The following is a 288,358-nucleotide window of genomic DNA, read 5'->3' on the forward strand; positions in this document are numbered from 1 at the left end:
TTATTTTCAACACAATAATATTGCTATTCTTAGGTCGTTATATTCCAGTTAAATGATAGAAACAGTTGCACGATTCTAAAAATACCTCATGGCGCTCACTCTGGGTATCCAATCCCCTCTCTTTAAATGTCAAAACTGGTCGAATATTGTCATGCGAAAGAAGCAAAAGTCCGAATACCTAAAAGCCGTATACATTATCAACAACGAAAGCCAGGGTTAGAGTCCCTTTATACCGAGAGTGAAGACAATGCGAGTCCATTTCTGATTGGTTCCGTATTTCAGGCCTTCACAGTGTCACAAACGGGACGGGAATAAAGATTACACTTTCACAAATTGCAAAGATTATAAACTGGAATGGACCGGGACATTGGGGGTACGGCAAGGAACAAATGGAATGAGAGAGGGAACGGAGATAGGAATTCGGGAATAGGTTGATCAAATATTACAAAAAACGTCCGATTTGTGTAATCTTTATTCCCGTTTGTGACATCCATGAGTCGCGTTGTCTCAACCCTCTCTATAAAGGGACTCTAAGCAGTGCCGGCTGAGGCGGATCCAGCAATTTAGCAACACCGGATTTTCTCCTTTAAACCAATGCTAAATAATAGCTTCCTATCGGAGCACCAGGTCCCTCCAAAAATCGATACATTTCGATAGGTTTAAATGGAGAAAAGACAATGATGCCATTTTGCTGAATTTTGTCACAAAAAACGTCCGATTTGTGTAATCTTTATTCCCGTTTGTGACATCCATGAGTCGCGTTGTCTCAACCCTCTCTATAAAGGGACTCTAAGCAGTGCCGGCTGAGGCGGATCCAGCAATTTAGCAACACCGGATTTTCTCCTTTAAACCAATGCTAAATAATAGCTTCCTATCGGAGCACCAGGTCCCTCCAAAAATCGATACATTTCGATAGGTTTAAATGGAGAAAAGACAATGATGCCATTTTGCTGAATTTTGTCACAAAAAACGTCCGATTTGTGTAATTTCTATTCCCGTTTGTGACATCCACATGAGCCGCATTGACTCAACTCTTTCTCTGTAAAGGGATTCTAGCCAGGGTTCATAACTGACGAGTTTTTTGACTTTTGCCCCTCTAAAAACAAAAAAAAACAACAAAAAATAACGAACGAAGTAAACCAACATAAAAATGTGCGAACGTTTAGGGCTCTCCCTGTGGAACTTGAGTCGGACGATTGCCCCCTGTCATCCCTATATCCCCCTCGACCCCTCTCTTCCCACCTGACGCAGCCACTAACTTTTGACTGAGCTATCGTCACTCTGTCTGGGGCGTGGGGCTTGCGCGTTGGGGCTTGCGTCACGTTGCGTGGTGCGTCCTTGCGTTCCCTCGCTCGAGATCATGGTCATTGGGTCACCCGTCTCCGCCCCCTCCCTCATCCCCCGCTGTCTCGTCTGGAGCTCCGTATCAGTCGATGAGAAGCGTTTTCGAAACCAGAGCAAGTGCTTTTAAAGCGAATAGTTCCGTAATGAGGTGCGCCAGACAATGAGCGAACTGAAAACTCTCCGGAGTATGGTTTCCTTTTCAACATTTCACGTGAAACACGATTGACAAGACGGAATGTTCGAAAATCCTCTTCCTGAGAGGATAAAACAAGTGAGCCACTTTTAGCTGAAAGGAACCAAGCCACATCACCTACTGCCAAATTTAACTGAGCGATTTGATTTTTTCCATGGAAACGGTTGTACGGATTTTTATAAAACTTTCAATGAATTTTCTACTTAGTACGAAGCAAATTCGACAGTATTTTCATAGAAGTGCGCACAAAGGTTCTCTTGTTAAAAATTAAGTAACCCAATTCAATTTGACAGTAGCTGATGTGGCTTGGTTTCTCTATGCTAAACGCAGATTAACATTCGTTAAATGTTGAAAGTACGAATGACGTCATTTGTATAATCTATAAAAGTTAATGCTACACGCTGTCGGCAATTACCGGTCTGCGATATGTGTAATATATCGTAAATATAGATTCTTACTCATTTTAGATACATTGTTTAAAATAATAACATTTCATTGTTGATAATAGTGTTACCAACTGATGAGAATCGCTACCTTCTTTGCGTTGCTCCTTCAAAGTGAGCGCTGGCAGGGAAACTCGTATGCCTCCAATTTTTTCGATATGCAACACGCACGTCCAACGTCCATCGAATGCGAATAGTTGCATGAAGGCATTCAGTGGTTAGTCACCAGTTATCGATATTTTCTCATATGAAATGAATCTATGGTAAAGGATCGATCATTAAGGTTGTCGTTGGGAGTAACCATGCTAATTGATCCCAACACGGAGAGGAGCGGCGTGCTGCCAGCGCAAAAAGCGCGCTGGCGCCTACAAACCTAAGGCGATACGTCACGCATTGCACAATGCTTGAAGTATCCCGCTAGGTTTGTAGGCGCTGGCCGGCCGCCCATCGAGCCGCGGCACGTCAAGCAACGTTTTCACCACAGAGGTGTTGCACAGTATCATACGAAATTCAAGGCGCTCCAACATATTAAGAATGACAGGCATCCTTTAAGAGTGCGGAGCTTTCCACACAAAATAAGTCAAGATACTCCGGCTTTAAAAGAGAGAAATACTCCAAAAACTCACTAATTTTTTTTATATACTCTTAAGTTATGATTTCATTGGCTCTTTGGAGGAATAATGCCAATTACTGCTTTACTTTTTTCCGCTGTCTTGCCTAAAACTAGCCTACCATGGAAATTAATAATAACCCTTTTATGTACTTGATTTAAAATCGGTCCATTTTTAATCCTCCAAACGATTTCTGAGAGTCTTTTGGATTATTAAGAGCAATTCGACAAAGAACGGAGGCTATTCTTTCAACATTTCCCGGTCAGAAGCCTCTGAGCCCGTTCTCTCAGATCTTCTCTTACTGCTGTCTTCACTATCATGGCAGAAATGGGCCCTTGGGCTCCTCTCACGAGATATTTCCATCTATGCACATGAATTACTGGTGACATCTAGTCAACGTCATACAAGCTCCTTGAATCCAGACGCGTGGGAAGCTCAAACAATTACTGCGCGGAGAGCGGGAGTGCGGACGGAAGAATCTTTGCGAATCGGACAACGGAAGTTGATCCGAGTTGAGCAAAGCGTTTTGCTCCCTCATAATCGAGACAGGCGGACTGTGACGGGCGGCTTGTGCCAAGGCATCATCCATCATCCAGTTGCTCGGGGAATCATTGCACGGGTCAAGTCACTCTCCAGATGAGTTTCGGGTTGCGGCTATCAACAAAGAAGGCGCGCCGTTGCCATCTCACTAAAAGCCGGATGATCTTACGGCAGGATGAGCCACTCCTTGCATGAAAGATACAAGAGCGAGTTAATTTTAAGTTCATGCTGCCTCAATTTTTCACACTGTTCACAATGTTCATTTGGACCGTGTTAAACAGAAAGGAACCAAACCACATCAGCTATTGCCAAATTTAACTGAGCAATTAAATTTTTTACGAGAGAACGTTTGTGCGGATTCTTTTGAAATTTTTAAGGAATTTGCTTCAAACTATGGAGATTTTTCACTGAAATTTGCACGAAAATCCCCGCAATCGTTTTCATGTTAGAAATTAAATTGCCCAAATAAATTGGGCAATAGCTGATGAGGCTTGGTTCCTCTCTGTTTAACGCGGTCCATTTGTGAGGAATCATCTTGAAATTTTTGGGACTTTGCTATGCACTAGGCAGAAAATTCACTGAAATTCGCACTAAAATACACACAACCATTTCCACATAAACAATCGAATTTCCAAATTAAATTTGGCAGTGGCTGTTGTAGCTTGGTTCCTTTCTGCTCAATGTGGTCCATTTATCTGTTCAACTCTAAAGCTTTGAGATAAACTCTGGCCATTCAAGGAACAGAGGAATGTTAGGGCATTCGAAAATGCAGTAATTCCCGATGATTCTTGTTACCTTTCGTATTCTTTGGAAACCATTTTCCTCTTCAAATGTATTAATTGGCCAGTTGTGTTGGTCATAGAATCGTGTTTTAAGGCTTGATTCCTGTAGATTAGCTAAAAATAACAAGATGTGTCTAAACAGCAACTTTGTACGTACAATATTAGCCGAGATACCGCCCTTTGCAGAGTCAGGTTTTCGACGTCATCCACCGCGGGAATGACACTTTTGGTCTCTTCCACCCTGCATTCAACCGAATTTCATTCTGAATAACCGGTGCAAATATGCGTAACACCAACTGATGAAAGCAAGGTACAAGAAACCAAGGGTGTCACTACTATGATGATTGACGTCAAAAACTCGACTTTTCAAGGAGCGATATCTCGGCTAATATTGAAAGTAGAAAAACACTGTTTAGACAGATCTTATTATTATTAGCTGATCCACATGAATCAAACATCAAAACAAAATTCTGTTACCAGCGCAACTGACCCATTTTATTCCTAGCTGGTGTTTTCATTTATCGTTGAATTTGAGACAATTTATTCAGCAAATAACTTGAATAAATTTGAAATGCTCTAAAGTAGATATAAAGCGTATTTTTATATAAAATCTTGCGGAGACAAATCCGAAACTCGTAACTCTATTTCAAGTAAATAGGCCGTAGTTTCAATGTATGTTTCCGCATTGAAAAAAAAGTCTGGTCGTGGAAGCCGTACTTACAAGCTATTGGGCGTACGTACCGTCCGCGGTCCGGGCTCAGAGGCCAAGTTCCGGGCGTAGCACCCGGAGCAATTGAAGTTACGGCTCCAACACCCGGAACTTTTGGCCTCTGAGCCCAGAAACAAAAAGTCTAGTCACGGTAACAAAATTGTCTAGTTCTGGGAACAAGACCTGTCTTGTCAAAGTATTCGGAAGAAATTAAAATTGCAAAAAAAAATGTCACAAATTGCACGATTTGTACGAAAATATATTTGTTCTCTACTTCCTTCACTCCACTTATGCCAGAATCGTCTCATCTGACTTTTCAAATTTTACCGACTTGAACGGGATTCGAACCGGGACCGCTTGATTACGGATCGAGTGTACTACTGACCGAGCTATCCGGAGTAGATATGAGGGGATCCGAATTTTAGGTATAAGTATAGCCCACAGAATTACTTTTTCATTTTGTTATTATCTCAAGTCTGTGGAATGCGTAGAGCATCAGGTTGTTTGGTTTTTTTTCTTTTTTACCATTTACTTACCGTTTACGAAAAGGAATTTACATTCTACATCAGATAAAAATGGACAATTTAGGCCGAAAAAATGTGTTTGTTCAAGCAACGATGTTTCCTTTGTTCCGTGTTTGAACACGGACGGTACGTCTACACGGCCTGTATTTTTTTTTCATTGCGCTATACTTAGTGCAGCTCAACCAATTCAATGTGTTTTTTGTCGAGGCAAATTCAGATTTGTTGACAATGCTGCATCTGCTTCCTTCATGCCACAAATAATTAGGGACAGGTGCTAAGAGGATCCTTCGCCGTCTCTTAATGCCGATGAAACCTACATCGAGCGGAAGTAACCTCCACTTTACTTAAAATTGGACGTATTTCCGTCAAACGGAACCATGTGCATTATAACGTGAGCCCTGTTATGCATGTATTCTTATGGGTCTCAGGGATCACGTCTCAATGCACATAGTTCCGTTTGGTAGAAATACGTCAAATTTCGAGAACACTCCAAGTCTTTCTAAGATGCTCCTCCCTTTGGGTTGAAGCGGCGAGCTTTGGAGTGACGGATCCGAGCGGAAAAAAGTGGCGTAAAATATTCAAATGAAACTGGAGACAAAAACGTTACGGTCGGGAAGAGCGTCCCCGGTCGGTTTTTGAGTAATTGGCTATTTCAATCTGCGCGGGACCAGCGCGCTAAGGCAGGGAGCGGTCGCTGTCAACATTTACATCGCAAGGTAAGCAGGTGTACTCCAAGCAGTCGAACCCATTCATCTCAACCGCAATCCCCGTTGCCGGTGTAGCCTCCCAGAGCGAAGTCGTAAAATACACCCAATGCATTCTTTTCACGCTTGAGTGGTTTCAGAAACAAATTTCTTAAAAATGAATAAAATGAAATAATAAAATAAAATGTAAAATAGACTTGAAATATATATAAAAAATACTGAAAACGTCAAGAACGCATAGAAAATAATTGTTTAAAAAAAAAATGCAAAACATACAAAAATATGCGACGAAAAATTCTTCAGTGTACGAAAAAATGAATTGCGAGAGATTTAGTTGATTTTTATTTTTTGTCAGTGAAATAGAACCGTAAATCTTCGAACCGCCACAGCTCTAGTTTGATTTGGACTTTGTGTATGTTTTACCACCGTATCACAGTTATTTGTAAATCACCCCTTCTTATTTTGACACCAATAACATAGTTGCGAGTTTTTGTGGACAAGGGTGTCTTTCCTCATGAATAATCATAATCACATATAATGAAATTACCGTACCGTTTTTCGAAGAGAATAGGTATTTTAATTCTTCCAGAGCATCTCGGAGGAAAATAATAGTGGCACTATGAATGCCTCTAAGAATGAGACTAAGAAAAAATTTCTGGTCGCAGTTTCGATGTTGTTTTTGGGCACTTTTAGTGTGATGAGGTCCAAATATTTTTCGAAATATGATCTGGTTTGAAAGGTTGATAGAAAATATGTTGAAGAGTACAGAAATGCAATGAATGGTGACAAGATCAATTGTGTAAAAATAATACACAATATCCAATTACACAATTGGAAATATATACTATAAGCAGTCTATGTACAAAGTATTAGGAGCCTTTTTCAACCGATGATTTTTTTTTTTGCCTAAAAACTTTGTGCATCAAATTTCGATCAGAACTGAATGTTATTTACTGATCACTTGAGATAAACAGAAAGAAAAACTGCGTGTAAATTAAATTACTTATACGGCGATATTCATAAACTCTATATTTCATGCTTGTAAATAATTTCTCAAAGATTGTACTTCGATGATTTCAATTTGATAAATTAAAATCCTATGAACACTGTGAAATGTTGAAGCTCATTATGAGAATATCTTCAATTCTGTTGAGCAGACAGAGCTGAATAAATGATCAGACGCCCCTTTTGTTTCTTATTTAACAGTCGGTCAAACTTCAACCTCAGATGAGGGTTGAATGACACTAGAGTAACGCTCTTTCAATGGAGCTGTCTCTAGTCCGCAAAAAAGGTCCTCCCAATATCGAGCACGAGGCTGAAATGTCTCTCAAGCTTTGACACCAGTGTGTTGTCCCGATCTCGCTCTTTTATATTCTTCGGTGGGGTGGGGGGGGGGGGGGTGCCTCAGCCGACAAGGCGACAATAAGACTCGAGGAGACAATCGCGCGATGCAGATCAATTTGCGTGAAAAATCGCTCTTCATTTAAACCACCCCTGAATGCCGCATCGAGTTCAGCTTCACACCCAAACTGCCATGCTAAGGAAAAACGACGTATGAACATTCGAATGTTGCCAAATTCCCTTTCCAAAATATTTATTTTTGAAAAAAGCTACAAATATTTTCTCATGAAATTTTCAGGTGTTCCAGATCGAAAAACGAAGAAAATTCTCTAAAAAAATCGGCAGAAAATTATGTATAGATTTTCCCGAGAATTTTCGTTTTGTCAAAGGGAATTTGGCAACGTCTGAAGGTGTATACGGCGTTCTTCCTTCGCACGGCGGCAAAATCGAAAAAAGACGGCATTTTAAGCGTACTCTCGGCAACGCCGTCCGCGATTGGTGTGAAAATTTGGCGTCCCGATCCGTCATTGGTGTAAAAATTGCGGGGGATTTCGGCGGAAGGAGCGATAAATCCAGGGGCCGCTGGGGGTGGCGCCGGGGGGCTTTCTTTTGTTCCCGACTTTCGGGTACAGAATGTTTATAAATGAGACGTATTTCTGCCGCGACTTTCCCGCCAGTACCCTCGGATTAGAGTGCGTCTTCGAGGTGATTAATTTAACCCTCCGACCACCCCCCCCCTCCCGTCGCGACACATTCCCCGTCAACCCCCCTCCCCCTCTCCTCCAACCATCGTCTTCGTTGCATCGATGCTTTCCCTGTGGAGTTCTGTGCACCTCCTGGTTTCTAATTAAGGTATAAATGTAACCGCTTCGATGCATTTGATTGGACCGGGTTTATCAGAAATGAACCAACCGACATTTTCGAAAAAATCGAGTTAGGAATGTCTTTGCGTTTCATTGGACGTATATTTTCTCCTGCCAAAAACTCAAAATCGCAAAAAGTGCCGTAGCGTGCTTTCCGACGGATCGATTATTCTGTCATTTGAGCCTGTGGGAAAGGATCGATTAACAGGGTGTTTGCAATTTTCGAGTCTGTATCATAGCATGAAATGAAGAAATCTCGAAAATCGACATTCATTCCTCGCCGAACTGGACGAAAAAAAATTAGTTTAAGATAAGAGGGTTTACAAAGTTTATTTTTTGTATTGAGGCTGATGGATGAATAAAACGTAAAACCTCTTCTTCTCAGGTTTAACTTTATGTTGGTTGGTTCCTATCTAATAACTAATACTCGGTCCAATCCTGCCCTGCTAAGGAAGAACGCCGTATGAACATTCGAGAGTTGCCAAATTTTCTCGGATAAAACATGCATTTTCGGAGAAGGTTATGCGTATTTTTCCTAAAAATCTCCCGATATTTTAGATTAAATTGGAAACAAAATTTGAAGGAAAATATTCAGAATTTCCCCAGTAAATTCGTTGGTTATTAAAGGAAATATGGCAACGCCTGAAGGCTCCTACGGCATTTTTCTTAACACGGCAGAATTGGATTTCTTCTCTATCTTCATCCGTAGCTGTTGTATAATAAGCTGTCATAGAACGCCAAACCTACGGTAAAATCGTCTGCAGATACTTGAAAATCGTGGCTTAAGAATTTAAATGTAACAGTCCACGGAAATAGAGGCCTTTGCCTTCGATAGCTACATTTTCAGCTATTTTTGTCGAAACATGTTGAAAAATCTAATGTTGAGTTGTGTGAGGAAAGCTCCGTACTCTTTACGGATGCCTGTCATTCTTAATATGTTGGAGCGCCTTCAATTTCGTACGATACTGTGCAACACCTCTGTGGTGAAAAAGTTGCTTGACGCGCCGCGGCTCAATGGACGGCCGGCCTGCGCCTACAAACCTAAAGGGATACATCAAGCATTGCGCAATGCGCGAAGTATCGACTTAGGTTTGTAGGCGCCAGTCGCGCTGGCAACACGCCGCGCCGCTCCCTTCTGTTAGGCTCTAGTATTTAAACTCGCGGAGTCAGTGTTTTTCAACTCATGATTTTGGAATGTTTCCACACTTTGCGTGTATTTTTCTCATTTAAATTCCTGATAAAGAAATTATGTATTAAAGGAAAATATTATGTGTGTTTTATATGAACTAAGGTGGTTCTGTCTCAAATTTAATGATTTCCTAGGCACTTCAATTTTTTCTTTTACATTTTGTGCTTTAATTGTGCTGCAGCGTGGTGTACACGCAACCGAGCGCTCAAAATTGGACGTATATGACTCTATATGAAAACTCTCTTGAAGGTCTCAAGAGATAGTTTTTCGAGCTGCCTCCTTCATTTTAGGGCCGATCAAGAGCGTACTTTGCAATATAACCTGAAAATTCTGTGCTCTAATCATGGTAGACTTGAGTTGTTTCATAGCTTATTTACGTAGTTCTTCCAATACGTCACGCTTTTTGAACCGCAAACTTCAAACCTCCGTATAACTTTATTTGGATTTCATATTTTTGAAAGTATCTTGCATCAAAAAGTTTGTAAACCAACCCTGAGCTCTGACATCGAGAACTTAAAATTAACTGTTCCTTAACCCTCTGAACCAAAGATGTAATGTAATATTGATTTTTTTTTTTTTTTTTTTTTTTTTTTTTTTTTTTTTTTTTTTTAGGATAGAAATGTTATACTATTGTTCCTTTAAATCCCAGCGCTTTGGTCCAAGCACCCATACCAAATTAGATACTATGATGCTCTCCGCCGATATGATCCTTGAATATTGAAACTAATGGTTAATTCATAAAAACTGAAACTACACATTTAAAAATTTCTGTAAATATAATAATTTCGTGTGTGGCCCTTTTGGCGTTCCAAAAGAATCAGACGTCGTTAAAAGATATGATTGATCATTAGTGACTCATTCGAAACGGCTGAACAAACTTAGTTTGTTTTCTGTGAGAGATTGAGCACGACCCAAACTGAGAATGAAGATTGATCACGTTTGTTTGTTGAAATACGGTAGGTTCTATTACATAAAGGGAATCTATTGACTTTGGAACTTCCAAGATATTTCTATACGTCGAAGGTTAAACAACTACTAAATATACCCAAGACAATTCCCTTAAGGATTGCAGCATTTCGTAACCTTCATTCATCTTTTGAAAATTTCATTCACTCAACTAAATACAGGTGTATATTTTGGAAAGAGACAAACTTTGAAATAATCTATGAGCAGTGAATGTGTTTAACCTAAGCACTTTAATCTCCTAAAGATCATTTTAAAAACAATTTACCAAAATATCGGAGGTGCACCTTTACTGGATGGATCCCATAAATACTTGTATATTTTGATTATTTTTTTTTATTATTTGGATGTTGTATAAAAGCTATTCGTGATGGTTTTGTTTCGTTCGAAATGTAGTTGTGCAATTTGACTCTACTCGCTCCATTTGCTTTGCCAAAGCCTTAAAACAAAAATGTATTTTTCTACGAGACGAGATCTGTGCTTTTCAAATAGTTGTGCCGTTTTGGGTCATAACAAAAATGTCCATGACACAATTTTGACTTTCCTGAATTGTATAAAGCTTTAAAGATTTAAAAGAAATCTATTACTTTGCTTTGACTTGAGTTGAAACCAGGGAGAAGCACATTTTAATCAGGTTTGTTCAACTCAGCACAGGCGAATCATTTTCCTTGTTCAGCTATTTAAAGTCAATTTTAAACTTACCGCGGGGTCCGCAGACTATAAACAAGTTTTTAGCCCGTCATATTGCCTATCCGAAGATTTTCAGGCGATTTTACCGTTGCTTGGTGTCGAAAGATTGTTGGCTGGTCAGTAATCAGCCAATATGTCACAAAAAGAACAGTTTTCACAAATATTGCTTTGCTTACTACCCGACGTGAAATAACACATGTATTACTCTGCACAAGCTGGTCATGATGCGAATTTAAACATTAGAATACACGTTTTCTCTTTGAAATTTTGCACAGAGAATAAGAGTGTCATGATTTTCTGAATAAATTCACAAGGAAGAAGTTGCCAATTTAAATTCTGATTAAAATCAGTGAATTTGTAGTTTTATATTGCAAATATAACCGAAATCGACGTTACTATAGAGGGAAATCGTTGAAAATAGCAGGTAATGATGTATTATTCCAGTACTGTTTTTGCGATCTATCGGCCAAGCTTTGAACTTACTGAACTTTGCGATCTTCAGGTCTCCGCCAAAAGAGCGCAGCATGAGTTCATCGAATCGTTTGCGGTTGCTTTTATATCCTCCCGTTTTACTTCTTACATTTTCTTCTGTATGTTACACTCTTTTTTATTTTGAGTGCCTAAAAATGAATTTATTTCACCACTGCATGAAAAGAAATTATAAATCACGGACAAAGATACCTACTTTAGAGGTGGCTGCCATGTCGATCCGCGCCGTGAGGCGCAACCTAGGATTTCGTAACAGCCCCCCTTTGTCCTCATCAATATTTGGACTCTAACATATTAAATCCATTTTTCGTTCGAAAAAAGCAGACAGATTTTTGTGTACTTCAGAGTGTGTCAAGAAATCCTCGATGTTTGGTGGTTTATTTCATGAGCGATTCTAAAAATGTTGCAGGGGAACAGCCAGCTACCTGTAATCAATTACCAACTTACACTGCTTATTGAGGTTAAATACTGCTGTCATACGGACAAAACTGAAATGACGTCTGAAATATGTGATGAAGTCTTATCAATTCTTTCCTTCTTCTCCAGTATTTGATAAACGCCATCATATCTACTCTACTCATTCTTAATGGTCTCAGAGCTCATGTCTTAATGCACATAGTTCTGCTTGGCAGAAATACGTCCTTTTGATGATCAACCGCGATGCAACAGCTTGGAAGGTGATTGCGGTCTTTCCAAATTTCCATTTTCAATTTATTCTTACGAGGGAATTTGGCCCGCTTGGATGCTCCCAAGATTCAGGAAGTGGTCCCAGAGCACCAAGAAGGTGACATTAATCACGGAAACGGGAAATAACGGTGCTTGCATTTTCCAATTAAATAAGACGGCGTTATTCTTCTTAATTGCCGAGTATCGGGCATTTTAAATTTTTCTCTCGAATCGGAGCGATACCTCCCTGGCAGCATAGAAAGGAGCATTGCGAGTTCACGCATTGCGCCAGCGCGCCTTCAATTTTACAGATGCAACACGGACATCCATCATGTACGATTAGTTGTATGCCGTCATCAATGCGCCTCCTTTTACTTTGCTCTATTTCCATACTGTGTTTGTTTTGGTTCGTCATATTTTTATTTTTAGCGGTGCTTTAAAGACTGTATGAGCAACACAGCCTTAAATAGGAGAGCCGTAATAATCGAGCCTCGTTTCTTAACTTCTCTCTCGACACCTCATTGGCAGCCTAAAGCGAAGCTGCGGATCATCGCGAATTCACAGCTCGCGCCATCGCGCCTTCAATTTTGAAGATGCAACATAGACATCCATCAAACACGAATAGTTGTATCTCTGCGCCGTTTTTCAATTAGCTCTATTTTCATATTGTGTTCTTTTCGTTTGTCACTTTTGTAGTGGTGCTTCAAGGGCTACGTGAGCAACACAGCCGAAAACAGGATGTACCCTAATCAATTATCGTTTTGAAAATAAACAAAATCTTTGAGGTCTCTCAAGCGATCAAAAGGGCGCACGTCTAAGAATTGACTGTACTGCCTACTCTGAGAACGTAACGCATGATGAAGGGAGAGGGGGCTGATAAAGCGTCTCTATGTTACCAAAATAGTGAAAATTTCGAAGGAAAGAATTTTTTACCAATCTTAAAAACTTTATGCGTAGGTATTTTGTAACTGGACAAACGTTCAAGACCTAGTTTGATTTTCTCACTTGATCACGCTCATTGTCTTCTTTTCGGAAATTATGATCGAGAAGAATTTTCGATGCCTCAAAGCTAATTTTACGACGGAGAGTGGCCAATTTTTCGCGTAATAGCGAAATCTAAAAGCGTAATGCGTAATAGCGGAAGTTTGCACACTTTATTTAATCGGATGTCTGCTAGTGAGTGAAATAATTGTCATTCATCGCAGCTTGATTGAACCAGGAAGACCCAATTTTTCACATTCTCCTCTTCAAGATATTGAGCTACCGATACAAAATCTGGATTCAACAAATGAAAAAAAAACCGAGACATCAATTTTCCAGCATTTTTTCAGCAATCGCAAATCTTTGCGTTGCTTGCAAGAGCTTCATTGCAGGTACTCCTTTTTTCCAAGGATGCTTTCACGATCCGTCGGTCGAACTTGAACTGAACTTCGCTATGGGGAGTTTTAGCTCTGTATCAAAAGATTGCAGCGTCACTTTATCCAAGCGACAAACATCTCTCTGAATTTTGCATTTTGGTTTGTTTGTAAAGAAAATGAATTATCAGCTGACGTATAAGCTTATTTTCTACATACCTTTTCTTTTAATTCAGCTTCAATGAAATACACAATTTCTCAATGTCAAAGTAGAAATATTCTCCAATGAAAAATAAGGGTATGTGAATTCAATCTCTGTGTGCTATAGTAATGATGACTCTACCCTTGATTCTATTCATCTCCTTCCCAATGAAGATTTAAGACTTTAAAATCAAAGACTTTAATAAGTAGCCTAGACAATATTTTCAAAATATTAATAATTGATTTTACACCCATCTCTGAAAAAAGGTTCAGTAAATCCGGTCCAGTCAGGAGTATATGGAATCAGATTTGTTCGGTAAACCACCGAATTATTCGGTCTGCTCAACCAAACTGTTCGGTCCGCTGAACCGAACTAAAACAAATTCTTAAAGTTCGGTTCAGCGGACCGAACAGTTTGGTTGAGCAGATCGAACAGTTTGGTTGAGCAGATCGAAGAATTCGGTTTTGTGTTCAGAACAAAACCTTCATTTGCTCCTAACTGGTTTCGATTCACCAAACTTTTTTTTTCAGTGCAGAACGAAAATTTAATAGTTAAGAGTGTGTGATTGCCTTCTTAATGCCAATAAAACTTCTTCATTTTGTAGATTTTTAACTGTACAATTTTAGGCATGAAAGTCAACAAAATACGCGAGACCAATAAAAAAGGTAAAGGTAAAAGAGAAAATACGTATATCTACGATCATATTTTCATTCTTTAATAAACGGAGATGCTTACAGAGGAAAAGGTTTTAAAAATATGACTGTATAGTGTGTACAGTTTGTAAAATCTGATGTGTCAGTTATGTACAGAATGGTTTTCTCCTCGATGAAAGAGAGGGAAAGGAGCCTATTTTTTGACGTATTGTCAAATAGAGGAAAAATACTGTAAGATATTAATGCCTTTATACTTCTTCATACGCCTGCTTACATAACACTGTAACCATTTTTTTGTGTGACAACGATAGAAAAACATCAAATAATGACTAGAATTAATGTATGGCAGTTCGGTTGAAGTTGATTTTCATTTTATATGAGTCATTCTTTTTCTCAAGTGCGCATTATTTCGAAATCTCCTCAAAATTAATCTGGTCATAAGACTGGAGCTCTTTAAGTATCGAATGAAGCTTTTGTGTAAATATGATTATATCTGATATCCGAGGCATACGTTAAAATGTGGCTGCGACATTTTAAGATGGTGTCAGACAAAGTATTTAGTCAACAGCTTTAGTCTAATAATTTTGGGACACACAAAGTATGGCTCCATTTGTCCTCTCTGCTCAAATGATTAAATAAAATATGGTTATTTACAGAACAAACTTAAGATCAAACATACAATTTGAGAGCAATTTAAATTTTATTAAAACTAAAACTAATTTTCAATTATGGCGTGAAAAAAAATTGGCTTGGGCCTCATAATGATACTAAGGTCTACCTTTCTCTCTGACCCTATCCTTTCGAAAGAATTTAAAAGTATTTGCAAGTGAATAACGGACATTTGCACATTCTCAAGCTCATTATTGTTCTTACTCAACGGTATACGATGCCGAATAATTTTCAATTTTGTTCCCCTTCAAATACTAAAACATATTTTTGGGGAAACTTATCCAGAACCTACCGAAGTTCCATTAAATTTTAGTTCAAAACTTGATGATAAATTGAAATTTTTCCTCTAAAATTTTCAGAAAAGTTATGCAAATTTAGAAGTTTCTAAAGAGATTTTATCAGCTATTTCAATAATCGTACTCTTGAAAGTAAAGGCTAATACGACTTACTTTGCGAATGATAATATTTTGAAAGACATTGGCACTTTCGCATATGTTCGCATGCACGGACTAATTTTTTTAGCTGATTTCGATCACATTTTGAGACAACATGGAACTAAAATGTCTCCAATACTGCCGTGCTAAGGAAAAACGCCGTCTGAACCTTCAGGCGTTGCCAAATTTTGACTGATAAAACACGAATTTCCCGGTAAACTTATTAATATTTTCCTCCTAATTTTTCGGCTAATATTGTTCGCAATTTCACCTACAGTTCCTGAAAATTTCAAGCAAAAATATCCAAACCTTTCTTCACAAAAAACATTTCATCGAAGGAAATTTGGCAACTTTTGAATGTTGATACGGCGTTCTTCCTCAGCATGACAGAATAGGATACCTAGGATACAAAAAAAAAAATGAATATCGACGAGGAGGTATTTGCCTTTAGTTGTGCTTATGATTCGTTGTACGTTTATACCAATAGGTTGTCATCTGAGCAAGCGGGTCCCTTTGAGGGCCAATTACAGGCGCCGAGCTGGGTGTCGTACGCGAGATGGATGGGACAGCTCATCACGTTGAGCGTAAACTTCTTCTTCCACTTGTCCCAATCACAAGAGTAGAACTTGTTACAATATTTGGGGTGCCTAAACAGACCGGCTCTCTTACACTCCACGCGGCCATTCATCAGATCCTCACTCTCCTTAGCGTTCGTCGGGTCATTGTTGTACTCCTGCTCCTCGCTCGGTGGTGCAGAATAAACCGGTTTGTTTCTCAAAACTACTCTTTGCTTGCTAGCTACGACTCTCCTGGTCGTTTCATCGTTCTCTACGTCGTTGGAGTAAGCTTCCGTCGTGGTGGTCGACCTATGGATCTTTCTGCGACGGATTATCGGCCTGATTTCAACCACTGGGGCTTCAGGAGCTTCGGACTCTGATTGAACGTAGCTGGGCGAGTAGCTCGGCTCGTAGGACACGGTTGTAGTTTGAACCGGTTCGAACAACGCCTGTGTCGAGGCTTTAGGTCGCGGGCGCCGTTTCCTTACAACGCGAGTGCAGTCGCACTGAGCACCGAGTTTGTTCACGAGGAGCGGGTTGAAGTCACTCAATCTCGATACGACAACGACCTTCTTCTTCTTCTGTCCTGTGAAGCGACTGCGGCCATCTTTCACAACACCAACGATAGTATCACCCTCTCGCAGATTAGCCGTTGAGCTGACGGCAGTCGTGTATTCTGTCGATTTGCTTCCGAATTGTGAATCGTATTGCGAGACTAAATGGTCGTCATTGTCCTCGTTGGAGATATCCAACTCGTCCTCTTTGTCATCGGATTCAGTGCTGTATTGAACTGGAACATATGCTTCAGTTGAAGTCGTTGTGACGACTGGTATTTTTACTTTAGGTGAATAGTAGACTTGCTTCACGGTCGGTCTCTCCGTAGTGGAAGTATAGCCGGATGGGTAGTTGTCGGCTTCGAAGTTTTCAAAAGCTTTTTCGTCAGAATAACCGGAACCGGATTTGTAATATATGTTGCTTCCGGTATGAACGGTAGCTTTGTATCCACGGTTAACGTCACCGACAGACTCAAATTGAGTTTCGGTCTGGGGTGTTACTTCTACCAAGTACTGTTCTGGTAGTTTTTCTTCCGTGTACTGCACCTTTGACGCTGTTTTCGTTCCGTAGTTAACCTTCTGATTATACGTGCCGTAATCAACGGACGCAGTCGACAGAGGTGCTGACGTAGTGGTCGGTGAGTAGTATGCAATCGGTGATGACGTCACATGAACAGCAGGAGACTCGCACTTGGGAGTTGTGACGCTCACAAATGTTGGTGCAGGTGTGTACGGTGCGACAACGATTGGTTTTAATTTTGGTACCTCTACTTTTTCGTAATTGTACGCGACAGGCGCATACGCTTGGGCAGCGATACCTTGTTGTACATAGTAACCACTCACCGGAGATGCTGGCTTACTGGGAGCTTTGTAAGTGTAACTGAAAACGGGTGGACTTTGATAGTATTGCTGCTTCACTTCAGGTTTCGATGTATAGGTTTCTTGGTGGCTGTAGTACAGATTGTCAGTTTGCTTACCGTATGCGTAGGCATTAACAGGTTGCTGTTTATAAATTGGCGCCAAGGTAGTAACCGGCTCTTGATAGAATACTTGTTTCACAGGAGTGACTGGAGCAACTGTGGTGTATGAGAAACTTGGTTTTCGCGGGACTGAGTACGTAACCAAAGGTGCGACTGGCTGCACAGGTTTCTGATAAGTGTATTGGGTAATTGGCACAGAAGTAGTGGTGTAGGTGACTGGTGTGGGTGTCGTTACCGTTACAACAGGCTTGTAATCTTGAGTCACTGGCACAGCGGGGACCACTGGTTGCTTGTAAGAGTATTGATACTGGATGGACGGCGGTGACGGAGATGGTGCTGGATGATAATGAACTGCAGGTATTTCAGTGACCTGTTTCACTGGCACAACTGGAGCTTGGTATGAATATGCAATTTTGGCAGGAGCAGGAGGTGCCGGTTGCTGGTAGTGAACAACCGGAGGAGAGTAAGGAACAACTGGGACCACGGGTTGTTTGTATTCAATCTTAACTGGGGCGGGCGCTGGGGTTACAGATTCATAATGAATGATCTCAGGGGCAGGTGTCACCGGGACGATGGGTGCAACTGGTTGCTTATATCCGTACCTCACGGGAGGTGGGGATGGGGTCACAGATTGGTAATGGACAACCTCTGGAGCGGGTGTGATGGCAACTGGTTGCTTGTACTCGAATCTTACTGGTGGTGGAGCTGGTCTCACGGGCTGGTAATGAACCACCTCCGGTGCGGGAGTGACGGGAATTACAGGAGCGACTGGTTGCTTGTACTGGAACCGAACAGGTGGAGGAGAGGGAGCCACTGACTGATAGTGAACGACTTCAGGTGCAGGAGTCACGGGAACCACGGGAACAACTGGTTGCTTGTACTCGTATCGGATGGGAGGAGGTGAAGGAGTCACTGATTGGTAATGGACTACTTCTGGGGCAGGGGTGACAGGGACTACAGGGGCAACTGGTTGCTTGTATTCATAACGAACAGGAGGAGGAGAGGGAGTAACTGATTGATAATGGACAACTTCAGGCGCGGGAGTGACAGGAACAACGGGAGCAATTGGCTGCTTGTACTGGAATCGGACTGGTGGAGGAGAGGGAGTGATGGACTGATAGTGAACTACCTCTGGCGCGGGAGTTACAGGTACTACAGGAGCTGGTTGTTTATATTGGTACAGAATCGGTTTAGCTGTCACTGGAACAGCTGGCTCATGAACAAATGGAATCGCTGGCTTTGGATATGAGTATCCATTATCATAGGATGGTCGATTATACTCTACGGATGGCGTGATAGAGACAATTGGTAGATGCACGTGCTCAGAATATTTTGCATGTTCCTTCAAACTGCAAGGCGTCACATTACTAACATACGGAACTGAGGTTACGGAAGTTACACCCACATGGTAAGGGTTATAATTCACAGGTGCAGGTGACTTAAATACTACTGGCTGTGGCGTCGGGGTAACGTAATTATATGCTGCTGCTGTGTTGGATATGTATGTGGGTGCTGGTGAGGGAACCACGGTGACCTTCTTATAAATTGGCGCTGGAGTGATAGCCGGGCTCTGATAGTACGTGACTGGCTTAGGAGTTGAAGCTACGTAAGTTGTCGTTACTGGCTGAACAGGCTTTTGATATACGACAGGAGGACTCGGTGTAGAGTAGTAAGCGACGCCAGATACAGGTGCTTTATTGTAGACATACGAATCTGCATCGTAACCAGGCGAGGAACTGTAGTGGACTACTGGAGGAGCTGGTGTGACGATCGGAGAGACAGGTAAGACTTTAGGTGTAGAAGAGATTGATCCACCATGGAAGAATATGTTTGCAGATGGCGCTGGTGTGGTCGGTGCTTTATAAACAACTGGAGGTGCTGGGGTGGTTACGTGAACACCACTATTGTACGCGATCGGAGGAGCAGGCGTTGAGAAGGAAGAAATCTCATGGTAAGCAGCTGGTGTGGCAGCTGTCGATACTGAGGGTAAGTGGTACTGAACAACAGGGGACACCGAGGGTGTGTGATATACAGTCGGAGGAGCTGGAGTAGAGACAGATACCACGGGGCTGTAGTGAGCAACTGGGGGCTGGAGTAGAGTAAGATACCACTGGGCTGTAGTGGGCAACTGGAGGAGCTGGGGTAGAGTAAGAGACCACTGGGCTATAGTGCGCAACTGGGGGAGCAGGAGTAGAGACAGATACCACTGGGCTATAGTGAGCAACTGGAGGAGCTGGCGTGGACACAGAACTATAATGCACAACTGGAGGTGCCGGAGTGGAGACAACAGGGCTGTAATGGGCTACAGGAGGTGCTGGAGTGGACACATACTCAGCTTTGTAGGGTGTTGGAGTGACATATGACACCGGTTGAGCGGAATGGTATGAACCGTAGTCAGACACTGTGGAAACAGCTGGGTGAATAGAGGAGATTGCAACTGGTGCTGCTGTTGTCACCGTGACAACAGGCAACTTGTAGTTGTATGCACTTTTAATGACACCCGCTGGTTGGGTCCCTTTGCGAAACCTGCATAGTACCCTTTCTGCGCATAGTTTTGGTAAGCTTCGCCACCCTGTACGTTTGCCGTATTCAACTGCCCTGAATAGCCGGTGCTGTAAAGATAATTTTCACCGTGCTCTGAATATTTCCCACCTGCATTGTGGTCATAGTCCCCACTATAGTCGTGTTTATATTCACCGCTATTATCATGCACGTATGCGCCGTTGTTTCCACTTGCATATTGAGCATTGCCACCTAGATAAGTCGCGTCTTTACTATAACCTGAACTGTATGCGGTGTAACCAACTTTTCCGGATGTATATTGACCTGGAGCCAACGGTGCATTAATGTACACGTTAGCTGCATTTCCTGTGTATTGACCTTTTGATCCGGATATTTTGACGTACTGCCCATCGGAACCATCGTCATAATAACTTGCACCACCAGAATATGCTCCACTAGTTTTCTCACCGACGTACTGGCCTCCACTTCCATAAGATTCTTTTTCATGAACATATCCCTTATCATCATGAACATATCCTTTATCATCATGAACGTAGGCTCCGCTATTATCGTGGACGTAAGCACCACTGCTAGAACTGACACCGCCAGAGTACACTCCAGCAGCGGAACCTCCAATTTGGCCACTACCAGCAGAATATTGATGAATGTATTGACCTCCGTCTCCGTATTTACCGTCCTGGTGCACGTATTGACCTCCGTTTCCGTATTTGCCCTCCTGATGAATGTACTGACCTCCATTTCCGTATTTGCCTTCCTGGTGAACGTAACGGTTCTCATCATGAACATAGCCCTTATCGTTGTGTACGTAATCTCCACTGTTATCATGAACATAATCACCACTATTATCATGAATGTAAGCGCCACTGTTATCATGAACGTAATCTGACGCATACAAACCCACGCTTCCTCCTACGTATTGAACTGTGTTTCCTGCATTGTACAAAGACTGCTTCGCGCCTACTCCATTAGCACCGTAGAGTTTCCCATACCCACCAACATACGGGGCGCTTCCAGGTGATGAATATAGTAAGCCACCTGATCCGTAACCTCCCACGTTGACACCGGCGTACTGAGAGCCTCCACCAGCTGAATACTGAGCACCACTTCCAGAATACAATTGCGCTCCGCTTCCGTACTGACCACTTTTTAAGGCTTCGGAATACTGATTGCTGCTTCCACCTTCATACTGAATACCGGAATTTCCACCTGCTGAGTAAGCTAATCCTGCAGCATCATATTGACCCACACCAGGAATTCCAACCAGATTGGACCCTAAAAAAGGAATAAAACAGAGACGTTTTAGATGTTTAAACCATGATAAACGGTATGAAAAAAACTTAACTACAAGGAACTTTTATTTCATACCTTCCCAAGTAGCATTTTTCAATGTAAAAGTTGCAACAAGTTGAAACAATGTTGGTATTAGTTGCAATAAAGTTTCAACTTTCGGTCAACTTTTGGTCGATAAGTGCCGATTTTCGGCGATCTGATCGGAAGACAAAGTTGCAACCTGCTGAGATTGCAAAATTGCTGAACCGAAGTTGTTTAAAATCTGAAGATAGGCAACCAGCAATACTTTGAAGTTGAAACATGTTTCAACTTAATTGGAACTAGTTCCAACAATGATAGCTCCTTCGGGGGAGAGAGTAGGCAATCTGCACATCAATCTATTAGTTGCAAGAATCAAACGATTTTGTTGCAAGTTGTTGCAACCTCTGCTACTTGGGTTCTTGTTGCCGGCCTGTTAGCCAGATGCAAGCATACATAAAGATTTGAAACAAAAAGTGTATCATTATTTTTCATTCTAAAGGATAGCAAAGAGCATGAAAGGAGGTCCATTAATGTTTTTCCTTCAACTAAATAGAGAGCTCTAAGCTTTTTTTCAAATCACTCTAGTGCTCAAATCATTGATTCTCAAAATGAAAATATTCAACGGCGAGACTTATTTTCATGCTTTCGTGAAAAAAAAATTAAAGAAATTTAAATAAGTTAATGAGAAATTTCTTCGTTTATTTGTATTTTTAAAATTATTAATCAGATTTCTTTCGATTGAATTTCCTCTCTTACCCAATACTACTCCGGCGTTTCCTCCTTGGATGCGACCACCAGAAACATAGTAATCTGGAACAGATGCATAGGATGGACGCAAGCGACCCTCGTACAAATCTCCTACCGTTAATCTTGCACCAGCATACCCAGATTGACCTATGAAAGGAAGACAATACATTAGAAAGTACTAAAATACTTCCTTATTTTAATGACAAGTATAAAAATTTCCATTTTATATTTTTGCGCTGCAGTGTTTTACTTCTATTAGAGGGAGGAAAACTATCAAAAACAATTCAAACGTGTATTGAATTAAGTAGGGGGAAAAATTGCTCTCTTAGAGTTATTTTACGAACCCGTTCTTCGGTTTTTCTCTTGAAGTCAAGAATGTATAATTCCGTGCCGATCCACTGACAATTTTGGAGTTACCCATATAAATGATATTTGCATGCCACTCTCAATCAGTGGAACGAGCTTTTAAAAGCGGTCGATCGTGAAATTTATGACAAAAAATGCAAATTTTTATGTTGATTTCGTCACACTATAAAGCTCAAATGAACGTATTTATGCTAACAGAAACTATGTGCATTGGATTTTCGTGCGACATAGTTCTTTTAGGCAAAAATACGTTCAAATGTTGTTCTTTGAGGGAAAATTTACAAGAAAAAAATGAAACCACTTATAAACTTCTATGTCTTGTATCATAACAATAAAGGTTTTTTAAGTTTTTAACACCACGCCTGATCACTCCCATGGACGCGCTGCACAGCATACCGTACAAAAAACGCATATTTCCTGAATACTTCCAAAGTAACCGGCAGCATGCCTATGTATAGGCTGTCCAAAAAGGAGTGAGAAATATGCTCTAATTTCAAAACTAGGCAATGTATTCATACAATCTTAGACAACTCTCAGCTTTGTCTTTCGAACAAGAACAGGAAAAAGCGTCTACTTCACTTAGTTTTGAAGTTTTAGTATGTGTCCCACTACATATGTTTGCCTATGAATCTGAGGAAAAATTGTGCTAGTAGGAGCTTTTAATCCCATCGTGAGAATTTCCAGTTTCATGTTGAAACACCCAAAAGATTTTTAATGCACCATCGCTGTTCCATTAATGGTGATATTTTCTAATGTTTTCAGCTTACCACATCCTTGTACATTCCAGGGCCAGTCGCAGACCAACTGAGCTTCGTTGAAAACAAGCCCGAATGGACATCTGAATTCATAGGCAGTCAAAGGAGTCACTCCATCCCGTGAGTGGTCCAAGCAAGCGAAGAACCAGCGACAGTTCTCTGGATCTGCATAATAGCCCTCGACCGCAGGGCATACGTATCTGCTCCTTGGGACTGGAGCAATTTCACTGGATCCTGCAAAAAACGTATGGTTCAGGGTTTGATTGCAAAACGATCGTTAGGAGAAAGGCACCGACTTTTTTTCTGTGTTATTTTATAGAATTATGAACAATTTTCATTGAAAAAATTGCACATTTCTTTGAGATTCTGAAAATTCTCAAAGATATTTACACTCTTTGTTATCTTCACAATGCAACTCGAATAGTACAAAAAGAATGGATTGTCAACGAATGAACACTCAATATTGACTATCCTCAATACTAAGCGTCGAAATTTTCACAAGGAGTAGGTATCACACGCAAACTCACAATTTCAAAAACGGCTATTCAGTTGCTTTTTGTATAACTTCGTGCGATTATTTTTGTAAAATAACGTCTCTTAATTTAGCCACGGTGCTTACCTTGACAAGCTCCTCCATCGGGTAAGGACCCAGGCCACACGCAAACTTCGTAGCGTTCATCAAATGCAAGTCCGGCCGGACAGTCGTACTCAAATACGGTGTAGTCCTCAACGTATTGGTTAAACTTTACACAGCGGTAAAATCTGAGGGAAAAATCCAATTGAAAGTAAACAAGTTATGATTGTTTAAAATTTATACAGATTAATGCAGATTCTGTGAGGTAACATACCCAGATAGCAACGATAGCTGTGCGTGACGATTGCATCGTCAGATTATTGCAATTTTTTAATACAGGTAAGTTACCCATAAGAGGTAATTTAATAGCAAGGAAGTTGTTGAGATCGTAGGTTGCCTATCCCTTTTATTCAAGGCGCTGAAATGATCAGAATATTTACGGTATTAGATGACAATTTTTGAAAGATTGAGTGTTGCCCATCCCTCTTTGGACGCAAAAAAAATCTGCGATGATCAAACCGTTGGACTCGATAAAATTGATCAACTTTTTCGATTTAACAGCAGCACCTTGACAATTTTGAATTTTATCTCGACTATTCCTCTACTTGTGGCTGTGGAATGACAACCTTCGGCGTCTTCCTTCTTTGATTATTATGATGAATTCTCGATACTACATTAGCAGTCGAGCTGAAACTGCCTCGTGCCTTGCGAGTTTTCCATCATATTAGTTTTTATTTTCGGTGAACACCTTTCACCGCTATTACACAAAATTGCGTGTGATTTTCACTACCATATCAATAATATTTTCCGAAAACTTCCAAAATAATATGAAAAAATACTGTCTTGAATAAATGAAATATCAATGGAAACATTGGAACTTAGTTATAGGAATGTAAAATATCGACGCGGAAGGTGCATAATCTTCAAATATCAAAAAGTTTTTGACGCCGTCATATTGAATCAAAAGAGGACGAACCAAAATTGGACCGCGTTTAGTAGAAAGGACCAAGACCACATCAGCCATTGCCATTTCATTGGGCAATTTAATTTTTTACATGAAAATGGTTGTGCGGATTTTTGTGCAAAGTTCAGTAAATTTTTTGCATAGAGCGAAGCAAATTCCTTAAAATTTTTAAAGGAACCCGCACAAACGTTCTCTTGTAAAAGAATTAAATGGTCAAGTAAATTTTGGCAATAGCAGATGTGGCTTGGTTCCTTTCTGCTAAACGTAGTCCAGTTATTGCTCGAATTTATAGTGGAATATTCTTCGCACTGCGAGGAAAAATCATGGAGGTGTTCTAGAACCGACGTTGAATATTTTAATCTTTTTAAAAAATAAATTACGACAGAAAATGTGTAGCACCACAAACGGAGCTTCGCGTTTGTTAAAGTCCATCGTCGATATCTTGTATTTCATTTTGTAAATTATTTGATGAGTAATTGAGCATTTGTACAGTTAGCTAACCTGTTGCAACCGCTTGGATGCGTAAAATATCCTTGTCGGGAACATTCGAATTCGGTTTTGATCTGCCGCCGCACAACATGGATGTCACCAGCGCGATCGACAACACGCACTACGCGGTATGGAGATACTTGAACATCCGCTGAAAGACAAAATTTGAAGTTTGAATCCACGCCATATGCGTAAAAAAAGTGTAATCTTACTTAATCGACCGTTCTGTAGAAAATGCGCAAACCAATCAATTGGACTGCATTTTGCAATTTGGAACTATAAATTCTGGCCCAGTTTAAAAACAACGTAGGTACCATTCGTTTCCCTATGCACATGAGTGTTTTTTCAGATGAGCCAGAATTTATAGTTCCAAATTGCAAAATGCAGTCCAATTCATTATCAAGATTTTTTTAAGTTTAGACTTTTTCAGTCTAGTCTTTTTTCTAGGAAATCATGAACGCGAAAACCGTGAGCGGACCGGAAGATTTTTTCCTTAAACTATGTTTTTGATAAACAGCTGAAAACCAATTATTTGCCTCATTATTAATTTTAAATTTAGACTGTATATAATTATTTGACCCAATTAGTTTTTATTTTTTTAAAATTAAATATTGAAAATAAGATTTCACGGTTTGCGGTCAGAAGATGCGGACCGCCGCCGGAAGATATGACGCGTCTAATACTTGGGTTAATCTTGTTTTTGACATCAAGCTCAAGTTTCTTTTTAAAAAGGATTAAGGAGATGACCTGTGATCGGCCATAGGCTAGACTTTGTTTACGTGCACTGAAAAAAAAAGTTACGGGCTATATAGACATACCGTCCGTTCCGGGCTCAGAGGCCGAAAGTTACGGGTGATGGAGCTGTAGTTTTGATTGCTCCGAGCGCTACGCCCGAAACTACCGGCTTTTGAGCTTGGAACGCGGACAGGATGTGTATATAGCCCGTAAGTACGGTTTCCAGGGCCGGTGCTTCTTTTGCGATGTGTTTCACTGGTAGAAGTCAACACAGTGGAAGCGATCATATTCGCTTTGATAGCACCCTGAGATAGCAACTTCTGCACGGAGAAAAAAACTTCGTGCGTGGGACCCGAAGTTGAGGTCATATGGATCTCTGAATCTGAAGTTTTCGGATCACGTATCTAAAAACTTGAGGTCCAGCTGCCGAAGTTCGGGTCAGACATCTGAAGTACTTCGATGTATATACCGAAGGGTTCGGGTCACACATCTGAAGTACTCCGGTACATACCGAAGTACCTCGATGTCTGGCCCGAGCTTCGGCAGCTGAACTAGGATACTACACAATATTCAAAATGGCCAACACCAATCCGCCAAAACACATGTGCCTGGACGATATTCTAACCATTTGTTGACATCCCAGTGTATTTACATTCACGATTTCTTCGCGTTGATAAAGATCCGCTTTGGTTGACCTTATGCTCCCGATTGCAATTTGCGCGTCAGCTATGTTGGGTATATTGCTATTGCCAAAAGGTTGAATGGAACGATTCCTCTACAGAAATGTTCACTTGTGACGTAGTATCGTTTTTGAAGCAGGAAGCTCAAAAAACGCAAATTTCTTACGCAGATTGTGAAATTAGGAGCGCTTTTGAATCTTTGCCAATGCGCTCATCATGATTATTGAGACATTTACTGATAGAGACAACTTTTATTTTTGCTCTAGCAAAAGTTTGCAAGAAGCCCATTCGTTTTTTAATAAGTAAATTTCCACCAATTGAGGGATTTTGAAATTATGAGCATTTTTTTCACGGTGATGCATGGGTCAAGAGGTCAGCGTCTTAAATTTTGAAGGTCCCGAGATAGCGTTTTTGGCAAATTCTGCCATTTTGGCTTTTTGAATTTTAAAAATCTGAGTTAAGATTCAAGTTACTCGTCAAAAATACCCCCTAACACCATGTTTCATAAAAATCGATCGAACAGGAGCCCAATGCTGTAGGATCAACGGGACTCTAAACAGTGGTGAACGGTAACAGTTGACTTTCATACGTTAGTGCGCCTTCAATTACATTTGATACTCTGCAATACTTTCGTGGTGGAATAGTTGCATTGGCGCCTACAAACCTAACAGGGATACTTCACGCATTGCGCAATGCGTGAAGTATCCCAGTTAGGTTTGTAGGCGCCAATGCAACTATTCTACCACGAAAGTATTGCACGGTATCAAATGTAATTGAAGGCGCACTAATGTATGAAACTTGACTGTTACCGTCATGGTGTCAGGGGGTATTTTTTAACGAGGAACTTGAATCTCAACTTAAATTTTTAAAATTCAAAAATTCAAAATGGCAGAATTTGCCGAAAATGTTATCTTAAGACTTTCGAAATTTAAGACGGTTGACCGCCTGACCCACGCATCACCATGAAAAAAAATGCTCATAATTTCAATTAATCGCTGAATTGATGGAAGTTTACTCACTAAAAAACGAATTGTAAAGTTCCAAAGGGAGTCACCGTCAGTTGAGTCATAACCATAGGTGTCAGGCGAGACCACTATCAACAAGCGAGAATTGCACAAAGTATTTACAATGATTATTAACAACTGATTACGTGCTTACTTCAAAAACACATCAGTCGCGGCTCGACCTCAAGTTTTCGGATGCGTGACCAGAAAACTTCAGAGATCCATATGACCTCAACTTCGGGTCCCACGCACGAAGTTTTTTTCTCCGTGTGCTCTTTGACTATTCCTTCCGTTGTTTCTAAAGAGCAAAGGAATTTTTCAAGTGACGTGGAGGTTTTTACTACAGACGTGACAGCTTTACCTGCAAAGGCAAATGGCGATGCTTGATGAAGCTGCTCTTGCAAGCTGTAGAGTTGCGCAGCCCTGGTTTTTCGGCCGATGTTGGTCAATGTGTCGTAGAGTGTGGATAAGACTGTCGGCCCAGGTTGCGTGCAATCATTGCTCCAGTCTTCAGCTTCAATGTTCATCACAGCTACTCCAGCCAATTCACGGAGCAGTACATATTTACCCTATAGACAAAAAAGATTCCATAAGGGTCGCGCTAATGGGGATGTAAAGTAGACATTGCGGTGGGACTATCACTGAAAAAAAGTTCGGTCGTGTACCAAAGTTCAGTGTTCCGTATCATCCCAACTAATGCGGTTCGTCAAACTGATTTTCCGGTTTATCAAACCGAACTTTCGATTCGTGTGACCGAACTTGTGCGCTGAATTGAACTGACGAACTAAGTTTTGTCATAAATGCCGAACGTTCGGTTACGCGCACCGAAAGTTTGACAAACCGAATATTTTGGTCTTTTACTTACTTTAAAAAAAGTTCGGTCTTATGTGCCAAAGTTCGGTGTTCCGTATCATCCCAACCTATGCGTTTCGTCAAACCGAATTTTCGGTTTATCAAACCGAACCTTCGGTTCGTGTGACCGAGCTTGTGCGGTAAAGTGAACTGACAAACTAAGTTTGGTCAGGTATACTGAAAGTTTGGTTACACGAACCGAAAGTTTGACAAACCTAATATTTTGGATGATGTGAAACACCGAACGTTCGGTTCAAATGATCAATTTTTTTTCATCGATACTTATCCAACCAGTGCAGTGTCATTCAACTTACAGTAATTTTAAACGTGATTAATTATTATTCAGTCAGTCTAGTAAATGAAAGGCGTAATCAACTGGTGATGAAACCAATGAGCTGTTTTTTTAATTATACCAACGGCAGGTAACGTAATGCAAACTTTAAAACGAGCAACGCCACCGGTAACCTAAGTCACAAAGTTTATTTGCCGATTAAACATACGGTCGAGTTTTAATAGTTACTGACAGGGTGGCATGGAACGTAAGAAGGAAATGAATGATCGGAAATTCCAGTGAAATATTTCATGAAGTTTCACGAGGCTGTGAAACATTTCATATCTTTCAGGGGCTGAAGTAAGTAATCCGCACTCGAACACAAAACAGAAGAAAGTCACAATATTTTCATTTTGCGAAACATGAAAAGGAACCCGTATTTTTCAATGTTTTTCATAAATTTCTGAAACTCATGAAATGTTTCACGTAAAATTTCAAGATTTTATTTTTCATGAAATTTGGTCACTATGATTACTGATTAAGTCATGAGTATCTGTAGGAACACTCGCCGTTGTTCAGTTCCATTGCATGCAGTCTCATTACAATAATTGAATCGGACGCCTAATCGCAGATGTCAGCATACACGGAAGATTGCTTACCATTCGTTGACAGGTGAAAATTCTAAATGATGCAAGAATGCATTTAGAAACCCATTCCTTTACAAACTAATATTGTCATCAACACGTCCTAACACGCATTGGACGCGTCGACAGTGAAAATGTGAATATTTCCTCAATGAACTCACATGCGCTAAGTTTTAAACTCAGCTGAGACGAACTCCATGCTGCTATTGAATGAAAATCCGTAAAATTTAAATCCGCACCTCATTTGCACTATCTCTTTTATTAATACTTTCTGATAATAATTAACAAGTCAGTCAAACTTCGAGACAAATAACTTTTGCAGGCGTGTGTTTGCTTTCCACAATCCTTCATCCTCGCTTTATTTACTTAGACAGTGTACTTAATAGAGCTAAGAATGTCCAGGCTCTTAATCTTACTTTGATAGAGGCACTTGTAGAGTCGTCGAAAGCAACCCAGGTTGCGTTATTGTAAGCGTAAGGAGCAGTGAGATCCTCATCTCGCTCTACGGTCCAAGTTCCATTTGACATGAGACGACATAGCTGAAACAGAAAAGAAATGATAATTCCGCTTCGTTCATTTGAATTTCAAAGACTCCCGAATCTCATTAATTTACAACTTTGCGGCATAATCGTAATAATTGAGAATTAAAAACAGCATAAAATGCAAAAATGGAACTTATATTCTGATCATGAAGATAAACAGTTTGAATTTTTTATTACTAAATAAAATACAAAGAATGACGGATGTATTAATCACTGAAACTATGCCTATGACATTCAAAACGGAAAAAAGTCTTTCTGTTTTAACAATTAAATTGTTTAAAAAAAAGGTTCCGAAATGTTTCAATGTAGATTTTACAATAAAAAATGCTAATTTAATCACCCCGTGGTTACATTAGCATTCTATTGTAGTAAAATCTACAGTGAAACATGACGGAACACTTTTATTTAAACAATTTAATTGTTCAATCAGCAAGACCATGTTTTTCCGTGAGAAAAAAAAAAATACTTGACGGAGCAAATGAGAGGATTATTTTGTTTTTCTGGCGACATTTTGACAACCATAGAAACTTATTTGCATCCGTAATAAGCTAATGAGATACAATCATTTTTACCATACCATAGCAGGCAAATAAGCCACATTCATTTACATCAGATTTAAAGAATACATTTGAATTTCAGCGGAAAAATGTTCTTGTTTCTTCCGAAATGTAAGAAACCCCGTGTAAAAATATTTTACGGAATTTATACTCAAACTTACTTGCTTCTGCGTGAGAATCTCAGGGGTCCCAACTGATGGTGATTGTGGCATGTTGCTTGTTGCATTTTTCAAGGTGAATTTTGTTGCGGTGCTAGGGACGGCAATAACGATCTTGTTTTGAGATGCTCCGAGACCAGTCACCAAGTCTATCAATGAATCCTGGATAAAAAAAGTCCATTCAAATGTGTTAAGAGCAGACATATGTCAAAATTACAGAGTATATGCATTACACTCTCATCTTGAAAGGAACTTGCAGACAAAAAAAAGTACATTTAAAGCAACAGTCAATATGATAAGAGCAGAAGATGAAATGGAGAATCTACGTCAGTAACTCGTGCGGTATCTCTCATATTTGAAGGCGCTTTTAATGCGGATGTGTTCGGATGCTAAATATCTCAGGCTCTGTCACAGAGCTCTTTTTGCCTCTGATTTTAATGATTTATTGATCATCAATTCCTCAACTTCTGAGAACCGTTCTTGGACTCAAAATACAAAGACTTAGAAAGTGTTGCTTCGCAATACTTTGAAATCGTATGCACCGTCAAAAAATGTCGTTTTAGGTGTGACATAATCGAAATATGTATTAAATACATTTTGGCATAAAAACGACTAAAACTGAATTTGCTTCCAATTCTAAGCAAAACATGGATCTCTTGTATTCACATGCCAAAATTTAGGATGTCCATCACACAAACCCTATCAAAATCCCTAATGTGGGACGAAAAAAAAAAAAAAAAAAAAAAAAAAAAAAAAAAATCATAATTAAAATTGGGCTAGCGATGTATGCGTATCCAAGTAGTACTGTACGCAAATAATGGTAAACTACATTCCTCAGCTACTGCGCCATAATGCTGTATATGTTGCCTAATGGCTAATTGAAGGGGCTCTTCCGGTTGAAATTCATTGCAGTACGCAAATACATTGCAATTTTCCTTTCTATTGAAAATCGCTCATCTTTCTAATACATAAAACTTATTTTATTAATCGTTTGAAGCTGGCATTTATTGACCAAATGATGTAAAAAAATCAAGTAAAAAATGCAATTTTATGCATTGATTCTCAACTTTATTTCAACATTTTTGTTACACTGAGCTAGCTGAGGATACGTCCATTGCCTCTAATTATACTTACAGCATTTTGTACATCATTGATACCCATAAGTCGACTTGGGTGGTGAGTAACATTGGCCTCTGCGGGGTCCGAAATGTTGTGTGTGTTGAGAACGAAGTAATCTACATACCTGCAAAGACAAAAAATGATATTTTTATCCTTCGGCTTAATGAGAAGGTCCTCATATTAATACTTAATCTCAGTTTTTCATTTGATAATAACGGCAAAGAACGGTCTGCCATGAGGCATCTTTCAAGGTGTACGATGACAGATTCTCATATTTCGGAATATCATGAGCGGCGAACTGTAAATTCATTGTATCTGAATTTGATACGAATACTAGAGGGGCAGATGAGGGTATTAAGGAATGTTTTCCAAAATTTCAGCTAGTCTTTTACTAAATAATTGTAGTTGACAGTCAATCGAGAGATAATGTTTTTCCTGCTGACCTGTTGTTCTAGCAAACTTTTTCCCGAATTCTCTGAATTAAAGTTTATTGAAGGAAGAATTCGCGTACTCCACATAAACGTTTCATTATGCAAAGCGCATGAAATGTGCTCATTCCTACTTTGAAAAAAATATTTTTACTAAGAAATCAGAGAGAAAAAACAGGCCCTACTTCATGAAGTTAACTTTGAGCCAAAAAAGTCTTCCCAGAAAAAAAAAAAGATTCACTTTCAATCAGGAATTTTTTCTTCCCTTAACCCTTTGGCCTCCTACGGACGAGAACATCTTGGAGCCTCAAAAATCTTCATTTTCGATGTTTCTCATTTAAAACAGAATTGGCCGCTAGTAATTCAATTTTGGTGACTAATCTTCATTCGTTCATACTTAAAGATGAGGCACACAAACTTCAAGCTGTTTGGTTGAAAAATAGGTGAATAAGGGTAAGAAAACTAAAAATAGTCATGTTTGCCATTTCTAACCTAGGGTTGTGGAGCACAGGGTAAAATCTAACTCAGTAGTCAAAGGGTTAATCAATAGGAATCAGTACACAACATTAAATCGTATAGTTAAGTAAAAATCATTAGATTAGAAGAGAGAAATTTGATCTCTAGCCGCAAGCTCATTTTGAATTACAACGCTCTCTAGTTGCTCTGAAAAATTCTCCGTAGAATTCAATTCATTCGCGCCGTAAGTTTACTTCCAAAGTAAGTTTACTCTCTGAAAATTTTCTTGAAGGACAATGGAAAGCCATAATCACTGTGAATCCCGGATGAATTTTTAGTTAATTTGACTTGATCGATTAAATCCAAACTTGATGATAACGTACTTGTTAAGTTGTTTGAGATCATAGCGTTTAGCCAGTGTTTGTGGCCTGCTTGGTAGTCGAACCAAAATTGTGAAGGAATCATCTAATCTTGTGTCCTCAGCAGATTTATTGTCATCTTTCTCTTCCTCTGAGGCGGCTGAATTTGTTTCATTGTCATCGTAATATTCATCCTCGTGGTCTGAGCTCTCTCGGGTAACTCTGGACTGGGAACTGGAATCAAACACACAATGTCAACATCATAAATTAATCTATCAAAATTGTTAGGAGTTCTGTTGCCACCTTACGGTACGCACTTTTTAGGCATTTAACCCCCCTTCTTGTAAGGTTGTGACCACCTTTTCTTGTAAGACATATAAACACGACGGCGCACATTGGAGCGAGGCAATAGAAGAAATTGGACATGCCTCTTTGGACTAAAACTGCAAACTTTGATGTTTATTTCGTCAAAATTTAAATTTTAAGGGGTGTTTCAAGTAAGAAATTTGACAAGAAAACCAGTGGAACCTTTTTTAAAACATCAACATTTCATATTGATAATAAGATTACGCATTTAAAGTTTTTAAATCATGTCCAACCTCTCCCATTGATTCTATCCACTGTGCAGCGTGATGCTCTACTCGACCCTCTATGCCCCCCAGAGCGTTCCGTAATGTATTAACGGCCCCTTTATACTTTAACGGAAAACACACATCATAAATTCCTAGAAATTGTGAAGAAGTAAGGAAATTATTCGCTTACTCTCACACAAAGAAAAGAACAAAACAATTAAAAAATAAATATTCCTAATACAAAAAGAAAAATCAGCGTAGCAGTGCAAAGTTTTCCTTACACCGTGAAATGTTTGAAAATCATAAGAGCGTTCCTTGCGGTTGGAATCATGAGAAATCTGAGACTCAATTGTATTGAATGCAAAGCTCCGCACTGATGCAGGGAGAGGACGTAATATTGTTCAGATTGTAATTTTATAGCGTTAAGCTTACTCGTCTTGCGTTCCTGTCAGTAGTCAGTAAAGGTTCGTGAGAGCTTCTTTCGTCCACTGTGTTTCATAGAGGTCTTGTCAAGGTCAGTAGTGTTAAGAGAGCATTGAGAGGGTATCAGTCAAAGTTCCTCAACGAATTCTATGCCTGCACGTGACACATTTATCGAAGTCTGCAGGAAAAAATAAAGATTTAGACTCTGCGAATTGCTTAAAACAAATGTTGTCCTCTCGAACCTAAAGGAAATACAGACCACTTAATATCAAACAGTATACTTTCTGAATCAAAAGCAGATACTCGACCATCTTCAACTGGTAAAAACTGCTCCTTCTAAAACTTCACCGCTCAACTCTTGAAATTACTTTCCTATTGACTGTTGAGTGACCTGCTGAAGCATTACCTAGTTTGACAAACGAGCTGCTTTTATGTTAACTGCGCTAGCAAACTTTTTAACATGTATCGCATCAGCTTACAAGATCAGAAAAATTTAGAGGCAAAATCAGTACCGATGCATTTCAGTAAGTGTTTAATCTCTAAAATCGTAAGTTACCTATACAGTCGGTATAATGGTGGAAAGTCTCCGCAGTCAAAAATCTCAACTGAGTATATCGATCAGGGGGCTGACATTTTTCATAACAATAAAAAACATACATTTTCACAGATTTATGTCTTGAAAACAAGTAATGAACTAGAGGCGTCAAAGAAGACTCTGGTAGATCAGTGTGAGTAATCAATTGAAATTAAACTTAGCATCTCAACCCAAGTATAATGTTCCAGCATTTGGACAGTTTGATTTCCTATTTCCATCTGGAAAATCATAAATAATAGACCACCATGATCATTCATCATAAACGATGAAATTGATGATTTGTTAAATATTTACCTATTTGAGTCCTTTGAATCTTTTTCCTTCATTAATTTAGTCCACGAGGCAGTTGTGACGTCATCAGTTTGGTGCTCGATGACATCATAGTTCCTTTTGACAGTCGTAGCGTCATCAGTTTGCTGCTTGGTGACATCAAAGTTTCTTTTGACTCGGTTCGATGTTTTCCCATCAAATTCGTCAATCAGTTTCTGTAAAAAAATTGCAATGAAACCATTATTACAACTCAGTCTTTTTGACTCAGTGAGTTTCATAATCATTCATGTATATAGCAGGGCCAGATTTACCTAGTTGCCGCCCATGGGCCGCCTGTATTTTGCCGCCTCCTTCTCATTCGTATTGAAAATTATGAAAGAACAAACATGAATGTGGTTTAATGATTTTAACTTCCGCCGCCGCGCCGCGCAGACCGCACCGTGTTTGGCGCAATGCGTGAAGTATTCACGCAGTCTCGTAGGCGCCATGCGTTTCACGCTGACTGCACTGTGTTTGGCGCAATGCGTGAAGTATTCATGCATTCTTGTAGGCGCTATCCGTTTCACGCTGTCCGCCTCCGCAATGACCGCACTGTGTTTGATGCAATGCGTGAAGTATTCGTGCAGTCTTGTAGGCGCTAATATGTGTTACACGCCGATCGCCGCGCCGAGGGCTTCTCCTTTTCATCTCAAGTCCTCGTCATCATTGCTCTCTGCGCCGCGCCGTTCCAGGCCAAATTGCGTGTTTGGTTTCTCTCTTAACTCGACTACTTAAAGGTGCTGTCTCTTGTATCACTGAAAGACGATTTAAATTAAAAATCACTATACTCTCAGGAAATGAGAGATTTTGTCGCCTTTTCTCGTGTGTAAATTTTTTTTTATAAATCCGATATTTTTTTATAAGAGTCCACCTCTACATCAAGACAAACTCTCTATGCAAAGATAGGGAGCAAATACATTGACAGGGCTGCCACTTTATTCGGGGACTCCAAAACTGGAAACGCGGCAACCCTGCTATTGTATTTGCTCTCTTTTTTTTTGCATGGAGAGTTTGTCTTGATGTAGACGTGGACTCTCAGGGTAGGGTGGGATATTCCCTCCATTTTGGCCTCAACTTGAGAGCTTTTTTTGAGCCTGGGAGTTGATTTCAGAGAAAACCAATGGCACCATCGTGTTTCTCGCGAACTTTTACATCAGAATCAACAGTCAAATTGCAAATTCCTCACACGTGCAACATCTCCATACCTCGAATAAAATATTTTATCAGAGGAAATTTGGCAACATCCGAATGTTCACACTGCGTTGTTCTTAGCACGACATTATTCAGAGCGGTTTGTTTTACAACCTGTCCCAATATATTCTGCAGGTTGGTTCAATGAATTCAGTTATCAGTGATTGTAATTTGTCGAGTGCTGGATCCCTTTGTTGCCAGCGCAGTGGATCACCTCTTCGTATTTCACCCCGCACAGAGAAATAAGGAAAAAGTGACCTACGCATGAACTCAAATTTTTTTCGCAATGAGCCATGCAATAGTTCTGATTTTCGCATTTTTTTTAGAATTCGAAAAAATACAGCCTTTAACCAAAACTTAGCAACCATGGGCAGCCCACGGTACAACGTGTGATATAACTCCCGCGGAGCTGAAATTTTCTCTATCTGATTTGACCGCGGTGCCCTCATGTGACCTGATCAAAAATTCAAACCCAGCTAGGACTAATTCACGTATCATCAGGTAGACAAGGAAATGTCATGCTGTGAGAGAGGCAAATTAAACAGCCTCGAATGATGGATACTAATTTTTAGGGTCTTCTTGAGGCGTCTCGTACAATATTTAACATTTTCGTCCTCTGTGAGGCATTCGTAGCTCCTTTTACCTACAATTGGGGGGGGGGGGGGGTTGAGAATACCCTGTCCTTATCTGATGATAAAGGCATGGTCCTGTACATTTTTGGTCCTATCATGTATCGTGTGGTTTTTTTTTTTCTTTTTTAATTTCATGCTCGATGTATTTGTCAAAAATGTTACCGAAAATGACAACCGTTTCGTACCATACCGGCAGGTTTTTATGTAGTCTCAGCGGGGTTTTCGGAGAAAATTGAATTTTTTTGGCAAGCTGTGACAAGAGACGGGAAAACCCGGGGTCATTGCTTTTGGAATTAAGTGGCAGAAAATACACAAAGAGGAACATCCACTCAAATATAAAAAAAATTAAAATTTGCCACCGTTCATACCACTCGTACATTCGTCCTCTTGTTCATAAGAAGGGTTGCCAGAAGATTGATGGGGCATAATACATATCATCGGTGAAACTCCAAACCACGCATCTTGGTTTTTGACGTTGCAGACCTCCTGGCATACTTCGTTTTTTAAATGGGAACTACTCAACGTCCATGCATTAAAACCTCCTTGATTTATCTTCTCTGTGCAAAGAAAATTCTGTGAAAACTTCAAGGAATAATGTTGATTTGTTCTCCTTTAATTAAATAAAAAGGGAACGGAGATTTTGAAACACGGGAAAGAAGATACCGACGGTGTAAGTCGACAATCACATAGCTCGGTTTGCGACGTCGCGTCGCAGTCCTCCTGTCATACTTTATTTTTCTAAACGGAAAACTACTCAACGACAATTATTTAAAACTGCCGTTATTTTTCTTCTCTGTGCGAAGATAATTCTGCAAAAACTTCAAGGAATGATGTCAATTTGTTCTCCTTTAAAAAAATAACAAAGAGACGGAGATTTTCAGACACCGCAAACGAGTTATGTGATTGCCGACTTACACCGTCGATACGTGGTTTGGTAATTTCACCGTTGATATATTTTTTGCACCTAAAACCAAAAATGGCCTTATTTGTGCCAGCTTTTCTTCATGAGTTATTTGCGTGAATTGAACCTGGCTCCAAGTTTACATTCAATGAGCATGAGCAATTGTAGACTAACGTTGATTTTATTTTTTTTAGCGAACAGAAAGTTTGCAATCACTAGTTGCTTATAAAAAACGATGTAAATATTTACTGGTTAATTTTCGACCAATTAAGACGTTTCAAAGTCTTCTGCATGAGTAATGAGTATTTAATAATGAAACCTATCTTCTGACGTTTTTATGGCACCCGAACGTTTTACTGCACGAAGTATTACGGACCTGCCCATTTTTCGGATTTGGCTTACATTATTTCAGGGGGCATCAGAAGAAATGAAGGAATGCCAACTCCCTGAAGGGCTTTGGGAGGATAGGAGACTTTGACGGCTGGGTGTCGCAGAGCGCCAAAGAGCGCTAGGAAAGCGGCGTTTATGCATATTTTACACTTGAAATTGTTTTTTCGGTTAGGATAACCCTGGAAAAAGCCTATGAGACGAGTTTGCCCGGAGAGGCCTTACGGACCCTCCTCTGGAACTGAGAGTCCTCTGAGCCCCTCTTTCTGGACCTGATGGAATCCTTTAGATCGCCTTCCATAGGTTGTCCTTCTATTTCCCTTCAGCGAGCTGATTTTTAAAGTTGATAGACAAAGCGATAGACAAAGAAGACAGGGAGAATGGAGCGATCTTATTGGTTAATTTGGGTGATCCTCATAGACCATGGGAGAAAATGATAGACTAACCATCGGTTCTCTCGTGGGTTGGCGTTAGTTAATCTAGTACCTACCTCTTTTGTCCATCGCAACCACCCGCTTCCACCAATAGCATCCTTCCATATCCTTCTTATCATCTTTGTCTATAGCTTCGTCTACCAATTTCAACAATCAGCCCGCAGACCCACTCTGATGATGATGTGTCCCTCCGCCCCCCCCCCCCCCCATGAAAAGTTCCTGGTTCCGCTCATGGACGAATATTCAATTACCCGAAAGAACAAAGACACTATATGCCCATGAGGGCACTCTAAGTACTTGAATGCAGGGTCTCGAGGATATTTGGACGTATTTCCGTCATACGGAACTATGTGCATTAAGACATGAACCCTGAGACCCATAAGAATATATGCATAATAGGGCTTACGTCATAATGCACTAAGTACCGTTACAATGTGTGTCCATTTAATGTGTGAATTTGAGCGGATCGTTAGAAGCGTTGGCCCGGAGTTCGGTGGCCGGCGAGGTCCAACGACCTTGCCCTCCAGCCGAGCCGACAGTAGGACGCGCGGACGCGCAGATCGCAGACGACTCGCATCTACGCAAACATTGCGCAATCGTCGCCCGCGAACATGTAACTCCGGCCCCGACCACTGGCTCGAGCAGTTCGCTTCATTCAAACTTGTATCGCGCCTTCCTCCGCGAGTCCCGACCCCGCCGACCAACTCCGCCGCCTCCTGTTCTCGGCCACCGGTGATCTAGTTCGCGTCGACTATTGTTGCCAATTCGGCCCGTGGGCCTCTCTTGAAAGCGACCGGGCTTTTGCACCCTAATTTCGTCGTTTCGGAAGAAAAGCCGCCTAAGAGAGAAACCATAGACCCTCCACTGGCTTCTCGGTGACAGGTGGAAACTTTTACGCTCGGGGATTCAAAAGTTCCTTACGGACAATTGGACGTATTTCTGTCAAACGGACCTAAGCGCCGTAGGGTGAGAAAGGTAGAGGGGGGCTTGGATTGGCGGCGGAATCAGGCGTCCGGCTTATTCCGTCCTATACTCGCAATGCTTTACCATGGCGCTTAGGTCCGTTTGACAGAACGCGCTATCCGGCATTCTAAATTCCTCAAAAGGAACTCAAATTGGCGCTTAGTTCCGTTTGATAAAAATACGTCCAATTATAAGGGAGCAACAGTCATCACCCTAATTTTGGCTGTTGAGCTACCTTCATAGTGGGTGATGAGCTTCGGGTGACGTCATGGGCCAAACAAGTTTCCCAAACTTCGGCCATTTTCGGCTTGTTTGCAGAACGAAACTGCCAACAAGTTCTTGAACATCAACCATGTAGGTAGGTGAATATAGAATACTGAAGTCCCGAAAGTAAAAGCTGCCACCATGGCCAAGATACTAGTGGAGGGTATCTTGTCTCTGGCCTAAGAAGTTGCTTCATTGAGTTCCTCCTGGGAGGAGACGAAGGGGACGCCCAGTGAAAGGGTGGTGACAGGGGGTTTAAGAGGAAATGAGGGAGTGCAACTCCCTGTAAGACTTCCATTCCCCGTAAAAACCATTCAGTTCCTGTTAATTTTCTTGGGAATTCCCGGCTAAATCCTACTATCTCGGGAAACTTCAAAAATAACCCTGGTAAAAATTGGCGATAAGAGCTGCGTTTCAAAATACCATAGAAATTCTTGTAGCCGGCTAAAGAAGGCTGCAGAAAATCATATAGCTGGCTGTAGAATGCGGAGAAATTCATACGGCCGGGCTACACGAGGCGATAAAAAATTATGCAGCCGGGCCATAGTTCCTATCGCCGGGCTTTACACATTGTCGCCTGGCTGTTGCTTTTTCGCCATCGATTATAAAAGGCTATAAGAAATTGTGTAGAAATTCGTGTGCTTTGGAAATCATTAAGTTTTATACGGAGCCACCTTAATATTTACAAAACACACATTATATTTTCCTTTAGTACATATTTTTTTCATCAATTAAAATGAGAATAATCCATACAGGATGTGCAAACATTTCAAAATTATGAGTTGAATAACGCTGACTCCGCCAGATTAAATACTAGAGCCTAACACAAAGCGGAGCGGCGACGCACTAGCGTCTACAAACCTAACAGGGATACTTCACGTATTGCGCAATGCGTGAAGTATCCCTGTTAGGTTTGTAGGCGCCAATGCGTGTTTCGCGCTGGCTGCCCGCCTGCCACGGCGCAAATCATCCAACACTTAGGACTTAACCCCTACCTCTTTTGTTTCCGGGTTTACAGCAGAAAAACTGTCCGTGTTAACCGCGAAACATACCAAATGTAGTAAACGCAAAACGCTGTATGATCTAAACGCAAATAAAATGACTTAAATGAGAAAGAATGCGGAAACGCGGACGACTGAATGATACCTGTATTTAAAGGCCTAGTCCATCTTGTCCTTCATACTCCCTATTATTGAAGAGCTATATAATCTCATATACATGATTAATAATCCCATCAGATTTTTCCGGGAAATGGGTCTAAATTGAGCCATTTGCGGCAAAGAATGAGTATTGGCGAGGGCTACGATCATGAGTCAATCCCTGAGAGGTCCAAGCTCCGGCGCCTTCGTGCCAGGTTCCCCCGGGTGTTTGACTTAGAAAAATGGAGAGCTTCGGGGAAGGTAGTCGTCTTGCTAGCTCGCGAGCTTCTCATTAATTTGTTTACACTTTCCTTGGCGCCCCCGGGTCGGTCGCTGCAAAGTCCGTCGCGACGCGCCGCTGGCCGCGGCATGCGACGAGGTGGTTTTGAAACATCACCTTAAACGATAGCAGCTGTTGCAAGTCCGACGAATGCTCGGCTTCTTGGCAATTGATTACTTGATTGGTTTCGCGTCAATCATTATTGCAGAAGATTCTTTGTGTAGCCCAGCCGCCTCTTTCCTCGATGTCTGATCTAATCTGACGCTAACTCGATCGTTAAGTTGTTTGATCGGGTCGCATACGGAGAAAAATTGATCAAAATGATAGGGTGAATGATAGGAGGTTTTGGTTGATTTTTTAAGGGGTTTATTCTTTGTTTGATTCGGTTTCGATTACCGAGTGGATTTACTTTTTTTCAAACGGATTGAAGTCGGGAGAAAGGAAAGCAAAACAAAGTTAAAGTTATTTGAAGAAAGATTCGACCGTAAAGTTTACATTGATTTATCTCAATACTAATCGCACTTAACTTTGCTATCGTAATCAGGTTTTGTCTTATCATAACATATTGAAATCCCACTTCCTTTTGAAAAACTAACGTGGATACATTACATAATACAGTGAAAGCTCACCAAGTCGAATTGTATAGGGGACCGACGAAAAATTCGACTTGATCGGCATTTCGTCTAAACCGTAGTTCGACTTAGCGAGCTTTTACTATATGATTTGGTGCCTTAGAAAGGCAAATTATAGGCGACACTTTTTAATTTTTCTCTAATCGTTGCAAATTCTGCTGCTTTGTGACCGAGTTCATCGCACACAATGAAACTGAACGAGCATTTCAAATTCATTATATTCATACTAACCTTGACAAAATCGATGAGATGCTGTTTTTGGACTTGAGAGTTATTCCAGTTGATGTTCAGTTCAACACCGTCCACTTGAGCATCGTCCAAAGCTGTGGCGAGCTTTCGGGCGGTGATGTTCCTGTCTTTCAGCAAGTCGTCAGCAAGCCCCGATATACTCGCGATCAGTTTCAAGTCAGGGTTCTTTTCTTTGTGTTTTTGTCCACTTTTTAAGAACCCTAAAAGTAAAGAGGATTGTTTAGAAGTATCATTTCAGAATTCAAAAGTCAACAACTGTTTTATTTTTTTTAAATATACTGTATATTTATATTTGCTTCTTAATAAAAATGTGAAAATGATTCACCTTCGTAGAATTGCAATCATCATTACTTGCAATATTATTCCCATGTAAAGAAATTTAAATATATCAAGGAAATTAATTATGAGAATCGCGATAAAAAAACTGCTGAAAATTACTTAAGAAACGTGCAATTTTTTTCTGCAAGATATTTTCTTTTGATTATGCACTATTGCATCTATTAGATATGACTTGACAAGATTAGCCTAGATGCATGAAATTACAAAATTGTTGGCAATTTAATCTGAACATACCCATGCATTTCGGCGAGCGCCATCATCCGGGCACAACTTACAAAAATGCAGAAAATGAACATTGATTGTAACATTAATTGTGTTTTTACTATGTTACTTCTTTTTGCTGTGTTTTGTAAATTTAATGTGTTTTTGTAAGTAGTAATCTGATGATGGCATCTATTTTTTGTGTGTATTCGTCTCCACTTTTCGTGCGCTCTCTTTCAGAAGGGATTACTGGTCATAGGATTGATATGATTAAAATGAAAATTGAAATAATACAAATTGAAATTAATTTCCAATCACGCCGTTGAATCATTGTTTCATCACATTGCGCATTTTCATACGGTGGAATGAGGGGTGCATCCTTACCAGATTGATGATCTATCCTCCTAATGTCAGTGAAGTGGTGGACAAGGTGGGTGCATGAGCAAGGGTTCAGTTCAGGGGTTGCAGTTTCTTGGTAACATAGTAAGAGCCTCGTTGGCCTCGGGTCTAGGCAAATGGCATCTGAAAACAGGAGAAACTCAGTTGTTAGAAACAACTTTCAAGCCACCGAATTTCGTTAAAACTGACAATGTTTTTAAAATAAATGGACTCAATTTAAATGTTTATAATCGATCGTTTTAGGAAATATTAATCTGAGTTTTGATGTGTTTCAATGAAATGCATTTTTCAACATTGGGTATAATGCTCTCTGATATTTCAAATGCACATGATCTTCATCTCACACTAATATGTAGGACCCCAGTGAAGTGAAAAGCTGTCTCGTGATTTTTTTTGAAAGCAACCATCGAAAAATTTATTTTTGTAATGCCGCACTTTCTCATGATTTAATAATTTTTAAAGAGGACACCACGCGGAGAAATCAAATCTGAACATAAGAGTGGAAAAATCCATACCACCGCATTTTGGAGAATAAATTAGAGAGTGGAATGAGAAAAGAAAAGCCAAAGCCAAATGGCAAAGTCAAAGTAAAATTCACCAGTTAGACGCGCCACCAGCCATTTGGACCGTGTTCAGCAGAAAAGAACCAAGCCACACCAGCTACTTTCAAATTAATTAGTAGGAAATTTAATTTTTTACATAAAAACGGTTGTGCGGATTTTGGTGCAAATTTTAGTGAATTTCTGCATAGTACGAAGCAAATTCCTTAAAATATTCAAAAGAGGCCCATTAAACGTTCTCTTGTAAAAAATTAAATTGCGCAGTTAAATTTGGCAGAGCTGACGTGGCTTGGTTCCTTTCTGCTGAACGCGGTCCACTTATTTCAATCTATACTTTCCATCCGATGCAACCAGACTTAATCTCATGACAAAAAACAATTTATAGGTATCTATATTTGTGGCACTGAAAGATGCATTGAAATTGGTAATGTCATCTCTTGAAATCTGACATGGCAGTCTCAAGATCATCTCCTTTCATAATTGAAACCGGTTCTTGGCGCATTGTTTGAATACAGACTCGCAATAACTTGGAATCTCCCTACGATTGAAGGTGAGGCGATTGTGACGATGGTCTTTAACATATTTTTGATCGATGATCGATCATAATCGGTTATTCCACCCGGTAATAGACAGCAATAGACAAGTTACGAATATGAGCGACATCGTTCTTACTCATCAAATATTACACCGAACACGTTGAAAAATGGACGAATACTAAAATCAGCTTGTAAGTTCGACATTAGTAGAAAAACATGGGGGAAATAAGGCTAAAATACACAATTAATAAAAACCGAGACGTTTCGACTCCAAAACTGAGTCATTTTCAGTCGGAAATACAATAAAAATTTTAAAAAAAAAGCTTTTAAAAAAAACTTTTTAAATTTCTATTGTTTTCCGACCGAAGATGACTCAGTTTTGAGTCGAAATGCCTCGGTTTTTTTTTAAATTGTATATTTTAGCCTTGTTCCCCGTTTTCTGTTACCCTGTTACCATTGTCTCGGGCTGCTCTTAAAATTCGACGGTGTAAGTCGGCATCACATAACTCGTTTGCGGTGTCTGAAAATCTCCGGCTCTGTGTTATTTTTTTGAAGGAGAACAAATTGACATCATTCCTTGAAGTTTATGCAGAATTTTCTTTGTACGCCGAAGAAAAATCACGGAAGTTTTAAAGAAATGCCTTTGAGTATTTTTCCGTTTAAAAAATAAAGTGTGACAGAAAGTTTGCAACGTCGCAAACCGAGTTATGTGATTGCTGACTTACACCGTCGAATTTTATCTATGTTTGACATTAGTATTTGTAACTCATATTGAAACTTCCCACATGTAAAAAACTGAAAATAACAGTGTTGAAAATATCGATGAAAATAATACAGCCCATTTGTAGATCAGAATTTTCTACCCTTCGATACATGTAGAAGTTGTAACTTTCTCGAGGAAAATTCAACTTGCAGAAAAAAAGTATTACGTGTTACACAGGGCCGGATTAAGGGGGTGGCCACATGGGCCGCGGCCCATGGCGGAAAATTTAGGGGGCGGCAAATTTTGCAATTTTTTTAAATGTAAGTATAAAAAAAATCGGATTTAGAAAAAAAAATTATCAATGAGAAAAGGGAACAAAATATCTCATTCCTGAGAGTATAGTAATTTCTAATTTTATCGTTGTTCGGTGATAAAGAGACAGCGTCTTTAATTAGTCGAGTTAAGACAGGAACTAAACGCGGAATTTGGCCTGGAGGTCAGCGCAGAGAGGAATGATGACGAGGATTTGAGATGAAAGGACGAGCCCTCAGCACGGCGCGGCGGTTGACATGTAACACATATTAGCGCCTACAAGACTGCATGAATACTTCACCCATTGCGTCAAACACAGTGCAGTCAGGAGCGGTTGGCGACTGGCGTGAAACGCGTAGCGCCTACAAGACTGCAGGAATACTTCACGCATTGCGCCACAGTGCGATCAGCCCGGCGCGGCACGCCGGCGGACATTAAAAGTATTAAACCACATATATGTTTGTTTTTTTCAATTTTTTGGTTCATTTCTTATAAATGGAGGACCTTGTCTACACAGAGTTTACGGAACTTAACTTTCGCGCAAAGCTCCGTGAACTTTTGCAAGTACATTTGCAAGGTAAAAAAAGTTGCACAATCTTCGCGACATTGGAATGCTCTTGGTTCCTTGTTGCAAAATGCAATCGATATAATATGCGGTTTTCGCTATGTCACCGTGTCTATGGGTCTATTAAAGCTTATATAAAAGCTCATGAGTATATGAGTATTGTCCGTTTCACGGGTTAGATTATTAAATTATACCTAACAAAATTGATTTTCTTACACAGTTCCTCCTCGATTGCATGCCAAATGATATCATCACTGTCTACACTATTCTATTTTCTGTCTCCTTTATCTCACTATAAAATTCCTAAAAAATTGGCACCAATGCAATGACAGAAAATACAATGATCAGCGCCGACGCTAAAACTGATTCTCATAGAATTAGAGCTGTAGGATTGTTAAATCTATCTATTTCAGCCGTCAAAATTTATTTTTCTCCCACTGATTGTGGTCGCAAATCCTCGTTTGCGGATAGACAACCTCCCACTTGAATTGAAAACTTGCAGAATAGACCGTTTTGCATAAATGTCACTCGTCCATTTTCCTTCCTATATTTTTCATCGTCACGCCACTAAAATTGTGAGTAGGTAGTAAACGCGCACGCTTACGATTTTTATTGCATATCAACAGGAAGTCTATCTATTCTCACTTTTCTTAGTGTGGTTGCTCTTCACAAAAGGTAATCCCCGTCCGTCGTCGCACAGTGGATCGAGTCAATAGGAAAGGTCGGACAAAGTTTGGAAACTTTAAAAGCTCATAACTCGGTTCAAAAAAAACTTTGAGGTTTTAAAAGTGGTCCTACTGGTTTTCTCGTGAAATTTTCTTCCAGAAGCATGCCTCAAAATTTGAAATTTGACATATTGAACATCAAAATTTGCAGCTTTAGTCAAAAATTTTATGTCCGACCTCTCTGATTGACTTGATCCACTGTGCGTCGTTTCAAGTAGGCTCGACAATCAATCAAAGGAATTGAAGATCCTTGTACAGAAATGAACGTAGGATTTGGACTTAGATTTTAGATTTGATTGATCTTGCGGTGAATAAAATGTGGGCAATTTTTATCAAGATAACACATCTTATTAAGTCCCTTGGTGCGTGCTCGATTCAGCTGCACTTAAAAGACAATACCATTTGACTCTAATTGATTTTCACCTTCACCGTGTTCAGAAAACAAGTCTAGAATGGTTAATTATTGCAACTCGGTTTAAAAATAGGTTTTATCAGTGTTATGATTGACGTAAATTACAATTTTTTTACTGTTACCAATCATTAGTATTGCTCCCATAACATCGAGAATTGTATAAAATATCAAGTATAAATCGTATCTTTATGAATTATAATTCTGCCGTGGTAAGGAAGAACGTCGTATGAACATTCGAGAGTTGCCAAATGTCTCTTTATAAAACATGCATTATCGACGACATTCACGCATATTTTTCCATGAAATTTTCGGACATTTTAGATGAAATTGCTTAAAAAATAGCCTGAAATTGTGGAGAAAAATATTCAACATTTTCCCAATAAATTTGGTTTTTTATCGAAGGAGACTTGACAACGTCCGAAGGCTCATACGACGCTTTTCTTTGGCACGGCAGAATTCCAATGCGAAGTACTTATCGGACATTTCTACTAATCAAAATGAAAAATTTTCTTCGTTTTGCTCTGAAGCTTGGAGTGCCGTGCTTCCTTCATGAACAGAGGAAGAGTATGGGTAAATTTACAAAAAATGTTCCATTGAATTTCAAAGTTCCAAAATAAATTTCCAGAAAAGTTCAAATCAATTACTTTTTTTGACATAATAGACATAATTAAAACTATAAAAAATGTTAAAATATTTGATTAAAGGAACTCACTTATTGATGAGATAGCGAGAGAAAGAAGAGGAAAAATCCATCTCACGTCCGGTGGAACCATCTGGAAGCAAAAACAAAAATCTTCGTGAATGAATATTAAACAAATGTACAAATGTTATTTTAAAATTTGAATGAGTTCAGAAATAACACACCAAAAATAATTATTTACTAATAACCTCAGTCATTGTATCGAACGCGATATATTTTATAATAAATGCGAGCTCTCGTATATGTTTGAAGATGTACCTGCGTAAGACTTTTTTTTTAAATGTAAGTGTGTGTAAAAGAAGATATCTTTCGCATGTTCTAAGATTGACACCCAACTAAGTCTCATCAAAGAGCCATTTTGAATCAACTCATGTTAATTGACCTTACATTTCACTCACTGCAAAGAAACACAACCTATCTACGATCGGAATTTTTGTGGGCCAAATAGAGCACGAATTGGCGTGACCTTTTAAGCTGAAGAAGAATGTACTTATTAAGATAAGCCTCTGCCAAAAGGAGATCAGTCATGTACCTGCGACCTCTTCAGATCAGTCTCCAGAACTTTGGTGCCGTATCGACGATTAATTATTTAATTTTTCAATTTTCATCAATTGCTCAGGAGTCATTGAATTCCCAAATACTAAGTCCGCTCTAAAGACCTGAGTTAAAGATAATATTGGTACCTTCTTACATTTGTAAATAGAACCTCGAGGCAAGTCTAGAGCGAAAGTGTCCAAAAAATGAGATTCCGAACAAATATTGCTAAAATACTGGTTTCCAAAAATATTTGGCAAAAATTGAATTTATTACGCCATTGCAGCTTTTGGTTTCCAGAAATGCTCCTTGTGTGCAACCTGAATTAAAGTTGTAGGTATCCGCAAGCGGAAATTAACCGCTCAATGTGACTCGAAGCAATGTTTTGTGTTCAAATATTGCAGTTTCATATTTTGGGGTTTCCAAGGGGAGTTTTGGGTTAGTAAAAAGCCAAGTTATTCTTCAAAGCGTAATGGTCGCGTTCTTTAAAACCAATTCTCTTAAAAGAAAGCTCACTATTTCAGCAAACTTTCTTCGATATATCGATATCTCTTTACTCCCAACATACATTCATTTTGATCGATTTTGTAAACAACAAAAACTACAAACAATGTAGTCACCCCCGCCCCTCTCTTCCTCTCTCCCTCTCTCCTTCTCACTTTCCCAATTTTTTATTCCTCCGTTTTCTTCCGTCTTCGTCTTTCCGAATAAAGTGCACCAGAAAAATTGAGAGCTTTGCATGAGTACACGTGCATGTGTTCAGTGGACCGGTTCAGGAGATAAGTTGAAACTTGAAAAATTCTCCAAAGATATATGTTCCTCCACCTTATCATTATGATATTTTGACATGTCGCCTAATTGAAACTTGACAACAACAACTTTACAAGTCAATAAATCACCGATTGACCTCCCATCTGGTTCAAAATTGTAGAGGCCGAAGACAATAGGGTGACAAATATTCGCGTTGCAAAATATCGACCTCACTTCTATTCAGATTTGATTTATGCGCGAAATTTGTTTGGGTCCACCTCGTCGAGATTTTTGCGATAGACTAAGAGACCGGCCACATTCGGCGAACCGCGCGAATCAGATAGCCGTAACACGTCAGTCTTGCGAAACGCGGCGCGCGTCCAGGAAGGAAACGTCGAATAGAAAACTTATACGTACAGAGGAGAAGAGATTATGGCACAGATCCTTGTGCGAGGACTCTTTTGGGCTGGGTTTGACCCTGAAAGTCATGATCGGTCGGGTCATGCATCAGGTGTTAGAGCCTTCGTTTAGCCTGGACGTAAGAGGATCATTTGTTTATAAATAATAACGCCCTGCGGCAAACATGGTGGATAGTCATTACGACTTTTTATACTTTTTAGTTTTTTCAGAGTAAAATCATTACTGAAGGCTCTCTGACTCCTCAATGAGGCGTTTGGAGGACAAGGCGCATAAGTGCAGTTTTCGAAAAAAAAATGGGATATTAGTGTTTTTACTGAATCTAGGTTGGAAATAAATTGTGCAAAAAATTTGCTTGTAAAATTCAACCTTTAAGCATCAACATGTGAGTTTGAACTTTTTCCCGTCGTCAAAATCAAAAATCAATTATAGAAAATCCATTTTACAGAAATACTATTAGCTTCAAATAATTTAGAAATTTTAAACACGTTTTTCTCGAAGTAGCAAAAACTGCACTTATACGCCTTGTCCAATCTGGATAACATGTTTTGCATTTACTTGTCAATTCATGAAAATTGTAAAATTTGCATTGTATGATATCAAATGATATCATTTGAACCAGGTGTATGTAAGCTTCTTTGGAATCTTGGAATGACAAAGAGCTGCTAAAAACGTGAGCCTGATATTTTTTTAAGCATCAATTACCAAACCCGCACTGAATTCGGGCTGCATTTTACATGCTGTTGAGAGAGAATCAATTTTCTGACGATAGAGATTCTATTCTCTGGTTGATTTATAGAATATTCGAATCGTCGTCTCAATTTGGATTTTACTCCTATCTAAGAATATTTTTTCTTCCTTTTTTTAACTGAGCATGTATAAATAAAAAGTATGCGGTTCATTAAAGCTAGACCTTCATGAACGAACATATTTTTATAGTAATCAATTCCAGAAGGTCTATCATCACTCGGAGCAGTCCAATTTTCTTTCATTACATTTCGGTTTCTTTTGTCAGATACTGCCTAATTGAGAGAATATTATTTTAGCACTAGCATTCATTGAGACGATTAAAAATACAAACTTAAGTATATCATGCGGCCCAAAATAAAACTGCAGGAATGCAAAGTTTTTTTTTTTTTTAAAAAAATACTTCATGACGTGCAAATGCCGGTATTTAATTTATGCGAGTTACTCTGGAAAATATGACAACGTTGAAGATCAATCAAAACTGGGTCATTTGTTTTGCTCCCCAGCCGCTATAAAAATATCAGTGGCCCTGGCGTCAGGTGAGAGAGGTGTGAGTATCGGGTCTGGAGACGGGCAGGGGGTCGCGAGGGCACCGCGACCCCCTGCCCCCCTCTCTTAGCATCGGTGTCTCACTCAAACGCACCCACACCTTATCGTCACCCAACAACTTGCCCCGCGATCCAACACAAATAATCTGTGCACTATTGGAATAAATAGTGCATTATAAGTATTACTCAGCTGATAATCCTGCACGAAAAAAGTATGGTTTGAGGTACAGTGATATGAATGTGATGGTAATCACCAACAAAGTGTATGGTAGAAAATACCGTAGCTCTAATCGCATTCACCAAAACTGTCCACCCACTACCAGATGTCTGGTGCTGGCTCCACACTCAATAATCAATTTTTGACTCTAATTATAATTTGTGGAACTTCTTGGCTTTGATTTCCCCACGAAATGGTGTGGACCCAGCACCATTTCTCCATCTTGATACATACAGTATTCGGGCCACTTCTTAGTGTTTTTTTCTCACTTATGATGGAACTTACATTACTTGGAATTAGGACTAGAAACTCTGGCTTGTGCAACTACTCTAATATCCGGCGCCAAAATCAGATTTTACAAACAAATCGGGCAACATACGCACAGCGGTTCGTGTCGGCACGCTCTGGATCTGGACATGTGTGCAAAAACTAACGCCGGCTCTCGTGGTTGAAGGTGAGTGCGCCTCGCTATGCTGGTGGGGGGGGGGGGGGGGCTCTTTGACAGAGCGACCGCTACTCGAGCGGATCTAGAAGCGTGGGCGGCGCCTGCGCACTGCGCGTGCGCTTCGCGGCGCGGATGGAAATATCAGCGCCATCAAAGCTAGCAATTAATCAAATTAATTAACCCTATCCTAATTGTATCCAGAGATCAAATTCGAAGTTTCCCGGGAAAATGAAGCACCGCGGGCGGGAGGCGATGAAGTCCCTGGAGGATCTTTAAAGTGTGGGACCTTACCTTATGGAAATAGATTTAGCTGGGAATTTCACGGAGAGTCCCCGGGAAGGGGAAAGTTCCTACTCAGATCCCTACAACGATAGTAAATATATTTGTCTTCTTGTGTAATGTTTCGTTAATACAGGAGGTGTAACACGAACCAACCCAAATATTCTTTTGACTTTGTTACAATTTGCGGTGACTTTAGCGCAGAAAACGATGGAGAAACCAGGACATCCCAGAGTCGAACGAAGGCTTGGGTTCTTCGGACTGCATCAAGCGGAAAGGAACCAAGCCACATCAGCTATCGCCAAATTTGATCGGGCAATTGAAATGCTTTACATGAAAACGGATTTGTGGATTTTGGTGCAAATTTTGGTGAATTTTCTGCATAGCACGAAGCAAAATCCTCAAAATTTTCAAGGAAATCAAACTATCTCTCGTAAAAAACTTAATCGCCCAGTTTTTGGCAATAGCTGATGTGACTTGGATGATTTCTGTTAAGCGCGGTCCATTTTGTGTTTCATTTCCCGTGTTGACCAAAAGTTTTTGCTGAGTTTTCCTATCTGTGTATGCGCAATCAGCTAATCAAGGAAGGAAAGAGGCCAAAAACAGGAAATCGTCATTTTTGATCATTTCTTGATGTTGAGTCAATACTAATAAAAAAATTTCAATTATTCGTTGAAAATTTTTGATGACTTATGAAACTTCAAAAACTTTGAATAATTCATTGAATGGCGTTAATTGATTTCTTTAGTGCCGAGAAAAATCACAAAAATCACATCATCACCAATTCATCATCATGCTCACGTTCAACCACCGCTGCAAAGGCCGCACTGATCTGTTTTTATTATTCCTCCTCTTTTTTCATTTTATTCCCCTATTTTTGTCTGAATAATGGAATTCCGAGTATCAAAAAATCAACTGAATGAATATTATAATCTCGCTGTTCATTTTTTCCTGAAAATTCGGAATTATTTAGCTCCACATTCGTTGCTCAAAAAAATGGTCCAATGACCCGTTCCTCAAACGTGAATTTCTGATAAGTTGACAAGATGTCTGAAGTTCGTTAAATTGTGACGTGAAAAGAGAGCCAGCATACCTTGATCATGACTAAGAATGAATAATAAAAAGAAAGCTTAGCACATTGGAATACTGTTCGTTCGACCGATTGAGATATTCAAGAGTCAAAAGCCTGAATTTGGATAATCCCCGAGATCGAGACGTCGCGCGTGATCTCAAATTATTCACGTAGAGACGCTTTGAAGCACAGTTTAATCTGGAGCCCTCCGGTAAAACTGCTGGTAGTGCCAAGTTATACCAATAAATAACCGATTTTGCAGGTTAAGGGAAGAGTTTTCATAAAATACTAAAGTATAGAGTTTTTATGCGAAAAATTGGAAATTCGACAGAGGCAGTGTGTGGAGCGAAGAGGGAGGACACCGCCTTCTCTTTAAAATTTTTGAAGATTTTTTTTTTTATCTATTACTACGACTCGAAAAATCATCGACGATGCACGGTGGATCGAGTCAATCAGAGAGGTCAAACATTAAATTGTTTACTAAAACTGCAAATTTTGAAGTTTATTCCGTCACATTTTAAATTTTAAGGTTTTTGCCTCTGGTCGAAAATTGTTTACGAGAAAACCAGTGGAACCACTTTTAGAACCTCAAAATTGTGTATAAATGGAGTTATAAGCTTTTAAATTTCCAAATGTTGTCCGCCTTCTCCTATTGACTAGGTTCAGTATACAATGTTGGTATTTGGTGTCGCCATTGATTTGCACTACAGCTCGTAATGATTTTTGAATGTTCGACGTAGAGACATTAGACATAAAACTCCTCTCTTTTATTAAGGACTAATTTGAGGATATTAACGAGACTTCTTCCCTCTGCATGGAAGCCCAAAAATGAAAGGAGAGAAAGTGTTAATGCACTTTGAATACGGCTTTAAAAATACATCTCATTAATGCATGCATTGCACATTCCCCATTCGAAATCGTCCGCAGGGGAGGCAGCTCCACTGTCAAAAGGTAAATCAAGCTCAGTCGCAAAACCGAAATTTGGGTTTTCGATGGTAAATGCTACTTTGTCTCTCGAAGTAAATGGTCACGAATCTAGTTTATTTTTGCGCTAATGCAATGCGCAGCGTATCCGTTTTATCATTTTCTGGGCAAAAGTGGTAATGCTCGCCCACCAATCTGAATTGGCAGACGGATCGAGGCCAGTCGACGAGACACAAGATGCAATAACTCATTAAATATTAGAACATTGAGAACTATCTGTCAAATAATTATCTTTCCGATTCCAGATATCAAACTTGGCGGCTGTAACCGGTGGGGACAGTTTTAATCCGTAAGAGACCTATTTATTTTATCTAGTACTTACTTGCCTTGCATTGTTGTCGGGAGCCTTTAATTGATCATACTGCCGTGCTAAGGAAAAACGTCGTATGGACATTCGAGAGTTGCCGAATTTCCTCCGATAAAACATTAATTTTTTAGGAAAGTTGCAAATATTCTTCCTTGGAATCTTTAGGAATTTTAGGTAAAATTGCCAACAATATTATCCGAAAAATTGGAAGAAAAATATTCATGAGAGTACCAAGAAATTGGTATTTTATCAAAGAAAATTAGCAAAGATTTCATACGGAGATTCTCCTGAGCACGGCAACAAGGTTCTCCCACATTCGAAGCTACTTGCTACATTTAAATGCTCCGAAAAAACTGGCAACACCGACGGGGAAAATGTAGTGTTCATGCGCGCAAGAATGGATTGATTACGATTATTGAATCAGCACAAGCGCTCTTCTCATTGATTTGTTACATAAGCGGTCGATAATCAATCGTTGCTTTGGTGACACATTTCCTCCGGACATCGTGCGCACGGTTTCGGACTGGTTTTTATTTTAACTTTTCGATCCACTGATTTTACTGTAGCATATGATTATTCGCATTTAGGTTCCACAACTTATCGGAATGTGGCTTCACAGTGTCTCTACTGATTTTTATTTTAAACTAGGATGGATCTCAAATATTTGCGCATACTCACCGCATATCTATGAAAAGCTTTTCATTCCTGAAATGACGAAGTGGTATATGATAATTTCTATGAGAAAATTATGTTGATCTCTAGGTACATGCAAAGCAGTGACAGCTTAGCCGATGAAGATTGAATTATTGTCATGTCAATAATATTGAAAAGGCGTGTTTTTTTTAACTTTCTCATCGGGCAGTTATTGCCGCAAAATTTAAACATCAATTAAACACTGCCAGAGTTTCTAAATCGTTGTAATTAAGATACGTATTTACCCTTTAATTGTGGTTTAAAACCGGGCAGAGCACGTTGAAAGGGATGACGCGTGATCCTAGTTTTGCGGCAACTTCAACGTCGAATTTAGGTTTAGTTTAGGCCTAGGTCAAGTTTGGTTTTTAGCATTGTAAAAACATAAAGAAAATTCATTAAAAGTTTCAAGGAATAGCATGTAGTTGCTTAAATTATAATGTATGAAACGTTAGCAAATATTTTAAGACACCGCAATAAGAAATGCCTTTTCTGCACACAGCACTTCAGTTACAATTAAAGCACCGCACCGTGCTGTGCATACAACGCGTGAAGATAACCTACAGTCTGGTAGGTGCTAATATGCGATTCATGCCAACTGAGTACTGACCGGCAGCACTGCGTTTGGCGCATTGCGAGAAGTATTCATGCAGTCTTGTAGGCGCTAATATGCGTGTGCCTCGAACGTGCTGTTTGGCGCAATGCGTGAAGTATTCCTTCAGTCTTGCAGGCGCTAATGTACGTTTAACGCTGCAATGTTTGGAAGAAAACCAACTAAAGTTTCCACCTTTTCCTCTTCTTTTTGAAAGAAGACTGATGAGCATTATGTTGCAGAAGAATCATTGAGATCTAATTCGAAAACTCTTATTACCATATGCTGCACTTGACATTAATCAGCCAGCAAGGCAGAGAAAAAGCTCAAAAAATTATTATTAAACATCATAGGACGGAAAAAAATCATAGATCCCCTATCTCCTACAAAAAAATGATTATAAGTGATCAGAGTCCCAATTGCTCAGACTTGAATGTATACATTTCCTGACATTCAATTTTGCATCGTCTGGTAAAATTGATGGATATCCACAGGAGTTTTGGATCTCTAAAATGTTGTCTTTTGTTTTAAATTCAACGCATTTCCGTCTTTTTGATTTGACAAAAAAAGGCATGACTTTTTAGTTTTGAACTCACCCTAACTTTCAAAATATGACGAAATTTTTAAAATCCAAACAAGTTCAGATACACAATGACCACTTTTACAGCGTTCCCTGGAATTCTGTGGCATTTAACCACAACAGTCCCCTGTCCTTCCACATCCCTCAAAGGAGTTGGATATTTCTTATTTCTTGTAAAGCCCCTTGCTGCCATCCTTTATCACCACCTTCGTCTCTTCTTACAGTGAACTTAAGCAAGTGTTTTTAGCCGCATTTTCTCCGTCATAAGGGTTGACATAAGGGGGCACTAGACTAGGTGTTTAGTCATAACACCGAAAACGATGTCATTTCCAACTTCCCTGATTTGACGAACTCCATCATAACGAACTCATTCCGATTCGCCTTATTACGTCCCATAACATTCAATATTCAACCTTACGCGGTCACCTAATGAATCCATTGTAGAACTTCGAGGGTAAGAGCTCTTTTACTTAAACCAATCAGAAATCGGAGCTTTCGATTCAGAACCGCGGAAGTAGGCTCGGCGCATGCGCAGACATCACCAGCGACTCGAGACATACGCGGACTTTCGGCGGAGCTGCCAACTTGTACCCATAATATATATGTCGCAGGCAAATAGTAAAATTAGGCATTTTGTCAAATGCCTAGGCAAATAGTCAAATATTCTAACTTATATTGAAATTCTGCTTCTTTTCCTAATTTTTGACAAAATAATTAATTTCTCCTGTAAGACAAAATTCTCAGTAAAAATTTGCATCGCACAATAGTATTTTAAACCGTTTTTAGCTCCTGCACAGACACTTATCTGGAAATTTTCAGTATGTCATAAAATACAGAATTTTTAGGATTTCATCATTTAAAAATATGAGAGGCAAATAAAGAGGAAGAGACAAGAAGAATTCGTAGGTGTGATGAGTTATTTTTCCAAAACATATTGAAAACTTGCGAGCTCCTCGCCATAAATTCAAAAAATTGTACAGACCGTCAAAATTTAACTATATGCCTAGGCATTTGACAAAATGCCTGATTTCACTATTTGCCTGCGACACATGTAAAGCCTGATTGATGATTGTAACTTTTTAGGGCGCTTCTGGGGAATGGACAACACTGCGTGACGTAACGCCTCAGCGCGTCAAGGCGTGACAATGACTTTGAATGGGCCGAGTTGAGATGTGAGGTGGACGTCGGACGTCGGACGTCGGATGCTTCGTAACGTGACGTGAGACTCGCACACACGAATCGGAGAGTATCGAAACCGAGTAAATCTATTTTTTTATGACCCCTAGAGTCCTTAAGAATGCTAACTTGCCATGGCTCATTTGAAGATGGACCTGTTCGGTTTAGATATTGAGAGATTCATTCGAGACTGCGTTGAATGGACCGCGTCAAGAGCGCGTGTGACGGGGTAGGGCCAAATTAATTCGCTCTTTATTCGGTCGCACTCTCCTCCGATCGTGCTTCAAGTTCTGGGAGCGTGTTCGGGATTATCGGTGACTCGGAAAATGGAGTGGAGGACAAGTGAGAGAAAAAGAAAGCAGCGGTGTGGTATCCTGCCGTGGTAAGGAAAAACGCCGCAAGAGCCTTCTGACGTTGCCAAATTTCCTTTGATAAAATAAGAATTTACGGAGAAATTTGTTGGTGTTTTTCCTCCGATTTTTAAGATAATTTCATTCGCAGCCAGATCTAAATCGTATGCAAAGAGCCTTGTTAAAAATGGGTCGAAATTCGCCCCTTTTTAGGCCCTCGATTTTGCAAACGGGAATTGCGCCAAATTGTTGCATATGATGCCCTAAGTCTCTGGTAAAAATTTCAGCTTGAGATGAAAAGTGGTTTCGGAGATACGGGGGGGTGAAGTGGGGGAGTTGAGCGGCTGCCGTGCGCTATTTCCGCGGCTGTTCCTCGCCAAATCTTCTTTTTGATGTCACCCGTTACATGTTTTTCTATGTAATTTTTCGCGTACTTTCCGTTTCTGACCTTAAAAATTACTTACAACCACTTTTCAAGGCGCTAGGGGGTGAAAGTTAGGTTTGAGCGGTTGGCGGCGCGCTCTTTCCGCGGTTGTTCCTCGCCAAATCTTCGTTTCGATGTCATCCATTACATGTTTTCCAATGTATTTTTTCGCGTACTTTCCATTTCTGGCCTTAAAAATTACTTAAAACCACTTTTCAAGGGGCCATGAATTTTTTCGCATTTATTTTATTTTTTTTATTTTTTTATTGTTCATTTTTTTTTTAAGTTGTTTTAATTGATTTCGTATTATTCCCTAAGATCTATTCGTGCCGTATATTTTCACGTTTTCTCAGTGTACCTCCCACGTCGCACGAGAAAATATATACGCATGATTTCATCCGAACATAAATGTTTACACGCCTAAATAATATGGAAAGACGAGCGTTCGTAGAAGGGAGATGGTAGAATAATGGCAGAATCATCGAGTAAAGCTTTAAAGCTTTCATGAGGGGGGGGGGAAGGCACATTTTTGAATCGATAACTTGCCATAGCTCTTAATTTTTCATACTTCCCTTGACTTAATTAGGGTGACGATTGATCTTTCAGCGTGAACGTGTAAATGTATCTGTGGTCATAATATCCTTAAATACGGCGTGTAGGCTGGTAATGGCTGCTTTTAAATAAATAAGTAACGAAGTAAAGGACAGATTTTTTATTAATCATATTAATGTACTGCCCGGGGCATATCTCAGATTTTTCCCCATATTTGCCATGTCATTTTGGCGTGTAAACATTTATGATCCGATGAAATCATGCGTATATATTTTCTCGTGCGACGTGTGAGGTACACTGAGAAAACGTGAAAATATACGGCACGAATAGATCTTAGGGAATAATACGAAATCAATTAAAACAACTTAAAAAAATGAAAATAAAAAAATAAAAAAAAAAATAATGCGAAAAAAATTCATGGCCCCTTGAAAAGTGGTTTTAAGTAATTTTTAAGGCCAGAAATGGAAAGTACGCGAAAAATTACATAGGAAAACATGTAATGGATGACATCGAAACGAAGATTTGGCGAGGAACAACCGCGGAAAGAGCGCGCCGCCAACCGCTCAACCTCACTTTCACCCCCTAGCGCCTTAAAAAGTGGTTGTAAGTAATTTTTAAGGTCAGAAACGGAAGGTACGCGAAAATTTACATAGGAATACATGTGATGGGTGACATCAAAACGAAGATTTGGCGAGGAACAGCCAAGGAAAGAGCGCGCCGCTGGCCGTTCAACCCCTATTTTCACCCCCTAGCGCCTTGAAAAGTGGTTGTAAGTAATTTTTAAGGCCAGAAATGGAAAGTACGCGAAAAATTACATAGAAAAACATGTAACGGGTGACATCAAAACGAAGATTTGGCGAGGAACAGCCGCGGAAATAGCGCACGCCAGCCGCTCAACTCCCCCACTTCACCCCCCCGTATCTCCGAAACCACTTTTCAACTCAAGCTGAAATTTTTACCAGAGACTTAGGGCATCATATGCAACAATTTGGCACAATTCCCGTTTGCAAAATCGAGGGCCTAAAAAGGGGCGAATTTCGACCCATTTTTAACAAGGCTTTCAAGAAAGAATATACGTAAATACCCTCAGAAATGAGCATTTTATCGGAGGAAAGTTGGCAACTCTCGAATGTTCATACGGCGTTTTTTCCTAGCACGGCGCAGTATTGCTCTTGAGCTTCTAGAGATGTATTCCAAGTTGCACATGTCAGAAAATTTCTAGGAAGCTGTTCATGGGAGCTTTATACAGAGTGTGCTAAAGTTCTGGTGCATGGCGTCATCGATATATTCGTCATAACTCATGGTGACATCGTCAGGATACTTCGGTGATAATGTAACAACTATTTCATGAACTTTTTTACTGATAGCTTGACCTTAACTTATTAATAGTAAGACCAGGGCTGAAGTTTTGAAAAATGCTATAAACATATTTTTGAGGCACTAACCACAATTGTTTTTCCCTTGAGTTGTTACCGAGAATGGCATCTGTAATAATTATTATTTCTTGTTAATCATTGAGTGCGCTGAAACCAAATTTTGATCTGATATATGAATCCCGTAATTTGTATCAGAAAGTAATTTATGAATATTCAAAATAGGGAGGTATCAGGGTGATTTAATCATTTTTGGGGCTAAAATGACCTTCATAAAAAGTATCTGCTGGACAGATATAATTGCAGAACAATTTCCTAGTTGACCATTTTTTGTAGGGACTATTATGGATTGGTGTTTTCCGTGGAAAATAATTGTGAGAGGTAATGTGTAAAAGTTGCATATTTAACATGTTACTTTTGTAAATGTGATCTCCGATCCAATGATCATGCGAATACGTCCTTATAGATCTGCTGGTTTTACGCCAAGACCAATCACATGAGCCTTCTCATCTGGAAGATTACAGGGAGGTCAACAACGGTATTAAGCTTAACGACCTGCTACATTTTACAAAGCTCGATATTTTTCCAGTTCACCTACTGAAATCCAACTTTTGTTCTTAATTGCTTGCTGTCAAATAGAATTTACCCTGAAGGAGCAACTTCTTGAGATATTGCATGTTAACTGATTTTAATACTGAAGCAAAACAGTACAATTTAAACCTGAATAAGCGATCAATTTATTATTCCTTGTCTAACTTTTTGATCTCGTAAACGTTCAAAATTGTGCAACTATAAGGACAACGCGTACAGGGTATGTTAGAGTGTTAGGAGCCTAGATGACAACTAAATTAAAGTTCCGAGTGCATCGTTAATTCAATTAGCTAGTTCTCATAAATTCAAAACAATACCATCGAATTCGTCAAAAATTGGACTGAATTTAGAATAAAAGAATCAAGTTCATCAGCGGAACATCATCTGAGAATAATCGTGAGCTTATAATGTAAAACTACCAAAGAAACTATTTTTATCATTTTTATTGATACAATTTTACTTATAGTTTTCTTGTTATTAGTGGTTTTAATGTTGCCCTCTGAAAAACTTGTTGGTGGTTGTGTTGCCTCATGTTGTCTCGTGGTCAACTGGAAAAAAAAAGAATCTTAAATTTGCCGCCAAGAAGTATTTTTTCTTAAATCAAGAATTTTACTGCTTAATGTAAACTAGTTTTTTGCTTAACCCAAGCCTTCATTTCTTTGTAGGAAGACAAATTCAGCTTAAACCAAGATGAATAACATTCTTGGCGGCAAATTCAAGAATCATCATACTTGAGCCAAGCACATTTTTTTTCAGTGATCGTGGAAAAACCTTAGGAATTTCCGACTTAGAAAGGCTCCTGAAATTCTTAAAGCTCGTGTTTCTAACAAAGCCAACGCAATAAAACAAAAAGCTCTTTAAAAGGGTAATTTCTTTCCATCAAGCCTTCTAATTTGTGCACCATCTAACTTATTGTCTTGCCGAACAGTTCCCGTCGATTAAAAACTCTAATTTCATTATAAACGGGGTTTGTGTTCACATGCCAATTGGATTCCTAAGAGTGTGTGCCGAGGTGTAATGAAAGTGAATCCGCGGTCAGTGACAATCGTAAGTCGTGGTGTCACACGGCCGGAATGTATGCACCGAGGGCCCCCCGTCCCCCGGGTGACCCCCCTCCGCGGGGCTAGCGCACATCGAGATCGGCTGGAATTCATTCATCAGCACAATCCACACTCCATCCTCAGTCTCATGGCTCGAGCCGCTCTTGTCTGCGAATGGTTCGTGCCAGACGTGTCTTCACCTTCCCTCCCGGAGAAAAATGGCCCAAAGTTCCTTGACTGCCGCGCTAAAGAAAAACACCTTATGATCATGTCAATGTTACCAAACTTTCACTGATGGTGAATTAATTTTTTAAGAAAGTTAAGTATATTTTTCCTTGAAATTTTCAGATCTCTTAGACGAGCATACAGCCCGTGCTCCGCACGCGCTTTAATCCGATTGTGGTAGACAAAACTGAATGATGCATTTGAGTTTATCAGTTTCACGTATTGGTTCTGGACGAATGATTTATGAGAGCGAGAAATACGCTTCGCCATAGAAGTAAAAGGCTACAAATTCCTAGCACTTTTCTGGAGACTTAAACGCAAGGCTAGAAAAATTAGACAAGTACTATTTGTTACAAAGGGGCCTATAAAGGCTAACTTTTGGATTTTTCGATCAAAAACACCCATGTTGTATGCAAACACATGCTATGCACATTATTAGCTCTTATCTGGAGACTTTAACGCAAAGCTAGGAAAGTTAGACGGGTAATTTTTGTTATAACCGTTATGAAAAAGTAATGCTATACTTCGGATTTTGCGACCAAAGGTATGGGCATGTTGTATGCGTGTTTATGTGATAAACATTGTTGGCACTTCTTTGGAGACTTAATCGCAAGGCCAGAAAAGTTAGATGGGTATTTTTTGAAATAAGGGCCGTTTATAAAATACATTACGCTAAATGTTGAATTTTCCCACCCCCTTCTCCTTTTGGGGGGACGAGATTTCGGCTGTCTCGAAAAGAAATGAAGAAAGGACGAAAGAAATTCATCAGGATATTTTAAGAACTCACGAGGCTCCTGCCCCGCACACTTCCGATGAAACTTTTATGAAGATCATCGGTTTTTTTTTTTTTTTTTTTTTTTTTTTTTTTTTTTTTTTTTTTTTTTTTTTTTTAGCGCAGTTTCTATTCTTAAACTCGAAGTCAAACCCATCACTCCACGAGAAAGTTAAGCATACCGCCGTGCTATGGATAAACGCCTATGAATGTATGTGGCAAAATTTCCCTGATAGAATAGTTAGTTAGTTATTATAATTTTAAGACATTCAGTGTCTCAGGCTATTAACGTCTTTACAGATAATTTTGAAAATGGGCGTGATCTTTTTTAGAGAAGTTATATATACACGAATATCTTGCCTTGAAATTTATTGATGTCTGAAATCCAGTAGGGTAAGAGATCATCTAAAAAATTAAAAGAAAAGTATTCATGGAACGCCAAAAACGATAATCATAGGCATTGATGATAGGAAATTTGACAACGTCTGAAAGCTCATATAGTGCTTCTCTCTAGTGCGGCAGCAAAAGGGCGTAGTTCGGTTTGAGAGGTCAAATAACCGCAAATTTAGCATCATGTAATCTAGACGTGACCCCAAAGCAAAGGATAATGAGATCTGCCAAATATCAGCGGAGAAAGATTTACTTCCTGTAAAGGACGTCATTTTTAAGGAATGATCAGCCAGATAACTCAATTGTGTATTCCTGTCGGTCTGAAATGCTCTCTTATCATAGAGAACTTTCATTTTCAAGGATACTGTATCAAATTCTTCACATACTAGCTACTTGTTTTATGATTTAAGTCACTTTTAACCTATGACACTTCAGTTAAACAAGACATTACACACAAAGATACATGTCTGCTTGGCGTGGTAACCCATGCTGGCGGTGTCTCGTAAATAAAGCATAGTTGCCAATTTTATGATTGATACTGTATTTTTTTGATACACTGTATGCGGTAAATAGGTCAGACGACAATTATCATCAGCCTATTAACACAGGTTGGGCTTTGTGTTGAATGAGGGAAATAATTCCGAAATGCGAATTCTGAAGGATGCTTATTTCTCACTTTAAACATTGGATTAAATATTTTCAATGCGTTCAACATTTTTACACAACGTTACAATTAGATAGCACGCACAGATGTGCTTGGCTTTAGTTCATTCTTTCAAAACAGCAGAGATCAAAAATGGTTCAAACGGAATTTCGGTTGCCTCAAAAAAAAAAAAAAAAAAAAAAAAAAAAAAAAAAAAAAAAAAAAAATGCTGTATGGAAAACATTTATTGAATTTTCTTAACGACTTGAAAACAAATTTTTCCCAACTTTCTTGAATTTTTGAATTTATGTTGAACTAATATGTAAGTGAGCATTAGCATCATTACAATCGGCCGGAAAAATTCCCTAAAAAACTCAAATAATTTATAATGAGGCGTCAAGGAGTATGCTTGTAATATTGGACAAATAATTTTATTAGACGTGATTGATGGTAGGTGCAAAAAAGTAAAGCCACGTTCAAAATTGAAGAAAGTCAAGAAATACAATCACAAATGCTCGATTAAAGTTCCCCGCTAATGTTAAGTTTTCAAAGCACGAAAGTGGATGAATTCGTTTTGATTCTATTCCAAATTTTCAACTCAACACAAGATGGATGGATTGGATTTTTTACAAATGTCTGACAGCAATGCATTTGAAATTGTGCCCTGCCACGAGTTAACACAAGCAATCGTGTAAACTGTCACACATCCATTACCTAGGACACGCAAATGCACTTGCATGCTATGTAAATGACTGAATCTTGGGTATGAATATGAATGATAGCCAGGGAAGGGCTATGGAGAGGAAAAGGGGAGGTTCCATATAAGTGATCAAATTGGAGTTTAATTATTCAAGCCCCGCAGACCTTTTAAAGAACTCTCGTCACATGCCAGACCGGCCGCCGATACATTTTTGCGTGAGTGATCTAGAACAGGAACCTTTGAACTCTTGAACCCTCGAAAGGAGACGGTAGAATTTTAAAAAAGTAATTAAAAATAGGATTCAGGGGTCTTTCAAATGTCTCAAACCCCCAGAACATCTGGAAATAGCTCCCTTAATTACTATTTTGAGCGATGGAATTAAACCTTTACGAAAGAAGTAACTCCAATCTTTATCATTAAAATCTGATCTAATATTCAACCTTTCTTGGAGACCCATTCTTCTTCTCGTTAAAAATTGAATGTACAACCCATTGGTACTGCTTGCATTGGTACTTATCGCTTTACTTTGAATGTAATAGAATAATTAAGACTTTAAGGTCGCTAAAAAGAAAATAATGATGATCGTTTGTGTGAAATGTAAATTACAACATTGTGTGTATAAAAGTTTTTTTGATACTTGAGAATTACACGATTTCTCAATGAGACCTCAACGAGGGGCAGGAAAGTAGAGATGATCCAGAAAGTCAAGGATTATCATAAGACAAGATGACCTTCTGACAGAACTGGGTACCGACTTGGTTGCTTATACACGAGAAACCAATTGACACAGCAAAATAATAAACTACAGCATTTTGTAGCGTACCTGTGCGTAAAAATGCTCTGGGACACTTTCTCGGAGCTAACTCGTCCTGTGGCGAGGCGTGAACGATTGATTATCGATATTTCCCCAGTTGAAGCTGTGGTAAAGAATCGTTTATTAAGGCACAAACGTCATGCGACGTTTCAAAATTTCCGCAGCCATTTTATTTTTTTACAGAGAAATTGTTTGTTGAATCTGTTTGTAAATTTCACTGAATTTTAACGGCAGCGCGAGGAAAATTCAGTGAAATTTTCGGGCAGCTTCTTTGAACAATTTTCCTGTAAAAAAATAATAAGGCGACGGACATTTTGAAATGGCGCATGGCGCTTGTGGTACTTTGGCCGGGAGGTGACATAGTATATTTACTCAAATTTCTCCGTGATGATGGACAGAATACTTTCCTACGCTATACTCCTCAGTGACAAAATTTCCGTTTCGAAAACCAGAAAATTGCAAAACTTAGTGGCGCCCTTTGCCCGATGGCGTTACATAATAACTACCTGGAATCTGACTAATTAGCAGTCATCTCACCCTCAACCGTCTACTCTCATCCGAGACCGGCGGAGCGATGCTGGCAGGTTAACGAACCGAAAGGAGCTAAAGCTGCTGACACAGTTATTGTAAACTATTTCAAGTATAGTCATTCTGCTTATGAAGTAAGACTCCCGGACTGCCCGATGCCTTGCACCTTCGCACAACATGCGTCTTTCGCGTGCCAACGTCTCGCAAACGAGTGACTTAAGTGCTATCTGGCGGCGCCTCTGGAACTTGAACGACCCACCACGGGCGAGAAGTGATCATGACAAAGATCCACGTGGGATCAATTGGACTGCATTTTGCAATTTGGAACTATAAATTCTAGCCCGGTTTAAAAACAACATATATGCCATTAGTTTCCCCATGCACATAAGTGTTTTTTCAGATGAGCCAGAATTTATAGTTCCAAATTGCAAAATGCAGCCCAATTATGATGTGTTATGGAATCGGAGGAATTTTGTCGTAATGTTGTATGGGTACTTCAATGTGCAAGGTCCCACTGAGGATGGTCAGGACAGGACACGCTGACGACTATTTTATTTTATTTTTTTCAACATTTGTTTTTTCGACCTTCACACAAGCTCGAAACAGCTTGGACAACAAGCCGAACGAAGATGGATCGTATTCATAGTCGCTCTTTAAACAGCTCCTTTCCTTGGAAGGTCCAATATAGTGTGCATTGTGATTAAGGGAAGTTTAAGGAGGTCGGCGGCGAGGCGTGAATGATCGATTATCGATAATTCCCTATTTGAAGCTATTGTAAAGAATCGATTATTAGGGTGTTCGTTGCAAACACCGTCTTTATCGATCCTTTTCCGTAGGTTTAAATGGCAGATCAATCAATGTATCGAAAAACATGCCGCGCCACTGAAGAAGATCTTTAACATAGCACCGTAAGAAAAACAATTTTAACGAATCTCCAGTGAAATTTAACTGCATAACGATGGAAGAAGGTCATTACAAGGGATTAACATGATTTGGTTTCAAAAAAAATTCGAAATATTAAGAAGAATTGTTGCACGGTTTATAAATTTTAAGGTAGATTCATACCTCCGCAGGTACTCATCAACATTTTTGTGTTTTTAATAATTATTGAGAGCTTGTGTAGCCTCCTAACGGTGTTTCTTAGAGATTCGTACCCACGGACCACTTTGACTTAGCCTAAGGCATACGAACTCCTTAGTGCATTAAAGAGAAGTTTGTGATGAATTTTGGAAGTTGGAGCAAATTTTTATATGAAAGTACTTATTGGCAGTCCAAACCACATGATCATGCGATCCAATTTCCAATGCGTACACCTGAGCTATACCAACGGCGCAAAATCTCTCGAGCTCTCTTCACACTATTAAATCGGATCCGTAATTAGCCGTTATTATACTCGTTCGCGGCGATCCAACTTCCTCGTCTATACAGGGTGATCCAACAGTTCCGCACCACTAGCCCAAGGCATCCGCATCACATCCGTTATATGTGAACGAATTGAGATGAAGACTTTAACTTTTTTGAGTGCTCCTACGTCAAAGGGAACAACTTTCGGGACTCACAAAATCTTAAAGGGACCACTCTGAAAAAGGATACGAACCCCGGGGTTACGAGTGCGGTGCAATACTTTTGAATCACTCTGTACATCCTATTCTCACCCGGCCAATCACCCGCACTCTTTCGGTCGCTCCGTTTTTCGAATCGTCGCGCGCGCAGCTGATTGATGACCGCAACATTTCGCCCGACCCGACCAGTGTTGCCATTCCATGTGCAATTACGCACATTTTCCAAAATAAGCAATGGGAATTGGACGAATTCAACGCAAAAATCGACAGCACTGAGTGCGACGCACCCGCGACTATTATATAAGCCTCTCTGTGCTTTGAATCCGAGCAAAGGGGTCAAATGGACGTATTTTTGTCAAAAAGAACTATGTGCAGTGAGACGTGAGCCCTGTTATGCATGGATTCTTATGGGTCTGAAGGCTCATGGCTTAATGCACATAGTTCCGTTTGGCAGAATTACGTCCAAATGGTGTTCATGTTGGGTGGCCCGATCAATGGTGCAATTCAGGCGAAATTATTAAAATTTGACTGATGTTTATGGGCCTGGACAATTTTTAAGGATAATCGAATGATGTATCCCCATCTCAGTTGCAAAATATACTTGCGAAGATACGAAATTACCCGTAATACATTTCAAAATACAGTATTTTTTACGAACTTACTTCTCGCCAATGAGAATATTCAAGAACGGGCGGATTTTACCCGAACTATCAGATTAATCTTTTAATGTCTTACACGGTTTGAATCAGCATCACTAAAATTCTTCAAGCACTTAAATCCGTACATTTTCCTTCACTGAAAAAAGTTTCGGGATATGTAGACATACCGTCCGTCCGGGCTCAGAGACCGAAAGTTCCGGATGCTGGAGCCGTAGCTTCGACTGCTCCGGGTGCTGCACCCGGAACTTTCGGCATCTGAGCCCGGAACGCGGACGATGTGTTTATATAGCCCGTAAGTACGGCTTGCATGGTCGGAGTTTTTTTTTTTTTTTTTTTTTTTTTTTTTTTTTTAGTGTTCTTAAACATACATCAGATATTTCATTTGGGTAGTACGTCAAATTTCGTAACATATATTCCAAATAGAGTAACCAAGCCAATGAAATTAAATAACTTATTCACTAGCTCGAAGAATCCCGTGTTTGCTCGAATAATTTTAGAGTTATTATCATGAAAAAGAACTCACGGTCAAGGTTGATCTTCGAATCTACCCTGAAGTCATGAGATTTTATACACTGAGGTAAAATAAGTCGTTCAGTACCAAAATTGGTGGAGATGCTGATAGCCAAGTTAGATCAGCAGTCAGATAAGTGTAGAGCTTAAAAGGAACTGACCTCATCAAGCTGGCAAAAAAAAAACGAATTTCGATTTAGTTGTCACATCGGTCTGACCCGACATGGAATTATGACAGTTCATGATTCTATGAAACTTAATGGTGGTAGTTCAGTGGAATGTCTGTCAGAATTATTTCTAAGCCATCTCACTCCTTCAACAGACACTCCTCTTTCAGAGCAGTAAAAAGTACGAATACATTGCAATACCATTTCCATGCTGGCTTCAAATAATTTCATCAATTTGTAACCACTCATGCAAAATGGAACCCTTACGAGCATGAGAACATTTTTCAGAACAGTTAGGATTTTTGTCAAGTTGAGTAAAAAAATAAACTTCATCATCGGTTACACTCTTCATATAAATTCACATAAGTTACGTCTCGCTGTTTCCTATGATGTATAAAAAAAGTTACGAAGGTCGTTTTTAAAAATCCCCAGAGTAGAAAACCGTTTGTTGCTCGCCGCTGTGTCTACTTGTCCACATAATAATTTTTCTTCAGAAAAAATTATGATAGCCTCCACATCAAAATGTTCATACCGTCACGTGTTGTTATCAGACGACCCCATGCTGATAAATCTGCTAAAAATAGCATCAAACCAGCTCGGGGCCAATCTCCTCTGGATTCCGAGTTCAAAGACATAAGCCACGGTTGAAACTCGATGCTATCAGTAATTTTCCTACAGGAGTAGGTATACCGGGACGCTACAATGTCTCTCATTTTCTCACACGGCTGCCAGACATATTTTATGCGCATAACTGGAGGTCTCGTATCCTAACGTTCTCCCCCATGTAGGAACATTACTTATTCTTCCCTACTTTATTAGCTTTTTCGTCCATTTTCGCCTAGTTTTCTTTCTTCCCGCCAGGACCACGAGCAGCATGCGCTATTTATCGAGTTTTCCAACCATACTGTGCATATTCCGATCCGCTATTCCACAGGAAAGTGTGAGTTACGGGGTGTAAAGTTTCCGTCGCACAAAGGTTTGGTCTCTCACGTTATTGAAAAAAATAGCATTGATTTGATCCGTTTGAGATACTTGGTTAGGGGATTTCATCCTGCGCAATTTAATGCTGGATCTTAGAAATGAAGAAAATTTCCATATTGTTATATTTACCTCAAAATCAGTGAGAAATAGCATTGCTTTGAACCGTTAGAAAAGTATAATTAAGGGATTTCATCCTGCGCAATTCATTATTAAATCCTAGAAATGAAGGAAATTTTTAAACTTTTGTATTTATCTTAAAATTAGCCCAAAATTTAATGAGGGTTCAATAACTATTAATGATTATTTTTTCCCTATCGTTCTTCATTCGTAAACCATTTCATGACGTAACAACTCCTCATTCGTCCAGTCTAGTTAGTGATGTAGTTCCAGTAAAAACCTTTTCTCGTCCAACATCTCTAATGATTGGGGAACACACAGAAAGGCTTGGAGACTTAAACGCAGCGTTAGGAAAGTAAACTATTTCGTGACACACTAAAAACTCCGTATTCGTCTGGTCCGATTAGTCATAATTATATTGATTTTCTTTCTGATAATACACAAATTAATTTATTGAGTCTGTCTTTTTTAAAAGAGAATTTTCCGATCTTCTTATCGGGTTTATGAATAATATGTTTAAATACCAACGTTAATTTTTTATTACATGAGAAATTATCTCTAGTAACAGATTCAATTCTTGAGGGGCATATGACGAATGAAGATGTTGAATAAATGTAATTTTTGGAGACACAAGCTATCAGGTACCTCCAGTGAAATCAGCCTCAGAACATAATTTAAAGAAAAAAAATAAAAATAAAGAAAATAAAATAATAAAAAAATAAAATAAAAAAATTAAAAAATATAAAAAATAAAATTAAAAAAATGAAAAAAGTAGCCCACGGACTTATTTCCCTCCTCACTTCCTTACAAACTTCGGATTTAGGGCTCATTCCTTTCTCAAGTTTTTGAATGATTTTTCGACTGTTAATGAATTTCTCTCAAAATCACCATATTTCCATGAAATTCCCTCATCTGTGACACCTCTATTTAATCATTCATTTCTCTATTGACGGTGCACCTTTTGTCATTTTCTTTTCCTTTATTTAAGATGGATGGAAGCAGGTCAAAAGTCAGAATATTTTTTATTTAAAAATCTTAATCCATTCTGGGTCTCAGGAGCCCATTGTGCGCGCTAACATTGCATCAGTCGTAAAAACTACAACTTTTGCCTCGCTCTTAATTATTCACAGGTTTGTAATCGCGAAGAGCTACGCTAAGAGAGATGAGTCAAATTCCCGAGTTGAATCCCCGGTTTATTCTTGGTTTTTCATTGTTTTTCCCGTAAGTTGTCACAGTTACTTATCACTGAAAAGCTCCGACTATTTTCTCGAACTGGGTGAGTAAAGGCGACTCATCTTATCTAGTGCAGTGCGGAATGAAAAAGCGAAAGTCAACTCTGCAAGTAATTCGTGCGAGTCACGTATTCAAGCGTGTGATGGTTTTTAGTCATAAGTTTTCTGGCAAAACTCGTGGATGTAAACGATGCAAGGTGTCAGATTAGACGATTTGTCTAGATTGTGCCGTAGAGGGACTGATACTCGAAAACCTCGGAGGAAGATTGCGAGGTCGTTGTGCTGAGGCTACAGATCAATCACCAAGCAGATATTTGCATCTCAAATTTCATCGATTCTTTTGTTATTCTTACATTATGGATTGAACTTGAGACGTTTCTTGAGCTTCATGGAGGATAAGTGAAGTTTTTTTCGGAGTCACCACCTCTTTTACTCATAACGTTTACTAATAAGCGGCCGTGTTCAAGTAGCAGTGGCTTCTGTTTCAAAGGCATAATTTTTTCAAACTTACCGAGTTTCCATCAATCAGAAGTAACCTTGAATGAATGAAAACTAAATGAGTCATTTTTTTCGAAACGACGTGAGAAATTAGCACTTCTGCTCAGAATGTGTACCTTTTTACATACATCGTTTTTACGAAGCCAAAAAAACAAGAACCTTAATTGCTCTTGTAGAAAAATGGGTAAAAGTACGGAAGTCTTAAGGGTGATTCAAATCATTCTATTGAGAACAATGTTTTACGTTGGACGGTTTAAAAAGCACTGCAAAGCTTATACGTACGTTGTTTCTACAAATAATGGCTCAAATCTATAAAGAAAATCTGAAACTTCGAAAGTTTTCAATACCGATCCCATTACTTGAATAGTCAAAAGGACATACACTCGAATAAATTTTCTGCAATTATGTATTCTCCCTCGATGGAAAGAGACTCAAAGTAAATTTTTGCCTCTGTAATTTTTTTTTTTTTTTTTTTTTTTTTTTTTTGCTTTGGGTAAGGAACATTCAATAAAAATTTGAAGCAATGTACACGGAAAAGAAGAGAGAGGAGTTGTTTGATGATATTGATATTTTCAATTAATCGTGGGAATACCTCAATAAATTAGATTACCGGCTCAAATGTTGCTATACTACCACAATTAACTGCAGATGTCCATTATCTTCCAACAAAAAATTTGGGCACCTGGGTATAGCACCACAATTTTAGGGGGTAGCTCTTAACGCTTCTCTTCCGAGGAAATCTGTTCATCGCCCGAAAAATTTAAAATAAGGGGGAAAGTTTTGATACACAAAATTAAGCTACAATTTCTTTATTTTCAGCATCTATGTCTATAATTACAATCAAGCATAAGATCTATAATATAATTGCGGATAAGATCAAGTGACAATAATAGGGACAACGCTGGTCGACTATAGACTCTATCCGACTCCAAGCTTGGAGGACAACTCCTCTCTCTTTTGACAAATTAATTCAACAATTCATTACGCCGCTGCTCTGATCTCTGCACTCTTCAACTCGACCCCCCCCCTCCCTCCCCCCTCGGGGAGCCCCACCACCCGTTGGTTATTATTTATATTTACGAGGAGCGGCGATTCTTAACTGGATCAGTTATCACTAATCGATCGACAAGCAAATTGCTCGGCGTGACTGAGCCTCGTTAGCGCCAGAGATTATCCCTATTGTATTCGGCACATAATCGGCGCTTATTTCCTCCGAAAGTTCATACTGCCGTGCTAAGGAAGAACGCCGTATGAACCGTAAAGCACTGCCAAACTTCCCCCGATAAAATACGAGTTTTCAGATAAATTTGTTAATATTATTCATCCAATTTTTTTAAGAGATTTTAGTCAGAATTTAATCTAATGCATCTGAGAATTTCAAGGGAAGATGCATTCGTAAATTTCCTCAAAAGTAAATATTTTATCCCGAGTAAACTGGCAATCTACGAATGTTCATACGGCGTTCTTCCTTAGATTGGCAGCATAGTTATTGTGAGTTGAAATTCGAACAATCATTATTGGACTTAGTTTCAATCGGAAAACAAAGGAAGGAGGTGCCAAGGATACTTTTCATGACAGAAAATTTGAGAGTGATCAGGTGTGAACAACTTTCAAAAGCAACAATAGATCGAACCTACAATTTGTTTCATGGCCCGTATCGTTTATCGATGGCGTTGAAACGTAGAATTCACTATGAAAGACGCTGTTGTGTAATGCAGGGACTTGAATAATTGCTGAATTTGATTCTGAAGACCTTGAAACGGTTTATTTCTCCGTTCTATACTTGAGTGCTCCTTTATCACTCGTATTTATGATAAACAATTTGAAAATACAAATCGGCTGCAATAAAATTGAGCCATAAATAAGATTTGGTCTTAAAAATGGTAAATAAAACACTAAAAGCAATCAAGTTCCCTAGATTTCGATATTCTCGCAGAGTAATCATTGACACATCGTTGATTATTGAACCATTAATACTCTCTTTTTAATCAATCGATTTGGTGACGTCTTCCGTGCATCAATGGATACGTCAATTTTCAATAACTCCAACGTAATCAAGAACGCGCCTCGCTAACGCGCTGGTGAATGGAAGTTGTTGTTCAGCAGTCCTAATTACACAAAATTGAATTTCTCTAATCTAAATAAGTACACCTAATTTATTCAAGTCGCTCAAGTCATTTTCCCCTTATGAATTTGGCAATAACTCTATCTCCAAAGTTCATGATGTGTCTTAATGGTATTGATTAATTATGAATTTGCCATTAATACTTAAATCAATCATTATCTCATAAGTCATCAAAGACGCGGAATTTTGTCTATGAGATCGCTTCTATACAACGCAAGGTAATATCTTTGTTTACATTGGAGCCATCGAACAGTAATATTATATTGAAAATCGTGGCCGCTAAATCAGTTTCTGACCTTGATTCTTAAATCTTATCTTACAAATTTAAACATTGATCAAAGTCATTTGACAAGTTTTCGATCGAATTTCGATAGAAGGACCGCAGATATGCCTTCTACCGGCTAAAATATTCTCATCCAACCATCAATAAAACCTTGGGCATAGGCGAAACAGAAATCATAATACCATTACGTTCCTATTTTTATATAGATTTGCGAATACTCACGTTTTCTCCGTTTACTACGTAAAGATAGTGAACCTTAACCTATGAAAATGTTTATCTCAGTCCGCAGCGTTGCAAAATAATCTGCCATATTTTGTTTCACAGCAAAAAAAAACCACTTGCTTGTGATCCGTGAGATTACGCTAAAAAATATAAAAATATATGTTCCAGCGTCAGAAACTCTCCTACTATCAATTGCAATGAAGAAAAATCGACCGGTTTTACTGAACACTGAACTTTCACATGAGATTTTGCTATAAAAACATGTTGGGATGTTATGCAGCATTTTATTTTTCTTCAAATAAGAACGAACAATGCAAAACTCTACACTGAATAAAACCTATTTTTCTAGCTTCATTATCTTTGTATCAAACCATCGGGAAAGTAATTGAACCGGCCTCATATGTAACGGTATGTGAGGTTTAACACAAATATTTCGTGGTTCAACCATGGTATACAGATAATATTTGATATATCAAGAAGGTGAGATTGCATCGATATCGATTGGCTCAACATGAAAACATAGCGTCAGAAGTCGATGAAGTAATCTGAGGGAACGGGTTTTTTGTGATGGATTTTTTTTATTTTTTTGAATAAAAAATGGCGATGAAAAGTTAAATTGTTTGGAAGTTTCCCATTTTCAGCTTTTGCGACTGAAATTCTAAAATTATTGTTTGAGGCTATGTTCCATTGATTTGAACCAAACTATACATCGAACTCTATCGAAGACGATCTATAGAATCCGATTCCAATTTTTCCTACAATATGGCTACGACGCTACTCACTGAAGTGTGTAAAAAATCGCGCCCGCTACTGCAGCGCACTCACACGCTCTCGAAACAAACGAAGAGCATGTCCGGTCGGCGTGGTGTATATGTGTGTGTATGTCAAGGTCAGGAGATGCATGCTCCTTCTCTTTCATCTGCGAATTAATTAAGCCGGCCCACGGTCCACTTCATTCACAACTTTTTATGATTTATTTGTACGCCGTCCGAGTAAAGAAGTGACTAGACTCGTACTTTATTGCCATTTATTTTAAGTATAATTATTGCCGTTGTCTAATCAGTTACACTGAAAACCCTTCCTTTTCATTTCAACTTAGTGTAAATGCCAGACTATTTATGAGTGATCTGTCGGTTTCCAATAAACAAAGCACTTTGAACAATTTTTAACCTCCTCATATTCTCGATTACAAATATGTCTAATTCAAACCTAATTGTTGCAATTTTTTTTTCTTTTTTTTTTCGTTGAATGCGCTGAATTTTGAAGGAAGAAACAATTTATACTTTAGGAGAAATAAAAATAAATGAATTTGGCTTACCTTGCAGACTAAATGTAGGTATTGAAAAAAGTTAATGAAAAAGTTCATATATTTCGTATGTAAGTTAAGGCTTACCTATTTTCATAATTTACACCTTGCTATTTGCAACAACGTTCATTTGGGAAAAATGATTTTGTGGTGACTTTTAGTATTATTCAGTCGTTTCACTCCTTACAAGTAAAAATATAGGGGACGATACGTATAGAAATCGAATTCCCATTTTTCAAGCCAGCTCGTCTTGAAGAATTGCTGATTGCTCTCCTTAAAGATAGGCTGTAATTCTTTAAGGAGGTGAGGTTGAGGTCCCTTATTCCACGGAAAACATAATTATTTTCTGACTTATGTCAATATGTACAGTTTAAATCTTACTTTTATTACAATTGGTAAAATATACATTTCGGATCATCTTTAAAATATTCTAGCCAAAGGCGGAACGACTCGAAAAAGTTATTCCGTCCTTCAACTGACCAGACACGTGTGGGCTGGTTATTTTTGTTTGCTACGTATCAAGATGCGGGTAAAATTTTCATACCCGGATTTGATCCCTCACCAGTCTAAAGAGTTCCAAAGACATGCCTCACTGGATACAAAATGATCATTTCTCATAATTTAGAATTTCCTTGGGGCAAGTAGTATAAGACTACAATAATTCAGAATAAGTGGATATGATACAGCATTTACTGAGGGCCAAAGACGTATTTAATCATATTTCACAGAGTTCACATGCCCGGCTTTTTCAATCATGTATAAATGAAAAATTGCAGGCTGAGACGCTCAATAATGAATTTGTATGAATTTGTCGGAGATTCATGTATCAGAAATTGTATTCAGATTTAGAATGATTTTTAAAGTCGTTCAATTTTTTTAACCCCTTATGACGTTAATTAATTTTGTATCTTGGATTTTGAAGGGACAAAAACCTATGTTGTAGCTTTCATGAAAACTTTGATTCCCCAGTTTTGTACTGAAAGTTTCAAAAGTTTAGTGATCTTTTTTGGGCAAAAACACTAATACAACTTTAGAAAATCATACTACTAGAAGTAATTCAATTTTCAAAAAACCAAAAATTACGTTTACGAGTAAGTGACATCATGTCATTGAGGGTAAAAAAATATCTAATCCTTCGTCTACTTGAAGCAGTAACAGATACAAGAAGTATATCTTTGGTGTCTGAGGAAAGAATTTAAGAATGCCCACCTTTAATTACTGGAAATTTTCTCCGTTGGACCGCGTTAAACAGAAAGGGACCAAACTACATCAGCTATTGCCAGATTTTACTTGGCAATTTAATTTTTTGCATGGAAACGGTTGTGCGAATTTTTGTGCTAATTTCTGTGAATTTCTTGCATAGTTCGAAGCAAATTCCTTACCATTTTCAAAGGGATCCGCACAAACGTTCTCTTGTAAAAAAATTGAATTGACCAGTTAAATGTGGCAATAGCTGATGTGGCTTGGTTCCTTTCTGCTAAACGCATTCCAATGATAAGGGCGTTCTCCGCGTGTGGATGCCCTGGTAAAAATTGGCAGTAGAATCCGTGTTCCAAAATACCATAGACCTACAGCCGGCTGTAAGATTTCCAATAGCTTCTATAGCTGACAACACAATTTCTTATGGGCTTTTATAACCGATGGCAACTAAGCAACAGCCTGGCGATAAAATGTATGCTAAACGTTACTAATTACGGATGCTAGGACTTGGTGAGTTTTTGGACTACCGCTCTCTTTTTGGGCCGTAGTATCTTGATTTATTTTGCGAGGAAAGCTCCGTACTTTTGAAGGATGCCTGCCATTCCTAACATGTTGGAGCGCCTGCAATTTCGTATGATACTGTGCAATCCCTCTGGTGTGAAATAGTTGCTTCAAGCGCCGTGGTACGCTGCGGCGGAAAACGCGCATTGGCGCCTTCAAACCTAACAAGGATACTTCACGCATTGCGCAATGCGTGAAGTATCCCTGTTAGGTTTGTAGGCACCAGAGCGCCGCCGCTTTGCTTTGTGTTAGGCTCTAATATTTAATCTCGTGGAGTCAGCGTTTTTCAACTCATGACTTTGAGATGTTTGCACACTCTGTATGGATTATTCTCATTTTAATTGATGAAAAAAAATATGTAGTAAAGGAAAATATGATGTGCGTTTTGTAGATATTAAGGTGATTCCGTACAAACTTAAGGATTTACAGGGCACACAAATTTCTATACAATTTCTTATAGCCTTTTATAGCGGATGGCGAAAAAGCAACAGCCAGGCGATAAAGCGTAAAGCCCGGCGATAGGAACCATAGCTCGGCTGTATAATTTTTTATCGCTTCTTGTAGCCCGGCCGTATGATTATTTCCACTTTCTACAGCCTTACATATGTTTTTCTATCGCCTTCTTCAGTCGGCTATAAGAACTCCTATGGTATTTTGAATCGCAGCTCCTATTGCCAATTTTTACCAGGGTGAAATAAAAATCCCTGCTAGATGAGATACTGGTGAAATGACGTAGTCGAATTGTTGAACAGATGAAAATTGAATAGCTTAAATTGAATTAACAGTTGATTTGGAAAATTGAGGATCAGTGCATCGATAAAAAATCAATTATGAGTGCAACACAATGTAAGGACCATCTGGGGTGGATAATAGGTGGAAAATTGAGTCATGCTCGTTCACTTGCTGAGCATCCTTATCGTTCGCGCGTGGCGGCACGTGGGCAGTCCGCGAAGCGCCACGGTATACCGCCGGCGTCTCTTCAATGTTGCCAATTTACCCTGAAAAATATGGAATTATATCATCTCTTACGACCTCAGGGTTAACGGTTCAAAGAGTTCTTGAAATGCAAGTTCACTGGACTGACGTAGAGGCTCGGGAAAAGCTGTTTTCATTGTTAATCGAGCCCGTGAATCAGGGTGGCATAATTTCATGAAAAATAAAATCTTGAAGTTTTACGTGAAATTTTTCGTGAAATTTCAAAAATTTATGAAAGATATTGAGAAATATCGGTTCCTTTTCATGTTTCGCAAAATGTAAAAAGTAAGACTTTCTTTTATTTTCGTGTGTTTGAACACTGGTAAGAAAAACCTCTTGGTTCAAGAGTGCAGTTTCTTGGCGCCGGATTTAAAAGTCTAGACTCTTGTTTCAATGCAAAATCCGCTTGAATCAATGCAAAATCCGCTTGAAACAAGAGTTCAAGACTCTTAAATCCGGCGACAAGAAACTGCACTCTTAAGTCAATGCACCGCGACATTGGTCCAAGAGGTTTTTTTTTTACCAGTGAATGCTGGTTGCATACGCCAGCCCCTGAAAAATATGAAGTATTTCACAGCCTCGTGAAATTTCATGAAATTTTTTACAGCCTTGTGAGACATGAAATAATGCACTGAAATCTCTAATCTTTCATTCTGTTTTCTTTAGTGTCATGCCAAGCTGATTGCATGCGAAAGCTCACTTGCCTCGGCGATGAATTTCGCTCGGGTGGGATAAACGTGGCGTGGATGCGCGGATGTGTGGACTGCGGAGCTTGGAGAGGTCGGCTCCAATCATTTATCAGACGCCCATCACGATTTGATTTTCATTCTTTTCTTTGGCGAGTGGATGGCGGATGAGTGGAATCGCAGCAGGGTCCGCACCGGGGACCGGACGAAACTGACAGCTCAACTCTTGCACCGCGCCACGGCATCGACCCGCGCCGTCCCTAGTCCGTAGTAACATTGTAGCGGTCCTGGCATCGTCGGGTGCCATTGAAAACAACCGTATGTTGCCGTGCTTATGAAAAACGCCGTATGAGCCTTAATGCGTTGACATTTTTCCCTCAAGAAACATTGAATTCACTTAAAAAATCGTGAATATTTCTCCTCAAAATACTCAAATAATATTGTTTGCAATTTAGACTAAAATATCTGAAAATTTCAAGGAAAAATATGTATAATTTCCCTCTTAAATACTGGTTTTTTCCGGAGAAATTTGGCAACTCTCGAGGGTTCATACGGCGTCCTTCATTAGCACGGCAGTACAGGGCTTCGTCCGCTTAATCCTGCCAAGGTAAGGAAAAACGTCGTATGACCCTTCAGGCGTAGCCATATTTTCTTCGATAAAAAGCAAATCTACTGGTAATTTTGGGAATATTTTTATTTTAAATTTTCAGACAATTTTGTTCCCAATTCAATCTAAAATATCTGAAAATTTCAAGGTAAGATAAACACCATTTTCTTGAAAAACACGTATGTTACCCAGGGAAATTTTGCAACTCTTCAATGTTCATACGGCGTTGTTCCTCGGCACGGAAGAATCGCTGTCCCTCTGACGCAGCCTCTGGCGCCTACAAGACTGCACGAATACTTCACGCATTGCATCAAACACAGTGCGGTCATTGCGGACAGCGTGAAACGAATAGCGCCTACAAGAATGTATGAATACCTCACGCATTGCGGCAAATACAGTGCGATCAGCGCGAGACGCATGGCGCCTTCAAGACTGCGTGAATACTTCACGCATTGCGTCAAACACAGTTCGGTCTGCGAGGCGCGGCGGTGGAAGTTAAAATCATTAATCCACATTTATGTTTGTTCTTTCATAATTTTTTCGTTCATTTCTTATGAATGGAAGGCCTTGTCCACACAGAGATAGGTTTACGAAACTTAACTTTCGCGCAAAGTTCCGTGACTTTTTACTAGTAGTGTTGACAGGGCTTTCTCAAAAAATGTGTTCAACACGAGTAAACGCGTCTTAAGCACCCCTCCCCCGCTGGCACGTTCATTTGATGGTTTTCATTGATGTTACAAAACGAATGAGAAGGGGGTGGCAAAATACTTGCGGCCCATGGGCGGCAAGTATGTAAATCCGGCCCTGGAGATATCATAATCATGTCCAGTTCAAATTCTCAGCAAAGAAACCGGGCTCTACTTTAACAGTTTTGGAGTGAGCTTGAGTATGCTCCCAAAACTGAACAATAGATTTGATTCTGAAACTCCGTTCGAAGAGGAACTAATTTTATAAACGAAGAGTCTCTCTCTTGCCCATCGGTGCAGCGCCATAGAATCAACTCACGACGAGGTTCCACTAATCAAACACTCAAATGACTTCAATTATGCCCGAAGTTGTGCAAGGATCTCACCAAAGCTACTATATCGTCGTAAAAGTGGCCACGTTCATCAAAATCAAATAGATACGATTACTCTTCAAACACTGGCGTCTTGAGATAGACCAGCGGATGAAACTACGACCATCACCAAAGAATGCTAATACGGTGATTTAATCGGGTTGAATGGTTGAATAACTTTCTGTTATTTCATAATATTGCTGAAGTGATCTTTTCGTTTTCAGCCCTCCTTATCAGGAGTGGTCTCCGTCTTTTAAGTTAGTTCAGCATTAATAAACTTGAGTGCAGATTAGCTGCAAGGTGTCGCAATGGAGAGGTGGGTTAATGCTGCACATATGCATCTTGTCGCATTATAAAATTCAAGATGTGTGGATACATAGAATGCATGCGTGAAGGCAAATAGTCAAATCAGGCATTTTGTCAAATGCCTGGGCAAATAGTCAAATATTCTTACTTGGATTGAAAATTTGATTTTTTACCGTAATTTTAGACAAAATAATTCGTTCCTCCGGGAAGAAAGAATTCTCTGTAAAAATATGCAGCATACAAGAGTATTTTAAACAATTTTAAGACCCTGAATGCACGTTTATCATAAAATTCTCAGCACGTCATAAAACATAGAATTTTTAAAATTTTAACATTTAAATATTCTAAAGGCATGTAAAAAGGAAGGAACAAGGAGAGCTCGCGGAATTTGAAGAGTTATTTTCCCCAAAATATTGATGACCCGTGAACTCCTCGCCATAAATTTACAGAATTCCGTAAACAGTCAAAATTTGACTACCCGCCTAGGCATTTGATAAAATGCTGATTTTACTTATTACCTTCGACACATACAGTCAATAGGCCCCTCAGCATTTTGCTCATGATTCTCTTCGAAATCAATCGAATTTGTTTTTACTGTGTGAAGGTATAAATGATGGGTACGTCTTAAAATATTTTTCAAATACACGTTAATTTTGCATAAATTAATGGACAACGACGTTGATATCTTCAAGTAAAAGTGGAGAAATTTCCCTTTAGATCAATAATGCTCAATAAAATTCCCAAGAAGATTTGCAATTGAATGTTGACACATGCAAGAGCCCCATTACCACGGCCCACAGTGAATCGAGTCAATTAGAGAGGTTGGACATGAAATTTTTGACTAAACTGCAAATTTTAGTTTTCATTTCGTCACATTTTATATTCCAAGGGATGTTTCATATTGAAAATTTCATGAGAGAACCAATGAAGCCACTTTTAGAACCTCAACATTTGTACAGACGGAGTTATAACCGTTTAAAGTTTCCAAATTTTGTCCGGCCTCTCCCATCGACTCGATCCACTGCGCGACCCTTAAACGACAACACGGTGGATCCGTTTTACGTAAGAACGACCCAAGCTCGGAAGAGACGAATGAGTCAATCGCGTTGAAAGGTGCACGTATGTACAGCGGCACGTACTGCGCGTGGCGTTTCCAACGACTTCTTTTAATTAAACAAACGCCGGCTCCGTGCAACTGGTGCGGTGCCGTGGAAAGCACAAATTGAACCGGTTTAATCATGAAAGAAGAGGAATTAATTTCGGATCACGATCTGGCTTCCTTTCGCGTGACTGAGCGCATGTTCATCCAGGTTTTTTTTTCGGGTTGGATTTTTTTCATACTCACTGAGTGGTGTGAAAACGAAGCTGCACTTAAATATTCGTAATTTTTATTGCAGGCTCACTGAAAAATTAATTAAAAATGTTTACAAAAGTATTGTAAAGTCAGTCCGGAGTCTACTTGATTTTTGACAAAGTGGACCAATGGACAATTTGGACCTAAAAAGTCTGGCTCATCTGAAAAAACACATATGTGCATAGGGAAACTAATGGCACATGCGTTGTTTTTAAACCGGGCCAGAATTTATAGTTCCAAATTGCAAAACGCAGTCCAATTTTAAATCGGAACTTACAAAGGTGCTAAAATGCCGCTCTATAATGCTGGTAAACCAGAGCTGTGTCTTGGGGCGGCATGCTTCTGAATTCTGCTTTCTTTACAGTGAGATAAATTTATTGAGGAGTGGCGATCACTGTAATTATTTCGATGGAAGAATCGATGATTGATTTTGAAAAATCTACAGCTCATTTGTCAAAATAATGAATTATCTCGATCTGCCCTCAAACTTCAAACTATGACTAATATACGAGCAGACGCAACTTCTCATACCTAGGTCATCTCCTAGATGAAGCTAAAGCTCTAAAATCCACGGTCGCGTCAACGAAATAAGCATATAAATTTTAATACCGTCGCACAGTGGATCGAGTCAATGAGAGAGGTCGGACATGAAATTTTTGACTAAAACTGCGAATTTTAATGTTAATTTCGTCACATTTTAATTTTCAAGGGGTGCTAACTGAAGTAAATTTCAAGAAAAAACCAATGGAGCCACTTTTAGTACCTCAAAGTTTTGTATAAAAGGAGTTATAAGCGATTAAAGTTTCCGAATTTGGTCCGATATCTCCTATTGACTCGGTCCACCGTGCGTCGCGTCGGGGCAAGGCTGAAGTTGACCACTTCACAGGACACAGGTACCGTTGCGGTCATTCCTGTTTTTAAAGCGACGGTAAAAATAATGACAAAACGTCAAGAATATCGAAAAAAACCCTGAATTTTTGACATAAAAGCTCGTTTAAAGTAAAACGTTCGGAATTCCTCTGAGAGGCTATGAAGCGGCACACAGCGAAGATCAAGGGTATCTTGTGAACTGTCCAGTATTTCGTAAGGGTCCGGTTGTAATGTATTCATTCGGTGGACTGTGAGAATTTCGGAGGATTCATGGTCTATGATTCCTCTTGTATTGATGATTGGCCTTGCCTTCTGGATGATGCTCTTATCTTTTAATCCTACAAAATAATTGTCTGCATCTTGTTGCCTACTCCAAGCAGAATGAGATACTTAGTAACGATACGCAAAATGTTTTTGTGTTGTTCATTATTCAAAATACCTCTCGTCTGTTGAAAATGTAAAAGATGCTAACGTTTGGCTAAAAAGTACTTGAGTTGGTAGATTTAAACTGTTGTGCAATTGAAGAGCACCGTGAGAGCGTTCGAATTTTTTTCATTATTTTAAACTTTATGTATAAATTATACCACCACATTGAATCGACTTAAATACAATACTTAGATACATACTTATTATATGGACGTATTTCTATCAAACGGAACTATGTGCATTAAGACATGAGCCCTGAGACCCATAAGAATATGTGCATAACAGGGCTCAAGTCATAATGCACATAGTTCCGTTTGACAGAAATTCGTCAGTATTATTGAGATGAGCCATGCTGCCGTGCTAAGGAAGAACGCCGTATGAGCGTTTAAATGTTGCCAAGTCTCCTTCGATAAAAACCAAATTTACTGGGCAAATTGTGAATATTTTTTTCTAAAATTTTCAGACAATTTTGTACGCAGTTAAATCTAAAATATCTGACAATTTCAAAGAAAAATATGCATAAATGTCGTCAATAATGGATGTTTTACTGGGGGAAATTTGGCAACTCCTGAATGTTCATACGGCGTTCTTCCATAGCACGGCAGCATGCTCCTCCCACACTGAAAAAAAAAATCTTTGTGTATTCACTAGGAATTTGGTAAAATTACCAAGAATTCAGGGTTCTATTTGATCCCAATTTTTTCTTGGTAAAATTACCATTTATGGAATTGGTAATTTTACCGAGAAATCTCGGTAAAATTATTGAACTTTCTCGGTAATTTTACTGGATCTTGATAAAAACGCCAATATTTTTTATCGACTATGGTAGAATTACCGAGATAAATTGGCAAAGTTACCGGGAATTGATTACCAATAAAAGTGGTATTCCTACCTGAAAAAAACAGTAAAAATACCGGTTTTAAGGTAAGTTTCCCGGTCTGTCTTGGTAAAATTAACAAAAATTGGTAATAAAAAGTGAGATGGTAAAGGTACCAACGGACCTTGGTAAAAACGCCGAGAATTTTTTTTCAGTGCATCTGTTTTGGCTCATTCCTATCCAACTCAAAACTAATGCACTGCTTGTGAGTCGAACTCTCCTCCGGCAGTTGATCTCCAGATAAAAAAGGAGCGTAATTAGTCTTGCTGGAACAGAAAATACGGCAAGGTGCTTTTGGCCAACCCAAAACATTCTTACACCTCCAAGTTACCAAAACGGCCTTCAAAAGCTCACGTGTCCTTCTTCCTTTGCACGGCAGCCGAGTAATTAGACGATAACAAAACCCAATCGACAAAACAACTCGACAACCCGATTACAAATTACCCGTAGACAAGGATCGACGTGTCAATGCTTTCAACAGCTACCAAACAGAACCCGTATTTCATCGTGTATAAGTTTCAGTTTCTGTTGTTCCACGCGACGCGGCTAGGTTCGGTTTGCTGACGGTGACCTTTCCAGCATGACGCGGTGCACGAGCGCCATTTACGGTTTCGTCGAGACCTATGTGCCTACACCCCCCCCCCTTCCTCCGAGCCCGCTGATTGGTTTCAAAAATGCAAGATGACAATACAAATGGCCACCCACTCAGAGAGTCAGAGCAGTGACTGCCGTCTCGATGGATGCCGAATGTCACCACACATCGGCACGCGTGAGCCTCCGGCTGGTGTCCGTTGAAATTCGTCTCTTGCATCACGGTGATTGATGGCTCATCTGGGCCGGAGCGACGAAATGTCAACTCCGAGGCTTGGGTTCCGAATCTGGTCGAATCATTACCGCTGCAGTCAGTCTCTGCTGCACTGGTAGTCATTTTTTCATCGTTAGTTCTGTTTCATCTCTGGCTGTGCACGGGGAAAAAATGGATTGCTGATTTAATAATTAAACTTTCGCGTAAAAATCTGCTTGCACACGGAGAAAAAAACTTCGTGCAAGGGACCCGAAGTTGAGGTCAGATGGATATCTGAAGTTTTCTGATTACGCATCCGAAAACTTGAGGTCGAGCTGCCGAAGTTCGGGTCCGACATCGAGGCACTTCGGTATGTACTTCAGACGTACCGACCTCGTATACGAGTACTCAGATGTCTGACCCGAACTTCGGCAGCTGGACCTCAAGTTTTTAGATACGTGATCCGAAAACTTCAGATTCAGAGATCCATATGACCTCAACTTCGGGTCCCACGCACGAAGTTTTTTTCTCCGTGCAGCCCCACTTTCGATGTCATCTAGAGCCAGCGATGACTTAGCTTTTTGTCCAGCCGCTTTTCACGTCGCAAATGTCATCCGTTGAAAAGATCATTGACCAATCAGGACGCTGAAAAACGCCTGAATGTCTCAAATTTTAGCTCTACTTTGCATCGGACGTAAGGAGACACACTGAAAAAGAACTCGGTCGCAGAGGCCGTACTTACGGGCTATATAGACACATCGTCCGCATTCCGGGCTCAAGAGGCCGAAAGTTGAAGCTACGGCTTCAGCACCGGAAATTTCGACCTCTGAGCCCGGAACGGACGGTATGTCTAATTATTAACCCGTAACTCTTTTTTCAGTGCATTAGTTAATCTATTGCTTAGCTCCTGCAACGCTTCACGTCGCTTGATTTTGCTTTTAAAAAATGAAACATAACATACAAGGAAATTAGAGAATATGAATTCTAGATAGGCAATTCTGGTTAGATGCCGGACAGTTCATGTTATGAACGAGCCAAATACAATACGCGCTCAAACACTCCATTCCGTGGTAATCACTGATGTATGACCGACGACTCCACTATTAGTTTACATGAGAAACGTGACTCCTACATCCATCTAGTGAACTTTACGTAATTTTTACACAATTTTGCAGGGAAAATATTCGCGATTTGATTCACGTTCTTTTTCTCTTTGAGGCTGCGAAAATCAAAAACGGAAAAAAGCTAAATGAAGACCGAAATAAAGGTCACGGATTTTGGCCCCAGAAAGTCATAATTCCTCATCTAAAATTGTTTTCCCCCAGCTCAGAGAAGCTCGTAAAGTAGGGCATAGCTTACCGCACAATGCTATAAAAAGCTAGACGTTTTCGCGGTGCCACCGTCTCATTGAACGGAGAAAAATCCTTCATCCATTGACTTCTTACTCAGCGGAAAGACCCGAATGGACATATTTATGAATCAGATTTTGCGCAAACGTGAGGACCACCTTCGCAGTGGCGCATGCGCATTGTGCAGCCAAGGCCGGCCTCAAAATCGGCTCCGCGGCCACGTCCGATGTACCCGGGTGACGTCCCACGCGCCCTCTCCTTCGTGACGTCACCAGACCACCCGCTGGCCCTAACGTGCGTCACTCGCCACTCCGCGATTTCCTCTGATAGAGGGTGCAGAGCCTTCGTCACCCCCGGCCAAAGGATCACAAGCGTCATGCGACGTTTCAAAATTTCCGCCACCATTTTATTTTTTTACAGAGAAATCGTTGGTTGAATCTGTTTAAAAATTTCATTGAATTTTCTGTGTACTGCCAATAAAATTCAAGGAAATGTTCAAACAGTTTCAACAAACAATTTCTCTGCAAAAAATAAAATGGCGGCGGAACTTTCGAAATGTCGCATGGTACTTATGCTACTTTGGCCGGAAGGTGACGTCATGTTGATGATGCCTCGTTACTACACAGGAAGTTGGACGATTAAGCTCGAGGATTTCAGAAATTGATTTCTTGAAAATTGATTAATTGAAATTTTAGTGGGTGATTAATTTTTCCCCAAAAACTAGTTCCACTAAAAGCTGCTGTCTCCCGAAGTTTCAGGGATGGAATTATTTTTTTCGACGATAGTGAAGTCTGATTAGACCACCATCTGACCTTACCAATCGGATTAGATAAAAATATGGTGCACAGCATAGGGACAGTTTTAAGCGCTATACTTGCTCATTATTGACCTCCGAGAACAGGAAACTCAATTGGATTTGGGGTGCAAATATTACAGATTTAATGGGTTTGGCACCCGCCCCCTCACCAAATTAAGATTTTTCCACGTTTTATGAGCTGAATAATTAGCAACGCACTAAAATCACCCTCTTCCTCCCTCTACCTCCTTAAAATAGCAAATATTATCAATATGATCCATATGGATACATCAAAGGCAAAATAATATTTTATCTCTCACTAAGCTTAATTGGGGCAATAGTCCCGTCAAAAAGTAGTTTTTGAAAAAAAATGCGTCAGGCCTTTAAAGGGGATAGATGGTCTAAAGTGCGAAAAACTACATTAGAGATGTCTTTTGCGGAGGCGGGGGTTTAAAACTATTAAAAAAACGCCCATCGTCATTCATGAACGGCCCTTGATATAATATCTTCTTTACCCAAAATCATAATACTTAATCCTGAATCACCCCGGAGGAAAGATAATAATTGTCAGGGTCATTGACAAGGATGATGGCAAATGTCATGTAGATTCAGGGAAATCCTCAGGAAATGATGTCCCAGATATACATTGATCTCAATGCACGGTCAATGTCGTCTAAATTCAATTGAGGTCGTGCTGCAAGTATGGAAGAACGTGCGCTAGCACCGTCATCGTCTTGGTGGCGTCACGATTAAGAATCCGATGAACATCCGGTTCGAATTAGTCTTTGCACTGATCATCATTACGAAACTAAAATGTCTGAAACAGTTTCTCCCCCATTTTGAAAACTAATTCGTTATATACTGTGCTGATCTATCTTTGAAACTCAAATTTCTTTGAATACCTATGCACAATTTTTTCGTTTATTTTGAGACTGTCCTTAAGGAGGACATATCCTTTCCTAAATCAAAACAATGACTTTTTCACGTCTTCTTATCTACAAGGAATAAAAGAAATGATGAATTTTACCACATTTATGGCTCATTTCAGTGCCAACCGAGCATATTTTCTTTAAATCAACTATATTGCTGGTATGAGTCGGTCAATTTTTAAGTCATCTCTCTTCTAAAAAAAAGGGAATTCAACCGCATTTCTTAGTTAGCTCAAAAATCAGACGTACAAACGTACATATGGAAAGATCCATGAATCTTTCCTTTGATGTTTTACCTACTCACAGAGCGATGGCTATATCAAACAGAGGATGTATAACTGTGTAATTTGGGCAAACTTAATTCAAGTACGCAATTATAAACTGAATTGAATCGACTCCACCACAAAGCAACCTAACGTAATTTTACGTGGTCTAGATTCTTCTGTTATTTTATTTATTTGTTTTTTTTATAGAAATTCTACGCATACCACAACGGCATGAAATTGTTTGTGGATTTCTTTTCTTGATCAAAGTATAATCACAAAATTTCAAGGCAGAACGTTGCATAATTTTCTTGAAAAATAATAAAACATGAGAAGAAATTAAGCAACGTTTCACGTAACCGACTAATTTCGGTTTTCGTCCAATTCTAATGAGCCGTGCAGAATGGAAAGGGGAAGTATTTTCACGGATTTTGTTCTATATGCAGAGGTGAAATTTCCAGCATTTGTAGCCAAAAAAGGTGTCGATGTATTTTGATGAAGTTATTTACTTGCCAATGATATCACTTTCAAATATTTATACTCCTCTTCTTTTTCCTACATTCCGAAGCGCAGATCACGTCATCTCTTAGTAAACACTGGACTTCGCCAAAAGATCAACAATATTCAATTCACGGGACTTGAATCTTCGGACTTAATTCGGAGTAAAAATACGTAAATGATGACGACATTCTCACCTCGGCTCTTGTTTACAACCGTTTTTTCTACAGGGCATCGAGAGAAAGGTCCACTTCGTCAGAGCCTATACATTTGAAACGTGAATGAAATGTCTTTGATTTTATGCGGAATACCAAAAACGGGTCAGTTAGAACGAGTTGGATGATCCGGAAATGAATCATGTCTATTTTAATAATACTCTTGAGGACGGCATCTGGCCGTCGAATTTTTCGCGGCGAAGGTATATAAATTACACCAGTCGATCGTGTGCCAGTGACGTCCACTTTCGTCAATATTTTTGAGACTCGACAAGGAAATTAAGTCTGTTTGTGAATCAAACATCATGCATAAACAAATCCTAGCCCAAATGGTAAGTAGAACTTGCCTTTTGAATGCAAAACGTGAACTAAAATTAGACGACCAGACTGAAGGTATTCTATACTGCCGTGCTGAGAAAAAACGCCGTATGAGCCTTCAGACGTTGCCGAATTCCCTCTGTTAAAACACGAATTTTTAGGGAAATCTGTGAATATTTTTCCTCCAATTTTTCAGAGAATTTCAATCACAATCACATCTAAATTATATGAAAATTGCAAGAGAAAAAACTTATAACTCTCTTTGAAATTAAGCGTTTTATTGGAGAAAATTTGGCAACTCTCAAATGTTCATACGGCGTTTTTCCTTAGCACGGCAGGGCGGATCAACATAAAGCTATTTCCTTCTAAAGGTTTCGTCAGTTCCCTAAGTCAGAACTTCCGGCTCTTCAATTTTTTGAAATATCAATGTTTTTTTTTCTCTTCACTTTATCAACAATTATCGGATAAAACTCATGAAAAATGCCTATTCCTCCATTTCTTTGACGCTAAATTCATCCATATATGGCCTTTAAAATAGACGAATTCCAAGCTGAAGGGGGTTTTCAGGGGAACTTGATTCTTTCACGGTAAAATACTTATGGTTCTCCCTGGATCCTCCAAATCCCCCTTCATATAATTCAGATTTGATAGCTGAGGCCATGATAACTCAGCTTTTAAAATTATTGAAGGTAGTAATTTTTCATGATTTGGTCCATAACCGACTCCATGAGGTAGTAAAAACGATGATCCAAGTTATATTTGAGGATCAATGCTGCTTGTTGCTTCAAGACGGCATGTATTTACATTTCCTTCGCCTAATTGGACGTATTTCTATCAAACAGAACTATGTGCATTAAGACATGAGTTCTGAGACCCATAAGAATATGTGTATAACAGGGCTCACGTCATAATGCACATAGTTCCGTTTGACAGAAATACGTCCAATTATGACTGATGAACATTAAATTGAGCAATCTGTATAGCAAGTTTGTGCGACAAGATCTCATTTGTTAAACAAGTTTCTCGACTTGTCACTCATCTAGCAAAAAAAAAATCCAAAAATCTGTTTGGCTATAAACAAGAAAAAACTGCGAAGAGCTAAGAACAAGGAGTATTCAAACCATTTTGTTTCAAAGACAACAAAGCCTACACAAGGGCCCACGCAAAATTTAGATAGACTTCTTTTATTCATCGATATTTTATCTGTGGAACTAGTCACTAGTTTGCGAGCCGCTGTAGGTCACTGTCAATTGGTTGTCGCAAGATGCTTTTAAGAAGTTGCCCCGGGTAGAAAAAAAGCGAGGCAGATGATCGGGAAGGAGTGACATTGAGCGAAGAGACTACATTTGATGATTTTATCCTGTGGCGCGTGATAAATTTTAAACTTGTATTCATCGGTCTTTTATACTGCCACCTTTAAAGGTGACGTTCATTTTGTAATGAAGATTACGCTAGCCGAGCTAGTCTTCTCTTATATCAACAATTATTACATGCATTTTTAAACATGGTTATCTCGCTAATTAAGTCAATAGTGCCAATAGATGCCTCTCAAAATTTAGAGCCTCCTCTCTTTGGAGAAAACAGAAGAACATATTAACTAAATAAGGATGAGTTATCATACGTAAATATTGGAAATTCGTCAATCGCGTTTTGATGGTTAAATCTCATACGAGCACATACATGTGACTATCCACAGAAAAAGGAACCTCGACCCACAAAAACTGAAAATTGAGGAATGATACGAGAGCATAGATTGAAAATGATTCATAAAAATTTAAGGAAATAAAACCCCTCGAAAATGTTTAACTAGACCGGAGCTCCTGCGATTTAAAGTTTGCAGTTTTAATTACCAAGATTCGGAAAAAGTTCACTTAAAATCCTCACCTGATATAAACAAGTTACGAACTTACCGTATTATTACTTAATTTTCCGCCCTTTTAATCGCCTTTATAACCGACTGAGGGAATTACTGCACTGAAGAAATCTTCCCTCTTTCAACTGTGGTCTCTTTTCCCGTCGATGGTCACATGTGGAAAAGAAGTATAAGGCCCATACTTATGAAAAGACTCCACCAAATTTTGCATTGCATATGAATTTCCCATAAATTTTCCTATGAAAAAGAGGCTCCGTGTGGAACCACAATTATTGAAACATTCAACAGTCCAAGGTTCACCATTGTCTCAATATTGGAACACTTTATGATTTTATACGCTGGCGTGCAAACCACAGCAATCTGCAGCTCAAAAAGGCAGCATGATGGACCCACACCGCAAAAGAGTTTATTTTACCACAAACAATTTACCACGGACGCAAACGCCTTTTAAACGTTTAATGACAATCATGATCATCGTTTTGCTCGTCGTTGCTTTTGAACACCGGTTTTAAACGGTTGAACTAATAGAGCCATCAGACACTTTTACGCTTTACAAACTTGAAATCTCGTTATAGCAGTTTCCAACATTTTGCCGCAAATAACCTCGGCTTTTTAAACCCTCATCCATCACGTCACTTTCAGCTACATATCTCTTTAAACACGTAAAAAAATAGTTAGACAAATAGTTTCTTCATTAAGCGGCTGGAATTAGATGTGGTAACTATAACGCTGTTGCAATATTTCAGAAATCTACACGAGTGTTTTTGCAATAATTCATTTTATATTTATCAATTTGCTTTGGCAGTTGCTGCACAAGTCTTCATAACAATTAGTTATTTAGTCATTTGTGTATCTTATGCTTAGCTGCGTCATTTCCCGTATGATGATATTGAATTTTTCCTGGTTTGTATACGTTACATTGACTATTTAGTAGATGAATTTCACCAACTCTTCTCTGATAGAAAAGGTTGGTGAAATTATCCATAGGAATGTTCCGCGGTAGCAATAATTACTTTTTTAAAAAAATTAAATTTTCAAAAACTTAAAAATTTACAATATTTAAAAGCTGTGCTTCTCATATTTTAGAACCGTTCGAAATTTTAGAGCTGTTTAAATAGCTCTTAAAAGCTTCATGGTAAAACGCTTAAAATTTTAAAAATATGTTAAAAAACAAAAAAAATTGTAATTTCCTAAAAACTTTTTGACGTAAGTTTTTCTTTGTTAAGTAACCCAAAAGAAGCTTCCTAAAACAAAATGTTTTACAGTTTTTAAGAGTTTTCAAATAGAGCCTCTTTAACAATTGTAATTACTATCAGGAATTAACTTCTCCATAATCGATAACCGCACACGGAACAAATTGAATTGCTGAATTATCCATTAAATTGTTAAAAAATTTGTCCAACATGTTTCAGACGTGCATTTTACAATAGTGGAAGGCTAAAAAATTAGCATTTTTTTAGTGTGAAACATATCGGACACTTTTTTAACTACAAAATTGTTAAATCAGCAATATAATTTTTTCCGTGCATGGCAACCTAGCGATGAGTCTTATGAGTGGTTGCACAATTTCTCATCAGAGGGCGCCACGGGCCAAGATAGGAGCCGGGTAATTTATAATGTAGCCAGGATGCTAACAATCAAGCCGCGGTGCGGTGTGCGGTGGTTAACCGGCTCATCGGAAGCCGGTGGGAACTTTATGGCGTCTCCTCAAAACGAGGCCACTGATTGATACATAGCCAAGCGTGGCATGTTTATGGAGTCTCCGGCTTGTTTCTACAATGGTCCATGTTTAAAATGTGATTCTGTGAATAGGATAATGAAACTCGCTGTTCAGGAGTTTACAGTGACGTCGCTTCACTGAATATTTTGTGGAAACGAATCTGATAACGTCTTAAATGCTATGAATATGAAATACTACTGATATGTTACTATGAAACAATAATTTTATCTATTAGCCGATTGGTTTAACCGCCGAAATTAAGAAGCGTGCTATTTCAAGTATTAGACCGCAGAAAGGTGAGATGATGGTGGAGACTTTAACGAAAGGTTAAGAAAGTAAAGAATGTATGAACGACCGTGATACGATTTTATATACTCTCCTGTTGACCAAATAGCATATCCGACGAAATGAAGGGGCGCACTTTTTCGTACATTAGACCTCAGAAGAGATGGATGAGGTGGAGACTTTAACGAAAGGTTAAGAAAGTAAAGAATGTATGAACAACCGTGATACAATTTCACTGACACTCCTGTCGACCGATTGGTATAACCGACGAAATGACGGAGCATGAACCAGTGTCTTTAAAGAAAGGCTACAATAGCAAAGCCTTTATTGAACGGTGAGTGTCCAATGTGATCAATTCACTGATGAGAATATCCATCGAATCATACAGAATGGACGATTTTTTGTTCGTTTAATTGTAAGTGTTCCTCTACATTAGATTTTGAAAATATGTATAGCCAGGAAAGTAGGGCGGCTATTGAAAGGTAATGCAAGGATAAAAGCAAAGTAGATATTGGAACGCTTCTTCTTAAAGGAGCGCGAGAAACCAATGCCAAGTGTTCACGGATAGTTCGTCTATGTACGTGCCTTGGTGCACAACACCAATTCGGCTCAGCCGTGTCAAAATCATCTATGATCCAACTCTTATTTATTCAGTGCTAATGTTGCACAAGTGCGGTTTTAAAAACTTCCAACGACAGCCGTAATAAACTCAGAACCTTCACCCTTGTGAAATAAGCAGCCCTGAGACTTGTATCGAACCTTGATTAAACCCTGATCTGTCTCCAAAAAGAGGGTCAATCAAAAACTAACCTCGAATCAATTTACCTTGGAGTGTATCGTGGTGATTTAGAGGTAGAAAACGATATTAAAATATGAGAAGATAAGTTTCAATTTTTACCTTTTCTAGATGTGACTTAAGCAGCTGATAAAGAAGCCGTAAGTCCTAAGAATTGCTCATATTATCCGATACGTCATCCGTAATTTTGATTATCTGTGAACAGAAATTGAAATTGAAATTACAAGTCACTACATAAAAACAGAGAGCCTCCTATTATTCATTTTACGGGTGGTTCTAAAATAGTTTGCACATTGCGAACCTTGAAATATTACCATGACAATCAGAAAATTATCATTACGTCCAAGACCTAAGACCAGAAGGAAATTTGCATGTCGACGGTGAAACTACCAAACCACGTATCTCGTCTGCGGTGTTTAAAAATCTACGCTCACATTTTATTTTTTTGAAGGAGACCAAATCAATATCATTCCTTGAAATTTTCACGGAATTTTCTCCGCACAAAGAGGAAAATTCACAGAAATTTTCAAGACTGGATGTTAAGTAGTTTTTCATTTAAAAAATAAAGTATGACAGGAAGTCTGCGACGTCGCAAACCGAGATTCGTGGTTTGGTAGTTTCACCGTCGATGTTTGCCTATGCCCACAAAAACAGCGTTTATCAAGAAATCCGGAAACATTGCATGGAAATGAGTCTCATTATTCAATGGCGGGAAGTTCAGAGCAGCATGAAATACTGATAAGAATAAGGTCTTTTCTTCATTAATTTGACGTTTTGATCGAGTTAGATCGAATCTCACTCGAATCCGATCTCATAAATCATGAGCTGTCGCGCGGCAACTGGCGGTCACCGGGAGTGCAATTAGTGACTCAGGTTGACGGTGACTGTCACCGTGACTTTTAGGATGAAATTAAAAGTACGGGCGGAATGTTGAAGGTGCATGCAATATCGCTGACTTTAATGCAGCGCCCCCAGTTTTTACGCCCATTTCTCGTATGAGTTGACTACACAGTTAAAAATTTCCGTGGTTTTTATTACATTAGGTTATTTCTTTCGGCTAGGTCAACCGAGACGATTTGGTTGATCAACCAAATTTTTGGTGAAATCTAACTGAAAGGTTGGTTATATCAACCGAGCCCTCAAGTTACTTTCGTCGGGACCTTTCAGGATCAAAGATGTGTCTTGCTTATGTTGTGTTGCTTGTTGTGTGTTGTTTATGTTGTGTGTGTTGTTATATTGTGTTGGTTTTATGTTTTCCTTTTTTTCCTGCAACGGTTACGAGCGCATGGCTATCGCATTTTGATGGTCCGCTACAACATCAGAGTCGCGATCCTAGTCGATCGTGAACAGTTTTTTTTTACACAAATGGAGGATTTTCACCTAGAAATTTGGACACTCTAACCGAGAAAACATCCAACTGAAAGAAACCAGCCGTTAATTTATTTCACATAATGTTCTACTTCCTGTGTAAACTTAAAATTTTAGTTCCGGTTTTATTGTGTAGCTGCGATTCCACTTGCCTATTGCTCAAATTTGTGATCGTCATTAATCTACCGTTCGGCGTATATGACCAAACTTAGTTCCTCAGTTCATTTTACCAGAGACAAAGACCCTCCACTAGTATCTTGGCCATTGTGGAAGCTTTACTTTCGGACTAAAGCACTCACTGTTGACTTACCTACAGGGTGATGTTCAACACGTGTTGGCAGTTTCGTTTTGCAAACAGCCGAAAATGGCCGACGTTCGAAACTTGTTTGGCTCATAACGTCATCCAAAGCTCATCATCGACCATGTGGTAAGTCAACAGCCGAAACTAGGGTGATGACTGTTGCTCCCTAGTATTGTCATAAGGAATTGTTGAAACCCGAAAGTAGAAGCTCCACCTGTCGCATATGAGGCCAGTGGAGGGTCCTCTTGTCTCTGATTTTACCGCACAAGTTTGGTTACAAAAACCTAAAGTTTGGTTTGACAAAGCAAAAATTCAGTTTGACGAACCGAATTTGTTGGGATGATATGGAACACCAAACGTTGGTCATACGACCGAACTTTTCTTGTCGGTGCACATCAAAACAAAAACAACCTATATAAACCTCTCTCGACTTGAGACATGTTTAAGGTGAGACTTTAGATACAGCCTTCTGATTTTTCAACGACTCACTTTTCAGTGTCGATAAATCACGCGTTGCGTTGCCTTTTAAGGGCTCCATCCAGAGCGAGCCTGTCGGGTGTCGGGTCGGGCAACAGTGGGAACACCTACCGGAGCTGACATTGAACTATTTGTTTTGTGAGATGATTATTGCACTTCAAACTTGTTGAGCCGCTCGAGTTGCCACCCGTTACGAAGCGTTTTCTTGCACGCTCACCCGAGAGGGGGCGTCAGAGACAATCGCGACTTGCAATCTCACCATCCCAGTGTAACTGCTATAGCCAGGCGGCTACTGTCTCAATTCCCTAGACATCCAAGAAATTGGGTTAGGTTGAATTAGAGTCCCTTCACAGGGAGAGTTGAGAAAACACGGCTCATGGATGTCACAAACGGGAATAAAAGTTACACAAATCGGACGTTTTTTGTAATCTTTGATCAACCTTTTCCCGAATTCCTATATCCGTTCCCTCTCTCATTCCATTTGTTCCTTGTTGTATCCCGAATGCCCCAGTCTACTGCTTAAAATTCAATCCATATATGAGGGACTATTTGTTTAACATTTTCCGGAGAAGGCCCTTTGTATCCCCTTTCTCGGGGGGAAGGGGGCACTTTCCAGCCCCCCTCCCCACCCCTCAGAATCATTCTGAATCCGCCACTGTCGTAAGTAGGTAAAATGATGAACTATGGGAAATAATTGAACAATTTACTTTCAAAATGTCCAAGTGACAATTACTTCTGAGCTTCGATATTCCTCACCTATCAAAACTTTCAGAGATAATGATATTTCAGCATTTCATTCCCTTCAGAAATGAACGATCTAATTATTCTCGGCCTTCTAGATCACTGCTGCCAGTTCAATTTCTTTTCCTAATGCAGCATGTAAAACGTGTAATATTAAGACAGATTTGACAACTTGTCATCAGCACTGTCTTAAACAATCGTCCTAGCACCTGAACAATCTCCCAATTCGGGCGATCGGTAAGCCTTTGGGCCTTGAGTCGAAGAAATGCCGCGATGTCTGAAATACCATTATTCATCTGGCACTTAATACCCTAGCGAATGTTACTAGCTCGCCACTGTCCATATTGCCCCGGACAACAAGTTCCTTGGACAGCGTAAGAGGTTAAGTCAGTCACTCGTTCCATTGTTTTACTGGCATTGTTGCAAATTTTAAAGGTATTATTATACCGTCTAGCCATAGCAGAACTTTCATGCCACCAGAATTAAATGTCACCCATGATTGTTCAAAACAGGCCATGAGTTACGGCAATAAACTTGAGAGTTGGGAACTCTATTGTTTCAACTGTTATATTAAAGCCACGCAGGTGTGAATATGAGACCTTTCACCGGAAAATGGGCCTTCCTTAACGAAAGGCAAAATTTTCAGTGAAATGATTTTGGCCAAACTTGCTCCAAAAATGTTTAATATTGAGATATTTCCAAAAACTTACTCTAATGTCCTAAGGAACAAGTTGCGAGCGGGTTAGTTCATTCTTCTGCCAATTGATTGCGTATAATTGTATTGAGATCTGGCAAATCTTGAAACTTCAAAAAATTTTTGTGGAAAATACGTTGCCATATACGCCAGATATGCCTTGCAAATACCTTGGAATGAAATAACACCCTCTTTATTACATGAAGATTCTAGATATAGAAAAGTACTGGATAAGAACCCAAAATGAGTCAGTCGCGCTGGTCAAAGAATAGTTATTTGATGCTGGATTCTTGCAGATTAGTTAAACATAATAGAATTAGTCCAAACAGAAACTTTCTACTTCCAATATTAACCGAGGTATCGCACTTTAAAAATTCGGTTTGTGACATCATCCACCTCGGCTATGCATACCGTGATCTCTTCCACAGCTAGGATTCATTAACCGGTGATACACACATTTGCACTTGAAACTCAAATGAAAGCAAGGTGGAAGAAACCAAGGGTGTCACTGCCGCGATGGATGACTTCATAAACCGAATATTTCTAAGCGCGATATCTCGGTTGATATTAAACGCAGAGAGTTGCTGTTTGGACGAATCTTATTATATTTAGCTTATTTGCAAGAGTCAAGCATCACAATTTTGTGACCAGTACAACTGACCCACTGTAATGAACATTCTTTTCTACCTAATAACGGCTATTTTTTTTCCTTTAGCGTGAAAAAAAACTCCGGCCGTGGAAGCCGTGCTTACGGGCTCTATAGATATACAGTCCGCTCTCTGGGCATAGAGGCTAAAATTTCCGATCGTAGCAACCGGAACAATCGAAGCAACGGCTCCACGACCCGGAACTTTCCGCCCCTGATCCCGGAACGGACGGTATGTCTATGTAGCCCGTAACTTTTTTTCCGTGTTTTTTTTCGGTGACTGCGGCAACAATCGAATTTTAAGCACGGCAAAGCACAGGTGTCAGTTAGTGGAGTACAACGCTGACGTGCTAAGGAAAAATGCAGTACGAACATTCGAGAGTTGCCAAATTTCCTTAGATAAAACGTGTATTTTTGGCAAAATTTAAGCATATTTTTCCTTGAAATTTTCAGATATTTTAGATCTAGTTGCGCACAAAATGGTCTGAAAATTTTGGGGGAAAATATTTACAATTTTCTCAGTAAAGTCGGGTTTAACCGAAGGAAATTCGGCAACGCCTGAAGGTTCATACGGCGTTTTTCCTGAGCACGGCAGAACGCGACCTCGGCTCACCAACATCAACACTCTTTGATTTAGCGGCCCGCTCTTCGTACCGCCGCGCCGCGAGCCGTCTCATTGTCAGTAAACGCCTACAACTCAGGACCAATAAAATGGGATTAGTGACTCGCAAATCCCCCAGGGGGCACGCCAGACGGTCACTTTTGTCCAGCTGAATGTCATTGGCTAGGCCCGTTACTGCGGCTTAATGGCACTTAAAGTCGCGGTAAGCCTGACCATTAGGCACATTTTGACTTTGTTTTGGAGGTAACGTCAATTCATCATTCCAGAGGATGAAAAAACAGGGTAGTGCAAAGTTTACACTGCCGCACAGTAGATCAAGTCTTTAGAAGGGGCCGGACATGATAATTTTCACAAAAATCGTAAAATTTGACATTTACCTCTTCACAATTTCAATTTTTAGGAGTTTTTTTATAGAAAATTTTAAGAGAAAACGAACGAAACTATTTTTAAAATTTCAACATTTCATATTAATGAAGATACACGCTTTTAAAGTTGTTAAATCATGCCCGACCTCTCCCATTGACTCGATCTACTGTGTGACGTGTTAGGGAAAAACGCCGTGTGAACTTTCAAAAGTTGCCAAATTTCCCTCCATGAAATTTCCATTTTTGCGGAAAGTTAAGCATATTTTTTCATAAAAGTCTCCGATGTTTTTGATAAAACTGTGGAAAAAATTATTTGTAAAATCGGAGGAAAATTATTTAGACTTCGTTCAGTATTTTCTGTTTCAATTGAAGGCATAATAGCAAAGGCTGAAGGCTCTCACGGCTTTCTTCTCAGCACGGCTGTTAGCTCTCTTTACTTTCGGACGTGAAATCGGCGTTTTCCCAACGAAAGAATTAACCAAGTTTCAACGCTGTAAAATTTCATTTCGCAATTTGTTATCTTCATGGGAAACCGTTGAGCGTTTCCAGCTGAAAATTTCAGTATATTTTTCTGATTACGGAGAAATATCAGCAAAACTTTGGACAAATTCTGCACCGTCATATTCTTTTAAAAATTGAACTGTTTGAGTCAATTTTGCAATTCAGGAATGGAGTTACGCTACTTCGTCTGGAAAAGACAAATCTGGTCATTCGCTGCAGAAACGACGTGTACGAGCAATGCAGTGCTGTCCAGATCCTGAAATTTTGTACTTGGTTTATAGCATAAACGATATGGAAAGATCTACCAGAATTTTTACCCATGGATCCATCATATTATTACCATATATTATTCGCAATTTTTCTCAAATTTAATTTTTTATCAGGCAACTAGGCAACATCCTAACATTCATGCCGCGTTTTTCCGCAGCACGGCAGCACATTTGATAATTGAGTGACCATTAAATTTCCTGATACCTATCCCACGGATATCTGGGTCATCTCGGTCATTCAGAAGTGACACTTGACGTATCGTTTCGCCTCTAAAAGTCAGGATTCAAGATTTTGGACTCGGGTCATCCGTGGTATTCCCACTTGCCCCAGAAATTGGGGGAATTATCTCAATGGGAGTTATGACACTGTTCGTATCATTATATGCTCTCAGGAGAAGTGTTAGCTCCGCGTTCACCGCACTTGGTGCAATTGGTTATATAACCCAGAGTTTGCCATTTTTTTGTCAAAGTTGGCGCGAAACACAATCACCTATCATAATGTCTGCTCGTTAGTAACCTGAAAATGCGCGGATAATGCCATTGCGCGATTTCATGATTGATACGTGTAAGGTAAACGTCTGAACTTTAAGATGTTAAATTTCGCAGAGAAAAGAAGAAAAAATTGGATTTTTGCGCGGCAACTGTTGTCAGTCTTATATCTTTTTGTGCATACAATTTTTGGGGGGAAAAATGTAAAATTCAAAAGGAATTCACCAATCCGAAAGTAAATATTTGAACTCTTTTTCGACAGTGAAACTACCAGACCATGTGTCTCTTTTGCAGAGTTTAAAAGTCTCCGCTTTTATTTTTATTTTTTTGAAAAGGCAATATCAGTCCTTAAAGTTTTCACCGATTAACTTTGCAGAGAGAAGAGCAATCTCGTATGTTTTCAAGAATTGACGTTGATTAGTTTTCTATTTTAAAGAAATAAAGTGTGATAGGAATTTTGCAACGTTGCAAGTCGAGATACGCGGTCTGGTAGTTACACCGTCGTTATGGGGTCTCCAGTCTCCATATATGCGTCTCCAACCGAACTTCGAATTAGTAGACCATATATTTGGTTTGCACCGAACTAAACCTTCCATGTAATTTTCAAAGAATATCTTTGAAATGGATCCAATAATATCGATGCAAAATTGATCGCAATTTTTGTGGTACTTTGACTGAGCAGATATTGTTGCATGTTGTAGTGGAAAATTGAGGTGGTATTCATTTTTGTCACCTTGCGTTCAATCTCTGATAACCATTTGCTAATATGTTTCTTTTAATCCATCATCATTTGAAACATTAAAAATCGGCGCTCCTCTGACTAGAGGGCTTATCTCAATTTTGACGTGAGCCCTGTGATCCGTATAACTCTGTGCTGTCCGGGACCCATGTTGAAATAGAAATTGGCCCTTACGTCAGAAGAGCGACGAAATACGTGAATATTATTCACCGTGCAGTTATTTATGCACGCTGAGACGGGAAATCAAGGTGGTTTATTTTTGTTGCCCTGCGTTTAAGTCTCAAATCATCGCAAACTTTTCTCCAATACATCATCATTTGGAACATCAAAAATATTAGGATGTTATTCGCCGAGCTGTTTCTTATGTATTGTGTTACAGAAAATTGAGATGGTTTGTGTTAGTTATACCCCGCGTTTAAGTCTCTGATAATTATCGCAAAGCCTCTTTCAGTACATAATGGAATGAACAGCCGCAATTTCAAAAATTAAAAAAAAAAATCTATTTTTTAATTTGTCTCAACTGAATAGGCAGCGCTCAACCTATGCTTTTGTGGAATCTGATTACTTCCTAAAGCGACTTCACGGAGAATTTTTTTTTTTTAATTTTTCAACTATTAAGTGCCCAAGTTACGTTTTTTTTTTTTTTTTTTAAATTTGTCACATTCCATGAGAGAAATTACCTAAAATAAGTGCACTTTCAGGGTAAAAAATAAGAATGACAGGTAACTTGGAAGGAAATGGTGTCGCGATTATCTACACTAAAACCTTTTCTGCCACATGGAGGAAAATAAAAGAAACGTGGAATCTATGCGTGTTTAAAATGCTAGTATGAAATATGATCCTGAGACCAACAAAGTCGGCAGCTGAGGTCTCCATATCTCTCAGCAGCGATGTGATGCAATCCAGATCTCTCATCCTCGACAAACGATGATTTCCTAACAGCATCTGCTGATCGATCCTCTCACACACACACACATACATATACAGCTCTCGAATGGTCATCTCAAATTCCGTGCCGAAGACCATTTGGACGCTTTTAAATAAGAAAGAACCATATTTGTTATGACATGGAACCTGAGATCCATAAGAGTACATTCATGACAGAGGCCACGTGACAATGGAGATAGTTCCTTTTGATTTAAAGGCGCTCATTTACTATTGGTGGCTACCAAAAAAAAGGAGAAAAATAAAATCTATCTTGGCACTTTTTTCGTTGCTTCACGCGTTGCAGGGGCCATAAAGCACCCGAACAATGGGTCGTTTCTTATGGACCATTTGCGACCATGACGCCACAAAGTAATAAGAGGCTCTTTTTTCAAAAGAGCTTTGAATTGGGTGCAAAATCGTCGTGCAGGGCTACTCTTGCGGATCGGTTTGAGTCAGTGGCGTGGCGTGAATTGCGATGTATCGATTGTTCTGCCATTTAAACCTAGGAAAAGGATCGATAGACAGATCGATTATTAAGGTGTTCGCAGCGAACACCTTGATAATCGATTCTTTACCATCGGTTCAAATGGCATAACAATCGATACATTGCAATTCACGCCACGCCACTGCATCCAACCAACCTTGGCTTCCCGGAACGAGAACTTTCGGGCAAAGTTTAGGAGGCTTCTTCAAGGGTTCTTTCAAGTCCCGAGTCTCTTGTCGCGGTGGATTTAAATAATACATCGCATGGATTAAAAAAATCAGAAATTGAAGGCAGTGCTCAGGAGGAACAGGCTGCCGTGCTAAGGAAAAACGCCGTAGGAACCTTCAGGCGTCGCCAAATTTCCTTTGATAATACACGGATTTCCTGGTAAACTTATGAATATTTCTCTTCCAATGTTTCAGATAATTTATTTTGCAATTTTGCCTAAAGTTCTTGAAAATTTCAAGGAAAAATATTCCTAACTTTTGTCGGAAATGAACATTTGATCAAAGGAAATTTGGCAACTCTAGAATGTTCATACGGCGTGCTTCCTTAGCATAGCAGCATAGTAATCGAAGAATCGTACGAATTTTGCTAAAAAAAACTATGCGCATAATTTAATGAATTGATACGGAACATCCTTATATTGCAATTAGTGGTTGAATGAACCAAGCGATAAACATTCAAACGGAGGAATATACGTTGCGGGTAACCCGCCTGTAAAAATTTGCTACGCCCTAGTAACAGAACAAGATACTGATGTGTACATTTTGAATTAAGCACGTAATCAGTTGTCAATAATCATTGTAAATACTTTGTGCAATTCTAGCTTGTTGATAATGGTCTCGCCTGACACCTTTGGTTATGACTCAACTGATGGTGACTCCCTTTGGAACTTTGCAATTCGTTTTTTAGTGAGTAAACTTCCATCAATTCAGCGATTAATTGAAATTATGAGCATTTTTTTTCATGGTGATGCGCGGGTCAGGCGGTCAACCGTCTTTCGAAAGTCTCAAGATAACATTTTCGGCAAATTCTGCCATTTTGAATTTTTGAATTTTAAAAATTTAAGTTGAGATTCAAGTTCCTAGTTATAAAATACCCCCTGACACCATGACAGTAACAGTCAAGTTTCAACCGTTAGTGCGCCTTCAATTACATTTGATACCGTGCAATACTTTCGTGGTAGAATAGTTGCATTGGCGCCTACAAACCTAACAGGGATACTTCACGCATTGCGCAATGCGTGAAGTATCCCTGTTAGGTTTGTAGGCGCCTATGCAACTATTCCACCACGAAAGTATTGCAGAGTATCAAATGTAATTGAAGGCGCACTAACGTATGAAAGTCAACAGTTACCGTTCACCACTGTTTAGAGTCCCGTTGATCCTGCAGCATTGGGTTCCTGTTCGATCGATTTTTATGATACATGGTATTGGGGTGTATTTTTTGACGAGTAACTTGAATCTTAACTCAGATTTTTAAAGTTCAAAAATCCAAAATGGTAGAATTTGCCAAAAACGCTACCTCGGGACCTTCGAAATTTAAGACACCTGACCTCCTGACCCATGCATCATCATGAAAAAATGCTCATAATTTCAATTAATCCCTCAATTGGTGGAAGTTGTTTTATTAAAAAAACGAATGGGCTTCTTGCAAACTTTTGCTAGAGCAAAAAAAAAGTTGTCTCTATCAGTAAATGTCTCAATAATCATGATGAGCGCATTGGCAAAGTTTGAAATGCGCTCCTAATTTCACAATCTGCGTAAGAAATTTGCGTTTTTTGAGCTTCCTGCTTCAAAAACGATTTGTGAGAAAGTATGAACTTGAGTGTTCCTTTGAAAGCATGTATTGTTGCAAGGTAGAGCTGAAAAATCGGATTCCTCCCCCATTTAAACCCTTATCAAATATCCATATTTTATCGCACAACCTGAACACGTTGATTATGAGGGAAAATATTCACAATTTTCCCAGTAAATTACATATTTATTAAAGGAAATATGACAACGTTTGAAGGCCCATGCGGCATTTTTCCTTAGCACGGCAGAGATGTACTCTGGTGTGGACTCCAGGTCCGAAGGACCCATTATTTTTTTGCACCTTAAGGAATCAGAGGCACCCAGCTGAGACCCACATCTTCGGGAGCGTGGCTACCTACTCACGTACTTTATTGCACCAGCGTTGACAGATTAACCGTAAAATAATCGGATATCCCATTGGATCCAGCGAGTGGCCGCAGCTCGGACCAGCGTCGCACGGTGGATCGAGTCAATGGGAGAGGTCGGACAAACTTTAGAAACTTTAGAAGCTCATAACTCCGCTTATACAAAACTTTGAGGTTCTAAAAGTGGTTCCATTGGTTTTTTCGTGAAATTTCCTTCTTGTAGCACCCCTTGAAATTTAAAATGCGACGAAATAAACGTAAAAAGTTGCAATTTCAGTCAAAAATTTCATGGCCGACCTCTCTAATTGACTCGATCCACTGTGCGTTGGTGCGTTAATCTCGGGTGAGTCGCGGTGACTCACGCGGAGTTGGCATTGTTTCAACGGCGTCCCTCGGACTTGCGGAGCCGCCGACAGCCCTATAATTAACAGTGGCGTATGGCACCTTGCGATAGATCGATCTATCTCCCATTCTAACGTATGGAAAAGGATCGATTACAAGGGTGTTCCTAAATATCGATTGTTTAGCATAGCTTCAAGTAGAGAAATATCGATAGGCGATTATCTTTCTTCGACACCGCTATAATTAAGGCTTTACCGCTGGCACTTGGGCGCTTGGTCACTTGGACGTATTTATATCAAAGAGGCTATGGTAACTTTGACCTGGGCCCTGAGGCCCGTAAGAATACACGCGTGACAGGGATCATGTCTGAATGGATATAGCCCTAAAAGTCTGATTGGTCGCTGGCCTCACCCCAAAAAGAGAGTTATTGGAGTGCTCGCGGTAATTTAAGCCGATATTCGCGACTCCGCTGACCCGGTCGGAATCAATTCGCATTGTCTGCCCAATTCTGAACCGATTCACCATGTTGTCGGTCATACACTCGCATGCTGTCGCGCTGAAGGAAAACGCCTTAAGATCATTCAAATGTTGTCAAATATCGACCAGTATAAGAATTGAATCGAATTCTGGTAGTATATGGCTTAAATCTAAAATGCTCAATTCTTTTGGACGGGGAGGGAAGTTTGGCCTTGCGGAGTGTCCTCACACTTATCGTGTTTTTTTCTCTTTTTTTAAAAAAAAGGATAATTCTGAATTTTGGTTTTTTTCGAACAGAAACGAATATAAATATTTCAGAGAAAAATTTTGAAATTTTCAGATGCAAAAATGTCGCTTAATGTCTGTGAAAAATTCAAGAAGAATAAACGCGCAACTCTCAAAAAAAATTTTAATTTTTTCTCATGGAAATTCTATAGAGAGCTTATTAGCAGCAAGAGTCTTGATGCCACATACACTGTTGCCAAGCCTCGCACACAAATTGGCAAACAGTAAATATTTTACGTGGCTGAAAATTCAAATATTACAATCGGCAACTGCGCGCTTAATTATTTGCCGGGAGCTGAAACCAATGCCAGAGTGCCATTGACTACTCACTTAGGGGTTGGAGCTGATGGATCCGCGGCGCTTTTCTGCTGTGTTAAGTAAAAACACCGTATGAACATTTGAATTTTGCCAAATTTCCTCTTTGAAAATAGAAATTTTGAAGGAAAGTTATGAATATCTTTCCATGAAATTTTCACACTTCTTAGATCGAATCACAAACGAAATCCTGTGAAAAATCAGAGGAAAAATATCCATAGATTTTCCGGAAAATTCGTGATTTATCGAGGGGAATTCGGCAACCCCGGGTGGCTTATACGGCGTTCTTGCTCAGCACGGCAGTTTTGCAATCGCGAATCGTAGAACTGTATCGTTAGCGAGTCGGTTACACGCGCGTCAAAATAGGTTAGCTCCAGTGTAATGTAGTTTGTTTTATGGCGCCGTTTGACGTTTATTGAAAACTCTGGCGGTCCGAATAGACAGAGAAAAAGGAGAAGAAGAAGAACACAAAACGATTGCGCCTGGTTTACGAGCCAAAACTGTAACTTGTGTAACGATATAACTACCGGGGCTCGACAGACGTGGATGCGGCGATCAGGCAGGAAAAATGCAAGGACATGTGATCATATGTTCGATTACATTTCAAAGGTTACCTACGGTGAATCCTCTAGTCACTCATTACAATGTCGCCGTTGGTTGAACGGTTTCTAGTTTTAAAATATTATTAATATGCATGCTCTGTTTGAAGTGTCACGTCATGCGGGAAATATTATAATTTACATAAAATTAAATATTAGATATTACTCTGACCTGAAGGACAAGATATTTTACAGTATGTTATGTGACTCAATTAGTATGGAAAATTCCTTAAGAAAAAAAATAGGACTTCAAATGAATTTTTCTTAGAAAGTGGTATCAAACTTCGCTGGAAAGTAAGTGGTTTTTTATATTTAGCTCAGCTGTCAAAAAAAACAAACCGGAGAATTATTCAATCGACATAGTTAGCAAAATTTTCTATTTCACGGGAAGTCTGCAAAAATTGTAATGTAACTTTAAATTCCTTGAGTACATTTATAAATAGCAGAACGCGCTTTTCCTTAAAAATGTTCATCAGTCGATTCCCTTATTATCTCTCTATTCAGCTCTTTGATCATCAAAAAAATACAATTTTTCTGTAAAAACCCTGACCCTTTGCATAGGCGGATACAGACACATTGAATGGGGGACAGGGCGTAGGTGGGATTCGGGGGGCTTTCCCCTGAAACTTTTCGAAATTTAAAATATGCATTTAACATGCAGTTTGAGTAAATTTTGTCACGAATAATTACAAAATACAAGCGCCCTTCCTTCTCTTCTCCTCCGTTCTCCGATTTTTCTCTGTTCTTTCTTCCGGCGAACGGAGGAGGGCATAAGCCCCCTTCTATTTCTCTATACTTTACCCTAACCGGAAATCTCTCTAAAGAGACAGTGACTCACTGAAATAACAGATATAATTACTGATTAAAGGAAGGAGTTTTCCTGTTGATTTAATCAAAATTCTTGTTCGAAAATATTAATTGGAATTCCTATTGATCCGACAGAAAATGTTTACCCCTTAGCCCTTTTATCCGCCTTTGGACCACTGACCGCTTCTTGAACATATACGCAATAGAGCCTCCCGTGTTTTTTGGATTTTGTGGACTTCATTTCCTCTTACATTTGGCAAGCCTGGATGAACACGTACTTCACGAAGTAAGGTAGCGCCTCTTCTTGAGCGCAAATATTAGTTTTTTCATTGCGCTCCACTCCCGTTTAATGTAGCGGTATCAATTGTTTTACTAACTGCACCGAGCTTGTTCGCTGCCATAAGCTCACGCGTTGCCAGCATTTGTTTATGTAATGATAGTTATTCTGTCGCGGGTCCCCCATTCTCAAGCTTGTGACTCACCCAAAGCCATCATTTCGTCTCGCTCGTTATCTTGCCTATCAATCCCTCCTCTCGAGACACCCATTCTGCCGTGCTAAGGTAAAACGCCGTATGAGCCTTCAGGCGTTGCCAAATTTCCTCAGACAAATCACTAATTTTCAGGAAAATATTTGAATATTTTTCTGCCGATTTCTCCAGATGATTTTGTTTGTAATTTGATCTAAAGTGTCCGAAAATGTCAAGAAAAAATATTCATAAGTTGCCTCAAAAACGAACATTTTATCTAAGGAAATTTGGCAACACTCGAATGTTCATACGGCGTTCTTCCTTAGCACGGCAGCATTCATGCGAGTTTTATTCGCTATTTTCGCGCATTCAATTCAGAATAACCCCGCTAATCCTGGCACTTAGAATCCAGGACCGCGAGGACAAATAAAGATCCACCCTTAGGGAATCCGAGCCATATATTCCCCGAGCTCCCCCCCCCCGCCCCCTGGGCTGTATAAAGGGGTCCTTACATCAAAAATCCATGTTTACGACAAAATTTTGAAATCATCTCATCGGAATCAGAAACTACAGACAATTTCAACCTAGATCGACAACCGGAGGCGACCTTACCTCAAAAATACACTGTTTCTTATGCATGCAGTTTGCAGGAGTACGCCCCATCTTTCCACTAGCACACAATTCCTTTTAGCATAAATACGTCTATTTTTTGTCAATATTTTCGGATTTTTTTTTTCACACAATCTCATCTAAAGTATCCGAAAAATTCAATGAACATAATGCATTAATTACCTCAAAAATGCGTGTTTTATCCAGGGAAATTTGGCAGCTCTCGAATGTTCATACGGCGTATTTCCTTAGCACGGCGGTATAGGTGGGGGAAATGAGCCCCCTTTCAAAGTAGACGCAAGTTCACTAAACTGACGTAGAGGCTCGGAAAAATACGTTTTCATGGTAAATCGAGCGCGTGAAATCCGTACTTCAGAGTCTCTTATTCGCCCCCAAAAACTTCTCTGATGGGGTAGGCGGAGGTCCTGAACTCGGAAATTAAATCAGTGTGGGGCCTTCCTGCCTTACTTTTTTTTTTTTAGAAAAATGGCAAATCGTATTATTTTTTATTGACCCAACATCGAAAAAGCTAATGAACTCCTTTGCTGCCCGAGCTCTAGGAACCTTTCTATCCTGGATGACCGGTTAAGTCATTGAGTCAAGCGTCGCACCGAACTGAAGTCATTGTTTACGTTCTGGTGCTCTTATTATTCCGTAAGCGCGGTTGCAGTAGCTCGCATTTCACGCAGCTTCCTCATGCACAAAGCTCAGCAGTGGTGCTCAGCGTGGGTTCACTCCGCATTCAGTCAAGCGATCCATTGACGGTGCTATCTTTCTCACACCGTACAATGGGTGTAAGCACGAGCCCGCACAAGTGCCAAAATGATGCGAAAAGCCAACGAAAGCGATTTTATACAGCTCCAAAACATGGTGTGCGATGAAAAATATTACAATCTACTTGGTAATAACGTCGTCCAACAAATTTTATCATTTTTCAATCATTCACGGAAAAAAGTAGGGTAGTCGACACAACCAGTGGCTGGTGAAAAATGCGCCAACTACCGTGCGGTAGTTATGATAACTACCGCTCGATAGCTGGCACATTTTTAACCAGCCGCTGGTTGTGTTGACTACCCTATTTTTTTCCGTGTTCTTGACCTCTCTATGGTGAAGGATCCTCTCTACGTACAAACTGGGGCTTTCAAACTGGCACTAATTCTTAAGTTTCTCGGCCAGGCCTGCGAAAAATTCTTTCAAAAATCTCAAGTCCTGATCTATGACGTGTCCCAGTTGGGAAGTCTGCAACGCCCTGGACAGGGCTAAGCGTTTCTGCAATTTTGCCGTCTCGTCGTTTTATTGCACTTCCTTTATACTTCCATATTTTTCCCACCAGGTTATATGGGAATCAAAAATTTTACACTTAAATTTTGTTGACTTTTGATGTGTCCATTGGATTCGAGAAATCAAATTCCAGTTAAAATTCCAAAAACTAGAGGAGGAAAGTCAGTCTAGGATTTCTGCACGAATTTTCTTAGTACTTTAGATTAGAGTCTGATTAACATCGAAGACTCCGCCATTAATACCTTCATCAATTTTCGATTGTGCTGCAACGCTAAAGCAGACTTCAACTGTAGTCATTACGCTATGTCTACAATGAGAATTGAACTTCACTCAATTCCAATGTCCGAGAATACAGGGGAGATATTTCCTACCATATAAAAGTTTCTTGGACGTTTTTAGAATATGCGACCGAATCATATTGACGCAGAGAGGCAACGACGTGGCCTTACACATACTCGCGAAAAAAGGTCTGTTCCAGATCGAAGCTCATTTTAAAGATGCTCTTTCGGGCACCGAACCTGCACCTTGCGTAATAGTTGCCCACTGTCCAGTGTCCGAGCGCATGGTGCTCTATATTATTCAACTCTTTTTAGTCCATCGTCCTCTCAGACCCACCTCCTGCACCCTTGTTGCCAGGTTTTCTGCAATACAATTCATTTTCTAGAATTGTTTAAAAGGGGAGTCGGTTCTGAATAATTTTTTTCAAAAATTCGATTTTCTATTTTTTATCCCAATAAATTACACACATTCTCAGGATCACTTTAAGCTTTAGTTTTTTTTTACATTTCAGTGATTATTGGAGGAGTTACAGCTGTTCTTGTCATGCAAGGTCAGTTCAAAAAAGGTAATTTCTTCTTTTTCATTTTGGGAGACTGAAAAGTTTAGTTTTTGAACACTTTTGCCCCTTTTTCCTCAGGATGTCTTGGATTTTCAAAAATGTTTTTTTGTTAGACAGCTCTAAATTTCCTCTTTAAATTGAAATATGATCGTTCTGATATGTCGTTAGATAGAGTGTTCAGAAGACTTGGAAGTGAAATAATCATTAAAAATAAAATGAAAATTCCAAAAATGTCTCAAAATTTCATTTTTAGGAAAATCGAAATAATTACATGTCACTTGAACGAACATATGTGTCTAGACTTGTCTAACAAAAATAAGTTTTTAAGAATCCATTCAGTAGACCTGAGAAAACGGGACAGATAGTGACATAGATTTCAATGTGTTGGGATAGACAGAACCAACTGGCCTTATTAAGATGATCCAGCATTTGGCGCATTTTGACAACAGTGCCCCCATTCTTATCCTTCCGTCTTATGAAACTGTCTTGCTAAGGAACCCTATCTTCCGTAGCGGAATCGTGGCAGAAACAGTTCAATGTTGCCGTTTTTTGTCCTTAAAGCGCAATTTTATCGAATGGCATTAGTGTTTTTTTCTGAATAATCGCTTAGGATGGCAATAATTATCTAGCTCCATACTTCTGAGCAGTGCGTATATCGTGTGTGCCTCAACCTAACAATTTTCTGTGCAGAAATTGATACCGGTATAACTGGTTGTCAAGTTATACTTTTAATCAAGACCTTCACGGCATTTTGCGAAGCTCTTGGTGAAAGACAAGCTGTACGATATCAATTTGTTTACAGTTTTGTTTTTCTGATGAAGCACCTGGTATACGCGATTTTGTTGGCCAAAAACACGTTTTATTCAGTGAGTAATACTTAAAAAAATGTTTTTTGATTTGAGAAAATGTTTTCTTGAATTTGCCGCCAAAAATGGATGTTAGCAAAAATTTTAAACAGCTCAATCGTGATGCACATAAAACATAAAGGATAAGTAAATGTTATGCATTGTTCTATTTTTTGTGCAAATTGATGAGGGAAATCGAGATGGCCTCCTTTTGTTACCTTGCGTTTAAGTCTCTGATATTAATTGCAAAGTCTCTTCCAATACATCATCATTTAAAAAATCAAAATTGTGTGAATGTTATTCATTGTGCTATTTTGTATGGATGCTGTTGTGGGAAATTGAGATAGCTTACTTTTTTTACCTTGCGTTTAAGTCTCTAATGATTATTGCAGAGCCTCTTCCGATAAATGTGAATCATTGACGGACCGCGTTCACGGCTTTTGTTTAAAATTTTCTTAACTTAAGAGGTTATTATATTTAACAAATAGATGTATTGTAAATCAAATTTTTAATTAAAATTCTTTTAGATTAAAATACGAAAACCTCTCACCAAATTAAATGTCTGTATTAATAAGTTGTAGCTCAACGCATCGACGGGTACTTCAAATGTTAGGACATTCAAATCAGCTCGAAACTTTTTGAGCTGATTAGGGCTTTACGAATATTTAAATAGAGTGGTGTAAAAATGTCACTCTATTCAAATGCACAAAGGAGTCAATTTGACATGTGAATCCTCTCGAAGGGCTGTATAATTCGAGTATCTTAAATGTCATTTTTGTAATTTGAGCTTCGATATTATTTGACAAAAGCTTACCTCGATTTTAGAGATAACCTTGCATTTGAACTTGCCTCTTTATCAACTAAATTGTGCATTTGAAAAATTTTGAAGACTTTAGTGTTCACAGATATAGAAGCACTTTTGAAGCGTTCTTTGAGACTTCCATGACCTAAAACTTCTAATGAGTCTCGCGGTCTCTTTTCTGAAGTGATTTCAGATCAATATATATGTGACTTATACGTACACTAAACGAAAATCGCGGCAACTGAAAATTACCGATCTTGCGGAATTTATGCAAATATTTTGAAGATTAAGAATAAGTGATTTAGGAGAAATAAATGCTAAATGCACATGGAGCAGGCCTTAGCGTGTTCATTTTCTTAAAAACCTATCGTCCGTCTCTTAATTTACTGCGAAGTCTTGAAATTGGAAACCTTCATTTGCTGTAGTTATGCGCGATTTCTCTAATTCTTACACAGATAATGCGATAAAGGTCCAGGCCTAATTTTTTAATGAGATCGCCATTCCTATTCGGACTATTTAAATCACGAGGATTTATCTCAATTTTGTCTGCAACCCTAAGTCCTATATGAATACATTCATGGCAAGGTCCTTGTTATGATAGAAATTGTTCTTTTCGATTTAAATACGTCTATTTGGTTGTGTCTATGAACCTCACTTCATTGGGATTTAGCCACGGTGAGTTGCGGTTCAACCGCGTTTAGTTCTGCCGTGCTAAGGAAGAACGCCGTATGAACATTCGAGAGTTGCCAAATTCCCACTCAGAAAATAGTTATTTTTGAAGTAAGTTATAAATGGAGAATTTGCAAGGGTCTGAAATTTGATGAATTTCCTGTTTAAGTGGAATCCTCTGAGTGAACTGAACACGAAGATACCCTTGATTCATAAATTGAGCAATTATTAGAGGAGATATGACAAAATAACCGATTCTGCTAAAATACATGTGTTTAAATGGGAAATGCCGCCAGATGACGTCACAAGGCGGCACATTTTCTCACTTTTAAATCAATTTTTCTCCAATTTCCCATGTCAGAAAAAAATTATGAAAAATATTGCGAACTCAGCTCATTAGGCACTTTCAGATGAAGCAATAAAAAAATTGCGTGCAAATTCTCCATTTTTCCTTTTTCAGGAACTTTAGGCTAAATTGCGAGCAAAAGTATCTAAAAATTTGGAAAGAAAATATTCATAAGTTTACAAGGGAATACGCGTCTTATCAAAGGACATTTGGCAACGCCTGAAGACTCATTGGGCTATTTTCCTCAGCACGGCAGCGTACCGTTCAGCCACAACTCGAATTTTGGTTCAGCCATCAAAATATTATAAATTGCCATTATCTACCAACAAATTGTGGTCAATCCCAAGAATCAGGGTTCAGTTAAACCTCATCTTCACATAAAACTATATGTATTTCATATGAAAGTACAATTTGTTTTTTTTTTATTTCCTATTTTCGTTCCTTCTACCTCAAGTAGTTCCTTTTACGTTCTTTTAACTTAAAGTTTGGACAAACCCTCGAGGGATTTTGAGTCAGTCGTGATTGTTTCTTACGCGAACCAAAATTTGAAAGCTCTGACGAATCTGGTCGAAGTGTAAGCTTCGAGGTACTGTAAAAGGAGATTAAACTCGTACGATTCTATCATGGCATAAGAGTATGCCCTAAAGTCCTACGATTTCAGCTGAAATAAATCTCGGCCGTTTTGGCTTGGAAGCGGAATTGGTGCGCGCATATAACGAGAGCAATCCAGAGACATCATCCATCTTCACCAACACAAGCGTTTCGAGCCAAAACTCAGTTGCCAAACCAGGCGCTTGATTCGCTTTTAGTCAGAATGAAAATGTAATGGAGCAAACTATAATAGCTTCAACTCTTCTTAATTTTTTATAGTCAGCCAGGTTGGCCTAGTGGTCAGCGCGTCCGACTCTAGGTTAATAGGTACCGGACTCGAAACCCGGTGGTGGCGTCTAATTTTCACGGAATTGACGAGTAGATCTGCTGAAACAGATTCTACTCGGCCCTAATCCCTGAAAATTTGAAAAGCCTGGAGCATGAATTTGCCTAAATCTCTCGATGTCTACGGACAATAAAGATAGTCTAAAGTTGGCTGAAGTTGCTAGACACAAAGTCATAAAATCAGCAAAAAAAAACAAAAAATGTATGGGGCGGAGGGGGCTTGCGTGTCAGAGGCCCTGTCTATCTCTGTAAGGAAATCCGAGTTCCAAGGGTGGTCAATGAAAGTGATTCATCCGTTTTGTTTTTATAAGATGGACATCGCTGGGTAAATACCACGTAAGAGCGCCGCTGTGTGCGTGTTTAAGTGGTGGTAGTAGAGATGTGGGGCACCGGTGGCATGCAATACAGTTCAATCAGAGCCGGGCAGCGAGTCCTCAGCTGAGCCAGGACCATATCCGGAGGCGATCCAAGCTTCAGCTTCCAGCATCCCGGGTCATGCACCATGCAGCGTCTATTTGAGCGGCTGGATGGTTTATCAACCGTCTTCCCCACCTGAAGACTTAAAGCAGTGGCGATTCCATTACTGTTGCTGAATTCTCCATTTAAAGCTATTGAAAATATCGATTCTAGGTGAGACAGGCTGCCTCACCTAGAATCGATTGTTTTACATACGTTTAAATGGAATAAGGAGGTTGCCAACTTTCAGTATTTGCCACTGACTTGAGGTCGTATCATAATAGTTTTTCAATCTGCTCCTTTCCTTAGGAAATCCCCTTATGTTTACACTGCGTTTAAGGGAGATTTGAGAAAATCCCGAAAATATTATCATAAAATTACGAAATGTTTGCAATCGTAGAAAGGAATTTATCACTATAATTTCAGAAATGGATCTTCTAATTTCCCTCTGTTCAGTGATGCTAATCACCAATCTCGTCCATTACTTCGTAAAAGCATGCAAAAAAAAAAATCTTAATAGATACTTTAAATGGTGAATTTCAGACACAGTATCTCTTCTCCATGCTTTAGTTGAAGAAAACTTCAGGGATTCCATGATATGAAACTAAATAAGAGGTGAAGATTGATCGTTCGTAATTAAATGCGCGAGAATCGTGATGTTGGGAGTTCTCTGTGTGGCAGAAATGTGGCCTCAGGTTATGGGTTAACTTGACCACTTCTGCGTTTCAGTGCTGACCAACACCTGCGGTTAGTAATCCTCTAATCAATGCCAAATTGACCACTAAACCAGATCTGCCTTTTAAGCCATTATTTTTCTATTCTCTTATTAAAAGTAATAGAAAAGTCCGGGAACGCTTTGACTGTGCATAATTAACATTTACATTTAAATGAATATCGGAAAAGATCTAAGCAATAATTGAACCGTAGTTTTGTAAAGTTTACTGATCGTTAATTTTTTTCATATTTTTACGCAATTTTGTACAATGTTACAACATCGTAGTTAGAACAAGATCATATTTATATCGAACTTTGGCTATTTTACCAACCAATCAAACTGTCGAAGCTATCTGACATCGAACATCTTGAAGATTGATTACATACGCAACAAACTTCGGTCATGTTTACTTTTTCTCATCAAAGGGCCATAAACCTTATCATAATTTGATCAAAAATTCTTTGAACTTCAAATCTTCCTTAAAATCAACTCAATGTTTGATGCTTGCTTCAGAACGTCATCAAAACACTTGATAAATTCTATGATTTTTTTTAAAAAAGTTACCATTGGGTAGGTGCTGGCAAAAATTGATCAAAATTCGTCAAAGCGGGCCAAATAATTATAAAATAGGCTTGCGTTTTGCCAAATCGTGTACAAAAGAAAAAGTGTAAATCATCTCATGGGAGCAAGAGTAGAATGAACGGAAAAATAAAAATATGAAAAGGCTCCCTTCTCAAATGTCTGTCGTTTAGGCTTCTTCTTAGACCCCACTTTAGTCTTTAATACAAATTTAGATTAGCCTCTGTTGTCTCGTGTATTTGAAATTACAGGGACTTTTCAGAAAATTAGCTAAGGAGCTATTTTAGAAAATAAAGATTTCCATTGCAAATAAAAAACTAATTCTGCCGAACCCTAAACGAAATCCAACCCCTCGCTGCGCACAATCAAATTGGCCTTTCACTTTTGCATGCGACGACTTGTTTCATTGACATATACCAGATTAAATGAAAATTGAGACATGTACGTTGGAGAAAAAACAAGATTGAATAACAGGTTGGAATGACGATGAAGCACTTGTTTCAACGTTTCAAGAAGCGTGTGCATGCTCGCCTGTGCGCGTGACCCAAGTGCAGCATTCTTGAGGACCGCTTGATACCTCGCAGGTTCGAAAATTTACGCGATTGGCCACGTGCAACGCAGCAAAATGGCATTAAGAAATTTCAAATTCTACAATAATATGTGTGAAATAGTCGGGAGTTTCCAGTATTTTTGAAACGTTGTTCGACGGTGAGAAACCGTACCACTCCAAACTCGCTACTGCCTTTTTTGGAAGCTATTCGCGCCCGAGAGGAAACCTCGCTCTACTGTTCGAACTGCATTGTCTGAGGATGACGTCATTCAGTAAAGTAAAAAAAAGTCAACTGCATTGGCGTGGCGTGAATGATCAACTATCGATATTTCCCCATTTAAATCCGTGGTTAAGAATCGATTATGAAGGTGTTCGCTGCGAACACCCTGTTAATCGATCCTTTTCCATAGGTTTAAATGACAGATCAACCGATACGTCGCTAAGCACGCCACGCTACTGGTCAACCGAGGTATGCTGCGATAATCACGATAAGCAGTTTTAGTAATTTTTGCACAGAATTTTAATATAGGATTGTTGGGCAAAAACTGTCTTATCATCCTCCAATTTGGTTATTATTTTTTTCCGGTGTCAACTGAGGCATGTTTTGGTAAAAGGGCATATGAGGCTTGCAATGCTGCTAAAATTGTGCAATTTTGCATATAGAGTTTGCGGCAAATAAAATTCATTCACAGTTGACTTACTGCCTTACAATACTGAGGAGAAACTCAAAGAAGATAAAAGAAAAAATTCATAGCAAAACCGTCGGATAACTTACTTACGACCAGAGAAGTACGTTGCACAACCTTAGCAGCATTGGAATTCTCATACGTCCTTTTGCCGAAAAATTCCTCAATTTTTCACATTACCTACATTAAAATAACCAATTACATGTTTCATTTGAAAGGCAGTCGATACTATGTGCTTGGAATTTTGACCTGATGCTCTCAAAAGTATTGGATGAAGTTTCTTAAAGTTGCCACCAAAAACTGAAAATCTATGGTTCTTACTCATAATTGATGATGCACTGACAATGAGTAATTTGAATTTCTTTTTCATGGTATAAATTGATGGCTAAAGTACGAGACTTATGTATCTCCGTTTACGACGTCGTAAACTTCCAGTTATACTTCAATTTTTCCTTTGAAAACCTGTCCACGTAATTTCTTGAAAACTTCCTTGATTTTCATTGTCTGTTATTAGAATATTGTGTATAAATTTCAAGGCATGAAGTTGACTTGTTCCTCTTCAAATAAATAAACTAGGAGCAGAGATTTTGACTCCGCAATGGAGATACACGGTATCGCGATTTAGTCATCGAATATGTTTCCAGCTCCATCACACGCTATTCCAAAAAATATTGGAATATATTCCAATATTTAAATATTTATTATAGCTTATTATTAAAATATTTTTTACATTATTTAAATATATTTACAATAAATATATTTTACAAGAATTAAAATATTTTTACAAGATATTTTTCAGTTCCACATGTGTGGTTTTTCCGAGCATGGTTTCTTGAACAAAGAGGCTCCGAATAAATCAGTGGTATAAAAATGTTAATTTAAACTGAATTTTCCTCTGAAGAATCGCAACGATGAATTTCCTAGTTCTCAATATGGATTGCATTCTCCATCCATTATACCCAGCGAACGCACCGACATGAACGTGCGTTACAGAGCTAACAAAAGAATATGCAAACTCACTGCACCAGAGGTCGCGGCGCTAACGGCAGTCTCCCAAATTCTCCTAACCGGGCGATATTTCTACATAACACGGCTCACCTTCAATCAATCATCATAAATCAGGGATTCAGCGCGGTGCAAATCCACTTCGCTCCGGATTCTCGACACTGATTGGCTCATGCTTGCCGACAAACGATTTTATTCATACCTCAACCCAAGGCATTCGGAAGCTTACACTTTTTTCAAGTGAGAGTTGCAGGTTGGGAATCGCCTGAGCGGGAAGGATCATGAATGCGTTATTCACTGGCTCCATGTTCCTAATGGGATGTATTTCTATCAAACAGAACTATGTGGATTGAGACATGAGCCCTGAGACCCATAAATATGTGCATAACAGGGCTCACGTCATAATGCACATAATTCCGTTTGATGGAAACACGCCCAATGGATCGTTATGTGGGTATGAAAAGCTGTATAAGGGCCCGATAGTCCATGTCTGATCGAAATCATCCATTTCTCCACATGTTACGTTCCCGTCTTGAAAGTTTGTGTAAAAAATGGTAAAAAGAATGACAAATTTGAATCATAATTATTACTCCAGAAGCTTTTGATACACTGGAAAAAAACACATTGGATCTAGAGTCCAGACTCTTAAAAACATTGACGAGAAAAAATACTCTTGATTCAATCGGATTTTTGCTTAGATCAAGAACCAAGCCTCGTAATTTGAGCGGATCTCCTTTTGACTTAAGCTTAAATCTGATTGAATCAAGAGTATTTTTTCCTGTCAATGTTATCAAGAAGTCTGGACTCTAGATCCAATGTGTTTTTTTTCCAGTGTGTTCCCGTCTTGAAAGTTTGTGTAAGAAATGGTAAAAAGAATGAAAAATCTGAATCATAACTATTACTACAGAAGCTTTTGATGCTTTTTAATTGACATTCATCAAATGACGTGTAAAATTATGATTATCAAAATGGAAAAGCAAATCTTTTCGTCCGTTTGTAGACTGGCTGTCAATCCATTTCACTGACATCCAGCTGAATTTTGATTTTTGAACTCATTGTTAAGAGCTTTATTTTTTCTGTACAAAACTTTGTGTGATGTGTAATCGTTGTTGCTTTCTCTAAAGTAAATCTCATGAATATTCCCTTGAAGAAAATTTTAATTAAGTTCCTTTACGGCGATGAATATGAATGAAATAGGCAAAAATGTTGAGTAATTGAGATACCTAATCTTTGCTTTTCACCAAAATTTTTGAGGAAATAGGTATTCCTTCTCAGTTTTTTGGACTTCGTCAGTCGTGCTTTAAACTATAAAAAAACATGTGAAACCTATTAGAAATCATTTTGTGTCTTTTTTTTCACGTTTCTGATGATACCTGAGGTCCGATTTAACTGGCTCTCATTTTATTTTACTCTTGAATAGACACTTTTCCCTTAGATCCCTCATGGATGTACCCTTAGGAGTAGAGACGCAGCAGATTAGCTATGTGACGTCTTTCTTCTTGTCTTCAATTTATCTTTGAGATCTAGATTTGTTTACATTGAATTGAGTTACGAGGTTGGACAAGTGGAGTTAAGTGCCATTCTTGCCGCATCATACGTATTAGGTCGGAAAAACTAAGGATCGCACGAATGAAGATGAGCACTTTGGCAACGTTGGCCAAAAGCGCAGAGGCACGAGCCAGACTCGTGTCTTGTGGTCGGCCACAATGCACGCGGTATCCCGCAATCAGTGCAGCTTTCCAGTGATGCCAACATCCCCTTGTGTTATCATGTTGTACTTTCAGAGAGTTACGTTCGGTTAGTAATTAATTGATAACGAGTTGCCGTCCTTGTTCACCGTTAACTATTGGGATTAAATGTCAGAGTGTGTTTTGTGTTTTGCAAAACTTACTTAGAAAACGGTCAAAGCAATAATTGCGAACACCGTCAAAATATATTGTCGATATAAAGATTTTGACAGCACTCATGGCATTTTAAACGTTTCACCCTCTGGAGGCGCAGTAATTCTTCTAACATATTTAAGCATGGCAGGGTCTCAGTTACCAAAACCAAAACTGTAATTTAAAATTTATTTTTCTTCTGAAAGTGTCAGTTTAAAAAAAACTAATTAAATATCAATTTTACACAAATTGAACGCGAAATGCCGTCCCTTTTTGCCTGACTCCTTGCTCTTTTTCAATCCCTTGCTACTTTACAATCCCTTGCTATTTTTCAATCCCTTGCTATTCTTCAGTCCCTTGCTCTTCTTCAATCCCTTGCTCATCTTGTAGTGGCACAACATTGCACCAAACGCGCGCTGTTACGAGGGCCAAGTCAGAGCGCCTTCATTTTTGTGTGTATGCAACTCAGACAGCTCCTGGACACGAATAGTTGCATCAAGGCGTTACCGTAAACTTCACGGGATAAATTGGATTCTGTTCCCACGGACCGAGGTACGTGGTTTTGCACTTTGACCATCGATATGATCCTTACAAGTCTTGGAAATGCGCCTTCAAAATACGAAACTTTGAACATATTTGTCTTTCATTTTAATTCTGTTAAAAAAAAAAAAAAAAAAAAAAAAAAAAAAAAAAAAAAAAAAAAAAAAAAAAAAATTTGTGAAAGACCCGAAGATTTAGTGGAATCTCTCCTCCACAAAATTGCAAGAATTAAAAATCACTAAACAGACTCCTATTTTTATCCGATTTATAGAGATTATTACCCACGAGGACTGAAAAATCGACATTTTAATTAATAAATCTTGCAACGTGCCCTGTCTGGCGTTGACGTGCAACGTGACGCGGTTCTGTGTCCGCGGCGGGCGAGGAGCTCTCATTATTTCAATCAAAATAGAAAGCAAAATTAGAGCATCTGGCTGGTGTGGGAGTCAATCGGTTTCAATTCTGGTCCTTGGTGTCCCAACTACCTCCCGAGTTCAGGATCTAAATTAAAATCCTCCTCAACTGAAACGTATTGGAGATGCTCGACGCTTCGTAAAAATACAACAGACGGTTTTAAGGATAATTGCAAAAATTCACCTTCAGAGAGTGAGCCATTTTTAGGTGCGGTATCTCCATCCCCATGGAAAATCTCATTTACTTCTCAGAGGAATCCCATATCCCGTGCGCGTCACTCTTTTGCTGATATACTTTACGAGATCTACAGAGGTGATATTCGTGGTGAATATTCATGACGACCCTGGTAAAAATTGACAGTAGAATCTGCATTCCAAAATATCATAGACCTACAGCCGGCTGTAAGATTTCCAATAGCTTCTATAGCCGGCTACACAATTTCTTATAGCCTTTTATAGCCGATGGAGATTAAGCAACAGCCAGGCAGAAAGTGTATGCTAAAGCGTTACTAATTGGACTGAGTTAAGCAGAAAGGAACCAACCCACATTTTGGAAAAAATTGAGTTATGAGTGGTTTTGAACTCAACCACTGCTCTACTATCTATCGCCAAAAATTCAAAGTTTTTGTTGGAGCAAATTTTGCAGAAATTGAACTTGAAGTTTATCTTTTACATTGAGTCTTATCCGGGAGCCAAACTTTAAACCTCTTTTTCTCGGTTCGATCCCGATGTGGCTTGGTTCCTTCCTGTTTAACTCCGTCCAATTACGGATGCTAGGACTAAGTGAGTTTTTGGAATACTGCTCTCTTTTTGGGCCGTAGTATCTTGATTTATTTTGCGAGGAAAGCTCCGTACTTTTGATGGATGCCAGCCATTACTAATATATTAGAGCGCCTTCAGTTTCGTATGCTACTGTGCAATACCTCTGGTGTGAGATAGTTGCTTCAAGCGCCGTGGCACGCTGCGGCGCGGCAGGTGGACAGCCAGCGCGAAACGCGCATCGGCGCCTACAAACCTAACAGGGATACTTCACGCGTTGCGCAATGCGTGAAGTATCCCTGTTAGGTTTGTAGGCGCCAGTGCGTCGCCGCTCCGCTTTGTGTTGGGCTCTAATGTTTAATCTGGGTGAGTCAGCGTTATTCAACTCATGATTTTGAAAGGTTTGCACATCCTGTATGGATTATTCTCATTTTAATTGATAAAAAAAAAAAATATGTATTAAAGGAAAATATAATGTGTGTTTTATCAATATTAAGGTGGTTCCGTATCAAACTTAATGATTTCCTAAGCACACGAATTTCTACACAATTTCTTATAGCCTTTTATAATCGATGGCGAAAAAGCAACAGCCAGGCGATAAATGTAAAGCCCGGCAATGGGAACTATAGCCCGGCTGCATAATTTTTTATCGCTTCGTATAGCCGGCCGTATGATTTTCTCCGCATTCTACAGCCAGCTATATGATTTTCTGTAGCCTTCTTTAGCCGGCTATAAGAATTCCTATGGTATTTTGAAACGCAGTTCTTATCGCCAATTTTTACCAGGGGAGGGGGTTACATTTTTATCATCTTCCATACTTTTGTGGTTGCACAATGCACAACAGACACAGATACACATATGTTTTGTGCCGATCATTTACGTACACATATAGCACATATCTTTTATACAAAAATTAAATCTATAACGTTAGCGTGCAATGCATTGTTTCGCAAAGTAAGTCCCCAGAAGAAACATCAAAAAATAAAATATTTTGAATGGATCTGATGATATACATGGGAATTCAAATTAATGAATGGCATTTTGATTCTTTCTTTTTATTTCCATTTATATCATTCATTCATTCAAAATAATTTCCTTCTTGCCGACTCTGCTGCACCTTACTGACCTTACTTAAATTCCAGCAAGGCGCTGGCACAAAGCTCGGTTCGCACTGTTGTGCGGGGAAAACGAGGCCAAAAAATGTTTTAAAAAAAGTCAATTAGAGTCAGAGTTTTGAACAGAATGTTGGTTTACGCTCTTATTTAGGTCGCTTTACAACTTATCCTCTGTTTTGTCTAAATATCCTTATGGTACAACTTTGTTAAAAGGTAGTTTGTGCACAAATTATATTTGCGGCATAATTATGCACTTCAGTCACGCACCAGAAATATCTCGCAAGATTATGGGATAGGAATTTTTGAATTCACGCTTAGTTCTAAAAATAGCATCCTCCATGCTTCGATATTCTGTGTGCGATCGAGCTTTGGCATCTTTTTTTAACGAGAACCGAAACTCGTAGGCTGAAAATTATTCACCAATTTGTGTCGACGAAATTAATGCACTGTCAAAAAATTATTGACATATTGTCTCATTCAGACATTCTATCCTGGCATTATCAATGGTGGAGGAAAGGCTGGAGGAACACAGGATCTCGACCGCGAAATTAACGGTCACTTTTGGCCTTGATCGAGTTATGATCAGCCGTCAACTTTTTTGATGACTCACGAAGACTAATCTGCACAAAAACTTGAAAATTTAGGTAAAACCGTAACAAGCTCTGACCACATTTTTATGTAGTCTTTAGTATACCCTCTCGCCAAATCTACCGAAAAAGTAAATTTTTTGACATTAAGGTGCTTATATCACGATCAAAATACGAACGGAATGAGGCATAATTGATAAAAGTAACGGCCCTTGAATTATTTAAAGGTACATCGCAAGAAATCTCGTAGAAATGTTTCCTGTCAATGATTCAATTTTTTAATCTGCAGGGCAGGTTTTCGAGTTGTAATTTAATTTGACTTCATTAAAAAAGAAAAAAGAATTCTAAGAAATTTTGTTCGTAAAAATATATCGACGGTGAAAGTACCAAACCACGTACCTCGGTTTGCGACGTCGCAGACTTCCTGTCATACTTTATTTTTTAAATAGAAAACTACTCAATGTCAATTCGTGAAAACTTCCGTGATTTTTCCTCTTTGTACGGAGAAAAATCTGTGAAAATTGTAAGGAATGATATTGATTTGACCTCCTTCAAAAAAATAAAATGTGAGTGGAGATTTTTAAACACCGCAAACGAGATACGTGGTCTGGTAGTTTCACCGTCGATATGAGGCGTCTACAACCAAAAGAGGCTATCTTCATTGCCCTGTCTAAATATTGTGCAATCACATCAATTTGCTGTGAGGAACAATCAAAACGTCTAGCTGTTTTTAAAATTTTCCAAATTTTCTCGCTTGATAACAGAAAACTCTCGAGCAAACATGGAAATTTAGGCTTTCTCGTTCTTTGACTAATAAAATCATAGCGATCGCACAATTTTTAGACACTGCCACTTTTGGTTCTAGACGTCTCGTGTGCACACAAAAGATATACTCCTTCAACTTAAAAAAAGTCTAGAAATACGAATTGTATATTAAGACAACAACTGCAGTATTAAATACTGCTAGTTAGAATAATAAGTATCGTATTAGAATACTTATTATACGTTCTTTACTTTTAAAACTTTAACTAAATATTAAAAATAGTCAATAGATACCTTAGGTTAATTAGGTAGTAGTGACATTTATTGTATTGGTTAATATCAATAAAATTTATAAAAAAAAAAAAAAAAAAAAAAAATTACGAATTGCAGGGTAAAGCATTATTATTGAATTGACACGCATTTTAAACTAAACGATTGTATTAGCTTTAAAAGTTCCCGAAGCTTACAGTTTTAGAAACTTTTTTACAATTTTTAGCTGACAATTTTACTGCGCATCCTTGATATTCGGTTAGAATCCAAATCCTGAAAGAATGTACCTATCTACGAATCATTGTTTACATATCTACTTCTACTTGTGTCATCTCTGTACCATCATGACCATCATGAGTCATCTCGATAGCTATGTAGCTTCAATTTTATGTACTCTTTGACATTTTGCACAAGATTAAGACATTCGTTTGGCCTTTATTGTCTTCATCTCTTTTTAATTTTTATCCTCTCACAACTGCATCGCCTCGACCTTAAATTTCGGCTCAGTCTAATTTTGCTGAGAGAGATCCAGCAACCCGACTCCAAAGCCAAACAAACCATTACAAAAGACAAGTTGCATTGCGAAAGGTATTCCATGTTGCTAAATTTACTCGTATCGAAAACAAGTTTTAATAATTATAAATCAAACCTTTAAAATTTTAAATTGTCCCCAGCAAAAGAACCTTATTTTTCGCGGGAGAATTTTGCAAGGTCGAGGTTGGAGGATCTTCGTCGAGATGGATTTAGAAATCGATATCTAAGTTTCAAAAATTATTCTTTGATGAAGTTAATAAATCACGGGCGATTTGGTTCAACCAGTAGGAAGTAACGTAGTATAATAATTTAATAATTTAAGATCCTAGGCATAGCCAATTAGAACTTGGCAAAGCTGCTTCTTCACAAAAATGCGTTTTTTTAAGAGAATAACTGTAATGATTTTGATTCCGATCCGGTTAGACAATACTTAAGCGTTTTTAGGGTCAAAGTTTTAGTGGAACACTCCTCTATGCAATGATACCAGTCATTCAATTTTGAATTTTGCGGCAGTTAGGCCCCTTTTCTCATGAGATAATTATGTATTTGATTTAATTCGAGCAATAATTCACGAATCCACAACAGTGGCTAGATGCAATTTTTGATAACGTGCAAGGGTGTTATGACAATCAGGATTGCCATACGTGATAAAAAAAATTTCATATTTTACGCTCATTATAATCCAATACGGCGACGGAGTCTGCAATCTTGCATGCCGGCCTGATTGGGACCAAGTTCGTTTAATGATGGGTTTTGAGCGTCTGACGATGGCGGTGGCTAAATTGCAACTCGGATCCGCAGACAGGTTCTTTGGCTCTTGACCTTTTGCGGGATTTTTGGATGATGCAAACCTTCAATTATAGTATATCGACGGTGAAACTACCAAACCACGTATCTCGGTTTGCGACGTCGCAGACTTCCTGTCATACTTTCTTTTTTAAATGAAAAGCTACTTAACGTCCAGTCTTGAAAATGTCTGTGATTTTTCCTCTTCGTGCGGAGAAAATTCTGTGAAAATTTCAAGGAATGATATTGATTTGGTCTACTTCAAAAAAATAAAATGCGAGCGTAGATTTTTAAACACCGCAAACGAGATACGTGGTTTGGTAGTTTCACCGTCGATATATCCTCGACAGGCTAATTTGTTACTCATTCGATACAAACTATATAAAATATGGAAAGTTATGGTTAAAATTATTTAATTCTTATCAAAAATAAAATGCAGTAATATTGCTGAGGCATTGAAGATGACCGCCAGATACCATCATTACACTTCATCTTTGCATGATAACGTGTTCAAAGTAAGAAACAAATTGCATTCAATGGGGCATTAATTCCGGCCTTATTAAAGACCTGCCCTTTGACAGACTTAAATCTATCGCCGGTGACTTTAACGCTAAAGTAGAAATACAATCGAGCAACAAAAAAGAAATATCAGGCTTGTGTTCTGTTTTGATACCTACTGAAACTAGTCTGAGGTACCCTCTTGCCGCGTTTAATTTAACGCCGGACTGTACCTCACGGAGGAAGAATATTTCAGTGACTTTAACGCTGGAGCAGAAATATAGGCGGGCAACAAGAAAACAATATCAAGCTTGTGCTCTGCTTCGCGTAAGAAATCTTTCATATATCTAAATGTAAGGATTTACATCTATTGATTATGTTGTTCAACTGACCTTTAAATTAGGATATCTTCCAGTGCTAAAAATGCAGCGTAAATAAATAAAAATGTAATAATTTAAAACAATTGAAATAATAATTAAATTGATTATTTAATTATTAATAACTTAATTTTTTTTCTTTTCTCTTTTTTGCGTTTTTTAATGTTGAGACCAAAATTATTTTTCGGGTAATAATTGAGTTAAAATGGTATTCTTTAATTTATATTCCCTCGATAAATTTTGAAAATACTCTCAAAAATGATCAACGGGAGTGAGCGATTTTAAATTATTTACAATGAAAAGTCAGCAATGAGCCTGTTATAAATATTCAAAAGTGCATGAAGCAGAAAAATGCGCGACTCGTGATATTCGTACTTACGGCCGTTCAAGTTAGACCGCACTCTTACTTCAATCAAAAGCTTGTCATGAGAACTGTTATACATATTTTTGAATAAATTGATTTTAAAATGTAGCACTCGATTATTGTTTCAAGTTACCGAAAATACCCCTAAAAATTGAAAGAATGTCCAGATCGAACTTATTACTTTGATTAAGATTGTAAAGTGCCAATTGTCATTTTAAATCATTGACAATTTCAAAATCTCAATAAGATTCCGACGTTATTTTTCAGAATTTCGAATGCGGCTTCTTGTAAATGTTGAAAAACAATTGATTTCGAAACCATCTTCAGAGACTGAAATGTGCATTAAGGTATCAAGAAGAGCACTGTCAATTAAAATTTATTTAAAAAAGTAATGTATTGTCAGATCTGGTAACAGTTTTCCCTAATTTTTTAAAATATAATTTTTTATTCTATGATTGTGACTTGTAACTGCCGCCGTGACTCAGATTTTCACTGTACATACGGAGGAAAAGCTATGTCTGATGTGACATATTTTTCCTGTCGTATTGTTGATATTTTTAAGACATATTTATATTGCGAAATCTGCCCATAAATGCATCAGCTTTTACATGATTTGATCCGTCAAAAATTCCCCGTTCGGATTAAAAGGCAATTTGTATTCAGATCAGGAGAATAATTTGACACCTCCGTACCTCCATCATAAACCACCGACAAGAAAGCTCCCCACACATCTATCTACTTGCTCTCCCCTTCCCCTCTTTACACTCCTCCCTCGACATAAAATCCACCAAACTGCCATGTTTAGGAAGAACGCCGTATGAGCACTTAAATACTGTCAAATTACATCTTATAAAATATCTATTTTCGAAGAAAGTTATGAATATTTTTCCTTGAAATTTTCGGTGGCGACTGATCAAATTACGAACAAAATGCTTCAAAAAATTGAGAGAGAAATATTCCCAAATTTCTCTAAAAATCCGAGATTTTTTAAAGACAATTTGGCAACGTCTGAGGGCTCATACGGCGTTTTTCCATACAGCACGATAGTAAAGGCCTCTGCTTTTCTGAATGGACATGGTTTTTCCGCTGCGTAGTTACGGTCAGCCATAACTATCAAAACATTTTTCTAATTTATTGCCGCCTTTCAGGCTGTCTGAGATCATCTTTCATGATTGAAGTCGTGCCGGCGAAACTTTATTATAACCTTTTGAGGATCCTCGGAAAATAAAACGATTTTCTCAAATTTTTCTCTTGAATATTTAATCAACTGTCTGTCAGGTCAATATCCTCCTTTTTTAACAATGTTGCCGAATAATTATATATGAATGAACTATATCGTATTTTTTTCTTTTAAAAAGAGGCATCTTCAGTGAGAGGCTTCCCTGATCCGGCATCCGACCAGACCTCATGGAAATTTGCCGGACGTCTATGGCCTTTGAGATTAATTGATATAATCGCGGCAAAATTAGATTAATAATTTCAAAATGCAGATTACCGAAATTAGTTTATGAGCTAATTTATGAATAAAAATTAAGTAGATGCTTACACCGCATGCGTAAAAGAAGATTTAGACAAGTATGAACTTTGAGGGTGGTGAAATTACAAATTTGGGTGAAAAGCCACAAAATTTTAATTAATTATTGTAACCATAGGATTCAAAACCTCGAGTTAGGTTGGCAAAAATTAGCTCTTTAATGTAAGATCAGTGTTTCGAAAATGTTACCCTTTATATTAGCGGTTTGTAACAAGACTTTCTGATTGATTAACTAGGTCAAGATTTCAATTCTCGGTGAACTAAAGTCGGAAAGCTGAAATACGCAAATTTTCGACGAATTTACTTACGGCTTTTTTTTTAAAAAAAAATGTAAGCTTTTTAAGCTCTTTCTACGTTTTGAACTTTGTGGCAGCAGTATATAGAGCAAACCTAATTTCAGGCCGCGAGCGATTAAAATGACTAACACATCAAGATATAATCAGCAGGTGCGACCAAAAGTAAATCAAGAAAATCCTACAGCAGATAAATTTTAGCGAGTATGCGTAGGAAGGCCCGCAATATATACGCGCGCGTAAATTGTATAGATATGAGCTGACGGGCGAGTGGATTACGGGTCTGGAGGCGAGGGGAATTAGTTCGCCGGAGAGAAGAAGGAAAAGAAGAAGAAGAAGAAACCAGACACTTGATGATATCGCTGGCATTCAAAGAATTTACGGCGCATTGCGTCATTTGTAGAGCTCGATCTCAAAATAAGGTTAAGCGAAATCAAAAGTGGTTGCATACCTCTCGGGCGGCTCAATCTGAGAATGGGGTTAAACAAAATCGAAAGTAGTTGCATATTCTCTAGGGCGATTCTACCTTAAAATAAAGCGCTTATCTCGGAACCCTGGTAAACATTCGCAGAAGGATCTGTGTTCTAAAATACTAAAGACCTAACATGTCCTATAGCTTCTACAGCCGGCTATACAGTTCCTTATAGCCTTTTATAGCCGATGACGATAAAATTACAGCCAGGCGATAAGCTGCATAGCCCGGCGACAGGAACTGTAGCCCGGCTATATGCTTTTCTTCGCTTTCAACAGCCAGCAACATGATTTTCTATCGCCTTCTTTGGCGGCTATACGAGACCCTATGGTATTTTGAAACGCACCTCCTATTGCCAATTTTTAAGAGGGGAAGGTGCCAACTGAGGGGCTTGGAGGGCAAGGCGCATAAGTGCTGTTTTTTTTAAAAAAAAATTAAAATGTTAATGATTTCGAGTAAAACGAGTCCTAATGCTTATTCTATGGAAAATTTGCCCTCGGATTTTCAATTTTTTAGCATCGAAAAGTCAGTTTTGACTTTCTTTCCGCCTTAAGGATCCATGTAATTTCAAAAATTGTCTAGAAAGTTCAAAAACTGCACTTATACGCTTTATCATCCAAACTTTTCAACTCTGAAGACATTATTTTGCAGGAGACAAGGAAAACCTGTCGGAAGGCAGATAAAGATTACTTTTCCGTAAAAAATTCAATTTTCGAAAAATTCGACTTTGCTTTTTTCAAAGTATGCGCTAAAAATAAGGATAGAAAAAATTAAACATCTCACGCAGCTCAATCCAAGAATATAGGGTTAAACGCGATCAAAAGTGGTTGCAGACGTCTCAAGCAAACTTGATTGAAAAACTCTTGTCTACCTCTCGAAATATTTAATCTGAAATTGTGAAGAAAGAAACTCAAAAAAGGGATGCCTACCTCTCAGGAGATGCGACGAACGCCCGTCAGAAATCCTGTGGTGCACACTGATTATGGTTGATTCCGGTCGATTCAAGCACTTATCTATTCGAATTACCACAAATCACTACTCTGCGGTTTGGAAAGAGGGAGTTTGGGGTTACGGAACGTCAAAAGGGTTGTTTAAGGTTTTACAGAAAATACGGTTCAGATGGAAAACTAAAATCAAGGCAGGAACCTACACTATCAGAACTGAACCGGTTTTCTTGTAAGTATAACCTTACGCTCTCAGTGAAGTTTCTTGTCGAAGAATTAGTATTCAAACAGCAATTTTTTAAAGTAACTTCTAATTTTTGCCCATTAACAATTTTTTTAAACATAAACAATCTTCCAGGATAAAGTATCATGACGATTTAATGTCGCCCCAGTGATCCTCAATAATTCAGAGGAAGGAAAACATCCGGCATAATGTGCAACGAATTGAGGTGCATATTTTCGGCTCACTTTCGGGCTGCTGCGTCCAAGGAATCTGCGTTTGGATGACCTGAAAATTCCTGGCCTTGTTTGGTGAATGTTTACCAACTTATTATAGTCCAAGATCAGTAGGTAGCTTTCGAGCGAAAAATTATCTACATTCTACATCTTGATGATCGATTGACGAAAACACGTACGATGAATCGCTTATTCACATGACCACCTCGGCGTGAAATATTCATGGCGTTGTTGAATTTTTTCAATAAACCGTTTTATTTCACAAAATTCCGATTTCATAAATGGGCATGAGCCCCTCATGTTAAGATCCTAATTGAGAACCTTTAAAAATAAAGGTAAATTGGGGTCAACTTTTAAAGGAAACTCTTCTTCCTGTATTCAATTTTACCGAGTTTTTTGCAGTCTTACATTCTCATTATCTGTATATCAGCCCTTCTTTCGGTTTGTTTACTCATAAAATAAACTGAATTTCGCAGGCACGGTGATCTTTTTCGCACATTTTTTTGCACGCACGTATATTTCAAACTTAGGAGAGTGAAAAACAACACGATTATCACGAGATTATCACGATTACCACTTAAAAGGCATCACCGTTTGTGTACTTGAACATGTATCAAGTCAAAACAGTATTGCTACTGAAATGCATCCAAGATTGATTTTATCACGAGTCGATCGGAAAAAATAAAATAGCATTTGATTCCAATTCCACGGATAACCAGAAAATTGAACAATTAAAATGTCCTACATTCACAAAAATTAGATAAAGAAGTCACAAATGAAGAATCCACTGAGAGCGTAAGGAGTCTTGACAATACATATAGAATTTAAAAAAAAAAAAAAAAACTGAATTTTTTTGTGGTCCGAGTTTAATTGGGGTCACTTCAAAATCATAGATCAGGTTTAAAACCACTTTAACATTTGCAAAATCAACACACCAGTAATTAACTCCTTCGACAGCAGAAATCCAAAAATTAAGCGCACCATTTACCCTGAAAATGTTTGAGGTTCAGATGATGTAATTGAGTCAATGGCAATTTAAAAAATTACTTAGCAAAAAAATGTGCGTTAAAGGTCCCTTGAAATGAGGTAAATCAGGAGTTTTCTATAATATAGTTATTTTTAATGATAAGACATATGAAGAGGGAGGGAGGAAATTTTTCGGGGATTCAAAACGCTGATTTTTTTTAAAAAAAATTTTAGGGGTTGTTCTTATTTGATCGAATGAGTGTCACGCAACAAACTGCGTAACACTAAATGGGGATGATTTTGCTCTTGTAAAAGATTTAAACTAGATCTTGATTTCAAAAAGGGTTTTTTTTGAGGGTTTGAGGATCAGAAGGTTTAAAAAAAATTGTAGGATATCAAATCGTGGGCAAAACACTTTGCACAAATCCGGCACTGGTGGGAAAATCAACGCGTGAAAAGCCGCGGAAAACTGCGAATTGCGAAAAGCATGCGACGAACCTTGAAAAAGACACAAGGAGTCCACGGGTGTCGCGATGAGAGTGAAAGTGGCGCACAAGGTGCGGGATATTATATGTGACTTGGACTTGGGGAACGACCAACCGCCGCACAGTGGATCGAGTCAATAGGAGAGCTCGAGACAAAATCTCGTAACTTTAAACGCTTATAACTCCGTTTATACAAAACTTTAAGGTTTTAAAAGTGCTCCATCGGTTTTCTCGTGAAATTTTCTTCTGAATGCACCCCTTAAAATGTAAAATGTGACGAATATAAACATCACAATTTGCAGTTTTATTCAAAAATTTCATGTGCGACCTCTCTAATCGACTCGATCCACTGTGCGCCCGGCCAAGCACCAAGCCAACGCACTCGGCTGGACCAACGGAAACGACCTTGCAAACCTCCCGCAAGCTTGAAAGTTGGCAACACTGTTTTTTCCTCCATTTAAATGTATGTAAAACAATCGATTCTTGGTGGGGCAGCTTGCCTCATTTAAGATCGATATTTTCAATGGATTTAAATGGAGGAAAAACAGTGTTGGCAACTTTCAAGAATCGCCAGTGCCTGCAAGGCGGCCTCACGCGCCATTGACAATATCAACGGTGGAACTCTCAAACCACGTATCTCGTTTGCAGTGTTTAAAATCTTCCCTTTCTGTTTTATTTTTTTTCAAATGAGAGCGAATCGACATCATTCTTTGAAATTTTCCCTGTTTTTGCTTTGCACAGAGAAGAAAAATCATGGGAGTTTTTAGGGATTGACATTGCGTGGTTTTACCTTTAAAAAATAAAGTATGACATGAAGTCTGGGTCGTCACAAACAGAGATACGCGGTTTGGGAGTTCCATCATCGATATTCGTTGTCGTCCCTTGGACAGCTCCTCCCCTTATACTGCCGTGCTAAAGAAGAACGCCGTATGAACATTCGAGAGTTGCCAAAAATCCACCGATTAAATGTTTATTGTTACGGAAAATTATCAACATTTTTCCTTGATATTTTCAGATGTTCTAGATAAAATTACGACAAAAATTACTTGAGAAATTGGAGGAGAAATATTCACAAATTTTCTTGAAAATTAGTGATTTATCAAAGGAAATTTGGCAATGCCAGAAGGTTCATACGGCGTTCTTCCTTAGCACGGCAGTATAGGAGACAGATTAGGTTTTATGAAATCCTTCATCAATTTCTAATTGTTGCATTTTTGAAAAGTAAAAGTTGCAATTTAGGGATCGCTCCAGGAGGGTCAAGGAGAACTTTACGCCTCTTTTTGTACGGTTCAAAGAATGGGGGGGGGGGGGGGGCTACGTCCAAAAACTTTTTGATGGGGGAGGGGGGGTAGGAAATTCGAAATTTGCGGTGTTTGGAACTCTCCGCTCCTATTTTATTTGTTTTAAGGTGAACAATTCAACATCATTCCTTGAAGTTTTTGCAGGATTTTCTTCACCCGGAGAAGAAAAATCATGGCAGTTTTTAAAAATTTAAGTTGAGTGGTTTTCCTTTTAAAAATGAAGTATGAGAGGAAGTTTGCCGCGCCGCGAACCGAGATATGTGGTTACGGACTTTAGCCGTCAATATAGTCTTCATGAATGGATCCTTTTAGAAATTTTGTTCGGTTTAATCCCAAAAAATTCAAATATGCGTCGAATTTTTTTTTATTTTTTTTATAACATTATTCGGTGATACTTGTGATGATAGTCATACAATTTCTCATGGAAACAATACCTAATCAGTGTCTACCACGAGATACGGAGTGACTCTGGTTTCTTTTATTACACATGTAGCATGTCCTCAGAGTATTAGAAAATGGCTACTTTTGGTAATCCATCGGCTATAAATACTTCATATCGGTATCAATCTTATCTTGCCCAAACCAACTTACACGAGGGTCTTTAACCAGAAACAGCTTACACGTCATTGCTACCTCACGAACATGGAGTGTTCTTGCGCAGACTGCCGTGCTAAGGAAAAACGCCATATGAGCCTTCAGACGTTGCCAAGTTTCCTTCAACAAAAACCGAATTTACTGAGTAAATTGTGAATATTTTTTTCTAAAATTTTCAGACTATTTTGTACGCAACTTAATCTGAAATATCCAAAAACTTCGGAGAAAATGTGCATGAATGTCGTCAAAAGTACATATTTTATCAAGAGAAATTTGGCAACTCTCGAATGTTCGTACGGCGTTCTTCCTTATAGCACCACAGATCGGGCGGTTAAAAGCGCACAATCGTCAAATCGTTGCGCAAACGAATGAGTCAAAAACCCATAAAACCATTTGTATCATTCATAACTACTATAAATTTACAGCTTTTTACGCAGTTGCCGGTTATGGCAAAAGGCTGAATCCATCTTCCGATAACTGGAGTGATCAGCGGAATTCTCTTCGGATTTCGCAACACCGCGGCTTTCGATTACTGCCCGTGACTGTCGAACGCTAGTCCTGACTCAAGGACTCGCAAAAGGTCACCGATGGTTCATGCTAGACGCTTTGCTTAAAGGCCCATTTCTTTTGACCAAACGAGCGACATGAATTTCGATCCAAATCTGTCAAATAAGTCTTAACTCAAATCGGCCGCCGACAAAACATTTAGGTGGTTGGGTGTGTTTTAGGCCGTATATGCAGATGAGTTGAAACTGAGCAACTCTAAACTAATAGTACTATGCATGAGATAAAAAAAGAGGAAAAAACTGAGAGACCATATGTTAGTATACTGCCGTGCTAAGGAAGAACGCCGTATGAACCTTAATGCGTTGCCAAATTTCTCCTGGCAAATCACTAATTTTCAGGAAAATTTTTGAATACTTCCCCACCAATTTCTCAGATAATTTTGTTTGTAATTTGATCTGAAATTTCTGAAAATTTCAAGGAAAAATATTCATAAATTTCCTCAAAAATAAACATTTTATCGAAGGGAATTTGGCAAGTTATCGAATGTTCATACGGCGTTCTTCCTTAGCACGGCAGTATAATGCTTACTTTTCTAACTGAAAGCTACACGTTCGGAACTGGCATTTGTTTAATTTCTAACGCAGTGCTGTATTTAAACGCTGCATCCTATAATATTAAAAAGAATCTTAGTTAGAAGTCGAAGTAAATGCGTATAATTTTATTCCTGCTTAGCTCTGACAATGAAATATGTTTTAAGCAATGTACGTAAGCATAATTATGATAATAATTACCTAAGAAGTTATAAAAAAGTTGCCTGTCCGTATTCTGGAAACTTCAACGCAGGGTAAAAAGGTAGAGCACAGTGCCAAATGCAATATTTACCAATGGTATTTCCTCACAAACAATGGAAAAAGTTATTCTACGTGGATGGTGATCTTAAATGATTCATTTAATCAAAAATACCAGTGAACATACATTTCTCCTTGGAAACGTCTCCTCCCTCACATCTACTTCCGCACCACATTTGTGTGCCCTCAAACTTGCTCTGAAAAGCCAAAATGCGTGATACAACTATTTCAGCTCCGATGTTGCTCAAATTGCATATAACCACCGAATCGAAGAAAATCAAAGTCTTCCAGCAATTAGTCGATTCCCTCACAAAACACGTACCTAAATTTCGATGATGCCGAATTTCCTCGCACAAATTGCATTTTTATCGGGAGAATCTGGGGCATTGCTAATTGAAAATTTCTCGCATTTCTCTACTGATCTGTAAAGATACATTCTTGTCAAAAATAAAATTGTTTGATTGTTTGTTGTCAATTGTGCAATCATGGAATTCATTTACGTCCCTTCGTCCGGGAAATGAAGAATTTTGCACACGCGGACTTGAGAAAAATTCGTAAATCGTGTAATTATTTTTAGAAGACGTTGTATTATAGTTTGAAGAACTCAATAAGTGACTATCCATGAGGAGAAAGACTTTCATTCCCAGGGGAATGTGACCTTTGTCAAGCTAGGAACCAAATAAGCCCGATATTTGAATTGCACATCAAAGAATAACTTATGCGCAGATACTACCTGCATTTTATTCTAGTAGTTTTGACTTTTGAGCGAAAGAAAAATGATTTTGAGATTAGACAATTTTACTGAAGTCAACCTAACTACATCAGACGTCACCCATAGCCTCTTCTAATCGCATACCTTTTTAACAAAAACCTCAACGTAACGTACACAAAAAACACATAAGACATATTAAAACATTCCGGTTTGAAATTATGTGCGCATAAATTCCTCACGGTCCTAGGCTACAAAGTTCAAGTTGTGTATGTTGCTCAGAATTCTGTTGAAAAAAGAAAACATGGGAGGAAATTAGGCATCGAGAAATAGTTACCTTCCGGCCAAAGTATCACAACGACGATATGCGACGTTAAAAAATTTTCACCGCCATTTTCTTTTTTTAAAAGAGAAATTGTTAGTTGAATCTGTTTGAGGATTTCACTAAATTTTATTGGAAGCACGAGGAAAATTCGAGGAAATTTTCGCGAAAATGTTTAAATGTCGCATGGCGCTTGTGGCACTTTGGCCGAAGGTGACAAAATGACGTTAGGCTGATTCTGAATTGATTCATCGAGAGAATGTTGCTGCTGTTGAAAAAATATCAAAATATTTTTCAAACATATTCTTGCTCCGTAATAATATCGGCAGTCGGTGTCATTCAGTTGGCAACGCAGTCGCAGTGTTGATTGCGACAAAATCAGACAGAGTTTGATTGACGCTGCGCGGACTTAGTTGCACTTGGAAAGGCAAAGGCCTTATGGAGAAGGAGCTACGTATTAGCAAAGCGGGCCGCAATGCGCTTTGTCGTTTAATTTACGCACGAATTAGTGGTTAATAGAGCGGGTAATAGGGCACCTTTGCAACGCATTCGCAATGCTGCACTTCAAATCCCCAACTCCGAGTTACCACTCCCCTCCGTTATGCACCCATTAGCAACGCATGAAATTTGAGCGATTTCAGCTTCTCATCGTTATATTAGGGCCGAATTGAGCTGAAGGGACAAGGTTATATCCAGTGTTCGAAACTCACCTTTGAGTTTTAGGAGCCATGTGGCGCATCAAGCTCGATTTTTAGGCGCCGTTGAAGATTTTTTAGGGGAAAAATTGACTTTTTGCCTATATATTACGGCGCATTTAGTGAAAAGTTAGATGCAAGATGTTCTCGTAACAGAACTAGTAAGTAGCTGTAACTTGGGGAAGACAAAAGCACAAAGGATGAAATCGTGAGAATAGAAAAAGCTTTCACTTGTAGTGCTGAAAATTTTGAATAATCATCTGATATGAAAATTCAGATTTTTAGGGGGCAATTTTTAAGGGCCACGTTGGCGCAGAACCTTCATGTTTTAGGCGCCATAGTCGATTTTTTAGGCGCATTTGGCGCGTTGGCGCCTGTGAGTTTCGAACACTGGTTATATCGATGGCTAAGCCCCATGAGCTTGGAATCCAGGGCTTTTCAAAATTTCCGTAAAAAAACGTGATCAGAGGCTCCTTGGGCTTTGGTCGTTCCGGTTTCCGATTACCACATACAGATACATCAAAAAGACTATTTTATTTTTTAATATATTGTTTCATCTCTCTCCTTGGTTTTGTAAAAGTAGTGCATCTTTATAGTTTGAATTTGTCAAGAATGTTGAGTTGTAACTTTAACGGTTGAAATAAGCTTTTGAAAGACATTAAATGTGTCTAAAAGTGTATTTTGTACATTTTCTAATGTGCGAAATAATAGGGAAAAAGTAAAAAAAATCGATGGCTTAAGTGCAAAACCGCGTATGTCCTTCAGGGGGTGTTTCAAAATTTCCGCTCCTATTTTATTTATTCCGAAGAGAAACAAGCCAACTTTATAAATTCAAATTTTTACGGAATGTTCTGCGGGCAAAGAAGAAAACTGAGGGAAGTTTTCAAGAATGTATGTTGCCTTAGTGTACTAAAGGGAAAAAGTATAACAGGCATTCTGCAACATCGCCAACGGATGTACGTGGTTTCGTATTTCGGCCATCGAAATATCGACGCGCTACGGTGAAACTGAAAAAATGCGTGTCTCGGTTGCGATTTTCAAATCTCTGCACCTATTTTATTCTCAAGAGGTGACCAAACCCACATCATGACTTAGAATTTTCACAATATATTCTTCACGTAAGAGAATCTCCCTCAAAACCTCAAAAATTTTGCATTTGCATTATTAAAAAGTGCAAAGTTTGCATCATGTATTGCAAATTCGAGCTTTGAACTTTAGAACGGGGATCAGCTCATCATAATGTCTCGCTTTGGACAGATCTGAAAGGAACTCTCCGCGTCTCCAAAAACCGAGGCACATTTTTGACAAGCTTTTTCAGGGGCTTGGACGACAAGGCGCATAAGCACAGTTTCTTAAAAAAATTGAGGTATTAATGATTTCAACTAAAGATGTTTTAATGCATATTCTGTGAAAAATTTGCTCCCAAATTCAACTTTTTAAGCATCAGATATTCAGTTGGAACTTTCTCTCCGCCATAAGGTTCCATGTAATTTCGAAACTTCAAACACGTATTTCTCGGAATGGCAAAAACTGCACTTATGCGCCTTGTCCTCCAAGCCCCTCATTTATTTCTTTCAGATTTTTCTTGATCCATAAATCTGTCTGAGGTTCAAATCGGGGCATTGAAAGTAAAGATGCAATGACGAGAAGCTGTTTTTCCGAATTTCCTCGTAACTTCACGTTTAAAACTTCAAGATTACCTAATTAAAATTCTTCGTTGATAACAAAAAGTCCTAACCAGTCTTATCTTTTACGCTTTCTGAGAAATATTATGCGTTGACCCCCAATTCACAAAGCTCCTTCCGTCCAGTGAGTAGGCAATTTACATTAACTATGAGTTTGGTTTTTTGCCTACGCTATTTATTGAAGGAAATTCACATCTGCCGTGAAAGTGCAGCGAACACGGCAACACGTAAAGTTTACATACGACAGCCTAGATCAGAGACTGCAAGAATGAAAGTTTAAGAAGATTTTCTTTTTATCAGAGTGTTAGAATAGTACACGTCAAGACGCATAATTCAGTTAGAAAGTAATTCACTGGATGCATTTTGAGCTGTTTATATACTAATAAAATTATAAAAAAGACAATAAAAAAAATTACAATACATTAGTACAAATATATAGGTATACACATATGAATGGGAGTAAGGCAATAAACAAAACTTTAAAATGTGACGATCATCTGCGGTAATGAATCACTTTTTAAGATGTGTTCTTCAGGGTATGTTGGTCAGGGCGAGTGTGTGTTTTCTATGTTATTCGTAAACCCAATTTCTCTAGTTTACATTTTTCTTTTGTATAATTTCAAGGATTCCTAAACTTTTTTAATTCATCAACGTGTTTACATGATTATGTGGATGCGTTCATCGCCCGAGAGGTAGTTTCTCGCATGTCGTCGGACATCGGTAAAAATTCCGAACGAGAATAAGGCTGACAGGTTTCATTAAAAGCCAATCTTCTAGGATTAAACGATCGCGGGTGGTGATTTTTGTGAGGTGTGCTGCTAGGAAGGCGGCTGCTGAAGGATTCAGAGCCCATCCAGGAAATTTCAGAAGAAGCTAGCGATTCACCAAAGTCCATTTCCGCACGTAAGAGAACTTTTGTGATTTGATTCTCCGCCTCGGCTCTCGCTTGTCGATCGAAATTCCTCAATTTCCCCGCAACGTATGAGCCGAAATAGTCGCACTCATCTTTCGCCGGGACTGCAGAGAAGTTATTTGCTACTGCAGAACATGCACATGCAGCTGGACAGGCCTTTGCTGAATTTTTTATCGTGCCGCTTCCTTGCTTCGAGAAATGTTGTGTTGATGCTGATGAAGTTCGAACATTATTGGGTGTTACATTCGCGAAGGCTGAGGTATCAGAATTATGGCTCTTTTCGGATCGAGCTTCGTCATCGACACTGTCAGCTAATCTATCTATAGATGCAATGTCTACCTGGAGAAGAGAATAACACTCTATTAGGATAAAAATGAAAAAAAAAAAAAAAAAAAAAAAAAAACACTAAGAAGTGGCCCGAACTGTATGCAACAAGATGGAGAAATGGTGATGGATCCACACCATTTCGCGGGGAAAACAAAGCCAAGAAGTTCCAAAAAAAATTCCAATTTTTGGAACTTCTTGGCTTTGTTTTTCCCGCGAAATGGTGTGGACCCGGCACCATTTCTCCATCTTGTAGGATAAAAATAACCCTATATTGGAAAAAACAAATAATGTATAGTATACGGCCGTGCTAAGGAAAAACGCCGTATGAACCTTCAGGCGTTGCCAAATTTACTTTGATAAAACACGGATTTCCTGATAAACTTATGAATATTTTCCTTCCAACTTTTTAGATAATTTTGTTCGCAATTTCATCGAAAGTTCCTGAAAATTTCAAGGAAAAATATCCATAATATTCCTTAAAAGGAAACATTTTATAGGAGGAAATTTGGCAACTCTCGAATATTCATACGGCGATGTTTAGCACGGCAGTATAATAGGACGTATTTCTACGAAACGGAACTATAGACGGGAAGATGAGGTGTGCTCTAGAAAGCTGGCATAAGAAACAATGTAAAAGTGGGTGTAGTTCCCTTTGGAGGAATGAAAGAGGATTTATTTAAATTCTATCAAACGGAACTATGTGCCAACTGAATGCGGTACTCATGAGCCATGGGCATGTGAAGAGAGCGTTTTGGGCAGGGCTCATGAGTTACATATAAATGACGTCAACTTTATTGAACACCGTTACCTCCTGACCCACTGACCGGATACGGATGCGACATTGACATTGTATACTTTCAAATGAAACTGAGTTTCCCATTGAATCTTTAACCCTTAATATTCACGGAGGAAACATAGTGAAACTTACTTTTTGGGAGACCCTTTTACATAATTTTTTTTTTTAAAAACGTACTTAAAAAATTTAAAAAATAAATAAATAAATAAAACCATAAGTACAGAACTGATTATATGGTTGTCATTTATTTCATGTATTTCACTCATGAAAAATTAACAATCGGTTTGTTAAAATGATCCACTTATCAATTTAAATATATGATCCATTAAAAAAAACAGCGTCAATTCGGCTTAACTTTATACGCCACTCACCATTTTTGAATTAGCTCTTCCTTGTAACTTATTTCCATCCGTTAGAAAATTCAGACTTTTGAACGCGAATGAGGTTGATTCGGTACTAAGGCCTACCACAAAAACATTCCAAGGATTACGAATAAATTATTTTCAAAGATATGTCTTCTTAAAGATAGTGGGGAAATTGAATAGGTCTTTATTATAATTTTTGCTCTTTAATTTACATGAACAAAATATCAAGCAAGTCCGCCGTGCGGGTCACCGGCTTGTTTGTCATAAATACTGTACATTAATATACTTTCGGTATCTCCAGCGGAAAAATTTAAGGCGCTATGGTTTTCAATGGCAACTCCAGGATGCAACTATACGTGCTCAAGGGATGTCCGTGTTGCATACACACAAAATTGCAGGCGTTTTAGTGATCTTAATCCAAACGCCCAGTGACGACTGAATATTGAATATGCCGAAGGATTTTCTGAGTTGCACGTTATCGCGTTGATTGAAACAAACTTCAATAATTGAGACATTTATGCAACACCGTTGCAGCGTTGCCAAATAGTGCGATTCATGAAAGTTTTTTCTGTAACGATTTGCGGAATTGATATTTGCGATGACTGTATGGAGATGTTTTTGATTCAAAATTTTGCGGAAGTGTCGTGCAGCCCAAAATGAAGTGCTTGAACTTAAAACTTTTGAAAAATTTAAAAAACTTACGTTTTCATTAAATGATTATTTATCGATGATCGATAATCAATTTTGGTTGAATTTACACAACTATACCTGCTGTTTCAACTTGACTCAACTTCTTGACCATCTCTTTTTCCCATCTGAGGAAATGCCTTAAACCGCTCATTTTTTTCTCAACTTCATCAACCGGTTTACCCAGAGCCATGGCAATTTCCCTCCAAGCTTCGTATTTCTTCACTGAACTGTGAGCGCAGTTTTCCGACTTCCAAAGCACCGGAAACTTTTCGTAAAGGTTGATTAAAAGAAATTCCTCCTCGTTACTCCAATCGACCATCGGGATAATCGAAGAGGATCAATTAAAATAGCCGAAACACATAAAGTAACAAAGGAAGCACACTGGACCGTTTTTGAAACGAATTTAATCGAAAAACCCGCGATTGGGCAGCTGGAGAGGATGAGCAGAGAGGAGGGAGACAATTTAAAACTCAAAACCGTGCTGTGTAATCATATCAGTCATCAGTGTTGCCAAAATGGAACCTTAACTACAAAATTGTGTACATAAGGTACCATAGTAGTCATGAGGCCATGGCACTGTAATATACCATGATTCTTAAAGAGATTAAGTATTGCTTCTTATTGTGGAATTGTTTAGCATCAACGAGCTTTTTTAAAATCTGGTACTAAAATCTGTCAGCATCCTAATCAAATGAGGGTGAATAGCAGTAACGTACCTAAGTGTAATGATAGGCCGACCGCTTTTTATTACGTAAATTTTTCTTTGTATACGCTCGTCTCACTTGTAGGAGTTGAGTTTCGACCAGGAGAAACAATCCAGAATTTAAGTTTTATCGCAGTTGTATAGTGTTTTGTGCCGGGTCGTGAAAATGATCCAGACGTCCAACTCCGTGATAGGTGTGGTTTTGTTCACCCTGAATGTTTGCTTGAAAAATATTTTAGCACTGAGGACGCCTACTTCAATAAAATTGCAACTGGATATGTACGATATTGTGCCTGATATTATAGACACGTTTCCTCAATTTGAATGTGAGGTTAGAATACTTTTTTGTAGGTAAAATTTCGCCAGGATACTGTGGTGGTCAGGTGCCGCAGAGGGCTGTGAAAGTGGCTCTTATGCATGTAAACCTCGTCTATTTTAAGTATTTCAGCTGTGGTTGAAAATCCATCTTGCATTTGAACTCATGCGCTTCCATGTCACCGTTGTAAGAGACAAGATTTTTCAACCCTTAATGGATGGTTGGTAGATACGTTTATTTAGTGCTTTTAACAATTGAGCCATTAACACCTTAGAGGAGAGATCATGCCTCTTCGCGCAAATCTGAGAAAATATGCTCAATTTTTTGAGATGTAACGCAAAAAAGATCGCATACAACGGTAAATAACACTTTTATTGCATGAAAAAAATCAACTAGATCAGTCTCCTCTTTCAAAAGATAGACCTTTCCCTGACCTTTTCCTGTTTTAATAGCAAAAACGGAGAAATACCTATCTCGATTTGTGATATTGCTATTATCCCGCCGCATTTTTTTTTTCGTCGAAGGCAAAATAATGATGACTATTTCTTGAAATTATGACTGAGCTTTCTTCCTGCCATGCTTTTTTGTGAACCCTTCGAACAACATTATCACTCTCTCCTTTATTGGAAAAATTAAAACAACAAGGGAAATTTTGAAACGTCAGAATGGAGGTAAGTATTTTTCGACTTTCATATTCCCCTCTGATTTTTGTATTCTTTTCGCAGCTTTTCCACAAATCAACGGCCGAAATTCAAAGCTTCTCAAACGGTGATCAAACTTTTTTTTTATTTATTTTCAATTTGAAGCAGTCGGGATGTAATAATGGTTCCAATTTTTAATTTAAAATACCCTCCATGCCGTCACTGATCATAAATTTAAGTAACTGATTTTTGTACAGTGTTAAGCCAGGTTTAACCTGTAAAACATTTATTTTCAGGTAGTATTCACAGGTACAAATTGTCCAGAGGACGGTAGGCTGGTTAATTTTGGAAATGAAATAGATCCCGCTGAAACTAAAGAGGAACCCTCAATTGAATGGCCAGCAGACCCGAATTTGAATTATGCTCTTGTATTTATTGGTAAGTTCCTATAGCAGTCAGATTTTGAAGGATAAGAAGAGAACTGGACCCCACGACCCCTTGTATAATATTCACCATCCGCCTCCTTTACAAAATTATGCTTGAATCATAGGAAGCCGAGGTAATTAAATCAAACATGAGTATCTGATTGAAATTGTTCTCAGACTATGCACATCATTAAAATGACCTCTTTTGACATGCGGAGGAATTGTTTTGTGTGTAATCATACTCGAGTTGAATTTCTTTCTGATCTATAATTGTAAATAATGTATACAGGTCAGCAAGTCATTGCCGCACTGAAAAAAAAGGACCTTAAATTTGCCGCCAAGAAGTATTTTTTCTTAAATCAAGAATTTTGGTGCTCAATATAAACTACTTGTTTGCTTAACCCAAGCCTTATTTTCCTTGCATCCAGAAAAATTCAGCTTGAATGGAGATAAATAAAATTCTTGGTGGCAAATTCAAGAATCATCATGCTTGAGCCAAGCAAATGTTTTTCAGTGCGATGAAACGCCTTCAATTTGGAGAGTATGCAATCCGCGAATGTGCGAACCCCTTATGTCCGCCAGCACCCAGGGCCCCTGAGTACTAATCCAGCCCAGTTTATATATCTGTGTATATACCAGTATATATAAACTCACACTCTTTTCTCTGACAGATCCTGACGCTCCAAGCAAGGCGTTACCAACCATGCGAGAATGGCAACACTGGCTTGTGGTCAACATACCCGGAAATGATATCACGTCCGGAAAAGTGCTAACTGAATATGAAGGGGCGTCACCTCCAAACGGCACAGGTACAAGCATCATGGGAATAAAGTGATATCAAAGATGTCATCTCTTTTCAAGGGCGAGATATTGGTTTTTTCATCATTGATCTTCCGTAGAAAAAAGTGCCTGAGGGCCCAACAATTCAAAATTGAGTCGTTTATACCACTGTATAGAAGAGTTACTAGCAGGCATTTTGAGGCAAGCCCCTCTCAAGAATGGCAAATCGACTTACGTTTACGTTGGTTCGAAATTGTATGAGTTTAAAATTAACATAGTTTTGAAAATAATGTATCAAACATTTAATTTTTCTCATCTAGGGTTCAAAATTATCAAATTCGGATGTATACTTGGATCTTTTTTTTAAGCAAAAAATTGGTACATTTTCCTCTCAATTAATTCTTTTGGGTAAGAAAGTATAGCGAGTATTTTTCTCAAAAACTGGTTTTTCAATTTTTTGGCCCAAAGTGAGAATAAAAATCATGTACTACATCCATTCAAGTCGCTTCTACAGCGCGCCCGGGCACTCCACCACACCTAATCGCCACTCTTGTCTATCGACCCAGAGGTCATTTTAAAAATGATGTACTACAAATTTTATTATAAAATTAGTATCCGCGCCTTGACATCCTTTTCCGCATGTACGGTCATATTCAGAATGTTCCTGTTTTACTTTCCTCCTCCGTTCGGGATGATTAGAAACATAAAGATAAATCAATCCGCGAGTGCACGTATTTGAGAGGGCCTCCGCACAGTTTTTTGCAGTATCTGCTTCAATCACGGAAGTAAACTTACTTGTAAATCGCTCTTTTAGAATGATGACATTCAGTTTTAGTTCAAAATATTCTGCTCTCGGACTGACACCCTCATCAATGAAGTTCCATTGCAGAGGGGGGCCTTTATTCTAAGAAGAAAGGTACCAGAAGTGTCTGACAACAAACTACGACAAAAACAATTCTGAAAGTTTACTTTATCTTCGAAATCAAAATTGTCTAATTTTACATTTTCGGATCAAACACGAATTTGAAAAATAAATTGCCTAAGCGAATAAAAAAAGCACATTTTTATGTGTTTATGTTTCCAGGTCCTCATCGCTACGTTTTTGTTGTTTATCAGCAGCCGAGGGAAAACATGACGTTTGACGAACCTACGATCATGAAAGGGTAAGAGGGAAACAATTTTAAGTTATAGAGAATTGATTTTAAGCGGTGACTGCGTGAATTCAAATATAGTGGAACTATAAGTCACCTACTAAAAACGCCGTTAAGGAGAAAGGTTTATGCTATACTTGCTCCTAAAAGACGGTGCTGAGGTTTTTTTGAGGAGGTACCTAGCATCTCCTTTAAGTATAACATTTAGGAACATTTTTATCTCAAAATATGAATTTTAGCTTGCAGATGTCACAATGTCACAATGCATTAACGTCCCTCTCTTGAAAAGCAATTACCTAAGTGCACATTAATTTAATTCAAGTAAAAAGGAGTAAATTAAACAAAATTAATCATACGACCGCGACAGTAAAACAGAAAAACAAAGACCACTTTTTCAGGAAATTGTCTCTTCTCTTCGGCTTACAGTGGCTTTTTCTGTCCTTCGGTTTCTCTTGATAACTTCTTCTTCTGAGCCTCTGGCATATTTAAGAATCCGTTCCCATTTCTACTTAATAATTTTGATTATGCCAACACTTATGCCTCGTCTTTATTTGCTGTGCAGCTCCATAATTTAATTTTCAAGATAAGGTCTTTTTCGCAGATCTGGTTAAATATCCTAATAAGTTTATTTTCTCTTGTAGGTCTGAACAGTATCGCGCCATATTTTGTACCAAAAGCTTTGCTGATGAAAACAAATTGGGAAAGCCCATTGCAGTAAACTTCTTTCAGTCAGAGGTCCCAAAAAGAGAGGAAGATTTAAGTCTAATCGATTCCATTAATTAATTGATTATGATGGTTGGGGGAAGAGAGAAATTGGAATGGAATTCGAGCACTTGAAATAAGGAACCAAGCATTCGGGAACACGACGCAAGGAGACAGATCGCAACACCTTCATTTCGTTTTGGTGACCTTAAAAATGTTATGTAATTTTATTCGTTTTTACGTACACAAGAGAAGTTTTTGTTCTAGTCACAACACACTCCAACATCTAACATTGATATAATTAAAATTATAAATTCTCGAGATGAGTCGGATGAATCTAGACTGACTTTTCTTTCTCTTTCCTCATACTTCCGTACCGTCTCTTCCCTCTTTCCCCAGCAAACAGCACTAACAAGAACCTGACTATGGAATTAGAGCAAGGGAAAAGAAGCGCGTTGATGACGGCGCAGGGATACAACTATTCGTACTTGATGGATGTCCGTGTTGCATAAGCAGTCTAATTGAAGGCGCGATGGCGCGAGGCGTGAAGCCGCGATGCTTCGCCTTGTGCTGCCAATGAGGTGCCGGAAAAGAGGCTCAATTCTGCCGTGCTAAGGAAGATCGCCGTATGAGCCTTCAGACGTTGTCAAATTTCCTTCGATAAAAACCAAATTTACTGCGAAAAGTGTGAATATTTTGTTCCAAAATTTTCAGACAATATTGTGCGCAAATTTGATCTAAAATACCTATCTGAGAGTTTTGTGGAAAAAATACAAAAATTTCCCCCCTTTATGCAAATGAAATATTTTTACTGTTTGACAGTCATTCAAAAGTTCAATTGTTTTCCGAGATTTTTGATGACGATTCCTTTTTAAGACAGATACCTACCAATTTTTGATAATTTTGAAGGTGCCAAGATAGCACTCCAAGCCACTTCTGCCATCTTGGAGTTTTAAAATTCAAAACTTTGACTGAAAATTCGACCTCTACGTGAAAAACATCCACTGCCACCAAGTCTCACAAAAATAAATCGAACAGGCTCCGAGATAGCATTTTAGGCCGCATCCAGTATAATGGATTTTTAAATTATGAAAATTTGAGTTGGAATTCAAGGTTTCCGTCAAAGAATGCCACCTTGTACCGAGTTTCAAGAAACGTCCTGGAGTGTATTGACGGCGGCAATCGTGATCTTCTGCCATCAAGTCGAGGCGAAACTCTTGAAGGCGCTCTGAGCAACTATATCACCTCGGAAGTATTGCACAGTATCAGACGAAATTGAAGGCGCACTAACGTAGGCAAACTTGACTGGTAGCGTTTATCGTACGATATGCGACTCCTGATCGATCAATTTTTTTGAAACTCAATACCACGTGGTATTTTTTGACGGAAAACCTGAATTTCAACTCAGATTTTCATTATTCAAAAATTCAAGATAGTGAATGTGGTCTAAGATGCTATCTCGGCACCTGTTTGATTCCTTTTTGTGAGCCTTGGCGGCAATGGATGTTTTTCACATAGAGGTCGAATTTTCATACAAAATTTTAAAATTTAAAAATCCCAGATGGCGTATGTGGTCTAGAATACTATCTTGGTGCCTTCGAAATTATCCGACTTTGCGATAGAGGTATCTATCCTTTTTAAGTTCAGTTTCAAATCGATGTACTCTCAGCTAACTTATACCTCGATATCGGCTCGCTCTTCAACCGTTATGAAATGAATCTGTTTGTTTAGTTTGTATTTTTTTTTTTTTTTTAATTATTCATTCATTTATTTTTTATTCCACTTCCAACAGGAGTCGCATATCACACGATCTATAGGACTCTACGGATGCCAGTGAATTTACATACGTTAGTGCGCCTTCAATTCCGTCTGATACTGTGCAATACTTCCGAGGTGGTATAGTTGCTCAGAGCGCCTTCAAGAGTATCGACTTGACTTGATGGCAGAAGATCACAATTGCCGCCAAACTTACACTCCAGGATGTGCGCAGTTAGACATTCTCTCATCACCATCACCGACGACGATGATATGAAAAACACCCATACCTCAAATTGCGACGTTGCAACTTTTCCACTGTCTATTTTGAACGAGTAAAAGAACATGAACACTTTAAAATCTGCCGTGATTTTTCCGAGATGTGGCAAAATACATTATTTGAATGTGCTGCTATCGAGCTGATAATAACAGTAATTGTCACTTAGTACGTTACAGTGCCTTGTTACCTCTTCGGGCCCATTTACGTCCAGAGTTATAACATTTCGGGTCTGTTTTTGTTTGTTCGAGGATTCCTACCTACCACTTCTTATTCTCCTGTTTAATTTAAGCATGAATTTTAGACATTAGACTGAAATGAAACATTCAAATTCAACAGTCATTGTTATTATCAGCTCGCTAGCAGCACATTCAAATAATGTTTTTTGTCATACCTCGGAAAAATTACGCAGATTTTAAGTGTTCTTCTTCTACCCGTTCAAAATAGGCAGTGAAAAAGTTGCAAATTGAGGTATGGATGTATTTCATCTCTCCGTCGATGATGAGAAAATGTGTAAATCCACACGTTCTTGGGTGTAATGTCGGCGGCAGTCGTGATCTTCTGCCATCACGTCGAGGCGATACGCTTGAAGGCGCTCTGAGCAACTATTCCACCTCGGAAGTATTGCACAGTATCAGACGAAATTGAAGGCGCACTAACGTTGGCAAATTGACTGGTAGCGTTTATCGTACGATCTGTGACTCCTGTTCGCTCGATTTCTTTAAAACTCGGTGCCAGGTGGCATTTGTTGACGGAAAACCTGACTTTCAACTCAAATTTTCATTATTCAAAAATTCAAGAAGGTGGATGTGTCTCTTCCCTCTTTCCCTAGCAAACAGCACTAACAAGAACCTGACTATGGAATTAGAGCAAGGGAAAAGAAGCGCGTCTGATGACGGCGCAGAGATACAACTATTCGTACTTGATGGATATCCGTGTTGCATAAGCAGTCTAATTGAAGGCGCGATGGCGCGAGGCGTGAAGACGCGATGCTTCGCCTTGTGCTGCTAATGAGGTGCCGGAAAAGAGGCTCAATTCTGCTGTGCTGAGGAAGATCGCCGTATGAGCCTTCAGACGTTGTCAAATTTCCTTCGATAAAAACCAAATTTACTGCGAAATTTGTGAATATTTTGTTCCAAAATTTCCAGAAAATATTGTACGCAATTTAATCTAAAATATCTGAGCGTTTTGTGGAAAAAAATACATAAATTTCGTCAAAAATACATGTTTTATCGAGGAAAATTTGACAACTTTCGAATGTTCATACGGCGTTCTTCCTTAGCATGGCAGAATTGTGTCTCTCCTATATCTTCGGCTGTGTTGCCCACGTAGAAAAGTGTCAAATAAACAGATAGGAACAAATCTTTGAAATGCATCAAAGATCTATAGCAGGAAGTCTCATTTAAAAATCATTTTGTTGCCGATGCGAATATTTTCGGACGTGACCGAACGATTGGAGCGTAATTTCGTGAGAATAAACCATGCTGAATTTTATCGAAAATCGCTGATTAAATGGCCTCATTCGGCTCTGCTGTTGAATCCTAATTTTTTGGTGAGCAAAGTACAGTCATTTTAACGGTATTTTCGATAACCTTTACAATTGGGTCAAATCGACCCATGCTAAAAATACATGCCTGGCGGGTTTTATGGGATTTACGAGCTTTTTGATATAGATCTAAAAATGCATCTTCTATAAGAAGTAATCAGACATCAACTTTGGAAAAAGGAGAAAATATCGACACAGGTTGGCAGACATCGGTAGATATTCAGGCCACGGTTTTTATTTTTCCTCCCGAAGAGCGACTCTTCTTTGGTAGCATAGAGCGGAGTATTACGAGTTCACGCCTCGCATCATTGTGCCTTCAATTTCGTAAATGCAACAATTGTAACACAGGCATCCATCAACCATGCAAGTAGTCGTATCTCGTTGAGGTGGCTCGTATGTTTGAAATTTGAGAAAAGTTAAGATTCAGTTTATGCTATGATCTTTAAACAATAATCATCTTGATAGAGGGAAACAATGTTTAAAGGTTTCTCATAAGCGCCCCAAAGGACGCACGTCTAAAAATTAGTATTTTGGCGAGAGTTGTGTCGAGTCAGGGACAGCGAATTGGTGGGGGGGGGGGGGGGGGGGGTGTATGAGAAAGCGCTATTATGTTGTCAAAAAGGTAAAAGTTTCAAAAAAACAAAAAAAAAGTATTTCTTACCCTCCAAAACATAGAAATAGCATAGATTATACTTCAAAAACTATCAAAATCAATGTATCAATGTTTTGGACGTAAATACGGGTCAATTTGACCTGACTTCGGACTTAGTGTGTAAAAAAGTCTTGGGCATCTGCAGATTAATCCCATTGAAATTTTTGCGTAATTTTAAGAATTCCACATAGTTTGGACATGCCTTGAAGGTTCAAATCATCAATTTTACGAAAAAGCACCCAGGTTTTTTGTCCTTTGTTTAGTTTACCCACTACAATAGACCGTTTTTGAAGTTATGAAACTTTTTAGGGCACTAATTAAGTTCTGTGATTTATTAGGTACACATTTCTGAAAAAACCCACTCTTGATGTGTTTATAGCACACTTCTAGTTTTTTTGGACAGGTCTGGACCATTGGAACCTTATTTTGCCAAATTAAGAATAGGTCCCTATATCATCTTAAGTTTTTGTGGTTTAATTAATTCCTCTAGTGCCTCAGCTTCAAAATTTTGAATTTTCTTGCGGAAGAAGTTAGGGTAGGTTATCCGAATGTTTCTGGACTTTCTTGAACTATTCTGCCGTGCTAAGGAAAAACGCTGTATGAACATTCGAATGTTGCCAAATTTCCTCTCGGAAAATATGTATTTTTAAAGAAATTTATGGTTATTCTTTCTCGATATCTTCAAACACTTAGGATAAAATTACGAACAAAATTCTTTGAAAATCAAAAGAAAAATAATCACAAATTCCCCTAAAAATTCGTGATTGGTCGTAGTAAATTTGGCAACGCCTGAAGACTCATACGGCGTTTTTCCTAAGCACGGCAGTATTGCAGCCTCTAGGTATCTAGGTGGTTCACCATAGCTAGAATTTCTATTTTATCCAATTTTGAAGCTATTCGTTTTTTTGTGGCACTTTCAACATTCAATGAAAAGATTTTATACGTACCTATTTTGACATTTGACAAAAGTTTGAGAGCTATTTTGATCAGCTTACTTATGAGCGCTCACTATCCCTTTTTTGGAAACGAAAGTCGAGAAAAATTCTTAAGACTTTTTTTTTATGGAGAGGCTGTAATTGCGATTAAGCATAAGATCACTTCATTGAATCGAACGTCTGCTAGTGAGCAAAAAATTGTCATTCATTACAGTTTGATAAACCAGTGTTCCGATTTTTCTCATCCTACTTTTCAAATTCTGAACTAAGGACAGTAAACCTGAATTCAGCAGACCCCCTAAAAAATCCAAAGCGTCAATTTTCTCATATTGTAAGAGGCTCAGGCGCCTCTGGGGACTTATTTTCAATTTATAGTTCCTGTATCCTGTACCTCCATTCACCACTATCATGCGTATGAGCACCTTCCTTCACTCTTACTCTATATTTTACTGTTCATTTCTGAGCCATCTGAAATTTTTCTTGGCCATAATTTTTTTCCTTTCCGTTTTTTGCTCGCCAAGCAAGCTTATCTGCTGATGGCAAATTAGTCTTACGACCGATCTGGACTTGAAATATGTAGGTAATTCAACAAAAGAGTGGAAAACTAAAATCTTGGGTATGATGCATTAATTAAATGCAAAAACACTATGCAAGAGGTATTTCCTATCTAAGTGATTAGGGGACAAAAAATATGAAATGCTAGTCTAACTGATTAAAAATTTTAATACTTATTTAGTTTTCAATTTGTACAATAAATACATTTTAAGGAATAAAAATACATGCAAAAAGAGGTATATAACTTACAAGGATGGAAAAAAGTGATCAGGATCAAATTTTGCAACTTGTCAATCCTTTACACTGACTGTAGTTATCCTATCTACTTTAAACAGTTGTTATCTCTTTCAAGTTTGGAGAAAAATATGAGACAAAAATTACATTAATTACACCTAAACAAAAATTAAAACATTAAATTTGTACAACTAAAAAATGCTGCTAATAGTGAAACTTCAAAACCATTTATCTAATACATTTTCTAACACTGTGGATTTAACTTGGGTGAAAAGATACAAATCTACAATTGCTTAGAATGAAGCATTAGATGATACAAATAAATTCGAAATATAAAGAGAGCTATGTAAGCAATGTATAGTAAACATATTGTGGGGCGAAGGAGTTCACACAAACACAACTAGGTACCTTTAAATTTTAAGAATCCTGACACCACTGATATATTTCATTTATTATTTCTTTGAAGAAAATCTCCTTTTGAGCTTTCTTACTATATTTGTGAAAGATGAAACTTTATGAGATCAAAATACTGTGTAGTTTTGAAAATGTTCCTAACAAGAGGGCAATGAGGCTCTTTATTATTTTGACATGAGTTCGCACTCTAGAACCTACTATAGGTCCAAGTAATTAAATACCTCTGATGAAGACACTAAGGTAAGTGCGCCAGTATCTGGTTATGCTCCAGTAGTCGAAAACTCAATCGATTTCCATAAAAAATAAGAGATTGCGTCAAAAATTTTGAAGGGAAACTATCTCTCTAGAATCTACATACAGAGAACAGCACATCCAATCATTTCAAGCAAATGATCCTTCTTCTTTATACTTTTTCTGTGCCTCCAAAGGGATGGACTTCGCAAATAGCCTCAAACACAGGTGAAGAAATGTGGATTACAAGAAACGTCTCTTTTCTAGAGAAGGTGATGAAGCAGCTATTGAGGAACCAATGTAAGAAGAGGAACCTGAATCAAATTCTAATCGCCAAATCGCAGATGAAGATACCGATGAGTCTGAAGCGATGGATCCCACGCACGAATTTTGCCAAGGCAAACTACCTCAAGCTCTAACCAAAAATAAATTTGATGTGGTTGAGTTTTTTATCTAAAAATAAAAAAAAAATTCACGGCATAGGTCGTTTTACGGGCAGCATTGAATGGATTTCATTACTGGACGCTGAGTCAGCGTTCCATCACAGCTTGATGTATCAGTATCAGAAGTTCAAATCCTTAGACATTTCTGTTTTTTCTAGGCATCTGATGGAGATCTGCACTGCCAAAAAGTTAATTTTGTGAGACAGATCCTTGAAGGTAAAGGAATTAGAAACATTCCGTCTATCATAATTTCTGGGATGATCGGTAAGTTAAGAAGTTATTTGTTTTTCGATTGTTTGATATTAAAAAATTTAGAAGATCCATTTTTGCATTTTTTCTTACATTTTCAGTTTGTTCATTTTTCTAGACTCTCTTGTTTAGTTAAAATATTGCTCCTGAGATTTCCCCTGCTCCAACCCCCATTTTACTTGCTCGAGATGCATTACAGATAATTTGCCTATTTTCTCTTAATATCAAGTTCACAATGAAGACCAGGTACTTGATAGCTTTGTGGATTCTGACTTGAAGGATGTAAGTGGCAGAAAATCTGTTTCAGGTTATTTATTTCAATTATTTGGGAACGCAGTGTCTCGGAGTGCGAGGAAACAAAATTGTGTTGCCATCGAGTACTGAAACTGAAATAATATCGCTTTGCCATTCGATCCAAGAAGGGATTTGGTTGGAAAAACTGGTAACGGATTTTCATATCAGAATGCATGAAGACAATTAAAGGTGTATAAATATGGGTTTGTTTAAATATCACAAAGAATCCTTCATGCAATAAACGAGTTAAACATATGGACATAAAATAAAACTATATTTCAGATTTATTGAAGAAAGAACGAATTTCTATTGATTATGTTGAGAATATGAAACAGTTGGCTGATATTTTAACCGAAGGTTTACCCAGGGTGCATTTTTGTTTCTTAAGGGAGAAACTAGGCTTGGTATAAGCAAACGTAAACATTCAGTGGGGTTGTCATGAAATATGACAACAACTGATATAAGTGTTGAATGACCTTTTCATTTTATGCGTAATGTTTGATCTCCGCGTATGTGGATGCTTTTTCTGGGAAATCCTCATTTTTCTTATTTTCTGATACTAATTCAACCCTTATTTTTTATTTGCAATATCCAGATCGCACATGAAACCTCTCCTGTCCTATCCTATCCAACATGACCAGCAAAGAAGAAGGCTGCCCAAAAGCTAAACTTTCCAAGATTAAACAAGCTTTCAAAGCTATGGAAAATGGGAAATGAGAGCGTTACCAGCTGCTGAAGAGTTCCGAATTCCAAAATCAACCTTCTATGCCAAACGGACAGGTATTTCGCCCTTAACATAAAAAAAAGGCTCAACATGTGTGCTCTCTGACTATTTGATTCGAGCACAGCCTCCGCTCCTCTCCAGCGTTTACGGCCAGGAGAACCGATCTGAGTTCGATTCGGTTCTCTCCCAGCCCTCGATCCAGTATTTGATATGAGTACATGCCTTTTTTACATTATACAATCACATTTATACTCGTCGAACAGATACTTGTTGAATGGATTATGCTGTATGGCAAGGCAGGTTTCCCTGTGACAAGGCATCAGGTTTTAATGAGTGCATCAAGTTTGGTACAAGAAATGGATCTTAGAACATAATTGGAAGAAACTTGCCAGTAACGCTGAAAAATGTCGCAAGAAAAACCGATCTCTAAAACCACCCAAGAGGCTTTAAAATTCGAAAACAAGAGGTAAGTCACGCTAAATCTTTACTGCCTCAAGCAAAAATTTGCTGACAAATGTTTTTCCGAGCCAGCAACATTGAATCTGTCTTAGGGTGCCGTTTAATTTCATAATTTATATGAACTGCTTATTCAGGACAGAATTAGTTTTAAGATTTCTTGTACCTTGCGTGATACTAATTTGGACACTCAATGGGAAAAGTCTGGGAGAACAACCTAATCTGGAAAGGGGCTTGGGGGGAGTCTCATTTTTTATGGGGCCCATTATTTTTTGGGTACAGTTTGTCTAGTTTCTCTCATGCATGAGGCTACCTTTTCTGTTTTTCAGAAACTGATTTTTTCTTCAAATGTTCAATTCCCCGAGTGGTTGAGGTCCCCCCCCCCCCTCTATCTCACCTGTCTTTTTTTGCGCCAGCATGTGATCACAGTCATCTCTTTTGGTTCCCAGGTCTCAGCCCACGAATGTGCCCCATGTGCCCCTTCAGGAAAGCAGCGAAAGCACATCGAGCTCCGCAAGCAGCTCATCGAACAGCTCATCTAACAGCTCATCGAACGAATCTGATAATCACTAAATGCGCCTCATGGTCTGGCAACGGCGCCAGGTCCAAGTGTAAGGCTCCGTTTTTTAATTAAATATGTGACTTTTTTTTTTAATCTTTCAGCCCTTAAATTTATATCATTGTGTTCCTTAGTGTATAGCGTTTCAAACTGTGTAACTCTTTTTTGTTTTTTCGATCTTTTTTACTATTTTTTGTGAGTTTTCCATCTGCCCTTCAAGACTTCAACTCAATTTTTCTCTCTCTGTTATATAACTTTTGCCTCAGAATTTTATTCTTATCTCACCAGTGTTGCCAGTTTTATCTCTGACTTGGATTTTTAGTGACTTAAACTTCGCTTGCTTGGCTCCATTGGCTCTGGAGATGATGATGATGATGATGTTTATTAGATCTATTCCCCTGTCCCCTAAATGCGTCTCATGGACTCACTCTTCTAAAGTTTCACTTATTGTTTATAATGTACTTTTCATTATTATTAAATTCTAATTTTTTGTTAAAATATCATTTAGTATCCTTTTTTTATCCTGCAAAATACTGCGGATCCAGAACTATTTTACCACCTTGCTAATATCATTCATTAAGAGTATATAAAGCTTTCATGACACAAAAGGTAGGTCTTTTGCTAAATTTTCTGAACAAAATGTAATACTTGATAAGTTATTGGGCGAAACATCACATGCTGTTAGGCCAATTTCTGTTGCAGTTGACCTATATGTTTGTATTTCTAGGAAGTGGTTATAAATTTAGTTGAAGTAAGAAGTTCACTTCTCATGATCTGACAGTATAGAGTAAGTTGGTCGTTGGACAGGTAGAGTAATTTTCAGAAATCATAAAATTAGGTTCTTTAGAGGATAATTTATTGATTAAATTTCCATTATGTACCTATTGTGGAGCCTCGCACCGAAGGGCCTCCCATTCTCATATCGTTTATGAAAATGGGAGACCCTCAGGTGCACTTCTCCGCAAGGGGCCTCCTTTTTTGTTACATCAAAAACCAAGCTTAATTTTACCTTTTTTTACTTTAAAAAAAGGTTTTTTTACAAAAAAAAGAAGTAATTTTTAATTTTTTTTTTTGCGTAAAAGTTCATCAATTTACATTTTTTTAAATGTAAAATTTACACCACAGTTGACGCCTTCTTGTCAATTTTACATAAAAAAGACATAAATTTACATAAATTCCAGTCTTTTTAACGTAAGAAAAACTTAGATTTATATAAATTTAAGTCTTTTTTATGTCAAATTGGCAAGAAGGCGTCAACTGTGGTGTAAATTTTACTTTAAAAAAAAATGTAAATTCATGAACTATTACGTAAAAAAAAATTAAAAATTACTTTTTTTTATGTAAAAAAAAAATTGCTACTACGGCAGTGGTGATGCCGGATGACAATGACATAAAAATTATGACAGAAAAAGCAGAGGCAGTACAATCGCTTTACATTGAAAAGCTGAAGACAAAATTTTCAGCAAAATCTTACGAAGATCGATAATCCGTTTAAAAATAATAAACCAGGTAGAAAATGGTATGATTCGTAAATGAAGAGGCACCCAGAGAAAAATTTGCGCAAGCCACAAAACTTAAGAGTGTCCGGGGCCCAAAAGACGGAAGCATACTTAAAAAAATGGTCTGTTGAAGTTCAGAAAATTCTGACGGATGGTAAAAAATACCATATATCTGAAGATGATATCAATGATGTTGATGATCCTGAGAGTGAACAATTTACACTGGGGAAAGGCTTCGAAATTTTAACAGATCCAATGCGAGTATTGAATGCTGATGAGGCAGCCTTTTTTTATAATCCCAATGATAACTGTCATGAAAAATGGCAACAACTGATATAAGTGTTGAATGACCTTTTCATTCCATGTGTTATGTTTACTCTCCGATCAGCTGACGCGCCTCGCCTGAGAGCAATGACCAAGGACAATTACCTGTATATAAGTATCTGTTTCATTAATGAAGTTTGTTGGTGTGAAAAGCCGATTCTACAGGTGCTGTCTTTTCCTCCTTACCCGTTCCACAAAACGACAAGGGGGAAGACGAGCAGTTGAGTGTGAAAAGAGAGGCTTCATTCGATTATGAGCCTATACATATGAAAACTTAAGAAAATACTTTATGGTATAAAATGCATTGAATGAAATTAGACAATGAGGTCGTCAACGCAAATTGCCGACAGATTCAACAGGAGAGTACAAACGTTAAAATTGTGGACTCATTCTTTTTCAGTATACTCTGTTTCCATGGCGTGGAGCGAGGTCAAGCCTCTAATAAAATGACCGCAAATTTTTATTTGTTAATTGTATCCATTCACTGCCCAATCAGGCAGTACTTGTATGTGCTAGCAGCCAGTTTCACCAATTGTGCAATTTTGTGTTTCAACAGCGCACTTCTGGACGAGTCAGCATTGCAAGCTCTCTCAATGTATGAAGACTTTCTGGTTTGGGTTTTCCGATGAAGTACCGAGTAGAATGCTTATGCCGCGCGTGTCCCCCAGCAGCTAAACTGGCATGATTGCAAACCATATGCGCTATATTTTGCTGAAGCTCTAGCGCGCCACACGCCAATTGATCCTATAAACGACAGGCTAAGGACTGTCTGTTTTGTTAGTATTGGTGAAATTAAGGAAGAAGGGTACTTTTCATGTAGATGCGAATCGTAACAGCAGATCAAACTCATCAGCCCATGATTTTTAGTGCTAAATAAATAATTGAAAATGTATAGTGATTTGAATTTTATGTGTAAATGTAGATACTGGATGATATCGGATACTGATGTGTCAAATAGTATCAACCCCAAAAACAATGTAACTGTATTGACATACAAACATTGCGTACTATCTAATGCCCTTCTACTTGTACCTCCCTCTGTTTGTTACAGATGTTGTACGAGTTAACCACCAGTTTCATGATTGTACAGCTAGTGCGTTTAAGGAAGTTGTAGAAAACTCGCTGAGAAATGCCAACAAAAGACTACTGGCGGATGTTAACGCGAGCAGCCACGTTATCAGTAAATCAGATAATCAGCAGTCATCCGCGCGGCAACCGCTAGAGAGCGCTACCAACCGCGTCAACTTACGATCGCTGATAAATTGCATAATTTGATTTTAACGGCATCTCAGAGATCCTCACATCAAATTGGGCAATTTTCTCCGCAGCTCTGAAAGGTTACGCAAGGTAAGAAGCTCAATACTCTTACATTCTTCAGAGTTCTAATTGCGCTGTATGCCATACACAGCAAGATTCGCTACATGCGGAAATTCGTAGTATGGACCCTATACGCTGCATGATACATGATACATACGCAGTATGAAACTTTCCCTGTATGCTTTTCGCAGCATGACCCCTCTTTATCAATTAATCAATAAGAAGATTTCATTTTGTTCTCATACATTTTCAGCTTCTTGAGCCATTCTCATTTCCCCATTTTTTTTATTATTCCCGTTGTACTTAGCAATGCGCTAGTACGAACGGCGTGCCTCTAGAACACCACTAGGGATGTCTCTTTTCTAATTTTCTCTCATTATTAAAAGGCAGTAAATACTGAACATGGTGACCTCGACGTGATCAAAAAAAAAAAAAAATCCTGAAAATTCAAACCGTAGTGACCCTTCTCACCCCATTAGCAAAAATAGAATAAACAAAACGGGTCAATCACGAGACGTGATAAAAAAAAAATCCTGAAAATTCAAACCGTAGTGACCCTTCTCACCCCATTAGCAAAAATAGAATAAACAAAACGGGTCAATCATGTAATTCATAATTTTGAGAACTAGCCCTTAGGAGCTTAGGCATAGATTGCGCTCCTTTACTGCCGCAGTGGTGCCACATTTGCCACACGGAAAAGACGCACTCTCGCCCTTTAGTATCGATGGACATCACATTAAGTCCGATTTTGAGACAAAGGTAGCGTGCGTTCACACACACATTGCATTTGGTATTATTCATGCATGGCTAACTCTAAAAGCCACCATTTAATGCATATGATAAATATTGACAAATACTTCACATTACAGCATTTCGGATTTTGTGCACGGCAACTTCTTGCCCCACCGTTAGGTGCATAGGAAAATCACGCTAAAAGTATTGTAAGTTTACGCACAGGTAACTCAAGTTACAAACATTAAGTGCACCAAAAAACTCTTATTAGTACAACAGTCTGAGTATACAACTTGCAACTTTGTCACATTTAAATCTTTAGTTGTTCTATTATGGCTGGAGACGAAAATTAACAAATTGGCGGTGGTTTGCAACCGTCAACCTCAGAGCTTAAGGCTAGTCTTGAAAAGCTTCAAATATTGAAATTACAAAGACAGGATATATTTGCCGCAGTCCAGAAAATTTATGATCAAATAAAAGCCGAAATTAAACCTTCAAATTTCGAATTATATTAAGGCTTGATGGATTGACTGGTCAAATTACAAGAAAATATGGATTCAATTCGTCACGAGATGATTATGTTCAATTTTAAAGTAGCTGAAAAGGAAAGAGTGGCAATCAGTAAAACTCAAGAGGCCTTTGACACACTAGTTCTTGCCACGCAACATTCGTTTATTTCTGCAAAAAAGAAAGGAACAGCAGCTAGCACCTAAGGAGAAAATCCACAAAATATTGAAGGAAGATTATCATCTAACAACAACGTGAAGCTGCCTCGCCTTGAATTACCAAAATTCTCGGGAAAAATGAATGAGTGGTCTGCATTCTATAGTTTATTCGAAGCAAGTATTCACAAGGCGCTAAACTTAAATGACATCGAAAAATTCCAATATTTACTGTCAAAATTGGAAGGTGAAGCTAGACAACTCGTAGGCACCCTAGAAATGACGTCTGAAAATTACTCAGTCGCTTGGGACTCGTTATGTATAAGATACAACAACGAAAGAAGGCATGTTCATCATCACCTTACCAGTTTGTGAGAATTGCCAGACGCACAGCAAAATGCATCATTGCCAAATCTCTCATCTAAAATTCGAGCGTATATTAATGCGCTCATCGCGCTAAAAAAGGATAAAAACTCGTATTCATTGTTACTCACAACCATTGTAATTAGCAAGCTTTCTTTCACATTAAGGCGCAGATTCGAAGACTCCCGTGAAAACTCTTCAAAATATCCTCAGTTCGACGAACTTGAAAAATTTCTTCACGCTGAATGCTCTCAGCTGGACAACTATACTACAAGATCAAACTCCGATTCCCACGCAAAAAATTCTCAAAAAAAATCAGGAAACTCACGGAACTTTGTAGCCACTGAAAATACTGTCCATCAGGAGAGTTCAAAAAGAAAAGAATCAAGATCAAAAAATCAAGAGAAAAACATAGATCCAAGTTGTAACCTGTGCAAAAATCCACATGCTATTTATCCATGTGAGAAGTTCCATGCTTTAACAGTCAAAGGTCGACAAGAAAAAATCCAAGAATTCAAACGATGTCCAAATTGCCTATCGATATCACACGAAAATACACAGGAATGCAAAAGCAAATGCAGGTGTCAGGTTTGCTCTGAAAAGCACCACACATTATTACATCAGCCTCAAGGAAGTTTTTTGTCAACTTCGGATGATTCTTCCGGAAATGTGAACTTAGCATCAAAAAATGGAAATCAACTGACAATAAAAGAAACAACTATCCTTGGAACAGCTATTGTAAATATCAAATCAGCTAATGGCAAATTTTCACCCGTTCGAGCTGTCATTGATTCGGCGGCAATGTCATCATTCATTACCTTAAAATGTGCTAGTCAGCTAGGATTGAAATTCAACAAAGTTGAGATGCAGGTATCAGGTTTGGGTGATGAAGAGCTCAAATGCTGGGGAGACCTTAACTTAACCATTAAACCTCTCCATTGCTCAAGACCTGAGTTAACAACCAAGGTTGAAATTCTAACTAATGTGTTGGCATGGTGTCTCCGTTTTATACATAATTCACGCAAAGGCCCTTCTAAAATTATGGGAGACATCAATGTCGAAGAACGTAAAATAGCTATTCAACGCACAGTTATGATGATCCAGAGGGAATATTTTGCCAAAGATATCATGAACATAAAAAAGGGCAAGACCTGCTCCAATCAACTAGCCAGTCTCAACCCCTTTATCGATGAACTGGGCATCCTCAGGGTGGGGGGTAGATTAAAAAACTCAAATCTATCTCTTGAATCAAAACACCACTCTCATTATTAAAAGGCAGTAAATACTAAACAGTGGAAGGGAAAAAGATGCCCCGAGGACCTCTAAGGGTACCGGGTTATGTATAGTTATTAGTTTAATTGTTGTTCAGTTTCGAATAATAATAATATTAATTCTGTCCATTTTTTCTAGATTTCGAACAATATTTTGGCTTGTGGCTCGATTTTTTAAACAATAACAATGTTTGATACAGCTTAGTCAACCAAATTTGACAGTAAAATGTGTTTCAAATTTTTGTATTTTATAAGTGCATTTAGATATTGCATGTACTTTTCCTGTTGAATAGTTTTGTACTTTAGTCAATTTTTTCTAGTTTTACGTGTATTTATGAATAAGGCAGCAAAGACAGTACCTACTTTATCACTCTCAATTGGAGTAGCCATGATGGAGATCATGGACTCCAATTCTTGGAAACGGATGAAGAACTGAAAATAGAGGATGTGACCATTGATATGATTACAACAGTCTTCCTCGAATATAGAAACCTCATCCCTGCGACTCAGACTACATTCGTGGGCTGCTCTGCAAGTCATTATTGCTTGCCGCAGGAATATTTTTCACTCTCATAGGAAAGGATTTAAACAACTAGAATTTGAGCCAGTGGATGGAGCATAGACGAGATTCGTTTGCGGCACAATTAATGTTACTATCCGATGATCAAAAGCTACCTCATCTCCAACCAACAATTAGAGTCTCTAGATCATTTTATCACGAGGTCAGATCCTTTTGAAGATTTCGTGGACAATTTTTCAGCAAATTTAATCTACTGACGAGATGTGTGTATGTATAGTGGCTAAGTGTGGCTACTTGTGAACAAATCTTATATTTCTATTAAGTAAAACTCATAAAAAGTGCGTATTTAGTCATAGTTTTGTCCTTAACTTCGTCTTACTACTGGAACAAAAGCTCATTTAGCACTTTTTATATAGTTCATCTTTCTACAGATTTTCACATCATAAGTTTCTTTGGTCCCAAATAATATTAACTTTCACAATAACTTGATATGCCAGAAGTCACGAAACAGCTTAGAAAATACAATGTGATATGGGTTCGATTGTTTGAGTCTGTGGACAAGATTTGGCATTCAAATACTATTCCCTTTCTACTGAGATCCTTAGTGTGAACAGTTGCAAAATGGAAAAAATTAATCATGGACAATCAGTTTAAAAATACATAAGAAGCATCTGCCTTGAGATTGACAGCCCAACAAAACTGCTAAAAAAATCTTCTATTGCCTTTGATTCTCTGAATAAAAGAAGATACCTATATTTGACCTCTCCTTGTAACATTCAGGGCTTCGTCCAAAAGCAGTTCATCAACAAATGCGGAAGGTATAGAACATCAGTAATAGGACATACACCTTTTGTTGGTGTAGAATCCACCATTACGAAGAGGAGGATGGAAAATTTTCCCACTTCTCCAGAATCGTTCCAAAAACTGGAACATAAAATGCTGACAAGCTCCTGAGGGAAACTTGGAATGAGAAGCCATTTTTTCAAGAGTGTCAAACAAGAATAAATGACTCTTTCACAAATGTAATTTATCAGGGGGGAAAGAGCGAACAATTCCTCAAAACCCCAAGCGTCATCTTACTTGACACTACTCAAAGATTAGGCTGGCTTTGCTTTATTTGTGCCAGTTATTAACAGAAATAGCTCTTCTTGCCTTTTTGCTCTAGTGTCCTGAAAATTATTACCCCTCGTGACATTGTAAAAATGACAAAAGCATATGAAACCTATCAATTTCATAGCATACAAGTTGTAATTTTTCATATTCTCTTCCTTGCTCATGGCACTCATTATGCGGGCTTCAATGCAGTCTATTCTCCTTTTGAGCCGTTTGTAGCACTCCCACCAATGGAGCAAGACAAACAACACTCTAATGCCTGTGTGGCTGGACGGTGCAAATCAACGCATTACTCAAGCATCGACGAATAGTGGGAAACAATTTCAATGCTACCCATTTGTTGGCCAACACAACATTGACGGTAGATTATTGTAATAACATGAATTTCCAGACAAATTTACAAGGAATTCCTTACTTCATCAGTCAAATTAACTATTCCAGTAGGAGGTGAAATGTTCCTCAATTAGAGTAATTCCAACCTCATACGATTATGCCTGAAAAAAACAGGCCTTAGAAATTTACAAAAAGAAGTGTTAACAACATAATTTGTAGCTATCATGAATTAATGCCACCTTACAACCCTTGGCATATGAGTCAACATTCATAAATCTTTCTTCCTGAGCCACAGAGCAAAGGAATGCATGAACTTCTAAATTATTTGTTATACCGATGATGGATTGTTCTGCTTATTGGAACGAAGTCGAGCAAGGCCAGATCTTTCCTCTTCTTCATCACTGGTGTAAGATGACATGCCTGCGACAGCGCCCCGTGATGATGTTGCTTGCATTAGCTCCTGATCAGGGGCATTTCTGTTTTCATACAGGAGAATATTCAACGTTTCCTCGTAGATTCGTGCCTCAGGGAATTCAACCTAGGAGAAAGATAAAAAAGAATCATTTTAATTAAACGTACCGAGACAAGTATGAAACTTGGTGAATCCTGATATAAACAATGAACAGAAAGAGGTAAATCCCACTTAAAAAGTACAGGGTGTCTAGTATTTTTTAATCTTGAAAAATCCTGATATTTTCCTGATATTTTATAAAATATTCCTATTTTTTTCATTTTGGAATTTCCTGATATTTTCCTGCTTTTTCTTGTAAAAACTACATTTATTGCATAAATGCATGCGGAAACTAAGTTTTCTGATGAAGTTCTTATGATTAGAAACTGGTATAAATACAGTATAAAATAAGTATAAAATACAAGCGCTGACGATGGACGGAAAATTTTGATTTCGCAAAGATGGCGACACTGCAATGAGGCCTTCACTATACGACACAAGGGATACGGGTGAGAAATTATCAGAAATAAAGACGGCGTGACAACTCCTGGCACGGTAGGCAAAAAGCAGTAAGACTTTTCTGCTGAGGAGATTTGCGTGAGAAAAACTCCTGATAAAGCGTCCAATTTTTCCGATTTTCCTGATCGGCCATAATTCCTGATATTTTCCGGTTTTTCCTGATGATAGACACCCTGAAGTAGATGCTCAGCAACTGAGAAATCACAAAGGTGCAGAAAATTGTCTCCTCTCAACATTTTGCAGGATCCTGAAGAAAAGCTTTCAGATTTTTTCAATCCAAAGGGGGTGGACCCAAAAAAACAAACATTGGAACAAAAACTAGACAAAATGACCGAAAAAGTGAAGTACTACTCAAAGTTTAAAACAAAAAAAGCTTGAAAGATTCTCTCCCTTCTCTAGAATTCTGGAATAGAATACACATTTTCTAAATAACAAGAAAAAAAAAGTCAGAGTTGTATAATCAGTTTTATCATAAAAATATGACATTTTATTAACATACCAGTTTCAAAATTGCCAGAATTTAAACAAAAATTGAACACAAATTAACATGAAAAATTTTAAGTTTTTAATTTTTATTTTAATTTTGCAAAAACTTGCAAAATGTTGCAAAACAAAACAGGAGACTCTTTGTTTGAACAACAAATTGTGTGTTGTGTTGTTGTCTCTAGTTTTGAACAATTTACAAATGGTTTGATAAAAATTTAAGATGAGGACCAGTTAGTTAATTTGATGTAAGGTTTCAGGTTTGCGAATTCTAGAATTTGACGGACATTTGAATAGCATCCGATGAAAATCAAGCATAATCTTGAACATTATCGGCAGCAAAAAATTTAAAATCACACTTGCACAAAAACACATGCTAGTAATATGTGTACAGAGGGCAAACAAAACCATATTCTGTGCCTAATATTCTGCAATCAACTTGCTGCCTTTCCCTTGTTGTGATAAACATGTATATGTCCCTCTAATTGAAATATTGGATGTGCTTACTTTGGTGTGTTTCTTATCCGTAGCGTATACAATTGAAGTGCAACAAACTTCAGATACTTTTTTACAGTGACCATAGAAGCTCCAGCAACAAATTTCACTCGAGCCAATGACATCCTTTATAAAAAGAACTCGTCCACTGAATCTTAAGGAAAGCTTGTCAAAAAGCTCAATGTTTTTCAGTAAGTTGTCGTCTGACGCTCTGAAATTAGAATGAATTGATTAATTAGATTTAAATAGTGAATAATGGTGAAAGTAATACAAGCTGATGTTTTGTAATTAGGTACATAAATACACCTTTTCTGCTTTCCAACTGAATTTGAATACGTTTGCAGCAAAAAAATCTATCTTTTGGTAGAGTCCCTTCATTGATAGACTCCTTTTGCATAAGTGCATAAATGTTCCCATTTGAGCTTTCATTTACGCTGATCAAGTAGAACTGCTCAGTAAACAAGGGATCATTAGAAACAGAGCACTTCAGGCGCAAGGGCAAGTCTGTCGCATAAGATGACCATCAAACTGAAGGCAGCAACCAACGATCGATCAAAGGAACTTGATCAGATGTTCTTTAACTGATGACTAGGGTGCCTTGAGTCGTCGGTATGCATGAAGGACTTTGGCGCCTAACGTGCTGTACCCAAATAAATTTATCAGTGAAAGGAAGTAAAACTCATTTACCAGGGTGACAAATAATCTTAGTTTTAAAACTGCTCTACCTTCTCAGGCGCTTTGAACTAAAAATTCCCTAACTTTTCAGTGTTTTTCTTTTTGCTAAGGTATGTCATAAAATTCTTTCCACCTAAAAAATTGTAAGCGGAAAGTCTCTTCTAAGTAATTGAAAAAATACAACGTTTTGACTGGAGGGAAAAATTTCAAAGTTTTGTGGCGAAATTCCTTGACTTTTCAGGATCCGGCAAAATTTCCATGTTTTCCCTCACTTTTCAAGAACTTGTCTCTCTGATCTATTTAAGACGTGACTTTGATTGCTCTTTCATTTTAGCGAGGGACCTGTGTAGAGTACCTATGCAGCTGTATTGTGTTAAAAATGAATAAGAAAAAATTAAAACCGTAAAATGCAACAATCATTAAGCTTAATTTAAATTGGTATTTAATTAAGATTCGTTTGGAGACCCGCACAAGATAATTGATCAAATAAAAATTGTTAAACTCACTTGCACGTAAAAATGTTTGCGTGCAAGTGAGTTTTACAATTTTTATTTGGTATTTAATCATTTTTTTTTGTCCTCGTCAAACGATCTTTTTACCAGAATACTGTCAACTATTCAAAAAAAAGCTCATTTTTCAAACTTAATCCCCTGATAAGAAGGTAATGTGTGTCTTTCTGCACCCATCTCTTGCAACTGAGTGTATAAAATATTGCAAGTACCAGTTATAAAATCTCCACGACCAATGAAGATAAAATTTAAAAAAAAGAAAAAATTTTTTTTGAAGAACTCCTTTGCTAATGACTTCAGTTTACTGCTTTGCAAATAACACTAATGTTTGTCTAAACATCTGGAAATATCTGAGTAGATGGGTGCCTCTAAAAATCTTTTAAACATGGAATGTACAATTTTGAACATGTAGTATTGAGAGGTTGGTATAGAAGAAAACTAATGTCATTTGTAACTAAGTGGAAGGATATGAAAAAATGAGTAAATTTGAGGAGAATCTATATCACCAATGGACAGTAAAGGATCAATTTTTCATTCCTACCTATTTCATTAAGACTGTTGTTACAAACTTTAAGGTGATTCGTCAAGCTCAAAAGAAGTGGTCGAACTGGCATGCGATATATTGCCTCTTTGAGATAAAAAATCTCGGCAGATTTTGAATTTTTAGCAAAACACAGGACGACAGCCCCTGCGCATAAGCCTAAAGAATCATTTTAAACGCAAAAATTGGCAAAATTCAGAGAAATGAAAGCAGAATAGTGTTTGGAAAAAAAACCTTGCATTTGATACAATCATCGATAGCTGAATTGAATGCGAGGTTTTTTTCCAAACACTATTCTGCTTTTATTTCTCTGTTTGCCGATTTATTAGTTTAGAATGCTTCTTTAGGCTCATAGGAAGGGGCTATTGTCCTTTGTTTAGCTAAAAATTCAAAATCTGCCGAGATTTTTGACCGATTGATACGTTATATTGCATGCCAGTTCGACCACGTCACTTGAGCTTGACGAATCACCTTAACCAAACGATCTCATTCAAATTCATGGAAGATTGGTTAGAGCTTTAAATTTAAAAGAAAAAGTACAGAAAATTTACTCACGTGGTGTATGAGTACTTATTGTTGTGGCGATTAATCAGTAATTTCACGACTGGCTGAAAAAAGGAAAACAAAGAAAATTATAAGAAAAAAAATTATTTAATTATCGTCACAAGACAAGCATAATGTATCTTTTATCGACGATTAAGTACAATTTTTGTTACATTCAGCAAAAGTTAACACAAGTAACACTTACTTTGAGGGTAGAGTTGATTAAAATCTGTTCTTCTCGAAGGGATGTAATCAGCGGCACACGACAAATTGGTTCCGCCTCCCTTTCAAGTTTTTTTAGTGCTTGGTCGCATGATTCAGATAATTCAGAAATGCAGTAGTACTTTGCTTCAGCCATCAGCTCAGCCATTTCTTTGACAGTGTCAGGAAGAGGCACAACTCCGTCACGTAAAAAGTTTAAAATTGCTCCAAAATGTTTGCCAGAACGATCAATTAAAATCCAACCTGAAAATTAAAGATGATGAGAAGTTATATATCTATCAATAACCTGGGTATTGAAGGAAAATAAGAATCAAACACTTTGAAAAAAGAGGGACATTTTTAAGATGCAAAAAAAAAATCACCAGAAATTACTGCTTATGATTTAAAGAGAGAAAAAAGGAAAACTTCGATTCAGCGGAGATTTCAATTTTCTAAGTATGTACCTTAAGTCCAACTTTCCTTGGTTATTTTCTGATTTATAAAGAGAGCTTATTCTCTGTGAACAAATTACAAGAAGAATCAATTGTGAAAACTCCAACAGGGCAGGAAATTGGAGACTGCAGAGTGATATAATCTTGGAAACCATTATTTGAAATATGGGTGCTTCATTTCTGACCTCTGCTACTGTAAGTACCTATACATATAAAATTGAAAAATTTAACCAGTGGATTTCCCCGAAAAGTTCGGAAGATTTTTTCTGGACAAGTCTTCTAGCACAGAATGATAGAAATTTTCGATAGATTTCTTACCTAATTGTGTTGGAATTGGTAGATGATCTTGGGGGTCAATTTCTGACAGTTTCAGCTTCAACACAATAGAATGGTTGCATTACTACTGTACCGCGCGAAGGAAGAACACCAAAGGAACAATCGAGAGCTGCCAAATTTCCTTCATTAGAATGTTCATTCTTTAGGAAGATATGAATATTTTTCCTTGGAATTTTCAGGGACTTTAGGTGAAATTGCAAACAAAATTATCTGAAAAATTGGAAGGAAAATATTTATTTCTTTACCAGGAATATTGTGTCTTATCGAAAGAAATTTGGCAACGCCTGATGGCGCATACAGCGCTTTTCCTTGGCACGGCTGAACTGCATACATGAAGCAGCACTCTAGATACTTATTTACCTCTCTTAAACAGCTCCACTTCTCAGATTACATTTATTTGTGTACAACTTTCTGAGTGAGAAAATGCAGCATTCACCACATGAAGACTAGGAATTTTAGGTCTATTTTAAAGTATGACTTGCAATTGCTTCCTATGTAACGGGGTCTTACCCTACTGGAGGGAAACGGCACATATGCGTGAGAACGAGTCATTACGGTGCAGCAATTAGGACATATTTCCAACTGTACCCCGAGTTGAAAAAGATAATCAGACCTTGGAATCTCCATGATTATTAGGTCATTTTCAATGTTCCCATCAAGTCCAAAGAGAAGTTGACAGCTGCTCATGACCCACAGGATTCAATATCAAAACAGAATTCAGGGGAGAATTGAAAATCCTTAATAAACTATCTGTCAAAGCTGCAGAAAAGGAATAATAAGGATTCAAGATGAACTTGGTCCAATCCTTACAAAAGTAACATCTTCCAGCTAAAAAGGGCAAGGAGAAGATCCTTACCTTCTGAGTCAGTCAACACTTCCATCCGCCCACTAAACATAGCTCTGAGCATGGTGTCATGTTTGGTGAGTGTTCCGATAGTTGTATAGTGTAAAGAGCCACCAACATTCAATTTAACGTATTGAGATGGATTACCTATAATGTAGTTTTTGTGATCACCTGACATTCTAAGCCAGGCGCACAATTACAGGCAACTTCCGATGTTACCTCTGAAAACTTGAGACGCTTAACAAGAATAATATGAATGTAAACTGCTCAACTATACCAAATAATTGAATTCGCTGTCAAAATGAAACAATCCTGGGCACTTGATCAAATAGGAGACACTATGAACAGCTGGAATCAGATACTTCAGTTGAAGATTTCAGAACAAGAGATGATTGTCATGAATGATCTGAAACTGTTTCAGGTTATGTTTTTGGAATGAGCATTACGTACCAAAACATTTTGCTGTTGCCAAAATATTTTAAAAACTTAAAATTTTACCCCCTTTTAATTACTTGGAAGCCTTTATTTAGGTCTAAGTTCGATGAAGCACCCATAAAAATAATGAGTTATCTCACTTTAAATTTTCTCATAGTCAAAATTTGAGTTTTCCTCGATTAAATTGAGAAATTGTGCTTTATAATCAGTAGTAATATTTGGCGCTTTTACAAGGTAGAACTTGGCAAAACATAACCATAACCAAACTTTTGTGCCGGATGCAGAAGTGATAATCCCATGTGGGTCGATGACTTTCAAAGTTCAAACTTTAGTCTTATCACTTTTTAAGGCTTCCTTTCCTCCCTCTTCGGGCGTCAGTTCGAACCTCCATTCTATTTTCTACTCCTAAGTTGTTTGTTAGTGATTAATTTGTTGTTTTACTTCAGTCAAAGATATTTTTACAATGGAGAAACTTGTTGAGCAAATTTCTACAGAAATGCACTCATCGTTTCTTCGAGACATGCAGGTATTTACCTCCTCTAAGTATTTTTAATCTTTCCTCTTTCTTCTATCCAGGACCAATTCTAAGTATTAGTCACCAAGGACACACAAGAGAGAAAAAGTTGGATGGAGAGGAACAGACGGCAAAGGGTTTATATTAATCGTCTAGGAGATGAATCAAATTTTTCCTGACTTATTCATCACGAGCAGGATCCATCTCTTGCTGTATATACTACACTATTTTGTTCCATTGGTGATCCTAGTCGTTGGCTTAAACATTCAGCTGCCAAGAATGTATGCCTGTAGACACTTATGCGGCAATACTCATCAGTGCGGTATTCAAGCTGCGACAGGAACACGGTGGCTTCACTAATTATTGTGAAGAGGATGAAATAAAGCAAGACTCCCACAGTATCATGCATATCTGTACTGCAGCCGTACATTCATTCTTTTTACATTTTAAGAATGATGCAACTCTTTCCTACATTATCCATGATTCCTGGCAATGTACCTACACTGAAAAAAAAAAGGATGCTGCCTTAACATTCTGGATGCAAAACAGTGTACTGAAACTCACAAAATGCTGAGTAAACCGTCATAGCAGTTACTATGGCAATGTCAAGGTATGAAGCTAACTGTTTTGGCGGTAAACTCAGTGTTTTGTGAGTTGTTGCACACTTTTTTACATCCAGAATGTTACGTCAGCATCCTTTGTTTTTCCGGTGTACTTAGTTGATCATTTTAAGTAAGCATGATAGTTCAACCTGGCCCTCAATTTCTTCTGTCAACTTATAAGAGTTCAATTTATTTATTTTTGCCAGAATTTGAAATTTTCTAATAGGTTACCTGAGAGATCCAGATTCTTTTTTTCTCTTCAAATTTGCCCATCCTTTTACGTTCTGTTTGGAACTTATTGGTTTATCTCTGGTTATGTTACAAATGAAACACCACTTAAATGGAAGGTTCTGGTCTTGAAGTAATTTTTTAAGTAAGTTGAACCACTGCGAGGGTACCTTGAAACACTTATAATCTTACTATCAATTTATTCAGACATTCATATTTCACCCCTGTTTCAGGCTAAAATGCATCTGTGTGCAGCAAAGTGCTGCCAGGACAAAAGCAATACATACGAAGATACTCAGAGGTGTGTGCAACTTTGCTCGGAGCCACTGAATAATGTCAAAAGATTTGTTGAAGCTGAGTTCAAGACATTTCAGGTGTGTTAAAATTGATAAATCTCAAAGTTGACAATAATGTTTGTTGTTGTTGAATAGCCTAACTTGCAAAGTTTATAGGTACCTAATTTGTCATTTTTCAGGATTACCTTTTCTTTTTTGAAAAGGTATTAGTCAACCTTATTGTCTGAAGTTTTGCAGAATATTCTTTCAACAAGGAAGGAAACTCTCGATCAACAAGAAATTATGTTGATTAAGTAGTTTTCCATTTAAAAAATAAAGTATGATTGGAAGTATGCAATGCCAGATAAAGAGATGCATAGTTCCCGAGTTTATCCATTGATTTATGTAAGTTTCTCCTTCTTTGTTGAATGAAAAGTTGTCCGACTTCAAAGAAAGTGTAGTAAGTAAGTAGCGAGAGCAGAAGCTTCTCCACTCTATAAGACCAATACTGGACATGAATTTTACTTCACCAAGAGAACAAAATTAAAAAATAAATACATACAATACCATAGACTTCGAATGATTTATTTCAGATCATAAATTATGATTTTTGAAGATCTATGTTTGCAACTCGGTTCATCTTTTATCTCTGTGTTTTCTGAAGCAAGAACTCAACTCAAAATTTTCCATTTTTTCCCCTCAAGGAAAATACCCCAGTAGTAGTTTTAATCATCTTAGGTGTTTTTCAATTTCTTTAGAGCCAAGCAGATTCTTTTTTTTTTTTTAACTAAATATACTGCTCTTTTCTTTCAGAATCGAGTTGACAGATGTCTCATGGACTGCAATGATTCAATACAAGATTCTATGGGACCAGATCCATCACCTGCTGAAGTTAGTTTGGTCGTTCTTATTATTTATTTATTTATTATTTATTTTATTTTGCAGTCGGTACATTTATTCCCTTTAAGGTATCGTACAAGTTAGATTACAAGACAATAGCACTACAAGTTAATAATTGTTTCTAACAATCAATTGAAACAAAAAATGCATTCAAGAATTTATCAAAAATGCTTTTAAGAAATAATTTAATTTAGGCAATGTAAGAGCAAAAATATGAAAATGACTGAAGCGATGGATTGAGGCCAGAGATTTGAAAGGTCGTCAACATGGTAGAAGTCCTAACTTCTGGTGAAACTTACTTGTGTAGCATGGTGCATTCATTGGAAATTTCCAGTTTTAACTTAAAAGTGAAAAATGAGCATTTTTCATGTATGCAATGCTGTTGGATTAACCAAAATCCACTGGAATCATAAGTATTGGACCTAAAATTTATTTCAGTATATTTTACCATTGAATATTTTTTCATCGTGCTTAATCTTTTTCCAAAATTGGGAATCCACATTCTCCTGAAAAAAAAAGGTTTATGTCAGCATGGGCCCTCTTACTGGAGAATGTCTTAATCCTCAACTGAAAAATATCACATCTAACTTGCCTCTTCGCACAAAAATTTTAAAAAAAAAAAACCTTGGCACCTTTGACTATTTCACTAACACTGTTGTCCTGCCATCTATGCCCTTCTTTAAATTTTTACACCTTTTGTTTTACAGATTCAGACCCACGTGAAAGCATTTGAAAAGTGCGCTGAAAAGTGTTTAGAAAGTCATGCAGGCTTAGTGCCAAAGTTTCTAGAAAAAGTGAAGCAATATGCCAAAAATTACAACTAGTAGTCTTTCCAAAAGTTAATTTCGTATTCACCATTTAGGTAAGTTTTTCCATATTAATACAAGTAATGTGTCCTCCTAAGTAGGTTCCTCTCTCTAAGCAAGAGAATCTGCAAGAGGAACTAATTTTTGATGGCTAGAAAGAAAATGGTGTGCTCGTCTTCATGTGGATTCCCACAACTCTCCACTGACTATTATAAAATAAAATAATTGCAGTGTATTCCGAGCAAGCAGCAAATTTACAATCAGGATACTGCGAAAACAGCTCCCTTTATTTTTGTTTCTTGCCAATCTGAATAAAATTGACTCAAATGTATGGAGGAAAATTGGTCTTAAAATCAAAGTAAAAGAATTTCTCAACACACTCATTGAATTTGTCTCTTGTTGATCTGAATTAGTAAAATAAGCATTCAGAGAAAAATTAATAGGAAAATTAAGATAAAAATGGAAAGTTCATGTAAAATGAAATTTTACTTTTCAGAAAAATGAAATTCTATGTGAATTCGAAACTTTTGCATTCCTGCACAGCTGTATTTTGGTATAGGTATTTTTGGTTACTAAATCTGAAACTAACATCCATCATTCACAATCGCATGCACCTTTTAAGTGCGCCGTTCTCAGAACGGGTCGCTTTTTACAATCGGTGTGCAGGGACTATTCTATGGGCATCCTTTACCATTGACCAGAATAGGGATTTTGATCAAATCACATCCTTCTCAGCGTGGTGACTTCAGAAGTATCATTTAAACCCATTTTTTTTTATGTCTATGGCTTGATAAGTACATTCGCAAGTGTTAGCAGTTTATTCGTAATGTGTGAAGCCTAAGTTCTCTATCTAAATTATTTTAATATGTTCCTTTTAATCAATGCGTTTGAATTTCGTGGTGCATGATCAGGTGAAGTCATTCCATGTTCGATTTGGTGTTTGACCCTGGTTTGACATACCAACCTTTCCTCTATGTCATGTAGACAAAACAAAATAGGTTTTGTCAATGAAATATCTGGAAACTTTCAAAAAGTGATATACGGAGTGGAAATTAAATATCAAATGAGAGGAAATGAAATCGTTTCTACTTTGTCATTTTATCCAGTGCATTTTCCAAATGATTGTTGTGGCCTTTTTTTGGTGTCTTGTTATTTGTGCGAATGACCAGCATGAATTGAAAACTTATAAAAAGCTATGGTTGGAGTCCGGTTAAAAAAATCAGATGAGAGGAGATGTAAAATCGTCTACATTTCATCATTTTATCTGTGCGAATAGCATGAGCAATTTTAAAGTTGTGCCTTGAATAATATGTGACTACCGAATGTTTGCTCGGCTGCACTTACTCCTTTGAATTCATGAGGTAAGGAGATTTTTACTGAACCAAAGTTGACAACATGTCAAGTAATTCTGTGGCGCTGGGCTTGAAAGGCAATAGATCAGTTACTGCCAATCGGTGGTACTAGTAGAATGCAATATTTCAAAACATCGAACATTGTTTATGGACAATACTTATCACCTGGTCACAAGGTGCTACGATTACTAAGAGACACATTCCTCATTCCTACTGTCTCGATAAACCAGATATGGGATTCATTTGAAAGCATATAAGGATTGTAAAATTGCAGAAACACGTATCTCAATTACGGGATATGTGTGTTACCACAGCTTCACCGTTGATAAAGGAGCTAACTGAAGAGATGATTGACGATAAATGTGTTTTCAAGTAACTCAATCTGGAACTCAAAGCTGGAGGTAGTCACCTTCAGAAGCATATCGTTTAATCCAAGAGCCGCCAGAAGCTACTGAAGATGTCTACCAAATAGATCCTTTATTTTCATTAAAACTTATGGGCAGTGACCAGGTGAGTAACGTAGAAACACTGCATTCTACTTATTACCTACATACACTCCTGGTGGTTTATTGTTGAAATTTGGTGTTTGTCGACAAAAATAGTCAAATAGGGTGAATGAAGTACTAGGTGATTGGTTGACTGTGTCCATGGACATCCTTATCTTTGCAATGTTGTGTGGAATCAATGACAATACAAGCACATCTTGAGTTGCTGATTGCTTATTGGAAACGTAGCCAGAAAAGCGATGATATTTAATAGTACATTCTATCACAAGAAAGTATTCTGCAAGTCAGTGATTAATTTTTTCAAAAATTATTACAGTTATACTTCCAGAAACAGATAAAAAATAATCTACTTTTCAGAGGTTGCGTTAACAAAAGCGCTTTAAAATACTCCATGGTATCCTGAAACGGTTTGAATGGTCAACAAACATTTCTATGAGTACACCCTATCACGAGAAAGTACTCTGCAAGTAGATGATTAATTTATCCAAAAATATTACAGTTCTACTTCCGAAAACGGATCAAAAATAATCTACTTTTTAGAGGTTGCGTTAAAAAAAGCTGTTTTAAAACACTCCGTGGCATTTTGAATCGGTTCGAAAGGTCAACAAATACTTTCATAAGCACACTCTTATCACGAGAAAGTATTCTGCAAGTCGATCAGTCAATCAGATGCAGTCCTCACAACCAAGAGGAAAAATGCACGCTTTATACAACACTGGGGTGTTGTAGGTTAACCGCTTGTTTTTTTCTTTCATTTCATCTCTTCTGGAAAAGCGCATTTTTCCGGGATAACTTTGATCTTCTCGGAAATCCCGTATTATATTGAAAACCAGATCGAATTTTCGAATTTAGCACTAGAATACTTAACCAATCATTATTTAATGGTCCTTGCCTCATACAGCTGTAAGAATCAGTATTGGGCCTGTAAATTAGTAGTTTATTTACATAATCGGTTATTGATTTATTTTTATTTAAAATATAAAATGATTTAAAATCTAATTGAAAATGAATGTCGCAGCAATACTATGAATGAAAAGGAATGAACGAATACCTCCAATTAAAGGAGCAAATCTGTAGCAAAAGACAATAGCTGTAGTGCTTTTTACTGAAGGCGTTGGGGAGGACAGGGAATTACGCCCTTTTAAGAACCAAAGAAACTTTGTTTTGAGAATGGTAGTGCCTTATTGCCTTATCAAGGGACAAAGATGAACGAGGAGAAGGAAAAAGGAAAGAAAGTAGCAATTAGGAGCTACTTCTGTCCCTTTGCACATGATCAGAGATTGGGGTGGGAGGCGGTATGGAGGAGAGATTAAAATGGATGAGGACGTGGAAGATTGAAAGGGAGGGGGGTGTACAAAATCCTATGATGGTTAGAGAGAGAAGTAACATCTCTATTCAGTGCGGAGAGGAATTCGGGTGGCCTCCTTGGCTCAAAACAATTGGTTCAAAACATAAACAAAAAAAAAAGTATGACCGCACAATTCCTGTTAAAATTCTGCCGGTTTTAGCTAAAATTTTCAGTTAAAAATGTGAAACAGTTTCTCAGTAAAAAATACGATTTACCGTACCGATTTACTCAGCGAGGCGGTCGACACGTAACACATATTAGCACCTACAAGACTGCATGAATACTTCACGCATTGCGTCAAACATAGTGCGGTCAGCAGCACTCAGCAGTCGACGTGAAACGCATAGCGCCTACAAGACTGCATGAATACTTCGCGCATTACGTCAAGAACAGTGCAGTCAGCGTGAAACGCATAGCGCCTTCTAGACTTCATGAATACTTCACGCATTGCGTCAAACACAGTGCGTTCGCGGCGGCGAGGCGGACGTTACAATTACTAAACCACATTTATGTTTGTTCTTGCATAATTTTTACGTTCATTTCTTACAAATGGAAGGCCTTGTCCACACAGAGATAGGTTTACGGAACTTAACTTTCGCGCAAAGTTCCGAGAACTTTTGCTAGTAGTGTTGATAGGGCTTTCGCAAAAAATGTGTCCAACACGAGTAAACGCGTGTTATGCAGCCCTCACCCTCCGGCACGTTCACTTGATGGTTTTTATTGATGTCTCAAAACGAATAAGAAGGAGGCGGCAAAATACAGGCGGCCCATGGGCGGAAAGTAGGTAAATCCGGCCCTGCGATTTACAAGTAAAAATTTCGGAACGTTGAAACGTAGTTGTATTCTTTCGCCTTGGAAACGACGATTTTACTGAGAGGAGTTTGGCAACATTGGAATTTCTATACGACGTTGTTCCTTAACATGGCAGGACGTCTTTTTAAGTCCACCATCATACGGAATCATTAACCAGCATTGCGTCAAGTTAGGCTTCGTTTGCTCGATCGTAAACACAATCCCGCGCGACAAACCGCAATTCGAGGAAGAGTCGAAATATTCTTATCCAATACCGCCATGCTTAGCAAAAACCGCCTATTTGCATTAGGTTTTCATCAGAGTTACACGATTGTTACTTATTGTCAAGTGGCTATTAGTTATACAGTACGTGGTTCTTATAGCCTTGGATTTAATGCAACGCACTGACGCGCCATTTTCTGAATTGAACCGGTTATTCGAAAGCCGAAAATTCATGAACTGTAGGAGTCGTGAGAAATTTGCGAGACGAAAGCTCATCAGTTTTTGTCGCTTAAAACACATGTAATGCTTGATTTTCACAGACGAGCGAAAACTGATTATTCCCGCCCAAACGTTAAGTTCTTACTTCCAACAATAATGAGGATCTCATGTTGATTTACACCGTAGATGACGTCATTTTCCATCGCAGTTCATTGAGATGATTTTGGTCCCTCTTAATAGAAGAGAACTAATTCGATTACAGTCTTGTAAAAATCGTTCATCTTTATTTTTATCTGCTAAAATGCCTGAAATAACAAATAGGTTTTGTTTTTGTTCCAAAAAATTCTTAATTCTAAAGGCAACGTCCAAATTGTATTAACATACGCACACACACACAACCATTCACCCTTAGTCATCTTCTCTCACTTACAAATCAATTTATTTCCCAATCGTGCATCAATTTTTGGAAATATTCGATTTTGCCCGGAAAAGACTGTTCGGAAAAATTCAAATTATCCGGATAATTCTAATGCGGTGGAATTTTTTGGGCATTTTCCCTGAACTCAACGCTAAGAAATACTGCAGAAGCAATTGAGTTACCTCTCAGAATAATGAAAGGGAAATATGTGTAACTGCATTATGGATGATTCTAAAAATTCAGACATACATCGAGTGAGACGAATTTCATTACGATTCAAAGAAAGTTTGCATTTTCTTAGCTGCCAGGAGCTTACAGCGCTCTGGTACTCAATGTCTTCATTATGATTGGATGAAATATCTTAGCTTAAATTGCTATCTTTGCAGAGAGAACAAACAGTTTTTAAGTTTTAAGAAAACGGAGTGACAAATAATGACACAGAATGACACATTTTGAATACCTCTGATAAAATTCAAAGACAGCTACGAGCAATCGTGCCTATCGTATCGTCTAAACGCTAATTGATGCAAAATATCTATCATGATGTCCTCTGTGGTCTAATTAAATTTGTCACTGACCTATTACTGAGGATTTGCTAAATTGAATCGTATAATAGTTTGCGGAAAACCTCAGATTCCTTCTGCAAATAGAAGCTATGTTGTTCCGTCCAACCGTCTGGAATCAACGAGAGACCTTGACCAATTATAGATGAGTTTGTTAATTCAAAGGAGGGGACAGGCTATAGGAATTTTTTTTTGCGACTCGAAGAAGGCAATCATTTTCTCAGATTCTTGGAACTGGAGCGCATTTTAAAAAAAGGAATGTCAAGCGAATTGATGAATTGAAATATGCATGAGGTATCAAAAAAGAAAAAGAAAAATGTGAGACAAAATATTTTGAAAGGACCGATGAACTTTGAGCGCGTATTTGGACAGTTCGAAATGGCAGGAAGTCTATATTCAACAACAGTGGCGTGGCGTGAATTGCGATGTATCGATTGTTATACCATTTAAACCTATGGTAAATAATCGATTATTTAGGTGTTCGCTGCGAACACTCTACTTATCGATCTTTTTCCATAGGTTTAAATGGCATAACAATCGATATATCGCAAAGCACGCCACGCCACTGTTCAGCAACCGTTGGGATTCCTGTCTGGAAATGAAGTAAGCAATTGAATATCACGCGATCTAATTTGAATGAGAATTTTGGATTCACGCGTCGAACTTCGCGTATCATTTTTCGGTTGTCCTTGAGAGAAAAAGGCAGCGAGCAAAATAATTTCCATGAGTCACAACCACGGTAGCAGCTTTCAAAAGTTTAAAAATAGTCTGGAAATCAGCATTTCAGTATTTTCCTCTCGCTAATCAGAACTCTACGAATACGTTCACTTATTTTTTTTCGAAGGCAGTAGAGTTTTCCAAAAACTCAAAATCTGATTTCCACAAAAACTTGATCTACCGAAAACGTTGAGGCAATGAACTGAAGTTCCTTTCCTCGTACAGAGTGGACTGCATTTAACTGAGGGGCATGGAGAAAAAAAGGAGGCGTTTGCATGTTGAGGAGTGTTTACCCCGCGACGTAGGTCGGTGCAATCTGGCCAGCAAAATCCGGATTTTAAAGTATGAAAAACGGATCATAATGTCCGATTTTTTGCTTCAAACAGCTGATATAATTTCAAACACTTTAACTACACCATTTCCAAGAAAATCGATGATAAAAATCGTCCGCACCGACCTACGTCATCAAAAAAAGCCAAGATGCCCGAGATGCCAAAAACACCCCTTTTCACCCCCCCCCCCCCCATCATGGCGTCACAAACAGGAATAAAGATTACACAAATTGAAAGTTTTTCGTGATTTTTGATCAGATCATTCGCGAATTCCCTTATCCGTTCCTTCTCTCATTTCGTTTGTTCCTTGCCGAACCCGTATAATTCCCCGGTCCATTCCAGATTATAATCTTTGCAATCGTTGAGCATGTAATCTTTATTCCCGTTTGTGACATTGTGGAGGCCTAAAATACGGTAACCAACCAGAAATCGATTCACATCGTCGCAACTCTCCGTATTAAGGGACTGTAGGTGGATCTTTGTAGAGTCCCTTTATACTGAGAGTCAAGACAATGCGGATCCATTTCTGATTGGTTAACCGGATTTTAGGCCTTCACAGTGTCACAAACGGGAATAAAGATTACATTTTCACCAATTGCAAAGATTATAATCTGGAATGGACCGAGGAATTTCGGGTTCGACCAGGAACAAACGGAATGAAAGAAGGAACGGAGAAAGAAATTTAAGAATGAGCCGATCAAAGATTACGAAAAACGTTCAATTTCTGTAATCTTTATTCCCGTTTGCGACTCCATGAGGGGTGTTGTCTTGACTCTCAGTATACAGGGACTCTAGATCTTTGTAAGAAATCAAATTTTTTGAGTGAATGCTGCAACCTTGGAATGGAGTTACGTTCCTTGGTACGGGAAAGGACAGGTTGACTGGAGCGCGCTCGGGTGCACTGGAGCACTGGATGCTGCGCTCTGGCGCGGGGGAGGGGGAGGGTGGGGGCGGCCCCGGTGCCCGAGTGCAGATCCAGCTCGGGCTCCAATTAGAGTAGAAAGTTCTTCGACTCGGATCGACGCGACGCGACGACGGCCGGGTCGCCGAGTTGAAGGAACTCGCGGGGCCAACCCGACTCGGAAACGCAGATCTGGAAGGAGGAAGTCCGACCGACCTGGACTCGGGCGCCATCCATCGGACGTCGTGCTCGTGTCGTTCGCGGCCGATCCACGTAAAAAACGCGACCTGAAATCAATCCGCCTCTGGCACTCGTGGCGCTTCCAGTCAGTTACTGGGGCAGTGTGTTGGGTCCACGCGGAAGCTTCCAACCCAGAGACGGGGATTTTTTCGAGTACCTAAAAGAGGAGAGTATGCAGGGTTGCCATAGTCAGGGAAAACCGGGAATTGGCAGGGAATTTTAAAAAGGTCAGGGAAAACCGGGAAATGTTAGGGAAAATGACGGAAATGTCAGGGAAAATTTGTTAAATCACCGCCATTTGCTTTCTAGGATGGGTTTGAGGTTTTGAACAAGAAATTTTGCCTGAAAAGTATTTTCAATTATGCCTTCTTAACCATCCGTCACATCTCCAATTGTCAGGGAATTTCACCTAAATGTGTCAAAGAAATCAGGGAAATGCCAGGGAATTTAATTTTCCAAATTCTGTGGCAACCCTGGTATGGATATGTCGCTAATTTTGGAGGTTAGGTCATAGAGCTTTTAAGGCCCAAAAGAGCAGCCAACCTACGAACTCAGACTATCCAGAATGATTTATTAATACAATGAGCTTGTTGCTAACTTCAGCTAGAGCAAAAAGAAGAGTTATTTCTTCTAGTAAATGTAGGAAGATCTACCAAATACTTCACACAGAAGTTGCTGCGTTGTGGATCCCTATAAAATAGGTTCAATCTTTGCTTACTTTTCTATCCTGCGTTCAAGTCTCCTGCAATTTTCAATTGAATTACAGTATTCAATTATGAACCATCATCACTGGATAATTTTATGAAAATTATAATGTGTCATTAGTTTTCCTTCTTTGTTTGTCGACTTGTCTATCAATTTCAATATTCAACTATATACACAAATCTGAAAATGGCCCTCGTCTTGTGATCCAACTCATCCAATTTAAATCGGAAAGCAGGAAATTGAGACTTTCCAGTAAACGGTATTATGTTCTATCTTTTTGGGCTCAGATTTTAACATCTTTGGGGTGAATTTTAGATTTTTTTAATGCATTTATCGAAGCTCTAACCCATTTTTCATCAGAGACATCCCTTCTTTTTGCTCCAGCGAAAGTTGGCAATGGACCGATCGTGGAAGCTACGATTTTTTTTTCCTCCGTGGTACACTCTCAAGCAGCGCAGGTAGAATTTCCTTCGGCGGCTTGACAACACTGCAGCGAGATCCCCTATTAAAAGACGTAAAGGATCCAGGCAGGCGCGTCGTTTTTTAGCTGGTGAAGTGTTGCACACCTGATGGATGATAGGAGCGATTTCCGCGGTCGTCTCTTGGTCGACTGCCAATCGGCCGTTCGAGTAGAAAACAATAGGGGAGCTAGTATTGAATAACATCGAATTAAAAGGAGAAAAAGCACCGAGAGTTACGAACCCGCGGAAGCGACGTTTCTGGGCCACTCGGAGGTGATGACGTCATCCAGATCCAGGCGATCGGATTTGAAGTCTAGCGGGAAGAAAGACACTAAATCTTATCCAGAACCAATACACGAAAGATGGCAACGCTGTTTTTCCTCCTTTTAAATGTATGTAAAACAATCGTTTTTTGCTAGGCAACCCAAAATCGATATTTGTAATTGATTTAAATTGAGGAAAAACAGTGTTGCCGACTTTCAAACTCGCCACTGAATACATGGTGTCCTATGCTAATCCGGTAATATAGCGGAGCGTGATCTAGGGGTGGAAATACAAATAGGGTTGCCACAGCCAGGGAAAACCGGGAAATGTCAGGGAAAATGACGAGAATGTCAGAGAAAATTTGTTAAGTCGCCTTCATTTGCTTTCTAGAATGGGTTCGAGGTTTCGAACAACAAATTTTGCCCGAAAACTATTTTCAATTATGCGTTTTTTACCATCTGTAAAATCTTCAATGTCGAGGAAAGTGGCGCAAGCCAACAAAATATTTAATTTTGAATTTTTTATACCAGCGCGCAGATCAAAATGTTTTCAAAATGGACTACATTTTTAAAAAAAAGAAACTACTTTTCCTAGCTCCTCCAAACAAGCACTTATTTACCCACGGAAACTGATGGCACGAATGTTATTTCTGGAATGAGACAGAAACTGTTGCTTTCTATTGCAAAATGTAGTTTATATCATAAGAGCGTTCGACTCTCCTTGACGAACAGGGCAAGATCAGAATCGTCGGTGATTTTTCCTACGAAAATCTCAAGCGAGAAGAAAAACACAAAAATTGCATGCCGCACAAGTTGGTGTTTCAACGCCTCCTGAAAAATATAGAACTTGTTGAGTCTAGACAATCAGTGCAGAAGACCCCCAAAAAAGGGCCAATACCTTTGCATAAAATATTCCAGAAGCCAAGTTTCCTTAAGAAGTAACGTGTTTTACTCTTAATTCTTATTCAATTATCCAAATTATACACTTTGATAATTCATTTCGAAGTTTTAACTATCAGCTTTTCAAAATCTATTGATTTTTAAAATACACCGCATAATTTTTAAGATTTGCGCCCTCTAAAACTGGTTTTGATTGTCTGACGAAACTCATTTTTATATCCCCAACTAGCATTGGTTGAATGAACCAAACTTTAGTTCATCCAGTGTCGATTTGATCGACACTGGATTTTTTATTTCTTGTCGATCGGTTCACGTTAATCGATTCGCGTTCTTATTTTTTGATCGATCCATGTCGATCGAATCCATAGCCCCCAATTTTATTTATATGATGACGCTTTTGGTGCTTTAAAGTTGATCCCGGAAAACAAATAAGCTCCCCTGTGAAGTGGGATTTCCTTTCCGGGATGCTCGGTCGATACCGGGAAAAAAGCTCAGGGACGCGAACAATTAGGCGGGCCAAAAGTGCGGTCGATGACAATGGTCGGGGTAATAAAACAAGGCGACGGATACAGCTGCGCTGAGGAAAAATGGCGTATGAGCTTCCGAAAGTTGCCGATTTTCCTTCGATAAACACTAATTTCAATCCATGTTTTTTCCTCGAGTCTCTTGTCTCAGCCCTCTCTTTTTGTCCTCTTTCTCTCTACCAGGGTGTCTACAAGTCCGAAATTTTCGGAAAGTCCGAAAATAGCACTGATTTCTCAAGGCGGTTCGAAAGTACTGAAAAAGAACGGAAATTCCGAGAAAAGGTCCGGAATTTCTTCCATTTTTTTGTCTATTTTGTCACAATTTGAGCGAAAAATTTAAATGTTCAAAATGTTTCGAATTTCGTCAAATGGAGGTACTGAAAAAGTACTGAATTTTTCTACTGAGGAGGTACGGAATTTCTTGGGAATGTCCTGATAGAGTACTATAAAAGTACTGATTTTTGGCCAGCCTGTTTTAGTAGACACCCTGATGCTATACCCTTGTCCACCAATGTCAATAATCAGCCGGCGACTTCTTCTTTTTGATCCATGTGTTCTCATTCTGGCTTGCTGTTCCACAGCTCCCTCTCCACTTCTTCTTTATCTATATCTTTGTCTATAAATTCGAATAACCAGCCCGTGACGTCCTCGTTTTCTTCTTTTTGATCCATGTTTTCTCACTCTGGCTCTGCTGCTCCCTCTCCTCGTCCTCTCTATCTATATCTTTGTCTACCAATTTCAGTAATCAGCCCGCAACGTCCTCGTTTTTCTTCTTTTTAATGCATGCTCTCTCATTCTGGTTCATATTTTCTCATTCTGGCTCTGCTGCTCCCTCTCCTCGTCTTCTCTATCTATATCTTTGTGTACCAATTTCAGTAATCAGCCCGCGACGTCCTGGTTTTTCTTCTTTTTAATGCATGCTTTCTCATTCTGGTTCTGCAGCTCCCTCTCCTCGTCTTCTTTATCTATATCTTTGTCTATAAACTCCAATTATGAGCCCGTGGGGGAAATTCGGCAACGCTGGTATGTTCGTCGGGCGGTTTTTCCGTGGCGTGGCAGGATACGCGATCCTGAATGGAGGATCCGAGCGTGGAGATTTTTGGCGAGGAACCCCGCTGCGGCGGCGCGGCGCTGCGGTTTCCAAGCGATTACCGGGTCGGCTCAAGGGGCCGTAATGACGGAGGCGGTGGATCATGCATGGTCACCTTGCGTTGAAGCACCCGGCTGATGCTCTCCGGCCAAAGTGATGGAGGAAGGTAAATAATATTTATGAAAGAAGATGAACTTGAAATCGCTCCAGCAGACGGATGCTCCGAGCTCTTTTCGCTGCGCCGCCAAGTTTTCATTAAATCATTCACCGAAAAAAAAGCCGCACTGGAAAAAAAAAAAACATTGGATCAAGAGTCCAGACTCTTGAAAACATTGACAAGAAAAAATACTCTTGATCCAATCGGATTTTTGCTGGAATCAAAACGAAATCCGCTTAAATTAAGAGGCTTGGTTCTTGATTTAAGCTAGATTCTGATTGAATCAAGAGTACTTTTTCTTGTCGATGTTTTTAAGAGTCTGGACTCCAGATCCAATGTGTTTTTTTCCAGTGCGCTTGGATTTAGAGTCCAGACTCTTGAAAACAGTGGCAAGATAAAGTACTCTTGATTCAAACGGGGTTTTGCTTAAATTAAAAGGAAATCCGCTTAACTTAAGAGGCTTGGTTCGAGATCCAAGCAAAAATTCCGATCGAATCAAGAGTATTTTTTCTTGTCAATGTTTTTAAGAGTCTGTACTCTAGATCCGAGCTACTTTTTCTTCCAATATTATTAATACGCCAGTCATTTTTAAGCGTGTTCTTTAGCACGGTACACTGTCAAAACTTTTCGAGTGAAATTCTCTACCGGATTCCAAATAGTGCTTAAAAATCTCGAGCGACTCACACTAGGACGGAGCGGCATCTACTCTTTTTGCGGAGTGTCATATGTTTTTATGGTGCCAATTTCATTTCGCATTCATATCATTTGGAGGTTTTTGGGCGCTGTATAGACTCTGGCACCGAATTTCACTCCTCTACGGAGAAAAAATCTTCGTGCATGGGACCCGAAGTTGAGGTCATATGGATCTCTGAAGTTTCCGGATCACGTATCTAAAAACTTGAGGTCGAGCTGCCGAAGTTCGGGTTAGACATCTGAAGTACTTCGATCTATACCGAAGGGTTCGGGTCACACGTCTGAAGTACTTTGGTGCATACCGAAGTGCCTCGATGTCTGACCCGAACTTCGGCAGCTCGACCTCAAGTTTTCGGATGCGTGATCAGAAAATTTCAGAGATCCATATGACCTCAACTTCGGGTCCCATACACGAAGTTTTTTTCTCCTTGTCGATTTTAACAGTCTATGGACCTGAGATGCAAGAATAAATTTTCCGGAATGAAATTTCAAAGATGTCTCAAGTGCTGCGCATCCAACCCACAACGATCATCCAATAATTTGTCAAAAAACTTCAAAATTTGACTCATGAAATAATTTTTTCTCAAAATTAAGATTGCACTGTTTCTGGGAGATTCATGGCGTGCCATGTCCATCGCAAAAGATCTAAAAAATTTCATGTTCTAAAGTCTCATGAAATTTTGCATCTCTGGTATCGTCAGACGGTCAGGGTTTGCAATATCTGCGAAGTCAGGGACAAGTCTGCTGTTTGGATAGCTGGCTTTTAAAAGTCCGTAGAAGGTACTTAAATTGTTGAAGTTCGGATGGATCCGAAGATACCGGATTTTGTTAAAGAATCGATCTTAATTCGTTGATAAATTGATCGAAAGATGACGTAATTTGGTCATTTGATGAAAATCTAAGGTTGACGAAGTTTTCATCAAATTCAATGAAGACATCGTTTTTTTTTTCTTTTTTGTTTTTTTCTCTCAGGCGAAAGAACAAAAGCAAATATCAATTGTGCAAAATTTCCATCCGAAACTTTGATTTTTATTATGAAACCATCGGGCATTTCGGATTGAACGTTTCTACCAATTATTTGCTTTACTTTTTTTTTTTTTTTTTTTTTTTTTTTTTTTTTTTTTTTTTTTTTTTTTTACTTTTTTTTACCGTTAAAAATCAGAAAATTTTGGGAGGATATTACTCAGTCTAATTTTTGTACAAGAATGCACTTTTTGAGATGAGTTTGCAGCCTGAGTTTGGATGCATGCTTGTTTGTCCGGGAAATACAACATGATGGAATTTTCTATATAGTGGCCTCGTCACCATACCAATAAATTGATGACGACGTTATTAAAGTAATCTTCCGTTAATTATAACATGTCTGCTCTTACCTATCCTTAAATTTACTTAAAAATTAAGAGTGTTCAAAGTATTTATTAATGCCAAAAAGAGATTTTATCAGGGAAAAAATCATTAATGCCAAAAAAAGATTTTATCAGGGAAAAAAATCATTGTATTACTCACCAAACTTTGATAAACATGGCAAGTAGCACTTGATTTTGGAACAGACTTACCACCCTGAGGTCAGCGCTAAATTACTCTGAAGTAAGCAAAGTCAAATTGATATCTTGTGAATGGAGAGACGGAAAACAAACTGTTTATATTGCTTGCGAAATTCAACTTTTCCTATCGTCTTACTTTATTATTCTCAACTGAAACTTACTTTTATTCTTGCATAAAACTGAAAGAAAATATGTTTGACACGCGGAGAAAAATCACGCAAAATTTACGAATTAAAATCGTTTGTTACTTGTGCTACTAATGTGATATGCAATGGTGGCATCTGCATTCACTCCAAAAAAAACTTTACTTCCCCCCCTCAAAAAAAAACCTTAGAAAAAGTGATATACTGTATTTACTGTACAGTATTTACTGTCAATTTTGGAGATTTTAATGTAGTATACAATAGAGGCGGCTTCAATATCGTCAGGTAAGCTTACCTTAGTTTACGGATGGGCAGAAAATTAATAGACGACATAAGACAAATCCTCGATTAGATAACTATTGCTGCATCTAGGATATCATCTGGGCTACCTCGAAAATTGAAGGCGAACTAACTTTCTACGTATAATTTTAAGGAGGTAACGTATAAGAAGGAGCTTTAAGTCATGCCAAACCCAGTAGCCTTAGAATTACCAGCTATAGAAAACGTACTGATAGTATGAGAGAATTTTGCACCGTTCCAGACCGAAGTGCTTGGTTTCCTCATTATAATACTGAAACCATTTGTTACCCCTTAAAAAACGCTATTTTAGCGCCCATTTTGACAACAAACCGTTTGTAGGAGAGTCGAACGGTGACGAAGAAAGAGGGAAGGGGCGAGATTATTTCATCTCGTCAGAAGTGACGCAATACGGTCTCCGGATTGGATCGGAACGGACTGAGTGTTTGCCAACTCGTACATAAAAAACGCAATTTCTAGCTCAAATCGATATTGTTCTGAAGAAGGATCGTAGAACAGTTTTTCCTCGAAAAGGAGAAAGATAGCTCAATCCACTTTTGCACCCGGATTTTCGGCCATAGATTTTAGGCTTGTTTTGCATTTTCAGTAACGAGGTGTATCCTCTGTTTGGACAAAACATTTCGCTGACGTTTTCAGGTTTCAGACGAAAAATTCGGGTTTTCTTCCCCGTGGCCTAATATTCCGTCCTCCTCTGAAAATGCTCCATGAAAATGAAAAAAATGTTCCGTCCAAATAAGCAGAAAAGTGTACAACTTTACTCACGAAGACAGGAGTACAGCTCTTTTGCAGTATACTGAAGACTCACTGCTGTTTTGTCTAGAAGGACGTCAATTTTTGCGCTCTTACTGTTCTAATAACTCCCGTTTTTAAGCAACACGAGTTTTGCTCTTCTAGCTGAACTGGTCAGTTTATTCCAATTTTATAAGTCGACTTTTTAGGGAAACTTGATCTCGAAAATTTCGACGCCACTGCTTTCATCGGCAACGTAGCAATACGAGTCCTTATTTCACACAGGCACGCAAAATTTCACTAAACATAATAAAATGAAATTTTGCAAAAAAAAAAAAAAAAATAAAAAATTCTGGAATGGACCCGGCATGCTATGAAACGAATATAAACAGTAAAATCTTAATTTTGAAATTTTGAAGAAAAAAAATACAATGAATCAAATTTCGCAATATCTTGAGTAATTCTCGAATAAATATTTCGTGTTGCATTCACAGCCCCAAAAAATGGTTGAAATATCACTTTTCAGCAAAATGGAATTCGACCCCAGGCACGTCTCTGAGTTCAACTGATTATGAATAGCTCCTCCGTAAAAATCGTTTTCGTGGATCAAACCCCTGTTCCCGCAAACGGTTACAGCCGCCAATTATAGCCGAATGAGGTGACGGATGCCATAAACATGAACCGATCGAAAAACAGGGTGTCTAGCATCCAGATTTTCCCGCTTTTATCAGGATTTGAGGTCAATCAGGATTTGATCCCGATTTCAACAGTATTTGGGGAAAAATCGGTCGCAAATTCAGGATTTGAGAAAAATCGGCTGACCGATCGGGTTTTTTTATGCTTTCGCATACGCTTTTGTAGAAATTTTAATTTTTCTCCGCAAAAAATCAGGATTTGGAAAAATTATGAAATCAGGATTTAGCAGTCGAAAATCAGGATTTCATCAGGATCCCCCCCCCCCCAAAAAAAAAATAGACACCCTGAAAAATGAAAACGTGCATGGATCGACACAGATTCGATCGAGAAACCTGCGAATCGTTCGAGTCGCACGTCGATCGATTCACGTTTTAATCTCTCGATCGATTCTTTTCGATAAACTCGACCCCAGTTGTTTTAACCCTTTAGTCGATCGAGTCGGTGTCGATGGACTCAAGTTTTCATTTTTCGATGGATTCAAGTTTCTATTTCTCGATGGATTCTTGTCGATGGGATCCATACCCTCCACAGCCGAAGCCCCGCGGTGAGGCGGGATCTCGAGACGGAAGGGGGGAGAGGGGGGCCGCGGTTCCCTCCACGGGCGACCGATCGGGGGGAGGGGGGACCCGGCTCGGTATTTAAGCGCCGGGGCGGCGAGCCCCGAACTCCGTTTACCTTTGTCGGTGGAAATCTCGCGTTCTTTTTTCGTGCGTGGACTCGAGTGGTGAAATAAAAATGAAGAGCGTGTGCGTTTTCGCGGCCCTCGTCGTAGCCTGCTATGCGGCCCCTCCCGCAGGAGTGGACGAGAAACTGTTGAGCAAGTACGACAACTTCGACGTGGACCGAGTTCTCAACAACGACCGCGTCCTCGCCAACTACATCAAGTGCCTCATGGACGAGGGCTCCTGCACAAACGAAGGACGGGACCTTAAAAGTGAGTTACGGCCTTTTAAAAGAAGTTCTCGGCAACACTAGCTTTGATTGAGGGGCTTGGAGGGCAGGGCACATAAGTGCCTCGCAAGATGTCCAATTGTCCACCGCCAATAAAAACTGGAAAATATCAGACCAAGATCAGACATTGGTCGTCTCTCGGACCAAGGTGTCTAGCATCAGGATTTTCCCGATTTTCGATTCCATCAGGATTTGAGATCAGTCAGGATTTAATTCCGATTTCATCAGGATTTGAGGAAAAATCGGTCGTAAAATCAGGATTTGAGAAAAGTCGGCCGTCCGATCAGATTTTTTTACGCTATCGCATACGCTTGTGCAGAAATTTTAATTTTTCTCCGCAAAAATGAGGATTTGGACAAGTTATGAAATCAGGATTTAGCAGTCAGAAATCAAGAAAAATTAGGATTCCACCAGGATTCCCCATAGTGAAAAAAAAACTAGACACCCTGAAACTGGAAAATATCAGGTCGTATCCCAGACGCAGCAACGTAACTCCACCCCCAAATATTGCCAAAATGGACTCAAACCATTCAATTTTTTTTCGAAAAATCACTGTATTGTTTTGGTCCAATGTTTTTCTGATTTTTCGGTGTAATCGGAAAAAATAAGTCAAATTTTCAGTTAGAAACGCTCAATAGTTTTGTATAGTAATTAAATAATTTTCGAACGGCAATTTTATAATGATGAGGTGTAGTTTCGTCTTTATTCGTGCGGATTGGATATCATCTGGGAATATCAGGAAAATCGATCTCGGGTTCGAAAATGCTTAGTGCATCAAGCATTTTCCAACTATATGCGGTTTAGCATTCGCAAAAGTGAGCTTATAATCCAATTCATCAATTATGTTGGATTGTAAAATCAAACGAGTGTCACTTTTGTTCGTGCAAGAAGTCAGATTTCCATTAAAAATACATATAGACTTATCAGGAAAATTCGAATCGGCATTTTAGTATACACCTTGTTGTAGTTTTTGTTATTTCAAGAAATATGCGTTTGAAGTTCCTAACGTACATGGAGCCTTATGGCGGGAAAAAAGTTCAAACTCACATTTTGATGCTTAAAAATTAGTTTTTAGCGGTGAATTATTCACAGAATATGTTTTAAGACTAGTTTGAATTGCAATAATTAACGTCTCAATTTCTTCAAAATCAGCTTTTATGCGCCTTGTCCTCCAATCCCCTCGAATGAATCTCTGAATAAGGTGATCGATGGTGCAAAAAATTCTTCAGATCAAAAATTAGTCGCAGTCTCAACCTCCAAATTTCCCAATTCCTATAAACATCCCGATTCTCGCAATATGGTGCCAAGTTCTTAAGACTTTAGGTATAAACCCCCAGAATAGTCATGTTCGGGATTTTTTTTTTAAAAAAAATCGAATAATTTAATCTTTTTGATTTTCTTCGAGAATCCGATTCCATCCATTTTAATCTTGACAAAGAAGTTGATTTAAAAAATTAGAAACCACGAAGAATCAAAATTTGCACTTTGAAAAAAAGGGGGGAAAGGGGAAAAAGGGGAAAAACTCAAATGAAAATTTCGGAAGTTTGCAAAATTTTGGTTCGAAAATCGACTCACGTGCCGATTACTACATTCGTTAGGCAAATATCGGAATTTTCGATTTTAAGGAAAAATATCGATATTCACGATTAATTGAACCAAATAAAATCGATGCGATTTAACAGGGTTGCCACAGTCAGGGAATACCGGGAAATGTCAGGGAATTTAAAAGGCAGGGAAAACCGGGCAATGTCAGGGAAAATGTCGAAAAGTCATGGAAAATTTGTTAAATCTCCTTTATTTGCACTCCAAATTGGGTTTGAGGTTTCAAACGTAAAATTTCGCCTGAAAACCATTTTCAATTATGTCTTGTTAACCATTTGCCATACCTGCTATTGTCGAGGAATTTCACCAAAACGTGTCAGGGAATTTCATTTTCTAAAGTCTCTTGCACCGTGGATTTAATCGACTTTCTTGGATGAATAAATCGGCTTTTGAAGAAAATCGATTAAAAATCTCCAACACTAATTTACGCCCTTTTGTGAGGCAAGCGAGGAGCCATGGGCACGCGGCTTTCAATGTCTGGCTCACCGCTGAGACTTTGTAGTGATGCGCCTCACCTTGGGGAAAGCTCTGGACTGGAATCAAGATCCCGGGAATTTTAGGTGAAGGCCAGCCTTTGGAAGAGCAGAGCACCGACGTTGAATTACCGCGTCCTCCCGTCGCCAAATTACCACTCGCCATTCATTAATTGCCCGCAATTATCTCCGCCAATCTCAGCATTATGACAATAAACCATTCGCTTCCGAACGCACCCGCTGGGCGCTTCATTTTTTCCCCCATCGTTTATTTGATTTGAAACCATCACCGCAAGGTTCACGGATTAAACAGGAGAAGGAAGGAGGAAAAGTTTGGACTTGTAGCTCGCCTCATGAGCTTATCGATGATGACTGGACGTATTTCTGTCAAACGGAACTATGTGCATCATGACGTGAGGTCTGTTATGCACATATTCTTATGGGTCTTAGGGCTCATGTCTTAATGCACATAGTTCCGTTGGGTAGAAATACGTCCACTTGAGAGGTGATATAGTTTATAGACCTCACACTACGTCGTTTCCTTCACGAAAGATCGTAGCAAATTTTCAACTCGAAATTTTTAAACACCCCAATGGAGATACATGTTTTTGCACTCTCTAGGGTTGCTACAGTCAGGGAAAATCGGGAAATGTCAGGGAACTTTGAAAAGTCAGGGAAACCGGGAATGTCAAGGAAAATGACGACAATGTCAGGGAAAATTTGTTAAATCACCTCCATTTACATAGAATAGGTTTGAGGTTTCGAACAACAAATTTTGCCTAAAAACTATTTTCAATTATGCCTTCTGATCCATCCCTTACATCTTTAATTGCCAGGGAATTTCACCAAAATGTGTCAGGGAAATCCTTGATATGTCAGGGAATTTCATTTTCTAAATTCTATTGCAACCCTGACTTAGGCCATCGATCACTGGAAAAAAGTCTCTTGGATGTGCAGTCAAGATTCTCGAAAAATTTGACAAGGAATAGTACCCTCGATTCAATCGGATTTTTAAGAAGAAATGTTCAGTCTGGACTCAAGGTCCAAAAAGGCTTTTTTCCAGTGATACTCGTATCTTCAACCAAGTTCTTTTGATTATCCACGGGTTTTCGATGACTTCGGCCCCAAAACGCCGCAATTTTACGGCGCAAACTTCCGAGAAAAATTCCCTCCAAAAATAATTTTCGGTAGATAACCTCCTTGATTCACCCGAGTAGGATTTAGTAAATTCTTCTACTTTCAATTCTCTTGATGCCAAAATTTCTAAATTTTGCGATTGATACTTCTACTGTTCCTTCCTATTGTGTTTCTTCTGTTTCTTGGGGTTTGATCAGCTTGAAAAGAAATATCTTTAAGAGATCATAGAGGCGGAAATTTTGAACTGTGTAGTCCACAAGTTAAAAAATGTCAGTATTTTTTTTCGGTTTAGGTATCATGGAATGAGGCGCGATAGAAAGAGAGGTTTCGTAAAGAAGACGTGTTGAGGCATATCTGGGACAAGTAAGAAATTCCGGTTATTAGCTCACGTGCAATAAAAAGTGATTAAATTACGCAAGCGGAGCCGGGTGAGGCGGGGTGGGGTGGGGAGGGGCGGAGTGAGGCAGCAGTTAGATCGGAGTCAGGACGTGGGTAATTAATCAATCATAGTTATCGCCGCGGGACGCGGGAGGAGATCTACTCCCCGATGCACGCGAGTAGAGGTGGTAGCATACCACTTTCAGGTGTCCTCTCCTTGCGTCTTTTCCAGTTGTTACTCATAAAGAAGGGCCCTTCTAATAGAAAATTTGCAGGTGTCTTAAATTTTGTGAATTTCATCTTTAAAATGATACTGCTAGGAAAACTGAGCACTAGGATAGCCTTCTCTGGTAAAAAAAAACCTCTTGGACCAATGCCGCGGTGCATTGACTTAAGAGTGCAGTTTCTCGTCGCCGGATTTAAGAGTCTTGAACTCTTGTTTCAAGTGGATTTTGAATTGAATCAATGCAAAATCCGCTTGAAACAAGAGTCCAGACTCTTAAATCCGGCGACAAGAAATTGCACTCTTGAATCAAGAGGTTTTTTTTTTCCAGTGTTGGTTTCTAAATTGGACGTATATTCCAGAAGATATGACGAAATAACCTAATCTGCTAAAATACATGTGTTTAAATTGGAAATGCCGCCAGATTACGTCAAAAGGCAGCATATTTTCTCTTTTTTAAATCTATTTTTCTCAAATTTCTCATGTCGGAAAAAAAGTATCAACAATTCTGCGAACTCAGCCCATTAGACACTCTCAGATGAAGCAATAAAATTTGTGTTTGCAAATCCTCCATTCCTATACTACATGATGACTAGGACTTGGAGTAACCGAGAAAAATGGGATTCCGTCAGGGGATGAAAACTTTCAAGAAAAATCAGGGAATCCGTCGGGGAATAAATAAAATGCGTCAATTTAATGAGCAACATCAAATTTGACTGTACCGTATTACTGAAATCACAAGTCGGTAAGAAATCCTGATGAATGACAGAAAAAAATGATGCATCGGCGTGTATTTTTTTCATGCATCGATTATGTCAGGAGCGCGCTTGAAGCTTAACTGCGAGTGCTTGACACACATTTAACTACCTGTCCGGACACCATAGGCATGTTGCCAACTCTTGCACTCGTTGATTGAGCTAGTCAGTCGAGTACCAGCTGACCCGGCTAGTATTAATATTGTGTTTTGACGGTTGAAAGTTATTAACTATACTATTTCGTATACTTTTGCCCGAGCAAAAAGAAAAATTGCTTCGTATTTGTAGAGCAAAAGCAGGGTGTCTAGCATCAGGATTTTCCCGATTCTATCAGGATTTAAGGTTAATCAGGATTTAATCCAAACTTCATCAGGATTTAAGGAAAAATCGGTCGTAAAATCAGAATTTGAAAAAAGTCGGCTGTCCCATCGGATTTTTTTATGCTTTCGCACACGCTTATGCAGAAATTTTAATTTTTCTCCGCAAAAAATCAGGATTCGATCAATATTTGAAAAAATTTTGAAATCAAGATTTAGCTGTCAAAAATCAGGAAAAACTAGGATTTCTCAAAATGAAAAGAAACTACAATTTTGCGATGAGGAACTTCCACTCATACCTGATGTGTTGGGAAAATCGTAAGTACCATTAATGTCCCTGTGCTGATTTGCGCTTTTTGGAATGAGTCAGAATCACTAGTTCTTAATTTCTAAATGCAGTCCATTTTGAGCCTCTCCGGTCTCGCAACACCACATGAGACGAGAAAATAAGATGAAATTGTGGACCGCACCGTGTGTATTCGGCTAAAATGTCATCAAATGAAATCTGCACCAGGTACGATTTTCCCAATGCTAACTACATTACCTTTCATTAACGAAGCATCTGATCAGCCCTTTGGTTTTTGACCTTTTCCCCGATCGTCATATGCGGAACGCAAATCGAAACGAAAGAAATTTGACTAATATTGATATAATCAGTTGGTGCACATTTACAAACTCGTCTGAAAATCGGTCTTTTGGATCCGTCTCGGTAGACTCACGGAAGATTTTATGCTTTTAATTGCAAAAATCGCAAATTATCTTACGAAGAAGAATCATTCAAATTGATAAAATTGCAAAGCGAGTTACTCACTCGACGGAAAATATATTCATGGAGTAAAAATATGTCCGTTCAAGTCGAGTGGCTCGCAAGTTTTCGTTTATGGGAAGACTGTCGAACGCATGAGTGAAGGAACTCTGATTTTAATTCGATTTTTTCCCGAACACGTTCTGCATGTTTTGTTAGATTAATGCCTTATCTTACGACGAAATGTTGACTCTCCAAAGAGACTTTCAAGGACAAGGAGACAAAGAGAGGTCTCTCGAGCTGGTTTTCGGGGGGTCAAGAGTTCAAAATCTTCTCGGAACGCCATTGGCGGTCATCGGTCTACTGGCAGTCTGGCGGTTCAACCTAGAGTACCTATGCTGCCGTGCTAAGAAACAACGCCGTATGAACATTCGAGAGTTGCCAGATTTCCTTCGATAGAAAGTTTATTTTTGAGGTATATAAGTTATGTCTATTTTTCCTTAAAAATTTCAGGAACTGTAGGTGAAGTAGCGAACAAAATAGAAGATAAAATTCATAAGTTTACCAGGAAATGCGTGTTTTATCAAAGAAAATTTGGCAAGGCCTGAAGGTTCATACGGCGTTTTTCCTTAGCACGGTAGATATCGTCACCTTCCAGGCAAAGTATCACAAGCGCCAAGCGACGTTTAAAAATTTCCGCCGCCATTTTATTTCTTTACTGAGAAATTATTGGTCGAATCTGTTTGGAAATTTCACTAAATTTTATCGGCAGCACAAAGAAAATTCAGTGAAATTTTCGGACAGCTTCGTTGAACAATTTCTCTGTTAAAAAAATAAAATGGCAGCGGAAATTTTTAAACGTCGCATGGCGCTTGTGATACTTTGCCTGGAAGGTGACGATATGTTCTCTAGTCAGAAAAGGATCTTCCAGTGGTCATACTCAATCCGTAAAGGCACTCCACAGTAACCAAAAAAACAAATTATTCAATCGGAAATATGGCAACGTAGGAGGCGCATTGACTGGTTCATCGACTGGTGGTCACGAGTGCAGCGCCCGATGAGACTGGATCGAGACGCGGCGCCGGCGCGTGCTCGCGTAAGAAAGTGATGCGCGAGAGAGAAAGTGAAGGCCATCGCTCCTCGTCAAGACAGAAGCGCGTAACTCCATCAGGATTCCCGGTGCGGATACGTCGTTTCTGAGGCAGCGTAGAGCGGGTTGCATAACAGCGCCGTCGCCTCCCCGCGGCTTGTTTATTTTGTGCGTCCAGTCGGATTTTAGGTCGTCCTCAATCGTCTTTATGTAATCCGATCGGTGACGATTCTTTAAATCGTCCTCTGTGTCAATCGCAGACGTTTGTTTGTGTGAGTTGGCAGCCTCGTGGACGGTGTCGAAGCGATGTAAACAAACGCTCTCATTGGTCGATTGGTTGAAGCATATGAGACGACACTTTTCACATCCAGCGTTTTTCTGAGAGACTTAAACGTAGGGATAGGAAAATAAACGATGTAAACAAACGTTGTCGTTGGTCGATTGGATGATGCGTTTGAGACGAAACTTTTCATAACTAGCGTTTTTCTGAGAGACTTAAACGCAGGGATAGGAAAATAAACGAATTTGGACGGCTCTGGCGGCAACTGGATCAGTGGTCTCGTGAAAGAACTGTGGCATATCTTGAGAGTTGGCAACACTGTTTTTCCTCCATTGAAATTCATTAAAATTATAGATCTACGTGAGGCAGCCAGAATCGATCGTTTTCCTACATTTAAATGGAGAAAAAACACTTCTGCCATCTTATGAGAATCGCCACTGGAAGAGGACGATCTTATTTTTGGATGTGCCTATTTGTGCTTGTACTTCCATAATTTTCAGAGTTCATACAAATATTACACTTGTTCTCTTTTTGAAACAACTGATTTAATTGACTTTATTTTTATTCGAAAAAAAATTTCATTCGTGCAAACCACAACTTAGTGTTGTGAACTTATGTGTACTTTACTTTAATTTTGCTGACATTAGAGGGAAAAGTTGGATAAAATGTCAACAATTTCGCGAAGTTTTCCCGCAAGTGATAGACACTCATTGGTTTCAGACTAAAAACTGCCCTCTACTGTGTAACTCACTTTCTGTGTAATTTTGCCAAAGAATAAAACGCGGGTCAGTGGTCCGTTTCATCCATCCGGACCGAATGCGTCGCTCCTCTAGCGTAAAGGCGTACCTCGATCTCCGCATGAACCCCAGAAAGCATAGATTCATATGTAAAACAGGGCCCACGTGGAAATCCAGGTACGTTTTTACGTCGGAGGAACGACGAATTAGTCGAGGTAACGGGGGCGGGAGGAGGGGGAAGTCTCCGCTCCATTAATGTCGCGTTTCGTTGAGCAATCAATTTGTCTCTGGTCAATGCTGCTAAAGAATCATTTCGCATTGATCGCACACTCGGATTGTGCAACCGGCGATTTCCACTCCCCCATAATTCTCACCGCAAATTCAGAGCAAGGAAAACTGAAGCACAGTTTTCGTCGAGCAGGTCCAAAGACCCGCCTTCCTTGGCCCTGATTTCGACCGCAGACAAAATAGACGTCATTGAGCACAATTGGACGTATTTATGCTAAAAGGAACTATGTGCATAGGGATTGCGTGGAACATAGTTCCTTTTAGCTTAAGTACGTCCGATTGATACGACTACGTCGAGGGATTTTCCGAACATCGTATCTCTATTATTAGCATGTTTCCAAATACGTTCTCTCTCAAATCTATTTAACATGACGCACAATAAATATTCTTGAAATTACAGTACAACCCTCGCGCGTTAGATTTGTGATCATTTACGGGAAATGTGATCACTGATCATACTTCACTAATGTAATACTTTTGATAGGAGCTATTTTTGTCGAGTTGGACGAAAATCGGGATTTTGAGATCGTGACGGAAAATTCGTTCTTGATCTGGAAGTAACAGATATTTTTCAGATATTTTAGATTAAATCGGGAACGGAAAAAAACTGCCCTAAAATATTGGAAGAAAAATATTCAGAATTTTCCCAGTAAATTCGTTTTTTTCGAAAGGAAATTTGGCAAATTCTGAAGTTTCAAACGGCTATTTTTCCTTTTGCCGGCAGGGATAGGATTCGGCAGGCGGGCGAAGCTGAGTTTAGTCCTCTGCCATGCGCGGTCACATCTCGTCGTTTTCTTGACAAAGGAACGCAACTCTATTCCAAGGTTGCAAAGTCGTCCCAAATAATTCATTTTTTTACAAGAATGCACCTGGGCAATTTTCCCCCCAAAATTTGTCTGATTTTGGCCAGAGTTGAAAAAAAAAAAAAAAAAAAAAAAAATTAATGAAATTTTGAGTCGAAATTCCCAAAATTTTCTAGGTAAAAATACAATTTTCGTTGGGAAATTCCGGCAAACATTGAAATGTAGTTACGTTCTTTCGTGTTGTGCCGCGCGGTTACCGACGATTGATCTTGGTTTCCTCTTTTGAGTATCACCCATTGCTTTTTGATGCAACTTATGAAAAAGTGAATTTTCTTTTAGGGGAGAAGATGTGCTCATCTCCTCAATGATGTTTGATTGAGTAGTAACTTAACGGACTCTTGCTCTAGCCAATTTAAGGAATTTGCGAACTTAATCAGAAATCGTCAAAAACCGACGTTGAGTATTATGTGTTTTCTTTCGTTTTTGCGCTCACAACAGAAAGCAATGGAGTTTTGCACAATGAGCACCGAGCATTAAATAGAGCAGTCGCAACGTCATTTACTTGGGCGAACCTACAAGACCGCGACAGAGAATAAATGTGGAAATTACAGTGGTGCAATATTTTATCTGAATTACTCGTAGGAAAGTAAATGAAGATTGTCTGCTTCCAGTCTAAGAAAAAATCGGAAATTGAATCTTACACTGGTAGAAATGGTTCGAGCTGACTGAGACAACACATTTTCTTGATCATGGTTTTTTTAGGTCAAGATATTTTTGCGTTGAATCAACGCCCTCTCTACTTACAGTAGGAAGAAAGTTGTTCTAAAAGAGGCCAACAATGTTTTCCTGAAACAAGAAAATGTTTTCTCAATTCAAGTAATTATTTCTTGAAACGTGTCACTGTTGTTCTGAAACAGGGCAACGGCGTAGTCATGTTTCGGAACCATATCTTCCCAATTAAAAGGGCATTGTTTTATTGATCCAAGAACTTTATCCCAAGTAGCAGTGATCACGATAATTAGCGATTTTATCGGTTGATTATCGCGATTATATCGGTGGCAATTTATCGCAATATTATCGAATAAAAACTTGCGATTTATGGAGATTAAATCGCTATGCATCACAATTTTGTTCAATAAAATCGCGATCAATTTTCGTCGATAAAATCGAGATTTAATCGTCATATATCGCGATAAATTGCCGGACGATAAAACCGCGATTTTATTGCAACAAGATCGAGGATAATCGCTGAGATGTTGATGATCTTAGCGATTTTATCGCCGACAAAATCGCAACAAATCGCGATTTTTCCGTTGAAAAATGCTCCTTGGGATTGTCCTGACACAGGACAACTGTAGCCAAGTTTCAACCCTTCTTTTCTTCAATGATGTTTGACATAGCTTTCATACTAGTCCAACGAATCGTCGTATTAACGTTGCGTTTATGATTGTGTGTTGCAGAGAGCATTCCGGACGTTCTGGCGGGCGGCTGCGACAAGTGCACGGAGAAGCAGAAGTCGGTGACCGAGAAGGTGATCAAGCACCTGATCAACAAGAGGCCCAAGGACTGGGACCGCCTCAGCAAGAAGTACGACCCACAGGGACAGTACAAGAACAAGTACGCCGACCTCTACGAAAAGGTACAAAAGGAGGCCGCCAAGGAATCCAAGGAACCCACCAAGGCCAAGGACACCAAGGAACCCACCAAGGTCACTAAGGACACCAAGGAATCCGCCAAGGCCCCAAAGCCTAAACCGTCAGATCTGCCGGTTCCTCATGCCCACCTTCCGTTTCAAGTCCAACCTCCATCGCGTGGTCGTCAACTCTTAAGGAGCTCACCAACTCTACCTGAGGAACCTTAATTACTTCCAACATGGTTTCCGCGGTTACTTTTCATCAGGAGCCACGTTGTGTCCTCTTGAAGACCACTTCCAAACTAAGAAGACACTCTAATCGCATGGACCATCCTCGCAGGCTCGTCAAACTGGACTTTCGGTTTATCTAATCCAACTTTTAAACTTCCGACAATACGTAAAGTGTGGTCCGAAAATTCGGTCGTATGACCAAATAGTCCAACAGATACACTAGACCACGGTTCATGTGATGGAAATCTTCTTTCGGTGAACCAGTAAAAGAATAAATACTAAGTTATATTCGACTGTTTTGGGTTCAATGAAAACTCGAGCATTCGGACTCCGGCTCCTTTACCAAAAGCGGAAACTTCGCGGAAGTTGTGAGCATTTCGTGGAAGTTTTTGGAAGTCTAATCCGGCGCACTTTGGCGCCTGGAGGTCGTTGAAAAGGTCTCCGCTTTCTCGCTTAAAAATTACTTTTTCCGATCTCATTGCAGCGTCGAATCTCCACCTGCCTCTCTTGAACTTAGCTTTAATCGCCGTCCCTCTGACGTAAGGCCGTATCTCGGTTTCCCCGTGAGCCCTGTTTTACGTATCAATCCATGCTTTCTAGGGCTCGTGGGGGGTAATCGAGGTACGACCTTTCGTCAGAGGAGCGACTTACTAACGACGCTTATTCAGTGCCCGCCAGGTTGCGCGCCATAAAAATTATCAGGGTCAATAAAATCCATCGGAATGACGTGTGAATCAGCTCCCAGTGTTGCGTCGCGGAACGGATTACAGACTGTATTGTCCGAAATATCGTCCAATGACCTTAATTGATAGTAATATCGTGAGATAATGAAAGCTTCGTCCACCAAGAATATTAGACAAAGTGGCGATGAAGTTTTCATGCGAGCACTAGGGGGCCGACCAAACTTACAGTGCTTAAAGAACCGTTACCTTTCAAACTTAATTTTTAAAAAGTGTCCAACTTTTGACCCCAGCGCAACCTGGCTTTTCCTCTCAGTATCCCTGCAACCTTTTCCCCATCTGTTCTCCCCCTCGAATATTCCCGGAATGTTTGAAATTGTATTTTCGTCTCGTATTTTTTATTTCTTTGTTAAACATTGTGATAGTTTTTTGTTGAGCAGTTAAGAAACCACTTTTTTATTGATGAATAATGACTCACTCTCTAAGCTTAAGCTATTTTGTACGTTTTTAAGAACGACCTGTAAATGAGTCCTTTTTTTGTTTTCCGTCTGCTTGAAGGAAAGCGAGTGAATAAAAGTTACTTCAAAAGACTGAAATATTTGTTTCTTGCCCCTCCATGACCCTCAAATTCCTTCGATGGTGGATATATCAGTTGCGTTTGTTACACACGAAGAAAAAACTGTGGTTCGTATGGAACTTTAAAGTTTTCAGTCAAGGTGACTGGAGTTTTCAGCCATGGGAACTAACAATAAATATCAGTCCAGATAACCGCAGTTTTTCAGCCACAACAAGACTCGTGTTCTTTACGAAAGACTTCAGTCATTTGAACTGCAGTTCGATTCTCAGGACTGAAATCCATAATAATCCCTTTAGACTGAAGTTAGTCGGCGTAACCGAAGTTTTTTCTCCCTGCATATGTAATCATGTTCTAATAGCTGAAACTCATTAATCACTGATCAAGTTACTAAAATGGTACACACAAGTTTTGCAATACCGTGCCGGTATATAAAATATTAGAGAATTAAGAAATGAATTAATTTTATGTGATTTGATTTAGCATACTTTACCATTTTCATTTTAGGTCAGATTGAGTAAATTTAAATGCATTAGTCATAGGAGAAAGAAACACCACTATAAAGAGCAGTTGGATTACATTTAGCAAAAAGGAACCAGCGCGATTACAGTGTCGTAAAAATGTTGCTTCTTCATAATTATCTAAAAAATCTCCCAGAATAACAAATAGTTTCCGGTTTCCACCAACAAATTATTCTTAATTTTAGAGGAAATAGTTGTGTAAATTTTGATACTGTGCATATATTTAGTATTTTTAAAAGAAAAGATGTTGCACGTTTTTGAAAACAGTGTAATCGCGCTGGTTTCTTTTTGCTAAATGCAATCCAGTTGTTATACACCCTGGTAAAAATTGGCAGTAGAATCCGTGTTCCAAAATACCATAGACCTACAGCCGGCTGTAAGATTTCCAATAGCTTCTATAGCCGGCAACACCATTTCTTATAGCCTTTTATAGCCGATGGCGATTAAGCAGCAGCCTGGCGATAAAGTGTATGCTAAACGTTACTAATTACGGATGCTAGGACTTAGTGAGTTTTTGGATTATTGTTCTCTTTTAGTGCCGTAGTATCTTGACTTATTTTGTAAGGAAAGCTCCTTACTCTTAAAGGATGCCTGTCATTCTTAATATGTTGGAACGCCTTCAATTTCGTATGATGCTGTGCAACACCTCTGTGGTGAAAAAGTTGCTTGACGCGCCGCGGCTCGATGGGCGGCCGGCCAGCGCCTACAAACCTAACAGGGATACTTCACGCATTGCGCAATGCGTGAAGTATCCCTGTTAGGTTTGTAGGCGCCAGTGCACCGCCGCTCCGCTTTGTGTTAGGCTCTAATACTTAATCTCGTGGAGTCAGCGTTTTTCAACTCATGACTTTGAAATGTTTGCACACTCTGTATGGATTATTCTCATTTTAATTGATGAAATAAAAATATGTAGTAAAGGAAAATATAATGAGTGTTTTGTAAAAATTAAGGTAATTCCGTACAAACTTAAGGATTTACAAATCACACGAATTTCTACACAATTTCTTATAGCCTTTTATAGCCGATGGCGAAAAAGCAACAGCCAGGCGATAAAGTGTAAAGCCCGGCGATAGGAACTATAGCCCGGCTGTATAATTTTTTATCGCTTCGTGTAGCCCGGCCGTATGATTTTTTCCACTTTCTACAGCCAGCTACATGATTTTCTATCGCTTTCTTCAGTCGGCTATAAGAACCCCTTATGGTATTTTGAAACGCAGCTTCTATCGCCAATTTTTACCAAGGCACATTTGCCAAGTTATTACAACATACTTTCATTTGCCTTTTTGAAACGATAAAATACTTTGGGCTCAAAAGTCGTATTTGTGGTCAAACCTTTCCTAAGAGACTCGATAATAATTCTCTTAAAAGCACCTCAATATCGCAAAAATACCACGAATAAGACTATGAAGCATTCTATAAAAAAAAAAAATTAAGACAGAATTGTAAGATTTTTACTCATTTTTTTCCAGAATATCCTAAATTTGTTTGCATTAAAATAGAAAAAAGGACAATATTCATTTGCTGTGTTCACACAAGTAATACATTGACCACTGAATAGTATCTGGACAACATGAATAGCTGTAAGAACAGCCAATATCGAAGCAACATCAAAACACTGAAAAAAGAAGCTCCGGGCTGCACAGTGCACAGACTTACCGTCCGTTCCGGGCCTCGGAACTTTCCGCCCCTGAACGCCGAATGTTCCGAGTGCTGGAGCCGTAGCTTTGATTCCTCCGGGTGCTGCACCCGGAACTTTCGGTCTCTGAGCCCGGATCGCGGACGGTTTAAGGTGAATCCAGGGTTCGATTATGGATAATGCAAGATTAGAGATAGCGCCACCAGTCACCACTGAGAATTTCTCTTTCCTTCGACGATTACTGAAACAATATTCTTCGAATTACAAAAAGCAGATCCACAAGATATTGATTAATTTTTGCTTGATTTTTTGAGCTAAAAATATTGGCAATTAGAATTACAAGCGCAGAGAAAGTACGGCTGAAACTTTCAGCTCAGAGGCGGCGGCCGAGCGCGCAACGGAATCCCATATGTTCTGTCTCTCTCTCTCCCATTGCCGCAATGGGAATTACTTTCCGCTGTAGTTAAGACTTTATTTTTGGGAATTTTGAGAAGATTTTTTTACTGAGTGTTTCTCAAGTATGTTGCCATATCCCTTGGATCTCCAATCTTGAATAAGTATTACGGTTTTTATTATTTTGGCAAATATATGCGGCTATTCTGAGCAGCGCGACGTGGTGGCCAAATCGCGAAGTTCCAAGCCTGGATTCACCTTAATGTCTATATAGCCCGTAAGCACGGCTTCCATGGCCGGAGCTTTTTTTCAGTGAAGAGTGTCCACGTAGAGAACATTTGAACGCTCTACATTCATATTCCGCCGTATTCAAACGAAGGAACGTAAGTCGAATTCCGAAGTTTCAAAATGGACTCAAGCAATTAACTCATTTACAGGGGCGTGACCACGCAGTTCCTGCTCAAAATTTTCTGCTGTTACCGTACAAAAAATCAGTGGAATTTTCAGTCGAAAGTGTCAGACATTTTCGTAGTAAGATACATTAGTCGAGCAGAAATATTAAAACTTTGAAATGCAGTTACGTTCTCTCGTCAAAATATCTTGCAACGTAAGAAAGATATAACCACTAAAAAAATCTTAAAAAGGCGGAAATGCAAACGACCCGTGATTGGTGCTTTTCACAAGGTCCTAGGTTTGCCCGACAGCATGGGAGAATGCAATAGTGTATTTTCAGAAAAAAATACACTTAAAGTAACGCAAATAACCCGAAGTAGCTGTAACCACAAATATTTTAAATTTATTTATTTTATTTTTTTATTTATTTTAAATTGTGTAGGCACCTCCTTGATAAGCGCGTCACCCACCCAATGGCCAGGAAATCTACCGTGCTAAGGAAAAGCGCCGCATGAACATTCGTGGGTTGCCAACTTTCCTCCGGTAAAGTATTTATTTTTGAGGAAAGTTATGAATATCTTTCCTTGAAATTTCCAGGAATTTCTGATAAAATTGGGAACAAAATTATCCAAAAAATTGGAAGAAAAATCTGCATAGGCTAATTAGGAAATTCATGTTTTATAAATTGAAATTTGGCAACGCCTGAAGGTTCGTACGGCGTTTTTCCTTAACACGGCAGAAATAGAATGGAAATTCCAACATCACGTCAGAGGTACAGCAGTGTTCTGTTTCAAGGGGGGACGGGTGGGGGAGAGGGGGGCTTCGGCGTTACCAAGACACGAAACAGACCAGATGATCGCCCTGAAAATATGTTTGTTTGCACTGCTTATTAAATGCGCAAACTTCTTGGCGCAAACCCGCGCCGGCATATGATGTCATCCCGCAAACAAAACAATCGAGGTAATTACGATCCTCTCGGTAGATGCATGACGTCTTTATTTTAAGCACTACTTCTCGGATTGGCACTCATGTATCTCACGTCGTCGTCACGTAGTTCCCTCGTTAAGTAGATGTGTTTTTTAAGGATTTCCGAACCGCTGGACGCTCTTCCTGCGACCATGTCACGGATAGAGAATGTGTCTTGGTCATTTTGAGACTCGCTCATAAATGGACCACATTTTGCAATTCGAAACCTAATTTTCTGGCTCAATTTGGAAACAACGTATGTGTCCTCAGTTTCCCAACGTACAAATGTGTTTTTACGAAGGAGGAAAGAAGTTCCGGTTGAGCTTGACGTCACAAAGAATTGGTCAAATCTCTAAACGCAAGCTGCATTTTTACAAGGAAACTGTACAGGACGTTCTCCCGGAGACTGCAACGCAGCATGAGAAAAACAACCAAAATGCAACCAGCTTACCGTGAAAAGGAGTCAATGGAGATGTTGCATGTGTGAGGGATTTACGATTTGACTGTTGACTCTTATGGAAAAATTCGTGAGAAACGCGATAGTGCCACTGATTTTCTCTAAAATCAACCCCCAAGCTCAAAAAACGCTCTCAAAGTTGAGGTTGTAATGGAGGGGATATCCTAAGCTATCCTGAGAGTCCACCTCTACATCAAGACAAACTCTCCATGCAAAGATTGGGAGCAAATACATCAGCAGGGTTGCCGTGTTTTCATTTTTAGAGTCCCCAAATAAAGTGGTAACCCTGTCAATGTATTTGCTCCCTATCTTTGCATGGAGATAGTTTGTCCTGATGTAGAGGTGGACTCTCATGATAGCGTGGGATATACCCTCTATTACGCCCTCAACTTTGAGAGCTTTTTTGAGGTTGGGAGTTGATTTCAGGGAAAACCACTGGCACTATCGTGTTTCTCGCGAACTTTCACATCAGAATCACTAGTCAAATTGCATATTCTTCACACATGCAACATCTCCATTTTTAAGGATTATCTATAAGGGTACCTTTGACTTGCCGTTTGCCAGATGGAAAACCGTAACCACATACTTCATGGTTGCGAAATCTCCTTCCATATCGATGACCAAATTGCGAGAACCACATATTTCCGTTTGCGACGTTGCAAAATTCCTGTCATACTTCGTTTTTTCTTTAGAAAGCTCGGTCAGGTTACTTCCTGAATATTTCTTTGATTTTTTCTCTCTTTCAGCAGAATATTCTGTACTAATTTCAAGCTATGACGTTCACTTGTTTCCCTTCAAAGAATCAAAATGAGCGAATATTTTGAAACACAACAATGCTGCCATGCTAAGGAAGAACGCCGTATGAGCCTTTAGACGTTGCCAAGTTTCCTCCGATAAAAACTAAATTTACTAGGGAAATTGTGAAAATGATTTTCCAACATTTTTACACAATTTTGTACCCATTTAAATCTAAGATATCAGAAAATTTAAAGGGATAATATGCATAAATGTTTTTAAAAATTAATGTTGTGTCAGGGGAACTTTGGCAACTCTCGAATGTTCATACGGCGTTCTTCCATAGCACGTCAGAATGGAGATACGTGTTTCCGCACTTTGGCTATCGATCTTGAATTTTTACTCGGAAAACGTTTGGCATCTCTAACTGAAAAGTCGTTCATAATTCCTCTGACTCCGTGCAAAAATCACCAAAATGTTGAATTAAATTACGTCGTCAAATCTTTGCAAATAACAGAGTTGTTTTATAGTCAAATTCGCATACTCGAAATGGAGGTGAGTCCCTTCGTCTAAGAAAGGACAATTTGTGTAGAGGTGATAAAGTGGCCAAAAATGTTTTTATTAATTTAGTGAGCGTGAATTTAAAAGTAATTTGGTTAAGCATGAGGTCTTCCTCAAAACCACGTGTTTTATTTATGATTTCAGTCATTCTCGTGAGCACTAAATTCTGGTCACAGAATCCGTCAACGAGTGTCGTCGGAGGCTTCAAAGCATAAGAAATGAGAAGAGTTAACCTTCAAACTCCTCCGATGTCCTGTTAGCAAGGTCTCCACTTAGAATGCTCAAAGTGCAAACTCTTGTTCCTTACGTGCCTTGCCTTCAGTTACTTTGACGTGGGCGGAAACACTTCCGTCCATATACTATAGTTCTAAGGGGCTAACCCCCTGGCCGCTACGCAGCCCAACCCTGGGGGGACGTTCCCGCTCATTTCCGTTTTGAAGGGCCTCGTGAGTTAATCCGAATATGACAGGATCAGCTGCGGATTAATTCCTATCGATAGCCGGAAAAATCATGAAAATTGACCCGGTAGATCTCTAGAACGAATTGTGACCAAAAAATGGAAATTTACCTTTTTAATTCGACGGAATCGACGGAAAACCATGAGACTACCCATGCAGAGAGTTGTTGAAGAAGCTCGGAATTATGACTTTAACTAAAGCGTATATTTATGCAGTAATAAAAACCTAAATAAAACTATAAATTGCACAGTTTTAAAAACACTGTAATTGCGCTGGTTCCTTTTTGCTAAATGCGATCCATCTGATCATCGTGATGATCTTCCATTTTACTGGGGTCATTATTTTTCAGCACAGGTAGTCGGTGCTTTTTTTTCACAGGCAATGACAAAGCTGTTTTTAATTATAATTTTTGGAACCCATGTCGCAACCATGCGCACTTATAGGTTTTCGCGTGAAAAATAATACCTAAGTTTTACAATCTGGATACCTAATTTCGCAGTGAATTTCGTCATCATTGTAGCAGTTTCAAGAATACGTAAGCGTGAAAGCGTTAAATATGCCGCAGGATCTCCGATGACTCTCATAATAGAAACTTTAAATAATTTCGGGGTGAATGATGATCTGCACGCTAAATATGAAGGGAAGATGAGTCGTGGATTTTTATTTATTTAAAAGGGCGTGGTTAACATGATCGTTGGAAGCGAATCCGTCATAAATAAAAGTCATACGAACAATCGAATCTCTGCTGTCTCTATTGGGAAAACACGTTGGTGGATAGACGCAGCGCGATGTTGCCTGGTCACAGAATCCATAGTTCTCCGAACCAAGAAACGCAACTCCAAAGTTGCAAAATTGACTCAATTGATTCAATTTTGTACAAGAATGTAGCTAAACAACTTTTCTCCAAACTTGTCCTGATTTTTGAATGATCAGAGAAAAAAAATCAGTGAAATTATCAGTTAAAAATGCACAAGATTCTCTCAGTAAAAAAAGACAATTTATGAGGGGGAATTTTGGCAATGTTGATCATTGTATTATTCAATTTACAAATGTAGTTACGTTCTTTCGCGGGAGAATGACGAATCGTGTTCTGATGGTTGAATCTTAAGGATTGGAAAAAGTAATGGCATCTACGTCCGTCAGAAATCAGGCCGTAAAAACTTCTAAAAGCGCAATACTTACTTAGAAAAAAATTTGGCCATAAAATAATATCAACAGTTTTGGATCGACGTAGGAGAGAAAATTATTCAAAATTTCAAATTTTTTTCAAAAAGTTTCAATAGTTCAAAATTTCAAAATTCAAATTTTAAGTTGCCAAAAATAATTATGAATAAGTTAAAGTTATTCAACTGCGACTTGCTTCAAAATTATCTAACGGGGGTTATTTTTTCCCCGTCCGAGACCCTCATCGCATAATACATTTACTGCAGCTTCTTTTTAGGAAAAAAAGAGTATCAGCAACACCAGATTCAGTTTCCAAAGAAAAAAAATACCAGAGAATTTCGAGAGAAAAATCCACCAGTTTTAGCGAGAAGTCGTGCCTATCACCGGATATTGGGCAACATTTGAATTCTCATTTGTAATTTTCTTTTAGCACAGCAAACTAGAAATTAACCCTCACTGTATGCGCCGTCGTTCCGCGGAAATTTTGACGGGATTCTGGGAGTTCAAAAACCTCAGAATCATCCTCAGTTCCCTTTTCGATCATTAGTACTAACCAGATAAAAGCTGCCGCTACGCAGCCTACCTATGTATTCTCAGCACAAGTCATTATTCTCCAGGCGTGTAAATTTGAATAATTAATTCGTGCGAGTAGACATCTCGATTATTTACGAGTAGGTATGTATTATAACTCGAGTTGGTTCTCATCATATTTCGGGTTCGGTCAAATTTTGACAAAATTGTGAGGAATACTTGTATTAGGAAAAGCATGGTCAAACATAATTCTTGATAGTTGGCAAAACTATTTTTCCTTCATTTAAATGTATGTAAAACAATCGATTCTTGGTGAGGCAGCTGGCCTTACCTAAAATCAAGGTATATTTTTAATAGTTTACAGTGTTGCCAACTATCAAGGATCGCCACTGCAACTGCACGCAACATTCTTTGCAGGTCATACCAGAGATTCTGCAGTAAAAAATTGGAAATCCGATTTCTCGACCGAATTTAACAAAAATCGCTTTTCTAAGGATGTTGTTCAAGGACTAAGTTCCCTTTACCCTTGGACAGTTACCTGATGGATAGAAATACGGTGACATAATTCATTTAGAGTTTTGAAAGACCATCGTGCGCGTGGCATCATGATGGTCCAACAAGCAGCTATTGAATCAGGCGCTTGCATGCAACTATCCCTACACGATGGATGTGCGTATTGCCTACACGAATTGTACGAAGGTGCTTTAATTTTTCTGGCAACTAAAACAAAGACGCACAAAATACGACAGAGGTGAGTCACTTTAAGTTACTTACTGGCTGATGTTCTTATGTTTTTCCCATATTCTAAGGCTGTAGTCATCTCTCATTATTAGTTCCTTTCTCGGGGGGGGGGGGGGGGGTCCTCCATATCATTTACAATGTGATTAAAGGAGGTTCATGGAGACTTTCAACACAAAAGGAACATATACTACAAGCCTTGAGATAAATTATGAGAAAAATTATAAGATCCCCGAGGTGTGATCAGATTTCTAAGTAAAATTTGAAGAGGAATATACATGTGACGTTTTTTCAGGTTAAGACCTTGTCTAGTGCCTGTTAAATTTCTATTGTCATAGCGAAAACCTACACCGGACTACATTTGGTCTTATTTAAATGAAAAGGGACTATATTCATTGTGACCTGAAACCCAAAAACCATTCGAATACACCCACTACAGAGCTCGTGTCACAATGAAGATAGTTCCTTTTTTCTTTAAATACGTCCATTCCAGAATTAGGTATGAAATCCAGCGTCCTTGCGGCAACTATACGATTCTCGCAATTAATTCGCCCCAGCGATTTTCGTCATCCGAAGTGATTTGACCACGACCGATATTATTACTCTACCGTGCCGATGAAAAACGTCGTATGGGCATTCAAGTGTTGCCAGATTTCCTCCCAATAAGAATTCCTTTTTAAGTAAGTTATGCACATTTTTCTTTGAAATTTTAAGATGCTTCAGATTAAATAGCGAATAAAATTGTGTGAAGAATTAGAAGATTAATTTCCACGAGTTTCCTGGAAAATTCGGGTTTTATTTAAATAAATCTGGCAACGTTCGAAGGCTCACATGGCGTTATTTCTTAGCACAGCAGCACTGGCATCGTGATCAAAATAAAACCATTTCGCAAAGATCATTAGTCGGGCGGAATACAGCAGGAAAATGAACGTGGACACAACTTTTTGTTTCCACGTTTTACTCGAAAACATGATCATTATGGTTTCAACAACAATACGTCAACAACAATGATTAGCCCCTAGAATTAAGACGAAGAGCTCGGATCCGGTAGAATTTTGGATGCTCCTAAAAGGCTGCTCGGCCGTATTTGGCTTCGATTTGACTCCAAGGTCCCGGGTAGTTGCTCCGGATGTAGTTGACCACTTTTCGAGCATTGTCCAGTTGGCGTGCGGAACAGCTCTTGCACTGACGGCCCAGCACTTCGGGAATGGCCTCTGCAACATACAGACAGATACCAAATTAGAGCTCTCCAACATTTGGGCAGGATATGATTGTTTTTAGGGGGTGCGCAATCCCTCACGCGAGGAAAAAACGCCGGTTTTGCACTGAACAAAAAAATTGTGGTAGAATTTAACATTCCTTCACGCTGTTTTTCACACAGCGTGAAGGAATGGTAAATTCTACCAATCTTCAAGTCGATCCTGCCAGAGGAATGGATACCTATACCAGTATATAATAACGTTTACCTTTCTCCTGGCACAATCGACTCTATATTGACGCTGTGTGAAATACAGCGTGAAGGAATGGTAAATTCCACCAATCTTTTTTTTTCAGTGTGCGCGTTACTCCACGGGAAGTCCGTTTCCAGCTAAAAAAGCAGATTCCGAACAAATGTGCATTATAAGTTTTGGACAACTAAATAGAATGAGGACTGTGCTCAAATTCGTTTCCAAGACAGTTGTTCTTCTCATTGGGAGGCCCTAGAGTGATTCAGAGAAAAAAATTTTAGGCCTCAGGTTTTGATTCTCAGTAGAAATGTTGGAAGGTAGGTGACAAGAAGGAAGTTGAGAAAAATGTCGGGTCGATCCGCTAATTTCAGGAATACGCTTAACTATTTTTCTACAAAAAGCTATGTTTCGACGGTCGTTTTATCGTGTGTAAGGGAGATGTGCGTCCTACAAAAATAATCCGATTGGGCCCAAATTTTGCACAGCTCTACTTTGATATTATTAAATTTGATTCAGATTCTTTGATTCTATTTAGATTTTTTATTGGAGCCAATATTTCAAACACTTTTTTGGTAAGAGAATAAAAAAGAAAAGAGAAAAACTCCATACAGAAAAAGTGCACGCTAGGCAAATAGCTAGAGCTTGAGTTCGCACAAATTGCTTTCCTCTCCTGATACAAGGCACCTTTGATCGTGATAAAAAAAGATAGTACACAGGAGAATTCTACCATCGTAGAGTATACCTTAACATAGATTTATAAAGACCTGATTTAACTCAAGTAGAGTCTACTTTTTTTGTGAGCAAAAAGTGCGTGAATCAACGAAGACAAAAGCTGCTATTTTCTAAATTACGAGTTGAATTTGCGAAATTTTCAATGCGTTCATCGTATCTTGCGAAAAATTTCGATACAGAAACATACTTGGAGATATTTGATTTAGTGCGCCGTCTCCTGGTCAATTTTAATAATCCCACAGTGAAAACGACGAAACTGGAAGCTCAGTGACGTAAGAAACTAGCGACGATTTGGAGTGTTTGCTCATTCCAAAACGTTTGGACATTTTTCGCAATCACGACCGCGACAGTCATCGAGATGCGACACGACGTGATGATTATTCACTGCTAATAACATTCGTCAACTTATACCCAAGTGACTACAATGCTTTTGGCTCTTCTATCTGTTCCGTGACCTTTCGACCAGATCTCGCTTAGAAATATGTGTTTTTCGTGTCATTTCAAACGGGGAAAACGGCGATCTGACATGAAGATGGTGCCCTGTGCTGTAAGGTTGAGTGCGGATACTTTGCCGCTGTCATAAATGTGTCAAGGTGCTTTGTTCAGAGACTTCATGCGAAGTCGCATCTCTTTGTTTTTCACCAATCTCGGCCTTTGAAGTCGTCGTAACTTATTGAGATGCCCAGTGCCAAAAATCAATTGATGGGCTCAGCCGACACACTTTTATTGAGCTGCATAGTTATATGGTTCTTAAGTACTGTAGAACGATTTAATAGTTGATCGATCGATTATAATATCTGCATTACAAGGGCAAAATCATGTTTAAGTACTTCTCCTTCATATTTGCCATAGCAAGGCTTATTGCTTCCGTAGCAGAGTGGGGTGGCCGGAGGGTATGGATTCGATCGACATGAATCGATCGAAAAATTAAAACGTAAATCGATCGACACGATGCATCGACATATTATAAAAAAACGGTGTCGATTCGATCAACACGATCGATTCGAACAATGAAAACGTGAATCAATCGACACGGTTTTTTTGAATAAATTTCACGATCGAATCATGTTGAATTCGAATCGACAACGGCTTTTTAATAATTTTCGATCGAATCGGTGTCGATTGATTCAAGTTTCATTTTTCGATCGATTCATGTCGATCGAATCCATACCCTCCGGGTGGCGGCGCGGCGGTTGCTTTGAAAGATGTGGAAGGTGACGCTCAACGCAGCGTTAACGAGAGAAGGTTTTTCATAGTGTCAAAAAAATGACAATATGACGTTATGAAATTTATGAGCAGTTTTCAACCAGCCATCCATTCCATACCTTGGATACTTTAAAGCAGCATAAGAAAAACAACCAAAATGCAACCCGCGTAACATGAAAATGAGTCAACTTTCAAGGCTCATCAATAAGAGCTACGTTTTCACGTTTACTCGTTCGATATTGCAACGTTGCGGAATCTCCGTTTGGATTTTTTTTTTAAATTGGAAAATCTACCGGGTTACATTTCTAACTAAAGATTTCACTGATTTTTCTTTTGGCAACGCGCAAAATCAGAAAAACTTGACAATTTAAATATAAATAACCGAAAATGTGATGTCTGTTACGCTGACTTATTACCGCGTAACAGATAGCACATTTTCGGACTTTATATAATATTAATTGAGAAGTAGAGCAATAAATCATTAAAAAGCGTTATAATACATAACCCTCTGAAGATTGATGCGGAAAAATTCGAGTGATTATCATTTCTACTAAAAATCTGACCGAAACATGTGTTGTCTGTTACGGCAACAAAACCATTCCAGTTATCGTGAAACCACCCCTATGGTAACGACTGCACTTTTTTCATGGCACCTCCGGAAAAATCAGATATCAAAACTTACGTTTGAGCTGTCGGCCGATGTTGTCACAACTGCCTTTATCCAGGACGCAGTTGATCTGCCGGTTGACGTAATCCCGGTTGGTCAGCAAACGCGAGACGTCTCCCTCCCCGACCCTTTGACCCGAGGTGCCCCAAACACAGACCACCAACACCAGCAAAACGCAAGCGCACCTCATGATGATTCCTCTAAAAAAATCGAACGTACAGACCCAGTTACCCGGTCGGAAACACAATCAACGCTTTCAGGCATCGGGCAAAACTTATATGCACTAAGTCGGATTCGCGAGAAAACTGCATCTTGAGGACACCGAAAAAAGACCTAACTCCATTTTGACATGGAACCGGCGAACACACGGCTTTATGCGGACGATAGAGCTCATCTTAGACACGGCTTACGTCGCAAAGCGATAATTAATCGAGGCAAAACTAATTAATTGCATTTCCTCGAAAGCCTATGATACGGTGTTGTTTCACGCAGAGCAGGGTTCAAGCGAGAGTGCAGTTGGGTCGTTATACAAGATGGCTGTCCAATTTTAGTGCATGCCCGGAAGTGATGAGCAGGGTCGTTCAACGAGGCCCGCTCGAAATACTCCAGAATCGTTTGGAAACATACGGACCTCGGTCATTAGGTCGGTGTTTTGATGCGCCTAATGATCTGTCGGTTTATTTTGTCAACCTGGACGCTTTTTGAGCTTGGATCGACGGTTAGAGGAAATATCTAATCGGTGGGTATTTCTAGTTTACTGGCCGTCTCCAAATGGACGTGACCCATTTAGATTTTAAAACTATTTTTAAAATATCATCAAGTTTTTTCAAACATAAAAAACAATAGAGAATTTGCAGGTGTCTGAAATTTGATGAATTTCGTGTCTCATAAATGGAAACTACTGGATGAACTGATCACGAGGATATCCTTGGATCATGAATTGAACAATTATTGGAGAAGATATGATAACGTGATCTAATCTGCTAAAATACATGTGTCTAAATGGGAAATGCAGGAGAACGTCACTAGGCGGGCATTTCTCACTTCGATAAAAAGCGAATCTACGTGGGTTTGGGAATATTTTCCCCAAAAATTTTCAGACACATTTTTGTATTGCGCAATTCAACTATATAATCTCTAAATTTCAAGGAAAAGTAATGCATGAATATTGTAAAAAATACAGTTTTATGAAGGCGAACTCTGCAACGCTGCAAACAGGCGTGGTCTCCCAATTCAGCCCTGGCTAGTATAGTAAAAATGTCGCCGAATTAAAAAAACGTCAACGGTGAACCTGTGTTCCTCTATGCGCATCAAAATTTACGTTTGAGAGAGTGTGCGTCACTGTTTCCAGCCAAACTCTGCATACACGGATATGGCACAAATATCAATATATTATCGGGGTTGTCACTTTTTGAAAGGACTTTTAGCTTTTACCTCAGCAACTGCAACTCTGCTGATATATTCACGCCTTATCTATGCAAGGAAAGTTTGCCGGGGCACAGAGGTGGGCCTTTTTATTATTTAGAATATCCTGCTAGATTACGGATTCAAATTCGAGAGTTTGTTCTAGGGAAACATCATCACATTTTTTGCGAAATTTCACCAAAGTGTAAATATTTCAATCGTGTAGCATGTCCCCGTAGCCTGTAAGAGTTTCGTTGAGTGTGTGCTCCCTCGACACCTAAACAGAATAATTTTTCCTGATAAATTCACCGGCGTGAAACGCCTTCAATTGTGTGGTTGGCAAAACTTCCTACAGGACGACTGAAATAATAATAGAAGTTAGTCCTCGGCAATGAAGGGGTCATTTAAAAGTGATGTTACATGTTGTGAGCAAGAACAGAGACGACATCATGGAAATTGAATCGTTGAGTTCCAGACGGCCTGACTCTGAAAAGCTAGAATTTACCGGAAACTGTAAAATTTAAGCAGCAACGAAAATAGTCAAACGGGGAAACAGCCACTTGTGAGGAGAAAGGGCACCTTCTGGAGAACTTCACGATCAGTTACTGCTTAGAATGAACAACTCTATTAGGAGACAACAAATGAACAATTTTAAATTTGGGAGTTCGGATGTTTTTGAACTTGACGATTTCAGACAGTTAAGGCATGAACTGAAAATAAATAAAATCTGTTGAACGATATTTTGACACCATTGAAAATTTTTTAAATTTCGATCAAAGAAATTTGAAATCGCCCTAAAATAATAGTAAGAGAGCCAATGCCACCCACCAGTCGGAACTAGAGGACGCTCCGTTGTCGTAATGCTGAATTGGAGATCAATGCTTGTTGTATCAAGCGCTTTTGAAGGCGCTTTTCAGCAGTACCTAGTGCATATCTGACGGCATTCTCAAATAGAATAGCCGTGGGTTCCCTCCCCTGTGCCCCTGGTCACCCTCCAATAATACTTGCGGCTCCTATCTAAGTATTTATTTTATTTTATTGTCTTATTTTTTTATTTTTTTTTTAGTTTTTAGTTTTTGAAAATGTGAAAAAAAAGATCTCGTCCGCAGGTGTAAAACATTCAATAGAGAGATTTTTGTCGTGTTGGTTCAAAAAATCAGATTTGGATAATTATTGAACGGAAAATTCTCTCTTGTGTCTTGAATAGTCAATTGCAAAAAGTGTGTTCATTTTCGTAACAGAAGAAGGCGTAACCTACGTTTTTAATCCGGCATTTTCGTGATCTGAACATGGTGATTTAGATTTTTTGATAGATTATCCTCTTAACATAATTAACCTGCAAAATTCAAACCATATATGGTCTGAAGCTTTGGGTCGTTTTTTTATTCCAAAATATTCGTATCAACTCCATCTGTTCCTCTACCTCTATCTGTCAACTCTCGCCGAAGCATCTAGCCCCTCCAAAAATCGACCCCTTTCAACATATTTAAATGGAGAAAAAGCAACATTTTGCTTCATCCGCCAATGCTTTCGCGAAGCGTCACGCATAATTATACCACCTTTATCCCCCTCATCACGCGCCTGTCACGTGACCTCAGACTAACGGTAAGCGTGACGTAATTTATGCACAGCTATATACTTAGCTCGTTACAAAATGTTGAACAGCCCTACGGAGGGACACCGAATAAGCACTGAATGCTGTCAAATTTCCTCCAATAAAATGTTTACTGAAAAAAAAAAATAGTTTTGAGTAATTGTCCTCGACATTTTTAGGAATACTGGATAAAGCAGCGAGAAAAGTGTTGTAAAAAACTCAAGGAGAAATATTTCAATGATAGCCTTCAAATTCATTTTTTTTCAGAGTAAAATCGACCATACTAAAATGTTCTTGCAACTTTATTTTAGCACGGCTTTACCTTCGAAGAGAGAGGTCGGTACTGTCTTGGAAACGCAGACAAAGTACCGGGAGTTGAAGAGGTCTGAAATTATTTTCTAAGTTTTTTTCGCTCTACAAAATACAGGGAAGTAGGATCGAACATTTCACATGATTTGTTTTTTTTGCAAGGTGGAGGCCAGGCCTCCGAGGCCTACTGTGTAAATCATACTATGGTGATCAAGGGTAGATTAGTAGGCTCAGAGAGATATGGGACGGATCGAAATCTATAGGTGCTAGAGAACGGAAAGGGTGGACAGGAATATGAAAGATGTCATTTTTTAGTCATAAACGAGATAAAAATCTGTGCCCCCCGATAACAGTGCTTATTTTTCTACTCACCGCTTTCGTCAGAGGTGAATCGAATCTTATTTCAAATTTCGAAGTATTGGGAGTTGTTTTAACCCAGTACCATGAAAAAATAATTTCCGCTTATGGCAATGAAAATATTTCGTGTATGAACATTTTATACCATACTTCTCCGTGAGAGGCCAGATTTACGATGCAAAATTTTTGTTCTCCCCCTTAAAAGTACCGAGAATGGGATGGGTACAAAGAGCAGATAAATGTCTTGAAAATGCGGAAAAATACTATCAAAAAGTTTTGGAGTTTGACTGAATTTTTAAATTAATTTTTACTTCGTTTTCTCCTTTTTTTCGATTAACTATATATGTCTCTCTTCACATACTTCTATTATCTTTATCTGTTTCTTTCTGCTCCGCTAATTATTTCCTGTTTTTATCACTTGTTGTTTTTCCTAGTACATCTTTTCCCCCTTCTTTTTAAAACCACGCATACTATTTTTTTCTTCCTTTCCACTTTATTTTTTAAAACTTTTTTCAAAAATCAAAACAACGTTCCGACGAGTCTTTTTTTCACCGGCCGCCATAATCACCAACCCGTGGTTCAACACCGCACCGCATCGTGACAGTCCACACACACACAAAGAGAAAAAAATTAAAATCATAGGTACGAGTCTCATGCATAAATCTGGAGCGGGAGGGGGGGGGGGTGGCGCGGTGGGCAATGCACGGGGCTGCGCAGCGTACGGCACGGCCGCGCACGGGCTGGCAGAGGCGGGAGGGGGGGTGGCGTGTAGTAATTATGATTTGCATACAACCTCAAGTGAAAAGTAAAACAAGTAGTTTCCGTGATTGAAAGAGGAGCCCGGGCCCTCGGACAGGGGTAGGAGGAGGGAAGGGGGTTGACGCATGCGTCCGCCGTGGCGAGTAACGATCGGTGGTGGGCGGCGGGAGGGGCGGCGAGCGTTTTGCGGGTCATTGGGTTACGGCGCTCTCAGTTCGGCGGGTTGCGCGACGGCGAGAGGATGTGCTGTGCCGGTTGCGGCGTGTCGCGGCGTGCGCGACCCATCGCGAGTGACCGCTAAAAGTGCGCCTTCATTTCCTTGCGAATGCTGCCTTGCGCCATTATCTGTTAGCGTGCGCAACTTTGCGCCTTCATTCATCTCTATATGCAACGCGAGTTACCTCGCACCTTCATTCGTTTGCATATGCAACGGGGGTAACCTTACTCAGCCCCGGCGCCTTCATTCACCTGTGTATGCAACGTGTGTAACATTACTCCTTCACCTGTCTTCAAATGCAACGCGAGTAATCTCGCGCCTTCATCCGTTCGCTTATGCAACCCGGATAGTCTCGCTCGACCCTAGCGCCTTCATTCACCTGTGTATGCAACGCGTGTAACTTTGCGCCTTCAATAGGCTGCGTATGCAACGTGGATATCGGCTTCATTGATAACACGTGTAACGGTGAACCTTGAACATGCAACGTGATTAACCTCGCGCCTTCGCCCGACTGCGTGTGCAACGTGTTTAACTTTGCGCCTTCACTTGTCAGCATATACCTTGCGGGTAAGCTCGCGCCTTCATCCGACTGCGTATGCAGTGTGTGTATCCTTCCGCCTTCATTCGGCTGCGTATGCAACGCGGGTAACCTTGCTCGGTCCCGGCCCGATGAGGGTTCCGGCTCTGTTGACCCTCGTCGCCTGTGCCTTGTGCTCCGTGTCGGCCAGTGAGTTCCCCGACCGGGAGTGCTGTGACCCGGTGTTCCCGCTGGCTGCCCTCTCGGCCTCCGTCACCCCGGATACTGCCGCCGCAGCAACTCCAGGTACCACTCTCATCCATCCTAAAAAATCACCGCTTCAGCAACATCGAAGGAGATAAAGGGGTGTTCATAAATTACGAAATGCTCTTGCAAGGGTATGAAAATACGCCACGCTGCATTACAATCGCGGAGGGATAGGGGGGGGGGGGGGGGGGGTAGTAGCTCTCTCTATTCTGCCGTGCTAAAGAAGAATGCCTTATGAATATTCGAGAGTTGCACAATTTCTTTCGATAAAATCTTAATTTTTGAGGAAAGCTATTCATATTTTCCGTCACAATTATTAAAAACTTTAGGTGAGACTGCGAACAAAATTATCTGAAAAGTTGGAAGAGAAATATTCACACATTTTCCCGAAAATTCGTATTATCTAAAAGGAAATTTGGCAACGACTGAGAGCTCATACGGCGTTTTTCCTTAGCAAGGCAGTATTGGCAAAATTACACCCAAATTTCAAAATGTGCGGTCCTCATTTCTTCGACGTTCTTTGCCACACTGTCATTAAAAATACTACAATAATGTTTGGGATCTTAAGAGTTAGGGGGGGGGGGGGGGGTCCGTCAAACGTTACGTAATTTTCAAGGAAAGGGATTCAAGGTTCCATAGCGAAGCGTTTCAATGGGGGAGGGGGAGGGTCAAAAATGCCGAAAAAAAGCGTTACGTACTTTATGAACGCTGCCTTATCAGCGAGAAAATATCTCATGTTACGAGGAAAGTATTACGTCCAAAAATAGCGTTTTGGGGAAATGAACTTAGTGGCAGTTCAAAAAATACCCTATAGGGGTGCAGAAGGTGAAGGGGTACAAGTCCACGTTACAGACGTACTAAAGTGAAAGATGGGGACAGCAGGGGACACCATGCTGACCGTGCACCGCTTGGACACTTAAGTGTCCAAGCGGTGTCGTCAAGAGCAGTGAGTACCAAGTCTTCGTACTCACTGCTCTTGACGACAACAGGAGGCATGGTGATTTCAACCTTGTTCCTTGCTTTATGATACTACTTTCTCCCGGAAAACTGACCTCAGTCCAGAGTATAAGAAACTTAATTTGAATGCCGCACAGTCGCGTCCTGTGGTGGCCCTTACTTTCAACGGCAAGAAAGAGCTTAGCGCTGATTGCCTGTTTTTTAGCCAATAATTTGATATGTTATTTCTGAAGATTAAGAATATCAGGATTTTCTCCTTTTGTAGGATATTTAATCAAATGAGTTGTAATTATCCAGTTATTTCCAGTATTTTAATTCTAAACCTCCGTGAATAATGAAATCATAACGTTATCTGTCTCATCTTTAAATTTTCACATAAAAAGCAGTTAATTCAACGGAAGAATTTGAAAATCAACTTCTGAACGAAATCTAAACACGTGCAATTAACATTTCACAAATGAAACAAAAAGTACACTACTAACGCCATTGGAGGGGCTTGGAGGACAAAGCGCATATGTGCATTTTTTGAAAAAAATCAAGGTATTCATGAACTCACCTGAAACCAGCTCGAAAGTATACCCTGTGAAAAATACTCGAATAAAAGGTGAAATGAAGTGGTGGAGGTAACTCTTGGTTTTTTAGCCGTGTGAATCGTTGTTCCCGGAAGATTCTGAAGATAATCAATTGCATTTTTTCTTAGCTCAAGTCTGCGTAGTAGTGCATTCTTCCATTAAACGGATAGGTTTTTCCAAAAAAAAAGGCACAAAGTAGATAAGACCAATTTGCTCAACGCTACTCATTTCGTCCCCGAGACCCCCAGCCCCCCAGCCCCCCGGGGTGGGAGGGAGGGAGCTGTTGCGAACGCAAAAGTCGGAAGAGGGAGAGCCCGGGTCCCGACGGGAATTAACTCTGGCGAATTAAGTTGGGTGTTCGGCGGCGCACAGTGGATCGAGTCAAAGGGGAAGGTCGGACAAAGTTTGGAAACTTTAAACGCTCGTAACTTCCGTTTTTATAAGATTTCGAGGTCTTAAAAATGGTGTCATTGGTTTCCTCGTAAAATTTACCATAAGAATTACTCCTCAAAATTTAAAATTTCATGAAATAAACATCTAAATTGGCAGTTTTAGTAAACAAAATTGATGTCCAACCTCTCACATTGATTCGGTTTATTGTGCGGCGGCGGGTGAGCGGAAAATAACTCTCTCAGCATGACAGCTCGGCGCGGGCACGACAGCCGACAGATGCAGCCGCCGCACAGTAAATAAACTCACGTCGGCCATGATTTACAAACTGTTAAAGCTTATATCTTTATTCATACGGAATGGAAAAGTTTAAAATGGCTTCAAAGGTTTCATTGGACATTTTTTCCCGAGATTCAGCCCTAAAAATTTGTAATTCGACGAAATGAAACATAAAAATCGCAATTTAAGACACTGATTTTGAGCTGGTCCGCTGGTCTATGACACGATCCACTGTGCGACGCCGCCGCGGTGAGGAAACCGACGCCTGTCAAAAAAACCTCAAGAATCTTCCCGTATGGCCTCTGAGTGTTAGATCTCTTTGACGGAAACATACCTGTGAATTTAATTTTTTACAAAAAAAAACTTGGAAATTTCTTGAAGAAAGCTCTGAAAAAACTTTTGAAATGATGGAATATATGTTTTCGAAAAACCCTTTTAAGAAAATTTTTGAAGTAAAATGTGCAGGTGGAAAAATTTAAGTCTTATTCATTGCAGAATGCGAGAAATAATTATTGGCTTTAGTTCTCTTTAGCATTAAATTACATCAAAGGAACGACCGATTTTCGAGAGGTTATGGGAGGGTCGGGAGTGCCTGATGTCAAAATTAAAAAAGAAAAAATTGGGACTCCATTTATTCCAGAATTCTAACAATGATTTACAATACAATTTTTTAGATTACTATATGAGCCAATTACATAATGGAGTTCACTCGAAATTTAGAGGTGCTGTTCTTTCTATGAGATTGAGGTAATAAATCGATGAAGGGAAAACCTTGAATACGGTCTAGGGATAGAATATTACTGAATGTCTATCTGATGACTTGTAATTGCACACGTCTGCTTACATGCATTGAAATGCGTCTGAATCTGAACTGCAAACATGAGGCATCTCAAAACGCCTTCATTGGAATTGCGTATGCAACACGCACAACCATTGAGTTCGTAAAGTTGCACGAAAGCGCCTTTCGCGAAGTCGCATCCTTACGATCGCGATGAAGAGTCCATTATTGTTGAGACGGAGACAACCAGACATAAGTATTTTGATTTCTGATTTCTTTTTCTTTTTCTTTTTTTGTGGAGGAGCGTAGTGACAACCGAATTTTCTGATTTCATTCTTTTTCAAAATGCAATTAATTCAATCAGGAGAAATACATCGATTCCGTCAAATATCGAAACACTCCGCTCCTACAGCAAACGAGGTACAGCAAGAGTTCCAGGGCTCACTCATCAGACTGCAAAGCCCTGGTTTTTCAAATCGAGGACACCTAATAGATATGAGAGAGCAGTAGTTCCATAAAACTTCGTTCCTCTTACAAAGAAACGTAACTACATTTCAATGTTGCCAAATTTTCCTCCACACATTACACTTTTACAAGGAAAATCCTGGGAGTTTCTTACTGATAATTTCAATGAATTTCTTCTAATTTCATGCAAGAATCAAGAAAATTCCGGACAAAAATTTCTCAGGTATATTATTGTAAAAAATCGAATTGTTCGAGTCAATTTTGCAACCTTGGAATGGAGTTACGTTCCTTCGTACGGGAGACGACGAAAAGACAGCACTAAATGCTAATCACTCCGCAAAACGGCAGTATATGTCTTTGGAAAATTAGCTCAATTTCTGTCGACTTCGAATCATGTTATTCCACTTTATAAATACGCAATGAAGCCGAAGGTATCATGTACTCCCGTTCTGCGTGGCGTGAAATAAAGAGAATATCCTATGCTCCTAATGTGAAGTTAAAGCTTAAACTCTAAGCGGTAACGGTGCGAAATCAGGGAGAAAACGGGCAGAGGAGAGTAAAGGAGTGAAGAAGAAGGGACTCCTAATACCGCGAGTGATAAATTTCATTTTTATCGGCGCCGCTTGAACAGTCTAATTGCTCCGATGAATGCAGGCACCATTCGCAGATTGCAACTCCATCGTTGCCAGTTTTTCAACCATTTTTACTCGTCGTCATCGGATGTATTTTCGGCGTTCGACGCAAACTGTCAACCGTGTTAGACCTCGTGAAACCCGCGGCTTTTGTGATTGTTCTCAGGAAAATTTATTCCTTTCAGTGATAAAATGGCTGTGATTCAGTTCACTTGTTCGAACTACTTTCTTCGACCGAAAAGAGCTAGCGCTCGTTTTGAAGACCTTTCTTCCCAAAAATGTGGAGCCCTTATTGAATTTCGATTTTTTTAAAGCGTCTCCAATGATGTTTTCAGAGGCCTTAGCGTAAGATTGGTCCCATCTCAAGTGACGGCATTGAAACTCTTTCCTTGATTTATACATCTGAGCCTTCGCGGCGAAAGACCTTAGCGTCACATTAAGACACGAAAATTTTCGCAATGAATAAAGTACCAGACCTGAGAAGTTAAGACCAAGGCTAATTGTAAGACTGATTGCGGTTTCCACTTTAAATCCTGTTGTTGAGGTGATCCGACGGACGCCATTTTTTGTGTCAGAGCGACGTGCAATATATCGCATCAATTCGCTCCATAATTTCAGCTCCTTGTCATTTTTTCGAATTTAAGATCGCACTTCTGTTGTCATGAGACTAAAAAATTCATATACTAAATGTGACGAAGAAATTCAACGTAATAAAGGCAGTGTTTTTGTAGAGGAAAAATATCGCATTCAATACTGATATCGAAACTGCACTCGAACGATCTTTTTCATCTGAAAAAACCCTGCCTTTAATATATTGAATTTCTTCGTCAAATTTGGTACATGAATTCTCTGGTCTCATAACAACAGAAGTGCGATCTCAAAATTCGAAAAAAATGACAAGTAGCTGAAATTATGGAACGCATTGATGCTATATATCGCACGTCACTCTGACACAAAAAAATGGCATCTGTCAAATCACATTAACCCCTTTTACCGCTCCAGAAGGGCGGGGAGGGGGAGGGGGGGAGGGGGGGGAGGTCCAGATCATGAAACTCGGATTTCTTGGGATCAATGCCTTATTCATTCCCGCGGTCTCTGACTTCTTACGATTTAAAACAGCCGAGAAAAAAGCCCGATACGGGTCGATTTTTAGTGTGCGCACCGTTAGGGGACTCCCCGCTCATTTGAAAAGTGGCGCGTCAATTTGAATATTTTCCCGCGCGCGCCACTGGAATTGGCGGGAACCAATGGGAGTGGATGTTACGACTTGTTTACGTTTGTGTTCATTTTGATAACAAGTAGTTTGTAAACAAACGTGGTTCTTCATCTTTTATCTTCTCGCGAGTGTCGTGAACAAGTTCTGTGACTCTTTAAAGTTGCTCGAGGCGTTGTTTAAGAACGAAGTAGTTCTTATTAGCCTACCTAAATAACATCCCTCCGAAGAATGTTAATTCGGCGTTCCCTCGTTCAATCTTGAAGGTGAGCTCTCCAAGTACCTATACCTAACTGAAAGCTTCCACTATGAATATATCTTCAGCAGTTTCACTAGCTCTATAGTGTTTGAAATTATTGAGGGTCTCAAATTCCAGGAAGCTTTAAACGTTCCAATGTTCCATGTTGGTTCGTTTATCAATTTATTGCTTATCCATCACCAGGGATTCACTTGTCATGTTGTGGTCTACCTCACTCCAAATGTCCTTTAATATCAGTGTCTCACCAGTTTATATACACTCCAAGACACCTTAAAGATGGTTCTCACAACTGAGAGATAAAATATTACTTGCCTAGAGATAAGATTTTGAGAGATCCTGTCAAATTCAGAGTGTAATCTACTGACAATGAGTAGCGTCTATTAGGCGCTGGTCAAAGTTTGATTTTCCCATGACGATCATGCCTTATAAATGGTTGATTTGATGCCTCACGTGTTGCATACATATCCCTCAAGGATTGATAATAGGATGAATACATTTTCCTATAAGCTTTAGAGCCTAGGCACTCATTGTTAAAGAAGGAAAATAGTAGAGTTGCTCTGACTACAGACATGGGAAAAGGACTAACTGGATTAAGGTTGTCGAGAACATTCACATTAAGTGTCAAAGACTGATAAGTCTTGAACCCTCTTTCTGTCTAATTTATCCTCCCCCTCCCTCTGCTCACTGTGCTGCAGCATAACGTTAATTTTTACTGGTAAAATCCACTAGATTATATTGATGGTGAAACTGCAGACATGCGTAGCTTGGCTTGCGGCATTTCAGACTTCCTGTCGAACCCTTTATTATCTACATGGATAATCATTGAAAGTCACCTTTTGAAAATCTCAGTGATTTTTCTTCTCTTCATGAAGAATGTTCTGTGAGTACTTCAAGCCATCAGTTGGTTTGGTCTCCGTACCTAGTGGAAATTTTGAGACACAGCAACCAAGAAACACATTTTTGCAGTTTCATCGTCAATATGTACAAATTAAATATCAGCAGAAGAATATATTAATTCATAAGAAATTGCCTTCCGAGATTAAATCTTGGGAGCTCTAAAATTGAAGTTTTCAACTAACAGAATATTTATGAGAGGGAAGAAAATTTGTCCAGGTAAATCGACTTATTAAGACTATATCTATTTTGATGGACTCCTTAGGATTATTAGGTCTACATTTCGGAATGAGGAACCACTCTCTCTAACTCATTTGAGAAACCACACTCGTGATTTTAGATTTTTCACTACAATTTTCTACAAAAATACAAAATAAGAAAATCTTACTCGACCATTGTCGAATGAAAGTGACCCTATCATACTCCATTGCATGAAATCATAAGAGTAACGCATAACGCTTGAAGCATTAAGCGCCTTAGGAGATGGACCGCAAGGTGTTCAAGGGGCACATCCCTTAGTTTATATTATTTATTAGGCAGAGCAGAAATGTAACATGAGCACTAAATACCCAATTTGTCGGCCTCCAATGGTGTAGTGGCTGTAGCGCTAGCTCTGTGATCGGGAGGTCTCGGGTTCGATTCCTGGCCAGGCGACCCGAGTATGATGGTCTCAAACAATGGTTGTCTGGGACTGGTTGCTCAGTACTGACGGAGGGATATGGGACTATAGCGCAGGATTAGCCCTTGTGGGCTATTTGAGGTGGTTAAAAAAAAAAAAAAATGTAGGGCGCGGGGGCCTCCCTTGGAAAATTTTAAAAAATTGACTGCATTTGCGATGAATTTTGAGGCTACCTTGACACAAATTTTTATAGAAAATGTTATGGATTTTGAGATTTTATTAAATACCCAATTCTATTTTTTTTTCTCATTTTGTATGCGTGGCAAGGAAATTAGGTTTATATTTGAAGTTCAAATTTCCAGAGGAAAAGGGGGGAGGCAAATGATACTATTTCAAATCCTGAAGGGAGCCAGGCCCCGTTTAAATCCCGTCTAAATATGAAGTAAGGTAAATCCCCTCTAAATATGAAGTAAGGCAGTCTACTTCAACTCGATTTGATTATATTCGATTAAGCATTGATAGATTCTATTATTGGAAATCATACACATTAATACAGAGAAAAGACGGTGTTGCCAGTTACGGAGAATCGTAATTGCACTGAAGTCTATTGTCTTGAGGATGATCACATTTAAGAAAAAAATTAAACATTATGTTTACCTACTTACTGGAGATGGAAGGAATGCTGTATAATGTAGGGACTGTGCGTTGCTTAGACATTACTAGGGAGCTACGCAGCCTGGCCGCTGGCCCAACTCCCAGAGGGCGCCGCGCCCTCTAAGACCCACCTTGCAGGCGAACGTTAGCTAAATTAAAACCGGCTCATCTAGGAACCATTTCCTATCGGTAGCCGCAAAAATCCTGAAAATGGACCAGGTAGATCTTCAGTATGAGCTGTGACAAAAAACGAAAATTTTCATCCTTTAAATCGGAGAATTCACAACTTTTCCACGTCAACTAAAGAAAAACCCGGAATATATTTCCAAAATTTAAATCAAGTGGGCTCATCTATTAAAATAATAAAATACCTAAAAAATTATAATTGGTTACTCACTTGCGAATAGATCAAAAATTATAACCGGCTTGATTTTAATTTTTAATCTTTTTGCAAGTAGGTAATTATGTGACCAATCTTAATTTGTTAGCTATTTAAGGTGATTCGTCAAGCTCAAGTGACGTGGTGGAACTGACATGCAATTTATCGCATCAATCAGGTCAAAAATATCGTCATATTTTGAATTTGTAGCAAAAAAAAGGACGATAGCCCCTGCGCATAAGCCTAAAGAATCATTCTAAATCCAAAACTCGGCAAAATTCGGAGAAATGAAAGCAGAATAGTGTTTTGAAAAAAACCTCGCATTTGATACAGAAATCGAACGCTGAATCGAATGCAGGGTTTTTTTTTCAAACACTATGCTGCTTTCATTTCTCTGAATTTTGCCGATTTTTGGGTTTAGAATGATTCTTTAAGCTCATGCGCTGCGCAGGGGCTATCGTTCTTCACTGGAAAAAAAAAAAAAACACATTGGATCTGAAGTCCAGACTCCTGAAAACATTGACAAGAGAAAGGACTCTTGATTCAGGCAGATTTAAGCTTAAATCAAAAGAAAATCCGCTCAAATTACGAGGCTTGGTTCTTGATTTAAGCTTAAATGTGATTGAATCAAGAGTATTTTTTCTTGTCGATGTTTTTAAGAGTCTGGAATCTAGATCCAATGTGTTTTTTTCCAGTGTTTGATTTACCAAAAATTCAAAATCTGCCGAGATTTTTTTACCTAATTGATGCGATATGTCGCATGCCAGTTCCACCACTTCTTTTGAGCTTTACGAATCTCCTTAATAATTTTAATAATCTTGTGCAGTCCGTTACCCGTTCACTGGAAAAAAAAACACATTGGATCTAGAGTCCAGACTCTTGATAACATTGACAAGAAAAAATGCTCTTGATTCAATCGGATTTCTGATTGAATCAAAACGAAACCTGCTTAAATTAAGCTGCTTGGTTCTTGATTTAAGCTAGATTCTGATTGAATCAAGAGTATTTTTTCTGGTCGATGTTTTTCAGAGTCTGGACTCTATCTCCGATGTGTTTTTTTTTTTCCAGTGTTGTATCAATTACGAATGGCTTTTCGGTTCGTCCTCGTGCATGCGGTCTGGTCTGATTTCCAGCAACTAAGGGCGGAATAAGGAGAGAACTGCGGAGAGGTGGGGGTAACCTAACAGTGGCGCCGCGACGCGACGTTGACAAGAGCTAAAAGGAACCGCAGAGGGGAGGTAAGCCCCCCCCCCCTCCCCCAACCCCCGCACCGGGCACTATAATTTAGCTGATGAGTAAAGTTGGCTTTTGTTGGTCGAAACGTCCAATCTGTGATTCGGCAGCGCCTTACGGTTTTATTCGGGTGAAACAACGTAACTCGAAGGTAACTCAATGCGAAGATACGTTGTATTTGTACGAAAAGACGCCACCGGCAGACAAAGAGAGACTCGCCGGCATAATCTCGGGGGGCCTTTTTGAAGAAACGCGTAAGGACGTTGGTATCCCCAGGGTGCGTACGCCGTTCTTCGGATTTGCTGTTTAATTCTCGGAGTGAATCTCAAGACCTCCGGTCTTTGATCGGAAGCCTTTCTTATCTGCCTGCTCTGCTGCGCTTAGTAAAAACGGCGTATGAACATTCGAGCCTTGCCAAATTGCCCTTGATTAAAAATTAATTTTTGTGGATAAATATGAGTATTTTCCCTTCAAAATCTGGAACGATTTTGATTAAATTGCAAGTAAAATTTCAAAAAAAATTGAAAGCGAACTGTGCACAAGTTTTCCTGGAAATTCGATTTTCGTCGATGTGAATTTGGCAACGTCTGAGGGCTCATACGGTGTTTTTCCTCAGTGTTCGGACGGTGGTTGCGAGTTTCGTGGAGGCCCCGGAGCGGTCAGTCGAACTGCTCAGGTCGGTGTTTACGCAAATCTCTAGAATTTGAGAGCTTTGAAAGCTTCATCGAACGGTTGAGTCCGCGGTTTGACGGACTTTATCGCTTGAGCCCGTTGGAAATCGAATGTTCCGGCTCAGAAACCCACTCCACGGCAAACACGGCCTAATTTAAACTTGAAACTCAGGATTTGTTATGTTGGTTGAGTGAAATATTTTACCGAGGGTTCGTTAGGTAAGGGTGTAAGTCGCGCTTTGTCCATCGGACGGCATTTTGCAATTGGGAACTATAATTTCTGGCTCTTGTCAGAAACAGTAATTGTGCAATAAGTCTCCCCATGGAGATAGGTGCTTTTATGGATGAGTCTGAACTTTAGGTTCTATAATTGCAAAATGCAGTCCCAGGATGTCTACCGGTCCCCAAAAGTCCCCAATGTCCCGATATCCCCGATTGTCCCCAATTTTCATGTTCAGGCCCCCAAAAAATGACAAAAATCGTCTTAAACGCCGGCATTTTCAAATTTTTCCGCCGGCCGGCCGGTATAACCAGGAATAGAAAAACTGAAGTGTTGCTCGGTTTTTCGTTTGTTTTTAACGGTTCAACATGACATGTAAAATTAGTCGTATAAAATACGCCTTTTAACGCTCTAACCAGCTCCCTTTCTCGTACTATTTCGGGAGAAATAGTCCCCGATTTTTTTGAAAAAACACCCCTGAAAGTCCTCAATTTTGGTTTTTTATAACTGATAGACACCCTGAGTCCAATTCATCGTTCTCCAGGCGAAGGAAAGTATCTTCATTCCAAGATAGCAACATCTCTTCACATAGTTTTTTTTTTTTTTTTTTTTTTTTTTTTTTTTTTTTGCACGAACGCAAAAAATAGGCAATAAATCACCACGTAATCTACGCTCCTGATATTTTTACAGAGAACAGTTTTTCGAATTTTCTCATCGAAATTAATTTGGCAGCAGGGTTGATCCTGGTCGATTTGTCGAGGCAGGGAAAGATTTAAGTGTCGTAAAACGTATGAACGAACCCGCGCCTCCGATGATCGAACAAGGGGAGACGGGAAGGGGGGCACCGTGATAGTCACGGGGGGAGGGGGGGGAGGGAGACTTTTCACAAGCGATCGTGCGGTAGGGAATGACGTCATCAGCCACTATAAATGATTGCTCTCGATTCTGCCTCAAGTATCGACGGGCCGACCGGCGCGGCGCGGCGGGGCGGTTGCCATAGAACCGCGGAAAATTCCGTCATCCGCGTTCAACTGTGCGAAATTGGCGAAGAATCTCGCACACTCAACGCTGCCGTGCTAAGTAAAAACGCCGTATGAGCCTTCAGACGCTGCCAAGTTTCCTCCGATAAAAACCGAATTTACTGGGAAAATTCTGCAAATTATTTTCCAAATTTTCAGACAATTTTGTACGAAATTTGAACTAAAGTATCTGAAAATTTCAGGGAAAAATATGCATGAATTTTGTCAGAAATACATGTTTCATCAAGGGAAATTTGGCAACTTTCGAATGCTCATGCGGCGTTCTTCCTTAGTACGGAAGAACGGTAGAATGGAATCGATGACGAGGAGTCGTCCTGTGACGCTGTAGAGTCTTCATCTATGTTAAGAGGATTCGTCCCGAGATCCGATTGTGCTTGAGCCAGAGTGCGATATATCGCATCGATTACGTCCGAAATTTTGACGGAAAATAGTTTTGTAGGCAAAATAATGATGATAGCCCCTGCGTACATGGGCGGAAACAGGGGGGACCCGGCCCCTTCCACAATTCTACTTGGCCCCTCCCAAAAAATGTCAAGGACCCAAGCTACTAATTAGTTTTGAGGTAAAAGGCATAGGGAATGTAATAAATATGAGCTTAATCCTAATGTAATCGATCAAATGTGATCAAATCGATGTCAGAGGATAAAAATTCCTCGCAAGAGAAATTTCTGTCATGTGTAATATTTAATGCCATTTAATCAGTCATCGAGAATGGCTTAAAATTGCTCCCGAGACGTTCCAATTTTCAAAAATTGCCGGGGGGGCCTACCTGACCCCTTCTTTCCTATCTATCTCCCGTTTCGCAGAATTACGTCCAGTTAATAGTCTTCGGCCTATGTCACACTGTCAAAACTAGCCATCAAAATATCAAGGTCAGGTGTTGTGATTGGCTTATTCGATGACTTGGACCAATCACATCACTTGACTTTGACCTTTTGATGGAGTATTTTGATAGTGTGACAAGGGCTTTTGACGAGGAATGAGGTGCTGTCACCGGAATGAGGATTGGCAACTCAGCGTTCTAAATGACCCCAAGTTCCAACTTGAGGTGTCTCTTCCGTGCATTTTGAATAATCGTCGATATTAATCACGTCGCGGGATCGATGCATTTGCAGCTCTCATGTTTTCGCGCCAAGAAGGAAGCTCGTTTGTCTTTTTCGGAAATCCCCCCTCCCGCCCCCCAATTTCCCGCTTTACGAAAGTCGCGTTTCTTCGATTGCCTCGCAAACATGAATTATCGTAAATCTACGTGATGGCTCGTAAATATTTGTCCGCCAGAGCGCGAATACCAATGCTCGTCGAACTCCTCGCTTTTCCTAACGAATCCGTAGCATCCTTTATTGTACAAAGAACCTTACTGCAATTTAACGTTGCAAAACCCTTGCTCGGAAATTGTATGTTTACTCGGAAACTTTTGGCCATTTGTAATCGAAAATTTAGTTGTTTGTTTCTTATCTTGATCACCTGCAAAAAATCGGAATATTTCGAGTAAAAACTGCCGTTTGCTATTTTTGTAAAAAAGTAAATTTGTTGAGGCAATGTTGCAACCTTGGAATGGAGTTACGTTCCTTCGTCTTGAAAATGACGATAGGAAGAAAGCTCTCGGAAATATGTGCTGGAAACGAATGTAAACATTTAGATCATTAGTTCCGTCAGATTTCAGTAGATTTTATTATCATTATCTTTTTTTTTTCGCGCAATTTGTCCTGAAGTGATCACCCGCCTCTTTTCGTTCACACAAAGAAGAATTATTTTATAAGACGACCAAATTGAAAATACTGCCTTCCATCGAGTGTCTTAACTTCAATTCTGCCGTGCTAAGGAAAAACGTCGTATGAGCCTTCCGTAAAACAGTATTGAAATGTCCGCAACATAGCGTCCATCGTCCAAGCGCAAATGAAGCTTGTGATACGGTTACGGGAGGGTTACAATGTGTTGTTGAGCTTGTGTGTAGGAAAACTACAGGTCGAGGGTAACAATTGAAAGCATTCTTGCGAAAGAAGTCTATCGATGTCAGGTTTAAAAACGAGCGTCTACTTTATGAGCCGAAGGATTTTCAAAACGCCTTCAATTGAGTTGCGTCTGCAATACGCACATCCATCGTGGTGGTATAGTTGTATGCAAGCGCCTTGATTGAAGTTGCATTTAGCCGGCCAGCGCGGGGTGTTCTTGCAGTTTCACTCTGGAATTCTTTGTAAATACTTGATTCAACGGTTGCATACTGCCGTGTTATTTTTTCGTAGTTCGATGTGAAAAGTCTAAAAATTTCAAGGAAAAATATTCAAGACTTTCCTTCAAAACGAACGCTATATTGCAGGAAATTTGGCAACTCTCGAATGTTCACACGGCGTTCTCCCTTAGCACGGCAGAGCTGTAAAACGGCATGTATGTATGTATTAAAAAATGATAGCTAAATATTTTCTTTACACTCCAAAAGTGTTTTAAAAGTGGGCGTCCCAAATGTTTTTAATTTTCCCCCCTCAGACCTAAGAATGCTTAAGATTATTCTCTATTTTTGCCCTAACAATTTTTCGATTTTCTAAAAATTTGCTCGTTAAGAATTAAAATTATACCGTTTTGAAGCTCGATTATTTGGACTGCATTTTGCAATTGGGAACTATAAATTCCAGCTCATCTGAAATAACACTTATGTGCATATGGATACTAATGGCACATGCGTTGTCTTTGAACCGGGCCAGAATTTATAGTTCTAAATTGCAAAATGCAGTCCATTTTTCAGTGTGCTATTAGGTTTTTGTGGTCCCTGCTTGCCGCGGTAGAGGATGCGAGGTGGAGACGCTGAGAAAGCCACTCGGTTTCTATTCAGAGCGAAGTAAATTATCCTGCGGACGGTTTTTAGCGACCTCCGCTTTTGTCCCCGAAGACTACTCCTGAGTATCTTTTGAGACCGGTGCATCCATTCTCGGTGCCTAATTACTTGATTACCCGTTTCTTTTAAACCCGCTTTATCTCCGCAGGGATCCGAATAGCAACGCCGCGCCCGCCGCACCCACGGAGATTTCTAATTTGAATCAGAAGTTTTTCCCTTGAGTATTTTCCGCGAAAGAATTTTAGTCGTCTTAAGATGATTCGATGGACGCCATATTTTGTGTCAGAACGGCATGCATGAACACAACGGCATGTTATAAATTGGATTAGCATTGAAAGACCTAACAAAGATCCAAAATTTCAAAAATAAGAAATATTAGAAGGAGACCCTAAATCTACAATAAAATTATTAATTTGGCTCAGATTGAACTTACGAACAAACTTATAATTGTGCATTTAGATTCTTATTCGCAAGGAACCCCTACATTTTTTAATAATTTCATAAATAATCAATAAACAAAGCAAAAGATAAAATCAATTCGCATATCGCATCAATTGGTTCCATTTTTCAGCTACTCGTCATTTTTCTCCAATTTTGAGATCGCAATTCTGTTGTCAGGAGACTAAAGCACTCACCAATTATTACAAAGGAATTCAACGTAATAAAGGCGTGGTTTTTTTAGAGAGAAAACATCGCATTCGACACTGATATCGGAACTGCACTCGAATGCGATATTTTCTCTCTAAAAAAACCACGCTTTTATTACGTTGAATTTCTTTGCTAAAATTGGTAAGTGAGTGCTTTGGTCTCCTGACAACAGAATTGCGATCTCAAAATTGGAGAAAAATGACGAGTAGCTGAAAAAATGGAACCAATTGATTCTATACATAGCATAGGCCCCAGTTACACGGTCAAATTACGAACAAACTGAATGGTAACTGAAGACTCGGAATCACGCCAGTAGCCAATCAGGGGGCCTCAAGTATAATCGATGACGTTTCAGCCGCCCCTCTGACGTAAGGGTGTATCGATTCCTACGTAAGCCCTGTTTTACATATAAAGCCATGCTTTCTGGGGCTCATGCGAGGAATTCCGTTTTTTATTTTCCGAAGATGGGGGGGGGGGGGGTTTAGTACATTTCTGTTATTTTTAATCTTGTTGTGGGTGAGAGAATCTCGAAAGTTCCGCAGTGGAACGGTCGTTTTTCCGGCGGCACGAAATATTCACGGGCGTCACCGCGGTGGACGGAACGCGGGGTCGCCGAGCGATGGCTGAGGCGGAAAAGTGAAAACTTGCCCGAAGTTCAGCGCCCGTCGCAGCGCAGCGCGTCGGCCAGTGAAAATAGTTGAATTTTCCTCACGCGAGCAGCGAGCTTGGGCTCGAGCGAGAGGGGTGGGCCGAGGGGGGGGGGGGGGGGGGTGGGCTTTTGTGAGTGCAAGAGCCCCACTTTGGTGGACTCGACGAGTGCAACTGTGGATGTCGGCGGGGTTGTCAGATTACACTCAGGAAAGAGTGTAAAACTTTCTTATGTTTCTGCAATTTTGTTAATCTTCGATTAATTGTCTTAACTCTACGGTGTAGAGTCCCTTTATACTGAGAGTTAAGACAACGTGAATCCGTTTCTGATTGGTTACCGTATTTTAGGCCTCCATAGTGTCACAAACGGGAATAAAGATTACATTTTCACCGATTGCAAAGATTATAATCGGAATGGACCGGGGAATTATGGATTCGACAAGGAACAAACGGAATGAGAGAAAGAACGGAGAAAGAAATTTGAGAATGAGCCGATCAAAGATTACGAAAAACATTCAATTTGTGTAATCTTTATTCCCGATTTGTGACTTCATGAGTGGGTGTTGTCTTAACTCTCAGTATGAAGAGACTCTAGCACTGACGTGATAATGTGAGCCATCAGGCGTTGCCGAATTTTCTTCGACCTATCACGAATATTCAGGAAAATTTGGGACATTCTCACTTCCAATTTCTCTGAGGATTTCGTTCGTAGTTTGATGTAAAAATTTCAACGAAAAATATTAATAACTTTTCTAAAAAATACATATTTTCTGAGATACAACTTGGCAACACTCACATGCTCATACGACGTGTTTACTTAGCACGACAGTGTAGGAATATTGCGTGATGCTGTGATATATTTAATCGTTAGCCGCAGTAAAAAAATGCGTTCTTCAACTCGTCATTTTTCGAAAAAAGAAACGTAACTTCATTCCGAGGTTGCGAATTTCACTTAAGCCGTTTAATTCTTTACCAGAATGTGAAATTTTGGCTCAAAACTTTTCTGATTTCGGCATGAGCTCAGAAGAAAAATCAATGAAATTTTCACTTAGAAATGCCCAAGATTCTCTTAAATGAATTTTGCTAGGAAAAATTTGAAACTTTTTATATGTAATTACGTTGTTCGGGGATGGGGGGGGGGTTAAGAGCTGGAACTTTAGAAAATCTCTTGCATCGCATAGCAGCGACAACTGGACGTCCTCTTTTCATTGGTCGGAATATAATTCGTTTTTCTCCCCCTAAAAATGGGGTTTTAAACTTTTTAATGAGCTTTTTGTTTTTTCACGAAATTTCTGACCAAAATTACAATATTACAAAACTTTCTTGCAACTGCATTTTTTACCTTCCTTGATGTTTGGCGACTTTAATCATGTTTACGAAGCAATCTTGGAGTTCTTGTCTGAAAACTTCTGCTGACGAGGTGTGGCAACTGTGGACTTGAAAGTACCTCTGATTGGCGAGTTGCGACAGCGCTGCATCGTCACAGCTCTTGAGTTTTGCATCAATAGAGCATATAAAAAAGGGAGAAAAGGAAAACTAAAGCAGACCCGTTTCCTTACATCGTTGCCAGGTGGTTCCGTAAAATCAGCACTTTTCCCTATTTAAATCCATGCGAAATATCTACATTTTATCGCACAACCTGTCAACCTTGTATCTCAAAGCTCTCTCAGTCAAGACGCAAACTTGGCTTTATCTTCATCACAACGCTAGATTCACTCAACTGATCCTTTGACGCGAGATTTTAGTTTTGAAGGAACCTTAGTAGCGTTGACTTTTATATTCGGACTGTTACAAGACTTATATCGATGGCCAAAGTTCGATACAACGTATCTTCGTTCGCTACGTTGCATACCTCCCGTCATATCTGTCAGTAGAATGGAGAGTTCCCTGCATCAATTTCAAGATAAAATGTTAGCTTTAGGAATAAATAAAATAGGAGTGGAAGTATTGAAACAACGCAATGGAGGCATGTGGTTCCTCACTTTGGCCGCATCGGTACACAGATTTCATTTAAAACTGAAACATGACGGGGAAACTAAATCATCTTTTAAGAGCGATGCGACAACTCTGAGTAAATTTGCCAATATTAGGGCTGAAAATTCGACCGAGGAAAAGGGAGAAGCCGAACCCTCGTGAGAGACCTGGCAGTCCAGAAATTTGTGGGCTCCTGTTTTCCGACGGAGAAGGTTTCGAACATTTTGGCGCGGATCCGTTCGCCTCGGCTAGAAAGAAAAACTTCGGCTCGAACACTGCGTCGTTGGGAGGGGGAAAATGAGGGAAAATGAGATATACGTGAAAGGAAAATCGAGTTTGGAAGGTTTGCGCCGACCAAATCGGTAACTCCATCTTCTACTCAGGTTATACGGAGAACCAGGATGGGGAATGAGCAAAGTTGCCACATTTCCAACTTAATGAATACTCCAGTTTCGCTGTAATTTTTTGTAGCTCTAGCACTGAATGTATAACGGACCGCTGGGCAGCGGATTAATTTTTGAAGTTGGTAGACAAACCTGTAGACTTAGAGGACAAAGAGAAAAAGCCGTGATTCTATTGATGGGAGCGAATGGTTGCTATAGACAGTGAAGGTAAGTAATAGACTTAACGGGCGGCAACCCCGAGAGACCCTATAGTTAGTCCAACATTTTATCCCACGTTATATGGGCCGCATTTTGCAATAAGGAACCACTATTCCTGGCTCATTTTAGAAACAACATATATGCCGTTGGTCTCTTTATGCAGAGAGGTGTTTTTATGGACGAGCTAGAGATGGTGGTTCCTATTCGCAAAATGTAATAAGAACCACGCATTAGATTGCTCAATTTTCTCTTTGTCTTCTTTGTCTATTGATTTGTCTATCAATATAAAAAATCAGCTCGCCGAATAGGGTAAGAATGGGAGAACCATCAGACATGATCAAACATTCATGAAAATTGTTTTTGAACTTATTGAATGTTTGCAAAATTTCGACTGGTGATTTATGAGCTCATTAAGTTCAATCCAGGGTAAAAGATTAGGTTCCTTCCAGACCATCTAGAGACCCCATTTAATTTTAGAGACCCTACTTTGCCTTCTCTCTCATAGCGTAAAAGTTTTATGCTCGGAAGTCAACACTCACAATCAGATTTGTTTAATGATGAGCGGTGACCCAAGTGTTGAGCAACTGGCTCAGTGAAATCAAACTTCTTGGCAATTCGTTCGCGCAAAACACTCGGTAATCTAATTTAAACTACCAGAAAAAAATCTGGAAAATCCAAAATGAAATTCTAGTAGGTACCATGTTTTTTCCCCCTTTTCCCCTTTTTCCCCCTTCAAAATCCGGTTTGCTGCGTTTCCGTTAAATCGGTCCTATTTCGTCGAGGCTCATCAAACTCCACTCCCGTTTCATCGGCAACACAGGAGCAGAGCCACAAAAACGGCCGGGAAACTTGAGTGAAAAACTGGAAAAAGGGACACGAAAATCGCGGGGCAAACATAAAATAAAACATAAACGAACGTTCGGAGGATCGAGGCCCGAATCAGCGGGGGGGGGGGGACGAGGGGGAACGTAAAGCTGTGTACGGTAGAGGTTTCATTTTTATTGACTCATTCGCCCGGTCCCGCCGCTCTCCTCCTTCAGTTTTAAGAGACAATTTCGGGCAATTGAAACGTGGGGGGGGGGGTTCCGAGGGGGAAGGGCCAGGATTACGTTACATCACTTGTTTGATGTTCGTTGAAAAAAGGATACCCGGCCCCGCCGCGGATGCCGGGATTTCTTTAAGCTGTAGGCTTTTCGCCGCCATTGAGCCCTCTTCGAAAATATGCGCGTTTATTTTATTTCGCATCGTAGTATTTAACCAGGGTTGTCACAGTCAGGGAATACTGGGAAATGTCAGGGAATTTTAAAAATTCAGGGAAAATTAAGGAAATGTCGAAAGTGTCCAGGAAAATGTGTTAAATCTCCTTTATTTGCTTTCTATAATAGATTTGAGGTTTTGAACTACAAATTTTGCCTGAAAACTCTTTCCAATTATGTTTTTTTTAACCATTGGCCCTAATTGTTAGGGAATTCCACCAAAATGCATCAGGGAAATGTCAGGGAATTTCAATTTCAAAATTCTGTGGCAACCTGTAACGAAGGGGCCCGCTTTTGCTGAGCTAATTAAGAACGCCGCACTCCGTTAAAAATGTTCGTGTTTATCTTTACTTTGGGTATTTTTCTTTTTCGATCGGATCAACCGAAAGCACTTGGTTGATTGACCGAATCGTAAATATACTGTATTTCGTGTTCTACTTCCCATGTTAACACAAACTGTCGGTTACTTTTTCGTACGGTGTATGTTCCGAGTGCAAGAATTCTCAAAACGCCTTCATTTAACGTGCGTATGCAACTCGCTCATCCATCGTGCAGGTATAGTTGTTGGCAAGCGCCTTCATTGGAAAGAGCATCGTTGCCTAAAGATCGTAACGGCGCACAGTGGATCGAGTCAAAGAGAGAGGTCGAACAAAATTTGGAAACTTTAAAAGCTTATAAATCCGTTTATGCAAAACTTTAAAGTTCTAAAAACGGTTCCATTGGTTTCCTCGTGAAATTTTCTTCTACAGGCACTCCTTAAAATTTAAAATGTGACAAAGTACACATCAAAATTTGCAGTTTTAGTCGAAAATTTCATGTCCAACCCTCTTAATTAACTCGATCTACAATGCGGCGGTGCCGTAACGAACGCAAAAGCAGACGTCGCTCTTCTCGCTGAAGTCTAAGTTTAGGTTTCTCTTGTTGTGGTCTTGTGGTAGAAGTAGGTGTTCTGTTTCATATGTGCACAAAATGTCGGCTACTTTTTCTTACTCTGTATAGTTACAAACCGAATAGTGCGACCGACATAGAGTAAAATGCCTACGGACTATGAGATGGAACTTGAGTTTTTTTATCGTGAGGGATAGAGGACCCCATTGTACAAACCCCTCAAACGCGCCTCGAGGTGAGGGATTTTGGCGACGTCGTAAACAGCGGCCGGTGGGGTTTTCTCAGGGGCGAATATTTATGGTTCCGGTCCGAGGGGGGCGTGGGGGGGCTTTGCGGCAGTAAGTCGATTTCCGGGGGGCGCTGGGCTCGGCACGGCGAAAGGCGAAGGGCGCCACTGCGGCAGAGCGGACCGCAAATCCTTCTGCCGTGCGCGGCTAAAACCGCGGATGTTTGTGGGGTTCTTCGATCCAGATACGCGGTTTTCGACTGGCCTCGCGCGGGCCGCCCGCTCAAGACAACAATAATACGTCTAATTTGTTCGCAGCGAAACTGACCGCTCGACCCCGGGTTGTCACTTCATGCTCGGATAACCCCGAGGACTTCCAGAACCATCACGTTATCATGATAATATTCACTATGTGGATTTCATTTTGCATAAAGGAACCAAGGGCATTCCAATCTTGCTAGGATTGTGCTACATACATTCTTTGCAACAAAATTACTGAAATAATGAAAAACAAATCATATTTAAAAGGATAATTTTCCTCTTGAATTCATATTATTATTAGTTTAAAGATAATATTTGTCAAGATGATCAGTTTAGATGTGCAGGGTAATACAGAAAGTTGCACAATCTTAGCGACATTGCAATGCTCCTGGCTCCTTTTTGCAAAACGGAATCCATGAATGAGTCAAAAACATAATATTCGTTACATTATTTGGATCACATTCGTTAAATTAGTTGGATCATATTATTCAATTATGGACCATAATTTTCGACTCATTCGTGATAACATTCGTTACATTATTTGGATCACATTCGTTAAATTAGTTGGATCATATTATTCAATTATGGACCATAATTTTCGACTCATTCGTGATAACATTCGTTACATTATTTGGATCACATTCGTTAAATTAGTTGGATCATATTATTCAATTATGGACCATAATTTTCGACTCATTCGTGATAACATTCGTTACATTATTTGGATCACATTCGTTAAATTAGTTGGATCATATTATTCAATTATGGACCATAATTTTTGACTCATTCGTGATAACATTCGTTACATTATTTGGATCACATTCGTTACATTAGTTGGATCACATTATTCAGTTATGGGCCATAATTTTTGACTCATTCTTAAAGTCACCTGTCTGCGTAGGGAAGCTATTGGCGCGTATCTTGTTTCTAAAATGAGTTAAAATAGTTGTACCTTACCGCAAAATGCGATCAATTTCTCTGTTTTAAAATCTAATATTAAATTAATGTAATGTTGAAGGCATGAATAACTTGAACCATTCTAGAACAATGAGTTTTTGCCGTTAATAAGTCATAATATGTACAAGAAAAGGAATACTTGGAAGTTCAGGCCTTAAACTGTCTATGGAATGTATTCATCTGTTCTTTTTTATAAAGCCAGCTTCGTGTACCAAAATTCAAAATCCCGAAAATTATTAATGATAAAGGTATTTTATATTCAATACTAATAGAATTCACTTTTGTTTATTATAGTTACGTGTCGCTTCGGTTTTAAGTATTGAATTTTCTGTTTACTGTATATTTTATAGCAATGCATACAAACTTAACTTTCCAAAATTGTGCAGAAAAACGACGTAGAATGACAAATAATTTTCGGAGGTAAATAAATGACGAAATCGTGCGTAATTTCAACTGTATCTTGTTTTTTTGGCCTTGATGACATGAATCGAAGCATTCAGTGCTCATTCTTGTCGGAAAAGCCTGCCAGGGGGGTAAACTCTCCATGACGCTATTAAAAAAAATTTGCAAATTACGCTAGTTTTAGAATAAAACTCTGTCGGTTAAACCCATTGATCAGCACAGTCAATAAAACCTACCGGAACGCCCAGTTTTCTCCGAAACCTAGTTTGAAACCGAAGACAAGTCACGAAGCCGTGAGAGCATTTCCGTGCTGAACGTGGCAAGAGCGCCCTCTTTTTGCATCGTAAATCTGCTTAATTGAGGCTTTTAACTGTGACTCCGGTATCTCTCTGCAGTCAAAATACAGGGCAAACTGCGTTGGCTAATGATTTAATTGCACTATTATTTATTAACCCGCGCGCTCTATACTACCACTTTTGGCAGCGCCAACTTATGACCTCTCCGCCGCTCTAATGTTCTGCAGTCTCCGTAGAGAGCGATGAAAACCTTCGGGAAATATGCTTCTTCTTCCAGGGAAAATATTTGCCCGGTACCTTGGATTAACGGGAGTAGTACTGGATCTATGTTTTTACTAAAATCTTAAAACAACGAATCAATTTTTATTTGGTTGTTTTATTACATGTTACTCGTGCCAGCATTTCTTCTCGATATATTTTCAATTGTTAAATGGTTCTAATTAAAATGGCAACTTCTTTGAAAATAAAAGTGGAGCGTTCAAAACTGCTCTTATAGTCGAAGAAAATGACGCCTATGATATTTGTATTAAAATTGACTGGCCTTTTCTTCTTTCTGGCCATTTTTTACTCGCACCATAAACTTGCTTCTAATCGTAGATTTTTCGTTTGTTCCAGGTATTTACACAATTTGCAGTCACCTTAACTTGTTTTTCAAACTTGCTTGCTCAGCGACGGCACAACTCAACGATGCAGAGTGAAATTTGTCCCAAAATCCGGAGAATTGGATCAAGATGGACATTCAGTGAGCAGCCTAATCTTTATGTCAGTATGATCGATGATTAGATGGAGTTAAGGAGGAAGAAACCAACAGGCTCATTATTGAAATTTATAGACACAGCTATAGACAAAGAGAGAAAAGGGAAAAGCGGAGCGATCCTATCGGTTGGAATGGGTGGTTGTTATAGACTAAGGGGGAAACGATGGACTGACTACACTACCATGCTAAGGAAGAAAACGCCGTTTGAACATTCGAGAGTTCCCAAATTTCCTTCGATAAAACGTTCATTTTTAAGGAAATCTATGAATATTCGTCTTTGAAATTTTCAGGAACTTAAGGTAAAATTGCGAACAAAATATACTGAAAAATTAGAAGAAAAATATCCATAAGTTTACCAGGAAATTCGTGTTTCAGCGAAGAAAATTCGTCAACGCGTGAAGGTTCATACGGCGTTTTTCCTTAGCACGGCAGTAGGGTCTCTTATTCTTGTGGGTTGCCTTTTGTTAGTCTCTTTTCTCCGTTCCAACCACCCACTTCCACCAACTGGGTCGCTTTATTTCCTCTTTGTCTATAGCTTTGTCTATCAATTTAAATAATCAGCCTTCAAGGCACTCTGTAAATTTGGATGTACCGCTCCGTTGGGAGCTTTTATTTTGAACGTGGATTGCTGCGAGTCCTTAGTCTACGTGAAAATTAGAGAAAACTAAAGTTTCGTACTAAAAGTTTCGTGACTGATTTTTTTGGAGTCTCTAATTTCGAATTTGATGTCGAATTGCTTACATTTTAACACCCTGACCTATTAATTGTCTGCAAGTTTATGGCACACTGCGTCGCGGCGCGGCGTGCTTGCCAGCTCGAAACGCGCACTGACGCCTACAAACCTAAAGGGATACTTCAAGCACTGCGCGATGCGTGAAGTATCCTTTTAGGTTTGTAGACGTCAGTTCGCGTTTCGAGGGAATAAAATTTACCTAAGGAAAATGACTAAAATTAACTCTTAATCAATATACTATTAACGTTTTTCGTTGCATAAATATTTTGTACATCCCTCATAAAAAAACTATAACCTGCTTTACCACCATCATCATCGTAAACACAGGGCACAGCGGTTTCGATTAAGGCGCTTGCATACGACTATACCTGCTTTATGGATGGTTGTGTTGCATACAGACTTGATTGAAGGCGTTTTGATTTTTCCAGTGCTATAATGGGCCTGTTGCACCAATTTTTTTTATTGCTTTAATCGAAAGACCTAAGGCTCCTGATGTCACAGGAATTTTCCCGGAGTTTTTTGATCACCGGAAACCCCCAAAAAATCAACTTAAAAACGCCTCAGAATTTGGATTTTCAAAACGGTCGTTTCGGGTCCGCCATACTTGTGACGTGAAATGATATGACAGACCTGGTTTCTTCATCACTTACAATGTATTTTCCCGTAAGGAAATGGCAGCCGCTTTTCAAATGCAAATATCGAGTCAATCGCTAATTTTTTGATCAAAATTGAAAGCAGAAATGGATTCCTCGTACGTTTAAATGGTTAAAACCTTCATTAGATAAATAAGAACCGACGGGATAAACCCTATTTTTAAGGAAGACTGTAGTCAATGGGCGATTGTTTACATCTGCTTAGTGATAACAGACATGGACATTAGCTCAATATTTGGTCATTTTCATGAGTTTTTACTTGTTTGTCACTATTTGAAGGTAAGTTTATTTTGTAAATCAATTGTCTAGTGTCTTAGGATCATGTTAAAAGCTGTAAAGGTATACTTTGTTACTTATTAATTCAGAACACACTCCGGCAGTCCAACGCTCAAACCTGGATGTAGCGAGTCAGTTGTTATATCTTACTATTTCACCCTTTAATGCTTCACTGAAGACACCAAAATGATAGTATCAATCATTGATGATAAAAAAAACTTACCTTTGACAATACTGATGAGATGAGGAGACCGGTATGTTTTAGCTGGAGGCAAGGAAAGTAGACGTAGGATCCTTCTTCGATTACCAGACTTTATCGATAAATTTTTCTGTATAGTGTTACATTTAAAACACACAGGATTTTAAAATAACATAAGCTTATAAAACGTGGGAACGTTCTGAATGATATTGAGATGTTTGTTGAAGAGTTAAGAATGATTTACACGCATTGAGAGAACATCCAGGGTTTGAGCGTTGGACTGCCGGAGTGTGTTCTGAATAAATAAGTAACAAAGTATACCTTTACAGCTTTTAACATGATCCTAAGACACTAGACAATTGATTTACAAAATAAACTTACCTTCAAATAGTGACAAACAAGTAAAAACTCATGAAAATGACCAAATATTGAGCTAATGTCCATGTCTGTTATCACTAAGCAGATGTAAACAATCGCCCATTGACTACAGTCTTCCTTAAAAATAGGGTTTATCCCGTCGGTTCTTATTTATCTAATGAAGGTTTTAACCATTTAAACGTACGAGGAATCCATTTCTGCTTTCAATTTTGATCAAAAAATTAGCGATTGACTCGATATTTGCATTTGAAAAGCGGCTGCCATTTCCTTACGGGAAAATACATTGTAAGTGATGAAGAAACCAGGTCTGTCATATCATTTCACGTCACAAGTAGTCACAAGCATAGAATCCACCAATCACAAGTATGGCGGTTGAAAAGCGACCGTTTTGAATGGGTCGGTTCCAAAAACAGCTTTCTTTTGAGTTTGAGAGGTCATTTCAAGGTTTTTTAATAGCGCCATCGTTCTTTTCGTGAAATTTGCCATAAGAATCAGGCATCAATTTGCAAATCCCCGCACCTTGCAACAGGCCCATTACAGTGGTCGGCAAAACATGTGTACGCATAAGTGATTTGCAAGGTATTGAACGGTGTCGTCATGCGTTATTTTCTCTTTTAGTCGATCGGTTTATGAAGACACGTAGATTTACGAAGCAGATTTAGGAACTCGAGGAAATATTTCTGTAAAACGGGAGAGCAGAATGTATGAACCGGAAATCCTCACTGCCTTTACTGGAGGATTTATCAATTTAAATAATCAGCTTTCAAGGCACTCTGTAAATTTGGATGTATCGCTCCGTTTTGAGCTTTTATTTTGATCCTGGAAGTGGAGCAAATCTTTGGGATTTTTTAATTTTTGAAATTCAGCGATTGTAGGTGATCCCGGATTAGAAGTTAAAGGAGGTATTGATAAAAGGCTGTTTTCGGGTTCGTACCTCACATTTCCTCAACTCGACGAGTTTTTGCTTATTGAAGGTCTATTTGCTTCCGGAATGCATAATGATTTGGTTATTTTCGGTCTCTTTTTTAATCTAATATTGTCCTAGACATACGTCTGCAAAAGGTTGATCTTGGCGAAAAATGCAAGTTTGCGAGTTTGCTGTTAAGTTTGGAAAAATTCACAATTTTCGCCAAAACTGGCCTTCAGGCCCATGTTTTGGTCATATCAGTATTAGACTTACAGAAAGAGACCGGAAAGAACCGTAGCATGATGCGTTCCATTCAATATAGACCCTCAATGAACAGTAAATCTTAGAGCTGAGGAAATTCAGCCAGCGAGCCTATTATTGAAATTGATAGACAAAGCTATAGACAAAGATGACAAAAGGGATATGGAGAGAACCTATTGGTGGAAGCTAGTGGTTGCAATGGACAAGGCAGTAGGTAATAGACTAACTAACGGCAACCCACCAGAAACCCGACAGCTAGTCCATCATTTTTCTCTTAACCTATAAGAACCACATATTCCAACCAATAGGATTGCTCCATATCCCCTATGTCATCTTTTTCTATAACTTTGTCTATACAGTTCAATAACCAGCCCGCAGGTTGGACCCAAAAACGGTCCTTATTAACACCCTTCCTTCAAAGGCGAATAAAGAAACACCCGTCAAATATGATGCGAAAACCAACCATTCCCAATGGCGAAAATTTGCCACAGGTCATTTGGCATGTCATTTAGGCCCCAATTCAACGCCTCACCCAAACCCGACGTAGATGACTCTCAACGCTGCGGAGGCGACGGACTGCGATGAGTCTCTCGGTGACGAAACCAGCCGCCACAAATCATGCGGCTGACAAACGAAACGCGATGCCTCCGAAATCGAAAGCTATAAATACCAGGTACCTCCCTCCCCACCCCAACCTCACCCCCTTCGACCCCCCTCCACCCAATTCAACCCCCTCCCACCCCCCCCCCCACCTCACGATCCGCGGGGCCAAGTCTCGCGAGACCGTAACTTTCCGGTGCGCTCAGTTCAGCTCAGTATTCCGGGGAGTGGCACAGGGCAGGGAGGATAAGGAGGAGAGGGGAGGAAGGGATAAAGGGGGGGGGGGGGTTCGTAGCTGCTTTTCGAGCTCATCGGTTCTTAAATTATGCAATTCAAGGTTTGACCTAACTCGGAAAACTTTTCCCGCTCGGTTATTATACATATTCCTCCTTTGGGCCCTCGTTGCCGCATTGACCGGAAAATCCCGTAAAACGGATGTGAACCCCGGGTTGTTCCGCTCTACCAAGGAAGAACGCCGCGCGAACATACGAATGTTGCCAGATCTCTTCGGATAAAATATTTATTCTGGCGGAAATGTATGGATATTTTCTCTTGAAATGTCCGGATACTCTCGATCAAATCGCACGAAAAATTCTCAGATAAATTTACACGTTTTCCAGAAAATCAGTGTCTTATAAAAGAGAAATTGGCAACACCCCTTTACGACGCTCCTCCTTCGTATTGCAGTATTCAGGTAAATCTTCAACGACCCGTAGAAATAAATTTTTCTACGCAGGGGACGTCTTCACCGTTTTATGATTTCTGTTGCTACGATATTTTCACTCCGTACAGTATGCTGCGAGTCCTTAGTCTACGTGAAAATTAGAGGAAAGTAAAGTTTCGTATTAAAAGTTTCGTGACTGATTTTTTTGGAGTCTCTAATTTCGAATTTGATGTCAAATTGCTTACATTTTAACACCCTGACCTATTAATCGTGGGCAAGTTTTACGGCACGCTGCGGCGCGGCATGTTTGCCAGCTCGAAACGCGGACTGACGCCTACAAACCTAAGGGGATACTTCAAGCATTGCGCGATGCGTGAAATGTCCCTTTAGGTTTGAAGGCGTCAGTGCGCGTTTCGAGGGAATAAAATTTACCCAAGGAAAGCGACTAAAATTAACTCCTAATCAATATACTATCAGCGTTTTATGCATAAATGTGTACATCCCTCATAAAAAACTATAACCTGCCTTATCACCATCATCATCATAAACACAGGGTACAGCGGTTTCGATTAAGGCGCTTGCATACGACTATACCTGCCTTATGGATGGGCGTGTTGCATATGTGACTTGATTGAAGGCGTTTTGATTTTTCCGGTGCTAATTACAGTGATGGGCAAAACATATGTGCGCATAAGTGATTAGCAAGATATTGAACGGTGTCGCCATGCGTTCTTTTCTCTTTTAGTCGATCGGTTTACGAAGACGTACAGATTTACGAACCAGATTTAAGAACTCGAGGAAATATTTCTGTAAAAAGGAGAGTAGACTGTATGAACCGGAATTCTTACTGCATTTACTGGAGCTGATGACTGTGTTCGATATGCTGTCGCAGAAGTTCAGTGCAAGCGTCTGAGTGCCAAACATTGTAAAAACTGATCGAGCCGCTCGGGGCAATGCTGCCGGGCTAAAGAAGAACGCCGTATGAACATTCGAGGGTTGCCAAATTGCCTTCGATAAAACGTTTATTTTTGAGGAAAGTTATGAATATTTTTACCTGAAATTTCCAGGAACTTTAGGTGACGTTGTGAACAAAATTATCTGAAAAATTGGCGGAAAAATATTCATAAATTTTCCTGAAAATTCGAGATTCACTAAAAGAAATTTGGCAACGCCTGAAGGCTCATACGGCGCTTTTCCTTAGCACGACAGTATAATGCTTCCTTTCAGCCGTTGCTTTTTCAATATAACTGAATATTCGCTGTAACAAGGCAACCGCGCAGCGTTACCGTGAGAGGGTTGGGCTTCCGGTCGCTTTGATTCTAGCCGCGTGCAGGAATTCGTGTGCATGTTCTCTGCTTCGCAACATGTTGTCATACTTCAGACCAGACATGGTAACTCCCTGAACGAACGTAATGCGAAGAAAATGAAAAAAAGGTGAAAGAAGTAACTTCTCAAAATTTTATCCTACGATCAATGCATGAGAAGGCCGCGCCTTCACTTTTCAAGGTTTGCAACGAGGACTACCGTTGAGCTCGGAAAGTTCCGTCAATATATTTTCACAAATAAAGCTGAAGCGCCGCATTTCTGCCGTGCGAAGTTAAAAATGCCGTATAAACTTTCGAATTTTGCCAAATGTTTTCTTTAAAAATATTTATTTTTGAAGAAAGTTATGAATATTATTCTTTGATAATTTCAGCCTTTCAAGATTAAATTACGAAGGAAATCCTCTGAAAAATCGGAGAAGATATATTCACAAACACCCATGAAAATTCGAAATTTGTTGAAGGAAATTTGGCACCGCCAGCTGGTTTATACGGCATTCCTACTTTAGCAGATTTCTCCTTCCAAGTTTACAATTCGAGATCCAACACTTTGAATCACAGTCGATTCGTCACCTAAAACGGACCCCCCCTCCCCCCTCCCCCCCGAATAGTCCCCGGCATGAAGGCGTGCAATGGGTCAAATATTTGATCAAGCACTCAGGTCATATAGAAGTGCAAGTTTCCGGGAAGCACCACCCTAGAGAAAATATTACCTCGCAGCGAGCTCGCAGACAGCTCGCAGCATATTTTGGACCTCGCGGTTAGGAAACTCCTCGCAGTTAGGTGATGACCTTGCCAAGACCTCGCAGTGAGGAAGTCGGTTAGGCATGGACCTCGCCGCGAGGTGCTGACAGCTCACGGCGAGGACCTCGCCTCGCCGATAGGTTAGGAGACCTCGCCGATAGGTGAGAGCACCTCGCAGATAGGTGAGAGGACCTCGCAGTTAGGTTGGCTCCTATCCACTGGGTGAGAGTCCTCACAGTAGGTATATTAGCCAGCAGGTAACCTGACCACAGAGGTAAACACAGGTTCAGAGCCTCATTAAAAATTAAGGATCAATTGCAGCATCTAATATATACTGATAAAAATGTTAAAAAAGTTTTTGAATTTGAAAGAAAAATTGTATTTAATTCAAAAGCACATTCCTTGGCTCAAAACAATGTGGGTCAGTGAACTGAAATTGTTCTGTATACCAAAAAAGTGCCTTAAAATTAAACACAATTTTTTATTTATTTTTTTTTTTTTTTTTTTTAGAAAAAAAAAACAAAAAAAACCTACCAATCAAAACTTTTTTAACCTTTTTTTTCCGTGAATCCTCTCACAAATGTTCTTATCTATTTTAGCATGCCAAAAAATAAGAATAATCTGTACCTTCTTTGCACATGGTCTTCCAAAATATTCCACACTATGAGGCATTCTTCGCTCCTTGCAAGAATAGACAAATTCCAAGAATTCAAGGATCAGGTAGTGATTTTTAGAAAAATTGCATCGTCACTGGCCTATAAAATTAAAAAAATAATCATCATTCACCAAGGTCACACTCAAAATGAATTGTAAAAATTTCTGAATTTTGATAGTTATAAGTGAATATTTCAAGTTAAACTGACCGATTCTTTTCATTAATTTTAAGCGAGAGCTTTTCCTTCAGCATATCAATCACACATAATGTGCTGTTCCTTCTCCTTCAAGCAGGAAAATACTCATTGGAGGGAGGAATTTTCTTCAAATTTACAATGTCTAATCACTCTAGAACTGTACTCTTTGCATCAACTTTATAGTGAAGGTAAGTGGGCATTTTAAAAGCCCAAATTTAGCATGTCAGCCCTTGCAGTTAAGTCAGTAAGTATACGCATTTTCCTTACTGCTTCTTGATTATGGTCTGATGTTGCAGAACTTTTCAAAGTACTATCCATGAAAATTCAGAGGACAACCAGTTGGTGACCACATACTTTTTCATTTGTTTACATTTTTTCATTTATATTCTTATTTAAATTCAGTGGATAAAATTAAAACATAAATTACAACTGGAAACCAAGAGGTATGTAAAAAAAATTAAAAATGTTAATCACCTTACAAGACTTACTCTGTCCCTTTCTTTTCATGTTGACTCCTATTCTTTTCATGCAACTTTGGCAGGGAACAGTAGGACAGGGTCGCATATTTGGCCTGATCATTGCTAGAGCTTCGGATGGTCCTAACAAATCCTTCAACTTCTGCAGTTCAGTGTCTGGAATCAACATATCAGAGTGAACAAGTGATCCTTTAGATAAATGAAAAGTTTCCTATTTTTTCCATATTTTAACACACATATCAATTGCATATTCATTCAAGTGAATGTGAGGAAAAACAGCTGAAAATTTTCATCCCCCAGACTGAAAAGACGCAGCCACTTACTTTCTACGAGCAGGTCTATGCTGAGAGAAATTTCACGAAATTGCCACATTGGTATGCAGTTAAATCTAGTTTTGCCATGAAATTTATCCTCACATGCAGAGACTATTTGCAGTAGGTAATTATTCTCACACATACAGAGACAACCATCAGCTCGACATGGCCATCATTGCCCTGATAACTCAAGAGACCGTAGATGCATACTCAATTAAAATTCATAAGTGCACACAATCCCTCCATGAGAAAGGAGATAGTAGGTACCTAGAAACAGCAGGGTGAGCTATCCTTACTTCTCCTGGAGCAAAATCCTCCCTACTTATTTTGAAATTGTCATGCCTCAAGGAGAAAAATTCTATTACTTACAGTGCACACTTGTTGTTAGTCCGAAAATGATTCCTCCTCCGTCTCTTCACACATTCCAAAAGGACACATATTAAAGTCTAATTCCAAAGTAGATTTCCACAGGTTTTCATCCAATAATCACTGATAAACTAAGTTAGAGGAAAATAAAAAATGCTGCTGCATAACTACTTACTTACAATACATGCTTCGCCGTATCACACATTTGAAATGAACCCAGATTCTATTCCAATTTCAAGGATCACAAATCCATCAATTTTATCCTTTTTATCCCTAAGAAATCCCAATAACTTGGACGAAAGAACCTCGATGTTAACAAACCAAAGACATAAAGACGGAGCGCTCGTATCTAAAAGCACGGGGAAAAAGTGAAGCTAGGTTCGGCGCTGCGCGCTTGTGTGAGTGTGTAAATGAGCGCGGGAATCCATGGCGGCAAACGGAAATTTGATTTGAACTTGTCCTCTTGATTTTTCCTTATTTCTTCTTCGAAACGTGTTTTAAATGCTTAAAACGATTATATTAAAAAAGTTCGGTCTGCGTCCTAATATATTACACCTACTTTTGCTCGGTAACAGGCAGTAATCTCAGATAAAGTTAGTTTTTCTTCTGCTTATGGTGGTTCTGCAGGTTCAAACAGGCCGTTACAGTTCTAGATCTACGTTACTCCCAAATGAAATCAGTCGGTCGACGACGGACCGAAACTAACCTAAAGTTAATAAAATATGAGTGTGTACCTGAATTTGGGCAAAAATCAACCTAAAATACTTTGTTTCCGCAATTTTATTTATTAGTTCCCGCCCTACATTTGAATTCAAACTTGTCCCGATTTCGCCGCCAATCCTCTAGCCAATAGTAGAGGTGATTGAAAAGAAGCTCTAGAAGCTTCATTTTTTGCTTTTAGTGCTCCGTCTTTATGTCTTTGTAACAAACCGGCGCGGCACACAAACTAGGTTAGGTGAAGTGAAGTTTACATTTGGTCGGGTAAGTTGCCACATTTTGCCCAAGAAATTCGATTAAATTATTGATATCTGCACGTCTGCACCTATGCGGTTAACCTGTTCAACATAGGCAACGCTGCGCTGATTGAGAGTCAGATGTTCTTTCTCCGCTCAACGTTTTGCGTCATTGTCAAGTTAGCAGAATAATTGTGCAAGCTCTGCCGATAAGGGGGGGGGGGGGTGAGAGGTTCCGACCGCTGGTCTCATTTTAGCCGCTCATCCCTTCACATGAAAAATTTCATGGAAAATAAAAGCTAGAAATTTCACGTGAAATATTTCATGAAAATCCAGAAATTTATGAAAGATATTGAAAAATGCCGGTTCCTTTCCATGTTTAGTAAAATGTAGAAATTGTAAATTTCTTCTATTTTTGTTTGTTTGAGTGCGGGTTGCATACTCCAGCCCCTGAAAAATATGAAATATTTCACAGCCTCGTGAAATTTCATGAAATGTATCCCTGAAATTTCCAATTTTTCATTTCCTTCTTCCGTTTCATGCCACCCTGGGCCGGGCCACTACTCCATAGAAAGGGAAAAAAAACAAAACAATAATTTTCGGAGGGCACTATCTGCCAATGATCTATTACGCTGATAACTTCTAACTGATATCGGTAAGGCGGTCAGTCGGTCACTCTACTTCTATAGTGACCGGTCGGTCAGTGGGTCAATGAAGTTGCCGCAGAGAAAATAGTTTCTTCACTTTTCTTTTTTTGTAGCGCTTTGTTATGAGCACCGGAAAGTTAGGTGAGTGATATTCTGAAAACCCGGGAAAAATTATTCACACCTTTCATCCTTTCATGAGGAGTTATGTGATGGAGGGATGTCCAAATACAGCAGTTACATAGAAAGAGGCACATTAGCGCCAGACGGACTTGGAGCCTGGGAGATTCGTTTAGCCCCGTTGCGGGCTGGGGCTGCCCAGGAAAAACCCTCATGACGAGCGAACGCATTCCTTCGGGTAGGTATTATGTGATGCATCGATTTTCTGATTGATGTCATAAAGACTCCAAAATTTATCGCGTTTCTCTCATAATGTAATTGAGGAGTGATTCCAATAAATTTAAAAACAAATTTAAAAAAAAAAAAAAAAAAAAAACACCCTTGCACTTCGTTTTTGAATTGCATTGAAATTCTGGCACTATATTCAAATATAAACTTTCGCATCAATTTACTTGAATAAATTAGAGCAATACGGGAACCACTATTACTGGTTGATCTAACAGAAAGAACAACTGAGCTATTGGTTTCCCTGGGCAGATAGGTGTTTTTAATGATGAGCCGTTGCCGTTACCTAGTATAACTGCAAACTGCATTATAGACTCAAATCCATATTAAGCGAGTGAAATCGGCATCAGTGCATTTAATCAGCTGAGAGAGGCGCGAAAGTCCCACGCAGCGGCGTTGCCTCACCGACAAATTCCTTAAGAATAATAGAAAGCAGACTGCGTAATAGCGGGCAACCAGATATTTTTTTGATATATTTTACTCACCATCTGGCAATCAAAATTCCACTCGTGTACCATAACATAACCTATGACGCAGTGTGGTGGTCTGCAGTTTGTTTACAATCAACAATGAAGCTTTGCACTTCGAAAAATTGAGATGATGTTAATGATATGTGAGTGAAAACAGTGATAACAGTGAAAACATGCGAAAATCTACGTTGGAAGTTGTTATGCAGCTGCATTTTTTATTTTCCTCTAACTTAGTTTATCAGTGATTATTGGATGAAAACCTGTGGAAATCTACTTTGGAATTAGACTTTAATATGTGTCCTTTTGGAATGTGTGAAGAGACGGAGGAGGAATCATTTTCGGACTAACAACAAGTGTGCACTGTAAGTAATAGAATTTTTCTCCTTGAGGCATGACAATTTCAAAATAAGTAGGGAGGATTTTGCTCCAGGAGAAGTAAGGATAGCTCACCCTGCTGTTTCTAGGTACCTACTATCTCCTTTCTCATGGAGGGATTGTGTGCACTTATGAATTTTAATTGAGTATGCATCTACGGTCTCTTGAGTTATCAGGGCAATGATGGCCATGTCGAGCTGATGGTTGTCTCTGTATGTGTGAGAATAATTACCTACTGCAAATAGTCTCTGCATGTGAGGATAAATTTCATGGCAAAACTAGATTTAACTGCATACCAATGTGGCAATTTCGTGAAATTTCTCTCAGCATAGACCTGCTCGTAGAAAGTAAGTGGCTGCGTCTTTTCAGTCTGGGGGATGAAAATTTTCAGCTGTTTTTCCTCACATTCACTTGAATGAATATGCAATTGATATGTGTGTTAAAATATGGAAAAAATAGGAAACTTTTCATTTATCTAAAGGATCACTTGTTCACTCTGATATGTTGATTCCAGACACTGAACTGCAGAAGTTGAAGGATTTGTTAGGACCATCCGAAGCTCTAGCAATGATCAGGCCAAATATGCGACCCTGTCCTACTGTTCCCTGCCAAAGTTGCATGAAAAGAATAGGAGTCAACATGAAAAGAAAGGGACAGAGTAAGTCTTGTAAGGTGATTAACATTTTTAATTTTTTTTACATACCTCTTGGTTTCCAGTTGTAATTTATGTTTTAATTTTATCCACTGAATTTAAATAAGAATATAAATGAAAAAATGTAAACAAATGAAAAAGTATGTGGTCACCAACTGGTTGTCCTCTGAATTTTCATGGATAGTACTTTGAAAAGTTCTGCAACATCAGACCATAATCAAGAAGCAGTAAGGAAAATGCGTATACTTACTGACTTAACTGCAAGGGCTGACATGCTAAATTTGGGCTTTTAAAATGCCCACTTACCTTCACTATAAAGTTGATGCAAAGAGTACAGTTCTAGAGTGATTAGACATTGTAAATTTGAAGAAAATTCCTCCCTCCAATGAGTATTTTCCTGCTTGAAGGAGAAGGAACAGCACATTATGTGTGATTGATATGCTGAAGGAAAAGCTCTCGCTTAAAATTAATGAAAAGAATCGGTCAGTTTAACTTGAAATATTCACTTATAACTATCAAAATTCAGAAATTTTTACAATTCATTTTGAGTGTGACCTTGGTGAATGATGATTATTTTTTTAATTTTATAGGCCAGTGACGATGCAATTTTTCTAAAAATCACTACCTGATCCTTGAATTCTTGGAATTTGTCTATTCTTGCAAGGAGCGAAGAATGCCTCATAGTGTGGAATATTTTGGAAGACCATGTGCAAAGAAGGTACAGATTATTCTTATTTTTTGGCATGCTAAAATAGATAAGAACATTTGTGAGAGGATTCACGGAAAAAAAAGGTTAAAAAAGTTTTGATTGGTAGGTTTTTTTTGTTTTTTTTTCTAAAAAAAAAAAAAAAAAAAATAAATAAAAAATTGTGTTTAATTTTAAGGCACTTTTTTGGTATACAGAACAATTTCAGTTCACTGACCCACATTGTTTTGAGCCAAGGAATGTGCTTTTGAATTAAATACAATTTTTCTTTCAAATTCAAAAACTTTTTTAACATTTTTATCAGTATATATTAGATGCTGCAATTGATCCTTAATTTTTAATGAGGCTCTGAACCTGTGTTTACCTCTGTGGTCAGGTTACCTGCTGGCTAATATACCTACTGTGAGGACTCTCACCCAGTGGATAGGAGCCAACCTAACTGCGAGGTCCTCTCACCTATCTGCGAGGTGCTCTCACCTATCGGCGAGGTCTCCTAACCTATCGGCGAGGCGAGGTCCTCGCCGTGAGCTGTCAGCACCTCGCGGCGAGGTCCATGCCTAACCGACTTCCTCACTGCGAGGTCTTGGCAAGGTCATCACCTAACTGCGAGGAGTTTCCTAACCGCGAGGTCCAAAATATGCTGCGAGCTGTCTGCGAGCTCGCTGCGAGGTAATATTTTCTCTAGGGCATCCCTAGATTCCTCTGGGAACCGTTTAAATGTGCCCAATTGACGTCACACCAACCTTGGCCCGAAAGAGCTCTCTCATGCTGCCTTGATCAAACATCGATATCAAAGCCCTTATCGGTGTGCGAATTCGCTCCTCCTTTGACGGGGCCAGTAGCAATTCTTGCAAGTTGGGCTTGGTTCCTTTCTGCTTCTGCGCGGTCCAATTTCAAAATCTGGTCAGAAAAATTACTCAAAACCTTTCCCTGGCAAAGGAAACTGCGGAAACTTGTGAGTAGTGATGAAGGTGGAAGGTGGATATCACACACATGAAAAAGATGGTCGATGAATTCCAGAGACGAGGCTCGAATAATCGATGGTCGATACTTCTCCATTTGAAGCTGTACCAAATAATCGATTATTCAGGTGTTCGTTGCGAACACCCTGTTCGTCAATCCTCTACCTTAATTTTAAATGGCAGATCAATCGATATGTTGCAAAGCGCGCCCCGGCCTCTGATGAATTCTTCTAAATCGACATAATTTGATTAAATTCTGCAGTTAGGAACTACTATTTCTGGCTCGTTTCAAAAAAAATTATGTGTCATAAATTTACCTACGCAGATGGGTTCTTCTATAAATGAGCTAAAAATGGTAGTTCTTTATTGAAAAATTTAGTCTAATTAAGGTGCGTCTTCAGTTTTTAATTCCACGTGTCGCTCCCACTTCGCCGCTTTATAAATTTTAGCCATAATGGATGCTTTTTTCCGTCAATAAAAACGTCAGTCGGTGGACCAATTATCAAAAAAGGGTCCTAATAAAATCAACTTTGAATCCTGAAAGTAAGTTCAAAAGTACTGCCTTTAATTTTCAACCGATCTCAGGGTGTCGATATCAATGTTTAGTCGGAAATAGTACTTTTGACCTTATTCTAAAGTTTCGGAAGACAATTTTGGGTCAATGTCTTCTAATGAGTGGTGTAACGACTGACATGTCGATCCGAAACGATCGTCCTGACAGTTAAAAGCAATCTATCAAATATATCTGGAATGCACTGCGTTGAAGCTGAGGAAAGATCTCAATTTTCCATCTCACCGGCGGTAATTTGGCAAATTTTGAATGTTCTCACTGTCATGGGCACTTTAGGACAAGGCATTGTTGAACAGCAGGGACGACGCGACGTTTGGGTGTTTAACTGTCACTGCCCCGAGCGGCCCGAGCTGTTTTTACAATGTTTGGCTATTTGACGCTTGCACTGACCTTCTGCGACAGCACATTGAACATACTCATCAGCTCTAGTAAATGCAGTAAAGGCCTGGATACACACTCAAATTTCCGTCAATTTTGAATCAAAATTATGACAAAAATGGCGGTGGAGAGTTATCGAGATTGATGGATAAAATTCATTAAAATAGCGTATTTATTAAAATAAGTACAGTTGTGTGGAAATCAGATGACGGATAAGACCCACAGTTCCATCATTTACCATCAAATGTTGGCAGGTCGCAAACAAATTTATGGTAGATGGTGCGCACCAGCCACCATGTGATCGAAAATTGATGGAAATTTGAGCGTGTATCCAGGCCCTATGGATTTCCGATTCATACAGCTCTCCTATTTACAGAAATATTGCCTCGAGTTCCTAAATCTGCTTCGTAAATTTGTATGTCTTCATAAATCGATCGACTGAAAGAGAAAAGAACGCATGGCGACACCGTCCAATGCCTTGCTAATCACTTATGCTTTGCCCATCACTGTAATTAGCACCGGAAAAATCGAAACGCCTTCAATCAAGTCACGTATGCAACACGCTCATCCATAAAGCTGGTATAGTCGTATGCAAGCGCCTTAATCGAAACCGCTATACCCTGTGTTTACGATGCTGATGGTAATAGTGCTGCCGTGCTAAGAAGGAACGTCGTATGAACCCTCAGACGTTGCCACGTTTCCTTGAATAAAACCTTTATTTACTGGGAAAATCATGAATTTTTTTCTTCGATTTTTTCAGACGATTTCGTTTGCAATTTCGTCTAAAATGTCTGAACATTTCAAGGAAAAATACCCATAACCGTTCTGAAAAATATATGTTTTATCCGAGGCAATTTGGCAACTCTCGAATGTTCATACGGCGTTCTTCCTTAGCACGGCAGAATGCAGGTGATAGTTTTTTATGAGGGATGTACAAATTTATGCATCGAAAAAATTAATAGTATACTGGGTAGGAGTTAATTTTAGTCACTTTCGTTCGTAAATTTTATTCCATGTGAAATTTTAAAGTTGAAACATGTATTATAAAATTTAAATTCGTTACTTGTCTAATGGTCCATTCTATGATTAGCACAACTGACTCATTTTATAATAATCTCATGGACCATTAGACAAGGTACGAATTTAAGAATTATCATACTTGTTTCTGAACCAAAACACGTGGAACAAGACTAGCGCAACATAAATTCCTAAAATTAACTCCTAACGAAGATATTTAACGTTTTTGATGCGTGAATTGATTCCTCTCTCTCATCAAAAAACAGAAGTTTTGCCCAACAAAAGCTTTGCTGTCAAATTGCGCACTAAATGTTACCGTAACTGTTGCTACGGAAAATATGGAAACCTTGGTTTTAAGAAAAAAGAGGCGCTCGACCGCTTCGACGCTCCGCGTATCGGATCTTGGTTCGCTCAGCCTTCATCGGGGAGTCTCCAGGAGTTTGGGGTCGTGGCGGTGAGGGGTGAGAAGGTGGGGTGGTTGCGGGTGGGAGGGGGAGACGGCGGTCCTTTGTCGGAATGACAGGAGTGGGATTGTGCGCGTAATTACTTTCAGGGTCCAGGGTCCGCCAGGGCTTGGCTCCCGGCTTCGACTCCTGGGTTACTGGGTTAAGCGTATGGAACAGGCTAAGCCAAGCAGCGCGCACAGATGAATGAATGCCGAAACAGAGCCGAATAGACTGCCAGGTTGCCCCCTCTGCCCCATTACCCAAGGATAAGTAAGTGTAAAAATTAAATTTTGAAAAAAAAAATGGACCTACAGGGTGTCTACATGTCCAGAATTTCCGGAAAGTTCGGAAATAGTACCAATTTTCTAAGGGGGGGTCCGAAAGTACTGAAAATGTGCGGAAATTCCGGAAAACGTCCGGAATTTTTTTTCATTTTTTGGTCATTTTTGTCTCAATTTGAGCGAGAAATTCAAATGTTTGAAATTTTTCGAATTTCGTTGAATGGAGATACTCACAAAGTACTAAATTTTTCTATTGAGGAGGTACTGAATTTTTTGGGAATGTACTGAACAAGTACTGTAAAAGTACTGATTTTTGGCCCACCTGTTTGAGTAGACGCCCTGACCTAGCACTGTTTAAGCTGGATCTTCACTTTTTGCGCAGTGCATTCTGGGTACGATGGATTATGTCAAATTTTAACCTTTACACTGAGTGAATTTGACTTTACACTGAAGACTGGAACTGGAACTGAAAGGAACTGAAATTTGCCGACCAAGAAGATTTTCTCTTGAATCAATAATAAAATTGTGAAAATCAGTAGTTTTCAGCTTGATAATAAAAATGATTAAAATACGGCGGAATAGTTCAATAATTTCTCTCCGCTAAAGGCTGTTTTTAGGGCCTTGCCTGACTTTTCCCGACACCACGATTTTTTGCTCATTGAAGGCCTCCTTTTTACGGAATTTATCATGATTTGGTCATTTTTGGTCTCTTTTTGTGTTGTATACTTTTCTAAACATTGGTCTGAAGGTGGATTTTTGCAAAAAATGCGAGTTTCGGGGGGTTTGCGGACGGTTACCAAAAAAATCCGCATTTTTCGCCAAAATTAGCTTCCTGCATTTTTAGCTGTATAAGACCTAGAAAGATACCAGGAAAGACCCAATCATGATGCATTCCGTAATTTATAGATCCTAAATGTACAAAAAAGTATTGAGTTGAGGAAATTCAGACAGGGTAGGTCCAAAAATGGCTCTTATCGAAACCGCGCGTTTTAACCCTCAGGTGGATTATTTTTTCAATTAAAAGTTTAGTCTGTATCTGTAGATAAATCATTCAGGAATTTCTATGCCGAAAATCATCTTCCAAAGTCTTGAAACAAAGTCAAATGCACTGTTATCATTTTGCAACCGATTCCAATGTGTCGAAACCATTGTATAGAAACAGTACTTTTGACTTTATTTTTAAGACATTGGAATATGATTTTTGGCACGAAACTCCTCGATGATTCATCTTCCGACTGGCCTTTTTATTTTTGCAAAATAATCCACCTGAATCTTAAGATTTGTACATTCATCGTACCAGAAATTCATTGGACCAAAGCTTCAACGATGAATTTAATTAAACAATTTCTATCATCAAGCTGAAATCCGCTTGATTTCAGCAATGTTATTATCAATGCAAGAGTCAACATGGTGGCAAAATTTTACGAAAAATAAAATCTTGAAATTACACGTGAAATATTTAATGAAACTTCAGGAATTCATGAAAAATATTGGAAAATAAAGATTCCTTTTCATGTTTCGCAGTATGTAAAAATTGTGATTTTCTTCTATGTTTGTGTGATTGAGTGCGGGGTGCATACTCTAGCCCCTGAAAAATGTGAAATATTTTACAGCCCTTTGATATTTCTTGAAATATTTCACTGAAATTTCCAATATTTCATTTCTATCTTATGTTTCATGCCACCCTTATAGGAAATCTTTCTGTCGGCAAATTCAGATTCCTTAATCCTCTCAGTGTAAAGTTCATATCGGTGATTTCAAAAATTAGCGTGTTATATTGCACTGGTAAAAAAAACCTCTTGGTTCTAGAGTACAGTTTCTTGTCGCCGGATTTAAGTGTCTTGAACTCTTGTTTCAAGCGGATTTTGCTTTGATTCAAGCGGATTTTGCATTGATTCAAGCGGATTTTGCATTGAAACAAGAGTCCAGACTCTTAAATCCGGCTACAAGAAACTGCACTCTTGAACCAAGAGGTTTTTTTTACCAGTGTGAAGCGAAATGTCGATTAAACTCGTGACTTGGCATCGGAGCGTGGGCGTCCAGCGGAGGTACAAACCGAGGTCCGTGTCGTTTCGGCCCAGCGCGGAGCGTTCGAGGCAGCTAAGGTGACCGCCGATTAAAACAAGTTGATTAATTCGAGCGGAACGAGGTGCCGAACAGCCCCTGATAGATAGACCGCCGACAACACCCGCCGCCTGACAGATGGACCACCAACAACACCCACCCACATCCCCAATTCGCACGACCTCGTCCCGTCCTATCCCGTCCGCGCTCGCATTCGAACAGCCATCGACTAATCTCTGCCCTCCTAAGGAATGGACGCTATCAGCACTACAAAATGCGAATACACAGAATAGCGGTACACATAGATTCATTCTCATTGATAGCATTGAAAGAGGTTATCGAAGGCTAAGCAACGATACTGCTCGAAAGACAATGGAGAATTTGCATGAAAATGCTTTATTATTAAATACTTCTTCATCCGAAAGTTCTTGAAGAGCTATTTTCACAGCATTTTTTAGCATTTCACGCATTTAAGGGTATAAGTCGCGCTTCGTCCATCGGACGGCATTTTACAATTAGGAAATATAATTTCTGGCTCTTGTCAGAAACAGTAATTGTGCAATGAGTCTCCCTATGGAGATAGGTGCTTTTATGGATGAGTCTGAAATTTAGGTTCCAATTGCAAAATGCAGTCTAATGGAGAATTTCCATGCAACATTTTTATCAATTGCTTCACATGAAAGTGCTTAAAGAGCTGATTTCACAGCATTTTTTTTTAAATTTTTTCCGACATGGGAAACAGTATACAAATAAGATTTTAAAGTGAGAAAATGCATCGCCTAGTGTCGTCATCTGGCGGCATTTCCCATTTAAACGCATGTATTTTAGCAGATTAGATCATTTTGTCAAATCTTCTCCAATAATATTCTTCAATTCGTGAACCAAGGGTATCCTCGTGTTCAGCTCACTCAGTAGTTTCCACTTTAACACGAAATTCATCAAATTTCAGACACCTGCAAATTCTCTATTTTGCCGAAAATGAGTTGGCGACGTTGCCGCATTCTTCAGTATTAAACACGCTAACTCGTGTTTTTAGAGTTTTTTTTCCAATTCCGCATGGGAGCTTTGTAAAGACCCTGTAATGATTTAAAAAAATTGCACATCTAACCTCAAAATTACAAAAATCGTCAACTTTCTTTCATGCCCTGTCATCGGTTTGCAGCATAGAGTACATAGAGTCGTAATGTAAGTGGGCGAGCTGGCGCCACTTTTAAGCATTTTCCAGGTCCCGAATTCCGAGACTCCTGTGTGACGCCGGGTCACTTTTTCGATACACAATCGATTGTTTGCGATACACGGGTACCCGGCCATCCAATGTAAACAAAGGAGATAGGAATCACCACGTATTCCACACCGCCATTTTGGATCGAACATGTATCGAAAAAGTGACCCGAACTCGGCGCACACCGGGCTCGGAACTCGTCGAGCAGAACATGGCGCCAGCTCTCCCATTTACATTACGACTCTATGTACTCTATGGTTTGCAGGTAGGAGGTATTGTTTCTTAGCCATCGTTATATAATTCTTATCAAATCCGATATAATAGACCATTCGTATGGTGACTTGTAGCGTCTGTCCGTTGCCTTTCCTGTTGTTTTATCAAAGAGAGGCGTGAGTGCGAAAATGAGGTTTTAAAGTTTTGATGAAATGAACTCAGAGTCAGCGAAGCGGAAAACTGTATTGAACGAATCTTACGTATTTTGTAAAATTTTCCACATTCTCTCCAAAATGCTCTTAAAATTTTTCGGAAGATTCAAAATCCATAAATATGACCTTCAACTTTAGACATAGTTTTGTATATTTTCTATTAAGCGCATAATCACTTCTAATTTTTCCCTCGTTCGATTGCAAGTAGCATCTACCAGTAGTGAAGCAACACCACTGTAAATATACCAACATTCATTAATGAATTGAAAATTAAAAGCATATCGGTTCATTTCGGTGCCACACGCCATCATCAGTAATTAAAATGCGATGAAATGCATTAGTATGCCTTTCAGTTTTTAATTAATTAATGAAAGTTTTCTGCATTGAAGCATAATTACATGTCCCATGTCCTCGGCCAATGTACGAAACCTCGTATCTCTATTGTGTTGTTTCGACATGTTTACTCTTACTGTATTTTTTGGAGGAGAAACCAGTTAAATTAACAGCTCGAAATTTGCACAGAATATTCTGCGAACAGATGAGAAAAAATGGAAAATTTTTAAGGGATTAATTCGACCACGTTTAAAAGTAAAAATGAGGTACGACAGGAGGTCTACAACGTCGCAAACGAAGATATGTTGTTTTGCACGGTGGCTATCAATGTGTTCTTTACTCGTAATTCATTGTTTTCCCCAAAATTAGACCGAGTTATTTGCTGTTCGATATTATTTTTAATTCTCTGCAGTTGCAATTTAGTCTTTCCCATCGCTCTAATCACGGCAATTCCATTCAGGCTCATTTTCCAAGGCACCGCACCGCATTTCGCTAAACGAGTCGAAAGCGATGTATCGATTGATCTGCCATTTAAACCTATGGAAAAGGATCGATTGACAGAGTTTTCGCAGCGAACACCTTAATAATCGATTCTTTACCATAGCTCCAATGAGGAAATATCGACAATCGATCATTCACGCCTCGCTACTACTGATCAAAAGCACGCCCCCCTCCCCCTCCTCTGGCTGGGATTGCGTGCGAAATCCTCAATAGGTCGCCTGCAGGGGTGCAAGGGCTGCAGGATAATCCCCGGTTATTAGCGCCACGCCGCGTCGTATATAGCCGGCTCAAGGTTCTCTTTTTATTCTACTCCCCCCCCCCCCTATCGTCCCTGCGGTGACCACCCTCACTACCCCTTGCGGTCCCTCCATCATCCATCGGTCGGTACTTCATTCGACCGAAACAGGGTTGTCAGTCGTTGCGGTTGCATGGCTTTCAAGTTTGGCGGTTGAAAATGTTCCAGCTAGACGTGTTTCTATCAAACATAACTATGCGCAGGTGAGAAATATGGGGTGTGCTCTAGAAAGCCGCATAAAAAACAATGTGGTCAGTGGGCGTGATTCCTTTTCAATTATTGGAAAAGCGGGCTTTTAAATTCAGCAAACAGAACTATGTGTAGGTGAGAAATATGGGGTGTGCTCTGCGGGGAATATGAGCCGCGGGCATGGCACGAGAGCGTTCTGGACAGGGCTCATGAGTTAATCACCACTACGACTATTACGAGGAGCCGCGACGACGGCATCCATCTGCGTTGACGTCACTGGCGCTTTATTATTCTCATTCATTCTTACGGCCAGAGAACTGACGAGTACACCCCATATTTCTCACCTCCATATAAATCTGTTTGATAGAAATACGTCCAAGTGACGGGCTGCGGCGTGCTGCCATAGCGCAAAACGCGCACCGACGCCTACAAACCTAAGGGGCTACTTCACGCATTGCGCAATGCTTGAAGTATCCACTTAGGTTTGTAGGCGTCAGTGCGCGTTTCGAGCTGGCAGCGCGCCGCGCCGCAGCGTGCCATAAACTTGCCCACATTTTCTAGGTCAGGGCGTTAAAATTTAGGTAATTTGACAGGAATTTCGAAATTAGCGACTCCAAAAAACATTAGTTACGAAACTTTCGTGATAATTCAGTCATTATCGGACTTATTTCTTCCTATCCTCGAGTTTTTGACCATGCGCCGCGGGCGGCGGCGCTCATGAAACTCTCCCGTGTGCTCAATCGGAAAGCTTAGAGAGGGGAGCAACAATTTGAAATTACCGCCACTGAAAAATGGTGGAAATTTCAAATTTAGCGGAAAATTTAGCAAAGCGGGAAATGTTGAATCTTGGTCTGTCAGTAATTTGACAGTAATTAATTGACAGGAAATTCGAAATTAGCGACTCCAAAAAACATTTGGTTGGTTGGTAGATACGTTTATTTGGTGCTTTTACCATCTGAGCCATTAACACCTTAGAGGGGAGATCAAAATAGTGTAGTACAAATTTAAAAAATTTAAAAAGTAGGGGTCACAAAAGGGTAGTACACAAAATTAAAAGATAGGACAAAGAAAGAATCCATTAAATTTGGAGATTAATTTGTTTTAAAAAGAGAGGGATTTCATAAAAAAAATTTTGAAAGCATGGTATTGAGATCAGAAAGTGGAGGGAAAATTTTGGATCTTAATTGTCAAAGTTAATGCGAAGTAATGAATTTTGGACTGATTACTCTAGACATTTAGACGAGAGTCGGTTCTGGAATTTGATTATCTATCGATGCCTCTCCGTCAGCGCTGATTCTTCAATGCTGGTGACTCTGTTTCCCCATGTAAATTCATGTAGCATAACCGATTTCTAGGAAGGGTAGCCTGCCTCACAAAGAATCCATGTTTATAATGGATTTAATTGAGGGGAAAATAGTGTTTCCAAATTGAAAGCTGTTCTTTTGCAATCTCAATCAATAACAAATGGAGGCTCTTCGCAAGGGAAGAAAAAAACTTTCCATTTTTAAGAGTTGAGTATTTTTTTAAAATAATCACGTGTACTCCTCTCATCGCTGTTAAAATTGTGCATACTAATGCTTTGTTTGCAAGAGTAAAAATTGGAAGTCATGAATATGATTTTTCAACAAATACTCTTTGTACTTTTCCCAAACTACCTGTGAAAAATTATGTGTATTTGTGTGTTTGAATCGCTGTAAAACCTAGACAAAGATGGATAGTCTCAGACGCTGTGTCAAGGCTATACGTGGTTTTTTTTAAAAAGAGAATCTCTCAATTATATTTAGATTTTATGCAAAAAATGTTGTTTGCAAGGCAAAGAAAACGCTTTAAGGTTATGTTTCGCAAGTTGAAGGGAACGTCCCACGGTTTATCTTGCTTTGAGAGGTTTACAGCATGTTCCGCGGGGGAAAAGGAAATCGGATGTTAAGTCTCTAAAATGGAGGGAGCCATAATCTCCGAGCTCGGAAAGTACAGGTACTTGATTACTGGATATTTGTCTTTCCAATGTCGTTGCATCACGACAGCCCAATCAAGAGCTTCCGGGATGCACAATCCGTCAAAACCTCCGCGACGTTTTCTAGGACGCGAGTTTACACCTTTCCGCTCCCTGCATCGCCCCATTCTTGCCAAATCGTCACTCCAAATTTTCAATTCAAATGGCTGAGGTTTTTTTTTTTATTTATTTATTTTTATTGTAAATTAACAATTGAACAAATTTACATACACATTTCTGAGACTGCTTTAGTCTTTACAAATTTGTTTTTGACATGAAATAATCAAAAATAACTAATGATTCCTATAGATTTTAAGACGCTGAAGATTTTACTTATTTTGCTAGCTTTAACTTGCTATTTTGAAGAGTAATTAAACGTTTTACTTGGTAAGTCAAATCGAGGAAATTTTTGAAGATATACATGGCTGAGTTAAGACTCATCCACAGGGATAGTACCGTTCTTTGAGAAATTGTTTGAATTATTTAAAATCGCGATGATCTCAAACTATTTTCAAAAGGCTTCAATGTTATAAGTTAGACAGAGTATAAATTATACTGCTCTCTATACTCTGCATGCTTGCGTGGTTATATATTAAGGAGAAACAACAAAAATTTCAATTTCCCCCCCACTTTAAACATGGTACAATTAATTGACAGCAATTGAATATTGAGAGTAGAGTAGAATAGCCATGTGCTGTAGTTTGATTTGTCAATGTCAGAGTCTGAAGGAGCATAATTCCGCCAGGGGGCTTATAAAATATACACTTTTTAGTAAAATGGTCCCTTTTTCTGCCAATTCCTAACCGTAAAATTTGCCTGCTGCGTGTCCGGAACACAGCCACGAATGCACGCAGAAAATATTACTTACGGCTGTTTCTAAGCTTACTTACGCTGGTCAACATTAAAATGAGATGAACCCTTTCCAGATAGTTGAAAATAAAATTGGTTGATTTTTGAGATGATTGGTGGCACTTTCACAGAGAAAGGAGGTTTTCTTTGATAAAATGTTCCGCTCGGACGCCATTGGGCCATTTTCCTGAGGCTTACACTTACCACGGTTTCCACAGTCAGAATACGGGAAAACCAAGAAATGTCTGGGAATTTTAAAAAGTCAGGGAAAACCGGGAAATGTCAGGAAAAATGACGAAAATGTCAGGGATTTGTTTAATCTCCTTTACTTGCGCCTTGAACTACAAATTTTGCCTGAAAACTATTTTCAATTATGTCTTCTTAACCATTTGCCATATCTTCAATTGTCAGGGAATTTCACCAACGTGTGTCAGGGAAATCAGGGAAATGTCTGGGAATTTCATTTTTTAAATTCCGTGGCAACCCTGACTTACCTTCGGAGCTTTTACGGCTCGTTTCGCTATGACGGAAGTATAAAGAGATCCTTGGAGAAAAGGAGCCGTTTAAAAAATGCCTATGAATACGGTCGTAACTCCTGTGTTCGTCTCACGAAAATAGCCGAATTTTAGCGCATATTTGGCAACGCCCCGGTTGCCATTCAAAGCTCGACATTCATCACTGCAAACCTATTGGCCTAGATCTCCGAAAACGCGATCGAAGGCAGGTTTGTTACTGCCTCGCTCGCCCCTCTCACCTTTTTATGAGCCTTCATTTACCTTTTGAGCGGCGCTTTTTCAAAATGGCAACTTTATTACCGCAGTAACCTTGAACCAACACCCCATCGACACACTGCACGATCCCCGATGCCGCTTCGTTCAGTGTATCAGGAAAGTTTTCGCTTCGGATTAAGAGAGACTAATTTTCGCCATCAAAAACCCTTTTTTCCCTTGACGTTCGTGTATTTTCCCCAATAATCAATTCGTTCGTTGATCTCATCTCATAGCGGTAAAGGCATCTTTTATGTACAAGGAATACGAACATTTAAGTGGAATTTTCAGAGGGCAATCCTGCGGACCTAGCATTGAAATTGATAGACAAAGCTATAGATAAAGAAGACAAAAAGTATTTGAAGGGATCCTATTGGAGGAAGCGGATGGTTGCAATGGACAAAGGAGGAAAAGAATAGACTAACTCGTTCGTATCTTCTTTGAGGTGTTTCCAAATCTCTTCTTCTATCTCATTATTATTTTTTCCGATGAGAATTATTAACAAAATTCCTTAAGGCCGAAAAAAGAAAAATCGCGGAAGTTGCCAAGAATAATTGATGTTTAGTGGTTCTCATTTTGGTAAACAAGGTTTGACAGGGAGTTTGCAATATCGCAAACCGAGATACATGCTTTGGGAGCTTTACTGTTGAATTGTCTAAAAACCACTCTTTAACGCACAATTTGCGTACTTCTCATCAGCCGCTGGCAAATAGGTTTGCCCAGAGAGGAACATAAAAAAAAAATAATAATAATTTTAATAACGAACCATCTAATCAGACAAGCTGTCCCGTATCTTACATATATCTTTTCTTTTAAGGGGGAGGGGGGCTAATCTATTAATTTAAACCATCAAAATACAATTCTGTGACTAGCGCAACTGACATCAGTCAGTTGCCGACATCAGACATCAGTCCATGTGACGGATTCAAATTGAAAATGGTGCGGTGCTATGTACAAAATCTTTTGAAATCGGTCCACAATAATCTGGAATAGTCAATAAATTCCAATTTACATTTGTTTTCCTCCAGTCCAGCCAGACGATTGATTTTTAATAAGAGATCTGGCAAAAAGTTGGTCACGACTCCGCTACCTTGTATTTACTTTGCGGAGAGTCTGTGACCGCATCGATCGGTTTACTTTGCAAAACTTTCACATCAAGTCGAGCTAGAATAACCTGAAATGAAGAAATTGTTAAGTTCTGTCGTCGGGTTATTGGCCGCTAAGTGAGTCAATGCTCCGACTCAGTTCAATCGGGCTTTTTCGTTAAACCCACTCTATTATTTATCATCCCGAGAATCTCTAACTTTTCAAAAGCTCACAGTGACGATGGATTCGGTGAATTCGTAGCGATTCCTTGTAGTGGAATTAGCGTCTGAATCAACGATCCGCCCAATGAATATTTTCTTTACCGACCATTCATAATAAGATTTCAGGGCTTTTTTCAGATTTTTTCATCCCCGCTCCTACTTTTTCCGGCACTTGTAGGCCTTTTCTTTAAAATCGCGTCTTATACATTTTGGTGATTTTTGTTGACGAGAAGTTACGGAAAATGGTCACTGAATCTTGTTTTTTTGTTTTATATGTAATTCTCTGAAAGTACCAGATAAGTAGATTAGGTGGTGGTTTATTCCATATTTTTGGAGCCAAAATCCTGGAAAAGCCGCTTTACAAATTTCAAAAACTTGAACGAATTTCAAATGCGCCGGAATGACGGAAAAAGTTGATGGCAGTGAAGCAATACGGCAGTAAAATCGCAATCTCCTCTCAATGTAGTATTGTCTCTTTTTAACTGCACATAGTATGGATGAGATTCGATTTTTCGATTCTAAACATAAATTTCAATTTTTTCATTGCTTACCCAGACGAGGAGTAGAAAAACATTCAAAGGAAGTCGCAGAAATCCGTGCGAAAAGCCCGTGATTTTTGTTGGTGTCAGATGAAATCATTCGATTCGGCCCACAACCGGGGCCTTTTTAAATTTTCGGAAACTTTGCGCTTTTTAAACTGCGTATTTCTTGATTTCTGAGTTACTTTTTTGCGTTTCAATTTATGCATCGTGTTTAACGCGTCCATTTACCTTTCAGAAAAATGTCTTCACAAGTCAAAATTAATGTTCAAATTTCGTCAAAAATATAAATTAATAAAATCAAAATTAAATTTGATTGATAAGTGTTGAAATTAAGTTTTTTGAGGTACAAGCCACATTTGACACGTACCATCAGCTAAAACTCAGCTTCTGTAGGTACTTAAAACATACAGAAAATAAATAATTAAATAAAATTTGTTCATGGTTTAGTGACTCATCGCCAGCGCCCTTAGTTTTCAACGATGATCTAACCCACGGCCTCAAAAATAAGCAGTTTAAAGAGGGACTTGAGGTGATGTCAGGAGGTCTAGATTTTTCAAAGCGAAAAAGTGGTACAAAAAGTGCGGCAGCCGCTATTGTGTTCGTTGCAGCGTTGCATTCTTTATACGTAGGAAGAATACCGCGATGAAGGCGCATGCATACAACTATATCTGCTCGATGGATGTGCGTATTGCATACGCAAGTCAGAAGAAGGCGTTTTAAAAATCCTCACGCTCATAATACAGATGCTAGACGTATTCTGAAAAATATCATTATTTGGGTAGACTTCTTTTACATGAATGGTTTCAAGTTTTTTTTTTTTCAGAGAATTCGTCTCTTATCCAAATTAATTTGGAATCGTATTCATTGTCGATCTTTAATCAGCTCCTTTCTTCCTTTAAAGAGATCCTTATCATAGCATAATCGAAAAGAACAGTTTCCACGGATCTCGAGTGAAATTCAACGGCATAACTTTCGAAATGGATCCTTGTAAAGGGTTAGAGGGACTTGCAACTACAAACAATTTAAAAAAAAAGAAAATTAAATATTTTGCCGATTTTGACAATTTTGAGATAGGTTCGTACCTACTTCAAAGTTTATCAAAATCATAGAATCTTTTTTTCGTATTATGTATTTGTTTGCAGCGGGAAATCATTAAAACCCCTTGAAAGGATCCATTTTCAAACTAAATGGAGAATTTGCACACACAATTTTTATTGCTTCATCTGAAAGTGCCTAATGAGCTGAGTTCGCAGTATTTTTCATAATTTTTTCTGACATGGGAAATTGGAAAAAAATAGATTTAAAAACGAGAAAATGCGCCGCCTTATGACGTCATTTTCCATTTGAACATATCTATTTCAGCAGGTTATGTTATTTTGTCATATTTTCTCCAATACTTGCTCAATTTAGAAACCAAGGATATTCTTGCTCCCAGTTTTCGTAGTAGTATCATTTTGAATATGAAATTCACAAAATTTAAGACATCTGCAAATTTTCTATTGTTGAATCTTACTCGAGATTCGGTGACTTTGTTTTTTTCTGGTGCCATGGTAAGGATCTTCTTAATCTCCCTTGGTTACGATTTAAACCATAATATGACCTACTAAGGTAATGGGCTGTTTCAGGAACGACTACGAATACGTCTTGCGGTGTATCATATGGACGTATTTCTGTCAAACGGAACTACGTGCATTAAGACATGAACCCTGAGACCCATAAGAATTTATGCATAACAGGGCTCACGTCATAATGCACATAGTTCCGTTTGACAGAAATACGTCCATATCGTGTTGTGTCGAGTTCCGGATTTGATAGTCCTCCGCACTCCGCGGGCAATGTCTCGAGCTGCCTTGTCAAGGAAGAACGTCGTATGAGCATTTAGGCGTTGCCAAGTTCACTTTGATCAAATACCAATTATCAGGAAAACTTTCGAACATTTTACTCAGAATTTTTCTAAGGAGTTAGTCTGCAATTCAATCTAAAGTATCTGAAAATTTGAATAGGGAAAAATGCACAAATTTCATCAAAAATTATTATTGTATCGAGGGAAATCAGGCAAGATTCGAATGGTTTGCACGGCGATTTTCCTGAACGTGGCAGGAAGCGACGATTCTCCTCGCAGCCCGCGAGCCGTCTTTATGTAAATGCGCGTATTTGAATCCCTGCAACGTATTTCGGAGTAAGCCCAGTCTAGCCGCTGTTCCAGGGATGCAAGGCAGGGACGGCGTATCCTTGAAGCTGTCATACGCGCACATATCTGCCCAATGGTGCTGAAAAATCAGCCCATTTCCTCCATTTACCCTTATAAAGTATCCAAATTTAATAGCACAATATGGAGCCCTGTACGCGCTCTCCATCGGAGCCGGGATCCACTAGATTCTCTCCCGCTTACCGATCCGTCTACCAAGGACGCCTTTTCCAGGAAACTTTCCGTTGTGTTTTCCTCATAGGCAGCTATTTTGCTTCGTAGACAACACGGGCAATGTTTTTTCCGAAGAGAATTAAGTGACATCAGATGTTGCCAGATTGTATTAGAAAATCAATTTTTTCTTTTATTTTTCCTATGAAAGAAAAAATGATTTTTATGATTCGTTTAACAATTTCTGGGAACTTGCTCTACCCCAGCTAGATTAGAAAGGGTACCAACATGGGCCAAAATCGGCTCACTTCTGAAATCCCGAGATTCTCCAATATTTTTTTGTTGACTGCGTATATCGTAGAGAGGAATTTGTATTTCGGCAAAATTCATGTGTGTTGTCGTCGAAAAGGAGGCCCAAACTTTGATTAAAAAGCTAAAATCTATAAGGAAAAATCCAAAATTTTCCGTTCTCTACATTTTGCCGGCCTCCTGTGGTGTAGTGGTTGTAGCGCTTGCTCTATAATCGGAAGCACCCGGGTTTGATTCCCGACCAGGTGACCCAAGTTTGATGGCCTCAAACAACGATTACCTGGGGCTCACTTGATTAGGGGCTGTGGGGCTTTACTACGGTAAGCGTGAGATTATCCCCTCAAAGATATTTGATGTGAAAAAAACAACAACAAAAATAAACCTCGGATTTCATGCTAGGCCTGAAGTTGATGGTCCATGAGCTTTCGATATATTGTTTGAGACCATTTGAAACGTGAACACTTAAGAAATCGGGAATAACCGATGATTTTCTCAAGAATTCGGAGGGCTATAGCTCCGACAGTATGCACCCTTGGAAAAACTTCATGGAGGAAAAAGATGTCTTTTTACCCATAGAATAGATCGGATAATATGATCCTGAGGTACCTAGTATTTCTAGGGCAACGTACCGAGATAATAATATGGGCCATCGCCCACATGCCTTGATTCAATTGTATCGCATTTTGCATCATGGAAATAGTATTTCTGACAAAACGATACAAAAGCACCTAACTGAACAGGGGAACCTCGGTGGGACATAAATTGTTGCTGAAATGAATCAGAAACAACAATTAAGTTTCTTTTTGCAAAATGTATTACCGTCAGCAGTTTGCATACGGATAAAGTCGCGTCTGAGGACCGAGTGAACGCCTCACCCATACTGAACATGTCTATCTCTCATCTTGCTTCCCCTTCATTCCATTCTCTAACCGTGGACATCCCCTTCCCGACCCCCCCCCCCCCCCACGGGGGCACGAAACATGAAAGAGGCCTGGCACGGCGCCGAGCTCCCTCGAAAAAATAATAACGACTCATCACGACATAAATATGTTTGCGGCCGGTTTTTAAAGCTCGCCGCCAGAGCGCGTCGTGGAACGGGGGACGAAGGGGGAGGGGGAGGTGTGTACTTTTTTATTCTCTTTCAACCCCCGAGAATTGACTCGCTAATTGCTCGCCGGAGCATTTGCTGTTAAACAGAGAACAACCCTGCGGAGAGCTCCGAGTCGGGGCTTATCTGATCGGAGCGGGACTTGTTTGTACGCCCCTACCCCGTTCCCACCCCCACGAACCCTCCCCCCCCCCCCGCTGATGGTACTCGGGTCCGATTTTTCCGTTGTTCTCCCTTATTCCTCTCGTTATGCACAGTTGCGTGTGAATCGCCGAGCATCTTATCTCGAGTCGGATATCTCCATCAAAGGTTGCGAGATCGGATGATAAAGTTTCTTCGTTTCTTCTCTGAAAATTGGACGTATTTCTATCAAACGGATCTGTGTGCATTGAGACATGAGCCCTGTTATGCATAATATTATTGTGGGTCTCAGGGCTCATGTCTTAATGCACATAGTTCCGTATGATAGAAATACGTCCGAATCAGCCTCAGGTTTTGTCTTGCCACGTCCACTCGACTGTCGGCGTATGAGTGGTCTCTACTGGTCTTATGTTTTTCGAATAGCTTTCATTCCCTGAGAAAGAATTTTTCGAAGTTTAAATGGTCTTTATTAGGGGTTCTTTTTACGAAATTTTCCATATGTGTAATCCTGCAAAAATTCCTTGCCGCGGCCCTGCCATTAAATCAGGGATAATATTTTTTAGAGATTTCGCTGTAACAATCCAAGCAATGTCATCGCGTGAGGCAGAAGTTAAGTTTGTAGGGCACTAGTAGATCTGTCTGATGGTATCAACAACTTGTTGAGTGCAAAATTCACCAATTGGTGACTGTTGGAGGAGTATTCCGCTAATAGTTTGGCTAGGTGCGTTTTCGCAAATTAAATCAGGGTCAGGTGAAGACATTGTATTTTATATTGAACAATTGTTTTTATATTTGTTGTATTGTTTTTAGGTGTCGTTTAGATATTTAGTTTGTAGCGCTAAAAGGATAGTGATACAGTTTTTGGATTGGATCTCACTAGATTGGGCGGCTTGTTTTTGATTCAACGAGACAAATCTCGTCATTTTCATCACATCTGAAAACTCTGCATTCATGCAAGCATTCAGGAGAAAGAGAGGGGGAGAGACGAAAGGGAGAGAGAGAGGAAGATAATAAATTAAGTGGCAAGAAACAGAAGTCAACAAAAATTAGCGATTATTACACAACTAATCAAAGCACGGAAAATTTTCTTGGCACGTCTCGAACCTTGATTACCTAACGTAAATACTCAAGGGTAATTTTTTTTATTCTAGATTCGCAGTTGGATGAGCCAAATTGACGTAATAATATAACTTAGGGTAAATTATACTGTAATTAACCGCTATTTATTTAATTCAGTCTCATGCGTTGAATTAATTGTCTTGGTGTATGCGTATCCCTTCTTTGAAGTATAGCACCTCATTGTAAGGACCGCATTGAAGGCAACTCAGTGGATGTCGTTCTTTGCGTGTTAAGTTATTTCTTTTAGTTTATGTGCTTTAAATGGTCGAAATGGCAACAATTGTTTCTAAGAGCGTATAAAGGAAGGCTTACGCCAAAACGAAAAACCTCTGGACACACTTTATGTGGAAGGAGTCAATCGTTGTTGGGGTTTTTAAGAAAGTTTCTATGTTATGAGTCCAAGAGTTTTCAAAACGCCTTCACTTGAGTTGCGTATGCAATGCGCTCATCCATCGTGGTGGTATAGTTGTATGCATGCGCCTTCTTGAAGGAGCATCCCAGCGAAGAGCCGCAACGCCGAAGGCGGAAGCAATCACGCTGCGTCATAGTTTAAATGCTTTGAACTTTCTTTGCGGCAAAAAATATTGCTCAAGATCGTGAAACTTAAGCTAAGGTCCAAAAATAATCATTGGACTCATTCACGTAAAATAACTCTATCGTGTTGGGAATAACAAAAAAGTGTCTACGTTATGAGCCAAAGGTTTTCAAAACGCCTTCAAATCAATCGCGTATGCAATACGCACATCCATAGCGTTAGTATAGTTGTATGCAAGCGCCTTCATTGAAGTAATATCCCAGCGTGAAGAGAGGACTACGATTCTGCCGTGCTGAGGCGGAACAAGCTTTGAGAAATCAGACGTTGACGAATTCAATTTGATAAAACGTGAATTCTCAGGGCAACTTGCAAATGTCATTCTTCTGATTTTCCACAGAATTTTATGCGCATTATAATCTGAAGTATCTTAAATTTCAAGGAAAAATATTCTTCCCCACAATAAATATTTTTGTGTTTTATCAAACGAAGTTCGGCAGCATTTGCGTACTCTTACGGTCGGTCGAATGCACAGCAATGCCGCGCTAAGGTAAAACGCCGTATGAACCTTTGGATGTTGTCGAATACCCGCAAAAAATATTTATTCGTAAGGGCAGTTGTGAAAAAACTCTGAGATACCTCAGGATGAATTTCGCATCAATTCTTCTGAAAAATCGGAAGAAAAGTAAGGAGCTTAAAATGTTTCGGTGCCATGGGAAAACGACATATGGGCATTCGAATATTGCCAAATTTCGTTCGATGAAACACGAATTTTTAAGAGTTATCGTCAGAGGTTATAGATTCGATCGACATATATCGATCGAAAAAGATAACGTGGACCGATCGACAACTCCGTGAACCGATCGAATCGGTGTCGATCGGTTCACGTATTTATTTTTCGATCGAATCCATTCCCTCCGAAAATCATCCTCATAGAACCGTGTTTCATCAAACGAAATTTGGCAACATCCGAATGCCCATACGGCGTTTTCCCATAGCACCAGAGGATTTTGAACTGTGATCCATCATCAATCAGTCATTAACTCCGACTGGATTCGCGCTCGTTTCCAAACTGCGTCTCTCCCGTGGCGAGAGGTGAATGATCGATTATCGATATCTCCCTATTTGAAACTGTGGTAAAGAATCGATTATCAAGGTGCTCGTTGCAAACATCATCTTCGTCGATCCTTTTGTATACGTTGTAAATGGCAGATCAATCGATATATCGCAAAGTATGCCGCGCCACCAGGTACATCAAGCGTTCTCGCGCGGCGTGCCGATGCAATGTGGCTTCCTTGGGAAGGTCGACCTTCGACCCCCGTCTTCCAGCTGTCGAGGGGGGGGAGGGGGGGGGGGCGTTTAGCGGGCCCGATCCCGGAGTCAGGTGACAAGGAGGGCTGAGTAATTGAAAGTCGCGTGGCGAGGCGTTGCCCCATCGCGGGAGCTCTGGGCTTCAAGTATGGAGGGTTTTTAACGAGCAGCTAGATCGTTGATTTGACATCAAATTCCTTCATCGATAGATAGCATGTCTAAAATGGGGATTTATCGATCGATGTAATTCGATATAATGATTCAATAATTGAACCGCTGACTATACAAGGGATCCAAAGAGGGTGGTATAAAACGTCAGAAAGAAACGGAATATTGGAAATTCGAGGCTGTGAAATATTTCTTATTTTTCAACGGATATAGTATGCAACCCGCACTCACGCGCACATATGAAGAAGAAGGTCTCAATGTTTACATTTTGCGAAACACGGAAAGGAACCGGAATTTTTCAATATGTGTCATGAATTTCATGAAATATTTCATATATTTTTCATGTGGGATTTTAAGATTTTATTTTTCATGAAATTTTGCCACCCTGGATCCAAAGATAGACCACCAGAAAATTTTCGAAATATCAAAGTATCTAACATGCAGTTTCAGTCAATTACGTTATGGAGAATTGCCAAATATGAGCAAGCGGCATTTCTTCTTCTTTCCTTCGTTCCTTCCTTTTCTCTGCCTTACATTTTTCTTCCTCCTTTTTTCGAGCGGGACGTTCGCTTCCCCCCCCCCCCCCATAGATCCGTCTCCCTGCTAAAAATTACGTGTAAGTTATTCAGAATTTGCCAACTTACATGAGTAGAACTTCCTACTTACATAAGTAGAAATCCTTACTTACATAAGCAGGAATCCTACTCATTTGAGAATAAATTCTACTCATACCACTAGAATATTCTACCCGTAAGTGTAGAAAAGTTCAACTCATATGAATTCAATTTCTTTCATTTTTCAGAAGTGCTGTTTCTCACTAGGGGACACCTATCCAGAATGTAAATTTGAAAAATAAACACATTTTGTTCTTATGATTTTTTTGATACGGTGACTAGTTTCTGAAATATCGGACACGGTAAATTCAACGCTGAACTCATGTAAGTTGAAATCTCTAGTCATATGAGTTGGCGAAAAGTGGATCGAGAAATTCTGATCATATGAGTTAAATTCTATCCATATAAGTTGAAATTCTATTCTTATGAGTTGAAATTTTATTCACATGACTTTAATTTTCTACTCATTTGTACTCGCCATTTTTAGCAGGGCTGTCATAGTCTTAATCCTTCACCCTCTCGCTTCCTGGCCGCGCACGCGGAACTCATCATCCCTCCTCCTATTTGCTTAACAAGTCGCCTTACCAACCCCCTTCCCCTCCACCCCTGATCCGGGGGAAGTTTAACTTGCGGTGGCATCGATCGCCGAAAACCGCGAGAGCAATGGAACGCGAAATCAAACGGCAGATCTCCCCCCTCCCCCTGCCCTGCCCCTCCCTCCGGCGCTGGGTCCCAGTTCTTCGACTCACGAATAACAATTCGTTCTAATTAACCCTTCACCGTGCCACCAGGAGAACCGCGGTTGCCCTCTCTCACGCCCTCTAAATCTGCTAAGCGTTCCGCTGCCGCATTGCGAGGTGAATCGCTTGTAATTGGGTCTGTTGCACACTAAAAACTGGTGTATTTAACCCTAGTCCGTCGGGTCTTGGGGTTTCGTAACGTATGTTACATGAGGGTGGATTTACTTGCTCTGCTCGGTTCGTCAAAACAACTATTCGGGCTTAAGGATCGCGCTTGTTGCCTGCGCAAACTATTGTAGGCGTTTTAGACGAGGATCGCCGTCTCAAGAGAATAAGAAACGAGGATTTTGAAAAATAGCCGCCTTTTTGCGTTTAATACGTTCACATTTTTAGATGGTTTTCACCCTCCAGTTTGGTAAAGCAGACACGAAGAATGAAAATTAGATGACCTGAAAAGTTTAAATTTTTTCCTCACGGTGTCTATAAACGTATTTGCTACAAATTAGCGCAATATGTAGTGTAATCCCACAGCCAATTTGTTAAAATAGCAATTTTATTGATTTTTTTTCTTTCCTCTTTTTTCTGTTGATGCCTATTTATGTAAATAGTTTATTGGACAATTTACGAGATGGATGACGCTTTTATTTTTAATTACTCAATCCTTTATCTGCTTAAAAGATGAAGAGTTTTTAAACTCTATGTATATAATTTAAGTTTAGAATATAGTCTAAAAACAAAATCATCCAATGAAAATCACTCTTGGTGGTCTGACAACTGCTGACAAGACGAGGCGAAAAGTTAGCGCATGGAGCTTTTAATTCCATCACATGCTCAACAAGCAAATCATTATTCAAAGCCACGCCTGTTTTTGGTGAGTGAAACGTTTTCAATCCGCGATAATTTATGAGAAGCTCTCTCTGCAATCCAACAACATGTAGCCACAGGTGAATTAAATGACTCCATGACTGCATGCTACTTAGCTTCCTCATAAGCGGATCAAATTATAGAAACTTTAATACATATAAATCGCATAAATCACCACTCTTAGCTACGCCCATTTTTCAAGCATCAAAGAAAAATGCATATGCTTTTGCATGGGTCAATCCCGTTCTTGTTGGTTTTATTCATTTTATTTTTAGGTATTGTCTTCATACATTCGGCACAATTTGATTTGTAGACTTTCAGATCAATTTTGTAAGTTTTGTCAAATTTTGGTCCCTTCTTACGGAGTCTTTATAAGAAATTTCGGTGCTTTTCCATTTTTAAAAATTATTCTCATGCCCTCTTCCAGTAAAATGCCAGTAATTTTTTTTTACTGATTACGGATTAAACGTGAAATGCGGGTCTTATGAAACTGCCATCGTCGATGTCGTTTATTTTAATGAAAAATGATAAGACGCCAATCTCTGTTAATGTTCAGTTCTACTTTGCAACGTATATTTTTATAAGTGTGTCAAGTTCAGGTAAATGGTCTACAATTATCTTGTACGTCCTGAGAAAAATGTTTTCGAATGTTTTTAATGCATTCTCTAATTTTTTTTGTTACAGGTAAGGATTTTCTGCCGAATAATTTCTTCCCTCCTTGCTGTGCTTGAAATCCTGTAAGTTTACATCAAGTCTTCTTCTTCCCAAAAAAAAAGAGCACAAAAATTACTTGAACGCATTATAAATGTATAAAGTGCACTTTGAGTTGCACAATGCACGTGGTCTATTTCAATGATATTCTAATTTTACTGCGTGCGCGGACACTTTTTCAATCGCCAGAAATCAAGTTTGCCCAGCAAGAAATTTGAGAAACTGATCAGAATTGCGTGAGAAATTTTTGATACAACTTATCGAACCTCTATGTAGATAGTATGGATTTATTTTCAAATGAAGGGGCCTCATTTGCATGTAAAAGAGCTTTTTAAGGAATGGAGAATTTGCCCACAAACATTTTATTATTTTATCTGACAGTGCCTAATGAGCTGAATTCACAATATTTTTCATGATTTTTTTCTGACTTGTGAAATTGGAGAAAAATATAGATTTAAAAATGAGAATATTTGCCGCCTTATGACGTCATCTGGCGGGATTTTCCATTTAAACACATGTATTTTAGCAGATTAGGTTATTTTGTCATATTTCCTCCAATAATGGACCACTAGACAAGGTACGACTTTAAGCATTCTGATACATGTTTCTTAACCAAAATTTTACGTAGAACACGATTTGCACAACGAAAATGACTGAAACCAACTCCTAACGAAGATATGAACGTTTTTATTTCACATTGGTTACGAGGAATTTGAACTGCCCGCTTACAAGAAACTCAAAGCTCTACGTGAGTCAAATCGCGCACTACAACGGTTTCAGCAAGCTTTTCAATCGAGCAATGTTCATTTCCCACCATGTGTTGTTCAAACTATAAGCAATTTGCTACAGCTGAGCCAAAGCGTCAAGATTGAGGTTGCCAGATTTTTATATCGCAGAGACTGTCATGATAATGTTTAGCGCGCGATGTGAATTTCGTAGAGCATTGAGTTTTCATGAGCGGGTGGTTTGAATTCACGCATCAAGAATCATTAAATATCTTTGTAAGGAGTTAATTTCGGTAATTTTTGTTATGCGCATCGTGTTCTACGTGAAATTTTGGTTAAGAAACACGTATCAGAATGCTGAAATTCGTACCTTGTCTAGTGGTCCATTGTTCAATTCATGAACCAAGGGTATCCGCGAGTTCAGTTCACCCAGTGCAGTAGTTTCCACTTAAACCCGAAATTCATCAAACAGACACCTGCAAATTCTCTATCATGAATACTGCGCGTATCGGTTAATTTTTTCTGCGGATTTATCAAACCAGGTCGTGTGAAACAAAGAAACTTCTCGGGAGCGTGGCAGAATTTTTTCGTCGGCAACTCGGCCGGAAAGATCTTGATAAAAATGAAGCTCGGAAGAAGCCGGGACGGTAATTGACGGAATTCAATCAAGCTTTGAAAGATTATAGCGCCGGCGGCATGGCACGGCCCGGCGCGGCGCGCGGTCAGCGGGTAATTAGCTCAGGAATCGCCGAGGCAAAGGCTCAAAAGGCACGAGAGGCTAACAGCTCCACGAGTCTAGCCACCCGTGATCTTATTTAAACTAACGAATTTCCGATAACTTTGTACTGAGCTTTCCCCCTTTTCTTTTTCCCTTAAAACGCGAGGGCTTCTAAGTGTTGCCAAATTTCCCCACGTGGCACTGAAAGAAAGTTTGATTGTAAGAGCCAAAACCGAAAGTTTTCTGTTCTATGTCGATTGTATTCGGTTTATCAAAATGGAAGTTCGGCTCGTAGGACTGAAAGTTCGATTCACGTGATCGAACCTATTTTATTGGTTCGGTCCAAGCAAAAAGTTCAATTTCACGAATTGGACCTCCGATCCTATAGTAACAGAAATTCTGCTTCGACAAACCATACGTCCATACACTCGTAATTGGACGTATTTCTGCCAATCTGCCAAACGGATCTATGTGCATTATGACGTGAGTCCTGTTATGCATACGGCCTTATGAATCTCAGTGGTCGTGTGTTAATGCACACGAAATACCGTTGGTTCCGTTTGGCAGAAATAAGTCCAATTTATCGATATGGTACACATAACGCTTGGGCTATATGGTCTAATTTTTTTTTTTCAGGGTGGTGAGTGATAAAGAAACCTTGGGCAATTTTTTTATTTAGCATTAAAAAGAACGTAGAGACCTCTAATCTGATACTCTGCCACCCTTTCAATTGTATGCGGAACTATCGTGGGCGAGTGTTCGTTCTAAAAGTAGCCGACCGATGTAAACACCATTTAATATGCGTTGGTTTTGGTTTTTTCTCAAGCAGGAGGTTTGCATTGTATTGTAGAAAAAATGATCTAATCGAATTGAGTTAAATTAGAGGTTTTTATGTTCTTCATAGTGCTTCATAAAAAAATCATTCTGGATCTTACACCGCACTGAAAAAAATAAAAATTCGATCGTTTAAGTCGAGCGTTTGGTGTACCACATAACGATGTTTCCAGTCGCAAGGCAGTGTCCTGGTTCCGATAATGCATTCTCGCCACACTTAATATTATTGAAAGAAACAAACCTGTTTGGAATTTTCACTGGTTCTCCCTTACCCTGATCAGAAAAGTTTGCGAGAATTTCGAACAATAGTGTTCATTGGTTAGACTGCGCATAATTAATACAACGGCAGATATTTTGAAAACGTCAAAATCAATATCCGTGCTTCGCCCTTTTCATCACCGATAAATTGCTCGAGTTTTATGGCAACACTGTGTAAGAATCTCAATATCTGAAATCGGGTGTAGCGGAAAGTTTCCTCAACTTCACTTTAAGCTTGCCGCGCAATATGTCGGGCGTTTTCAATTATCTAACTTCTTGAAAGTTGAAGAGGGAGTATTTAGGTGGAATCAACTTTCTATTTTAAGTTGCAATTTTTCATAAGCCTTCGAAGTAGACTGGAGGGGAAATTCATATCATTTTATGAGACTTGAAGTTCACAGAAAGCACTGAATCAAATTTATTTGTGCACTAAAAGTTACATTCATCTTCGTCGTGGTTAGAACGCGGACACATCTGCTCTTGCCGGTTTATTTTATAAGTTCCATGAAAAAATTGATAACGTAAACACCTCGTTATATTTAATCCATGTGGATAAATACAAAATATAGCGACGGTGTAAGTTCACAACCACGTATCTCGGTTTGCGACGAGGCAGACTTCGTGTCATACTTCATTTTTTACATTGAATACTACTCAAGACGATTCCTAAAAACTGCCGTGATATTTTTTCTCTATGCGAGGAAAATTCTATACAAATTTCAACCAAGGACGCTGATATTCTTCTTAAAAAATAAAATAGGAGCAGAGATTTTTAGACACCACAAACGAGATACATGGTTGCGGGCTTACACCGTCGATGTAGTTCTCATAGAAGTTGCGTCATTTTTTAATACAATTTGTTCAAATAAAAGGATAGAAATTTCCTCTGTTTTAAGCGGACCGAGGCCGCTCCTGAAAAGGGGCAGGCAATCCGCAATGGGCCTGTTGCATGCAAGAGATACAGCCGTGCGAATAGACTTTTTAGAGGTTAAATGACACGAAAATTACGATGGTCACACTAAAAAAAGTCTGAAATACACTCCTTACTGCGCAATTTGCGTTGTTAGGAACGCGCTTTTTCAAATTTCCCGCGTCTGGGGGCAGTTTTCTAACGGCAACTCGCGGCTATTTCCGGTCAACTAAAACTGACAACATAACCTAAAAATCGGAGCTCGTGATATCGTGAAATGAAATGCAGAAGGATTGCGTTGGATATTTAAAAGTTGATCGATTTCGTTACCACATAAAGCGTACATGGACCACTATATGAGATCACGTTGGGTTTGTAAACAAACTGAAGGAAAAAATAACAACAACAACAACGACTCGGCATCTTCCGGAAATCACCGAGCCCGCCGTTTGCTCGTTTCCGGTGATTAGAAAACTGCCCCCAGACGCGGGAAATTTGAAAAAGCGCGTTCCTAACAACCAAAATTGCGCAGTAAGGAGTGTATTTCAGACTTTTTCAATGAGACCATCGTAATTTTCGTGTCATTTAACCCCTAAAAAGTCTATTCGCGCGGCTGTATCTCTTGCATGCAACAGGCCCATTGAGATGTTGCATGTGTGAGGAATTTGCGATTTGACAATTGGTTTATATGTAAAAGTTCGCGAATAACACCGATAGTGCCACTGGTTTTCACTGAAATCAACTCCCAAGCTCAAAAAAGCTCTCAAAGTTGAGGCTGTAATGGAGGGAATATCCCAAGGTATTCCGAGATTCCACGTCTGCATCAAGACAAACTCTCCATGCAAAGGTAAGGCCTGGATACACGCTCAAATTTTCATCAATTTCCGATCAAATGGTGACTGGTGCGCACCGCATCTACCATTAAATTTTTGCGGCCTGCGAAATTTGACCGCCGTTTTTATCATCATTTTGATCGGAAATTGATGGAAATTTGAGCGTGTATCCAGGCCGATAGAGAGCAAATACATTGACAGTGCTGCCACTTTATTTGGGGACTCTAAAACTGAAAACACGGCACCACTGCTAATGTATTTGCTCCCTATATCTGCATGGAGAGTTTGTCATGATGTAGAGGTGGACTCTCAGGATAGCGTGGGATATCCCCTCCATTTTGGCCTCAACTTGAGAGCTTTTCAAGAGCTTGGAAGTTGATTTCAGAGAAAATCAGTGGGACCATCGTGTTCCCGCGAACTTTTACACAAGAATCAGTGGTCAAATGGCAAATTCCTCACACATGCAACATCTCCATTCTTCCGATGCAAATGACCTTTTTCCGTTGAAACGCGTCCAGTGGCGGAATCCTAGCAACCCCCGATGTCGCCGTGGACATTTTGATTTGCCAGCCTTCATTTCTTATTAGCGAGGAACCTTTATCGCGGTTCCGATCGCGTGGGCGAGCGACGGCGGCCGCGGATCGATACGGAGAACCGCAGCGCGGCGTAAGGGCGAGCCGCGAAACGGTAAGCAGCCGCGTCGCTCGGCTCATTGGCAGCTAATGGCGTCCCATTACAAAGTTGAAGTAAAATTCCACCCTGGGAACGCAACGACATGCTGCAGTTAATGGCCTGCGCGACGATGACAATTCCGATGCAAGAATGTTTAAGTGCTCCCCCCGCACCATTTCTTGCACCCTGCCCCCCCCCCCCCCCCTCGCTCGCGGAACCCGTGCATGACGAATCGTCGCAAGCATCACACAGACACACCCTTTTCATTACGCTAATACCCGGTTATTGACAGCAGGCCGCCGCAAACGAACGCAACAAGGCTGCCGGTCTTCGCGCTTGAGTTATTTCTTCCGGTTTATTTGCTTCAAATATCGTAAGCGGCAACATGGCACCTTCCGGTCAAAGTCAAAGTATCACAAGCGCCATTTGTGCTTAGGCACAGGGTGGCATAAAACGTAAGGAAGAAATGAATGATTGAAAATTTCGGTGAAATATTTCATGAAATTCCACGAGACTGTGAAATATTTCATATTTTACAGGGGATAGAGTATGTAACCCGCACTCAAACGCACGGAAATAGAAGAAAGTTACAATTTTTACATTTTGAAAAACATGAAAAGGGACCGGTATTTTTCAATATCTTTCATAAATTTCTGAAATTTTTTGAAATATTTCACGTGAAATTTCAAGATTTCATTTTTCAATAAATTTTGCCACCATGCTTAGGCACTATGTTGCTGCACCTCTCAAACTTTAGGGTGTCTACTTATCTCCTCCTTATACTTTTTTTCTCCTGTATAAGCCTAGTAAAATCATAGAAAACCCGTTTCAACGAGGGCTCAGTAAGAAAAAGTTAAGTTACTTTTGAGCCCAAATTGGGTAGACAGCCAACTGATTCTCCTTAACCACCTCCGCAAAAAAAGGAGGAAAGGTTTCTACTGTCAGTGAAAACGGGAAGAAATCAAGAATCTTTAATTTCATGAGGAAAAATCAGGAAAATATCAGTCCTCATCTAGTCGGGACGTTTTCACGGGATTTCTCCCTCGGGAAAAATTCCACTTGCAAAGTCGGAAACGTATGAAATGGCCATTATTTTTCCCAAAACCATGTGGTCCTTGTACTCTTTATGGAGACATCAAGAGTGGCGGTAGCCACCCCCGGTCGAGGAAAATGACGTCCTACTAAAGTCCCGATAACAAACGGGTGGCCGACACTCTTAGTCACAGGCAACTATAATCTGAAAATTGATTCGATTGCCATTCGACTGCAGCCCAAACGACGGCACGGATTCCTACGATCTTGGTGTCTACGGACGCATCTCAGTTAGGACTACAAAGTGGAAGAGTTTCATTAAGATCCATTGAGTTTTCAAAAAGTTATATAAGCACTTAATGACCCAAAACGAGGCAAATTTTACTTTTTACTTTGCCGGGAAATTTGAATTTCAAGAGTCCAGGGTCCTGAGAAAGTCACTCAAACTCCGCGATAACGGTAAACCTTAGACCCATAAAAGTGGGTACCTAAAGAATCGCCATGTTACCGTGTCCACGGGTTTTTACAGTTTATTAAAATTCCTAGTGTTATAAAAGAGAAATTACGGAAAATACGACTAAACCGACTGAAACCTACCCGTCATGACCATCTTTGACAACAGATTTCTCGCTTACACGGCCGTAGATTGTAATGGAGCCTATATAAAGGGCACTTCTTGAAGATATAAGGATTTCATTTCGCCACATAAAATAGGGCTTTATTGCACGGATAATCCAGCATCTGCTTACATCGTTCAACATTTTAGCTATAATATTTGAATTTAGAGAAAAAACCAGTGGTTGTTCAATGCCATTGGTTCATTCTGTTCAGGTCCGTCCGAGTTCCGGGAACGAAACGTCGTCAATTATACCAACCTCCAGCTACTGTATTTATTTGTGAATAATGAACAGATTTAATTTAAAAGTTCAATTCATTTTAGATCCTAACTAATATTACACACTTATATTATTCGCCCACTTTTATCCCGATACACTACTTCATTGGTTTCTTAAAAATTTTCAAGTGATTTCTGGTCGGTCGTTACCAACCTCTTTAACTAGCCGTGAATAGATTTACCTAATTTGGATAAGAGTTTAATTCTTTGTAGATGCTAACTACTATACTTACTTACTCATGTTATTACGTCTAACGTGTTCTACCGGAGCCCGATATACTATCACCTCAGTTTCTCTTAAAATGTTCAAGTGATATCTTTATTTTATTGAACGATATGTGACAAATTTTTAAGTGAGAATATGTCGTCATGTTTATGTCAGTACCTAACCTAAGTGATAGATGTAATTCCGGTAAATTACGTCAACGAAATTACACCGAAATTGTGCCAAACTGTCCAAAGGAAGCAGCATTTACATCACAGAATGTATTCTCACTACTAAAGTCTAAAAATTACTGGAATATGAGCCTCGGCCTTCACATGCGACTGTCACTGAACTTCGACCAAACTTTATTCGCTCTATATCTTGCCATCAACCTATGTGCTCTGGAGTGATAATACCTCTCTGAAGTGTATGTTAAGAACATGTTTCCTTCATGATTTATCTTGGAATCCTCCTATCTCTTCTACCGTTCTTGTTACGCGTGGCTTGCGTACCTCAGTGGTTGCATCCTGCCGTTCTAAGGAAGAACAGCGTATGAGCACTCAGGTGTTGCCAAGTTTCTTCCGATAAAACATGTATTTTTCAGCACATGCATGCATATTTGCCCTTGAACTTTTCAGATATTTTAGATTAAATTGGGTACAAAATTTTCTGAACTTTTCGGAAATTATTGTTTTTCTAGCAAATTCGGTTTTTATCGGAGG

General features: G+C 39.2%; 8 protein-coding genes across 12 annotated transcripts in view; 4 read left to right on the top strand and 4 right to left on the bottom strand.

Annotated features, from left to right (window-relative positions):
* Positions 1 to 14,302: 14,302 nt before the first annotated feature.
* LOC109040634 (uncharacterized) lies at positions 14,303 to 132,034 on the bottom strand. Its single transcript, XM_072303066.1, is given in 19 exon segments — positions 14,303 to 19,544; positions 19,585 to 19,967; positions 19,970 to 21,250; positions 22,046 to 22,183; positions 23,170 to 23,391; positions 23,777 to 23,919; positions 25,197 to 25,335; positions 27,965 to 28,172; positions 29,787 to 29,909; positions 30,631 to 30,789; positions 31,762 to 31,870; positions 33,014 to 33,223; positions 34,874 to 35,064; positions 41,943 to 42,160; positions 42,885 to 43,022; positions 47,425 to 47,485; positions 93,662 to 93,754; positions 130,069 to 130,179; positions 131,921 to 132,034. Coding segments are annotated over 16 exon segments (7,428 nt in total). The 5' UTR covers positions 93,662 to 93,754; positions 130,069 to 130,179; positions 131,921 to 132,034; the 3' UTR covers positions 14,303 to 15,839.
* A 7,020-nt stretch (positions 132,035 to 139,054) lies between these two features.
* LOC109040660 (uncharacterized) lies at positions 139,055 to 142,226 on the bottom strand. Its single transcript, XM_019056656.2, has 3 exons — positions 141,821 to 142,226; positions 141,059 to 141,150; positions 139,055 to 139,903 (listed from the first exon to the last, which is right to left on the bottom strand). The coding sequence occupies exons 1-3, from the start codon at positions 142,059 to 142,061 to the stop codon at positions 139,316 to 139,318; spliced, it is 921 nt and encodes a 306-aa protein (XP_018912201.2). The 5' UTR covers positions 142,062 to 142,226; the 3' UTR covers positions 139,055 to 139,315.
* Positions 142,227 to 142,421: 195 nt separating this feature from the next.
* LOC109040661 (protein D2) lies at positions 142,422 to 146,800 on the top strand. Of its 3 annotated transcripts, none has more exons than XM_072303208.1 (5): positions 142,422 to 142,776; positions 143,699 to 143,840; positions 144,499 to 144,636; positions 145,692 to 145,770; positions 146,400 to 146,800. In XM_072303208.1, the coding sequence occupies exons 1-5, from the start codon at positions 142,612 to 142,614 to the stop codon at positions 146,539 to 146,541; spliced, it is 666 nt and encodes a 221-aa protein (XP_072159309.1). In that variant the 5' UTR covers positions 142,422 to 142,611; the 3' UTR covers positions 146,542 to 146,800. The 3 variants fall into 3 exon arrangements, with proteins under 3 accessions (XP_072159309.1, XP_018912203.1, XP_018912202.1); XM_019056658.2 differs by lacking the exon at positions 142,422 to 142,776 and adding an exon at positions 142,810 to 142,981; XM_019056657.2 differs by lacking the exon at positions 142,422 to 142,776 and adding an exon at positions 143,292 to 143,432.
* A 14,556-nt stretch (positions 146,801 to 161,356) lies between these two features.
* Positions 161,357 to 170,383, bottom strand: LOC109040637 (BTB/POZ domain-containing adapter for CUL3-mediated RhoA degradation protein 3). Its single transcript, XM_019056614.2, has 5 exons — positions 169,980 to 170,383; positions 168,340 to 168,599; positions 168,147 to 168,199; positions 165,879 to 166,077; positions 161,357 to 164,456 (listed from the first exon to the last, which is right to left on the bottom strand). Exons 1-5 carry the CDS (start codon positions 170,143 to 170,145, stop codon positions 164,247 to 164,249), a joined length of 888 nt encoding a protein of 295 aa, XP_018912159.1. The 5' UTR covers positions 170,146 to 170,383; the 3' UTR covers positions 161,357 to 164,246.
* Positions 170,384 to 170,922: 539 nt separating this feature from the next.
* LOC109040648 (protein FAM136A) lies at positions 170,923 to 173,745 on the top strand. Its single transcript, XM_019056638.2, has 4 exons — positions 170,923 to 170,928; positions 171,980 to 172,120; positions 172,835 to 172,912; positions 173,629 to 173,745. Exons 1-4 carry the CDS (start codon positions 170,923 to 170,925, stop codon positions 173,743 to 173,745), a joined length of 342 nt encoding a protein of 113 aa, XP_018912183.2.
* A 16,469-nt stretch (positions 173,746 to 190,214) lies between these two features.
* On the top strand, positions 190,215 to 202,479 carry LOC140223724 (allergen Tha p 1-like). Its single transcript, XM_019056637.2, has 2 exons — positions 190,215 to 190,494; positions 200,800 to 202,479. Exons 1-2 carry the CDS (start codon positions 190,296 to 190,298, stop codon positions 201,198 to 201,200), a joined length of 600 nt encoding a protein of 199 aa, XP_018912182.2. The 5' UTR covers positions 190,215 to 190,295; the 3' UTR covers positions 201,201 to 202,479.
* Positions 202,480 to 211,938: 9,459 nt separating this feature from the next.
* LOC109040632 (ejaculatory bulb-specific protein 3) lies at positions 211,939 to 215,349 on the bottom strand. Its single transcript, XM_019056609.2, has 2 exons — positions 215,079 to 215,349; positions 211,939 to 212,224 (listed from the first exon to the last, which is right to left on the bottom strand). The coding sequence occupies exons 1-2, from the start codon at positions 215,251 to 215,253 to the stop codon at positions 212,076 to 212,078; spliced, it is 324 nt and encodes a 107-aa protein (XP_018912154.2). The 5' UTR covers positions 215,254 to 215,349; the 3' UTR covers positions 211,939 to 212,075.
* Positions 215,350 to 219,701: 4,352 nt separating this feature from the next.
* Gfrl (Glial cell line-derived neurotrophic family receptor-like) overlaps positions 219,702 to 288,358 on the top strand; it is a 387,984-nt gene continuing 319,327 nt past the window's right edge. For 2 of the 3 annotated variants that reach the window (XM_072303694.1, XM_072303696.1), the window contains exon 1: positions 219,702 to 220,526. In XM_072303694.1, coding sequence (XP_072159795.1) covers positions 220,373 to 220,526 — 154 coding nt within the window. In that variant the 5' untranslated portion in view covers positions 219,702 to 220,372. Of the gene's footprint in view, positions 220,527 to 225,855; positions 226,040 to 288,358 lie in introns of those variants that run through there. The other variant, XM_072303695.1, reaches the window with a different exon arrangement.

This window comes from Bemisia tabaci, chromosome 8 (assembly GCF_918797505.1).
Source record: "Bemisia tabaci chromosome 8, PGI_BMITA_v3".
Taxonomy (NCBI): Eukaryota; Metazoa; Arthropoda; class Insecta; order Hemiptera; family Aleyrodidae; genus Bemisia; species Bemisia tabaci.

Bases quoted from the DNA above. Each gene is read 5' to 3' on its own strand.
- LOC109040660 (XM_019056656.2), bottom strand. From the start codon at position 142,061: ATGGTCGATTGGAGTAACGAGGAGGAATTTCTTTTAATCAACCTTTAC. The intron at 141,151-141,820 runs GTATAGTTGTGT...TTTTTGTGGTAG, and splicing joins GAGTCAAGTTGAAACAGCAG to GCCTTAGTACCGAATCAACC. The intron at 139,904-141,058 runs GTGAGTGGCGTA...TCTCTTCTCCAG, and splicing joins GAAGAGCTAATTCAAAAATG to GTAGACATTGCATCTATAGA.
- LOC109040661 (XM_072303208.1), top strand. From the start codon at position 142,612: ATGATCCAGACGTCCAACTCCGTGATAGGTGTGGTTTTGTTCACCCTG. The intron at 143,841-144,498 runs GTAAGTTCCTAT...TTTCTCTGACAG, and splicing joins TTATGCTCTTGTATTTATTG to ATCCTGACGCTCCAAGCAAG. The intron at 145,771-146,399 runs GTAAGAGGGAAA...TTTCTCTTGTAG, and splicing joins GAACCTACGATCATGAAAGG to GTCTGAACAGTATCGCGCCA.
- LOC109040637 (XM_019056614.2), bottom strand. From the start codon at position 170,145: ATGTCAGGTGATCACAAAAACTACATTATAGGTAATCCATCTCAATAC. The intron at 168,600-169,979 runs GTAAGGATCTTC...TTTAATTTTCAG, and splicing joins AGTGTTGACTGACTCAGAAG to GTTGGATTTTAATTGATCGT. The intron at 166,078-168,146 runs GTGAGTAAATTT...TTCTAATTTCAG, and splicing joins AATAAGTACTCATACACCAC to AGCGTCAGACGACAACTTAC.
- LOC109040648 (XM_019056638.2), top strand. The intron at 172,121-172,834 runs GTGTGTTAAAAT...CTTTTCTTTCAG, and splicing joins CTGAGTTCAAGACATTTCAG to AATCGAGTTGACAGATGTCT. The intron at 172,913-173,628 runs GTTAGTTTGGTC...TTTGTTTTACAG, and splicing joins CAGATCCATCACCTGCTGAA to ATTCAGACCCACGTGAAAGC.
- LOC140223724 (XM_019056637.2), top strand. From the start codon at position 190,296: ATGAAGAGCGTGTGCGTTTTCGCGGCCCTCGTCGTAGCCTGCTATGCG. The intron at 190,495-200,799 runs GTGAGTTACGGC...TGTGTGTTGCAG, and splicing joins CGAAGGACGGGACCTTAAAA to AGAGCATTCCGGACGTTCTG.
- LOC109040632 (XM_019056609.2), bottom strand. From the start codon at position 215,253: ATGAGGTGCGCTTGCGTTTTGCTGGTGTTGGTGGTCTGTGTTTGGGGC. The intron at 212,225-215,078 runs GTAAGTTTTGAT...TGTATGTTGCAG, and splicing joins CATCGGCCGACAGCTCAAAC to AGGCCATTCCCGAAGTGCTG.